Here is a 284,145-nt window from a genome sequence, read left to right as displayed (position 1 = left end):
CAGACTGTTCGTCCGTACGGGACTGTGGAAGGAGGCCAGCTGAGCTTCGCCCATTTCAGGTCCTTTCTGGTAACATTTCATTTACAGTATTTAGCAGAAGCTTTTATCAAAAGCAATATAAACTTTTTGAGAGAAATCAGGGTCAGTCAGTCCCTGGAGTGATTGGCGGTTAGGGGCCTCGATCAGGGGCCAATGGTGACATCACTCTGCAAACCACAGGATTTAAACCAGCAACCTTCTGATCACAGACACTGTGTACTGACCCTCTGAGCTGCACACAGAAATTTTGAGAGACACCGCTGGGAAGATAGCTAGCTGTACCTCTTTGTTCACATCCCAAAAACTTTCTTCTAATAAAAATATCAAGCCGGCAATCTGATTTCCCACTTCCCTGCTAATGCAAATCAATGCTAAGTCAATACACTGATCTACATGGCGATCACCTCTTTTGGTGAACAATGCTTCACATGTTCAATTTATTTTTCAGTTAAAAACGTAGCATCCATCAAGTTTTCGTTGTATTTAACCAAATTATGTTATAATAGGTGCAGTAATTGTTCCTACTGGCAACTGACAGATAAAAGTGATGTTACATTCAGCCACTTTTCCTCATATCTTTGTGACAAAAAGGATTAACCTCATGAACCAGTCTGTCTTTCTTGTAGGGGACTGATTCCAGTAATGAACACAAGGAAATGCAACTTAGACAGAATACGCTTGAGTTAAATCCTAATTAAATAAGTGCGAGGCGACCTAGACAAGAGCAGCCTTCGGCTTCCCGGTCCCCAAGAGCCCAATTCGGAAAATCGTTTGATTGCCTGAGATGGAGCTGTGAGAGACGTCCGTGTCAAAGCTGAATATGTGATTTACGGCACCCTGTGCTCATTACAGGAAGCGAACCCGAAGCTGGGTCCGGTCGCTGCTCCAGGCTTCATTCATTACGCTTCCCCTGCGTCTCTGACTCGGTCTGGACCAAAACGGTGCTCAAATGCATTATATCCGCAAGGGGCGCACAGAAATGGCTTTCTTATCATGGAAGGTTCCAGATTAGGATTAAGGGCAGGCATCACTCATTTAATGCAGAAGGAGCTCTGAAAATTGGAAAACAATATGAAAGATACAAAACAAGTGAAGAAATTAAATTGAATTCAAGAAACTCTTTGAAAAATTATGATAAACAAGTTTCTGTCGTCTGTGTGATAATATTGTTTTATTTCTACCTAAAGTATTACCAATGCCTTTGTCAGCTAAGGTGACATTACAGAGAAAAAGTGGACTATTCCATCAAAGCTGCTTTATTTCAGCTGTGGTGTGGCATTGATCCCTTCATTCAGAGAGAGAACATACCAGACTCAATTGTCAGCTATTGAAGGGTGTCTCAAACGCACCCCAAACAGGCAATTAGGGGGCTTTCGGGGTCAGCCGTCTCCGCTGTACATAAACAGCATGGTGTAAATTACCCCTCACACCATGTAAAATAAGCACATGCTTACATCAAAGGATCTGTCATTGCTAAATAGGCTGTGTTTGTTTGTGCTTTAGGGCAATTCAGAGATGCCAGTTAGCCTGATTCCGTGTCTTTGGGCTCTGAGAGGAAGCTCACATGGTACGGGGAGAATATGCAAGTCGCACACGCGTGAGGATCCCCAGAAAAACCGCAGTTTAAAACTTACTTACTCACTTTACAGCAGAGCAGCACTTTGGTTAGCAGTGAAGCCTCACGGGTCTTGGGTTGGAAGTTCAGTTCCCACTCCTAGCACTGTGTGTGTGTGTGTGTGTGTGTGTGTGTGTGTGTGTGTTTTGTGTATGTAGTCCAGGTATACCTTACCTTGTGGGGACCAAATATCCCCACAACATGATGAATACTGTTTTTTTCTTATGGGGACCATTTTTTTAAATTCTATTTTATCAAAATCCGTAACTGCAATGAAAAAACTAAAAATGCAAAAACTCTTGTATTTTGTTTGGTTACTTATGGTTATGGTTAGGGCTGGGTAGGGGTTAAGGTTGTCATAGTTAGCATTAGCATTTTTCCCATAGAAATCAATGAGCGGTCCCCAAAAAGATATGATTACACGACTGTGTGTGTGCGTGTGCGTGTGTGTGTGCATGTGTGTGTGTGTGTGCGCCCCCATGCATCTTTAAAAACATTAAACTACAGACCAAAATGGACACGGACAGCAAACAGCCAGGGACATTTTGCCAAGCCTTCACCCTCGAGGGCCAGCAGTGGGACTGTGTCGTACACAGGTAGCAATCTGCATGATGAGTGAAAACTCCGGAACGTCCATCCCCAGCATTCACAGTCCATGCCTCGCCTCCGATGCCTTGGCTCAGAAGTCTTCCTGACAAGGTAATCAGTAGCGAGCAAAGCTTCAAATAAGCAGGTCGAGTGCTGGGATTAATACAGCAGGAGACGTTTTCAAGGTTACTCTTTCCGGCGTATTCCGCTCCGAGCTTCCTGCCAGGACCTCTGTGTTAGACACCGTGCCTGGGAATGACATATTTGAGGAGCCTTTGTTCATCACAGGGATCTCGCTCTGAAATCTAAAAATACCCAAGAATCAACAGCACACCTGCTAGTCCTGCTTTGGTTTTATAAAAATATCTATATATTTCTGCTGCCGTGAAATTTGGTGCCATGACCAGTTTTTCCAGTTTTTTGCTCGTGTCGTGTGTTCGGCAAGGACTTTAAAGAATGTTTTTGGCACCTTAACTTTAGCAACATTTGAGATTTAAAAAACAAACTGAAGCATCATCTCATTTAAAATCGGTGCTGCTAGGTTACCATTCGGACCCGGGAAACCCAGGAAACCCGGGAAATCTGTGCTCTTATGATGTGTGTAAAACTGCTGCTGAAAAACAACATTTCTCCTTGTGGGATTAATAATAAATCTTATCTTATACTGGATCACCCACCCACCCATCCATCCACCCACCCATCCATCCATCCATCCGCCCACCCATCCATCCATCCGTCCATCCATCCATCCATCATCCATCCATCCATCCACCCACCCGCTCACCCATCCGTCCATCCATCATCCATCCACCCACCCACCCGTCCGTCCATCCACCCACCCACCCATCCGTCCATCCAACCACCCACCCATCCATCCTCCCATTCATCCATCCATCCATCCACCCACCCATTCATCCATCATCCATCCATCCATCCACCCATTCATCCATCCACCCATTCATCCATCATCCATCCATCCACCCATCCGTGTGTCTGTCAGGGCCGGGTGGGAGGCAGCAGCAGAGGAGCAGGCTGGGAGAGAAGCTGGTCCATCACACAAGTGCACTACCAGCAGGCCACTTACCAACGAGCCTTTAAATTCGGTGCCGGCACCTTCCGCCGAGATCTACAGACAGACTGGTCGTCAGGCGTAACTGCTGGCCGTCGTCTAAACGCTCAAAGCGGGATCTCTGGGTTTGCATCGCTTTGAGGGTAAATGGCGTGCGAAGGCTCATCACTGGGGGCTGACTGGCTAATTACCAGAGTGGCAGTGGGGATGTGTGACCTGATAGCCGTACCGCAGCCCTTTCTGCCGGACGCTGCAGCAGCAGCACTTCGCGACGGCTCCAGCCGGCAGAACGTGCTGCATGTTCCCCTGTTTTTTGGTACCATAATCATTTTACTTGTCCTTTATACAGAAGTGTAGCTGCACACCAAAATGTTCCACCTAATCGCCTGACTAGGCATCACCTCATTTCACAGCATACAACTTTAACTCCCTGACTTTTTAAAGACACGTGCAGCACTGTTCCTCTCCTCCTTTGAATATTTCTATAATCCATTCAAGCTAATCACTTGTGATTTAAACACAAGCCAGCCCGCCGGTCACCAAAAATGAAATAAACTACTTAAATTCCATGTATCCAATCAATTAAGAACTTGTTCTCACCAGCCCAGAGTGACTGCTTGTATTTATCTGAGCGGGTATAACGTAGGTGTCTGGCGGGGGGGGGGGATTGACTTCTAAAGTGTTCATCAGTATTCCCAGATTCCCTTTGCAAGCAGCTTAAGTTTCAGTAAAAGGAGCCAAAGCAGAAGAAGAAAAGAAAACAGGCACACACACGCATACACACAGAGACACACACACGCATGCACACACACACACACACACACACACGCAGACACACAGAGACACACACACACACACGCAGGCAGACACACACAGAGACACACACACGCATGCACACACACACACACACGCAGGCAGACACACAGAGAGACACACACACGCAGGCAGACACACAGAGAGACACACACACGCATGCACACACACACACACACGCAGGCAGACACACAGAGAGACACACACGCATACACACAGAGACACACACACGCATGCACACACACACACACACGCAGGCAGACACACAGAGACACACACACACACACGCAGGCAGACACACACAGAGACACACACACGCATGCACACACACACACGCAGGCAGACACACAGAGAGACACACACGCATGCACACACACACACACACGCAGGCAGACACACAGAGACACACACACGCATGCACACACACACACACACAGGCAGACACACAGAGACACACACACACGCATGCACACACACACACACACACGCAGGCAGACACACAGAGAGACACACACACGCATGCACACACACACACACACGCAGGCAGACACACAGAGAGACACACACACGCATGCACACACACACACACACGCAGGCAGACACACAGAGAGACACACACACGCATGCACACACACACACACACGCAGGCAGATACACAGAGAGACACACACACGCATACACACACACACACACGCAGGCAGTCACACAGAGAAACACACATACGCATGCACACACACACACACGCATTCACACAGACACACACACACATGCACACACACAGACACACAAACACATATACACACACACATACAAACATGTACACACCCACACACACACACACATATACACACATTCACACATGCATGCACACACATTCTCCAAGGTCTAAGATTGCTTTCGTATAAATTAACTCCAGGCCATTATCAACATATCACGGTCACAGGTCTATTAAAAACTACGGGCCTGTAATATGAGGATTCATAAATGCACGGCGAAGACTGTAAGCAGCCTGCTGTATTCTGATCCTCCCCTAGATTGCCCCCCTGGGACAGAGGGGCTGCTCTAAACAATGCAGCCCCCCCGGGGGGTGGGGGGGCAGACCAGGAAGTAATGAAGACACAGTATCCGAGCCGCAGCAGGTCGGCTGCTGATTGCCTAATCAGGCTTTTTAGGTTGCATTGCCAGCCTGGTAAGGAACAACCTGCTAGCCTGCTAGCTCAATAGAGGCTTCCGGAACACGGGAACCGAAGGCCAGGGACTGGACATGCGCTTTCGCTCTGATTTAACATCGGGGTCGCGTGGCGGAGCGTGTTCCCCGTTCCTTGGACAATAAATCTGAGGAACGGCCCGGTGATTGAGACATATCGTATGCGTGAGAAATTTTATGAAGGGTTTTATCTGTCAGGTGGTGAGGCCGCGATGTGCCGCGATGTGCCGCGATGTGCCGCGATGTGGGCGCTGTCGCCATAGTGAAATCGCGCCTCATGTATCAGTCAATTAACTGTGACCTCACACTCATCACCCGTTTGAACCCACTCTGCTCCCAAGCGGGTTACAAGCAGGCCATAAACATGACGACAAACGGTGAATTTCCCCGAGGACGAGGCTGGATTCGGCGGTGATGATAGATAGTTCGCCTCCGATCGGATTTCTGTGGACTGCCATTAAAGCTGTTGTCACTGTGTGGACAAGAAAGTCCTCAAAGTTTTGGGAAAAGGCGCTGAAACAAAATTGTAGTGTAACCTTTGGGAGTCGCCCACAATGACACGAGAAAAGCAGATGAAGATCTGAATGGATGCTATAGATGAAATGAATTCCATGTAAGCGCCTATTCTGAATCTCTAAATGTTTATTTAAGCTTTTTTTTGTTGCTACAAACAGCCATTCTAATCATGGATTGTTCTTAATATTATGCCAGAATCAGATTTATTGACTGAGTATGTTAACTCACATAAAGAATTTGATTCTGGTCAATGTAATTTACAGATTCTACATAATATACAAGCAATGTACAGATTGTATGCCTGGAAAGTCAAATAGATAAAGTGCAAAGAGCGATAATGAGCATCACATATGGGAGTGAGATTGCGATGTATGGTATATATACACCAGTGGCTATATTATTATTATTATTATCATTGTTGTTGTTGTTGTTGTTGTTGTTGTTGTTGTTGTTGTTGTTGTTGTTGTTGTTGTTACTTGTCGTCCAGCTGATGTTGACTCCCAGAGACCAAATAGGCTGCATCCTGTTCTGTGTGGGTCTTCGTGCTTGATCATACACAAATGTGTTTCATTTTTTTAACTCTGGACCTTCCTAAGAGATAGTTAGACTCCAATTGCCCAGAATCCCTTGGTACTTCTGAAGCGAGACTTTACCCTTCAGTTTTCTAACAATTGCATCACATTTGGCCTTATAATAAATATTACATTCTCATACACATTCCATTCACTTTCCCAAAATACTGATTAACTATTCTGTCAAAAGTATAAAACTCTTGTCTGTGTGCTATTCTTTCGTTTCCATCTGAAATACGTCATTTACTGTATATCACATCACAAAGACCCCAAAAACTCGGGTATCGCTCAGTGCTTAGAAATACCCATCATGCTTTATTCACGAAGGACCTGAATGTGCTTTACGATTAAAATGCCTTGTAGCACATCCCCTTCTCAGCTTACACACACAGACACATATATAATTCACTGCAGCAGTCAGGTCCTATGTACAGTGCTCATTGTTGCAATTAATTAGCCTGGCCCTCTTACATGACTTCAAACAAATGAGAGCGTAAGAGAGAGTTCCCTTATGTTCTGGAAGACGCATTGTCTTTCTTTAAATGGCCTATTAGAGTTGAGTCAATGGATTATGTGGCTCCTCATTAGTTGCCCCATTTCTCACCCTGACGTATGATCTGTGTCGTAGGGATCCTCCCCGTCACGTCCCTTTGTGAGTCACGTGAGCCGCACGCGGACACATGCTCACATGCTTACCTTGCCTGTGTGACCTGACGCTCCCTTCTGCGTTTGCTGGAACGCCGTGTGATCTCCCTGCACTGCTGTTTCACGCCATTATCTTTTATTTAAACGGCACAAACCTAGGAGGGCGGTAATTATAAGGCCGTTCCCGATGGGAGGTGCCACAGATCCACCCCCAGATCCTCTGACAGACACATGCAGCATCTTCCCACCTCCTCTTCACCTCCTCTTCACCTCCCCCTTCAGTCGTTTCGACGTCCTCATAGCAGGCTTGCCTCCAGGCCGTCGGAGACCAGTGTGACCCACCCCAGGGGCTCCAAAACAAAGGCGCGTGCATAAGTATGCACAAGTGACCGTCCGCCATGAAACAATGGAATTTTTGAAAACTTCTACCTTCGGAGTAAATGGCCGCAGCGTGAAAGGGACCCAGCCTTCGGTGTCTATTTCCAGAGGTAGCATACTTGTCTCAATGAAGGCACGAAGCGCTCCTGCAGCATGTGGCAGATCGAGCCGCTCCTATTACCCGCAATAAAGCTCACCGGACTTGCTAACATAAAGCAGGACTCCGGGACCCAAACGCTTGTCTCTTGGAGAAGGCGGCACTGGAAAGGCACTGGAAAGCGTACTTGACGGCCCGAGGCAGCTGAGAGTTAACTATTCCTCTATTCTTCTGGATAGAGCCCTGTTTTAGGCCACTGCACCACTTGCAGGGATGTCGCCGCAGTGCATGCGAGGCAGGATTAGGCGTCGCATGGTAGCTACGGAAGCTTAGCTTCATTTGCAAGGGCGCATTTACAGGACGAATTTGATGTAACGCTGGCTGCTACTGACCCCGACCCCGAGGTAGGATAAGCAGGCAGGGCTGCCAGGGACGTGTTAAATTAATACTTTCACATTTAATATTTAAACCGAAAAAGCCTTGAAGCACTGCATCGCACATTACTTTCCCTTGACAAAAAAATAAGTTGAATTCCTGCTATTTTACTAATTTACAAAAGCGCATTCGTTATGCACCCCACCGGGCTAATTTCGTCACCATGACGCTAGGCTTCCTCAGTCCAGACGGAAACCATTTACGCCGGTTCATTTTCAGCCGGGGCTCAACCCGGCTAAAAGGCGCCGGAATGGTGCTACATCAAATCCCTCCCCCGCCGTACTGCAAAACACTAACTTCAGCAAAATTTAGCATGAAATATTCCTGCTTTCATTGCTCCCCAAGGACAAGACGGCCTCAAAGAGAGTCCAGAGCCATGCTGTTGTCGAGGCGCGGCCTCGCGGGTGACAGTGCTTTAGAGAGAGTCCCGGTGAATCAATCAGTGCGAGAGGATAAAGATAGCCTGAGAGCCCAAGATCATCCTCTCATCAATAAGGGGACCGATAAAGACCCCTGAGCCCCAAAGACCAGAGGCGGACAACAGCAGCACCCTTAGAAGAATGAAGACCAGGAGCAGAGATACTGCAGGGTGCGTTTTGGAAATCCATAATCGAGAGCGCGTCACAATTAGGGCCACACACTTGCCCCATCGTTTGTTTTTATTCTCCACCCCATAATTTACAGATTTGATGGCGGAATTGAGTGCATATTAATTTAATGGACTGTTGGGGGGGGAGGGGGGAGTCGGAATGGCACGGCGGCTCACTGGGAGCCATCGTTTCCTCACAATAAGCTGGAGAACAGCAACTCCCAGCATGGCTGCCCTCCTGGGCACGGAGCACCATCTGTGTGCTGCTCCCAACACACCACAGAAAAGCAGCGTAGAGGCGGACCGCGGGCAGACGAGCGTGTGGCAGCTCAGACCTGCGCCACATATTTCACTTATGCTGGAACTGAGGCGCAATATAAAATAATATCAAAGCCATAAAACCTATCATAATAAAAGACATAAAAAGTATCATATAAAATAATACTATAAAATATAATGTGAAGCGGTATCTCTTACTCGCCCGTGGTGTGTGCATTGTGCCCTGTGATAGACTGGCATCCTGCCCAGACTGTGAGGGTGCCCTCTGCATTGTGCCCTGTGATAGACTGGCATCCTGCCCAGGGTGTGAGGGTGCCCTCTGCATTGTGCCCTGTGACAGACTGGCATCCTGCCCAGGGTGTGAGGGTACCCTCTGCACTGTGCCCTGTGACAGACTGGCATCCTGCCCAGGGTGTGAGGGTACCCTCTGCATTGTGCCCTGTGATAGACTGGCATCCTGCCCAGGGTGTGAGGGTGCCCTCTGCATTGTGCCCTGTGATAGACTGGCATCCTGCCCAGACTGTGAGGGTACCCTCTGCACTGTGCCCTGTGACAGACTGGCATCCTGCCCAGGGTGTGAGGGTACCCTCTGCATTGTGCCCTGTGATAGACTGGCATCCTGCCCAGGGTGTGAGGGTGCCCTCTGCATTGTGCCCTGTGATAGACTGGCATCCTGCCCAGACTGTGAGGGTACCCTCTGCATTGTGCCCTGTGATAGACTGGCATCCTGCCCAGACTGTGAGGGTACACTCTGCATTGTGCCCTGTGATAGACTGGCATCCTGCCCAGACTGTGAGGGTGCCCTCTGCATTGTGCCCTGTGATAGACTGGCATCCTGCCCAGGGTGTGAGGGTACCCTCTGCATTGTGCCCTGTGATAGACTGGCATCCTGCCCAGACTGTGAGGGTGCCCTCTGCATTGTGCCCTGTGATAGACTGGCATCCTGCCCAGGGTGTGAGGGTGCCCTCTGCATTGTGCCCTGTGACAGACTGGCATCCTGCCCAGACTGTGAGGGTTCCCTCTGCATTGTGCCCTGTGATAGACTGGCATCCTGCCCAGACTGTGAGGGTACCCTCTGCATTGTGCCCTGTGATAGACTGGCATCCTGCCCAGACTGTGAGGGTGCCCTCTGCATTGTGCCCTGTGATAGACTGGCATCCTGCCCAGGGTGTGAGGGTGCCCTCTGCATTGTGCCCTGTGATAGACTGGCATCCTGCCCAGGGTGTGAGGGTACCCTCTGCATTGTGCCCTGTGATAGACTGGCATCCTGCCCAGGGTGTGAGGGTACCCTCTGCACTGTGCCCTGTGACAGACTGGCATCCTGCCCAGGGTGTGAGGGTACCCTCTGCATTGTGCCCTGTGACAGACTGGCATCCTGCCCAGGGTGTGAGGGTACCCTCTGCACTGTGCCCTGTGACAGACTGGCACCCTGCCCAGGGTGTGAGGGTGCCCTCTGCACTGTGCCCTGTGACAGACTGGCATCCTGCCCAGGGTGTGAGGGTACCCTCTGCATTGTGCCCTGTGACAGACTGGCATCCTGCCCAGGGTGTGAGGGTACCCTCTGCACTGTGCCCTGTGACAGACTGGCATCCTGCCCAGGGTGTGAGGGTACCCTCTGCACTGTGCCCTGTGACAGACTGGCATCCTGCCCAGGGTGTGAGGGTACCCTCTGCATTGTGCCCTGTGACAGACTGGCATCCTGCCCAGGGTGTGAGGGTGCCCTCTGCACTGTGCCCTGTGACAGACTGGCATCCTGTCCAGGGTGTGAGGGTACCCTCTGCATTGTGCCCTGTGACAGACTGGCATCCTGCCCAGGGTGTGAGGGTACCCTCTGCACTGTGCCCTGTGACCGACTGGCATCCTGCCCAGGGTGTGAGGGTACCCTCTGCACTGTGCCCTGTGACAGACTGGCATCCTGCCCAGGGTGTGAGGGTGCCCTCTGCATTGTGCCCTGTGACAGACTGGCATCCTGCCCAGGGTGTGAGGGTACCCTCTGCACTGTGCCCTGTGACAGACTGGCATCCTGCCCAGACTGTGAGGGTACCCTCTGCACTGTGCCCTGTGACAGACTGGCATCCGTTTTTAAGGCCCCATCACTTAGGGGCCCGTGGAGTCGTCCAAATACTTTGAATATTCCTCCACTCCCAGTGCACAGAAAGCGTCAGACTCTGCTATAGCGGATCTCATCACACCCACCACACTGTGAGTGTCCCTGCAAGCATCGCCAATCCTGCATCACCTCGCATTCTGAGTGCGCTGGTGTTTCCTGCGACCGCCCTGTCCCGCTTCAATGAAAACATGTTCTCCTTCACCTCGCCGTGTTAAACAGGGGATCCATCCACCGACTGCGGCCTCCACATGGCCGCAACCTGCACAGGGGGGGGGGGGCAACAATGCCAGTGCGCTGCCGGGTGTAATTAACATGCGTGCTCCGTCGCATGCCTGCTACACCGATCTCCTCCCATCCTAATGAAGGAGATTTCTACTTCACTGACGATATCTCCCTTTGACAATATATAAGTCTATTATTTTATTGTCATTATGGTCATGCTAAGAAACCAATTAATTAAAGAGATTAAAGTACCAGCTAACTAGATTGAAGTTGAGAAGATTGAGGTCAAAGAGTGTTAATTTATTTTACGATTCCCCGTTTTTGGCTTTTCATATACAAATTATCGGAAAAGCCCCACTGCTTGCAAACTTATTAATCCGGGACCTTAATTGCTGGGTGTAAGACTGTTTTCGGGGGAACGAACAATTAAATCGTCTGATTTTTACATTTTTTTTTCAGTCTTGACTCGGCTGTGCCAAATTTGCAACAATAACAAAAGGCGGGGAGATCTCCACGCCGCGGGACCGACAAACCCGGAGCCGCTCGGCAGAGGCGGTAATGTCGGCAGGCGACGCAGCCAACGTGTGGAGAACAAGTGCGCGGATATCTGGGCCTGCGACGTGTCTCTCCGCAGCAATGGTGAGATAAACAACTTGTGATGTTCTTAATTGTGAGATTTCATATTCGTTTAACCGCCACGCCATCACAGGGCCTCATAAAGAGCTCGTCTCAGAAATGAAACAGGACTTTTCCCCCCCAAACCCAGAGGGCTAATTATAAAATAGCAAACTTCTCCTTCACCGCCAACTTCCCGTTTTTTCTCCTCTCTCCCTTCACTAGGCTCATTATCACAGTGCTTATGAAGTGGTTTCAGAATCAAGTGAGGTTTGGAGGACTGTGAAAATGCTGGCCTATTTAGCTGGGCTCACACCCTGGATGAACCCGTTCCCATTAATTCTGGATTACCACCGCAAGGCCGCGTGTTTCTTGACGGGGGAATATGACAGCATATTTGAGCTGCGATGCTATCGGCTCTCCCTTTTAATTGCGCCCGTATCTGTGCATGCACTTTTAAGACATGCGGCGCGGGAGGGTGAGTCAGCCATTCGCCCTGGGAAACCTCGCAGAGCTCAACATAAATAGTTCCTGCCACTTGTTTCCGAGCTTTTAAAGCTTTATGAAGCCTCAGTGCTTCCTTCCTGAAGCAAATCCTCCATATTCCCTCTTCTCCAGATTCACCCGTCTCATGCTGTTCCTGGTGACGCTCCGTCTGGAGACGACGTCTCGACGTTCTGTCGACTCCCTCATTCCAGTGACCGCGTCCTGCCTCTCAATTGACTCGGTCATTGCAGTGATTGTGTGCTGAGTCTCACTTGGCTGATTTTTTACATCGATTATTGATTTTCAATTGGCTCAGTCATTCCACTCATTGTGAGCTGATTGGTTTTCAGAGATTAATTGTCCACTGATAGATCCGTTGACTCGGTCCTTCCTGTGACTGCATGCTGTTTCCAAATGGACCCGGTCGATTCGAATGACTCTTTTATGAATTACTTATCAATCACAATTTATACATTCAGCTAAAAGGTAAATTACAATTAAGAGAGCATTGATAATTGTTTGGCCCTGTGACTCCGGGCAGTTGTAAGACGGATGGATAAATTGCAGAACTTATCCTGGGTTTTTTAGGGATAATATTTACCTCCCCTATGATCTTCCAGTTTATCAGCTGTTTTGTTTCCTCTGATCAAGTTTTGTTGTCATCAGCATATCAGGACTGAAATCTCGGTAAAGAGTTATATAAAATATAATTTGCCGTTAATTAGTAGACAAACAGGCAGCACATGTCTCCGGAATAGATGGCTCTAATTTGAATCCAGTGTAATGTTTAAAAAATGAAAGTCTTTAAAAATTAATCACACCGCAATTGGAAGGTGTCCCCCCGCTTGCTCATAATGGCCAGTGGCAATAAGAACATTAAATATAGGCCAGGCGATAATGGGGTATCTAATCATTCTTTATCACACCTAATTTTTTGTCAGCCAATAATAAGGTTCCCTACTTCTTCAACTCTACTGACATTTACGAAGGCCCTACTTAAGCAACATAAACGTTTAATACAGGCTATAATTTTTTAATAGGATTTTATTGAATACTATGAATTACAGAGGTTACCAAGACACATAATTGTCACTTGTTGACCATACTCAATCGCTGCGTTATTCTGCCGACATTCATTTGCTTGATTGTGTTCAGTAACATCGACGTAAATCACAGCCGGTATATTTACACGCTGTGGGTAGCAGCACTGAGCTGCTCCCATGCTGTGTGCGTGGTGTTTGCATGTTCTCTCCGTGTGCGTGGTGTTTGCATGTTCTCTCCATGTCCGTGGTGTTTGCATGTTCTCCCCGTGTGCGTGGTGTTTGCATGTTCTCCCCGTGTGTGTGGTGTTTGCATGTTCTCCCCGTGTATGTGGTGTTTGCATGTTCTCCCCATCTGCATGGTGTTTGCATGTTCTCCCTGCGTGTGTGGTGTTTGCATGTTCTCCCCATGTGTGTGATGTTTGCATGTTCTCCCCGTGTGCGTGGTGTTTGTATGTTCTCCCCATGTGCGTCGTGCTTGCATGTTCTCCCCGTGTGCGTGGTGTTTGTATATTCTCCCTGTGTGCGTGGTGTTTGCCTGTTCTCTGCGTGTGCGTGGTGTTTGCATGTTCTCCTTGTGTGTGTCGTGTTTACAAGTTCCCTCCATGTGCGTGGTGTTTGCATGTTCCCCCCATGTGCGTGGTGTTCGTATTTTTTCCCCGTGTGCGTGGTGTTACCATGTTCCCCCCATGTGTGTGGTGTTCGTATTTTCTCCCCGTGTGTGTGGTGTTTGCATGTTCTCCCCATGTGTGTGGTGTTTGCATGTTCTCCCCGTGTGTGTGGTGTTCGTATTTTCTCCCTGTGTGCGTGGTGTTTGCATGTTCTCCCCGTGTGCATGGTGTTTGCATGTTCTCCCCATGTGTGTGATGTTTGCATGTTCTCCCTGTGTGCGTGGTGTTTGCATGTTCTCCCCGTGTGTGTGCTGTTTGCATGTTCTCCCCGTGTGTGTGGTGTTTGTATGTTCTCCCCATGTGCGCCGTGCTTGCATGTTCTCCCCGTGTGCGTGGTGTTTGTATATTCTCCCTGTGTGCGTGGTGCTTGCATGTTCTCTGCGTGTGCGTGGTGTTTGCATGTTCTCCCCGTGTGTGTCGTGTTTACAAGTTCCCTCCATGTGCGTGGTGTTAGGATGTTCCCCCCATGTGCGTGGTGTTCGTATTTTTTCCCCGTGTGCATGGTGTTACCATGTTTCCCCCATGTGTGTGGTGTTCGTATTTTCTCCCCGTGTGTGTGGTGTTTGCATGTTCTCCCCGTGTGTGTGGTGTTTGCATGTTCTCCCCGTGTGTGTGGTGTTCGTATTTTCTCCCTGTGTGCGTGGTGTTTGCATGTTCTCCCCATGTGTGTGATGTTTGCATGTTCTCCCTGTGTGCGTGGTGTTTGCATGTTCTCCCCGTGTGCATGGTGTTTGCATGTTCTCCCCATGTGTGTGATGTTTGCATGTTCTCCCTGTGTGCGTGGTGTTTGCATGTTCTCCCCGTGTGTGTGGTGTTTGCATGTTCTCCCCGTGTGTGTATGCTGTTTGCATGTTCTCCCCATGTGTGTGGTGTTTGCATGTTCTCCCCATGTGTGTGATGTTTGCATGTTCTCCCCATGTGTGTGATGTTTGCATGTTCTCCCCATACTGCTGAAGTTTCCTACAGCTCGTCGAGTTTTCTCCTCTAGTACCAAGACACGCAGTTCATTGGCATCTCTGAATTGCACGTATTGTATGATTTTGTGTGTGTGTGTTTGTGTATGGTGATGTATAGAGTACATTGCAGTGATCAAATGTTCCCAAAACCTGTTTTTTTGGCCTTGATAGGACACTTTTTGGTTCCCACAAGGGGAAACTCAATTTTATAAGAATCTGTGACTCCATTCAAAAAACTAAAAATGCTAAAAGACTTGTATTTAGTTTGGTTACTGGTTAGGGCTGTTTAGGGGTTAAGGCTGTCATTGCTGGGTTAGGATTTGTCTCGTAGGAATAAACAGACGGTCCTCACAAAGTTATGAAAATTAACGTGTGTGTGTGAGTGTGTCCCCATCAAAATTGTGCTGGTTTAGACTGAGAGGAGAGAGTCCATGTACACATTGCCACAGCACTGTTATCAAGCAGATCAGCCATTAGCATGTGCTTTGGTTTCACGGGCAGGTCAGCTGACACTCTCAGCCAATGGCGTGCAGTCGTCCTATGAGCAAGACAAATATTTCCTTTGTTGGGCTGCAGAAGAGCTTATGGAAAGGTCAGGCCTGTCATCGTGGGTGGAGAGGCTGTGTAAGAGGGGGAATTCTGTTAGGTGTCATGGCGTGTGCTAGACGTTCATCCCTGTAAGCAGTCGCAGTATGCTTATGAGAGCAGCCGTCCATTTGGGGCTTTGCATCGTGTGTGTGTGTTCAGATGTGACCTTTGTGGCTCACTGGTGCTGAAGTTCTTAAAAGAACAAACACATCAGCTTTGAGATTTAAATGTGGATATGAATGAGTTTTCAGTTTTGTTTCCGCGTCGGCCGCAGCTGGTCACAGCCTCGCAGACCTTTAATGTTATGTTCTGAAGATAAAATGGGCTGCTCTGTCTGAGCTCCTTACAAATTGTTTTGTTATTAGGTGAAAATGTGCGTAGTGGAGTGGGGGGGGGGCAGATCTCGAGAGGGACAGCGCAGTCGACTGAAGCTTGGCTTGGTGATTAATTCCACCTGTCTCTCATCCCCTGCAATGGGCACACACTCGTTTATTCTGTTTTTCTCGCTGTTTTATTGTTATTGTGTGACCTGGTGACCTGGACCTCGACCCTGTGACATCACCAGCTCTCCCACCCCATTCATTTGCATTTCGTTTTAGTCTGTACGTCTTGTCGTCTGTCCAAATGCTTTGTAAGGACACCTGTCCCCTGTCACACGGGGAGTGTGTCCCCTGTCCTGTCCCCTGTCACACGGGGAGTGTGTCCCCTGTCCTGTCACCTGTCACATGGGGAGTGTGTCCCCTGTCCTGTCACCTGTCACACGGGGAGTGTGTCCCCTGTCCTGTCCCCTGTCACATGGGGAGTGTGTCCCCTGTCCTGTCCCCTGTCACACGGGGAGTGTGTCCCCTGTCCTGTCACCTGTCACATGGGGAGTGTGTCCCCTGTCCTGTCCCCTGTCACACGGGGAGTGTGTCCCCTGTCCTGTCACCTGTCACACGGGGAGTGTGTCCCCTGTCCTGTCCCCTGTCACACGGCTCTGCGTGCTGCAGCAGGAATGGCTTCATGAACAGGTATGTTATGAATCACCCAAACCAGTGATACAATATGGCCTCTGAAAGTGTTTGAAACCAGTCGATAATTGACAGCATATGGCAATTCCTCCCATCCTGGGGTAATGATAATTAAAAGGCTCAGTGCAGAGAGATTTCAGGGAAAAAAACATCAAGTCACATTACATTACATAATTACATTATGACTTTAAAAGCAGCTCATTTGGCCTCAAACACGGTGGAACCTTTTCAAAAAGACCTTTTTTTAAAGCGTAAATTACAGGGAAAGTGGAGTATATTCAGCTGAGCTCATATGATGGAAACAAATGCTCTCCTCTCCTGCTGGGGATCTCCTGAAGTCAGACAGCAGACAGCTCTGACATTCTAACTGCCCCAAACTCCACTCTATTCCCTGTTTGGTGATGTATTCTCCTTCAGCCAAGGGCTGGTACTGAGGCACGGGTGAGTGATGTCTGTGAAGCCCTACCGGAAAAGCGGAAATCCACAGAGTGTGTGGAGCATTTGGGTGGAGTCACGCACACGCTGATAGCAGCAGCTGAAGCCCGGATTCACTGGGACAGTGTTTCCCAATCCGGTCCTCGGGACCCATGGACAGTCCACATTTTTGCTCCCTCCCCGCTCCAGAAATGCGGCCTGTCTGGCAGGGAGCTTGGAGGGAGCAAAAACATGGACCAACTGTGGGTCCCCAAGGACCAGATTGGGAAACTGCTCTGGGACGCACTGCACATGTCTGGTGCTCTTACCAGGTTATTTTGTTATTGTGCTGTAAAGGAAGATTTGCAGTCAACTATTGCTTTTAAAAGCAAAGCTGCTCGACAGCTGCGCAAAATAGTTTTATTTTATACCAGGGGATTATTTATGTACTGATAATAAAATATATGAAATAGGTATTGAATAGGACATGCTTAGCCTTGTTGCTTCACATCGGCTCTACCTGTGTGGAGGTTGACTGGAGTTGAATTGTCTGCAGGTGGGAATGGGTGTCTGAATGGTGTGTGTAAGAGGGCAACTTCATCCAGCACCCCAGGAGCCTAGCTCAAGGGCGCAACGGAGATGGGGCTATGGGAGCACAGGATTCAAACTGGTGACCTTCCAACTACAGACGCAGACCCCTAACCCACCGAGCCACACGCGGCCCCCCAGTAGAAGGCAGAGATGGACATTTCAGGTGCAGGAAGTAAAAATTCAAACCGGGATTCAACCAAACAGTTGAGCATAAAGAGTCACAGTCACAGAGTACTCAACTGGTTGGTTGAAACAAAATCCTGGTTTGGATTTTTACCTTCTGGACCTGAAATGTCCACCTCCGGTAGAAGGCTGGATGAATGGTATTGCATAGACTAACACCATACACAGATCTGGAAAAATCCCAGGCAGGTCACACAAGTTTAAGCTTTTTCAAAGTAATAACAGAGCAAAGAACAAACCTTGCTGAACCTCCCGGATGCGTTTCCTTCATAGCAGAGACAGCAGGAATACTCGATAGTATGCCATCCCGGATGCGTTTCCTTTATAGCAGAGACAGCAGGAATACTCGATAGTACGCCATCCTGGATGCACCCACCCGTGGGGTTTATAGGGAGGTCTGAGGTTTTGACAGCAATGTCAACATCTTCTCCTATGCTCTTCACAAACACTGTCCGCCGAGCTGCATCGTGCTTCGCATTGGTGTGTGTTTGTTTCCACCGCTGCCTCGACGACACATTACTCCTAGGAATGAGGGAAAACGTTTGAGATTAGGCCATCTGTTTAAATAATGACTCTTCCATTTACAATCATCCACCATATAGATATGCAAGGATTCACTTATGAGGCGTAGGACTCCTTTAACTCAACACCAGGTCCCCCTGTGCCGGAATGCCAGAGACGAGACCCAGAGAGCTGATATCCCCTGGAGGTTTGAGGCTGGGAGGAAAGTGAGCTATTTGTCACACGGCAGCAGATATAGTGCATCCTTCGGTGAGGAACCATCCGGCGCAGGCGCTGCGAGACACGCCATCGCAAACGGAAGGTGCTGTGATTCCGGTGACACCGGGAGCGGGGAGCTGGGTGGACCAGTCTCTTCAAAGTGGGCCGAATTGCACAGAGGTGCAGCGGTATCAAATTAGATTAGACTAGATTAAACACCAGTACTCAGATAACAAAAGTACTCAAACGACAAAATTGCATCCAATCCGAAGACAAAATAGTGCAAAAGTGGTAGAAGCTGCTACTTCCAGGCTAAGCTACGATCAGAAGGTCGCTGGTTCGAGCCCCAGTTTTCGGCAGAGTAATCACATGTTTGTGGACCCTTGGGTAAGGCCCTTAACCCCCAGCTCCATGGGCTCTGCTGCAGGTGGCCGCCCTTCACTGCCAAGTTCACTCTCACCTATGTGTGTGTCTGTGTATCATGGACAGCAAGATGGGGAAGGAGAAAAGAGAATTTCCCCATGGGGATCAATAAAGTGTCGTCATTATTCTTATACACGCGTATGGATAAACAAATTACTGTACTTACAGTGGTATGTGCGGTGTGGTATAAATAACAGGTATATATAGCACCTGTGACTGTGGCAGAGAAGAAGGAGAGCTCTGTAAATGAACTCCAGGAACCATAGGCCCTCTAAATGTAGTTTGATGGAGGACTATATGGGCGTGGCGGGGAAGCGAAATGGACATGCATAAGAAGTCTGTCACATGTTCGCTGGCAGCCAATCCACACGTGACATTCGTTAGCCAAAGCCCGGCAGCCCCTTACTGCATGACTATCCAGCATGAGGTAACCGCGCACATGAGAGGGATCCCACCACAATAACAAGCCTGTCATCCATGTTTGTCTTCGAGCAAGACCCAGAAACATTTCACCTGCAGGCAGTCAGAGAACATTTCCTCTTCCAGGAGAATGTGTGTGTGTGTGTCTGCATGTCTGTGGTTTATTGGGCCATTTGGTCTCCACAATATGATAAAAACCTGTTATTTTTGCAGTGTGGGGACCATTTTTCAGGTTCTCATCTGTGAGTGCAATCAAAAAAGTAAAAATGCCAAAAGTCTCGCATTTTGTTTGGTTACTTGTGGTTAAGGTTAGGGCTGGGTAGGGTTAAGGGTGTCATGTTGGGATTAAGGTTATGCCCATAGAGATGAATGGAGAGTCGCCACACAGATAGAGATGCCTAATCTGTGTTTGTGTGTGTATGTGTCTGTGTGTGTATGTGTCTGTGTCTGTGAGGCATAAATACTCAGATTCACTGCCACAGATAAAAGACAAAACACAAAACCAAGGTACAGCATTTTCTGCAAAACATTTCCATAACTTCAACTAAATATCTAAGGTGAAGTCAAAACATTCCCTTTTAAGGGCATATAGGGAGTGATCTACAGCACCTTTTCCAGACTCACCCCTCTCACAGGGAGTGATCTACAGCACCGTCTCCAGACTCAGCCCTCTCACAGAGAGTGATCTATACCCCTGTCTACAGACTCAGCCCTCTCACAGAGAGTGATCTATACCCCTGTCTACAGACTCAGCCCTCTCACAGAGAGTGATCTATACCCCTGTCTACAGACTCAGCCCTCTCACAGAGAGTGATCTATACCCCTGTCTCCAGACTCAGCCCTCTCACAGAGAGTGATCTATACCCCTGTCTCCAGACTCAGCCCTCCCACAGAGAGTGATCTATACCCCTGTCTCCAGACTCAGCCCTCTCACAGAGAGTGATCTATACCCCTGTCTCCAGACTCAGCCCTCTCGCCATCCTGTGGGGACACTGAGACTCAGAAATGTTTAATAATCTCACTTTCCTCCACTACAAAACCATAATCCTCTAATCTGCATTGGTCATAATCTACAGTGTTTCTCTGGAGCCTGAGCAGTGATTGGAGGGCTACCTTACCAGCTGGCCAACAAATCCGCTCACAAAGGCAGAGGAAGGAGGACCACAGCAGTCAGGTAATCAGGTAATGGCCACAGCCGTCTTTGGCTAATGAAGAGATTCGGTGTAAATGCGCTTTTAACCGAGAGCGGCGTGGGCCTGAGCTCGGTGGAGCGGCGTGGGCCGGAGCTCGGTGGACCTGTGCCTTCCTCCTGGAACCTTCGCCTCTTTGTCCAGGGTCTCCTTTGAAATGTTAAGCCCGGACCAGCGGCGACGGCCCTTCGGCGGCTGTTAGGGATCCATAAACCAGCTCGGCGAGCCGTCCGGGCAGAAAAGAACAAAAATTCTTTTGAAGAAAGAGGTAGATTAACCTTTCCTCCTCGACGCAAAGGGTAATCCATAGAGCTATTTCTGCAGTGTCTGCCAGTGCTGTTACACACCACGATGACTCACCACTGTACCACTAGTTATTATAGCAACAATTACGATAAATGGTAATAATTTTCATCAAAGTGAGGCCCCATCAGCTGCCTGAGATATTGTGACGTCGGAATCGCTGTTGCCGGCAAGCTCGTCGCAAATGCATATGTTTACCGAAGCAAATGAGCACACACCTGTATGAAATTTAAGAAGCCACGTTAAGGATACATCCTATTATAAGAGAGGTTTAATGAGACCACTCTGTTTTTCATTTAGCTTGATGCAGCCAAAAAAAAATGAAAAAGCGCCAACTAGTTATTCTACCGTCTTGTCATCCACGATGACTGCGGCCCGGACTTAATGGCTAGAGTGCCGAGTGATACAGAGATAATTTATCTCGGTGTCAGATAGAGGTTTGACTTTAATGAGGATGCTACAGTTAGGGAAGCTCTTTGCTGGCACACAAACAAGTTTAGCCTTCCGTTGGGAGGGCGTGGAACACGCTGTCCCAGTTAAAACTTTTATCAATAGCGATACAAAAAAGAAAATCAGATAACTAGCACACAGACACATATTCTTTGAGATGGGAGCCATTTTTTATCTCCACCTTTGACTGGATCGGCTTCTTGACGCCCCGTGACTCTGGCTTGAGGTATTCCTATTAGTTGATTGGCTGGTTGTCGGTAAACAGATGCCAGGGAGCAGCGATGGGAAGGACTGTCAGCTCACTGGCCAACGAGCCCATGGGATTGTGAAGTAATTGCACTGAGCAGTGAGGTAAAAGCCACCTGCTGATTGGACAGATAATCATTATTAAAAGAGCGCCAGGAATCAGCATGGGGATTGGCTGTCAGCAGACCGGTAGGTCGATCATTCACGGGCAAGTGGGGGAGAACAGAAATGAGGGGCAATCAGGTTATTATTTGTGGGAATAACGGCGCGGATCGGCATGGGGAGAAGCCGCCAGCTGATTGGTCAAGTGATTATTCATAAGCAAATGACAAAGCAGTGCAGGGAGACGACCGAAACAGTGGCCAGGAGGGGGTCGGGTAGGGAGGCAGGCTGCGATCCGTCCCCGTGACCGATGAGTCTTATTAACGCTCACGGAGAGGAAGCGGGGGACCGCGGTGGCACACAGGACGCAGGAGTGCTCATTGGCAATCACAACAGTAATTGTGTCTCTGCTCTGGGTCAGAAGCAGAGCCGGCCTGGTCCAAGATTGACGGCAGCCGTCTGTCGCCGTGCTCCCAGAGCCGGGCGCTTGAGACAGTAATCTATGCTTTTAAAGCATCTGACAGGCATCGCCTTACGAGGACGAGATGTCACCGGGATTTTCCACCCAAAATAGCTGCAACCGGCCAGGTCAATAGATCCAAAATTAAAGAAGCTGCCGGCATTTTTTATTTATATGTTGTATCCAGCCAGATGGACTCGGGATAGCCGTCACTTATCACGGTGCTTGATTACACAGCAAGGAGACATTAAACACGCCCCGCGCGAGTCTCTGAGTCCTGTCTTTCACATTGGAGTCTTCTGGCAATCCTTGTGAATCAGTTTGTCGCTGACTTATGTTATTATTATTTTTCACTTGCGACGCGATTGCCCTTCCCCTTACCCTTGAGTCCATTTGAAATGCCTGTAGCAGTACACCCGGTCGTTAGTTATTTATTAATCTGCCGTTCTTAGGCAGCATTTTTAAATGTTTAAACTAGAACTATGCGAAACAAATAGCCTGTCTCAGATGTCATCAGCGACCCTTGGCGTGAGCTTTTATTCCATCCATCTTCTAATCTCTTATCGCGGTCAGCATTGGAGGCCGGCTGCAGCCTGTCCTATGCAGCATAGGACACAAGGCTAGGTATGCCCTGGGCACATAAGCACACAGCCACACACTGTGGGCATCTCAGAGACACCAATTAACATAATTACTGATATTTACATATCCTTTGGGCTGCAGGAGGAAACCACAGGAAATCTACACAACATGGCGAGAGCATGCAAATTCCAGCACAGAGGCGGGATTCAAACCTACAGCCCCTGAGGTGTGAGTCACTGTGCCACCCACAGTCTGTTACTGCTATGTCATATTTCTGTATAGAACGCCATCTAAATATGGGCAGGAGTGTCAGCTGGCCATTACGCATAAGCTGAAGCTGGTGACGGAAAGGGATTCAGGAGAAACGTAACAAACAAAAAAAAAGCCCTTATTGTATAAACAAAGTACTGTAGCCGTGTCCCTGATTGGACAAGGGTGTGGCGCAGTCTACAGCCATCTCGAGAGGGAGAATCAGGTAATCAAGGGTTTGGTTGTTAATTATCCCCACCTGTTCCTTATTTATTTGGTCCCCAGTGTCCCTGGTGACAAAAACAGCCTTAGTCTCACCTGCGTCTTTCTTGTCTTTCATGAACGAAGCTGAGAGCTCTCGTGTGTATCAGGTCAAAGCATCCACACCCTGTCTCCATCTAACCTTGAAGAGGGAAGACTTTGTAAATAAATCTGTTCGGTGTTGTCACATAGCTGTGTTCCCCACGCAGATGGAGATATTCCCAGAACGTTGCACAAGCTCAGCGCTCAGTATGGGAGCTTTGAAACAATTCACGCCATTTGAAAAGTTACCAAGACCTGGAAAAAACAAAGAATTCAAAAACCAAAAGAGCTGTTTGATAGGTGTCTGTCGTGAGTCTTCCAAGAACCATAAAGGATTATGTAAAGCTGCATATATTTAAGGATGAAATGTGATTTTTATGCCTTCGGTTAGTGAATAACTGCTAAATATCACTAAGAAATTTGTTTAAATTGTTCAGGGTATTTTTAGGGGTGTGTTTTTGCACTGCTGGGCATTGAGCCAAAACACAGACCCAGGCTGGCCTTTGAACTAAAGTCTGTTAACGGAATAAGATGGGAGCCAGTGGGGGGGGGGGGGGGCATTCACAGAACAGGCACCCAGCACGGATGCGAGCCTGACCGCTCGGCAGCATCTGTCACGACAAACGATCTGTGTCAACCAGTGATGTGACACCGGTGTCATCGGCGTCCCCACCTGCGACTGGGCGGAGATTTGCACGCACATCCACAAATTCAATGGCAGACGTTCCGGAAAAACGCAGCCCGCTTGGGTCGCTTATCGCTACTCTTTTGTACTCTGCCAGGCCCACCGTCATAAACACAACAGTATTCATGATGCATTGTTTTCATTCAGGCTCAGCTTATTCTGCCTGAATGATCTTCTCGATAAATTATAGTTTGAAAACAAAGCATTCTTTCTCTCTTTTTTTCCTCCAATGAGAAATCTAAGCTTTGGGATTCTTGCCCTCATCCCCTGCATCACAAACAGGTCCCGCTGGCCGTCATACCTCAGCCCAAGTACCAGAAAAAGGTTGAAAAGGGAACAAGCAGAAAAACAAAGTGGATAAACAACCAGCCAGGTATAGGAACAATACGTGTTTACGGAAAGCCGCACCAAAATTAAAAGTCCACAGTCTCTCGCTGCATCGCCTTTATTACCCTGTGAAACCAAACACAGCCAAGGAGTCTATTTCCAGCTGAGTCCCCGACTTGAGGTTTAATTTGCTTTCAGGACAGTGCGCCTGGGATGCAGTTCAGAGGAGCCCCGGGAGTACGACAGGCCTGAACCTCCCCTCCAAGGCCGGCCGACTCTGCATCTGCCCATACGGCCCCGAATCTGGGCCTGGAGACGCAGGGCGCCCTTTTGGCTGAAGATGGTCATTGTCAGAGCTCCCGTCCGCTGGTTCTTCACAGAACAGACGTGAAGTGCCATATGTTAGAAGAGCGAGGTTCACAGGCTCTTCCTGCAGGGGTTTGCACTGCTGTCTTTTCAGCCAGCTGGCTTTAAGCAGACCCCCTCCCCCCTCCCACCACCACCACCTCCCCAGCGCCCCCCAGTGCTGTGGAATTAGAATGATGTTGTCAGCAGCCATCTGAAAAAGATCAGGGGAAATGCATATATGATCCTGTCTATTAAACACGCATGTCTCACTTCAGATGAATATATATTTTATATTAGTGCATTTTTTTTCACAGCAACCCAGACGTCTGCATTTTGCTGCAAGTGTTGGGGGGTCATGACACAGCTGGTTTGTATTGAAGGACCAAATCGCAGCGTCATAAACATTTGTGAGCTGGGCAGCTAAAGAATTAGCTACCATTGTCTCTGCGCTTCTTCATAAAAGAAGTGTTTGATTCACAGCTAACCTCTCATTTCCAATACTCAAATCATATGTGTATACATGTATATTTATAGTAATTTTCAGTCAAATTGCGCTGCAAAAGCATACAAGCATATTGTAAAGGGGAGAGTTTAAAGCGAACTGCTGGTGACTTGCGTCACTGGGAAGTTCCAAAAAAAAACTGGGCGATTAATGATCACCGATGAAATGGAGACTGATCGCGCTCCTCTACGTGTGGCTCATCTTGATTTCACGCCAAGCTCAAGTCCTGGCGGTGTCCCACGTAGAAAATAATTAACGTCAAGCCGCTCGCATGCGTTTGCTCGCCGCAGAACCGTGAAAAGAAGAGGAGGGGTTCGCGTCGGCCGCTCCACGCGCCAACAGCCAAACATTCCGCGTGAACGGGAACAGAACAGAGTCCCTCCATAAGAAATTCAGATATGCTAATTTGGTATTCATAGGGGCACGCCTCTGTTTAGTTATTCTCACACCGTAATGTGAATTCCTCATCCCTATTGATGTTCCATGGGCTGCCTAGCTTCTGTACCTCACTGCAGTGGATTTGATTTAGTTTAGTCTCTTTAGGGATTCTGTTCCATCCTATGCAAGCTAATATGTTTGCCATGTTTAATGATGCGCAAAATTTTCCTGAGTAGAAGTTTTATCTTTATCAGGTCGTTCTCTTAGCGTGCTGTCAGTTAGCCGAGCAGAATGTAGACTTATGTAGAGATATAGGCTCGCCGACAGTACACACGCAAAACATGCCGACTAGTTAAGCGTTTCTGTGATTCTGAAATAGGTGCATGTTGAGGCGCTGGGATGATGGCAAGATGGTAGCAAATTAGCTTCACTGCGGTGTGTGAAACGCTAGAGCCAGGTCACGTGGGATAGGCAGACTCTCTATCTGCTTAATGGAGGATGTGATGTTTATTGTCCCCGCGTTTGTCATTCTTTCCCTTCCTGAACTGATCCTTTACATCTTTCCTCACATCCTCTCCTTTGATCTACAAAGCAATGTTTGTTTCTGCAGAAAACGCAGAATAAGCAACTCTGTTTATCTGGCGATGTGCAGTTATTGCCTAACTGCTCCAGCAGCGAGGATCATTCCTCAGGCATGCATGGAAGCCATCATTCGTCCTCCCAAGGTTTGACCTTTCATCTCGTTCTGGAAAGAAAGCTCTGAATAGGCATGAACACCCAGTCTCTGAGGATCTCCGTCGCAGCAGAGAAGAGCCGAAGGATGCTCAGGCCAGGAGCTCTGCACAGTTGCTTTGTGTAAAACTGTCTCGCAAAAAGTAGACATAAACTCTCTGCTCTCTGATATAAAACAGTTTAAATGCAAGGAGGCAGCAGACTCGAAATGGAGACCAGGAACGACAGCACTCCCCTAAACAGTCCTTTAGCAATGGAAAGAAAGAATAAATACCCCTCCTGATTTTGGCATGCAAATGGAGCTATTCTTCTGTGTACACGTGTACGTATGCGGTACACATGTGGTCAATTCCATAGCTAAACGCCGCTAGTGCCGCAGCTATCGGTTACACGTCTGCGGCCACGACCTTCGGAGCTTGAAGGACGTGGCTGAAAGCTCATCTGGAGGAAATGGGCTGGAGGTCTGCGTGATGAAGTGCGGGTGAGAGTCCACAGCTCTCCCCCATCGGCCATGGCTGCCCTCCCGTCCACCAGGGGGCAGCCAAGCTGTCACACACATGTGTTAAATACATACGAGCCGCGTCGTCCATCTGCTCTCCGCCACAGCTGGAAGTCCTGAAGAATGCCTCGCGGAGGTTCGAAGTTCTCCCCCAGGGAGTCAGCACGAAGCTCACACAATTAATACTCCAATTAATTAAATTAATACTTATAAAAACATGGTTTGCAGTTGTTTTTAGGACATAAAGACGCATTTGATTTGTTATCAATTTATGCAAATTTATCAAATACATATTTTATTTATGAATGAATCACTGGAGGCCTCTGTTCTGTATTGTTTCTTGTTTTCTCCTTATTCAGCATTTTTCCCCTTTGTTCCGGAAAAAAAAAAATATTAATGACTGAACTAATCTATTCAGCATTGTGACTAATAGACTCGTAGCAAAGGCTTTCGTTTGAGCCTCATCGCTAATATTTCGGCTGCTTCCTGCAGCCTTCGGAAAACACAAACGACTGAAGCAGGGTTTTCTGTTCCCCTTCCTGACTCACTCCGCCACCTGGCCTTGTTGGGGGAATCAGCCACTGATGAAACGATAAGAAAAATGTAATCCAGCTACACTGTCAAATATCCCTCTAACAAGACTCACAGACAGAGCTGACGTTCAGATAAAGAATTCAGAATCTGTAGTTTACTATATAGACAAGTGTGTGTTATCTGGAGTCTGAAATCACATGGAAGAGACAAAACAGGATGGGCCCATCTTGCCATGTGCAGTTATGGAACAACTTTCCTTTTGTTTGGAGATCTGGCTATGAAATCAGAAAGGAAACATAGACTTTGGGTTTCTGTGGACTTTATCAGTCTTTATCTTAGTTTATTCAGCCTTCAGAAAAAGGAGAAAAACAGGAGGAGACTGCTATGTAAAATGTAACTCACTGCTGGGAGTGTGAGTGACCAAGTGCCTGGTTGGTTGATTGGTTGGCTACTTGCTTGCTTCCTTGCTTGGGTAGTTGATTGATAAGTTGGTTAGTTGATTAATTAGTTGGTTGCTTAGCTGCTTGGTTAGTTGGTTGATTGGTTGGTTGCATGGCTGGTTGGTTAGTTGGTCGGTTGCTCGATTAGTTACTTGCTTGAAATAAAGTGAAGTCCCATTCTGCATCTTGGTGAGTTCCTGCTGGCTCTGAGGATGATGAACAATGACAGGAAGCCTAAACGAAAAGCAGACAACTCAGGGCGCATGACACAAACATCTCAATGTCAAGTGGACGGCAGCTGGGGATTCTGGCTGATGGTATCTCCACTGACGGCTCTGTGGCAGGGCCTGGCTTGTTTACCTCATCACGTCAGCAGCAACACGGCTGAGGACCTCCCCGGGAGCCCGGCCCTGCGCTGCCAGCAGCAGGTGAAAAAGCCAGCGCACTTCCATTAATTCTCACGGCGGGCCCATCTGCAGCCTGGACAGAGAGTGTCCTTGGTTTGGACACACCGTAGCGGGGGACGAGAGGGCACGGCCCACAGCTGGGATGTGACGCTCTACCGTGCGCACAGAGCCTGACCGCACTTAGGGTGCCGTGATCGCTGGGGGGGGCCCTGGGGAGGTCTCACAGTCCAATTAGTCAGCTGTGCTACTTCCAGACTGTACCAGGCAGACAGGCAGGATTAAGATTTTATTACCTTTGGAAGAGCAGGAACGCGGCAGTTGAAAATCCATTGTTTAATTTTTTTGGTGGGAAGTTTGTTGAGAAAAATATAAATAAATAAAACATTAAAAAATAAGAATATATATTCTGTACCAGTGGCCATCTTTCGCCTTGCAGGTAACGGCTGATATAATGATAAGAAATCCGAAACACGTGCCGTCTCTTTTTGGGAAGCCGGCCAGTAACGAGATCAGGATGTCTCTCTTGTCGTTTGACAGCCAAGAGCTATAAAAATAATTTCATAAAACCAGATTATCACACTATCTGTGACACTTCAGGTGAGAATAATAGGGATGCAAAAAAAATCCCTTGGCTGGCAACTGCCTTGAATTTGTAATAATAGAGTCTGTCAGGAAAAAAATACATTTGATTGCAAGTTGATCTCCAAAACAGGTTGTTGGAATAAAGAAGGCTTTCTTAAATTTTTATGTCCCTCAAAGGAGACAAGTTCTGGTGTATTTTTAAAATTCATTCTTGGCCTGTTTTTGCTTTGTTTTTTACTGAAAATGCATCCCTTACTCATTCACGGTTTCTCTGCTCTCAAGTTTATGCTGGAGAAACATTTCTGCCATAAATATGCGTTTACCCTGTTTACTTGCTCAAAAATATTGTTTTTATGTTAGCAGTTTATCATGCCATTTCAGATAAGGTTTTAGACGCATTTGTCGACACAATTATCAATTTTTATGCTGAAGGTAGAGCAATGTCAACAGCATCAATAAAACTTACAGTAGATGCAATTACAGGGGAATTATTTAAAGGCAGGTGGCTCTCAGAAATAAATAATACAGGAGGCTTCTACAGCAGAAAGGCACTGCAGTTCAGCGGAGAGTCGGAGTGCGAGCATTAATACTCGCTGTTCATCAGTGCCAGCTTAGGATGCAGCTCAATCCATTAAAATAATTAGCGTAATTCAATAAAAAGCACAGCAAGCCAAGTCTGATTTTTGTATCTAGCCGGTCGATGAGTAAGAGATGTTCCAGATGGTCAATGTTCTAAATTTTGCTTCAAAGTCACCCCAAAACAGCGCACAACTGCAGCATAGCAGGAGAAGATGTAACAAGAGGGGGCAGAGTGTGCGATTGATCCACAGAGTTTGGGATGACAACCACGGAGGAGCACCAGTCAGAGCCAATGAAAAGAGTTTGGGAGCCCACGCTAAGCTTGCTGGCACTCACTCTGCCTTCAGGGGGCGCCCAGGAGCAAGCAAGCCACGCATATCGCTTTTGTGGCTTCTCCTTGGGCTCAGCCTGCGGGGACCACACCGACAGGGAGTGTTTATTTTGGTTCCTGCGGTTTTGGTTTGCACCCCCCTCGCCCGCTTCCAGGATGGTGTGGATCAGCCTGCCGTGACCCCTCTCTACCTCAACCCTGAGATTTTTTTTTAACCTCTTTGATGACACTCTCCCCAGCGTGAGTGTGTAGAAAAGGTCGCGCACCTCCTGATGCCCCGCAGGTGAGATGCGGTACTGCACTCACATGGGTAATTGAACTCGATCTCTTCCTCTTCTGAAATGCATGAATATGGATGAAGTCATATCTTTAATCCACCATTACTTTTCTAAATGAGTGGATGACATTTCATTTTTTAAAAATATGCCGCTTTGTATGTGACTACAGTCAGAATCTAGCGAGGACAGTAACCAGACCCCATTATCGCAGCTTTATTTTACAGCATCTTTATATACATCATACCCTGAGAAAGGGCCAATCATCAGTCAGCTGGGGTATAAACCAGTGTTTCCCAATCTGGTACTCAGGGACCCGCAGACAGTCCACGTTTTTTGCAAAAATGTGGACTGTCTAGTAGGGATCTGGGATAGAGCAAAAATGTCTGGCACCGTCTGGCAGGGAGCTGGGAGGGAGCAAAAATGTGGATGGTCTGGCAGGAAGCAAAAATGTGGACTGTCTAGTAGGGATCTGGGATAGAGCAAAAATGTGGACCGTCTGGCAGGGAGCTGGGAGGGAGCAAAAATGTGGATGGTCTGGCAGGAAGCAAAAATGTGGACTGTCTGGCAGGGAGCTTGGAGAGAGCAAAAATGTGGACGGTCTGGCAGGGAGCTTGGAGAGAGCAAAAATGTGGACGGTCTGGCAGGGAGCAAAAATGTGGACGGTCTGGCAGGGAGCAAAAATGTGGACGGTCTGGCAGGGAGCTTGGAGAGAGCAAAAATGTGGACTGTCTGTGGCTCCCCGAGGACCGGGTTGGGAAACACTGGCATAAAGCACCTTGCCACCGACATTACCACTTTAATAACTCCCCTGCGCTAAAGTGCCCTTCTTTCCCTCTGAAGCCAATCCTTATATTTCTGCTGTTCGGCGAGTCTGTGTGACAGGGCCATGTCACCTGGAGGGTGTCTAACAAGGTCGTTATGTCCCCCCCCCCTTGTAGCTTTTAAGGTCCACTATGCAAGTGGGAGTCTCTGTACCATTCAGAAGCCGCATTAGTGAAATTACCGTCGTTCTATCACACGTCGGCTTTAACGCGGCACATGGCAATCATTAGTGCCCCCCACCCCCGTAATCACAGCCACCGTGCTCCCCCACCCTCCCATATCCGTCCTGAGCCTGGAGTCCCGCCCGACACGGTGTCACCGCTCTCCAAGTGTGTTAACGTGCAATTCACCGGCAGCAGAGGCAGTTCGTAATTGAACAGCTCTGCTCTCCAACTCTATTTTATTCAAACTGAAATAAGGCGCCACTCCTGGGACGCCTTTGAAAGCGCAGGCCACTTTGGGGCCCCCGCTGTGTCTGGGGCGTCATGTGACCGCGGGGGAGGGCAGCGTGAGCGGCAGGAGCTGGCTTTCCACCGGCGCAGGCGGCTTCCAGCGAATTAACAACACATGCACGACGCCGCCAACATATAAAAGGCCCATAAATAAACACACCATTATATAACAAGATTCAAATTGAATGTTTTATATTTCTATAAAAATGTTCTCCTTGGAAAAATGGAACATGAAATTCCATATGCAGGATTTTAGCAGCAGGACCTCTCAGTTTTCTCAGACGCTTTTTCTTGCCTAAAACGAGAATCTGATCTCCATTTCCCGTTTGTTATTTTCTCGTTATTTCTTGCTGCCTTGCCCGTGCCTGCTGCCAGCCCGGCCCTAAGACGACGCCCATTTAAAGGGCCCCCGCACTGCACAATTCTGCTCCGCGAGGACCCCCTCCTCTACCCGGCATCACCCTGGTTCCTGTTCCGAGGGCCTCAGAAATAGGCGGCTGGTTTAAGTGCCTTTCTCATTCTCATAGGAGGTCTGATACAGTTTTATCCTGACAAAACATTTGTCCTTCCTCTTTCTGCCTCCGTCGATCTGGCAGGCTTTGCCGGGGCTTTCCAGCTACCCAGGAAAAGGTCGCAGAATACAAATGTGCCACAACACCTCGCCGGCGATCGAAGTCCGCAGGCTTTGGCAGCAGTTTTATATTGTTTTCCAGATTTAATGAAGTGTTACCCCTCTGCCCTGCCGAATAAAATAATAAAACCTCTTACCATCTACCTGATAGTCCTAACAACACTGTGTTTACTGCTATGAGCATATAAATGTTAAATCATTATGTTTCCTTGGGGGATGAAAAGGCATTCTTCAGGAAGGCTTACAGTGTTTACCCATTTGGTAAAATGCATTTATGAATGCACTTCAAGCGCACACAGATCTCACTCATAAGTCGACAGTCGTATTGCGCTTGCTGATTTGCCCATCCAGGATTTTATCTCTCCAGTTTTTTTTTCTCTGAGGGCTTTCACTGAGGACCTTCTCAAGCTCTTCAGGGTATCCCCACATCAAATCCTGCTCTTTATCTGAATCGTAACGGGGCCCATAACTGATGGATCGTGGCTGTTCAGACTTGCTGTGTGTCCCCCTGGGCTCAGCTCCCACAACGTCATCGTCAAGGTCTGCCATCCTGCCAGGGCTCTCCGTAACTTTTCCAGCAATCATAACAGCCATCGGAATGGCAGGCGCTGACCCCTCCCACCAAAAGTACGTAGACTCTAAGCTCAAAGCCTGCAAGCCACATGCAGCCAGGAAAGAATCACAGCAGCGTAAATCTGGACCCGTCGCCTGCCTGCACACGCAGGCGTGTCCACGTCTGTGTCACATAGTCACGCCAGAGCACCCCGGAGGTACGAAAAAAATCTGTGGCCCAGGGCACACATGAATCCGTAACACAAGCGAGGGCGTAAAACTGCCATAAGGGCTTTGTTTGATCAAACCATAATCCCGAAACTCTGCATTACCAAATTCAGGCTGCGTTCCTTATTTTGTTAGTCAGCTAACAGTTTAAGACAACGTAATGCTAACGTTGAACAGGAAAAGGAGACGCTTGTCTGGCTCGGATTTTCAGTATGTATTAAAAAATTCAGCGCGGCACCAGGTAATGAAGACTGTAGAGAACAAAGACGCGGTTAGGTGAGTTACCGCGGGGAGCAGCACGGCAAACGGTTTGTTGGCTTCAGCAACCAGCTAATTGCGCTAGAATTTGTGACGTAGGCTGGTTATCGCACATGAGCTGTAGGACATAAACCCTCGAAGCTAAATGCGGAGCCGACATTGTTGTCGACTCAGTTCTGAAATAGGCTTCTCAGCAGAAACAGTAATGAGGAAATATTTAGCGAATAGCAGGCGAAAATGCACATGCTCTGAGGCGAGCACTCTAAATAATCTATACGTAAGGTCAGGCCCCGTAACGGCATCTGTGGGTCTGGAGTGAATCAGCGGCATCGACGCTTGGACAGAAAGGAGGAGGCCTTCACGTTTGCCTGATTAAAAAACTAAAAAAACATGCTTGCTCCTGTCACTGCATTATGTGAGACTGTGAGGCATGGTGAAGCACCATCTACCCAAATTATTTACCCATTTCTGTATTTATTACCCAGTGCGGCCAGGCTGATCCTTCTACCCACTGCCCATAATCCCTCCTCCAATATCGCAGTACAGCTGTGCACAGTACCAGCTCTGAAGTGAATGCAGCAATTAGCACGGTGGCATAACATCCATTTTGTCAGCCCTGACAAATTACTTAATGGGATGTGGTCTGGTTGACAATCCAGGCATTTACACTCTCTTTCCTGGGTGCGTCTGCTGCATGACCTCCGACATGGAAGACGGGTGATTCCATCAAAACAACAACAGAGGAGGACAGGAGCCGCAAGGGCCCCTGTTTCCCCCTTTGTGATTTATTCATTTTAATCTATGCATGTACAAATTTTGTTCATCTTGCGCCACCCATCGGGCCGTCGTGGTACTGCACGCGAAATGCGTGGTTCCCGCGAAATGGCACGCCGCAGAGCACTCGACAGTTTCAGTCGATTCAACTTTTCGTTTGTGCCCTTGGAATTTATGATTTTCGGCAGTAGACGGATTTTTTTTATATCTTAAAATGAAAAAAGTAATAAACCCAAAAGCGTTGTGACCAACTACAGTTCACCTGCATTTGTTGTTTTTATACCTCCTGTTCAGTTTCTTTTCGACTGCAACCAAATTTCAGGGCAACTGACAGAGGAAGCCGGATTTATTTGTTTGTTTATGTGGGGAAAATAATTTAACTTAATTGTACCGACATTCATTTTATCCAGCTGATTTTATGTTCTCACCGGCTCTCAGAGACGGCTGTCTTTATCATCTATCAGAGGGCTACGTGACCCCCGTCCCTGAGCACCAGAGGTTGGCAGCTTTTAAAGAAAACGTTTCATTAGCCCCTGATTAACACCTGCGACACTAGGGGACTAGGCTTCCTATCAAAATAAATACTTTATCTTATTAATCAATTAATCAGCGAGGCTGACTGCAGACTGACCGCGGCAGAGCGCCCACGACTCTGCGCCCCCCCGCCCCCAGCCCGTACTCCTGTCAGCCCGGCTATTTGTCAGAGCGGGGAAGCGGAGCGCGGCTCGCCACGGGCGTGCGCCAGCCGGCTCGCCATCCAGCCGGGGCGTCCCCGGGGTCCGCTCCCTCTGCGGAATGATGCCGGGGCACAGAGGGCTGCGCGGCGCGGCGCCCCCTACGCCTGCGGCACCCCAAGGCTCGGCGCCTCCATGAAGGTTAGCAGGCAGGAAAACGGGCTCTTAGCGTCCAAGGTCAATGCTTCAAATGCTTATTTACCTGCTTACCCGGGACGGTGCGCCATGCAGGGGGGTGTCTGGTGGCGGGCTTGGGCGCGTGACAGTAGCGCGCGATTCAAGTAAGGAAATAACCGTAACTATTTAAAACGCGCGACTAGCCGCAATATAATAAAACTAGCGCTATTACTGTGGGACAGCCCAGTGTACACAAAAAGTGATTCTTTCTATTAAAATAGGGCTATTATATGTGGAGAACCGTGTTCCATTTTTCCAGTGGCACCATTTTATATGAATATGGAATACTGATTTTATTATTTAATTTATGTCTTGCAAAACACCGAGGATAAGACAAAAGCTTTCAACCCGGCATAAATAAAAAGAAGAAAATGTTTTTTTAAAGGCGGTCCGGTAGAATATGAGGCTGTACTTTGCAGCGGTGATTGTCGTTTTCTGGTGGGCAGCGGCATCAGGGAACCCTTTTTTATTTCACATATTCAAAAATAATGAAGAAGATTCAGTAAATTTCAACCTTGCGGGTGCTGGTACTGAAATCTCAGCTCCCAGGAAAATGTCCATCAACAGAAATTTAAATTGTACTTCTGCTCCGTGCAATTTTTTGGCATGCAACAAAACTGACGGTACTTGGTCGTCCTCGGCGCAGTTACACCCCGTCCCGCCTGTCCATTTCCCCATTCGGCGTTTTTGCGGTCGTCACCCACTAATCGCCTTTCTACAAGCGGCTGAGATTTCCCGCGGTAACATACCCACCGCAGGGCCCAAGACAGTTTCCTTGGACACTGATAAAGATGTCGAATCCACCTGAGTAAAAGAAAAATGAGACCATCTAATTACCATAAAAAAGTGATGGAAAAACAGTCTTCTTTCCCTGTTTGAGAACATTAAACTCGGTATTTTATAAAATGACGTATTGTAGGCGTGTGAGCGTACCGCTCAGTACATCGAGATGGATGTCTTTCTAACTTAAACTAAGGAGCTGCAAACCAGGCCTGCTTAGGTGGCATGGATCTCCAGTCACAAGGTTTTTTTTTTTTTCTTTTTGGAAATAACAAGAAATGCCCTGAGAGAAAGATCCCAGCCATGCCAGGTGTAATCGTTGCCTCTGCCTCTTGATCTGTCAGTCACTCGGTGGATGTCTTTACCTGGCCCGGTGAATAAGCTGTCACGGTCCTTCAACCGTCCTGTTATATTTCAATTCGATGCACAAACAATAAGTGTGAGTTCATTTCACTGCTCACTACGACACGCTGTAGTCACTGGGTCTATTTTTATCAATTGTTGCTACCAGACCGGAATCAAATGTAAAAAACCATTTCGGTGAATTCTGAAGTTGTCTTCATTTCCTGTTTGCTAGTAGTCTGCCCACTGGGAGAGGAGAAAATTTTCGAGTCTGGAGGACTCTCTGGGTTTCTGTCAGGGACAGTTGAATGCAAATTTGGAACACGGATAAAGCGACAAACTACAGGCAGGGCACTGAACCGAACAGTGCAGTAAGGAACCACTGGATGGACGATTTCTCTGCACAGCAGCCAACGTCAGGGATTTCTTTAAATGCACGCAAGAACACTATAACTGAATAAGAGACTAAAAGAGGTGAACGGAAAAACAGAAGAGAATGAGGACAAAGGGTGTGTAATCACGCTGTGTTGTTTGTGTCCTTAAAAGGAATATATTCTTAATTTTCCTTTGAAACACATCTGTCCATGTGGAGAGTTTCAAAAGTCCTATTGATCTGAATAAGCTTATAGACGAAGCGTTCATAGACCTGTAATTCCACTGGCTTTCAGGAAGCGGGCTGACTTGTTGCCTTCAGGAATGCCGAGGAAGACATCTCAACTACACAATGACAGTTCTTTGAAACCATTTCCCAGCAGGACTGTGTTTGTGTGGAGAACGGACTTTTTTTTTTCCCCTCTGAATGCCCGCACATTCAAATAGTGTTACCGGTAAGACAAGGACCACGTCAGTTTCCATAAAATTCATGATTATTTTGCAGTAACATACATTCATCAGTTTTCTGTAAAGGCATTCAATTTAGACTTGCAGTTATTGGGTCCTTGACCCCAGAAGGTGCTCTATACCTCCAGTTCAAGAAGATTCTGAAATTTTCTTGCAATTAAAATAGAAGCCATGAAAAATATAAAACAAGACCTTTGGGAGTAGACAGTAACTCACACAGAAAGTCTTCTAACAGAGATATGTCTCACATCTTTATCTCGGTAAGTCTTTGTTTTTGTTGGTCATTCAGGTTTTTTTTCCCAAAAATAATGCAGACCAGGTGCATGTCTCTATATGTTTTTGGAATGCTTGGAATGTTCAGGAAGCAATAACTCATTTTAATGGGCACTAGAAATGACTTTGGGGCAGCTTTTAAATGCATTTCGTTGATGGGGGGGGGAGCGACCGCTTGCTGTGGAGCGTCAAGCACCCTCCTGAACTTCAGCATCACACCATGCATACAAGGAATCTTCCAAACAACGGAGGTTCCCTGCTCCTATCTCTTCTACAGATGAGGGGGGGCAGCCATCCCAGTATCATGAAAAGTAATTTTTTGTTTCCCATAGATCATTTCAAGTGTTTGGCTGGCGCAACAGGACCTGGGACCGATCCAGTCCACAAATCTGTGGCACTCCCTCTGGTGGTTGTCATTAATTTGTCCCATGTCAGTGATGTCACAAGGCCCCTGGCCATTGCTCTTCAGAGCAAGTCGATAGTTAGCTGGAAAAACTGAGTAATCCAGGCCCTCACTGCCCATGACTACCAAATGGGTTACTCATGCCAATGAATCTCTTCAAGTGACTCTATGAGCATCAGGCCCCTGGCTCAGACGGACCTCAAACCGGAGATTTCCACACTGGACAGTCTGGGGCTTCAGCAGGTATTTTGGTTTCCTTGTATGCTCGGTGCTGCAGACCCGAATCCTGCCACAGCTCTGGACGTCCTCCCCCGTGTTCTCGGGGCTTCCCCTGGGTCCCCCAGCATGAGCATCAGACACAGCGGCGAGTCCAGGCTCCCCTTGGTGCGGATGTGTATGACTGCCTCGCAATGGCCCAGCATATTTTCCAGCGTACCCAGCCTCCTCCTCCACGCTTCCCGGGAAAGGAAAGGCAGTTACCGAAAATGAATGGAAGTTTCCATGCCGCAGATGGTGGTCGGAAAACCATGTGGTTATTTTTACCCGGAATATGTGTTTTTTTTTTTGTTGGCATTATTCAAAGGGTAGTTATTCTTCTTAAAGATGTCCTCAGGATCTCGGAACTGCGAGCTTTCACAAAGTATTGATTTCAGGTTCACGTTTCAGGCCTTCATCTGATAGGTTAATTCAAGTGGCAGTTCCGTCGCTGCCGATAACTAGGTGCAGGTGGTCCAGTCGCATGGCACGAATCAGAAACAAAGACGCCGTTTTCGACGGCGGGGTCACACGGATCTCGCCACCTGGTGAGAGACATCAAAAACTGGCTGCAGCTGGGCCTCACGCTGTGCATGCCCCTGCCCCCCCCTCCCCCCATCACACGGGGCAGACAGACACCTTCTCACATGCTTAGCTGCCTTGTCGCCTTGGTGCACTGCAGAGTTTAATGCTGCAGCCCAGCATCACTGTCGCCAGGGGAGGGGTGGAGTGGATGGTGGGGGGGTGGGGGGGGGGAGTCTATTATTCAGACTCCTCACTGGTAAACAAATAAGTTCTTGTCAAGAGGCAGGGTGAGGACAACACATGGGCGTGGGGCACTTTAAGAGCAGAAGGCATTAATGCGGCTCAGTTCTTGCCTGGTGAATAATGCAGCTGCGGTCGCAGGGGGAGAAATGTGCAGTGTGTGAGCACCGCTTCGGAGGTGGGTGGGGAGCTGCGCTACTGCAGGTGCTGCGGTCCAACAAAAGAGAAGGAGTGACGAAGGCCAGGCTACCCACTCCACCGAGGGCCCCTCACACGTCCCGCACGGACACGGTGCAAGCCCTATTCCGGCATCCACTAAGAAATCCACTGCGGGCGTAACCTGTGGCGATTCAGCCCAGCATGCTGTTCCGAAAAAGTCATGGGTCGAAGTGGACGGAGAGACTCAACCTGTATCTTGGTGCAAAGGTGCTTCACTGTGTAGCCATAGGTTTTCACTGTATGGGCAAGGAGTGTCTGTTATTTTTGCAGAAAATGTGTCACTGGCTCATGATTGTTAGAGCAGATGAACATTAGTCATATTCTGGCTATTCGGCTAGTAGGTTTTCCTGGATAGAAGAATGTAGAATCAGATACATACAGCACAAGTACAAGGAATTTGTTTTGGTGTAATTGGGCACATTAAAGAAAAATAAAGTCAATTACAAAAATAACATCATAGAGGGCATTAAAACAGAGGAATAACCAACCAGCAACATAGGGAATATACAAGTAACCAAGTAAGTAAGCAAGTAAACAGATCAAGACATTTGGATAAGCAATGGGTCAAACTGCACCGAGAGTCTGGTGCAGAAGAGTAATTCATTGCACCCAGACAAAGACAGATTCTTCAGTCAGAAGTAACAACAATAAAAGAGTGCGACTTTATGACATTTTGAGCATTCCCACGACCCTGTAGTGGGGGGTGTCTGGAAGATGGATGGGGTGCGAGTCTCCCCACATTTTCTTTAATGTTTTCTCGATGCGGTTTTTATTGGTGCTACATTAGCCCACATGCTTTCCCTGCCTGCCAGGCACTGCTACGGCCCTCCATGTCGGTGAGTGTGTCACTGGCTCCCTGCTCTGCCATGGCCACCTGTACTACAGCCGCCACAAGATGGATGATTATAGATTACTCTGCAGCTAAGGGAAAAAATGCTTTTGTTTGCCAGATGTAGTCAGGATTCAGATTAAAAAGCACCAGTTCATTGGAACAGATATTGCTCTAGTGGGCATAAACAGATTAATATCACCATAATTTATTGAATATATAATTCTACTGGGGTGGCACGGTGGTTATCATTGGACCTGGGTTTGAGACTGGGCCATAGCTTTGTGTGTGGAGTTTGCAGGTTCTCCTGTGTCATCGTGGCGGTTCCTCCAGATTCTCTGGTTTTCCCCCACAGTCCAAAACATGCTGAGGCTAATTGGAGTTACCAAATTGCCCGTAGGTATGCATGTGTGATTGAATGGTGTGTGAGTGACTGGTGTGTGAGTGTGCCCTGTGATGGGTTGGTGCCCCATCCTGGGTTGTTCCCTGCCTTGTGCCCTGTGATGGGTTGGCGCCCCATCCTGGGTTGTTCCCTGCCTTGTGCCCTGTGATGGGTTGGCGCCCCATCCTGGGTTGTTCCCTGCCTTGTGCCCTGTGATGGGTTGGCGCCCCATCCTGGGTTGTTCCCTGCCTTGTGCCCTGTGATGGGTTGGCGCCCCATCCTGGGTTGTTCCCTGCCTTGTGCCCTGTGATGGGTTGGCGCCCCATCCTGGGTTGTTCCCTGCCTTGTGCCCTGTGATGGGTTGGCGCCCCATCCTGGGTTGTTCCCTGCCTTGTGCCCTGTGATGGGATGGCGCCCCATCCTGGGTTGTTCCCTGCCTTGTGCCCTGTGATGGGTTGGCGCCCCATCCTGGGTTGTTCCCTGCCTTGTGCCCTGTGATGGGTTGGTGCCCTACCCTGGGTTGTTCCCTGCCTTGTGCCCTGTGATGGGTTGGCGCCCCATCCTGGGTTGTTCCCTGCCTTGTGCCCTGTGATGGGTTGGCGCCCCATCCTGGGTTGTTCCCTGCCTTGCGCCCTGTGATGGATTGGCGCCCCATCCTGGGTTGTTCCCCGCCTTGTGCCCTGTGATGGGTTGGCGCCCCATCCTGGGTTGTTCCCTGCCTTTTGCCCTGTGATGGGTTGGCGCCCCATCCTGGGTTGTTCCCTGCCTTGTGCCCTGTGATGGGATGGTGCCCCATCCTGGGTTGTTCCCTGCCTTGTGCCCATAGGCTCCGGACCCCCTGCGACCCTAAATAGGATAAGTGGTTACAGAAACTGGATGGATAATTTCTCCTCCTGGTCCATACAGCGTTTGCCAATCATCTTACCTGTGGAAGTACATTATTGACACTTTTCTTTTCTTCAGTACTTCTGTTAGTAACCCAAGTATGACGTTATTTTGTTTTACAGCGTACAGGCTATAATGGGATTGTACTGATCACTCCACTGAGATGTGAAACGCATGTGATGTTATATTGACAGAATCTTCTTCTGTATTCTGCTCCCAAACACATATAACCTTCTGGAAATTCTATATCTTTTTCTCTTAAACTGAGGCTTTAATAACGCCTCTTCTTGAGACTCACCGGCGTAAGGTTTGCGTGTTACCTGTGTTGTCAAAAATGCAGATGAGGAGAGGGGAGACTCATCATGCAGGGGCGGCGTGGCGAGGCTGGCCGACCGGAGACATTTACACCCCTGCAGAGCTGCTCTGACTGAGAATGAAGCACCTGCCACTTTGGTGCCAACTCTGACAGCTCACCTTGATTTCTTTTCATTTCTTGTTTTGAACAAGTGCAGGACTGTGCTTTGTGGGGGGAATGTATAAAGCATATTTAAATGATTTCATTCATTTTAAATAGGCTCCATTTGCACAAAAACATTTCAGCCCCGTGTTTGTTTTTTTATGAAAACTGGAAAAAAAAGTTTCTTTTTAAATAAAGCGCACAATCATTCCTGGTTAAATTGTCCAGGCCGCTGTTCAATATGCTCGCTTTAACGTGAGATCTTTAAAAGTTATTATCTTGCACATGAATCATTAATGGGCGAGGTGTTCACAATTGTATTTGGCACCTGACAGTTTGCCAGCATCCCAGACAGTGTGTTCCCCTATCTCTGTCCTATGCTGCCTAGGATGGGACCCTAAACAGTCAGAAGATGGATGGATGGATTCCCTTGACAGTTTTTTCTGTTCCCTCCTGCTTCTCTGCACTGGAACACTGTAGACTTTCAGCTGTGTGTAACATGGCAGTGAAAGAATTGCAGATTAAAGGAAGCAGACTCCGCCAATGTCCTATAGGAAGAGAGAGGTGGAGCGGAGCGTGAGAGCTGTACAGTCGTTACGGCTGCTTGCTCATTGATCGCCGCCCTGTTGGCCCTGCCCAGGCTCCGGCTGTGTGATCTGGCACAAACCCAGGTCGGCTTTTAGCTGAACCCCATATCACCCCCTGTGCCTGCTGCTCCTCTTTAGCTCTTTGAAAGTTTGCCTTTTTATGCCGCTTTATATATATCTCTGAAACAATTCATGTGAAGAACCTCACTTGAAGGTATAACTTCATTTTATAAATGCATGCCATGTGACCTGCACCTCACACAAACCGCTGTAGGGACAAAACGTTCAGCTACAGCGATATTACAGGCTAACGGGGCTCAGTCTTTGCGTTATTAACATTCAATTGATAGGAGTTAATATGAGAAGTGCCCTCATTCCAGCCAGGTCCTTGCCAAGCCTGTGGCCTGTGTTTAAGGTTCCATCCGCGGCGTTGTTAGCTTCTGATTGGCAATCAACGTGCACTTGAGGGATATAATTGCTGAACAGGTCCTCCAGAGCAGATGGCTGAATGTTGTTCATTTGTACGCAGCTGTTAAGTCCTGTAGCGTGAACTTTCTTTCGCCAGCTGTGGCGATGAATACGTGTCGCCTTATGTTTAACAGGAAAAAGGAAACCTTTGGTATTCTCCCTGGGTGGCGGCCTGTCTGCTTTTCTCCCTGGCCGGCGGCCTGCCTGCTTTTCTCCCTGGGCGGCGGCCTGTCTGCTTTTCTCCCTGGCCGGCGGCCTGCCTGCTTTTCTCCCTGGGCGGCGGCCTGTCTGCTTTTCTCCCTGGCCGCCGGCCTGCCTGCTTTTCTCCCTTGCCGGCAGCTTGCCTGCTTTTCTCCCTGGTCAGCGGCCAGCTTGCTTTTCTCTCTGGGCGGTGGCCTGCCTGCTTTTCTCCCTGGCCTGCGGCCTGCTTGCTTATCTCTCTGGGCGGTGGCCTGCCTGTTTTTCTCCCTGGGCGGCGGCCTGCTTGCTTTTCTCTCTGGGCGGCGGCCTGCCTGCTTTTCTCCCTGGCCAGCAGCCTGCCTGCTTTTTTCCCTGGCCGGCGGCCTGCTTGCTTATTTCTCTGGGCGGTGGCCTGCCTGCTTTTCTCCCTGGGCGGCGGCTTGCCTGCTTTTTCCTCAGCTGTTGAGAGTGTGACCTGGATGACCTTGACCTGCCACATAACTGTCAGTCCTACATTGAGATGCTCTACCTCCACCACTGCGGCACATGACCATAACTCTCAAACGATTCAGCTCCACCCTATCTGGAAAGGCACAGGAAATGCCTATGCCATGAAAATGGCACTTTGAGCTTCTTCTCCTCCTCATCCTTCGTTTCCTCCCCTACCTCCTTCTCCTCGTCATCCTTCGTTTCCTCCTCTACCTCCTTCTCCTCCTCTACCTCCACTTCTGTCTCCTTCTTCACCTCCTCCTTCTCCTGCTCCTTCTTCTCCTCCCGGCTCTGCACCCTCCCCCCATCCCCCCCCCCCGGTCCCACACTGCTGCACACATCATCAGCCCCACATCATAAATATAGCCACCTACAGCTGTGTCACTGCATTAGTCTGGATGCATCACTGGAGAAATATCCCGGTGACAGCGACTCTGAGTCTCTCCATCCTGCCTTTAAGGGGAGATGGGAGCCCCTTTTCATAACACCGTGGCATAGTCTTCTCCCCCATCCCCCACCCCGACTCTGCGACCTGCCGCCAGGGCCCACCCGGTGAAACGCCACTAAAGTCACTGAAGTAACATAACAAACTGCACGGCATTTTCTGATTTAATACCGGAGGCTAAGGCACGCCGCCCAAAGCACCTCCCCAACAGGCTCCCGCTTTTCAGTTACGCTGAAATATGAAATGTCCTGATGTCAACATTTTTTTTTTCGTCTTCTCTCCCGCTGTAATAACACAAAAACTCATCTCACTGTTTTCTTTCGATGAAATATTAATGCCTGAATAATCGATGGAATTTATGTGATGTATTATTTACTCGACACGCATTGTCTGCGTGGAGCCACACGATCCTGTACAGTCAGGGTTTTATGAAACTCACTTGCCTGCCAACGAAATTAATCTCGGAAGCGACGTCGTATTGTTTCCCCCTGCCTCTCCCGGTCTTACATCTGTTTTTATCCCGACACATTTTGTGGATCGCATTCGGGCTCGATCCATACATCAAGGAACGGCAGAACCGGGGTGGGTCCCGGCAGACCTGGGGTCAGTCCCGGGAGACAGAAGACATCTGACTGCGACTGAGATAATTCGCCAAGAGAGGCATAGCTTTGTCTGAAAGGTGAAGCCGCTGAGTAACGTTTCTCCCGCAAGCCAACAAACTTCCCTTCTTGGTGTGCAGGAGGAACCGGCAATGAACTTTTCCCATCATTCCGAGATTTAATAAACTCCAGTACGGGGCTTGAGTGAAATTTAGTTTTTCTTAATGTTCCGATGTATATATTGGACAATGATGAAGTAACTCATCTTGGTGGAACCTACGCTAAGTGATTGAGGTCTTCCTCAGTAAGAAACCCAATTAAAAGCCATCGCAGATTTGCCATTAACCTATGACTCCCCTCTAAAATTGCATGTAATCATAGTTTTTGATTCTGGTCTCACCATTTGCTGTGAAACATGAACTCAGGGAAGTAATGACCAAAATCCATCCCATTAATCTCTGTCATCTTCATTGGTCATTTTAATTCCTAGGGTACATTAGATAAATTTCATATACCTGTGTGTGTCTCATCCATTATTTAACTGGCACCAAATTGCAGGGAAACTCCACCTACCGGGGTTAAGCCACATGATATATGCGCTACCTGTGTCTGTGCTAAGAATCACCTCATCTTCCATCATCTTCCATGTTGAGTCACATCTGATAAATTCTGCTTACTTGTATGCAGACCCTATAATACCCAGAATCTCTTAAAATTGTTTGTAATGCACAATGATCCTACTGAGCCAACCATCGATGCATCCATCCACTCATCTTAGAGTACCTAAGTACAGGGTCTGACTCTGTAGGTTACGATTCTGTGACCCTGATTAGAAGGTTCAGCTCAACAAGCACATTGATGTCACCATCTACCAACGTCCTTAACTACAATTGTTCCAGAAACACTGTCTGATGCTGCTCTCTAAACCTGACTCGTGCCTCACCTTGGACAAAGTCATCCATCCATCCATTTTCTGTAACCTCTTAACTGATTCAGGGTTGTGGGGGTATTCAGTCCGTTGTGGCACCATGACACGAGGAGCAGACGCAGGTGTCTGGGTTCGTGTCAGGCTTTTTACTTCGGTACTGCCTCCAAATTCGGAGCTAGCCTGAGTGCGGAGGGGCAAAAAGAGCAAGAGGAAGACAGGGGGGCAAAAAGAATGAGGGCGTTGAAAGCGAAGAGCTTCTCATCCATACCGTCTACAGCTATGTCAGTGCGGCCCTTACAGGATTCCACTCAGCTGAAGAGGGTATGTTCAGCCTGCGGTCAGGCATACGGGTCAAGCGCTCTGCTGACAACGAAGAACAGCTACAGCTCAGTATATATATTGGATGTATAGTGATGGTTTACCAGGCTTTACTGGGATCTACGATCATCTTTGTGAAAGAGGGAGAGAAAAAAAACCCATCCTTCCCAAGGTGGACCTAAAATTTTTAATTAACACCGCTTGCAGGTTGGGTCACCAACACAGACATCCATCTGGGGGTACTCAATATTTAATTAAATGGCTCTTACAAGGTACTGTACACAATTCCCAATTACCCTTCTTATCCGAATCTCCATTACTCGTGAATGACATTTAATGAACATTGTATTGTCAAAACAAAGTCTTACCCTTGGAAAGCATGACCATTAAAAAAAAAAATAAAAAATTGAAGGAAATTAAAAATGGCACTTAGAGCAGAGGGGCACCACGCTGTGAAGGCTCACCGGTGACTTCTAAAAGCCACCGCAGTGAGAGGAAACTGCATTATGGGTAGCCAGAGAGCACATTCACCTTAAAGCTATCTCATCACATCTACAGACCTTCTAACGGCTTGCAGTTGCTTTAACAGGTGGTCAGCACGTGTGGAGAAAGACACTGCGGCCTTTCCTCAGACCCACGTCGTTACTTTACAAACCATTTCCCAACACCGTATGTGAAAGTTCACTCAGCCACAGCGGTACTGTGCTGTCATCACATTCAGACACCATCCATCCCCATGAAAGATCAATGTCTGCATTCCCCACTCCACAAGGCAGGCCTTAAAATGCATAATGCCCTTTTTTTAAACATTCACTTTTCATTTGAGATTTTTACATGGCTCTTTACGTAATTTATCTTTGTGGTGTTTAAAAAATGCATTGAATTGCATTGTTGCATCTCGGATTACTACGAAGGCAGCAATCCCAGTCACGATCCCTATTTTTTCCTCTGTCACCTCCATTAAGCATTTTCAGTAGGAAATAGTACCGCTGATATATATCCAAACTGAGAGCGGCACCGAGAGTGTCCTTGCTCTGAATCATTTCCATGTGACACCTGAGCAATTCACATCCGAATAAAACAAAGATGACTATGTATTTATCATGTCGCAGAGTGGCTTTTCTGTCAATTCACTCCTCAAGCCCCAAAATGGCGGCCCGCGCGGTGCTGAAAGAGGGAACCGGGTGGGCTAATTTTTAATAAAAATAGGAATTTGATAAAAGCTTGGCTTTGTTTCTCCTTTTGGTAGCACCGCAGAGGCTTAGTGGAGCGATGATAACATTTGTAGTTTGGTCAAATCAATCCTTGACAACAGGAAGGCTTTAGTAGTGCGGCAGTGACAGATCGTGGGAACGTGGCGAATTTATCACGATTGTTCTTTTGTTGCTTAGGAGACGCCAAAGTAACGTGTAGTTTTGATGATTTATGCCAGCGATTGCTCCACCGCTGTTATTAAGTCGACGGCTTAGAGGAGCTACAGACGAACTCCTTCAGCAAGTCGAGTCGATACGGCCACAGGGCCGCTTCCCAAGCAGCTTAGCAAGGAGGGCATTTGTTCTCTCACTGATACCATGCTTTGTCAGCTGTTGATAAGACGAGTTATCAACCTGGTAGAGACACAGGCCCTCGATCTTGCGGCCCGCAGCGAGGCACACTGACCAGATGGTCAGCGCTTACCGAGTCGTCTTGTGTCTTAAACTTTTGAACTGGTTTTACCGCCGCTTCAGAAAAAGCTGAAAACGTCAGATGGAAATTAGAATCTGAAAACTTTCATGTAACGGCACTAACAATATTTCAGGCTTATGTGGCTGGATATTAAAAGCTGAAGTAAAGGTTGAATGTCGTGCTGGACTGCAGGTGCCGGGGTTTAAAGGGACGGCTTTTGCTCATAAACACACCGTTTTGGACCCGATGCCGAAGGCCACCTTCTCCCCAGTCGAGGCTTTCGGAAATATCACTTCACCCTGACACACTCACTCCCAAATCATCACGTGCAGCTCTAATATTACGCGAAATATTCTGGAATTTACACAAACACACCTTTCTTCAATGGAGTGGTAGACCCCTTTCTATTAAACTGAGGCACATATTTCAGCAGAAACGTGTCATGTCCACGTTTAATGGGGGGGGGGGGGGGCGTCACGTGAATCTGGAATAATGCAGCAGATGCATGGAAGAAAATGCAAGGTTTAATTGGCCAGAAAAAAAACGAGGTGTGATAAGCAGTAGAAAGGCCTCATGGGTACGGCTTTACCCTAAATTATGGCTTTCAGGAGAAACAAAAAGTCTGCGTTTGTATCGCTGTCTCTTTGTTAAGATAAGCCCCTGGGTTAATGTGCCATCAAAGGCCTTTAAAAAAGTCTCTGCAGTCCGCTGATAACAAAGCAGGATGTAAATAAAGTTAAAAATCACGTAGCAGCATACTGAGAGGTGGAGGGAAAATGCAATCTTGGCGATCGCCTGTCTCTCGGCAGACAAACAAGATCAGCTGCATTTAAATGACAAACGTATTCATTTCTTGTGCCCTAAATCTTATTAGATTATTGCCTATTAGCGTATAATCGTGGATTTCACAAAGCGTCAGTTTTCGCCTTTATAATGTTGCCATCTTACACCTTTACATTCACATGTATTTTTATTTAGCAGGCGATTTTGTCCAAAGCGACATACATGAGGCAGCCAGCACATTACAACCGCATGTGCTGACGAGGAGGCGGCTGGTCATACGCGCAGGTAGCCGCCATTTCCCCCTTTACTGTCGCTGCGTGCAGATGTGCCGTGACTGGCTGGCCTGGCCGTCCGCGGCCGGGTGCCATCGCTGCATGCGGCCCTTCAGCTGCCAGGTGATAAGGAGAGAGAGCAACATGTCCTTAACCATTTGAGGGCAGAAGATAGGGTTTTGCAGGATGCCGCCTTGTCACCTTTTCATGGAGTTATCAGCAGCTCACACTACCTGCAGCCCCCCCCCACCGCCCGGCCCCCGCCACTTACGCTCGACATCCCTGTGCGTCCTGGAAAACCCATCTGCGGGGAGCGTGCTGTCGCCGTGACAAAGTCGTGTGGGGGCGGTCACTCTCCCCGCTCTCGGCTAATGACCAGCTTGTCTCCAGCGAATTGGATGACGTCTAATGAAAAGCACCAACCCATCCCCCCCAACCCCCCGGCCAGTTGCCCCATTTCTCTCAACATGGGTGCGACTCGCGTGGTAACAAAAGGTGACCCTGAGGGTGCCCGCGACCCGCTACGGTTGCCACGGCGCGCCGTCGCATCGCGGGAGAATGATGCAAGAATGGGAAAGAAACGTGCCTTATTTGGTATCCTTTCCGAAGCCTGCAGAATTCCTGCCGTAAGGGAACGCCACCTCTCAGTCAAATCGCTTTTCTGTAACTACCCTTAAGGGACGGACTGTGCCCACCTTCGGTTTACCCCTCCTCCCCCCACGTTCCCCCGTAAATTCTGCTCATTAGTTCATTCGGAGCAAAAAAATAAACACGCAAGAGCCCGACAGCCACGGCGCCCCCCCCCCCCTCATTCAGGATCCATCCGGAATGATGCATGCTAAGCTAAAGGTACTTATCCATCGACGTAGCCCCATTTGCATAACCTCGCATTATTACCGGCACTTTCCGATGCGCCGGGGAGCTGTGAGGACGCCCCGCAGCCCTGCACCGGCGATGCGCGGGCAGCCGGCACGCTCCTTGCCCAGGCGCGGCCTTGGGTTCGAATTATAATCAGATTGCGGGAGACACCGGCAGCATGTCGGGCAGGACGACGGAGGCCTGGCGAGGAGCAAGGATGCAGCATCGCCGCGTGACGCACAATTACGTCCAATTCATCCCGTGATGGATGAGACGGGCAGCGTCTAATCACCCTCCCTGCCTGTCTTTCCAAGGCCGGCTCGTCTCCTTCTGGAGCCGGAATAGCGGCATCCGCCTCAGCTACCCGGAATGCCGCCGCCTTCCGCATGCCGCTGCTTTTTCCCGTGCAAATGAAACCCTTCTCCGCCTGCCCCCCCTGCCCACCCCCTTCCCATCAAAACAGCGTGTAATTACGCTGAAAGGGAGCGTGCGGGGTGGAAAACAAAGTTGATATTTGTTTCTATCTTTGCAGTCCCAGCTGCACCGCTGATGTTTAATGCAATTTTAGGGGTTTTTTTCCATCACTGCGGGAAAAGTGCGAGGCGTGATATTAGCGAAGGCCACAGGACGGCGGTGCACTTGACGTCTTGAAATTAGCTGAAAGGGTTCGAGGTGCACACTTGAAGCGGCTAATCCGGATTCGTGGAGGGCTCGAAAATGACACGTTTTATGCACTTCAGTGGTTGACCAGATGTTTTTTTTTTTCTTTTTTTGTGAGCCATGTGGATAAATGATGAGAGGTAATAGGTTTAGCTAATGCGTGTTGGCTGAAGCCGCACAGCCATACGGTACGCTACCCGCGTTTCCAGCATGTGAGACACTGATGATTTTTATTGAGAAACGTTCAAAGCTGTTCATGGAATGCTTTGTGTGTTATGTTTGTTTTTATTTAAATGCTGAGTTTATAAAAGGGACAGGCCCAGTGTACAAAAGACACAGTGTACTGGTGGGCTGCCCCGTAGCCAGTGGGTTTGAGTCCTTGGCTCTGTGTGTGAGTGAGTCAGTGAGGTCGCCCCATGTTTGCGTGGGACTCACACCGTCAGAAAACAGGCTATAGCCCTAGTAAAGTTTTGTTTCCCAAGGAACAAACAATGATAATGTACCCGAAATGGTATAAAAATGTACATCAGAGTCTATGTCTGTACCATAAAAGGTACATTTACCTACATTTAGGGTACAGTTAGCAAACCTTTGAGGGTACAACCCCAGTGACAAGCAGTTGTACCCTCTTAGGTTCAAGCTGTAGCCTGTGATAGCTGATACCCCACGGCCCTTTTTTGGAAAAACGCTGAGATGAAATGGGTATGATACATTTTTGAGATTTCATCATTCAGGTAATGATGATTTTTAATATTTCTAGACAAACTTCTTATAATCAGCATAGGATACTATGCATCTTTAATCTGACTTCATTTCATGAGCTGTGCAGTCTTGTACTATGCCAGGTACCATGAAGGCATTCATGAAACAAAAAAAATTGTAGCGGCCTCACATTTTAACCAACAGAACACATCTAACTGTCAAAAACAGACTCAAGGTTTTATTGTCACAGTGCCCTTACATACTCACAGTACCCGAACATACTCACAGTGCCCTTACATACTCACAGCGGCCTTATATACTCACAGCGGCCTTACATATTCACAGTGCCCGTACATACTCACAGCGGCCTTACATATTCACAGTGCCCGTACATACTCACAGCGGCCTTACATATTCACAGTGCCCGTACATACTCACAGCGGCCTTACATATTCACAGTGCCCGTACATACTCACAGCAGCCTTACATACTCACGGTACCCATAAATACTCACAGCAGCCATAACTCACAGTGCCTGTGCATAGATACAGCACCCATGTATACTCACAGCAACCTTTCATACTCACAGCAGCCTTAGGCTACGTTCAAACTGCAGGCCTTAATGCTTAATTCTGATTTTCTGCTCAGATCGGATTTTTCGTTTGCCTGTTCACATTACTCTTTTTAATGTGGGCAATATCAGATTTCAGTGTGAACAGTTCACTATACTGAACTGGCCCGTGTGCGCAAAAAACAACAAAGATAAACAAAGACGTCACTTTATTGATTCGAAAACTGCCCAGTTACGATATGAACCTTCCAGTTTTGCCCGAACAGATTTATCTCCCCAAATACTTATTAAATCCAGCACCTCACTGTCCCTCCACTGGCCAACTCCTGTGTTCTCCTCCATGTTTGGCACTCTGACGGGGACATATGGTGACTTCCGCCTGCGCAGATTTGTGACGAACGTCGATCGAGAGTGACGTAAAAGTCGCATGAATTCCAATTTCGCTGTTCAGACTGAGGTTGCATTGCAAAAAATCAGACCTGTATCCGATTTATAACCACATACTGAAGTGGCTCAAATAGGAATTGAAAAAATCGGATTCCATGTGACTTGTGCTGTTCACATTGTCATGAAAAAATCTGATCTGAGTGACATATGAGCAAAAAATCGGATTTGGGCCACATTTGTCCTGCAATGTGAACGTAGCCATACATATTCACAGCAACTGTAAATGCTCACAGCAGCCTTACATACTCACAGCGCTTGTATATGCTCACAGCAGCCTTACATACTCACAGCGCTTGTATATGCTCACAGCAGCCTTACATACTTACAGCGCTTGTATATGCTCACAGCAGCCTTACATACTCACAGCAACTGTATATGCTCACAGCAGCCTTACATACTCACAGCGCTTGTATATGCTCACAGAGCTCGTACACACTCACTTTGCCAGATTATCCACCCCACCGCCCATAAGCCCATTGGACCACTGACTGGCTAGCAGGTTCTGGAATACCATCTGCAGGAGGAGCACTGATGATGGTGCAGATGATTGGTGGAGCCAGGGATCAGGAACCAGGACGACGAGACTGCAATGAAAACCAAACAGACAGATTACAAAACAGGACTGCAAACACAACGCTGAGACTATGCAATGCGAGACGAGACTAAGAGACAAGACCAAACAAACAGACTGCTAAACCAAGATATAAACTTGTAACACGAGACTCCAACAAACAAGACCAGAGCACAAATTCTCATGCTCCGGGAACAACTGAGCCCTGATCGTAACTCAGCGTATATCGAGCGTGTGGGACTTCCTCTTTCTGTCCCAGAACGGCAGGCGTGGGCTTACACACCCACCCTATTAGTGCCAGCACACGGGTGCTGAAAGGGGGGGGTAGCACAAATCCAAGGGCCCCTGAGTGACAGGGGGGGTCTAAAAAATTTGGAAAATAACTGGATTGGTTTGAACTGGGGGGCCCAAAATGATATACTTTCATGGGGCCCAAAATCTCTAGCAACGCCCCTCCCAGCACATTCTATAACTAGGTACAAATATGAAGGTGAAGGAGTTATTGGGATAATTAGTCGTTTAAACTGTTGTTAAGCTGTTGCTAAGCTATTGTATAACAAAAAAAAAAAACTGATGTGCAAAGCTGCAAAAAGTAGATGAACGGGTCCCGGAGCCTAATCTAGCGGGATCCTTTATACTAATTTGTGATGATAATTGTTAATTTATTTTTATGTAGCATCCTGCCCAACACACAAAGCACTCCAGCTTCTAGACAATGCTAATGTGTTTCTGCAGGGCTGTCCTGGGACGCGGCTCGGCGCAGACTGGCTGAGGAATCCTGCACGCCGCTTTTGATTAATTGTGCAGGGGCTACTGGAATCCTCCGCTCCCAGATCTCCATTAAGTGATTCACGCTAATACTTTGAAATATTTATAGGCAACATGTTTGTTGCAGCAGTAGCAATAGGCTGGAATATTTCATTCTGAGCTTTAGCATTTTTATCACTATTCTCTCAATCAATGTCATTTCACTACAATTCGTTTAAAATTGGGATTATGAACCGACTGAAATGCAGGCTTCCCCTGGCTACTGATTATCTGAAAGATCGAAATACTAAATAAAAATACCGGGGAAGATCCTGTCTTTATGGTGCAAGCCTTTCCTGGCCTTGTGTAGAATGTGAAGAAAAACAACCCCTCAAGTGAATAGCCCTCGTTCATCTTCCTCCTGCGGCTCCTGGAAGTCAGCTTTCCTAAGGATTCTCAAAGCTGGTTTCGAAGATTTCCTCTGGAAAACTTTGACAATTACCTCGTGTGGCTTCATCTTACGGTTCAGAGATGCTGTTTCAATCACCTGGGAAGAAAATTGCATTATTTTCTCTGCAATTGACCGGCTTGGACCAGATCTGGCGAAGTGACACCCCCAGACTGAACATTTATACCCCCCTTGCCCGTGCCCCCCCCCCCTTTACTTTGACACTTCAGCTCTCAACACTGAATCGTCAGTTCTCACTAAAGAACTTGTCATTTCCATCAACTGCTGCTTATTTCAGAGGCTCCTTCGGGGTGGGGGGCATCGGCAGGTGTCCTGATGTGGGACTCTTCTGCATCTACATGGTGGTTTAGATCAAGATCCTTCCAGCTAAGCCTCAAAAAATAAAAAGGGCGACACGTCTAATCTTTCAAGAGCAGATTGCCAGACAAAACTGTTGCGTTTCTTCATTTTTTATCGTTCCAAGTTCCCATTACAGAGAGTTACCACAAGACAAATGGGAGGAAGGAAAATATGATCTTTTAATGTACCTCAAGGTGACTGAGGATCAGCAATGAAGGGAGATTCAGAGAATGGCTGCGGTGAGCGACACCAGCTGCGTTTCTGGCTAGACAATAAATCTGAGGACTAATGGAGAAAGAGAATAGACCTGGTAAGTTAGCTGCGTCTGGGCCACCAGGAAGGACAAATTCATGTTTGCAGAGTCTTATGGGATTCCAAGGTCTCCACCAGGTCTCCAGTATCATCACATCCTCATTGGTCATGTGCCGTATTCAGCCACAGGCAAGCGACACACACATATTTAAGCTACCTGCTCAAAGTCGATGAAGTAATGATTAAAAAAAGAAAAGGATCATATTAAATAGTCCATGCTCATTGCTTTAAGGTCTGCTGGTATTTTTACTCTTTTATTTTTTACGAAAGAAATATGTTTTTGTCTAGCAGCTAAGGGCTTTTCTCTAGACCTAAGGTTAATCTTTGATTACATTATGGGGAAATAAATTCATTCATTCTGTTTGTATTCAACATAAAGATATTCAGAGCATCACGAGTATTTAGGCTTGCAAAATCAGTTTTATTAAGTTCTGAATCAAGTTCACCACGCACTTATCACATGTAAAAAGTACAGCGAGAACGGACAGTGACCCTCAGGAATCATTCATTGCATCAGGGGACCCAAAAGGATGGACAGATTGTAGCTGTCATATCCCTGCAGCACACATATGCAAACAATTTGTGCATTTTGACAGTGATGCCCTTCACTCAAAAGCACATGAAAAGACATGAATAAGAATATATATTCCAAATGAGGATAAAAATCTGCCATAAAAGGACCTAGAAAATTCTATACCTATGTTCATTCTCTTTAAATAACATCTTAAAACCCATAAAACTATAATGACAGAATGAAGTATATAATTTCACATAATGCTTTTTGTTAAGTACATTTTGTTATATTTTCTTATAACTGCCCTTTTAATTTCATTAAGATACACTACACTATTTAATAAAGGCTTTGATTGATTACAATCTAAATTACTAATCTATTTGCTGAGGAATGCCTTATAACAGTTCGCAGCTGTGCCGCCCTGACATAAACCGGCCAACCGACAGCTCACAGGTCGAGGCTGTTGTGTAGCGCCGACTCCTGACCTCGATTGATCGCTTGTAAGTGTAGGACATTCTATATGTCCACTCCAATTCTAGGTTCAAGTGTCTACTTCAATTCCAGGCTGTAATTTCTCAGTTGATATTTTGAGACGAAAGGGGTGTCCTCTCCCCTCCCCCTCACCCCCGGCGGCTGGCGATCTTCTTTTGCTCCGCAGTGCCGGAAGCTGGAGACCAGCGTCGGCTTCCATGCATTTGCATAAGCAAACGGAGCCGTTATCAACGCTGCGGTGCACGGAAATGCATGCGGACAGACAGGGCAGATCGCGGCAAAGCCGATAAGCCCGTTCGCCCCGACTGATATGGCTTTTTAATCATTAATAATTAAAATTTAGGAGACGGATTTACATCGCATCGGATGCCGGGTCCAAACTCGGTATGTTGTATCAAAACAAAAAGTCTGTACAAAGGGGCAGAATCAATTGACAGGCAGAGAATAGGAGGTAATCTAATATTCAGAGGTACTGCCGCCCGCCTGGCACTGCGCCTTTCTTTTGTAATTTGCGGAACACGAAGGGTTGCTGCGACCATTTTCAAATATCAGATATTTCAGGCAAATATCAAACGCCGCCGCCACACGGCATCGCTAATTCCTCCCTTATGATCCGCTGTCCTATCGCCTTATTTGCGTCCCGGGGTAATAATTAGTTACACTTGCCCTTTAGAGAAGTGCCTTTCTGAGAGAAACCCTCTCAGGTTGTGTCAAATTACCGCGACGGCTGGTTTGAAGTCTAAGTGTTAAGATTCAGATTTAGATCTAAAATAAAGTCGCTGTATTGTTTAGAATCTAAAGGAAGCTGCTGTATCTTTTTTTGTTCCTTATTTTCAACTCTATTTACAAACCCCTACGGGTGACAATAGGTATCCCAGATTAGATTCTGCCAATGTGTAAATATGAAATGAATAATTATTGATATATCAGAAATTCATCCTAGCAATGACGGGAGACCAGCACTTCTGGAAAGTCTGTCTATGGAAACAGGACAGCAATTAAGTCCTAATAAGGGTCAGAAAGCGGGTAATTGCGTCACCTGCCCACCTGCTCTTATGGGGCAGACAGGGACGGCTGTGACAATGATAACCTGCCATTTTACCCAGTCTGTGTCCTTTAATTATAAGCAGCCCGTCACTGGTGCTGCATGCCTCTGTACCGCGTACACCTGTACACAGGCTGCGTGTTCTGCTCTCACTTTCAAAGGCGGGTTATAATCGTGGCAGAACCCCCCCCCCCGGGCACTCAAGTTCGCCAGCCTTATTGGCATTCCGGCCTTTAACCCAGCACCGGAATTAACGTGCGACACCCGAATTGCAAATTAGGGTAATGAAGTATTAGACTGAGCGACCCAAGTGGAGCGTCAGGGCAATTAAGCAAATCAAGTATTGTGGGATACGCGTGAGAATGTTTGGATTGCGCTCCCCTCGCAGGTCTGTCAGGCACGGGACTGCAGGGGTAGCGGAGGACTGTGGGCTTAAACGAGAGAAAAACAACAGGATAAAGGGGGCAAAGGTGCATGTGACAGCCAGCGGGAACGCCCTGCCTCTGCGGGGGTGTCTGGGGGCGGGGGGTGTCTAATCCTCTGCTGCCCCCTCTACAGACAGCCACTTATGAGCAGTGAGGCACAAAGAGCACTTAGCAACATGGCTGCCGCAGTCGCTTGGTTCGCCCCGAGCCCCCAACCCCCCCCCCCCCCCCCCACACACACATTGCCTGCGGGAATCAGACGTTCCCAGAAGGTGGCGCTCCGAGCTGCACCATTCGTGGTTAGGAAAAACGGGCACTCTGCTCAGGTACAATACACCGCGGTGCCGGCACTCTCGGGCGACCGATTGGTGCAACAAACAAAATAAAACAAAGGGGTGAGAGTGGAGTACAGGCCTGGTGAGGCCGCCAGAGGCCTCCTCATTAAACGCGGACAGGGTCGCGGGTATTTCGGCGGATGCGGCCTGCCCTCCGCCGTTCCCCTGGAGAATACACCGCCGTGCCGTCATCCTTTCAAGTCTCCGGCACGAACGCGGCGCCCGGACTCACCGGCACCAGAGGACCTGCTTCTGCTGCCAGTGCCTTTGTGCCCGGGTAATGAGAGGCGCTCTTGCCCTGTGAAACTCAAGATGTAACAAACAAAGTGACTGTGTCTCTTCCTCTGCTGGCCCGCAGAGGAAATAAAGGGGGCGGATTAACTTTTAAAAGCTTTAAAAGGCCCACCATCCCCTAGACTGTTTGATCTAATCCGCCGTTTGAGTTTCCTCCCTTTCTGAAGGGGCTCGCCGTCCCGAAGTCGGCCCTTTCACCGAAAATGGGGCGCGCTGAAATGTCCCCTCACCCTGTCGTCTTCTCCCTCCCGCTCTCATTCTTTCTCTCTCTCCCTTTCTTTCTCTCTGGGGTCTGAGATTGCGTGCCATAATGACGAGGCAGGCTGGTCGAAGAACGGCAATAACCGTGTGAAAAAAAAAAAACCAAAGTACCCCATTATGGTGATCAGGGGAGGGGGTTTGATTGAGGAGGGTAATTTGATTAAAGGGTTTGTAATAAGGCGCCATGAATACCCCCCCCCCCCCCTTTGAAAACAGAGCTCCTATAGCAAAGACTGCGACAGTGATAGAGCTAGGAGACAATTCTTATTCCTACAATGCTGAAGCACAATCCCAGTGCACTGCAGACACCCAGCACCTAAAGGCCAACACACACACAGCTCTGTCTTTCACTCCCACCAGGTCCCATCCGTTTGACCTTAGAATGGGGACACTTGCTAATGTCAAAATAGCTGAATATGAGTAAAATTGCTACTAAATCTGGATTAAACTGAAGATCAGGCTATAATGCATAGTGGTTTCATCATCTTCAAAGCGGTTACAATTAAGATACATCTTCCTGCTTCTATTGGCTACAGAGACTTCAGTATTCTCAGTGCCTTAATCTCAATATGACGGTCCGGTTGTTTCAATTAGACCACTTTATCAGAAAAGTCTTGGAGTTTCCTAATTTTAAGCACATAATTCTGTCTTTTTAGCCTGTCTGACCAGCCAAAATGGAATAAACGCCTGCGATTCCCTGCAATCTGTTTACACTTTACTGGCATTTTGTGGTATTAAATTGTATTCCCCGGCATAAACATTGTTTGCTTTTTGCTTGTTGAACCTTGGACAACCTATGATTAGTGGGTGGAAACAAGTCAGTTTATTATAAATGTATTGATTACATTGAAGATTATGACAGAACTAATATCCCCTCAGTTTTATTAGCATTTTGACACTGTCTTCAATACATAAAACAAAAAGACATATTTTCTCAGCAAGGCAGAGACTATAGGCTTGGAGGGCGGCTACAACAGGCATAAAGTTACACAGCGAGGAGGGAGAGAGACGCGTATGACAGTGACGGAGACCAGTCCAGTACACAAACATCCACGCCTGTGTCAAAAATCCGACTGACTGGCCTATCAGGGACGTGTCACTTGTGGTTCAGGACGCTGACGCTATAGAATCAGAATCATTTTTTTTTGCCATGTACAAAAATTACAAGGGACTTGTTTCGCCGTTGGCACAGCTTCGCGATTGAAACATGCCGTCAAGACAAAAATACGCAAAACAATAAACAGAATAAAGATAAAAAGAGGTAGAGCATAGGAAAATGTGCTTTAAATAAATAAATAAACACGTAGGCATGTAAATTAGGGTGTGACGATGTGATGCAGGGTAAAAGCAGTTTAGGGGTGTACAAACAAGCTTAGCGGATTATAAACGACAGTGGCTGACTATGTGTCGACCAGGCCCATAGGGGGCAGTGTGCTGCTCATGGGGCCTGGTTTAGGAGGGCAGCGGCCTGGGGGAAGGAGCCCCCCCCCCCCAGGCAAGTCGCCCTTAACCTGAAGGAGAAGCTCTTTCCTTGGAATCAGAATCCCGCCGATTTAATCAAAGCGATCAGGAGTGGCCTTCACAGGACATCGCTGGTGGGGGGGTGCTGCACGGGGCCGGGGTGGGCTTCTTGTGGTGGGGGCCCCGTGCCGCCAGCCACTTGTCACTTTACACTCGCGTGGCGTCCAGGAAATTGCAAGACGCTGATTTACATAGAGTCCATTTCCAAGTCCGCGTTCCTGAAATAATTAGACAGCATGCTTCATGCACTCACCCAAGGCGGGGGGCTCGTGCAACATCTTTAGCTGGATGACAGGAAGGGTATTAAAAACACTCAAGGAGGGCCTGTCAGGGTTTACTGCCCCCCCCTGGAGAAAACAAGCAGAGCCGGTTAGAGGCGAATTGGGGCAGTGCCGTGTTTGGGCCCTCACCCGCAAATCGTGACTGACTGCCCCTTGATTAGCCGTGACGCTGCATCCCCCCAAGCCCCCCGGCCTGCCTGCCAAACCCGGCGTGACGGACAGCTCCCCCTACGTGGGGCTCGCGGTACATCAGGACGAATGGGCCCGTGCGTCGGCCGGATCAACTCTCCCTGGGTGCCATTAATTGACAGGCAGACACAACGTGACATCCTGTGATATTACCTATCAGCACCTCCGTCATTAGACATCCGACTCCCAGCAGCATTACCACAGCAGTAACACCATAGCTTCATACCTGATGTTAATTAATTAACGAGTCCTTTGCTCTTTCCCGCCGGGTAGATTTCAGCGCAGTTTCCGCCCCTTTGGGGGGGAAGGTTGCGTGTGAGAAGAACGGACACCGGCGCGTCGCCAGCTCACGGCACCACCCCTCGCCCATCCGGCACGGTCACGTGACCGCGCCTTCGCCACAGAGCCAAGTCGGTATCCACACCACTTAATCACGATTCGTTAAGCACATGCCGTGGCTTCGGACATGCGACGGAACTTGGACCTTGGCGTGGATATGTCTTTAAAGGGGGCGATAGCGTACGAGGGGGGTGGATTCTATCAGAGATAATTGACGTTTATGTTATTTGAGCAGTGCGATGTCAGTGATTGCTGATGGAGGGCCGTGTTGCAGTGGCAGACAGTGTAGCTAATCAGGGTGTGTGTGTCTGTGCGTCAGTGAGAGGATGCACGAGGCCCGGGAGACACGGGGTCCGGGAGACACGGGGTCCGAGGTGCCCCTTCTTTCAAATTAGATTCATTGCTCTAACCTAATGCGAAAACAACTTTTTGAGTAAATTACTTTGTCCTTATTCTCAAGACAATAGAGGATCGGCTTGCGTATCAGCAGTGAGCAAACGGCATTCTGTAAATCAATTAGTTTCCAACCAGGTTCACTAATGTGATTGAACCTGTACATAATGAAACATTCAAGCTAATTGAATTTTTAATGATGAATGAATAAAACAGAAAGTGGAGCTTATTCGTTTATATAACACGCCCTTTTGAGACATGCGCTATTCATACTGTACATACTTAAATATAAGGAATGATTCTGTGTGTTGAAAACCGCAAAAACTGCTAAACACATTGACCATTACAACTGGAAAAGCCTCTCTGCCGGACCCTGAACTGGTACATATGCTAATGATCAATGGCTTATATCAGATCAGGCTCAACATCAGCACAGTGTTTGCAGTGAGATTTAGAATTTCCCCAGTGAAATTTCCAAGATTTCCAATTTTGATGAAAAAGCAGTCAAACATCAAGCACATTAATAATTTCTTGTATACGCTAAAGGGAACCAAACAAAAACCCTGAAGAAGGTTCATGACAACAGGGGAAACCTCTGGAAGCACTTCATTACCTCACAGCAAGCAAAACAGACCTCCAGATTCATATCCATCGCAGTTGAAAGGCCACATCATGTGACACATTTCCGCGGAGCCCGTGCCTCAGACACTGTGACGGAAACTGCGCTCAATTGATTTGGCCCTTGCCACCGACGCGGGGTCTCTTCCGTGTTTTGACAGGGAGCTGTAATTCTATCCCAGGCGTATTGACTTTCTCGCGGAATCCATGAGAGCAGGTCCTGACAGCTCTTCCTAAAACAGCTGATGTATTGCTTTTGCATGGGGAAAAATTGCTGTGGACCGGTCATATGGAGAATAATGCATCACGGGGATGTTAGAGAAGAGGCGATGGTGAACTTGGCCGGAGATTTGTGCGCGGGCGTTCCAGGCACGACCTCTGCCTGACAGTCCCGCTGATTTGCCCAGCGCTTATACCGGCGTGTATAAATGAATCTCAATTTCCTTTAATAATTTTCCATGTCACTATTAATTTGTTCTGTTGCAGACTTCTGCGTCCTCAAGCCCCCGAAGGGTCTTCAATCCGGTACATTAACAGCAAAATAAGATAAACAAACCAACAAGTAAATAATGCTTATTTAGGAATACTTTACAAGATAAAAATGTATTTATATATCCTAGATATGTTTGTCCAGACTCTGAAATACTTATGTGCATATATATCACATAGTGCCGTTTTTACTCATATTACGTTGTTTCCTGTTCTGAATTATAAGTAATAAAAACCTTAGCAATTAGGACACATTTATCATCCCACCATGACTGTTGGAGAGAGAATAGGGCAATTATGCCTGGACACACACAAATATATATATATTTATATATATTTTTTGACTCCCGCGTTTTCTTTGCCAAAAGCACAAGATCATCGTGGTGTTGGTCTTCACCTCATCAAAAAGTTGCCACTCGAATGCTCCCGATTCAATCACACAGCCCATTGCTCGGACAGGGCCTTTCCTGCACGCTGAGATAAGCCCTACGTCGACAGGCCGGAATTGGAGAGAGCGGCCGTAGACTTAGAGCACGTGGCCCGAAGGACCGCCACCCCCGCCGTCGAATGTCGTGGCCGGATCCATCGAAACGTGTCCCAGCCGACTAATCGTGAGACCATCGGGATGATAATTGCGCTGCTGCCTTGTCTCTCTTTTCCTGACGTAAACAGACAAGATGGCTGTTGACTTTATCGTGTGCTTGTCAGTTATCAGCATCGAATCCTGCTCATCGGGCTGCATCGGGTGGTTTTTTTTTTTATTTTTTAAACAATTCACACTCAGACGTGCCTCTCCTGTGATGTGCACATCAGCATATCTCACCCATCCACGTTCCGGTGACCGCTTATTCGGGCAAGTGGGGGACTCACCCAGAAAACAGAGCGTGTTGTAAACCATGAATGAGGTGACAGTGAATCATCACACTATAGCGGCATGTGTTGAGGCCACCGGTACCCAGGAGACCCAGACAAAACCCACACAAACCTGCCCAGGAGCATGCAGACCTCGCACACGCACATCCGGGGGGCAAAATCTCAACTCTGACATCCCAGAGCCACAAAGCACTGGCGCCCCCCAGCAGGTGTGTCACATGACAGCCGTGGTCGTCATGAACCTCTTATTCTTTAAATACTCTATGCATGATTTTCCGAAGATCTAGTCTTTGAGCTGAGACCCCAGCGAAACGCCATTCCTGTTCCATTCCCCTGCTTTTGCACCAGTGTTCCAGCGAGTGGCGCTGCACATGACAGCCACTGGCTATGTGAGGTCAGCTGACAGCTGGGCCACCACCGGGGAGCGAAGGGGCAAGAGCTTTGTTGAGATATGATGGTGTTTGTCTGTCGAGCTGCAGGTTCTCATTATGGACACCGTCTTTCACTGCCTCCTCAGACCTGAGCTGTCAGAGTTCATCAGCCCAGCTAAAGTAAAACAGCTGTCATTGAGCTAAACTGTAGCCACAGCAGTGCAGATAAGCATATATCCGGCTCTAGGCCTGCCAAGATAGGCCTCAGCCACCGTTATCAGCGACTGAACTGAGCAGGCTCCGGCCAGCAGCACAATAAACAGAGCCTGCGATTATCATGCGACAGCAGTAGGAGCAGGCCGGAATGACGGATCCTTTGGGAAAACAATATGAAGTGCACTCTGACCTTATTTTTTTTTCCCGGCAAAAAAACAGGAAAGACCATCTGCCATGAGGAAGCATTCTACACAAGTCAATGTCATACGCGTCGTTTTTGTGCCTCCCGTGTGGCTGGAATTTTATAACAAAAATAAAAACAATATCCAAGCATCAAAGAGCAGCTGATGGGTTTTCAAAGGCCCCTGGTAGATTCTTCCCCGGTAAGAAGCCAGTGTTATTATCGTGAGGAGTTTCATGTTGCGGTGGAGTGTGCCGGCCCGGTCGGTGGCATACTGTGGAATTGTGGGATTGCATGAGTTTCCTGGCGGTGCTCCAGGTTCTGCACACGCTCTGTTGGACTGGTGTCTCTGTATTACCATGTAATGTGCCCTGTGTTGAACTAATATCCACTTCAGCATGTCTGGTGGTTCCTGAGACCCCAGCCTTGAACCTATTGTGTTTCATACAGCAAGACAACAAATAAACAAAAATATATATAAAACACAATGTGTGCAATATCCATCCATCCACTTTACAACCATTTATCCAAGTCAGGATCAGGAAAGCGACCTGCAGCCTTTCCCTTAAAAGTCCGGCACTATCTATTCTAATTGCACGTACTGTACACGGTTATTATTCTTATCTTTAAATGTTTATTTATTATTGCAGTATTACAAAATTCTTTTTTTCAGGATATTACATTTGTGCAATGTGTGCTCTTTAAATTTGCTTGCACTACATTTACTTGTATACAAATACTTTGTATATGTGCTTCTGTCTGTGTGTGTGATGTTCTTGCTGCTGCATGCACGCCAATTTCCTCCTTTTGTCAATGTCAAGTCCATCCTGGTGCATCCTGGATGAACGGTATATAGACAATAACATCTATTAAAACATAAGTAACGGTTTACTGAGACAGGCATGACTGTGTGACCTCATTTGATTCATGCACAAACAAGTGGCATTATAATGCATTTTAATAGTGCATACTTAACAATGTAATCTCCAAAAACACAGTGTGTCATGCACAGTTAAACTATCGTCTGTAAAACAGTGAACTATTCCACCTGTCTGTCGCGATGTGGTATTTCCTTTCCTAGTGATGCTGCACAGTTTACAGAATGGTAACAATCCCGCTCGCATCACTTCCTGCTCCACCTGACCCTGATATGCCATTTTTCCACAACCCCACAAGCCGCCCTGAATGCTCACTGTCTCTATGTGAGGCCTCCCCCTCCCCTCCGCCCCACAGTGTGTACGGGCTTTGCTGGGACGCCGCCGCTGATCTCGGTGGCCCGGCAGGAAGGAGGTGCAAGAGGGCGGCCATAATCCCCAGAATCCCCTGCTGCCCGTGTGCCCGACCCTGTGACCCTGAGAGAAAATTACATTGGCAGTCTGCAAAGACTTCTCCAGGTATAACCAACTTGGCAGAAAAAGTGTTCTAAGACTCTCACTACTTGCCAAGCTCCCCTTTTATCTCCTTCAGAAGAAAATCTGGCTGACGGTGAGTGGAATTGTCACAAATAACAACATGCACTTGATCCTGGCCTGATTTCTCTGGAGAGGGAGACATGTCAGACCCTGGGCTATTCTGCACAGTGACACCCCGCGCTAGGGAGATGAGACCGGGGGGGGGTGAGCGTGTGGCTCTCCTGCCCCCTTTGTCAGACTCCGAAATCTGCGCTTCTGCGGGGAATGACATCACGCTGCTTCAAACCGCAGCCTTCATGGACACGGCTTAAACCGTGTGCCGGATGAACTGCCTTTAACCCAAAAACAGTATCAAAGAAGAACGCCATGCAATGGCTGTCACTCTAAACCTGAGACTTCTGAAAGAATTTGGAAAATGAGGTCACACAGTCATGCCTGTCTCAGTAAACCGTTACTTATTTTTGTTTATGACAGTCACTTAAGCCCTTTTTCCTGCATATTTTACTCCAAACACCACTTTTCAATTTGAATGGATTTTACTTCATTGACTTATGTAGCGCACTTTATGTCAGTCACACAAAAAACGTAATCTTATGTACGTCTTTTATGACATAACTATAGCTGCCTCCCTGTACAAAATAATCCCTTTAAGGCTGACAAGTTCAAATGGGCCGCACAATTGCAATGTGCGTCAACTTGCATGCCACAGTAAACATAATTTGCTTTAGACATGGTATACACAGCCTCCGTAACCTTAGAGACAAACATTTTGACCCCTTGGCTTAAAATGAAATGGGTATTTATCACAATACTCCCATGGGAGGCTTTAAGGGAACTAATCCATCGCACTGGACACTGTCCATGTGACATAAATCACTTTAAATATGATTGATTCCCTTTGAAACTTGATATAGGCTCTCTGGCATAAGTGCAGGAAATGTTGGAAAATTATAGGCAAAGGCTTCACAAAGACAGACGGGAAAGTAGATTTTAAACAGGAATGCTTCCAGAACATTCCTGACAATAGTGACACACTGGGGAATCTGGTCTTATGCTTTTTGTACAAGATATTTGTAAAAGAATAACAGTTAGCAAAGTGCTTTCCTGTTAGCCATTATTAAAATGAACGCAAGATGTAAAATGTGGCTACATTACATTTGCTTGCATGCCCTTGTGCACAGTGGTGAAACATTGTTTCTCCATCAGCTGCATTTGCAAGCCGTTGGAGGTCTCGTGTGGACGTCTCCTGTCATTTTTCTCTAGCGGGGGAAGTATCACTTAGAAGTTGTGTTATAATAACGGCAGATTTTTTAAAAATTAAAAAATAAAATCACATGTACTCTTACCAATTTATTCAACTATGCCTAGGACAGCCAGAGAACAAAGCAGGATGAAGTGACAAAAAAAATCCTAAAAGTGGTCTTTTAATAAATGTTAATAAATGAGAGTCTTGCATATATCAGTGTTCCAAGACATAATGCGCATTTCTCGTTAGCTCTGAGCAGCTATGTGGCATTTTAAAAGGAAAATGATGGTGTTAAATCGCTTCTAGCGACACTTAATTTGTTAAAGCTACAGATGTATTCTTTCCCCTTGTCACATGCTGACATTTATGGTGCTAAGAAAATGTTAAATTGTCTTTAATTTGGAATTTCCTGAGCTCAAACTTATCCAGAAATGATTTGGGGCTCAGCGCAGCCTGGGTACTCCAAAGCCACGCCGTGGCTGGTTAGCGACTAGCCACGCGTTCGCCACCCCCGACGTTCCGGGGAGATTAGAGTGTCTCGCAGACCCCATGCCGTCATCACGGCATAAAATAGAAAGGTCACCCCCCCCACCCCATCCCCATCGGTTTCATTCTGTATATGTCCGCAGGCACCTGACAGTGGGCCCTGTCACTGGTATCTATGTGAGCCCTTGAAGCTCTTATGGGGTGTAGCGTCGCGGCGTCCAGGGCAGAAATATCCGGCAAAGGCCACTTGCAGGCGATCAACCAAGCTGCACCTTGAAGTGACAGGCAGCGGGCCCCGCGCGGAGGAGCGACCGGCAGCGGGCCCCGCGCTGAGGAGCGACCGGCAGCGGGCCCCGCGCTGAGGAGCGACCGGCAGCGGGCCCCGCGCTGAGGAGCGACCGGCAGCGGGCCCCGCACGGCGGAGCGACCGGCTCGCCTGCCGAGGGAAACTCACCCGTATGCATATGGTGCCACCACCGGAGAGCTTTTTAGTCTTACTTTTATTATAAAAGGCAAAGTTACCGTGATCCTCCGGGGCCAGAAGCAGCTCACAGGTAACCATTAACCCTCTTGATGAAAAATCACAGAGAGTCACACCTGCCTCGGCTTCGGAGGAAAGCTCCCTTGTCTGGTCACAGCCTCGAAACTGTAAGCGGTGGGCTGCATACTTCTGCTAATGAGCCTGCTGGGTTATTTTTCAGCTGATTTATTTCGCGTGTCAAGCGCATTTACGTAAATGAATGGAGCATTTAGATAAAGTTAAAATAATTTAACAAAATGACTGCACAGTGGTCCCAAGTGCCTGTGATGTTTATTTGTCCTGTAACAGCGCTGGGATTCGCCCCACTTAATACAAAATGGCCCCTTTGAACATTTCCTGCGAGTATTTGTTCCTTCCTTCTCCAAGGAGACGATATTAAATTTATCCAGGTATATAAGGTGGATTTTCATAACGACAAGCACTCCTGACTACGGAGAGCCGTAAAACAAAGACAAATGTTCATCGGCTTCCGAAATGCTAGCAATTAATCATAGACATTAATAGACATAATGGACTATTTCCAGTATATGAGATTCATGACACTGACGTCTTTAAAAATGAAAGTGTTATATATGCAGAAATAAATGTTAATTTAAACCCTCATAAGATTGGCGCAAATGTTGCATGCATCCTGCATATATTAAAAAACCTTAAGCATGTTTTTACGAATAAAAAACATAGAGATACCAGGTGATGGCCAATCAGAATGGCTGTTGTTGGAAGAACATCAGCATCCCCATGTGGAAAAGAGAGAGTATTACACATTTAGCTATATACATACCTACATGTTAATGAAGTTGATCTTTTTCCTTTTTACTGATTTGTTATTTATCTTAGGAATTTTGAACTGAAGAAGTGTGTGTGATCAGTACTCCAATGAAACGGCAGCATTCTATAGCTAACACCTGCTGAACAACAGCAGATCATACAGCCATTGCAATCCCACACAAGGGGAAAAATCTACACTATTATTTATTAAATTTTAGACATAACCATAGCAACTCACAGTGCCTAAAATCACACTAGACTATAACATTAAAATGTAACTGGAAGTGGTGATATCACTTCTGAATAATAATATCAATAATGCTACTGTCTTTCAGTATAAGAGCTATACCTATTTGTGTGTATGTGTGTGTGTGTGTGTGTGTGTGTGTGTGTGTGTATAAATTCCTGGCACATTTTGTTTTATCTCCATATGTTTGTGAGTGTGCATGCATATATTACACACACACACACACACACACACAAACATTTGGAGATAAAAACAAATTGTGCAAGGAATTTATCGACTGTAGTGTACATAGGGTATATGTTATCACTGTCCTATTGAGAATAAAAATAGAAATTTTATATTTTTTGGTAATATAAAGCAATACATGTTTACAAAGGCCCAGCGCTCACAGTGGTGTCAATAGTCACTGTGCTGAATGCAGGGGAAATCATAATGAGACAATCAGCTCAGTGATTAAAATAATAATTGCAAAGGGATTTAGAATGTGCACACACACAATCTATTTTATTACAAGGAGTAATTCTAATCTCATTAGGAAAATCTGTGATGGCGATTTATAAAGGAGAGCAATCACAAAGCTGTATCCATAAATCTAAACAGGGAATTGAGCATTATAGCAGTTAGTTATTGTTTTATGCAGTGTAATTTAAGTTTGTTTTGTGCAAGTGCTAATATTACTTTGCATGGTTGTTGGAAGCAGATTGTCGTTAGCGGTGTTCTGCTTCCGTTAATATTGTTCCCAGCATTAGTCATGTGCAAACAGAATGCGACAAAAATGAACATTTACAATTCTGGGAACGTGCGATAGATTATAAGCAAAATTTGCAAATAATGCAATCATATGATTTTCACTTTACTTATAAAGTGTAAAAGGAAACCAACGGAATGGACTGCTTCCTGTGAAAGGTGCCAGTGTTAACTGAGAGGCTGCCATTATTATTGACTACAGCGGGGGCACAATTGCCGTTACACAGCGTGCTGGATCGAGTCCTCAGCACTAACATCACTAAGAGCCATAGTAGCCAGGACCTATTACCACATCAGAAACTTGCTAGGAAACCATGTTGTGTTTTCTGGGTATTGTGACTATTCATTTAGCTGGCTAGTGTTCCAACTAACAGCTATATTACCATGAAATATCACACACACACTTGTAGGTAGATCTTTAATGAAAGAAGCTTTTTGGAAAACGTTGAGTGCATGTGTTTATTTAGACGTGATGTCTGCTTTTAATGGCGCAGAATTGGCTTGCGTGGGATCACGATTTACAGGTTCTGGTCAGACACTGTGCATCCATTATTCTCTGATGCAATGACAGTGGGATGTTCACCGAAATACTAGATGAACATATAATTTTTCTGGCAGCCCTTTACAGATTGCATCCTGCACTTACGTACATTAGACTGACCATGGAAATGTGTAAATGTCACCATAACATACAGTCAGGTCATTTAAGCCTATTCTGCCAGCAATTTCGAGCATTTTGTTAACTTTACGTCACGTCGGGTACAGACCTACGAGCCGTGGTACATTCTTAATACTAAAGATACTATTGTTAGGGTTCAGATTTATATTTACAGGGATCCTGTATTTGAGAAAAAAAAAGCATTGAAATTTTTATCAGTGAAGCAAAGGTTGTTTGTTTAAAGGTGGCAGTGAAAAAACGAGGCAGCATGCTCGCTCGATGGGTAGTGCTGTACCCTTACTTAGGGTTGGGTGTACAATTCCGGCCCTGGCTCTGGGCGACTGCTGTTCTCCCCATGTTTGAACAGGATTATTCGGATATTTTGGTTTCCTCTCATGGTCCAAAAACATGTGGTTAGGTCAACTGGTATCTCTGAGTTGCCTGCAGTATGTGATTGTGTGTGCGTGTGAGCCCTGTGGTGAACTGGCAGCCCATCCAGAGTGTCCTCCAGCTTTGTGCTCAGTACTTCCTCGGGTAGACTCCAGAGTAAACTCCATACTGAATAAACAATGTGGAAGAAGCAGGGAATAAAAAAACATGTTTAAGGAATAATCATGCAGAAGAACAAAAAATCATAGAAGATCATAATCCATAGCGTGGTGGGTCTAGAAGTTTTGACCTTTGAGTCATGGTTGTTGCCTACAGCATGACAGAACAAGTCTCTCCACTGGACGCCTTTCATTTCTCATTTATTTCCTGTTTATGTGGCCTGTATTTGCTTGTTCACTAATAATTGGTATAATAAAAGAGTACTGGCCAGTATTTCTGTAGGAACAGTACATAACTCTCACATCACGTACAAACATCAGCAGTAACCTTACATTTTTTTCCACAGGAGGTCTGTCTCTGGAAATGCCAGCATTACAGCAAAACACATTCAGTACGGCGCTGTAGACACTGTAAAACCATAGACATGAGACTGAACTCTTTTTCCCCCTGCACCAGTATTTGACAACTTCTTATAAAGACAAGAGGTGGAATACATGCACTCTCAGCAGATCTGTGATCTGTCATCAGAGTCAGCCCAGAGTACTGCACGCCTGACACTGACAAATATTGGAAAGAGAGATTCGTTACACTTCTGGTGGAAGCAATAATTTTATGGTTTATAAGGTTTCAACAGAGTTGATTTGCAGGGTCCTGCTGTGGTTCAAATTAACATCAACAGCTCAACAGACTGCTGCACATTTTTGTTCAAACACTGTATGATGCAGCTGTTCAGCTTGTTTAGCCCTTTGGATGGACACACTGTCCCGCTGCATCACTACACATCATCCGCGTCTCATCCACACAGCTTACTGCCTCTCGATTTCTGAAAGATATCGCAGTTCGTCACAGGCCACCTTGGAAAATGAGCCACCTTAAAATTATGCATATCTATGTACAATGCATATTAGATTTCATATATGGTGCATTGTAATTAGTCTTGGTCAGTGAATTGGTTGACTGTCAGAACGTGCTGCGGTTACAGGCAGCCAAGCCCGTGCACTAAACATATAATACTACACTAACATACAGTGACTGTGCCTAATTCTACTTGATTTTTCCCAATGAAGGTGTCATATGTATATCTAAAAAAAAATTTGGATAATTACAGTTGTGTTAAAAACTTCATAATAACTAAATAATATAAGAAAAAAATCAGAAAATCAGATTATGAGAAAACCCAATGAAGTGAGGTTGAGGGTAAACGAGGTAAGCAAGAATTAAGTAACAACACTACTACTACTACTACTAATAATAATAATAATTATTATTATTATTATAATTATTATTATTATCAAGCTCTGATTCTCCTTACTCCCTAAAATATGTCAATATAATGTAATACGTCACAGCAGGTACATTGCTAAGTAAGGACTACTTTTTTCAATGAGAATTGTTCAGAAGATGAATGGAGCTCAGGCTCAGCTGTCACCAAAGCTGGCTGGTCTTTAGGTAAATTTAGCAAATATTATGTATTGTTCTGTTATGAAAGAACCAATTTGGGGAAGAGTGTGACTCTACAAAACTGGTAATGTTTGGGGAAAAATAAATTTAAAAATCCAAAATCGTAAACATCATGTTGTACTTTTAATATTTAAAATAAATTACATTTAAAGCTGAGGCACAGTTTAAAACATGTTATTTTAAATTTGATCCTAGGGTGAGGCACACGGAGCCTGCTAGCGCACACTGACATTGCCGGCCAAATGGCGCCTCCACCGGCGAACTTCTCCGTGCAGCTGGGCCAGAAAAAAGACCGAGGGGGCCGAAATCGCAGCGACACGCACTTCCTGGAGCTTCTGCAGTGACTGCAGGGGGGGGGAGAAAGTGTCGGCGGCGGCTTCGCTCCTCAAAGTTAAAGCGCCCCGGCAAATGGGTGCAAACTCGCGGCGTCGCGAGACGAGCTCGTGCGTCGGCGCGGCTACGGGGGGCCGCTGATGATCGAAATAGTGCGCCGATGTGGGGAGCGCGGACTGAGGCCAGCGCTGCTACTCCATCCCCAGGCTGTCACCAGGCCGTCGAGCGGCCTAAACGTATCCAATAACCCTTCGCCCGGCAGAGGTCTAGGTTAACCAACTAGTAAAACCGAGGTCAAGACAGCACTAGTCTTATCCGGCCTCTGATTAAGTTAACCTGACTACACAGTTTTCCTAACCGTGGTTATCCGTGACGCTGAGGCGCTTAGCTGCCTGGCTAAGTTTCCACAGTCCTCCGGGGGAGCACCGTTTCACAGCCGGCGTATTTCTGCTACCTTCGCCTGCCTTCCGGATGTTTGATTAGCGCGTTTCTTTGTAAAATTCGGCTTTAATGAGTAGCGATGTCCCTCCCGTCTGCCGAAATGCTGGAGACGCCGCCCGGTTACCCTTTTGAGGAGATAGACTATTCGGACATTGAAGTTGAGGAGGTAAGTAGCTAGTTAGCTAGCCACGTCGTCAGCTGCAGGGAGACACGGGGCGACTCGCTTATCTAAATTCGGTATTTTCATTATAACACCTCGGCTGAGTTCCATCTCTTCAGAGAGGCACGTTGTTTATAGTGGCGTGTATAGCTAGCGAGCTACTGGCTGATTATTGACGGGTTGCAACACGACGCATCGGGGTGTCATGGTGCCGAAATGCAGATAAACGCGTATAAATGCACATAAATGTGGCTGATGTCGCTTTGTGGGGCTGTGAAGCCGGCAGGCGTTTGCGTTTCTCGCTGGATCCGCTAATCTGCCGGAGCTGCGGCGGAATGCGGGCAGTGGATTCCTGCACGCTGCTCTTTTTTCCACTTCGCACACCAGCTAAACATAGTTACTTTAATTCTAAATCAGCTAAACATAGTTACTTAAAACCTTAGCTGTAAACTGGCTAAACAGATTTTTTTAGATTCAAACCTTTCGGAACATTTCACGTTGTGTGGCTTCCCTGTCTGTATAGGTAGGTACTAAGGTACACCAAAGTGACAACGAAATCAACTACGTTTAATGAACATTAAAGATTTACCTGCCAAGCGAAATCTATATCTCTGTATACATTTATAATTAAAATCTGAGATCACGATGCCATAAAAAGCATGCTGGACACCAGAACACCTAATGAAACACAGACAATGGGAGTATAGTGAGTAGTATCTAAATATAATGTCAGTGAGCATACTCACCGTGATGGTACTTGAAGTACTGTCAGAGTCCAGGCTTGCCACCTCCCATGGGTCCATCTCCGGCAGGAATGTGCAGCTGGATTATTCCCTGAGCCTGGTGCCCCGGGCTGGCGGAGGGGGCCACAGGGCTGTGTGTACGCCAGGCAGTACAAACAGTGACCAGGGCTCTCTGGGGTTACGCATCGTACTGCGACTGACTGACGCTGATTTCTGAGCTGCCTTCATACATATATATCTCTGCTTCCAGAGTACCGGCAGGTGAAAATTGAATATTGGTCCAGGTTAGACTTCATGAATTTGAATATTTTATTTTAATACCAAATAAAGACATAAAAAAATGTGTTTTTAGTGGTTTTTTGAGACAACTATTAGGGTAACCCCTGACCGGATGAGTAGGAACCTCATTTTTATTTCCAAGGGGTTGATTGTGGAATTTCACTGCAAATCTCCTGAAAAACTTCATTTTGTAAATTTTATTATGGCAGCTTGTGTAAGAGGTTTCTCTGGGCAAATTGAGTGAAATTGAACAGTATTTGTAGTCGAACTGTCAAAGTTTCAGTGTGGATTTGAAAGAACAACAAGGCATATGTTGGCAAAAACAGAAAGAATCCTTTATTTCTGTGAAAGAAAATAATTTAAATGTATCATTTTCTGACAAAGAAGTTGAATCTGAAGCATTTTGGGCCACTTACTACACTTTCCTCGAGTCAGTGGATTTACCTGCCGGTACTTTCAGCTGTTTGTATGAAATTGTATCACATACAGTGGAAATCATCTGAAATGATGCTATTACAGATCAACTAAATCATTTAAATGCTGCAGTTCTCTGGAATGTAAAGCCTTCCACTTCTGATGGTCTGTGATTGTGGCAGGCCAGTCTTGTTTGAAAGCAGAATTGCATGCTTTAACATGGGCCGTGTGCTGATCTTTTGTTCCCAGGTTGTTGGCAGAGGAGCCTTCGGAGTCGTCTGCAAGGCCAAGTGGAAAGGCAAAGATGTGGCCATCAAAACCATCGAGAGTGAATCTGAGCGGAAGGCCTTCATAGTGGAGGTAGTCAGTCTGAGTGATGGGGGAGCTTGATTATCTGCCCCGGTTGAAGGGTGGGTCAGGGGCCGTCGTGCCACACCCTCAGGTGGAAGTTAAAACAGCCCACCCGTCCGTTTCTAACGGTGACAGATCGACGCTAATTCCTGCCGCTCCGCATTAACGGCGGCATGGAGCTTTTATTAAGCTGAGACCCGCACGCGCTCAGCTAGCCGCGCCATTAACCGTCACCTGGGAGCCAATGTGCAAGCAGCGAGACGGGGGAGGGGCGACGGCTGCTTCTTATTTAGTCCCGGTGATGGGCAAGGGGAGCCATTTCCACGGCGGTTATTAAAAGTAGGGGGAAGAGTGCAAAATGACTTTCAATTAATTTTGTTTATTGGATTAGCTACTCGGCCAAGCTGCGAGATCTCCTTCCCGTCGGTTGACGATCACGAAACGTGGCTCTTTCTCGCCCCCCAGCTCCGGCAGCTCTCACGCGTCAGTCACCCCAACATCGTCAAGCTGTATGGCTCTTGCAGTAGCCCAGTAAGTCCACGCCTGGCCCTCTTTCACAGAACGAACAGAGTTGCTGTAACCATGTGCTAAAACACGCTTATCCTAGAGCGCATAGTGAACGCCTCAATGTTGCCGTGATGATGGCGGTACCATCCCATAATATTCTCTCTTCCATAGGTCTGCCTAGTGATGGAATATGCAGAAGGTGGCTCTTTGTACAATGGTGAGTCTTCTGGTCAGCTTGGCCTTTAGGCTGTGGGGCTGAGGGTTAGCCAGTGCGGTTACAGCCGTTTTTAATGGCTCCTAATTACTCTCCAGTCTCATCGTTAAAGCGCCGCCGGGTGATTGAATCTCGGCACATAGCTTGCATGTCCGTGTACTTAATGGAGCTTTTTAATAGGAGTGCACTTGGCTGGGAGTCTTTCTTGTCTTTAAGGGAGTGCCATTGGTGGGTATGTATCTGTGTGTGCTGTTAATATTTGTAAACTGCACCTGAGTGCTCTAATCTTTTGAGGATCGCCATTCCCTTCTCATCCGTGCCCTGCTTTAATGTAGCTATGCTCCTTCAGGCCCTCACCGATAATTTCAGCATCAGTCTGAGCTTTTAGTCTCATTTACAGTGTTTCCCGTTGTGGAATCGTCATGCTTTTTTTCAGGTAATGTCGATTGCTCAGATTTTATCTGGTCTGTGATGAGGGAGAGTTTGGTTTGGCGTGTGCGTGCGTGCGTGCGTGCGTGTGTGTGGCCTCCTCACCAGCAGCCTCCTTTCCCCCGCAGTGTTGCACGGAGCGGAGCCCCTTCCCTGTTACACGGCCTCCCACGCGATGAGCTGGTGTTTCCAGTGCTCTCAGGGCGTCTCCTATCTCCACGGCATGAAACCAAAGGCGCTCATTCACAGGGACCTCAAACCACCCAAGTACGCCCTCTTCTTTCTCTGTGCTCCCTCTGACACTCCACCGCAGTGGATGTCAAAGCGTGGCTTCTCTCCATTTATGTTCTAATGGGCCCGCTGAGGTGCCTAGTTGTAGGGCCCTGCTTGTCATTTTAAGAGATTCCCTGTTATAACCATCGTAGTTTTCACAGTGTTTGTGTCCGTCTCTCCCTCCGGTGCCGTTATGGTTCGGTGGACTGTGGTGTTTAAAGCGAGCAGTGTGTAGCGGCTGTGCTCCGCGTTTATGAGGTGTCCTGGGGGTCGGAAGAGCCGCTGAATTTCTTCATTGGCCCCTTGATGGCTGAGAGCCCCTGGCTTGGCACTGCGGAATCTGCCAGCTGTTCCTGTTCCTGAGGAGCATGCTGCACCGCTGGGGAGATGTGGCCCAGAGGCTCCCCCCAATGTCTAGCCCTTGGCTGGGGTGTTTTGTCAGTGATGTGTAAATTATATGCGGCATCCAGGTGCAGCATTGTGGATCGACTGATTTGGCAACGTGGCTGCACAGCTTTTAGAAGCACTGCAGTGTTTTTGCTGCGTGTCACATCCCCGTCTGTGTGAAACACGCCTGTCATCGCCGCTTTTCAGCTTCCCGCTGCAGATGTTAGACTGGCACATGTCTCTGGGTAGCTGCGTCACCCTCTCCATCTCTCACAGCTTGCTGCTTGTGGCCGGAGGGACAGTCCTGAAGATCTGTGACTTCGGGACGGCCTGTGACATCCAGACGCATATGACCAACAACAAAGGCAGTGCGGCATGGATGGCCCCAGAGGTCTTTGAAGGTGAGTCCCGGCCCCCGGTGCCTTCCTGGGCATCTCGCTATCTAGCGAGCTGGGATATTAGGCATCGTAACGCTGCCCTTCAGTTCTTCAGCACTTGCTGGGAGGATGTTATAGACTAACACACACACAAAGTCTGTTTACGCACCCTGACCGGCTTTTAATCTTTATTCGCATGAATACCCCACTAATGCATCCCTAATTGATTTATATTACCTGCTCTAAGAATAGCTAAATCTTGCGCCATGTTGTATGACACTATAAATCACACTGATGGGATTAAAGGAAGTTCCCTGTATCGTTTAAAAACGAGCTCGGCGGCGGTCAGCTCCGAGAGCCGCCCCGCTTTGCCGGGGTCAGAGCGGCGCTTATGAGGTGCCGGTTAGTCAGACCATCTGAGATGGGAATAGCACGGCTCGTGTGCAATTAAGCCAGTCATAGGTGTCCTGAAAATGAACTTCTTAAGCTCATTTGCATCACTGTGAAATATTTCTATTATCAGTAGGCTTAGACATAATAACTTTAAAATGAGCAGACATTTAACGCTTTGGCTCTGGTGTAATAAGTGCAGTGATTAACTTTCCTGGGAGCTGTCTTAGGTGGTGAGGAAGAGCCTAATATCTTCACCCTGCGCACTGGTGAGGTGCCGGGCCCGCGGGAAATGCAGTGAGCTCATGCCAGTGGCCCGTGTTTCTCCACAGGCAGCAATTACAGTGAGAAGTGCGACGTGTTCAGCTGGGGCATCATCCTATGGGAGGTGATCACGCGCAGGAAGCCGTTCGACGAGATCGGCGGCCCCGCCTTCCGCATCATGTGGGCCGTGCACAACGGTGAGACCCCCCTCCCTGGCCTTCGGACCCCCCCACAGCTTCAGTTAGCTTAGTGGCTGGAAGCCCGCACCCCCAGAACACACCAGTGCGTATTACCTGCTGGTTCTCCTGACGCTTAGCCTCCATTTTCCAACCTGTAGTTCTTTCTTGGTGGTAATGTTGACTCATTAAGGATATTAGCTTCTAATCAGAGGGTTTTTGTTTTGGCTCCCAGTTCATTCTTACCTTTGAGGTGAGTTTTTACCCTGAGACACTTCAGTAAAAATCCCGTTGTGTGAGCAGCCGACTGTCGGATCTGACAGATCAGCAGGATGGTAACCATGTCGTCTTCTTCCTCAGGCACCCGCCCCCCCCTGATTAAAAACCTGCCAAAACCAATTGAAAGCTTGATGACTCGTTGTTGGTCCAAGGACCCCTCCCAGCGACCCTCCATGGAGGAGATTGTGAAAATAATGTCCCACCTTATGCAGGTAACATGAATCCCTCACCCCTCCCCCGGCGCTCTAAGTGGCCAGGGAGGCCCACTAGCTAAATTGATGGACGTTTTTTTTCCTCCCTCTTTGGTAATTTTTGATTCTTTCCTTCTTTCTCCATTTTCCCAGTTTATGTATTATTATGTCTTAATGAAATTATAATGTATCACAACCCATGTAACAGTGCCTTTTCTGTTGTGAAAGGCACTATATAAAAATTAATTGAATTGAATTGAATTGATTTGAATTGAATTGAATTGAAGTGAAGTGAAGTGAAATGGTTGGGATGTTCTTCTAAAGACATCTCTGCCTTTTCCAGTTCTTCCCAGGATCTGAGGAACCTTTGCAGTACCCCTATCAGTACTCAGAAGAAGGTCAGAGTAACTCTGTCACCAGCACCGGTATATCGTCTCAGGCAGAAGTCTGACCCACAACCACATAGCCTCAGTCCTTGTCATTTAGTTTTATTAAAACTTTAATTCACTTAATATTTCTTGTTGGTTTTTTTTTCCTTAAAATTGCCAAAATTGAATCCAGCCATTTGTGAATCCCCAGTTTAAAGATACACTAAGATCTCATTCTCACGGTTCCTCAGAACGTACTGGGGAGGGCTGACCGGCTCTCTCTCTCTCTCTGTAGTGTCTTTCACCAACACCAGCAACAGGAGTGACGCCAACATGGAGCCGGGCGATTCGCAGGGGAGCAACGACACCATCAAGAACATGGAGCCAAAGTTTCCAACTCAGTTCAAGCCAAAGGTTCGTTTTATCTGCACTTCAGGTTGAGGTGTTCTGAGCTTAAGTAGGCCTTAATATGGTAGACCGAGTTTTATCTTGTGAAAGAATTACGTTAATGGCGGGTGCAACCATTGCTTACTGTTGTCTGTAAAGTGTTATTTGCGTTTCACACTTGATAGTCAAACAGTCCCCTGATACATTACATGTGCACTGTTGGTGTTTCGTCGCCCTTTGGGTATCTGCTCGGTAGGCTGCTGATTCTTCCGCTTGTTGTGGATGCTTGTGATAGGAGATGACAGGATTCCTGGTGTCTTCCCAGGGGGATGGTGTATGGGCAAACCACCCACTGTCCAGCGGGGGCAGTATGGAGAGCCTGTCAGGGCGGCCTCAGTGCCTGGTGCCATCGAATAGCAAGAGGATGAGCACGGACCTCTCAGAGCTAGAGCCCCGGATGCCATTTGGATCTGCAGGTAAGGTGTGAATGTCAGTGGCATGGAGAGGGGAGAAGTGGGAAGAGAGACATGGCTTTGAGGGTGATCGGTCATCAGGCTCCACACTGGGGGTTCAAAGACGAGCTAATGCAGAGCACTGTGCAGGCGTAGCTGTGTGAGGGGGCTCTGGGTGCGGTACGGGGGTAGCTGGGTGAGGGGGCTCTGGGTGCGGTACGGGGGTAGCTGGGTGAGGGAGAGTCGGGCAGGAGGGGGCTCTGGGTGCGGTATGGGGGTAGCTGGGTGAGGGGGCTCTGGGTGCGGTAGGGGGGTAGCTGGGTGAGGGGGCTCTGGGTGCGGTACGGGGGTAGCTGGGTGAGGGGGCTCTGGGTGCGGTACGGGGGTAGCTGGGTGAGGGGGCTCTGGGTGCGGTACGGGGGTAGCTGGGTGAGGGGGCTCTGGGTGCGGTACGGGGGTAGCTGGGTGAGGGGGCTCTGGGTGCGGTATGGGGGTAGCTGGGTGAGGGGGCTCTGGGTGCGGTATGGGGGTAGCTGGGTGAGGGGGCTCTGGGTAGTGTGGGAGGTTAAGGAGAGACTCTGCAGTTAAGGTCTGAAATGGTCTCGGCTGAGCAGACAGTTGGTTGCCTTCCCCAGCCTCGTCTCACCTGCTTTCATCACTCCGAAAAGGTGCCCTGCTCTAAATAAGCAGATCTATGCATGGCAGTGCCACGGTGCCAGCCTAGCTAAATGAAACGGGAACTTGACGACCTATGTGTGCCCCCCACATGAAGCCTTAAGGTCCGCTTTATGTTTGTGCTGCTCTTCATCACCATCTGCAGCTGTAATTGTCTGGAGGTGTGAATTTATACATCTAAAGTACCGCATGGCCAGAGCAGCCATTTATGGTTTTTCTTTTATTGTGGTGTTTGTGTGAGGGCTTTTTTATCATTTAAATACTTAAGTGGGGTATTACTTTCCGCAATTTGTGGAGTTTGTAACACCACAACTAATAATCTCAATTACAAATAATTGCATTTGTATGGCTGATATTATGCTGGATAATTATACCCACTCTTTTTGTGGGGGTGGAGGTTTGTCCTTAAAGAATAGAACTTTTTAAATGGGGAAAATATACCAAATAAGGGGATAGCGTGATTGGGTATGTCTCCGGGAAGGGCACTTAAGCTGCCTTGGGATCAGATAAAGCCAGACCGCGAGTATCTCAGCGGGATGACCCATAATTTGAGAACTTGTCTTCATAACTGTGGCATGTAATAGAGCTGACTTTACCTGCAACACATTGAAAGATCCCTTTTGACTCTACAAAAAGACCACTTACATCACTGAAAAACACGACTAAACGTTTCTGCTTCCATGAAATACAAAAATCATTGTCACCTAGCTACATTTGTCGCCATTTAAAGTTGATTTGCATGGTATCTCCATCGCATTAGAGGCTGAAATCTGCTCGTTTTCCGTAATTAACGTAAGTTCTGCTTCACACGCGCATCACCTTTCTTTTAAACCTGCTACAGAGACATGCAAACATCGTCTCATTTTGCACGGTTTATGTGGATGTCTGGCATTATGTGCAGTTTTATTCATTATCTTATTACTTTTCTCTGTTGCATGACCATATGAGGTAAACGTCTGTAACCGTCCTCCTGCTTCCTGTTTACACGTGTCATGCCTGGGGACGCCTTGTTTGGCTGCTTCTAACACTCCAGCTTGCAGCGTCACCCCGCTGTGCTCCCCCTTGTGCCGCGCATGTGTGTACGCAGCTGTGTGTGTGTGTGTGTGTTTTTGCAGCACGTCCCCCGTACAAACGAGGCCACCGTAAAACCGCTTCCTTTGGCACCATTCTGGATGTCCCCGAGATCGTCGTCACAGGTACCACTGCTGGCAGTCGGGCTCCATGGCGCCTCCCGCTGGCTGCACTGTCACACGCCGCCGCTGTGTGTCGCTCCAGGTCGTTGCTTAGCCAGGTGTCTGCCTGTAGGGGGCGCCGTGAATCCTCCCGGGACTCCTCTTCCCTTCGGGGACATGGTTATTTATCATTTCAGGTTCTTTTTCAGCGGATGAGGGGCACTTTCCCCAGTTCCGCTCTAGTTCGCGGTACACCTGGAGTAACGCACCTGGCTTTGTGCTTTCTGTGTCGCCTCCCTTTAATCGACGTGCTCCATCGATCATCTGGCATGGCTTTGAGGTTCATTCAGTGGGCGGCTCCTTCCTCAGGGGAAGCTCTCACGCCGGGTCGCCTCTCAAATTCCACATGGCACGGCATGGCTAACATTCCTAACCCAGGACTTCCCAAAATCCTGGACAAATTTCCTTCTCATTTCAGACTCTCGGCTGGGATTAACAGCCTTTCCGGGTTGGGGTGAAGGTTATCGGGGGGGTCAGGGAGGGGATATCGCCTTACTTAGGTGATGGAATGGGTCTGTTAACATTGTTATTAATCAGCTTTGATTTTAATCTCTGCAGTAACACTGATCTTAAATTAATCTCAAAGTAATTTCTCAATTAATTCTGTGGTGTTCTAATTCTTGGTGAAAAGAAGCATAAATTGTGATCAAATCGTGTGTGTGTGTGTGCCCGTGTGTGTGTGTGCCCGTGTGTGTGTGCCCGTGTGTGTGTGTGCCCGTGTGTGTGTGCGTGCGTGCCCGTGTGTGTGTGTGTGTCTGTATGCAGAGCCTGTGAGGACTGTGGGAGTGATTCTCTGTGTTAGCTTCAGGGCCTCTGCTGGTTTGATGGTTAAGGAACTTATGAGTGGCCCTGTTGTCCGCCTCTTAAGTGGCTCTCTGGCTGCCTGACTGTGTGTAGATTGTGGCCCCAGGTAAACGCATCAGCTAGCACATGTGAATGTAGGGGTTGCTCTGTATGCACCTTGGCTTATTTCGGCATTGGGTCAGCGTCAGTAGATGGCAGTGTTTCTGCGGTTCTCGTTGGCGGAAGTTTTGTGGTTTTATCTTTCATTTTAGAAGTTACAACATTTAACTTTTTCTTTTATTCATGCTCATTCAGCTCTGTCATCTTGGAGGAATTGTGTACTGTTCTGTGTATGTTTGTATCTGATATATGAATACAGATTTTCATGTAGTGTTATGTTAATAAAGCACCTAAAAGTGATTATTTTCAGTTTTGAGAAAAAAATGCTGCTGTTTGAGTGTTTCATGTCACGCTGCAGTGGGTGATGCTTGTCATGTACTGATGTGGAAGGAGATGGCATCACTGCCCCCTTCTGGTGGTCTCCAGCAAGTGACTCGCAGTGTAGGGCCATGATCGCCAGTGTTGCGTTATTTGTGTTACGTTTGTGTTTGACTGCAGATTTACTTTAGCACTAGTCATGGGTGTGGGGGCAGAGCTCTCCTGGGGGGCCTGGAACTAGCTGCTAGCGCTGAGCCTCAGGCTAGCTGGTATCCATGGATGTATTTGACACACGATGTTGTGGACAGCCAGCTACTTGTGTGGTAGGCCTGCCGTGTGTGTGTGTGTGTGTGTGTGTGTGTGTGTGTGTGTGTGTAGCCATGCAGAGAGGATCAGCCCTAGCCAGCACACCAGCAAGTCAATAGCTAAATTAGCGCAGCTGTCTTTGTGCATCTCCCCAGACCCTCACCCTGCTGCAGTCTCGCCCGAGGTGCAGCACACGTGTGTCACCGTGTCCCTGTTCCCTGTCTCCCTCTCGCACGCAGCCAGCTGCGAGTCGCAGAGACGGCGCTCCGTGCAGGACTTGCCGGCCATCGGAACGGAGTCCAGCCAGGTACAGCGCTGAGGGTCGGGTGTCCTGCGGCCGTCGCGATCTCACACTGTGTGCTGTGTGCGTGTGACTCTGACCTTAACCTACAGCAGGACCGCGACTGACCAGCTGCTCTGATGGAGCTCAGACAGTAAACCATGGGTCAGGAATACTGTCAGACAAAGACTGGGTCTCATTGCTGACTCCCTTGCACGTTATGCAGCCTGTAGAAATTTTATGGACTTGTTTTGTTTGCTCCTTGCCTTGCGGTCCTCAGCACAGCTGTGTAACCTGCTTGTGATGTTTGTCAGTCACACTGAGAGTCTCCGACATGCCATGACTTCTGTCAGACACGTTTCTCCATGAGGAGGGACATGTGCTTCAGGACCTTTTTGAGTTTTTGCTCATGTTACATCGCTAGTTGTGGGAATCTAATATAGGAGCAGAATCATAAGTGCAAGGGCCCTTGAACTGACTGACATTCCTGAGAGCTTCTGTAATCCCAAAGTCTTGGGGTGTGCCTGGGCCCCCCAGCCCCGGCACGCAGTGCAGCCCCCACCCAGTGCTGGGACTTTAGCAGACAGTTGCTGATTTTTTATGCTTATAGTCAGGGGGGGGGGACGGATGTTCTTTTTTAGCAGTGTAGGTGTGTCACCGGCCAAGATTTCTTCATTATGGGGCATAGGTAACATTTTGCCTCCAACACTTTTCATGTGCAGATTAGCTTTCATGTAGAAACCTGACTTGTCAGCTGAACATCCTGTTTTGAATACCTTTCGGCAAAATATCTCCCCCTGTGCTTCTGGTTTATTATGCCTGTGTTTTCCCCTACATACCGTGGAGATGAGTATCAGGCCTTCGCTCGCAGGTTGTCTTGCATAGTCATTGCCCCTTTTGTTTGGGTTCTCAAATGTTGTCCATAGACTCACCCCACCAGCTGTTCCATGCTTGGAATTGCGGCTGTGTCTGTGGTGATTGGCTGCCATGTGACACCCCAAGATGCTGATTGGCTGTGCCTTTGATTTGGGGGCCCTTGCAGGGCAGTAGGAGTAGCAGCAGGTCCTCGAGCCCCAGCGTGAGGATGATCACGTCGGACAAGGCCGGCAGAGGCTTCGTCTTCTCCCCCGACGACCCCACAGGTATGACCGTCTGCCGTCACACACCCGTCACCTGCCTTTCGTACATGCCTGTCACCTGTGTGCTAATAATGCTCGAGAAAAGAAGCTAAGGATTTGCTCAGGAAGAAGGCTGGGCTTGATGCCATCTGTTTGTAGAAGTCTGTTTCCTGGTCTGAAGATTACGGTCATTAATCCATCGCCTGCTGTGATGTAATCACACCAGCTGCTGAGTGATAAAGTATATGTAGCGTTTGACCATGGTTGCAGACGTTGCCTGAGCTTCAGCGATGATTCAGGGCACACTCATAATGTTCTAAAGAGTTCATTTGGGTTTATAGACCTGTCATGTCTGTCGACATCTTCTGGAAGTCAGTCTGGACCAGACTGTCTTAAGAAAAATTATTTCTTTGTGCCCTCCTCAGACACCAACGGCTCCGACAACTCCATCCCCATGGCCTACCTCACGCTGGACCATCAGCTGCAGGTATCCGGGCCGCTGGGACATCCGCCCGGTCATTCCCCGAGGACTCGGGGTGTTTGTGAAGCACGAGGGGAAGGCGTCTGAATGAACCCCCACGTCTCGTGCCTTTTGTTTACTCTCCTTTGAAGACAAATGTCTCCATAGTAACCTAGCGCTCCAGCTTAATGTCAGATAAAATGAAAATGCTTAATTAAATTAAGCCTGGATGTCTGCATTTAAATAGAGAAAATGATTCCATCTAAAAGCAGAATGCCAATATCTTTGAGGGTATATTTATACTGAGATTTAGTCTGTGATTTCTGCTGTATATTTATAAGTTGTGACTGCCCTGATTGCGGTTATAAATACTGTGGCCATGCAGCCTCAACAGGCCTTAAGCGGCTGAATCAATTATTGGCCAAATGCTCGCTTATTTTCAGCCCCTTGCTCCGTGCCCCAACTCCAAAGAGTCCATGGCAGTGTTTGAACAGCACTGCAAAATGGCTCAGGAATATCTGAAGGTCCAGACAGAGATCGCCCTGCTAATCCAGAGAAAGTAAGTGGCTACTGGCCTGTTCCATCCATCCACCCATCATTCAGAACCCGTTTATCCAGACGGGGTGTACTGGAGTGCTTTTCACCCACCATAAAGCATTAGACTAGTTCCCCTTGGATGAGACACCTGCATTTGTCCCAGGCCGCTAGTCCTGGGATGAGGTGACCTGACTAAATATCAGTGTTCGTACGGCACAGAAAGTACCACATACAGGTTTTCAATGGAGGGCTGAAAGTCCCCAGAGAGTCTCTCTGTCATACATTAACTGAGCATAGGCGCAAAACGCAACACACCCGGCGCTCCCCGAGTGGGAGAGCGGCACAGTATGCTGGCACGACTGTGTGTGTTCTGCTCAAGCACTCATCGCGTATTTATAGAGGATGAGCAGGGTGCAGTCTGGTCGCCACTGGGAGAGAATCTGCTCTTTCGTAAGAGCTTTCCAGTTTATGCTGCTCACTGGCGCGGACGCCTTTTCCCAGGGACAACTTGTCTTGTCACAGGATTTAATTTTGATAGCTTATTTTTTCGGCTTTAGTTTCTCATACTGTTAAAGAGATTTGTGGGAGTTTCCCGTAATTAAAGGATCTCCCTGCCTTTGTGGCTTACCTAGCTGATGTTTAGGGTTATATCTGCATTTTGCTTTCACTTTCGCTCTCTCTCCACTTGTTTCCTGAGGATCCAGGAGTCCCTCTGTACACGCACTGACATACTACTGAAATTCATGTAAATGTCTGTGTAAACTCACTGGATCCTACGTTAAAGTAGTGTTTCACTTAATGCCTTCAGTGGACATTTTCAAGGAACATACTCCAGATGTATGATATTGATGCATCATCACGCGCTTAATATTGCGACCGTGATCTCCACCTACGCTCGATCTTCCTTTTCACATGGTTGTAAAGCTGTGCAGTTTGCACATGTGACTTTGAGTAAATGTAAAACGTGTGAAATATCACAGAGACATAACTAAACCCAGAAATAGACTGGGCTTCGCAAGAAGCCAGACGCCTATGTGACAGGTGGTTTCGGCGATGCCCTGCCGCTCCGGGCTGATGCGTTGCTGTGAGCGTCTCCGGATCGGCGCGGCACCCCGTCTACTCCTGGGTTTTTGGCAATACCTTACTCATTCATTTATTCCTCCCACGCAAATTTAGGAAGGAGCTAATCGCCGAGCTCGACCAGGACGAGAAAGATCAGCAGAACACCTCCCGCCTGGTCCAAGAGCACAAGAAGCTTCTTGAGGAGAACAAGAGCCTGTCCACCTACTACCAGAAGTGTAAAAAGCAGCTAGAGCTGATCCGGGCCCAGCAGCAGAAGAGGCAGGGCACCTCCTGATGGCCACATCCATACCGCCACCCCCCCCTTATGCCACAGAGACTCACGCACCCCCTCCCCACCCCTACATCTCATTCTCGGGACCTTCTTGTAGGGTTTAGCAGTAGTGTGGTCTGAAAGTCAGCAGCTCCCCACAGCTCTCTGTCCCTCAGCACTCCGCACCACCTCCTGTCCCATGATCAGAGGCTGGGGTCTGGGCGCCTCTGCGTTCCCGGAGCCCCAGAGAGACCCGCGACGCGCCGTGTGCCGGAATGCCGTGCCGCGTTGCCCCGGGGAGGCCGTAAAGCCGTTACAGATTTGGGACACCTCCACAAAAGAGAAAAATCCCCCAAATATATTTCCGTTTTTGCTGTCTAGTTACTGTTAAGACCAAACCTGCGTTCTCCGTCCAAAACAGGCGGTGTAGTAAATGTTCCAGACTAAAGGTACCTGAGAGCCCTGGCCTGCGACCATCAGTGACCGGGTCGCTGAGGGAGAGAGCGGAGTCGGCCGCAGGATATCACGCATTGTGAGATGACCCAGACTACCTGAGCCCCAGGTGGATTATGCAACGCTGTTTTTGATTTGACTTCTTACTTTATTTAGGAGAGAGAGATGTGTGTCGGCAGGGTCATTCGTCCTGCCCCCTGTTTGATGTGAGCATGACCTACCAAGTGATACCTGAACACCTAATATTTCATTTAGATTTTAAGGGGTTTTTGTATCGATAATTTAAAAATGCCGTGTACACTGATCGTATGCGTCACCGCGAAGAAAACGAACGCAAATCTCCAACTTCTTGAATGGGAATGCAATATTTCTGTCTTTATTATATTAAACTAACAAACTGTCACGGGCATAATGTACTTTGGGTCCTTGGCTGAACCTACTAAAAGAATAGGTATGCATTTCTCGTTCAGTGTCTCTTTCAAGAGCTCAGTATTCATATTCTAGTTTTGTTTTGTCTTGTTGAATATTTGATTATATCTTAAGGCCCCTTAATGCGAGGGTGACCATCTTTGTCTGCAGTTGGCCTTTTGGGTTTCCATGTAATCGAAACGCGTCCTCTGTTTGATTTCACCCTCTGCCTTAGAACACGACTGCTTGTGTTTTAAACGATTTTGCCGTATTTCAGACTTGATCGGTTGCACCTATAGTAACACGATGAAGCGTCTGATGAAAATGTGACTTGGTGCAAGTTTGTAGCTATAGGCGTTCGCATAAGAACAAAGCGCGGTGCATGGACTGCGCTCCGCTTTACCGCTATGTAACTTGGTTTCTGAGAAATGCGCCGCAGGTGAAATGCATCTCCAGTGCAGCCATCGTGCCAGCAGAGAGTTCCATGCGGCCGCCCCTGGTCGGCCATTTCATTCTGTCCTGAGCACCTGGCGGTCATACCGCAGTTTTGCACAATCGAGTCATTTTGCTGAATAGCCTTACCAACAATGGTAACATTAACGGACAAGACGTCCTCATGGTAACGTATCACTTAGGTATATGTAATATACGTAGATATTTAAAATATGCTACTCACTTATGGAATGCGGTGAGGTTTCCCCAATTTTTAAGGTTTTTGCATTAACATTATCGACCTGTTTATTATGTAATGTATATAAATATGTCTGATTTCTTAAGCTATGGGAATGGGAGTTAACCAGTGAAAAATCCATAATAAAATAAACTCTCCAAAGGCTCTGATGTCTGTTTGCCCAAACGCCTCGACCACTCAGATCTGAAGCTGCAATAACTATGAAGGTCACTGACAAAGACGCTTAAGCTTAAATGGTCCTGTTTATTATTTATGCTGCTCTGGATCTATCCCAGAGCACTGTGTTGTGACCAGGGGTGCCGTAAGGGGGAGGAAAGCTAGGAAGATTCCAAGGGCCCCTGAGTGACAGGGGCCCTAAAAAATTAGGAAAATAACTGGATTGGATATGATATGCTTTCATGGGGCCCAAAATCTCTAGCAACGCCCCTGGTTGTGACATCAAGTTTGTATTCCTTCTCACTTCTGCATTTTGTGGACGTGACTCAGTTTGACCTCAGGTCAACGGGAACCATCGTAATTAAAAAAAAAAAAAACTGCCATCTACAAACCATTAAAATTCTCTTCCAGTATTGCGATCTGACGTTAGTGTATATATCTTTCTTACATTTTAAATGTCCGGCGCTGTTATATAAAGCCTCGGATGTGACAGCTTCCCGCTTTTTATTACTGTTACTGTTTGCTTCGTTTCGTCTTTATGATGCAACGCGACCTGTCTCCAATAGGTGGCGACACGCGACCGTTCCGCTTCGCAGCCGAAACCGCGAGAAGCTGCGCGGTGCAGCTTTTGCACACAAAGGAATAAGGCGCCGTGTTAGTCCTGTGCCTGTGCAATACAGGCGTGCGTGCATGTATGGATGCGATGAATATTACGTTTCAGGCTGCAGTTCTCACGTACCTAGAGCTTACTGTAAGAATGTTTTGCAGTGCCCAGCTGTTTAGGACCTGCTTAATGTTTTTTGAGAATTGAACTTAAGTTTGATAACTGCTTTCATAAAATTGATGATGAATGCATCAGCATTTAACGGCACGCAGTACATTAATCTTCAATTGTATGTTAATAATAGGAATCAAGGGAAAAAAGTCAAGGAATCAATTCCTGTTTCTTTGTCCTCCGCTTATGGTGTGACTGAACATTTGGGTAGAACCTTATTTTATTCAGAAATGGACGTGTTTTCGTTACAAGCCGAGGAACCCCATAAACAAAGGGCTTATTTATCCATAAATAACGATGCGCTGGTGGGGCATGGCGCGGATATACACTTTGATTACAGGCAGTTCTCATTATCGGCTGCGTGTATTATGAGCTTGTGTTCACAGCGGTGTGATACCAAACTGAACTTGTTCTGTATCCTCGCTAAAGCCGCACTCCTCCTCCCAGATTGTTCTGCTTGTACAGAAATGTGCAAGCGGGTAACGAGGTCATAGCGACTGCATGCCTCGACCTCATCTATCGAGGTATAGATGTGAATATCAAACACAGTCAATAGAGTCATTTTTTTTTAAATAAGGCGGCACGTGGTGACCGTACAGCTAATATCGCCAATGCTGGACACCCAACATTTTCGTATGGTGAGGATTAAAAAAAACCCAAAATATTTATAAATTCAGGTAACATTTTTAGTTTGAAAACTGGGATTAGCAATATGACATTGGAGTGTGTACTTTTATAAAAGGTCCTAGTATATTGATCATCTCTGTCTAATTTCAAAACGGTTTTTTTTGCAATATTTTCATTATATTAAGCAATCTCTTGCTCAGATATAAATTACAGAAGTTACACTTCCCTGTTGTATTTTTGGTTGGGAATCATGTGTCTTTTGTTAGAAAAAGAAGTGTTCAAATGTACATCAAACAACCTGGGTCTTATAGTATCCATGGAAACCCCGACATAATAGACTAGAAACAGGCGAGCTGTTTCCTTTTTAATAATGGACATAATTTGGGTCACAATATTTGTGTGGTGGTCTATAAATTGCACTGTGTGCCAGATACGTATCCCATTAATCTGTGCGAATCCCGGACTGTCTTGGAAAATGACTGTAGGCTATAATTTAAAGGGTTTGGTGAGATCGGACTCTTCCTAGGAGAATCGCGGAAGCTGAGACAAAGAAACAGTATTTCCAGCAGCCCGCTTCCCTTGTTAGTTTTCAGGCAGTTACATCATATTTCTTTACACATAGTTCTTTGCTTCTCAAAACGAGATGCTGGTATGTGATGCTGAAGCTGGTAGTGGCTATTACTCTGGCATTCTTGTCACCTAATGCCTGAATTCGCATCTAATTCTCCCCCTTGAATTGTTCCGTCCGAATAATGTTCAATGCATGTGTCAAGTACATCAGCGTTGAGTCCCTTTTTCTCCTTCCAGAGCTTGATTTATTGTTTCTCGATTCCCCCAAATGTCAGAAAGAGTGCAATAGGAAAGCGGGAAAATGTGGAGCGCTCGCATGCTCACGGGTCCCGTCAGCACCCCCAGCTGAGCTGTGCCCGTGCTCCAAAGTCTGGGTGTATTTCTGTTTATCCTCCAGCTGCCTGCACGATTTCGTCAGCGCCACGTCCGTTCCTCAAAGAGCGTGCAGGTTCCTACGTTCCGTTCAGAGCCTCACGGAGGAACTGCAGCTGAACACAGGTGGCTGCCGGCCGTCACCAGCGCTCGCCGCCTGGGTGTTGACGCCGTTCGGTGCATCAGAAAATGCGAAAGGTGCAAGGTGTGAGCGTGCCTCATCTGTTGTGTGACTGTCGATGTTTCAACTGAATTTTCCGCTTAGATTCAAATCAAGGACTTGCTGATGTGTGCAAGTTCATTGGTTTCTTCCGCGATGCATCTGCGGACCCCTCCCATCACACTTAAATGTTCTCAAATTAGTACGACTCAAGCATGAAAGCATTAAATTAAAACGGCATTATTATGCTGCCGTTCATGCTGCTCCAATGCCGGTCGCATTGAACATCGTGTGACGCTAGTACAGTGTGTCTGGCGGATTGATGTATGAACAATGCAGGCTTTGACTTTCAGACTTTCCACAAAAGCGGGCCACCCTCAATCGCTGCTGTTTGAGTTTCCTCGTAGTTAACATCATTTTCCATATGATGGAGGGGAAAAAATAACAAAGTCATGTGAGAAGCAACAATTAAGCTGAGTCCGGATTTCCGTGAAACCACAACAGAACAACAGCGATTGTTTGTCATGTTACGATCACGATAAATTGATTTGAAAGATAAACCTCGGGTTATTTACTGTGTCGTAGTAAAAGTTATGTGCTTTGCCAACACCAGCTGCTCATTTTTGTCATTAAACCGATTCCTTCTCCAGAACAATCCGTCATTATAGAAAATCCCTCTGTCATGGACAAAGGGATGTTCTGGCGTGTCAGAGAGGAACTTGCTTTGTGGGCAAACAAGAAGCCCGGCAGCATCACCACAGCCTTCTTCAGGTCACAGTGGGGGTAGGTGGGGAGGCTGAAACCACCCCCCTGCGTCTGCCGTCTCACACGCCAAACGTCTCCCCATGAGGTCAGGAGACGTCAGCAGAGATTGCCGGGTGACGGAGGCCCGACCCACGTTACGGGGGGTAGGACCGCTACACCACAGCCACATCAGCTGTGACGGTTGCAGTTCCAGGAAGCTCCCCCCCCCCCCCCCCCCCAGTTCACCCTAACCCGACCTATATGGCCACGAACTCTCATCTGTACACTGAAAGCCGGCTCCCATGGCGACGAGTGCTAAACCCGCCGGTATCCCTAAGGTGACGGCCCGCCCAATTGCTGGCCCCGTGGCGCCTCATCTGACGGCATGTGGGCTAAAGGTAACTGCTGAAGCATCTTTGCGGTGACGGGGGCCTTTGGCGAGGCGGAAGTGCGGCAGACAGAGCGCTGAGAGTGCAGATCTGATGACTCATCACGACACCATCAATTTGGTCTCTCTGCTCTGATTGCTGCTGTATGGAGTTTCGATGACGACATGCTGTCCTCGTCCACGTGTCCTATTCCAGTGACCAGATTAAAGCTGGAATGCATGGAGGAATAGGGATGGGGGAGTCGTGGGCTCCTCTGCTCACTGTTGCGGTGTGAACCACCTTGCGAGTGCCCCCCCCCCATTACAGAAGCCTCCTCTTCTGTCTGATTGTCACTCCCGATATGATAAGGAGTGAAAAAGTGCAGATGCAGGCTGCGGAGAACTTCGATGACGCAAGCTGCGGAGTTGGAGTATGAGCCTTCCGCTGAGGCTATCCACCTTACTGCACCAACTAGCAGCCCTACATTCCTCTTGTTTGCTAATCCAAACTAGGGCTGCTAAACCAGGGCCGGGTCCTTGTGTCGTTGACACTCTTCCTTCCCATCACACGGCTTTAAGTGCTTAGGGTCCTCAGGACCGTATTTCTTGTTCTCTCCCTGCTCCCAGCAAATCAAGACCACCGGATACCTGGTGAAGGTGTGCCTTGATTGGCTGGGAGCTGGGAGGTAGCGAAAATGTGGTCTGGCTGGAGGCTCCTGAGGAACACTAGGTCAAAGTGGTCATCTGGCCCCTGAGATTAATCTTAGTTTGGGGTTTGGATTCTCCCCAGTTGTGAGCTTATTCGCAGCCACAAGTGAAGGCAGACAGGAGACATGCATGAAAAATGTGTCCAAGAATTTGTCAAGCGAACTGACAGTGAGGCCCATCCATGTTCTACACCTGCCTGAGAGCTGATTGCAGCCAGAGACTGTTGCAGAAGCTGCAGGCACAGGGCAGGGAATTACCCAGGGCGGGGCTCCAACCCATCGCAGGGCGCACACACACATATACACACACACTCACACATACACACAATTCACACCTACAGACAATCTGACAACTCTAAGTCACCTTAGCATGTTTTTTGACTGAGGGGGTAAACCTGAGGAAATCTCCTGATGACACGGGGAGAACCAGGCCGGTGACTCAAGGCAACAGAGCTAACCACTGCACCATGCCCCCTGCCCAAGGGGAGGTATTCTCCTTCTGTTCTGTTGCCTGGCAGTTCACAGGAGGTGAGGGAGTCCGTAAACATGCCGATGCACCTGAAGTCGGAGAGGGCCCAAAGCTCAGGTTCGACTTCCAGCTGCACATGGGCCGTGTGTCTGTGTTCGTGCATGGCTGTGTGGAGCTTTACCTGCCCGGGAAGAAATGTGAGAGGAGCTCCCGCAGCCGGGGCAGCCCCTGGGGCATCGCTAGCAGCACCACCGTTGACGTCATCGCGCTTTTATGCCCCTGTCGGCCGACGCCCGGACCTGCTCAGCTTCTTCTCTGGTGAGCATCTAGGATGGCTTTTCATTTTTAATTTTTTGGCACAGGGTCCTATCGCCACGACCGCAAACCCCAGTGATTCACATCGGAATGAGTCATTCTCGAATGCAGTGCCTTGACCAGCTTCTGCTTTCGGTTAATACCTCTCTTGTTTTGGTTTTACATAAAACACTCTGGAAATGACTCACTTGCTCTGCAAAAAAGTGGGATTTGAGAATCGTACCCATCTAGCGTGTTACTACATTGATAAATATCCTTTTAATGTGGTTTCAAGTGTGCGCACAAATGGGTTTTTCCTGAATTTAAGTGAAATAAACATTTTAGTTCAGCTCAGTCTGGGGGAAAAACCCAACCATTTAATAATTAACATTTGTTCTTAATTGAGCAAAAAGTGGGGAATATTACATAATAGGTGTAAGGGATTGCTTTAGGATCGACCCCTTTTACCACATAAAAACGGACTCTGTACGTAACCTTTCCTTTGTATATTCCTGTAGGCGAAGTCCAGAGAGAACTGCTGTAGTTACATGTAAAGATGACTTTAATTATACTGCAGGAGGAAATTGCTGATATGCAAACCTTAATTTCCTTTATACATTAATCTTTGCTTATAGTATCAAGGACAAATATTCCAATTAGTGAAGCTAAGTTTCTTTGGCCTGTAAATAGTTCTTACAGTTGAACAACACAGACACCAGGCTTATTGTGAGGTTGTCTGCTAAAGGTCACATGCTCTCTTTAGGCCTCATTTATGCCTGCGGTATACAAGCTTCCCGCATTCAGTTTGCTTTGTTTTCGATTGGACTCCTTTGCATATAGCGGGTGATCTTCCTCTGGGTGGCTCTGCCCTCACCCGGGACGCAGCCGTGCCTGCGGGTTTGAGTCAGTCTGACCAGCAGGTGGAGTGCCTGAGCAGACCTCAGCACTGATGGTGCCGGAACATCCAAGCAGCCTGACTGGTACCTCAACAGTTACACAACAGCCCACTTCCAGGATGATGTCCTGGAGCAGGGTGTACCCCGGCCACGTGCCCTATGACGGACTGGCATCCCGTCCAGGGTGTACCCCAGCCCCGTGCCCTATGATGGACTGGCATCCGTCCAGGGTGTACCCCAACCCCATGCCCCATGATGTACAGGAATCCCGTCCAGGGTGTACCCCAGCCCCGTGCCCTATGACGGACTGGCATCCGTCCAGGGTGTACCCCAGCCCCATGCCCCATGATGTACAGGAATCCCGTCCAGGGTGTACCCCAGCCCTGTGCCCTGTGCTGCCTGGGACAACCTCCAACTGACCACATCCAGGAAAAGTGGTTGGAAAATGAATGGATGCATACATGGGTGTTTATTTTTTTTTTTTTACATTCTCTTTTTCAGAAATAGTGAATTCAAATAGTGTTACATCGCACCTTCTTGTTGCTTTGATGTGATTCGTGTGAAACTCAGCAGCAGATAATGATGTTTTATTCCAAGGCAGCTGTTCTTCTCTTTGCAGACCCTATATTCCACGAGTAAAGAGCTGAAGAGAGCGTACATACACGCTGCCTTTGCTTGAAATATCGCTGCATTGAATTTTAAGTGCACCAATTTTTAAAAAAAAAAACTATGAACATAGTAATCGGATCGGAACTCTTCATAATTATTTGATCAGATCATCCATCCAGAGCTGCCCAACCAGCACAGGGTCCGGTAAGCCTAGTGATGTCGGGCCACCGAACCACCCGCACCCACCCCACGCCCCCACGCTACATTCCTCGTCAAACAGGATTTCCATTTTCTCCCGCATCCTATAACAGTTGCACTCTCCTTCTGAGACCCATTTTACTGCTGTGACAGATACCTCTTGGACCGGCATGCTGTGCTGTCGATTTCCTTATTTTAATCTGACACTGAGCGCGTGGCATGAACCAATATCTGTATGAGAGGAGGGCGGGCTGTGGCAGTCTGATAATTTATAATTATATGCATAGTCCCTCAGGGTGCATTTCTGCATTATGTGTTTCAGATTTTTGCAGAATAGAGACCTCTTTCAAAAACTGCATGTGGGATGATCTGGCTTTGATACGGATACAGTGGCAAGTTGCATTTACATGGAAACTGAATGATGTAAAAATTGCCCCTTAAACAAATTTTTAAAAATGCAGAAACGTAGTGCGCCGATTTAAGTAATTGTTAATAAACAATAATAGTCCAAGATACACAAAATCAACAAGGGAAAGTAAACTGAACAGATTAGATTGTTTCCTTTGGTGTCTGCATCACAAGACTTGTGGAGTCTGGTGGATTTTTATAGACAAGGCTAGTGGAGACATTTGGAAGTCAAAAGAGGTAGGCCTACATTTTAAATCTCCCCTTTAAAAATGAAAGTGATTCTGAAGTCCTGAGAGGAAGTTTTTTTTATAGATGGAACAGGCAGGTATAGCCAGTGACCTGGGTGGGTGTTGTTCCAAGCACAGCCCCCATACCACAAAACGTTCTTGAACTTAATACAAGAAGCCGTATGATAGCTAGTGGAGCAAGATGCAGAGATGAGGTACAGGCATTTGGGGAGGTTGGGGATTAACAGCATTAGATGTGTGTGATGTTGAATGATGATGATAGCCTGGACCAATTGATTGAATGACTGCATCATCAAGCACTACCAGACCCTCTGGATATTCAGCTGCAGGAATCCTCAGTGCCAGGTGCTGACTGTTACGTGTTTGGCCATAGCTGTAACCTGTATTGGTATTCTGGAATTATTTTAGCTGGAGCAACTGACAACGTTCGTTTTTTTTTTTAATTCATTTTTTGAGACGCAGCCTTGAGAACAAATTCCAAGTCAATCCGTTATCTGTTCTTCTGAACTAGAGATGAACCGGATCGCGCTGACGGGCGTTTTGTTAGCTTCTTGCCGTCTTATAAAATATATTTGTGTATCACACATACATGGTTAGTTGTTTCAAAAACTATATTAATTGTCATTTTATTCAGTTATATGTTAAACAACCTATACGTAAATTATTATGTTCGACACCTCGAATTTTTCTTCCGAACGATTGTGAACTTGGCAATTTTTCAACTACAAATCCCATAAATCTTTGCAGCTGCGCCCCCCCCCCCCATTTTTTTTTTGTCCTGAGTGACTATTTCATTAGTCATGGCGTGGAGCGTTTCTGCTCACAGAGAAAACTATCTCTGTGACTGCTGAGTGGATCGGTTGTTGCGCGCTGCGCGCACTCGTTATGGCAATTCACCAACTGCAGCTGCGGACATTTTCTTGAGTAGCTGCCTAAGCGCCGCGGGCACTAACGCAATCTGCACGGCGTAATGTTGTGAATGAGGGATACGATGACGTCAGTGCTCGAATGTCAACAATGTAGCGATTGAGAGTAGGCGTTCCATTCGAGTGTAACAAACAGCGGAGAGCGAGCCGCACGCTGGATAAACACACGTACACGCTGACATTCGCCGAAGAAGAAGCGCACCGCTACTTATATAAAATCCGTTTTTACACAAAGAAGTACCTGAGCATTATATCGCCGAACAACCTCTCTGCAGCCAAGGAGGCTTTAAGAAACTGCAAGGAAGTCACCATGTGAAAAAATTTTAATTTGCTGAACGGACAAAAGGACGGGACTGCAGGGAAGGAGGAAAGTTGAAAAGGTGAGCCGCATAAATATTTAAATGATTTGACTGACATGCGTTGTAAAATCCAAAAGTACAGATTGTGTAATATTAATTTCTCTCGATGTCGTTTTCGAATAGTACTTTGTACGTGACGGCTAGTGCAATACACAACTTGAGCGTTAGGAAGGAATTGTATAGTATCAGCACTGTAGTCGGAAGGCGGTGTGGAAGCGTGCATTTGTTAGTTTCTGCCGCTGTATCTGGTTAACCTCGCTCGGTGTGTTTGTTTCGAGCGTGAATAGACTTTAGTAATGTAAGGATGCCACATCCTGTTGTGAAACTCGTTGGCGGCAGTGTGTGTGTGCGCGCTCCGTTGTGCGTTGCGCGAGTGATCGGGATGCGGCGCGAAACGAGGAAGAGGGGGCGCCCCGTGCCGCCGGGGTGTCGGGCATGGCTGTGGATTTCTCGTGGAGAAAAGGAGCTGTCACTTGCGGAGGCCTTGGCCGATCACAAGGCCATCGCGAACGCATAGACCGGCGCTCCACATTCCCGCCCTCGTTTCCCGCACGCCTTTGATGAATGGATCTGCAGCTGAAGTGAATTGAACTTCCCACTGAATTCAGTATAACGCTTGCATTATGACTCCTTAATACCGGGGCTATCTGTAATACTATATAGGATGTGGTGTGTGCGGGTGATTATTAAGACAGATTTGTAATATAGAATATCTAATGTTGTTCTGCTTTTAAAATGTGCTTTTAAAAATAAATTATGTGATTTATCTTCACAGCATCCCGATTAAGTATAGGCGCGGAAATAATTGTGTCAAAGTGCACGATTTTAAGCTTACTGAACACATGCTGCAATATTTTTTAATCTATTCTGAATCCCTGGAAACGATAAATAACGGGAAAGCGTGCACTGCCCGGATTATTGCGCTGCCGCAAACCCGAACCCATCGCATTACCGGCTTAATACACCAGATATCAGCAAATAATTTGCTGTGTAAGACACCGTTATATGTATTGGTTTCAGTCACCAACACAAACTCCTTCCCAGTTCGACGAATCATATAAAGACTCGGGTGGGGGGGGGCTCTTTCATTAAAACTGCTGGAATGTAGGCTGATTTCACATATAAGAAACAACACGAGTGACTGCCTTTCCAGTATCGGTCAATTAATTGCACATACAGTCTGCATCATGCTTACAAATCAAATGTTGAAACCCGATCGTCAATACTCAGCTATGTCTCCCTTGTTTGTGTAATCTTCACTCGAGCGTCACAACGATAGTTAAAGTGTGATATTAAATCATTTGTATTTGGGGCAGCGTGCTTCGCAAACCACTTTAGAAGAGAAAATAGCATGTATTGATGTATAAGCGGAGGCAGTCATACTATCTGTTTTAAAAATGACTCGATGGCTTTGTCCCGATATCAAAACAGTGATGCTGTATGAACCGAATAAGACCAGCGCGCACACACCCTTTCGGTTAAGGTGTAAAATAGCAAAGCGCTAATGTTTGCCACTGTACGGTTCAACCTGAAGAAATTTAGTATGAAGCGTTTTCCGCGAAATATCACGTAAGTCGTGTATTAAAAGTCGCATAAATGTAGGTATATATAAAAGCAGTAGATTTAACATAAACAAATAAAACACCTTTAGAGGTATGCCTAAGGAAATAACAATCGCGTAGCCTATTGTCGGGTTGATGTAACCTGTAGAAATCGTGCATGGGAAATGTGACATTACTACGGCGTTTTAACAGATGGTGCCACTTATAATTCGGTGATACAGCAGTTTGTCCTCATGGCAGTTGCAGTCAGTACACTGACACATTCCTTTGTCTGTTGTTGATGAAAATGGAGCAAGACCCCTGACCAAACCTCCTCTGTACATATATAAAGTGGAATCTAAGCGAGCGATAGTGATACATCTAAAAAAAGGTTTGGCTGTCATTTAAAAATGCATTAGATGATGTCAGCTACCTAAGCGGCTATTTTTAAATTAAAGCGACATGTCTCTAAAAATACCAGAAGTCGCTGCGCTCTTAGCCTGATTATGAGGGATCGTCAGCACGGCTGGTGCCCCGGTGGCCGTCGGCTTGTAGGCGGTCGCAGCACAATTAACACCCTGATCAATAATGACAAATAGTACGCGCGGTTACCTAGCGCTGCCCGCGCGCAGGCATTGTTTCCCCACGCGGCGAGCCCGAAACGCCCGTGACTCCATTATTCTTTATAGACGCTTATTATTTGGAAATTTGATTTCCGTTGTCGCCACTAAGCGTTTTTGGCTGTCTAAGGTGTTGCCTGACAGGTAGTGATTTCGATCACATTTGGTTGAAGGTGAAAGCTTTTAGACGCATTAAAACATGTGAATTGTCAAGGCAGACTATTATATGTGCAGAAACCCTTACCTCACCATATAGAGAAAGGAAATGCATTTGCATTTTTATGCAGTGTAAGTTTTGAACGAGCCGCTCAGTGGCAGGAATGCTGCTTTTGAGCGTGATGTTTTTCACGAAATAGGAAAAAAGATTTAACTTAAAAAAATCCCTTTTAAATGGAAAAAGTAGTTTGTGACCCATTTTAAGATTATGTATCTTTTGATATCATGTCGCATAAGAGGTAAATTTGTAATGGAATGACACAATCCTAGTAGATTTGCTGAATCTCCTTGGATGCTAAATTCAGATACTTCATCTCACTAATCTTAAATGATCAGGGGAAGATAAATTACTGCTGCATAAGCATATTATTAAATGTGAATAAGCTCCTTTGCATTTAATAGATATAAATGTGTTGTAGATTAAACTAAAAATCTCCATTAACTTTCATTTTAGTGTCCAGTTTGTTTGCAGATGTAAACATTGCATAGTTTTGTGAAAACATATTGCTGCCTTCATGGGTGAAGTTACTTGGACGCATGCCAGAATGCAGGTAAAACTGGTTGCAACAAGTTTCAACATATATACGCTATATACTTCGAAAATGGCATGCATTAATATGGTGTTTATTAAAACAGCCATTTCAGTCTCGGAGAGGTCAGAGTGGCGTTTTTTATATGTACAGTTTCGCTAAGGTGTGTGGGTTCTCTGACACCCACACCCAAGTGCAAAAACAAGGACTGAAGCTTGTTTGAAACCACATTTCTGTATGTGGTCTTAGTTTGACAGAGACAAAATATTGACACAGTTTTGTTTCAAGGCAGAGCCTTCAAATTTCATGTGTCATTGTGCTGCTGTGTAGGCATTTGATGTAGCGATCCATGCACTGGCCAGTGCAAATGGTGCTGGAGGAACGACCTCTCACCTACATGTGAAAGACACGCGTGGCCGTCGCTGTCTAAGACCTCAAGGCCAGCAGTGAAAACTGTAATGAGGTGAAGGCGTTCTGTCGAGTAATGAGTTTGGTGCAAATGTCATTCTTCCCACTTATGGCAAGAAAACAGAATTGCAGAGGCCGTTGTGTTGGTCGCATTCGTACCTTTCTTGAAATGCAACAAAAAAGTGGGTTAAATGCACTGAACTGGGGTAATTATTGAGGAGTGACATGAAGCAGTGCTTTAACTGGGAATGATATCTATGGAATGGCAGTTAGTAGATTCCGTTAAAAACAACTAATATTGGATATGGTACAATGATTATGTATCTGTATGGATGAAAGAGATTCAAAGAATAAGAGCCATTGAATTCTTGGCCTCACATCTGGAAGCAGACAAACATTAAGTAAAATACATGAAAGGTCCTTTTGCGGTGAATGCTGATCATTGCATTTGGGAGAGAGGTGAATTCTGTAGTTTGATTAAGACCATTTATGGTTAAAAAAAAATGATGTACATGTAAGATTATGTAAGTCTTCAAAAACTGCGTCTCTGATTTGAACAGGCATTCGAACGCTCGCTTCCTTATCCTGTTAAATGGCCACTGAGCATATCTGCTGTGGGTGGTTCTGTTCATCTTGTAATTGTGTGTACGAGCAACCCTGCCATTGTTGGCGCATTTGTTCTGGGGGCGGGAGGGGGGAGTCCTAACAGAAGGTAACATTACTAACCGAAATCAACAGAGAATTCCACCAGATAATCCTCAAAAGGCCAATCGTAAAAATGCGTTCTAGAGAAATATAGCCTTCAGGCAGAAGCTTTATGCAGCTTGTTTGGTCCAGCGGCAGAGACGCTGAAGCCGCGTTTGTGCGTTTGCGGCTCTTCCTCCGTTGCTCGTGCAGGGAGGGTCGTGCTTAGCCCACAGCTGTGCTGCTCGGACGCAGATGCAGGCCTCTTGGAGCTGGGGGGGGGGGAACCGCAGCCTGCCCTCCTGTAATGGCTGTAATGAAGAGGAATCAGCTCCTGTGAGGTCTCACGGTGGAAGGCGTGATCTTTCCGGAAGCTTCTCTCTGCTCAGTGTTAACCAACGTCATCGGGTCCAAACAAACAGTTTATTCTCTCTAGTCACACAGATTCGGTGTCGGCTGTCATTGCAGTTACTTTCAATTCAATATGAGGGGTTTTAGCTCTAAAAATAACCATCACTGCCTTTCCCTTTCAATAATGGCTGTTTCTTGTTATCTCTCTGATTCAGACCGCTGTGTCTGAGATTTGGTGGTCTTCACGCAGACCATGCTGTCCTGTGCCTTCTTTCACCAGTAGTTCTCCTAGCCTTGTGTTTTAAGGGTTTTTTAGTCTTAACTTTTAGTTGAGTCATTTCTTCACCCGAAACAAATTAGTATCCATCTTTAATCGTCCATGTACATGATTTTTAGGGGAAGAAAATGATTTCTGGTAAGTAATTTAACTCATTTCACATTCAGTCGTTTCACACTGAATAATGGTTACATAATTCCAGATGCATATTTTAAAATTAGCGGAAGGCTAATTAATTATTTACCGTGTTGTGAATGCTAGACTCTGGTCATCATTGGTGCACTTGTTTGTTTTGGTGCCGCTGTCCAGCTAAGCAGCTGGAAATGTAGAAATGTCAGCAATTTGTAGTTTTTATTGTTCTGGAAAAAGCCTTCTGGATTTTTAAAAATCTATTTATTTTTTGTTGAAAAAGGTGAAATAACGTCAGCAGTTTGAAAATTCACTCTTTTGTAGGGGTTTTATTTTAACAAGATGAATGGCGGGGGGGTTGGTAAAGCATCTCATTGTCCTGCTTCTGGATATGCCCCCCCCCCCTCCATGAGGCATCTGTGTCCCACAGGGTGGCAGGAGCTAATATCCGGTAGCATGGTGCCGTTACAGCCGCGTGCCCGTTACAGCCGCGTGCCCGTTACAGCCGCGTGCCCGTTACAGCCGCGTGCCCGTTACAGCCACGTGCCCTCTTCATAGCGCCAGGCGTCGCGTTAAGCCTGTTTGTTTTACCAGTGAGCGTCAGCGTAAACAGGGCCCGTGTGGAGGCGGTTCTGTCCCTTCCCGCCCGCCCGCGCGCGCTCGCTCGCTCGCTCGCCACGCGCCGCACAGGAGTGGGAGCATAAACGGCAGTTTAAATTTAGAGTGGCGCCACCTGTCAGCAGTTTCCTCTCGCAGCTGCTGAGTCACACGTGGGCTGGAGACCGTGGGGGGTGCAGTGACCATCCCTTCACTCGCATGTCCGCTCGTCCCCATCCTCTTGCTCGCCCGTCCCCTCGCGTCCTCGCTCGCCCGCTCTCTCCCTCTGCCTGACTACCTCACTTCCTAAGGCGTCCGGCCGCTGCCTGTCCGTCGGCTCTGTCGCCATCGCTCTCATTCGCGTGTCAGTGGCCGTCGGAAGCCTGTTTGAGTCAGCAGTCAGAAGGCTGGAGATTTGAGCACTGGGCTGTGACAGAGTCGCATTGCTTTGGACAACACCCTCTGCTTAACTCTCAGACCCCCCCCTCCCATCAATATCTGGTTAAACTTTCACCCCACCCCCATCCCTGCGAGACAGACGCCGTCACGTTCTGATGCTTCCGAAAGTTGGAAACTTTCAGAAATTCTGGCCTATCTTAAATATTTGTTTGTTTTTTGTTTTTTTTTTGCGCTCAATGGCATTCTGGGCTGCTGCTTGCTGTCGCCGTCATGGGGGGTTATAAATGGTCGCCCAGGAGTCAGAGCTCATGTGGGGGGTCCAGCTGGGGGCCGATGGAGGGTTAGAGGCCAGTGTCAGGTCACCGCAGAGGCGGCGTGAGGGAGGATGGAGGCACGGATGAATCACGAGCAAAAACTGTCCTCGGTCTAAATATAACCTGCACGCTTTGTGGCTTATCGAAGCAGAAATGACCGAGTGTGGAAAATCTGAAATGATCTTGTTGTTGTTGTGGTTTCTCTAATTTGTTTAGCCTTTTTTTCACGTGTTTTGCCCAACCGAAAGAAATAAAAAAAAAAAAACAACCTTCACTGGAAAACATGATGCCTGGGGACTGACGAAACTGTGCCTGAAGAAAATAGTGTGAAGGAAAAAATGTGTGAAAGTATAAATGAGAGGTGGCCGGAGTGGGGAGCAGGCTGCGGCGTACTCCTCCCAGCCTCGGGGGGCCGTAGTATCGTCTCCCTCCAGAGCCCCGTCGCCTCCCCTCCCCCAGATGAACGCTCATCGCGCTCGGGGTCAGCGCCGCTCTCCGTGTTCCCGCAGCACATCGGGCCGCGCTCAGGGGTGGAATGCGGATCCTGAATAGCCGTCCACTTTGGCGAGCGGTTTCGTCATCAGATTCCTGAGAGTGCTGCCAAAAACAACTTGTCTGGAGGAAAAAAAAAATGGGGGGGGGGGGGGGGAATCTGGATCTCTTTCCTGTGTGCATTGGGGCTTTTACAGAACGGCGAGTGTTTTGTAGTCATCGCCTGTAATTTGCAGCGACGTTGGTGAGAAGCCTGAATGAATGCTGTCCCAGGCGGTGCGAGGATCTGCGGCTTCCTGCCAAGACCAGCCCCCCCCCCCCCCCCCCCTTAGGGGTGTTTTGGGGGGCAGTGAAGCAGCAGCAGCAGCCTGCCTTGGTTTGCTGTCATTGTCATAATTTCACATCACGTTACTTTGCCTTTGTGATTGCTTCACTATAAATTACAGTTTTAGTAAATTGAAAACAAAATGCGTAGTGAAGTTTATATGACAAAGGAGGGTGCGATCACCATAAGATGTTACGTTCTGCGTCTTAACTGGATAATTAGGGCTGCAGATTTCTTTCTGGCGTATTAGCATGACAGTGATCACGTTCAGAGTGCATTTTTATCATCACTTAATTTTCTCGTCATACCCTGGGTACACTGGGGCTGAGCAAATGGCAGCGTATCCTCTGATCCGGGATCAGATCAGGAATCACTGATAGGGTCTTTGAAGCTTGTGGCTTGGAGACGTATCCGAGGGAACTGCACCTGTCTACAGAGGTCCAGGTAAACCTCTGGAATTGCTGTTTGTGGTTGTGCTTGTTGATCCGTTCATTGATGGTCATAATTCAGGACAAATTTGAGGAATCAGACGGGTGATTTTTACTGCTGTGTTTCTTTAGCATAAAGGCCAAAAATTTAGTGATTACTTACAGTAGGTGGTGTGGAGACTCTTCACCTGCTACTGCGGGTACAAGTCAGAGGTAGTTTTTTCTTCCGTAGACACTCAAGGAACTGAGTCTCCGTCACCGTGTTTCTGTGAAAGGCGCGAGTCCACTGTGATATAGAGATAGGGACCCCCCCCCCCACAGCAAACTTTGGTCTAACATCCAGGATTCGCCAAGGGTAACAAAAGCTTGGGACGGGTGCAAATTCCCTGCAGACTGATTTGCTCGTGCATTAATTGTGCTTTACACATGCTTGCAGAAAGCAGAATGGTCCCACTGAGATTGTGAAACATGTTAGCATGACGGTTCAGAAATATGATTGCATGCTGATGAAACGCTCTTTGTGTACATGGACTGAATGTAATTAAAAGTGATCACTTTGTAGTTTATTAGAGGAAATGATGAACGGTTCTTGTATTTATAGTAGGTATTTTGCCTGCAGTATTATTCTGTCTGAGTGCAGATTTATGACCCGATTTGTCATGACGTCATGGAAAGTACCCTTACAAATTCAAGTTATGATGTATTTTGTATAAATATTTATGAAAATATTTTAGTTATTAAAACCTTATTTTAATCGTAATGAAAACATTTATTTAAACTTTACTTTTATTTGAATGAATGAAAAATTTTAATAGTAAAATTATTTTTATATTTATCAGTTATTCTTAATATGGTGATTTCGTGATGGTAATTAAAATATATGCTATGAACTTTTTCATTTAATTTCTTTCTGCCTCATTTCTGGTATCATTCTCATATCTTGATGTCAGATAAGATAATTTCTCTACAGTGATAAAATATATTCCGCGTCTCTGTGCGTCAAAGCCAGCAGTTATTATGTACGGTAATTGTGATTGATTCTGTAATGTGCAGCCGCTCGCTTAGCCGCTGAGTCGCCGGCGGGACCGCGAAGCGCGGCGGCGTCTGGGGGCGTTTGACTCGCGTGCAGCTGCAGGGTGTTTGCGCGCGCTGCCGGGAGCGGCGTGTACAGGTGGCTCGTGCGAGAGGCGAGGCGACGGGGGGTGGGAGCGCGAGGCGGGCGGTGGTGGCGGGGGCGGGGGTGGGGGGGCTGCTGTGCCCACTTCCCGCTTTCTGTGTCGTCATGTACTGTAACCCGCTGGCCCGTTACCAGACGACGAAATCAACAGGAATTGCTTGTGGTGCTTCGCGAGAGCCGAACACCGGTTAGTCTCCACTGTTACCTTTGCGGTTCCTTGTGCTTGAGTCTTTCTTTTTTTTGTCCTTTTTAATTTTCTCTGTTCATTAACGGCACATCAACACGGCATCATGTGTGGTTCGCAGCAGAGCAAACATGCCTAATACCTTGTTATTTTGTGTTATTATTCAGAAGTTTCACAATATGCGCGAGCTTGTCTTTTTATTTACTTCTTTGCCTCGTTTTAAAATCGTTTGACACTCTGTAACAGGTGTCATTTTAGCACAACAAGTAATATATTATGTGGTATAGATATTTTAGATGTTTCCCAAGTTAGTCCTTAGAGATTAAAGGTCAGGTGCAGTAGAACACGAAAGTTGAGTTTTTTTAGAAACGACTGTTGTCCACATTTCCACATTGAATGAATAAGCGCCATGCATGATCACAGACAGCTGCATTTTTTATTATTATTTTTTTGGGGGGTGGGGGGGGGGGTGCTCTTGACCCCTGTGGTCAGGTTCTTCATCCCGACCAGTGAGCACAGTTAGAGGACAGAGGTGTGTTGAGGAGCAGAGATCCGGAAGGTGGCCCTGGAATTAGGTGTGTCTTCTGCCAGAAGTGCTGGCAGGTGTCATCATGTCTGTCGCCTTTATCCACCGAGAGCACGCCTGCGTGCCACGTTTAATGCCGGGACTGGCTTCACCGTATCCCGGAAATTCCATGACTTGCACTTTTGATTCAGCAATACCAAATAATCACATTTAAATATATTCCGCTTATGGGCTAGATAAAGAATAAATGAACGGTTGTTTTTTTCATACTCACTGAAAGAAACTGATGGTTTAAAGCAGCCAAAGGGCTTATTATAAAGCTGCACAAACCGTGAGAATATTTTTTTTTTACCTTGAGAAAAAAAATGTCAGACTATATATTTTATGTTGTGCATAAAGTGTTTTTTCTCTCGTGGGGAGGTTTGAGCAGAGATGTGTCCCCTTCATACTCAGATTGATATTTCATTTTAAAAAGCTTCACAACCGAAAGGCTTAACCATGACCCCGAACCCGTCACTTTCATTCAGACGCCTGCTAACGACGCCTCGCGATTGTCATTGTGATCATTGTTTTTCAGTAGCCTGCAGATCCGTAACGTGGGGAGCTTTTCCTTGCAAAGGGAAACTGCTTTCTCTCACAATTTCGGGTCCTCTTTTTTAGTCATCAGAGTTCCATTTTGTGGTTTTACACTGCAGTTGTTGATCTGCACTGTAATCCTTTTCTCTATTAAAGGCGTGTTCGGAGAATCTGCACAACTTGACAAACCACTACAAGTTGGAAGCACAATGCTAGACATATGTGTGACAATATAAGAGAGAGAATAAGTATGTATAAAATGTTGAATTTTTAACCGATAAACTAAATCAAACTCTTTTATCCTTTCACTCACTACTTTCCATATTAAATGATGTCATGAATTTTTGATATTAGTTTGTGAAATGTTTAATTGCTGTTCCAGAATAGTGTTTCAATATCAGGATAATTCAGTTTTTGTAGAAGAAAGTCTCATGATTCCACAATACATTCAAATATTGAATGACTGAAGTCATTTTTGCCATAAAAAATAGTTATAAATCATAGAATGAGATGACTTTTTGACCGCGTGAACATCAGATATATGTCTTGAAATGCTGCAAATCCTTCGGCCTTCTCTAGTATGGCTGCAGCACCGGGCGCTGACCGTTTCGTCCAAAGACAAAGGGACGGTTGGTGGCTGTGGTCCCCAGCAAGGCTCTGATGCTGGAGGCTTTTATCTGCTCGTTTGAATGGTTCTTATCGCCCGATAGTGCAGTGTGAACAGGAGCTTGATGACGGGTCATATTCGCCGGGTCGACCCTCCACGTGTGCTCGGGCTCCACTGCGTGAAACGATAAGTGCAGATGGCCGTAAATACGTGCCATTTCCATGCAGTCGCCAGCCTTTCCGCCAGACAATGGCGGGCATATCTCGGATCTCGAAAAAAGTAGGTTAAAGCAAATTAATGCGCTGCTTCGTGCAGTCAGACAGAGCGGCCGTGAATCCACCGGAGCCGTTCCCGAGTCCCGCTCTCGCTTTGATGCTTTAATGGATCCGTGGTGAACGGCGTCGCGGTGCCAGCTGAGGAAAGTCGATTTGTTGTTAAGCAGAAGAGAGGCGTTGATTTATTCTACAGAACTGGATGTTTACCGGCCTGCGTTGGCTGGTGCTCGCCTGCGATGATGCAATGTTGCTGGACTGGATGGGAACTGTTTGACTCTTCTCTTCCCAGCAAACACAGCAGGGGTGTGAGAGAGGCTTTGTTTGAAATCGGAGTCGGGCATTAATAGCACGTTAAATGTTCTTAAATTAACGATGCGATTGTGTGATGTTATTTGATATAATTCCTTCAAATAGCGGAGTTATTTGCCAAATGAGATGTAGAACACTTTTTCTAAATCATCTTTAATTCTGTAATGGAGATAAATTGTATATCCAAGAAACAAAAACTACTGGAAGTCGATTTTGTGGTGAAGCGTGATTTTTACTCAGACTGCAGATTTAAAATATATCAGCACAAGTAGCCGCCATTTCTTCTTTCTGGCATGATGTCAAATGTCAGACGCGGTTACAGCTGTGAAACATGTCAGTTGTAAAAATGCGACGGCATAGTAAACCCATGTAGCTGAAGCAGTGCAAGCTCCCAGGGAGATTTGCAATTATCAGTTATACAAGCTATGTTCTCTGAAATTTTTACTGTAAAGTTATGAATGAAGCAGTTTTCGTTGTGGATTCACTGCCTGCCCTTCATAATAGTGACAATAGTAAAGTAGTAATATTTTTCATACAGTAAATTGCATGCTGCATATGCTTCCATACTATAGTACAGAGATGTTCACTGACTGTACGCATCTCTGCTTTTATGCATGAAGTAACTTGCATGTTGTTTTCTGCAGTGTGTAAGTGTGATGCTAAAGTTGCAGATAAGAAAGAATGATATGATGGTATGGATAGCAGTTTGTTCCTTCTCTGAGTCAGTATTTAGCCCGGAGGAATGCAGTCAGTATGGGTCCCACCAATAACTGGACAGCTAATAACAGTGGCAATATATGAATCATGTGAAAATGTGTGTTTTTGATTTTGTAAATCACGAGCTACTTAGGATAATGTAATTTCATTTCGGGCCCTGGTTAGCGTGCTGTGGCCCTGATTTATCATACTGGGACACAGACCGCACTAGTTTGCTGTTCAGTATGAGTCTGGGTAGAGCTGCCCCCCCCCCCCCCCCCCCGATTAACCTTAAGTTAGACCAGGGGATCTCAAACTTTTTTGGATCAAAGGTCTGTTTCAGACTTTGAACAAAAGTCAGAGGTCCGGAACAATTTTCAATCTTCAATTTTCCACATGTGGTTTACACGTAGTGAGTAAACATTGACAGAGCCCGAATGGACACTCCTTCCCTTTTGGGGCCTTCACACAGCGATGCCCAGTACATGTGTGCTGCTGGTGACGCTGTGGCAATGGGCCGTGGAAAAGCCCACCAAGCAAAGTACTTCACACCGGCAGACTTGGAGCACCAACGTTTCTCTATTGCGATTGTAAACGTTACTCGGCACTTTTAAATAAGCTGGCATTTTAAAACCTGATGGGTGATTGGGGAGAGCCAAGGAGGGAGGGGGCGTGTGTTTGTGTCCTCATGCCATCATATTTCACTTCTGGCTGTATTTGTGGCTCACACAGAGTGTACAGGTTCTGCTCGACGAGACAACCGAATGGTATTGAATCAAATATATGTCTGCGTGTTTTTTCTGGAGGTTGAACAGTTAGGGATTGTCTTAGCAGTTAAGCTGTCTCTGAAAGGGCAGATCTGCCTCGACCATGATGAGCTAAAGTTCTGTTTTGAAACGTAATTGAAATGATTATTTAAAGTTTATCGCTTAAAGTTCATTGGAAATACTTTGGCGGCTGATGTTTGAGGTGAGTGTAGGCGGGACTGAGCTGGGGGGGGGGGGCACATGGGAGAGAAGCCACAGTGAGAGTGGGGGGGGCGTTTTGCTGGGGGCTGCCTGCGCCTTGCGTGTCGATGCTGTGAAAGGTCCTTCCTGTGCGCCTCCACTCCGCCGGCGCGACACTCTGAGCACCACAGCCGCGTGACACTGTCGCCACCCAGACACTCCCAACGCCCTCGCCGCCTACAGCACGGTGAGTGTCCATCGCCCCCCCAGGACACCTGGGGGTTTCACTCCCACGTTTCTTTTTGTTTTGTTTTTCTACACGTTTCATTCAGAGGCGTGGCATCCGTATGAGCTGTTTCTTAAGTGATAAACGAAAACAAAACCTCGAGTGTGGTATTTTTAACATCCCTAAGTTGTGGGGGGGGGTGGGGGTGGTGGTGGTATCATTTATAGTTAGAGATTTTAGACCCATCGCATGCTGTCTGGAATAGGCGGCAGCTGTGTGCGGACTGTCAGTGCAGACACGGTGTGGACGCTGTCTGGCAGTCAGGGTTTGGGGTCTCTGGTCGGTGGGCTGGGCAGCGTTTCCGTTTTCGCCTCGCTCTTCCTCACGCTCGCCCGCTGAAAATATGCCGCAGGTTATAAATAACTGCAGGTTTTGCCCAGTCGGTCCATTAATTACTTTTGACCCAGTTGTGGAGCCTTCAGTGCTGCCGGTGATCTGAGCCATACATCATTAACCAGCTGGGGACAGCTGGTAAGAAAGGGGGTCAGTCTTCTAACTGGTCTGGCCTACAATTCCCACGTTTTGGAGCCAGACGGATACGCGAGACGAGTAGGCGAGCGGCACACGGGGCGGAACCGGAGGGACCCGCGGGCACCGTGCCAGGCAGGACTGGATGCTGAAGTGTCGCTTTGACAAAGGTATGCGTGTGTCTCAGTCCGTAGCAGAGCATTGATGCTTTCAGTCGCATTCTTGACATCTCGAGATGGATGACTCTGGGAAGGAGGCCATTTCTCTGCTCATCAGTTGCTGAAATCATGAAATCCATCATGAAGTTCGGCTTTCTGTTGTTTTTCTGATCTGTAGTTGGGGGGACGGTATATTCGTCACGCACAGGCGCAGAATTAAAAAAACAAAAACAAAACATTTTTTAGTTGAAAACTTGCCGTTTATAACAAACTGCCAGAGGAAATAATGCTTCCTTTTCTGACTTCCTCTGCAGGTGCCTAAAAATTGAATATAAAAATTAATTAATTCTGTTTTTCAAATGCAAATACATCTTGTTAGACATTGATGTATTAAATCCTGCTATATAAATAATTCTTAATGTATCAGAGCTCGGAGGAAGTGTGAGGATATCATTACTCTGACAGAAAAGGTGCTCAAAGAAATTTGCATGTTTTTTAATCATTATTTTTGAATTGTTTTAAAAATTATTTTACTTTTTAGGTTTTGAAGTCCATTATGGTTTGGTAGTCATGAATTTGTTTGGGTGTTATTCTCTCTGGGTGCTGATGGCTAAATGGGCCCCAGCACAATGAGCATTTAGCCCGAGCCATGCTGAAGCCAGTGTGAGGTGTAGATATCGACAGCAACATGTGAAGGTTCAAAATTCGAAAAAACTTTATTGTCTCTGACAAAGTGACAGAAATTACTCATAGACACATTTCATGTATAACGCAACAAGTCATAAAAACAACCGAGAGAACATTGCAGGAGCAGTAAAAATATGTATTTTGAATGGTTTGTGATGCCATTGGTAGAGGGAATAAATGACTTTTGGAATGTAATCTCCCTGGCCAGAGGAACTCTGTAACGTTGCCCTGATGAAGGGGGTGAAATGAGTCCTGTGTTTGCCGCTAGGCGTGCCATGTGACACCCCTCTGACGAGGCCACATATCTGACAGTGGGGGCCCACTCCCTCGCCCCCTGCCATCAGTCACTCGGGTGAACGCCCCCCCTGTTTTGTCGCCGTAGCATGTGACCCAGAGCTGTGGGCGTCGCAGCGAAAGTGGTACCGCGCGTCAAGGTGACGTGATGAAAGGCGGCATTATACGGGCCACCCAGGTGCCGTGCTGCACACACTCGCTCTCACCAGTGGGTGATGCTCTACCCAAGAAACATCTGGAATGTCTGAGGCCTCGTTAGTGCGACGGAGAGAAAGTGTCTGTTTATTTGGCAGAGCCTTGCTGTTCACCAGAACTGCGTGTGCGGGTGACCGTCCAATCACCTGTGAGTGCCATTCCACGATCTGAACAAAAATATTACAATTTAGGGTTCAGGGTTTTTTTTTTTTTACGTTTTGAACCTTTGAGAAAGAGAAGCTTAGCTTTGAAACAAGCTTCTGATACGACATGAGTGTAAACTTTTCCTGAGACTGATGTGCTTCCAATGCATGGAGACTAAAACGTCCTGAGTGAAATGGGATCCGGCTCGTGTTCAGGGATTCTTGGTTTGTGGGTGAGACTTAAAAGTTATTTTAATCACACCCTCAGTGGGAATCACAAGTCAGATGCACAGGTTGGGGCCTTTGGCTAATTCCTCAAAGATGGGTTTCTTTGTAGGTCTATCTTGGTCGACCCCGGTCTGTCTTTAAAAACACTGACTGATGTGTAGAGAACCAGGTGCAGTCATTTTTTATAGTCATCAACTTTTAATGATGTCTGAAAGCAGAATTTTCCACACAAACTTCTCAAAAAAACATGAAGGAATCTGTAGCATTTAAGGAGATCGAAGCCAGCATTCCCCTTATCAGCAGTGCGGCCCTCACAGGCTGTTTCAAATAATCATAAAATTAACGATTCTTTCAAGCGACGTTAGTGGGATTTTTATTGTGTTTGTTTGCAGCTCAGGAAGTCGCAGTCAGCAGGCGAGCTGAGGAGGTGCCAGACGAAAGCGCTGCTTCTGCTCTCTCCTGGGCACCTTCCAGGCGAACCGGCATAGCTCGTTTGCCGTTATGGTGCCCCGTTCATGTTCTTCATGTTTATCTGCATTCATGCTACCTGCCGTAAGATACTGTGTTCTGTTCTGGTTTTATAGAAAGCCTAATGTTTAAAGCACCGAGCCTTCGACACAGGAATTGAGGTATTATTTTAAGTGCATCTGCGTCCTGCTTTCAAAGTGTCTTGAAGTTTGAAGTGTCGTCCTGCTATTTTGAGCGTGTGGCATCAAATCGTTTAGGGTTCAATTCACGGTGAGAGAAACCCACAAGTCTGGAGCGTGGAAAAGTGGGATGTACCAAACAGACGGGTGGCCCCGGAAAAGTGGGATGTACCAAACATAGGGGTGGCCCCGGAAAAACAGAATGTACCAAACAGAGCAGTGGTCCTGGAAAAGCTACGTGTACCAAGCCAAAGGGAGGCCTTGGAAAAGCCCACCAAGCAAAGGGGTGGCCCGTTTGAAAGCCCACTATGTGAAAATGCGGGGCATACCAAGCAAAGGGGTGGCCCGTTTGAGAGCCCATTATGTGCAAAAGCGGGGCGTACCAAGCAAAGGGGTGGCCCGTTTGAAAGCCCACTATGTGAAAAAGCGGGGCGTACCAAGCAAAGGGGTGGCCCGTTTGAGAGCCCACTATGTGAAAAAGCGGGGCGTACCAAACAAAGGGGTGGCCCGTTTGAAAGCCCACTATGTGGAAAAGCGGGGCGTACCAAACAAAGGGGTGGCCCGTTTGAAAGCCCACTATGTGGAAAAGCGGGGCATACCAAACAAAGGGGTGGCCCGTTTGAGAGCCCATTAAGTGCAAAAGCGGGGCATACGAAGCAAAGGGGTGGCCCATTTGAGAGCCCACTATGTGGAAAAGTGGGGCGTACCAAACAAAGGGGTGGCCCGTTTGAGAGCCCATTGTGTGGAAAAGTGGGGCGTACCAAACAAAGGGGTGGCCCGTTTGAGAGCCCATTGTGTGGAAAATCGTGATGCACCAAGCAGAGGGGTGGCCAATTTGAAAGCCCACTATGTGGAAAGGCGTAATGTACCAAGCAGAGGGGTGGCCAGTTCGGGGAGTTGCATGCCAGCCTTCCGTGATCCAGTAAGACATTGTGAGGAGGGTCTGTCTCCACCCTCTGCCTCCAGTCTCCCAAGTTCCCCCCCCATAACAAATTCTCTGCTACATTCTTCTATGGTTACAGTCAGAGGGTCTGGGCCTGCTTGACGCTGAAGCCTCCCTCCGAGGTTATTACCTGGCAGTCCATGGCAGCTTGTGATGGAGCAGCAGTGGGACTGGGGGTGGGGCCATCAGTCGGCCATTAAGGGCTGACCTGCCGGCCGGGGTTAGCGGGTGCTTGCGTGTAGCCACCACCCCGGCACTAGGGGCCGAGGTCCCGCCGTACTTACGAGACCAGATAGGGAGCAGATGGCAGACTGGGACACCCATGCAGACCTCTGTGGAACCACACATATGGCGAACGGCTAAGGAGTGTTTTAAAGGGGGCCTTGGCCAAGCCACCACCTTACAGTACGCCGAGCGCTGCCAGGGCGGCCGTGTGCCCACCAGGCTGAGCCCTTGCCGGTCACTGACTGGGGTTTAGGTACCTGCGCAGTGGGCACTGCCAGGGCGGCCGTGTGCCCCACCAGGCTGAGCCCTTGCCGGTCACTGACTGGGATTTAGGTACCTGCGCAGTGGGCACTGCCAGGGCGGCCGTGTGCCCACCAGGCTGAGCCCTTGCCGGTCACTGACTGGGGTTTAGGTACCTGCGCAGTGGGCACTGCCAGGGCGGCCGTGTGCCCCACCAGGCTGAGCCCTTGCCGGTCACTGACTGGGGTTTAGGTACCTGCGCAGTGGGCACTGCCAGGGCGGCCGTGTGCCCACCAGGCTGAGCCCTTGACGGTCACTGATTGGGGTTTAGGTACCTGCGCAGTGGGCACTGCCAGGACGGCCGTGTGCCCCACCAGGCTGAGCCCTTGCCGGTCACTGGCTGGGGTTTAGGTACCTGCGCAGTGGGCACTGCCAGGGCGGCCGTGTGCCCCACCAGGCTGAGCCCTTGCCGGTAACTGACTGGGGTTTAGGTACCTGCGCAGTGGGCACTGCCAGGGCGGCCGTGTGCCCCACCAGGCTGAGCCCTTGCCGGTAACTGACTGGGGTTTAGGTACCTGCGCAGTGGGCACTGCCAGGGCGGCCGTGTGCCCCACCAGGCTGAGCCCTTGCCGGTCACTGACTGGGGTTTAGGTACCTGCGCAGTGGGCACTGCCAGGGCGGCCGTGTGCCCCACTAGGCTGAGCCCTTGCCGGTCACTGACTGGGGTTTAGGTACCTGCGCAGTGGGCACTGCCAGGGCGGCCGTGTGCCCACCAGGCTGAGCCCTTGCCGGTCACTGACTGGGGTTTAGGTACCTGCGCAGTGGGCACTGCCAGGGCGGCCGTGTGCCCACCAGGCTGAGCCCTTGCCGGTCACTGACTGGGGTTTAGTTGCCTGCTCAGTGGGCACTGCCAGGGCGGCCGTGTGCCCACCAGGCTGAGCCCTTGCCGGTCACTGACTGGGATTTAGGTACCTGCGCAGTGGGCACTGCCAGGGCGGCCGTGTGCCCCACCAGGCTGAGCCCTTGCCTGTCACTGACTGGGGTTTAGGTACCTGCGCAGTGGGCACTGCCAGGGCGGCCGTGTGCCCACCAGGCTGAGCCCTTGCCGGTCACTGACTGGGATTTAGTTGCCTGCACAGTGGGCACTGCCAGGGCGGCTGTGTGGCCCGTGCTGTGGCCGCTGACACCTTCTGCTGTGGCGTACCCCCGTCCTCGGCTGATCTAGCCTTCATTAAGTGCCACTCTTTCCCCCCTCTCCCCGCTGATCCCACACCATGCCGCTTGCAGGCTCCTTCCTCTCCAAAAGCGTATCCTCTCAGTAGCCGAGGACCCGTTTCATTCACCCGCCGCTTACGGACGTTTATTTTTAGCGTAATCTGTGAGGCCCCGCCCCCCATCTCCCTCCTGGGAGGGCCTCCGACTTATGGCTTCCTGGGTGGCAGGGGGTGTGGACAGGGGGGGCGGGGTTTGTTGAGTCATGTGCTTGGCATGGGGGGATGGTGGTGCCAGATGGCAGAGAATGGGCACTGTGTGCGTATCTGTGTGTGAGTGTGTTTGTCTGTGTGTGTGTGGGTTTTGTATATATGACATTCTGGGGACCCTCAATGTGAAAATGTGATAAAAACCTCTTATATTGACGCTATGAAGACCATTGTCTTGGTCCCCACATGGGGAAACTCAGTTTTATAAAAATCTGTGACTGCAATTAAAAAGCTAAAAATGTCTAAAGCTTCTGCTTCCAGAAGACAGTTTTGCCACTGTGAAGGTGCCTGTTGTTGGGATTAGGGTTATGCCCACAGAAGTGAATGGGGAGTCCCCACAAAGATATAAATACAAACGTGTGTGTGTGAGAGAGAGAGAGAGAGTGCCTGAGAGGGTGTGAGAGTATCTGTGAGGGTGTGAGCGAGTGTGGAGAGAGCTGGTGTCATAGTGCTTGCGCACCAACGCTCCCGGCCTAGCTGTGTATAAGGTGACATCTCTCAAATGGTCTGGGGCTGGATATATGTTCAAGTTTATTTTAGCACCTTGCTGGCAGGACTAGGAAGGCGGGATGTGCAGGGAGATCCTTAACGGTCGCCAGTGAACAGCAGGACGGCCCCGAAGCCTATGGCGGCCCGGCGGAGCGGAAGTGAGCGCGCCCGTGCAGTTAGGCCCCTACTAGTGTGCTTTTTACACTTTCTCTGCACTAAAGGGTTATCCACCCTACCCACTAGCACAGCAGGCTGGAGTTTTCAGCAAGTCTTCCTAAGCATTTGGTCATTCAGGCTAATAATTTCCACAGTTTCCATGTCATTGGTGCTTTTCCCACTTAGTAAGGCTTAAAAAAAAGATTTCAGGCCTGTTCCTTGCGTGTCCTGCCAGGATCGGAGCTGAACACCTTTGGCTTAGTCTCATAACATGAGGAAGTCCTGGTTTAACTGCCCCGTGGACGGCGTCCAAAATGCTGCTCAAGGCTACTTCTGCTTTATTATGTAACGTTGACCTCACATGTCTGTTGGACATGATCACTACACATGATGTAACCCAATAGACCCTGTATGTTGAAACACAGATGACCTCTGAACGGCCGTGAAATACAGTATATTATACATTCAAGACCATCCTTTCCTGCCTCATATAATTGCTAAAGCTGATGTTCTCATCCTTGTCCAGCCTAGATCTGTTTTCCAGAAGCGATCACATTGTTCTTCTCATTTTTCTATAGTAGTTCAGGTTTCTTGTGGTCACTCGTCTTTTTTCCGTCTGAAACGTTTGGATGTACAGAGATGTTCAGGATGTGGGAAAGGGCTGAGGGATGTGCAAACCATGTGGCTGCACAGCTGGACAGCTCACACTGCTTTGTCTAATGGTCTTTCTTGGTAGAGTTTGGTTTCCTGGGGGAATTTCGACTGTCTGACCAGGTTGTGCTGCAGCCACATTTCACACCATATGCACCTAAACCCCTGAGACCTGCACTCTAGGTGGCTGCCCCTGTGGAGAGCATGTGCAGTGGCGTAGCCATGTTTGAGGCTCTGAAATCTCGTTTGAGTAGCTGATGTCTCATTTGAGGAACTGAAGCTGTTTCTGAGGTGTTGAAGTCACATTGGAGGAGCCAAAGTCACGTTTGAGGTGCAGACGCTGCGTTTGAGGTGCTTAAGTCCTGTTTCAAGTGCTGAAGTCCTGTTTGAGGTGCTGAAATCACATTTGAACAGCTAAAATTGTGTTTGAGGTGCTGAAGTCTCGTTTGAGGAGCTGAAGTCATATTTGTGGAGCTGAGGCTGTGTTTGAGGTGCTGAAGCTGTGTTTGAGGTGCTGAAGCTGTGTTTGAGGTGCTGAAGCTGTGGTTGAGGTGCTGAAGTCACATCTGAGGTGCTGAAGTCACATCTGAGGTGCTGAAGTCACATCTGAGGTGCTGAAGCTGTGTTTGAGGTGCTGAAGCTGTGGTTGAGGTGCTGAAGTCACATTTGAGGTGCTGAAGCTGTGTTTGAGGTGCTGAAGCTGTGGTTGAGGTGCTGAAGCTGTGGTTGAGGTGCTGAAGCTGTGGTTGAGGTGCTGAAGTCGCGTTTGAGGTGCTGAAGCTGTGTTTGAGGTGCTGAAGTCACATTTGAAAAGCTGAAGTTGTGTTTGCGGTGCTGAAGCCGCATTTGAGGCGCTGAACTTGTGATGAGGCACTGAAGGTGTTTGAGGTGCTGAAACTGAAGCCATGTTTTAGGTGCTGAAGTCACATTTGAGGTGCTGAAGTGGTATTCACTGCGAGTCCAAACCTCATCCTGAAAGCCAGGCTCACAGCTGATGTTCACTCAGTCCCATAGCTCATTACAGAAAAGCATGAGTTCTCCCTGCAGAAATCAGAAAGGCGTAGATCTCCTTCGAAGGCCATAGACCATCTCTGCTCCCTGGGAGCTGATGGAGGGCGTATGGCTGGGGTGATGGTATAGCTGGCTGCCGATAGCAGGAGCCACGCTGTGCAGTTTCGCAGTGTGTACTTGTCCCTGTTACCATGGTGCCAGAGTAGCTACAGTGTTCAGTCAAACAGCCTGAATAATATCATGACAAAGGCTGCTTCTATATGCTTTTAGATTACACCTATTACACCTGTTGCTTTAGTAAAGCTCTCCTTTTCATTTTTTTTGGTGTTCCATGTGAATTGGACCTGTTTTGTATTTGAAAGAACATGTTGGAGAGGTTAGACTTTTAGAGCTCCAAGATCTGCTGAAATTCTGCTTCTGGTGGTGCTTTTGCCAAAGGATCATTTAGTCCATCTACTGTCCACCCGCCGCAGAGTACAAGCCAGGGTTAATGTCCTAAGGTTATAGCCGGAACGAGTGGAGTGCTGTTTGAATGTGAGCTGGTGTTAAACACCAAGACGGATTTCTCATCATGGTAGCATATCGCAGAGGCTCACCGATTGCAGAGATGTAGGGTTTCTGAGAATACAACGGCGAAATTGGGGACCCGCAGCTTTCAGCGGCTGCCATTCCGAGTGCGAGGAAGAACGGCGGCAACCTTAACCTCCACCTCAGACGCTCAGTCCTCGTAACCCTTCCTCTGCAGGTTAAGCTGTCTCGGTTCCCTAGTATAAAGTAGTCTCAGGGAAATGATTGCTGACTACCAGCTCAGTATGGAGACACGTAATGAGACTACCAATCAAGGAGAAATTTCTTCTTTTATGAGAAAATGCTTAAATTATTATTTAAAATGTTATTTTTAGTCATCAAAGTCCTTAACTACAATTTTTTGCTGGAATGAAATGTAAAAAAATATTTTTGGGTGGTCTAGCGCAGGTGTGCCAAGCTCCACATTTTTGGGTTTCCCCTCATTTAACACACCTGATTCAACTCCTTGTGCTAATTACCACTCAGCTCTTGAGCTGAATCATTTATGGTGGAACAGGGAAAGAGCTAAGCTACACAGGGCTCCGGCCCCCCAGGACTGGAATTGGGCACCCCTGGTCTAGCGCAAACTGAAAGTCAAATAAAATTAAACAATGGAACCTTCACTAGTCGTGTATCTTTCATAGGTTGTCAAAGACTTTGAGATTTATTTTCTCTTATGGATGTGTTTAATACGAGAAGATTATAACAAGAGGCTTTGTGAAGGAGTGCTGAGCAGGGTATTTGATGTGAAAATAGGGTTAATTACCCCAGGAGAGCAGTAATCACTAGAGGGCTTGCAGCGGCAGAGTATCACTGAAAGGAAGCCTCCTGTTGTTACCTGGTGTATCGCTCACAGGAAGCCTCCCGCATGTTACCCGGTGTATCGCTCACAGGAAGCCTCCCAATTGTTACCCGGTGTATCGCTCACAGGAAGCCTCCCAATTGTTACCCGGTGTATCGCTCACAGGAAGCCTCCCGCTTGTTACCCGGTGTATCGCTCACAGGAAGCCTCCCGCTTGTTACCCGGTGTATCGCTCACAGGAAGCCTCCCGCTTGTTACCCGGTGTATCGCTCACAGGAAGCCTCCCGCTTGTTACCCGGTGTATCGCTCACAGGAAGCCTCCCGCTTGTTACCCGGTGTATCGCTCACAGGAAGCCTCCCGCTTGTTACCCGGTGTATCGCTCACAGGAAGCCTCCCGATTGTTACCCGGTGTATCGCTCACAGGAAGCCTCCAGCTTGTTAACCGGTGTATTGCTCACAGGAAGCCTACCGCTTGTTACCCGGTGTGTCGCTCGCAGGAAGCCTCCCGCTTGTTACTCGGTGTATCGCTCACCGGAAGCCCCCCTCTTGTTACACGGTATATCGCTCACAGGAAGATTCCTACTTGTTACCCGGTGTATCGCTCACAGGAAGCTTCCCGCTTGTTACCTGGTGTATCACTCACAGGAAGCCTCCCACTTGCTACCAGGTGTGTCGCTCACAGGAAGCCTCCCGTTTGTTACCTGGTGTGTCGCTCACAGGAAGCCTCCCGCTTGTTACCTCGTGTATCACTCACAGGAAGCCTCCCGCTTGTTACCTGGTGTATATTCAGTAAGGTAATTGCGTTATAAGAATTTGATTGTATATTTTTATCACATTGTTTGCCTTCCTTGGTTACCAATCACAGCCGACATCAGCTAGTCCTGATTAAAATCCTGCTGCTTGCCAGTGGTCCCCGTGTTCTCAGTGCCTGTCTCTAAAATTTCATTATAGCAGTCTCTGTTGGCTTCAGCTCTAGTTCCTGCCTTGTGGTGGGAGGGGCTTTTGTCACTATGACAACCTCACATCTCAGAAATAGTCTTCCGGTGATACTAGTACTACTAGAAGATTTGTGAATGGAGTGCGATAGCCTTATTTTTACCCCTTATCAGTACCTGCATATTCTCATCACATATGCCTGACTGCCAAATAAATGGATAAAAATAGTCGTAGTTAATGATAGTTTATTCATGTTTCTTGTTACACTAGCAAGTAATTCTTTGAACTGAAAACAGAAGAAAGTAAGATTATGAATTATATGCAGAGAAGCTGCTATTGTGTATTTTACATCTCTAATAATTCAAAAAAGCTGAAATATATATAGTTGGCAAATGCCTGTTGTACTTTTAAGCTAAAAATGGAAAATATTTTTGGAATTGTCTACCATGCATTCTTGAAGTTGGAAATTGGGTCCAGAATGCTCAGACCACTGCCCGCAGTGTTCCTTACATCGTCTTGGTGACCTCTTACGTTTTTTTTTTACTCTGCAATCGTGTTGAAATCCAGAGTTTTGTTTTCCCAATGTGTTCCTGTCGCTTACTGGAGGGGGGCCTGCCCTTGGGGGGGGGGGGGGGGTTCCTTATTATGTAAGTAAAACCTTTTGTTGTTTTTGTCCAATTTTGAATTGGTGCCTTGGATTTTAGGTCGCTGGATCTCCATGGATACAGTTATGTGCCATGTCAGGAATCTTTCGACTTTAGATAGCTCCCCGAATTCATTACCATTGCTAATGCCTAGATTCGCATCAGCTCTGACCTGTGGCTTTCAAGTAACTTTGCTTCAGCGTTGCGGCTGGTGATTTTAATCGCAAGTCTCTGATAGTGATGTTTAGTTTAGTTTTTTTTTTTTTTTTTGGATTTCCCAGGGTTGGTCCTCAAAGCTTAGGTAGGATTTGGGTGCTTCTGGGAGAAACAGGTAGATGTCTGAAGGCTAGAAATGTATATGGCTTATGTGTTGGTTTCTGTTCCATTTCATAAACCGCAAAATGCCATTTGGTGTGTGTTGTTGAATGATATAATGAGCCCCTTGTAATGCAGAAGCAATATAGAAGTATATTGATTTTTACAGACAGCAGTAGGGAAGCGGTTTTTGCATTCAGCCATATTTTCCTGTTCTGGCAAATGTTTTTGGTTTTTTACATTTTTTTTTGCTTTGTGTGGGCATGATTGTCAAGCAGTCCTCTGGAAAATGTCATTCAGGGCTTGACAGCTGTTTTCCGCTGAGTGGTGAGGCTGTCCTCTTTTACACGGAGAGCCCACGTACACCAGGTCAGAACCCCTAGTTTGCTGCTGCCAGCATATTTTTCTCTTTTACAGCGATGGACTTGCTGTAATTGTGATTGCACTGGAAAGCGTGACGCAGCTGATCTGCATTAGCGCGTTATTTCGCCTTTCTCGGAGTGCGCGAAAGGTCCAGGCCACGGCGCTGATTCTGGTTCACGGCAGAAATGCGGCTCGTTCAAGCCTGCTGATCTGCAGCTGGGAAAGACGGCCGTGCGGTCATGTGACTGAGATAAGCAGCAGCCCCGCCTACAGGGCCTGACCTTGGAGCACCGTGTCCCCCCTGGGGACTCCCATAATGACCGAGCCCCCGCTGTCGAGCTGCTCGCCCTTGCAGCCTGGAACTGGCCCTCCTCCTCTTCATCTTCTGTAATCCAAACACCAAGCAGTAAGCCCCCGGTGATCCCTGTGAGCGTATGGAGAGAGGCGCCTCGTGCCCCCGCTCTCCGGAAACCCTGGGCAGGTGGCCCCGGGGCCTGATCCTGCCCTGGATGGGGGGCTGTGTGAAGCAGGCGTGCTCACCTGCAGCTTTACTGTCAGCACCAGCACCGGAACCATCTGTATTAATGGCTGCAGCCTGCATGCCCCAAACAGCCCCCCCCCCCCCCCCAGTGGGGAACGGGGGTACTGCGGTGAGCAGCCGGTGCAGAGGTAGCTGCTTCCTGGCATGTGGAAGCACATATGGAAACACTGAGCCCTGCAGACTCCAGGAGTCCCCTCAGTCCCCCCTCCCCCCCCAAAGGCATACGGGGGATGAGGTGGAGTCTTGGAATGCACCCCGAGCCGGCACTTATTTACTGGCTGAACTCACTGAACCCATCCGGGACTGAGTCAGCGGCTTCATACCAGCCCTCCCCAAGTGTGACGCTGGAGTCTCTCTCTCGCTCCTTCCCTCGCTCTCTCTTGTACTCTCACTCATTCTCCACTGCACACTGCATCTGAGGCCATGCCTCCCGTCTTCCCCTAGCCTGGCTTTAGCCCCCCTAGCCTGGCTTTAGCCCCCCTAGCCTGACTTTAGCCCCCCTAGCCTGGCTTTAGCCCCCCTCCCCAGTGGTGCGTCCCAGGCGGGCCCCGGCCCCTGATGCATGTGGGCGCGCCTCCTTGCACATGGAAAAAGAGGCGCGCTGGTTTCCGGCATCGACTCGCCCACTGCTGCTGTTTGTGCTCCGCGTCGTACACGCCCACACGCTCATCTCGGCGGCGGCGGCGAGCACATTTGACAAATAAAGCGTAAATAAACACGCCAATCTCCACTTTGTTCTGTGTCACACGTTTTCTCTTACATCTCATCAGATTGTCAGTGCTGATTTATTTAAAAAAAAAAAAAAACAAAAAAAAACAAAAATCGCACACTGACTCATTTGTGGAGGTTCGGGTGGGATCAGACACGGAGCATCACTGGGAGCCATTTCAGCCTCGCCTGAAGGCCTGTCCTGGATGTCAGCATGTTGCTTTGTGAACGAGCTTGTTATGCGCGGGACCTTGTTAATTTTGAGGTACTTCCGCACTGCAGACATTTCGCATGCTAACGATATAGCTGATCCATCTTCACGTGGTATCGAATATCGGCACCGACTCATTGTCATTAGTATGAGTGCAATAGTACTGGTATCGGTATCGATGCACCAATTGGTTCCGAGAGCTGCACCCTTGGACGGCAGGCTCCGCTTTGGGCCCCGGGGCCTTTCGTGGGGGCCCAGGCCTCCTTACCTCGTTACCTTAGCGGAGCCAGGTATTTTTGAGGCACCAGAGGTTTGATGGGCTTACCTTTGCATTTATATAAACACAATTAAAATAAACACAGTTTTCTGGTTCTCTAGCAATTTTGGCCATACCTTAAATAAACAGAAATTGGCCTTGATACTTTTAATGGTTTTGTGTATTTTCTGTGTTACATAGATATATGTGCTTACATATAGTATTGTGCGGAAGTCTTAGGCAGTTAAAGAAAATGTTTAAGACTTTCTGGGTAGCAAGTGTCTATTTGCTCAGGAAGAAAACAAATTTTAGGATCGGAACATATGCAGATTATAAAAATGAAGAATTATTTCTGTTCTCCAAAAAATATTGATATCTTGCTACATTGCTGAATGAACACCTCATCCATTCCATGTATTTGTAAAATTTCACAATCAGCTCAATCAACCACCTGACTTGCTAACTCAATGAGGTATCAATTGTCCAAACAAGGTGAGGTAATGTTTTACTCAGAAAATGCATGGATGTTTTGGACAGTTGCAGCAAATATTGGGGTGACTTTAGGTTTTGAAATGGCTAAGCTGACACACTTTGACATACATAATATAGTTTTACACCAACATGAAAATCATTTTAACATTTTCTTTGACTCCCTAAGACTTTTGTACAGTGCTGTACATGTGTAGATACATATTTGCGGTGGACGGCTGTCAAGGCTTTCGCCGAATCCTCTCTGTTCCGCTGCGGTATGTTTCATTGCCGTATGCATATGGCAGAGTGAATTCCATGTGAGGTTGCCGGGAGCGACCATCTCGGAGTCGATTATCCGTTATTATGCAGAGCTGCGATAGCACGCCTCGCGCACCCTGATCATCCACAGAAACCTGTGCGGCTGCGTGGTAAGCAGTTGGTCCTCAGGCTCTGTGCTAACTTGGCACCACGAAGCAGTGAAAGCGCGCAGGGAGAGGCGTGTTATGCGATTGGAGGGCGGCCGAGGCCACAGCTTCGTTGCCGCGACTTGCCGCCTGGGGCTAATCTCTGCTTCCTTTCAATTCCCAGTCAGCCTCGGGTACTATGATGATTGTCTGGAATTTGTTTAGGAAGGTGGGATTGAGCGGGGCAGGCAGAACTTGTGGCACGCCAGAGGTGCACGGGCTGAATATGTGACCGACGGAATGTTCCGGAACGTCAGGCCCATAACCAGGTGACAAGTAACTATTTTTTTTTCTCTTTAACATTTTAAGAGGCAAAATGGATTGCAAGCCAGCCTGTGTACAGGCCCAGGCCTTCAGGTTAATGGCTGACCTTCGCTCCAGGAAACGTGTGGTAGCGAAGCCGTTGAACACAGAGTTCCTGTTTGACACATGTTTCCACCATCGCTGGGAGCAGGCAGCAGGTTTTCGGTGTCTCTGCCCGCCCCACCCCCCTTTATAAGAAATACAGATGTGATGATGTGTCTCACACTTTAGATACACGAATGATACTGGTGAAAATGAGGCCAGGCCACTTCATACGGACGTTGCTGACTGAGCCAAGCCGCTCAGTGGGATCTGCATCGTAAGAGGTGGCTGTTAATCGTACCAGCTACAGCTGAAATGCTGAAGTTCCTGGATGAGTTCCTTACCAGCGAGTGCCAGTAAATGTCCCAGCATGTAGGGAAGTATGAGGAAAATGCACGTCTTTGCTAGTGTGCGACAAATGACGCATGAAGAGTATCTGGGAACACGTTGGTCTCAGGGTGGGCAAAAGGACCACGTGACAGGTTTTCCTTTGTGTGCCTGCATGCATGCATGTGTGTGTGTGTGTGTGTGTGTGCGCTTGTGTGTCAGCTGGCCAAACCCCATAATCTTCGTCGGTAAAGCCTCATGCAGCGAAATGCGGCGATGGTGGCCTGCATTACATGCACCGCATATCAGCAAAGAACAAGCATTATTGCAGAGCTGCAGTAGCAGTGAATACTGCGCTGTATTTCAACACGTGGCCCTCCTGGGATGTTTATGTAGTAGGTGCATATTTATCTGAGCCAGCAGGAGGCGCCCATCAGCCTGCCGCTCTCCGGCGTGTGCCTCACGTGTCCGGCGAGGGCCGTTCTTATCCTGACTGGGCCCTGGTGCTCACACTCACGCCGCGAGACGCTTGCTGGGTATTTTTAGTCACGGCAAGAGGCTGACTGGCCAACCGCCCACAGACACGGCACCTGGCTGTGAAAAAGAGCCTGGGATTGGGGGGGGTGCCCCAAGCAAGGAGCAGGGGCATGGCGGGATCACGGGGCCAGGCATGGGGGGGGGGGGGGGGCACGTGTGGAGGCAGGTCTCCAAGCATTGAGTCTCCCGCAGCTCCTGTGTCTCCCAGCACAGTTTTCAGCCCCCACCCCCCCCCGTCTGTCCTCTTCGGTTGGATGGATGATGCAACACGTTGCAGTTCTCTGAAAGCTGCAGGCCCCGTCTCATCGATGCAGAGCTCTGTGCTCTCTCTCTCTATCTCTCTCTTCTCCTCCTCTCCCTCTCTCTCTGTCCCCCCGCCTTCGCTCTCCACCCCCCTCCCTCCCTCCCTCTCTCTCTTTGTCCGTCTCTCTCTCTCTTTCCCTCGCATGCCCTTTCTCCTCCGCATGCTGCCTTCACACCGAAAGGTTGTGACCTCACTCTGGCCATAGCCAGGGGGGGAGGGAGGGGGGGGTTGTTGCCCATGCACCGCCTGCTGAACGTGTCATGCGCTGCACGGCAAGGATGCAGTGAGCTTATGCGACGACAAGCTCCCTGGCGAACGTGAATGGAGACGAGGCGCCTGTCTGTCATGTTTGGCTCGCAGCTTCCCAGCCCGCCGCTCTGAAGTTAGCGACGCCGCTGACGATTTTCCTTAATGGAAATACTGAGACTCACTGACAGCCCACGTTTCCACTTCATTTTGTCAAGCTAATAAAATGTTACAGTGTGATTCAGATTTTCCACATATAAAGGAGTTCAGCAGATGAGCTTCATCATTTTTTCGTGACTAATTTATGCACAAAATGGTATGACACCATCTTAAATAGTTTTAATGCATCCATAGCACGCTGGCTGTCGGTGACAATGGAAAATCATCTGGCTGTTTAATAAGGGTGGTTTATGTCAGGGAGGGGAGCCCTTTTCCCTGTTCTGCATTTTAAAAAGGAATCGAGTGCATGTTTCACAGCATCCTGGGTCATTTCATAATTTTTCGTGGAAATTGAAAGTGCCTGGCAGTTGTTGTAGCGCAGAGCAGCTCGCTGACAGCTTAGTGTCTGGTCAGTAGGGCGCCGTGATACTCACCCGGCCTCCGAACAGGCCAAGGGCAAAGCGGCCTGACCGGCGAGCCCCCCTGCCCGGAATCGCCCCGGTACGTGTTACCATGGAAACAGGAGTGCCCTGGCTGTCTCAGCAGGGTGGCGCGGTTCCCAGCGAATGGGCGTGTCTTTGGCATGAACGTGCCCGCGGTGGCCGCTCCCGTGGCATGTGCGGGTGGTTGGCGGTTGTGTGTCAGTAGCACCGCATGGACGGGAACAGAGGCGTAGCCCAGCAGCAGGGGCGAGCCGAACACTGGGCTGCAGGCGCCCGGCACGTGCCACCCGCGATGACGTGGGCGCCAGGGGCATGACATCAGGTGTCGAGATGCAGAGTCTCCATTGTGTCGAGCCCCCGGCAGCCTGAGGGACTGGGAGGCATTGGTGGCCCCACCTTGCCTTTTCCGCTGTGCATTGTGGGATGGCAAGCAAACACTGAGCTCATCCTCCCGGGGCTGGGAAAGTGTAGCAGCGGCACACAGATGACACAAGATTTATGACGGCACGTGGTCGAGAGTTCTCTCCGAGGCCGGACGCCACTTTCCGCGCAGTTATCGATTTCTGAAGGGCTTGAGTACCAGTCTGTGAAATGAACCCGCGGAGGATCAGAGAACATCGGCACCTTAGGCGCTCCCCGGGGCCGCCCATGTGCTGGGGTCTGAAGGGCATGCTCACCTCGCGTATATAATTACTGCGCGTTCGCAGAAACATGCGGGGCTGCTCTATCAGACCCATCAGCGCTTGTAGGCCAGCATCACCGCACGCATTTCACAGAATTGAACAATAAACTTCCAGTTCGCAGGCCAGCATCAATTACTTCCAGATGGGTAAATTATTCATTTAATGATGATTATCACTCCCTGATATTGGGGACGGTTTGGCTGGAAGGCTATAAATCTCGATCTGGCAGAACGCGCAGTAAAACTGTCTGACTGTGAAAATGAAGTCAGTATAAGGAGCAGGCAACGTGATTGGCTGGGCCGATTTCTGGGCGGTTTGTCGCATCATCAGCTGTGGGTAGATGTGAGTGCGCCTTTCCACAGCCAGCTGTAAAAGAAGACAAAGGAGCAGATCAGCTGGCACTTGTGCACACGGCTGACGGAATCGCTCCCGGCCGGAACAAAGGCTCCTTATGCCGTTTTATCTATTCAGTTATTTATCTTATTTTGTTTTCTTTGTCCCTGTCATCGGTGAGCATCATGGGCGCTGCAGGCTAATAGCTACACTATTGTTGTTGTCCTGATACTGTCGGAGGACTTTAAACTTCAGAGAGGTGCGCTGTGGGATAATAAAGGAGGGGGTGTCAGTTGGCCATGATTGTTCGTGTTGATTCGTTCCACCTGTTCCCCTTTGCTGGTGTCCCTTTAGTTCCTGGGCTCTGTCTTTGTTTCGAGAGGAAACCCAGCAGGTCTGTGCTAGGAGGTATGTTACACGGTGCAGGTCTTTGGGGCCATGTGCGATTTAATGTTTAGTGAAGGAACTTTCATTTGCTTGCTTGTTTGTTTTGTTTTGTTTGTTTGTTTTGCTTGTTTATTATTTAGGCTCGCTTCCGCAGCGGTACAGCCGTGGCCAAAGCTTTTGAGAATGACACAACTATTGGTTTTCACAAAGTGCTGCTTCACTGTTTGTAGATGTTTTTGTCAGATGTTTCTATGGTGTTCTGAAGTATAATTATGAGCATTTCATAAGTGTCAAATTTTTATTACAGTAATATTTGCAGTGTTGGCCCTTTTTTTTCAAGACCTCTGTAATTTGCCCTGGCATGCTGTCAATCAGCTTCTGGGCCAGATCCAGACTAATGGCAGCCCTTTCTTGCATAATCAATGTTTGGAGTTTATTCAGAATTTTTGGATCTCTGTTTGTCCACCCGCTTCTTGCGGATTGACCACAAGTTCTCAACAGGATTGGGGAGTTTCCGGGCCATGGACCCAAAATTGTCGATGTTTTGTTCCCCGAGCCACTTAGTTATCACTTTGCCTTGTGGCACGGTGCTCCATCATGCTGGGAAAGGCATTGTTCATCATCACTGTTCTTGGATGGTTGGGAGAAGTTGCTCTTGGAGGATGTTTTGGTATCTCTCTTTATTCATGACTGTGTTCTTAGGCAAAACTGTGAGTGAGCCCACTCCCTTGGCTGAGAAGCAGCCCCACACATGAATGGTCTCAGGATGCTTTACTGTTGGCATGACACAGGACTGATTGTAGCTCTCACCTTTTCTTCTCCGGACAATCTTTTTTCCAGATGCCCCAAGCAATCGGAAAGGGGATTCAGAGAAAATGAGTTTACCCCAGTCCTCAGCAGTCCAATACCTGTATCTATTGAAAAATATAAGTCTGTCCTTGATGTTTTTCTTGGAGAGCAGTGGCTTCTTTGCTGCCCTTCTTGACACCAGGCCATCCTCCAAAAGTCTTCGCCTCACTGTGCATGCAGATGCACTCACACCTGCCTGCTGCCATTCCTGAGCGAGCTCTGCACTGGTGGTGCCCCGATCCCACAGCTGAATCAACTTTAGGAGATTGGCGCTTGGACTTTCTTGGCCGCCCTGAAGACTTCTTCACAACAACTGAACCTCTCTCCTTGAAGTTCTCGATGATCCGATAAATCGTTGATTTAGGTACAATCTTACTAGCAGCAATATCCTTGCCTGTGAAGCCCTTTTTGTGCAAAGCAATGATGCACATGTTTCTGTGCAGGTAACCATGGTTAACAGAGGAAGTACAATGATTTCAAGCGCCACCCTCCTGTTAAAGCATCCAGTCTGCTATTCTAACTCAATCAGCATGACAGTGTGATCTCCAGCCTTGTCCTCATCAACACTGTCACCTGTGTTAATGAGAGAATCACTGAAATGATGTCAGCGGGTCCTTTTGTGGCAGGGCTGAAATGCAGTGGAAATGGGTTTTTTTGGGCAACAGGGCCCTTGCAATTAATTGCAATACACGTGACCACTCTTCACAACATTCTGGAATATATGCAAATTGCCGTCATAAAAACTGAGGCAGCAGACTTTGTGAAAATTAATATTTGTGTCATTCTCAAAACTTTTAGCCGTGGCTGTATGTTTTGTGGAATCCATTTGGGGTTAGCAACCCTTAGAGAGGATCAGCGACGTGTCTCCAGCCTGGTGGACCCCTGCTGCCCTGGGAAACACAGCCATGCAGGGGCCCAGCACATTCCCGGAAGATCTCATATTGTGTGTTTTTAAAGCCTGCAGAAAGGGATTAATTTGCCACGCTTGATGCCCGTGCGTGTGATAACCTGAACTGTAAAACTATAACTTAGTTTTAGATAAGATCTTTGGCACATCTGATGAGGATAACAACAATGCACTAAACAGAGCAGAGATCCTGTAAAAAAGTAAATAAACACATCTGCCACATGGTAGGTCGGCTTGAGGTTGAATACAGACACAGGTACACAAAAAAAACAGCCTTTGTTTTAACATGCTTATGCATCCGTCTGCCAAACGGAGCTCCTCAGCTCATTGCACATGTCACGCAAGTTCATTCTAAAAAGTGCCAAGTTTCCTGCTAGCAGAGGCACCCTTCCTCCTTTATGGGAGTATGGAGTCAAAGCCGCACACAGGGTCAGTGTCTCCCCAGTGCTCAGAAATACTGAGTTTTATTCAACAAAAGTGGGGGGACACAAGAGTTCTGGCCTGAGCTCTGGTGGCGAGCATCACTTTTAATGCTGTTAAACAAGTAAAGAAGTGCGAAAATATCTTGCAAAGAAAATGCCTTTTTTGCACATTCATCTCTTCAGTGAGCACACGCAGAGTAGAGTAACACAGTGGCTTCCCATTCCCTGGGGAAGCCTCCTGGGGGCGGGGGGGGTGTGTCTGGAGACTGGAGCATCTAAGAGCAGCCGGCACAACGCACTCCTTACGGGCCACGGATCCTCTTCGCTGGGGAGGGCTGCGGATGCTAATTGCACAGCCTTTGATGTAATGTGCCCGTGTACAACCAGCCCCCCCCCCCCCAGCACTTAGCTAGAAAATGTTCTTTCATCTGCAGACCCAATTAATTTCTCGGACGGGACTGAACTGCATTCAGGGAGCAAGAAGCATGCTGGGGTATCTGACATGTCAGGGGCAACTGGTGTGTTTGGGGTAACTGGCATGTCAGGGTAACTGGTGTGTTTTGGGGTAACTGACATGTCAGGGTAACTGGTGTGTTTGGTGTAACTGGCATGTCAGGGTAACTGGCACGTCAGGGTATCCAGTGTTCTGGGGTAACTGGCATGTCGGGGTAACTGGCACGTCGGGGTATCCGGTGTTCTGGGGTAACCAGCGTGCTGTGGTAACTGGCATGTCAGGGTAACTGGCACGTCAGGGTATCCGGTGTTCTGGGGTAACTGGCATACTGGGCCAATGCTGTGAGGTGTGGTTCTGTGCTGCATGGGGGGACCCTGGCATGGGGTGCCGTGTGTGACAGCAGCCCAACGTGTGGAAACAGTGAGGGGGGGGGGGGGGGTGGAAGGAACGTGTGCCTCTGGGGGTCAGTATGTTGCTCCAATGGGAGGAAGGCAGGGCAGCATGTGGGGGTTGGGGGGGGAAATGAATTAAGTGATTGTGTGTGTTTGTGTGTGTGTGTGTGCTTCTGTATGTGCATGTGTGTCTGTGCTGTGCATGTATGTTTTTGTATGTGCATGTGTGTGTATCTGCACTATGCATGTGTGTGTATGTGTGTGTTTGCATGGGAATGTGTAAAGCTTCACTGTACCGCAGTGTTCCGCGAATCAAAGGTATTTGCTAGTAGTAGTAGGAGTAATTTGTGTGTCCTGGCGAGGAACGTGATATTGGCCCTGTGGGACTCGACGCCTAAATCATCGCTGGCTGCGGCCGACTGGCTCTGACTCACCCGGGGACGCTCAGCGCAGCCCAGCTGGGGCGCAGAGCCCCCCGAGCCTGGCCCAGCCCATGTGCGGACGCTCGCGGCGTGGCACGGCGCTCCGGCTGTGGGCGGTGCCTCTGCGTCAGCCTGTTAGCATTTGGATGCTCCTCTCGCAGAGCAGCCACGCTCGGGAGGAGGGGGAATTCCAGGCGGGTTCCCGCGGCGCTCGGGCAGGAAGCTCCAAGCTTCGGGCTACAATAATGCCTCAGCAGATGCAAGCTGTTGCCTGGCAGTTGTTGTAATTCCCCAGACTAAAGAGACATGTACACAACTGGACCCCCATCTGCAGGGGGTCTGTCCTTCGCAAGGCCACAGCAGCAGGGGATTCTGGGATTTGTGTCCAAACCAGCCTCTTTGTAGGGGGTTAGGGGGTACACATGAAGTCCCCAGGAGCCTCTGGAATAACGGGAAGCACAGCGGCTCCTCAGCAGGGTCCGACCCCTGGCTGCTGCGAGGAATGCTCTCATCCCAGTGCATGTTACATTTCACACAATCATCTCTCTCCTTGGATGACCTAGAAATTTGCATTGAATGAGTCACACTGCAATGCTACAGTGACTCTGCTATGACTCATAACTGGCAAACACAGAGGCAGATGTTGGTTGTTGGTTTTTTGGAGGTTTATTTATATAAGTGCACCACTTTTTTCTCTTTTTTTTAAAGCAGAATTAAATCTCCCCTTATTGTTTTTCACCATGCTTTGAAGCTGGGTGATTATTCTCCTCTCCACACAGGGACATCTGGCCCACGTCCCTATAGCAGCCAGCCCATCTCCTTTTCATGGTGAACCAGTCAAGGGTCTAGACTGGGTTGTCCGCACAGGCAGTCCACAGTGTTCCACAAGTAGCCTTGACGCTAACCCTGTACACTAACGCTCCACACTAACTCTAACCCTAAACACTAACCCTTGACGCGAACTCTAACCCTCAAGGCTATCTCCATCTCTAAACACTAACCCTCAACGCTGACCCTGACCCTGAATGTTAACTCTAACCCTAACCCTAATCCTAAACCTGACCCCATGGCACTGAGGGCTGCATCGTCCGTTGTCCAGTCTTCCCGAGGGCACCTCCAGTCACGTCTCACTAGGTCATAACCCCCAGCAGACTGCCCAGAGTCCCACCCGCTCTGCCACCCGCTCTGCACCCAGCACAGCGTTATTTTACTGGCAAATCTGTAATTAATGAGATTAGTAGTGTGATGCTGACGGGGTCGTTTGCGCGTTGACTAAGTAGCGCTGCATGAGGCCGGCATTGCCCCGGGCGAAGGGGAAAAAGGCAGAGCCGCAAGCTGCAAGGGGACCCTCATGCTGTTACCAGGGACGATCCTTCCGGCGCGGGGGGGGGGGGGCTAAAGGTTACATGTCATCTCAGAGCCAGGCGTGCAGTTAGCGGGTTTGAGGTTGCATGTTCTCCATGCCAGTTTTTCCATAAGCCCCCTCCCCGCCCCACAGTGCCCTTTGGATAATGTTTGCATCCAGGTGAGACAGGAGACAAAGGCCAGGAGGCGTGCATCTCAGCTTTCCTTTGCTGTGACTGGTCTCCCACTGGCTGATGACATTATTTTCCAGTGAGCTCTGGGTTATCCTCTTCTTTTGGAGAACATGCCTGCTCTTCCATGCTTTTTGGCAGCCTACTTATAAAAATGTGTTATAACAATAATCTTGCGTCAGGATGAAGTTCCACTGTAGTTGTAATATCCTCTGTGGACAGCAATTAAAAATCTAGACCATGAAAATAGTATTAACTACATTAGTGATGTTCCAGCATTTGGAAATGTTCTGCGGAGCTGTGAGGATTAAGCTCAGAGTAAATGAACGCCCTCTGCACACGCATGTAGGGTGCATGACACACATGTGATATTCTGAGTTGCAAGGCAGTGCACAGTGAATCCAGGCTTACAATATTGGTCACACGTTTGAAATTCATGGTATCACAGTGGCTAGAACATCATGTTAGCTCTGCTTTTCGATATTTTTGGCCTAAATAATAATATATCTGATAAAAACCTCAGACATAAATTGATGGTAACTTATTTTTTCCAAGGTCTGGGCAATTTTACTCCATAAAAGGGTCAGTTTTCTAAAAATACCGTGTTATGCATATGATTCCTTGGGTTGGCTAAACTGTATGCAAACAAATGTGAATTATTTGGCATCAGAGGAATCCGAGGGGGTAATTTGTGGGTTTTTTTTTTTTTTTTTTTGGAGAGTAGTTACCTCAGTCATAATAAGGCAGCAGGAAAAAGAAGATCAGTACCAGCTTTTATCTAAGATGCCGAACCGTAGCATCGCTTATCCATAATGAAGTCAGCAAGTCCAGCCCTGCAGGTTAATTCAACACTTCGCATGTTTGAGACTGTTACGGCCGACTTCGGGATTACTAATTTCCAGAGTCACTCAAAATTGTAGTGCAAAAGGAAGTTAAAAGTTTGGGTATCACACCATGGATTTAAATGTAAATGTTACAGGAGTCGGGCTTCTCAGAATTGAAAGTCCAGTGGCATCATTTGGTCTACCGCACCGCAGAAAATAGTGAAGACGCTGTATTTAGACGTAATATGTTGTAAGTCTCCCCTGTGAGCATGCTAACGCTGTGTTTATCTGTGCTGGGTGTATTCTTGCGTTATATTTTTTTTGGGGATGTGGTATTATTTCTGCATGCTGGAAATGGAGCTGGGCTCCTGTCCACCAGAGAGTGTCAGGCCGGCCTCCCAGGTGAGTGGTACCACGCCGGGACCCAGTGCTCCGTCCCAGTTGGTTTCCACGTGCACCTCGCCTGCCTTCCGTCTCATCGTCACTCTGAGTCTCTAACGTTCAGTCAGTATGTAAAATCCCAAATGGGCAAAAAAGCCCCAATATGATGAAAGCGCCGCTCACGTAGGGCCATTCCTACCAACGTTTTACAATGAATGGCGCAGAATAGTCACAACTGGGTGAGAGGATTGCTTTCATACGTGGGCAGAGCAGAGGCTTCGGTACTGGGGCCAGATGCTTTCTTCTCTGTTTTATGCTAAACATGAAAAACCAAGAGGAAAGCTAGATGATTATACATTATACATTATATTGTTTTCCCTCCTTTTATTCGTTTTAATTTCTCCTATGGTAAGTAAATGCCCCGTCACTAAACAATGACGCTTAGGCACACGCAGATCAATGTGCACAATCAGTCCGGATTGTTTAGGACCTTTGTTCCCATATTTCGGATGAGCGCGGAGGGTGGCTCCATGTCACACGGATCCAAGAAGTAAATCACTGTGTAGAGCCCGGGATTGTCAGTTTGGTTGGATCAGGTCTTTAGTGTCCGTTTTTTTTTTTGCGTAGCAGATGTTTGTGGAGGGAACGAAAAGCGTCGTGGAATCAATGCTAAACGGTAACCCGTCTGTATCATTCCAGTGCAGGTCTACTGATAAAATCTCGAACGTGGATGACAAGTCGCATCATCCTTCGCCTGCAGCTTTTAATAGAAGCCAAACGGGGGTGTCGCAATGATTGCGCATCTGCCCATAAAAGCCGCCCAGTCGAGCGGAAGATTTGCGCGTCCGTGTAACGTTGGCGTTGGCGGCTGACGGAGCGCGCATTCGGCGCGCCCACTCGCGTGCGCGCCGCGCGTATCATCTCATTTGAATTTGTGTAGTTTGTTCTCCGCGTCTGCGTTTGAATTAAAACAACGGGGACTGAGTCGAACTCTCACACAGGAAATAGCTTAGAGAAAAATACTCCTCAGAAAAAAATATGTATATTTCGCACAGCTCTTCGGGTGTTTGAGGTGATGCTAGAAAGGGTGCCAAGATACCTGTTGCGGTTGGGGAGATTTTTCAGTCTGTAATCTACAACTTTGAGGCCGGAGACTTGCTACCAGCGGGTCTGAAAACGGCCTCGTTACACAGTATAATAAAATAATAATAATGTTAATTCTTATCTATATTAATATCTATATTAATCTATAAGTCATCGAGAATCTCAGGTTGCAGTTATTATGGTAAGTTGTACAACGAATGGCTTATTTCTCGTGCTCATAGAATTTTACAGAAGAAGAAATTTAAAGTCGTTACTGTGAAGTTATTACTGTGAGCGGTCACGTTTTACAGCCTATTCTCCTTTGGCGGCTGATTTTAAGCCACGCCCTCGCAGGCTTTGACAGATTGGCTGTGTGGCGACAGGTTGGCATTGATCTCTGTGACGTACCTCACCGGCGCTTCTTTCCCCTGCTTAGAAATAGATTTTTTTTAAAGGAATTAAACTGATGTTATTACTATGTTTATTGTACATTAAGACCATGAAAATGCCCGGGCAAGCCCACGACGCTCGCCTCCCGTAATTCCGGCGGCGGTGTTAACTTTTGAAGTGTTCCTGTTTCCCGTTGGGAGCGCGCAGGTGCCGGGGGAGAGCATTACTGTCTGCGTGTTGCCGGGAAGGAGAGAGCGGGGCGCTGCTGAGCATTCTGGGAAATGATGGGATGGGGTGTCATATGCAGCACAGAAGTGGCCGCTACATTCTGCACCCATGTCCTCCAGGTCCGTCCCGTGACCATGGAAGATGGCAGCATGTGCTTGCTTCTCCCTCCTGTCCTAGTCGGCGGGCCATGGGAGTGTCGAGGCTCAGGACGGTTTTGCCTGTGGCTAACAAGAGCCCTCCCAGAAAGAACCCCCTCCAACAGCCATTGTAGGTTCGGCGACTGCACAAGGATCATCACCTCCTGCTATGTACGATCAGACGTTAAATGCAGGACTGCCAACTTTGGTCAGCTGACTGGCGTGAGATTTTCAATTTGAGACGCATTTACATGCATGTAACAGTTTTATTACCTTGGAAGTAGTCTGTAGCATCTGCAGAGTACCCCAGAACTTCGATTTGGTGTATAATGGTTTATAATGGAATAATATTTAAGATTTCTTGCTTGAGCGTGGGAGTCTGAAAGCGTGAATGTCACGCCAGATGTGTGAGTTGTACTGTAACTGATTATCCAGTGAGTGACCGGAGAGACTCCGTTTATAGCAGATACTCTCCAGCCAATCTGAAGTACATGATAGCACACCCTCTCTATTTCCATGGTTTCTTATATCCCCTTACGATCGTTTCCTTTTCTTGGTTTTACTCATGAGGCAGATGTCAAGAAACCGCAATTTATGACGCTTTGTCTATGACTAACCTTCAATATGGCGTGTTTTCTCTGACTTTTTCAGTGTGGTGGTGTAAAAGACTGTACCTGACACGAGACATGTCTTACTGCTGTTGGGTTACTTTTTGACTCCATCATTTTAGCTGTGTGGTGGAGAGATCTGCCTGACACATTAACTTCTTCGAGGGGGGAAGAAAAGCTTCATATGCTCCAACTGTACAGTGATGCATGTTAAATGCTGCAGTTGGATTGATAGGTGACTGACTTCTCTAATCCATGCATGTGGTTAACCGAGGGAGGTACCAAACCTCCCTGCATCCACATCCCTGACAAAATAAACACCTCCCATGCATCACTCCTGCTTTTCAACCGTATTGTCAGCAAAGGTTTTGGCTTTTTATTTATTTATTTATTTATTTAGACAATTACTATGACTTTTTTTTTGACATCCTGTTGTGTAGCTGCTGTGTGAAGGTGCTAAATTCTGTTATCACTGCCCTGAGGACTGTACTCACATTCACACCTACACATCATTTGGATCCCAGTCTCGGTGCCCTCAGACTTCTCCAGTCGGCTTTGGGGGTCATGTGACCGAACATCAAATGCCCTGCGGCTGTTAAAGAATGGGCTTCCCTCGGGCTGTTACTGTGGCCACAGTGTGAGGGCCAGATGGGAGCCAGATTGGCTTTACAGATCACTGCTGGTCTTGGTCCGTCTGACCGAAAGGTTTGCGAGCTCGAGCATTAAGCCTTTGAGTCACACATGAAGGCAAGGTGTTTAACCTGCAAAACACAAAGTGGTACACCTGGCCCTAAGATCCACAGGTCAGCTCAGGTATAGACCTGTACCCAGCGACTATATTTTAACAGTGCAAAAAGTGAAACAGTGAGTTCACTGTGTTTGTGTGTCAGGGCTGTTTTGAAATTCGAAGGCTACTTCTGTTTGAGTCGTTTGAGATACAGTCTTAATCGCTGCTCGTCTCCCACGCAGGGCTTGCAAGAGATCTGAAAGCCGAGGACATCCGTGTGTGTCTCTGACTCGCTTGCTGCTGAAGGCTGGCCAATGCCTCAGGTGCTCCGGGTCTCCGCAGAGGAAGTGTAAGGACCACATCATTCGCTGTGTCCACTCCCCTGAATTCTGTACAGCGCTTTTAATCCCGCCTGCAATGAGAAAGGCATGTTTGGCGTGACTGATTGTTGTGATTGCTGTAGTAAAACACAGATAGCTTGCGCATGCTGTTTTGTTTGGAGAGAGCTTGTCTCATGGGGAGCGTTTTAAATATGTGTTCAGAGTTTAAGAGTGCATGAATCATAATGTAGGTAAATGACTGTCCCAGCCTGTAAGGATATAAAAAAATTAGGAATCAGTCCCTTCTGAGCAGCTGCTGTGTGAATGACTGCTGAAGTCAGGCGTTCAGTTTTTCCATGAGGGAGAAGCTTGACTGGCACAGTATTAAATGACCCTGGTCAGTGATGTTAGATACCTGAAACTTCTCCGGCAGCCGTCCAGGAGTCAGCAGTGTGAGATTGTTATTGTTAAAAATTAAATGAAAACCAAAATGAATAATAAAAGTAAAAAAAAAAAAAAAAAAATAGTAAAGCCTTTGTGAAAAGCAAAAGAATTCTGTAAACGTTTGTAAATTTGAGTGGGTATTGTTTTAGTTTTAATTTCTCCGTGTTTTGGGCCGCAAAGCTGTGCATTGTATTTGCATGTTTGGAAGCACGGCAGATAGCAGAAAGGGAAGGAACCAATTTTTAATATCATCCGCTAGACCTGAAAAGCAACATTTACGAACCGCCATGAAGTAATCAGACTACAACAGTTATACATACAGTATGTAAGACTAAATTGGCACATAAACAGCAGAAATTAAACAGCCTGGTGGAATAAGAATTAGAGTAAAAATGAAATGTGTGCAGGTCTGTAGCATAGTCTGAGTGTGACCTAGACTGACACTGGGGATGGGGCGTGTGTATCCCGGTGGGGCTCACCATGCTCCCGCGGTAGGCAGGCGCAGTGTGTACAGCGGTGCCGACGCCCAGGCCTGTACGCCTGCATGCTCTCTCTCTCGCTCTCTCTCTCTCTCTCTCTCTCTCTCTCTCTCTCTGTCTCAGTGGGAGGCTTTTCGTAGGCGGCTGTCTGTGGCCTGTCTTTCCCAATGATAACATTTTCCGTTTGTTGCTGATTTGACATTTGTGGCTGTGTTCCTTTCGTGTTTGTGTTTGCTATTATCTCAGTGTACCATCCTGCCTATTAAATTACTTTTTTTTTTGTTTCTGTGCATGGTCTCAAGCAGCAGGGGGCGGTGTCCCTTTGCCCCGCCTGCCTTCAGTTAACACCTTGGCGGCTGGTCTCACCTAGATACAGCCCTCTCGCCTGCCTCCAGGCCTCCCAGCCACCGGGTTAGCTAGCCGAGGGCGAGGTGACTGTGGGAGGGTGCTTTGTAGGGGCGCATGCCTCTGTCGGACATGGGTGCTTTTTCCGCGGGGTCGGGAAAGGAGACGGGGCAGAGCATACCTCTGTTTGAGAGGCCGTCCAGAGACGTCTGAGTGATTAAGTCCAGGTTGAGAAACCGTTAAACCGTCCATGAAAGAGATGTGCAGTGTCACTCACTGACGTGTGTGATACCTATACCCACGGCTTCAGGTGGCACTTACTGCAGAGCGGAAATCGCAGAGCACTGGGTTAATGGGCTGTGATGCGTAATGGGGTGTGACGGGTCTCGGGCCTCTCTCGCCGCCAAACATTGATGCGTCACTCTGCGAACGGCCATGACGAACGGTGGCGAGGCGTTAAACCCCAGGTAACCCCCAGAGCAAGGCAGGTTCAGAGATGAGTATGTGCTGTGAAATCCCCCTCCTTTTCCCCTTTTTCCCCTTCGAGATGCCAGACATCGGCTGGTTAGAAGTTGTCACCAAACGCAGTGATTAACACCCTTGGGCATGCCTCAGTCCTGAAAGGAGGCGTGAGATGGGCGGAGCCAGCCGTGGCCGAGGAACCAGAGAGTGTGTCCGTGTCCTTCCGTGCTGCGGCATCACCTTTAACTGCCCCGGGATTAAAACGGACCCCAGTGAGCACGGGGTTCCCTCGGCACGCGCTGTCGTCACGGTGACGAATGAAGAAAGGCAGGTTCAGACTCCGGCTTCTGAAAGGTGGCGCTGAATTGCCGCGCCGTGCGTATTGTTTGTAACCAGACTGAGCGCTGATATGAGTCACTCCTGTTTCTGACTGGTGGTGTGGGCTGATTCACGCGAGTCGTTCTTAATCAGCCCACGGCCTCAGAGTGCCGGCACTCTCTTCACCACCGCGCGCCCTGAAAGGTGTGCAGCCTCCCCGGTCTGCTCCCAGTAACCCCCTCTTTTATCTATCTATCCATTCCTTTGGGTCCGCTTCGGAGAGTTCTCTTCCCGCCTTCCTGAGAGGGTACCTGGCTTAACGGTAAAATGGCCCAGCCACGCCGCCGGGCTGTTTAGGAGGGACAGAGGCCCAGGACGGTGACAGCATGGCTCGCAGGTAACAGTGCCCTGGTTTTTTGTGGTGTGAGCACCAGATGGTGTAAAGATAACGGCTGTAGTATTTTTGCCTCTTTGGTTATCTAGAGGGGAGCACAGTTAGCATTTTACAGAAACAAGGCATTTTCTCAGCATAAGCTAGAGTAACGGGGCATTATTGTGTATCTCTTTGATGTCTTGCCCTGTTTTTTTTTTCTTTCTTAGCCAGACGAATTACCAGAAATACTGCACGAATTTCTCAGAAACCACATTGCCTCGAGCAGATCTAAGCGTTATCATTTACATGGATGCACGTTTCTTTTCTGTCGTTTCGTTTTTTTTCTTAAGCTCTCTCCAGTACCTGGGCCTCGTTTGGGCACTTGATGGTGTTTTATCCAGCTAGACATTACTTGACCGGTGAACTGCAGTGTGGTGAAACTATGTATAGGAATAGATAATGCTGCTTTCAGTGAAAATATTGAAAAAATATGCACTTGTCACTTCACCGCTCTGATTTATCTCTCTGCTCTGCCGGTTTCAGCCTGGTTTCAACTCATAATCCAATATAAACTTCCAGTGTTTAGGAACTTAATTCAGTTGAGTATTTGCTTTGAGGTTATATGATGGTATAACATATTACTGTCCAATTTGTTTGCTTAACTGCACGGGTGTTTGTTCTATTGATTTAAGGATTTAGTGTTATATTCCTCTGTTGCTGTAGTGTTGAATGATGGTGCTGTGAGCTAACTGCTGGAATCTGATGATGCTAAAATGCAGATGGCTTCATCATCTTGGAAACATTTAATGCTGCACGCTTCATCCTTTGTGACAGATAGGTAGGTCGATTTTCAGGGAATCATCATTCACACATTCTCCTTTTAAAAATATTGTCAGTGAGGAATTTTTTTTGATCGTATAAACAGTATGGGCTTTCCGCAGTTGTGTTTATTCTGAGCAAATTCGATCATCTGTTTAAATGACGGTTATGAATCCAGGACACCACAGTACATGCAGAGCACATACAGACACGGAGTCACAGCCAGAGTCATTGGATTTTCTGCACTCTCCGCCTTATAGCCAAAGAGCTGAAGTATGGGGCACACGGTGAACACGTACAAAACTCAAGAATAATTCAGGGCCATGACTCCAGAGCAGAGTCTTATCCGCACCATCACCATGCTGAACAATATCGCACAGAAAAATACTTAGTATTGATCTATCTTTATCTTAAGACCTTAGTTTGTGTTGCCTGGGACTTTAATATTGACTTAAGATGAATACCCAGAAACGTGCATGCCATTGTCTTTACTAAGGCTTGGCAGTCCTGCTGTCTCTCCCAGCCTCTCAGCTACACTGCCTCAGCCTCGTGCGTGTGGACATGTGGATTTCCTGCGTTCGGCTGAAGCCAGGAGCAGGAGTCTGTGTGTGTGTGTGCGGATCCGTCATGGCGCGCGGAGTACGTGGCACCCAGGCCTCAGCGTCGCAGGATTTTCTGAATTGTTTCACCTGCGCGCCTCCCACCGTCGCATCTTCCTGCTCCTGATTTCCACACAGTAATCCATACATGCACGGGAGCCTGGTGGCATCACACAATGCATATTTAAACCTGGTCGCAATATTGATGATCTGCTGTTTTGCCCTCAGCGGGAATCAAACTGTAGGCAGGCAGTTGTGTCGATTTCCAATGGGGGGAGGGCCTCCACGCCTGATTATGCATCCGGCTGCGCTTAACGAAGCCAGTCGCAAAAACACCTGGGCCTTGCGTGTGCAGGGTCGCTGCGATCTTCCTTCTGCAGTTGTCCACTGTCCCCGGAGCACCTGCTGCACATCGTGTTGTTAAGTTGGTGATTAGTGCTCATCATGGTGCAGGGCCAAATTTATTTAAACCTTTTTAGGTATAGTTCATATTTATAAAAATAGCTGTATAATTTGTGAACCCCTTGGAATTATCTGGGTTTTTACCGTTTTTAGACTGATGACCAGCAACTCTGTTCTGATCAAAAGACAGCCATATTTAATAAACAACATGCACAACATCTGTCTTTTCCAGATCTACAGAACAAATGGTAAAAGCAAGCCAAGTCATTCATGGAAAAAAAATATGTGAAGCCTTATATTTAGTAAGTAGTAGAACCTCCTTCATTGGCAGTAACCTCAGAGAGTCCTGAAAATGGTGATTGGCAATTGGCAGATACTGAAATCAATCTGACCAGTGTGGATCTGATCAGCAGCCACAGAAAGCTTTTGGTTGTGGTTACTGTTAATAAAGGATGTTAGTTGCTAAACATAAGGGTTTACATATTTCTCTTTGATTGGTGAAACCACGTATTCAATAAAAATACAGCGAGGTGAAATGCTGCATATGCTGTTTGTTCAGAAAACCTGTCTTTGTTATTAGGACTGATCTGACGTTTTGGAAGCTGCTCATGCAAAAATGCAGATAATTCCAAAGGGTTCTCAAACTTTTCCACATGACTGTATGAATGCGACTTCCCCACACCCCCCAGCACAGAGCTGTGAGGTCACAGTTCTGCCAAGAAGTGCCGCAGTGAGGGCTCTCGCATGGCTCACAAAGGCTCTTCTGATGCCTCCTCACGCTCGAACTGCGAATCAATATCAGGGCGTCCTTGACCCTGTGAAAGCGACTCTGTCCCTCTTATCTGCAGGCCCCGCGGCCGCTGTCACCAGGCACAGCCACTGATGTCACCGCCACGCGTCTGGCTGCAGTGCCACACCTGGAAAGCCCCTGCATGCTTTTGTCTGACCTACTTGGGAACTGAAACAATTAAATTTCTGCACACCTATATATTAGCAGTTAATTAGAGGTACCCCCCTCAGCATCGCCCGTAGATAGACTTGATGAAATGAGGACCTATTTGCCTTGGTGCCTCCTCTGTGAGCTGTAGCCGCTGTATGGACCCTACCGTCCTGCTCCTCTGTGAGCTGTAGCCGCTGTATGGACCCTACCGTCCTGCTCCTCTGTGAGCTGTAGCCGCTGTATGGACCCTACCGTCCTGCTCCTCTGTGAGCTGTAGCCGCTGTATGGACCCTACCGTCCTGCTCCTCTGTGAGCTGTAGCCACTGTATGGACCCTACCGTCCTGGTCCTCTGTGAGCTGTAGCCGCTGTATGGACCCTACCGTCCTGGTCCTCTGTGAGCTGTAGCCGCTGTATGGACCCTACCGTCCTGGTCCTCTGTGAGCTGTAGCCGCTGTATGGACCCTACCGTCCTGGTCCTCTGTGAGCTGTAGCCGCTGTATGGACCCTACCGTCCTGGTCCTCTGTGAGCTGTAGCCGCTGTATGGACCCTACCGTCCTGGTCCCGCCCTGGAGTAAAACATCATTTTCTCCAATGTCACCAGACTGACACAGTTTCTGACTTCGAGTGGGACGTTGAGGAACAATCTTGGATTAAATCATAAATAGTCAGCCGTTATTTCCTTCCATCAGTCATGATTTATGTCGGTTTCATGTGAGCAGGATAGACTACAGTGTATACTGGGTCAAATACAACATTGTAAAAATATGCATTGATCTCACACCTCTTACACTTAGTGCACACTTTTGGTTGGTTATTTTTAAATGTATTAAATTGTTTAGTTTAAAGAACATGCAAAAACAGTATCACCATACCACCTCTCTCTGGCTGCTTTGAGTACTGCCCGTACTTTAAGCACTGAATGAAAGAAAATGAGCCCAGCTGGTTAGAACTATTGTTTTTAAGATGCATAGATGTATAGACATTCCAGCCGCATTGTTCTTTCCCGCATTTCTGCACATCAGAGAATATTCAAAATCAAAACCTTTGAAATGGAGATGCTCTTAAATGTGCAGATAACGGTGAATGTTTGCTCGTATCGCGATGTTAATCTGCTCGATCTGTAACCACTGTATGCGTAAGCCTGATGTCATGACTCACATTTGTCATCATATTTGCAGTTAAAGCAAAAAAAGGGGGCTTTCCTCCTCAAATAAATTTCAATTCATGCGATCTGTTAAAATAAGATTTCTATTTTTTCCACCTAAAACTCAGCAGTTCCTCACCCATTTAACTTTAAAGTATTTCTAGTCACGGTCAAAGCAAAATCAACCACCTTTTAAACTGTGAGACATTGCAGAGATGGGGAGCCCCCAGCCCCCAGCCACACACCGTTGATTGGCTGCCAGCACATTGAGAAGACGTCAGGATGTCTCAGGGTGACCTAGCAAGCCATTTAGAATAATCGATACTCACAGTCTGAGAGGCCAGCAGAAAGTGATCTAGACTGTGTTACACTGAAACCTCCAGTTCCTTGGGGGTGTTTGCGTGCAGTCCTTGATCCTCAATGATCCTCTAAGACCTAACTCTTTACAAAGACATTTTTAAATTTGTTGTGGACGTGGTTTAAAACATGAGAATGCATTTGCCTGTAACAATGCTTTCCCATCATGTTTATTTTTTCTCCACATTTGTTCTTTCATTATTAGTGTTTTCATTCCCTTCAGGCGGCATTTAATTTCTGCAGTTTTTATACCACTCTAAGCACATTTGTTGTTGGCCCTTAATTCCCGAATCGCGGCGAAAGCCGTGCTCATTTTAACCGTAATCGAAGACATGTGGTAGGAAGCCTTCGCTCTAAATTGCACAGCACGCCCTGCGGCACCAGACTCGCCCCGATGCATGACTGTTAAGGGAAATGTGCTCAAGCCAGGGCCTAGATCCCTTGGGACTTCCAGCCTGTCCTTCATGGCTAGTCTAGATCCACGTGCGGTCTGTGCCCCAGAAGAGCAGGACAGACAAATGTGACAGCAGAACAGGCACGCGTGTACATGAAAGCACGCGTGTACATGTCCAATGACGGAAAACAGCAGCGTGCCAGTGATGGGAACTGCAATAGTGTATTGTAACAAAAAGTCAATTATCTTCTAGCCTTTTTAGGTGTTTTTTTTTCTTGTAAGCAGTTCACGGTAGTGTTTTTTGATAGTGTTTTTTACAAAGACTCTTGCTAACATTATAAATATTAACATTTTTCTGTTTGAATTAGTGGTTGTTTCTTCATGCCAAGACCTCCAAACTAGGCTGAGTGGCCAGACTGTTACCTCTTAGGAAATTCAATTAATGACTTTTTGGACAATGAAATTGCCTTTATTGACTCTGTGGTTGCACTACCTATCTCGTCTCCTCACAGTGCTCAGTGGGAAATGTCCATTGTCCTTGTGGACACATCAAAAACCTGAGCTGTCTTATATCTCATTGCACTGGTCCGTTTTCATTTTCCCAGGACAATATGCTGGAAAACTTGTAATCAGTGCTATCAGAATCAATTTCTGAGTGTTGTTGTAAAAATCTTAACGAACACCAGTGCTGCACAGACTGCGGCATCCCTGTTGGCTGTTGGGTATTAAACGTATTTAGGAGGAGATGTGCCCATTATTATTCTGCTGGTTTCGAAGCAATAAAGCAGGTGTTGGCTCAGGGATTATGTGTGTGTCACAAGAATGACAAGGCAATAAATTGCTGCTTTGCAATGTCGATGCTTTCAAGGCACTTCAAAAATGCTTCCAAAGGAAGTCCGTAATTTATCCTTTATTTGCACCATAAATCATAATCGGATGGGGTTAATTCATTTGAACTGAAATTTTCCTCGCGTATTTTACAACTGGGAAACACGGCGTCGTGCGGCTTGGCGCCCTCTCGCGTACCTTGCCGACGTGCTACCGCCGCCGAGCCCGTTTTATGGTTTTACAAGAACGGCCGTGCTGTTTTGTTGCGGGAAAGCACTAATGGCCTCTGCGGCTTGAGAACATCCTGCTGCACATCTAGGCTGTGCTCTGACTGCGGCACACCCTCTCCACACAAAAGGAAACGTGGCTCTTTCTGACAGTACCAGTGTAATTCCCAGCTTGACAAGTCCAAAGCTTTTATTTCGCCATACTGTCCTGTCCTTATTTGAATCATTTATATAACATGAGGACAATGCAGAGAAATAAATCTGAAGATACCATTCAAAGGGAATACGGTTATTTGTTTTTGAAGATGGCATTCCATGAGGAGGCTTGTAGTAACCGGCGGTTTGAACAGATCGACACTGAATACGCGTGACAGGAGCCGTGAGCACGGCTGCCGGTTTCCGTGGCGCGTAGCACCGCGTCCGAATTGCGGCATTTGCCGGGAGGCCTGTGAAACCAGGAGATGAGTCACAGAAAGGCGTTATTAATGCCCAGTAGAGCTTGAAGGCGCTGTCGGATCGGGTTTTTATGGCTGGACTGCGAAAGGAAGCTCGCCACAGGTACACGGTACCACATTCCATGCTGAAGGGCTCGAAAACGGCACAGGGAAGGTGGCCGCGTGCAGGGTGTGCGTCTGATGGCGATCACCGCCCCATGGCATTCAGAGAGATTCAGACGCCATGCTGTCGATGCGGTGAGAAGGTGCATGCTATCGCCGGCAGATCATTCACAGTGTTAAGGCCTCCCCTGCCAAGCCAGGGCTGAACAAAAGCCTTGGGCATGTTTGCCGAGCGCACGCAGCGAGCAGACAGGAGCCCAGCATGAAGAACGCGTTGTCATGGCGCCAGCGGCCGGCGCGGGGAAAGTGACTTGGGTTTGACGGGTGGTTTGACATCACAGCTGCTGGCTGTAGCTCCCTTCAGCTTAGTCTGCCCGAGACAGACAGGTGAGCGGGAAGATAGTGTCCCTAGATTATTTTTAATGGGGTGTGGAGGCAAAAATGAGGGCAGTTTTCCACTGATTCAGGCTGTAACTATCTCAGCGAGTGCTTGCGACCAGTGAGTCCTCCAGTGCCATACTATTATTGCGGCTGCTAGGTTGGTATCTTACGTTATTACATCCGCATCGCCTGCTGTAAAGCACACGGTGCTGCTCTGAGTTTTGCTCTTAGAACTACTGGCCACCCACATACATACAGACAGGAAGTGACTCTGATATGGGAGTTTGGCCTGTTGGGTGGCTACTGGCTGGTCGTCCGAGTACAGAGCGACGAGTGAGCGATGGAGAGCTGTTGCGTGAAGAAGACTGAGGCATGCGGAGTACTGCGGCTTCGTCGCATTCTGTAATCGTGACACTTTATTGATCCCTTGCAGGAGAATTCTCTTTTCGCCTACCCCATCTTGCTCTCCATGACACCCAGACACATATATAGGTTAAGGGCCTCGCTCAAGGGCCCACAGATGTGACTATCCTGCTGAGCCCAGGCTCAGACCAGCAGCCTTCCAATCACAGCCACAGGCTTTCCTCACTGAGCCGCATGCTGCCCCTGTCTTTCTCTGACATGGCGGCCCATTTGGTTGGGGGAGAAGGGACCCGCCAGGCGGTGACAGGGTACGAAGGCCCAGGTTCGGCCTGGCTGATCATGGTCCCTTGGTGTTCTTGAACCATCCACGCCACTGTGGTTTGTGTGGGGACATCAGCCCTGAAGCAGTTTAGCTGTATCGCTTATGAGCTTAGAAACCCAGACAGCAGAACTTTTCACATACTTTCAGGAACTCATTAACAGAACAGGCTGGCTACTCAGCCTGACAGAGGTCATCTGATATTGTTCTCGGCTTCTTCGCTGCCATTCTATCCCTGGCGCAGGCCTCGCCTTTGAGTCCTTCTGGCCTGCTGTGTCTCCTACTGCCCTCTGATTGATTGCTCAGTGGTCCTTTTATCCACTAGCCTGTTTTTGTTGTCATGATCCTTATAATCACATCTGAAAACAGTATCCCCAGAAGTCAGGTCATCATTTTCAATTAGGCAAAGTGGGAACAAAAGAATCATGGAGTTGGTGCCTTAAACTTCTACAGCAAGAAGGAACCCAAAAACACAAAAATACGCTTAAATGTTAATGCGTAACAAGAGTGTAAACAAAACCCTTGCAGCCAATGGTTCAGACTTTGTTCTCAAGACAAAGATTTCACACAGGAACAAGTATGCAGAATTTAAGGAGACATGGTTCACTGCTTATACAGTAAGTGCATTCAAGTGGATCTGGAAAATATTTACTCTGGAGCTGAAGGGAAACACTGTAGACGAGGCAAAGAGGATTTGAACTGCATCCTCTTTTAGTCCAGCCTCTCATTTGACTATTAGTCAGCAAAGAAGGCACACAATCCATGAGTCATAGGCCATTATAGCTGAATAAACCTGACATTTTTGTGTGACACTCACAAGGCTGTACTCTGTGGTCTGGGTTATAGTGCCGGAGAGTTTCCCAGGTCTGGGCAAGCCAAAGAGGAAGTTTCCGGCCCTAGAAAAACAACGGCCTTTCCTGTTCGAACAGCGCACTTTCTGGTTCCTTGTGTGTTCCATGACGTTTGGATTGATAGACCTCCTATTGCTACACTGGAGGCCTCCTTGGCGGGGTGGGGGGGACTCGCATGTGGACGGACAGGTCATAATGGGGTTTCTGTGCTTTGTCACTTTGCCCGGGGGGGGGGGGTGCGTACAGAACTCGCCTCCCAAACCCCTCCCCCTGTCAGTAGAGAAAAGCCACTCCGCTGTCTCTGAAACAAACAATTTTCAGTCTGCCTTCGCTGAACTAATGGACTTAAAGGGCTGTTAAAAGGGACAGACTCCTATTCCTCTTAAGCAGTGTTGCAAAGTGCATGCCTGTGAGCCTCTGCTCCCAGCACCAGCAGCAGAAAACGGACGGTGAAGCCTGCGCCGCCTGTATCCCCCGATGACACTTTCATGTTTCATGTTCTCACAATCAGCCCTCACATAAGGCTCACCCATGCTGTCGTGTTTGTGTGATCTGCCGACACAAATGCTGAGAGGGCGGCCACTTCTTTAGGGTAGGTCCAGCTCAGGTGACCAGCTCATCCATGCCCGTCGCCTGTGCATTATTACCAGTCCTAAAAGGCCGGTACCTGTTTTTCTGTCCACTCCCATAAAAATCAGTCGTCATTCTTGTCTGTCATTCTTGTCAGCTTTTCTTCTCTTTGTCTTCACATACTGTCTTGACTCCCATAATCCTTTGAGGTTTGGTCCCTTTGCAGCTGTGGTGTATTCCTCTTCAGTTCACAAAAAGCACACTAACACACATGCACAGATGGCACTCATTAAACCCACCCCCCCTCCTGCCTCCCACCTCAGGGCGTGAGCGGGATGTCCGTGGATGAGAAGCCTGAGGCCCCCATGTATGTGTATGAGTCGACGGTCCACTGCGCCAACGTGCTCCTGAGCCTGAACGACCAGCGGCGGCGCGACGTGCTCTGCGATGTGACCGTGCTGGCCGAGGGGAAGGAGTTCCGGGCGCACCGCGCCGTGCTGGCTGCCTGCAGCGAGTACTTCCTGCAGGCCCTACTGGAGCAGGCAGACAATGAGCTGGTGGTCAGCTTGCCAGAAGAGGTACGGCCGCTCGCTCGGAGCCAGCTTCACGCACGCACACTCACCTCAGTGACTTTCATCTGTCACTCGAAAAACCACCTAGCTAGAATGCAGTATCCAGAACTTCTCCTGGTTGTGGTTAGGGTTAGCCAGCAGTGACATGGTACAGAACTCCATCCTGAGAGTTAGGAAGGGGATTGTCACACGAGGGAGAAATTGTATAAGTCAAACACAGTTTCTAAATGTGGTCCTTGGGGACTTGCAGACAGTCCATGTTTTTGCTACTGGGACCTGGGAGGGAGCAAAAATGTGGACAAGCTGGGAGGGAGCAAAAATGTGGACTTGCTGTGGGACCCCGAGAACCGGGTTGGGAAACACTTCTTTAGACCAGTGGTCGCCATCTGGTTAATTGTGATCAGCATGTTGATAAAGGTTGGAGACCCACTGCTTTAGACAAATGTAGAGCTCTTGAGCAGCTCCTAAGTTTACATGGTACCATTCCTGGGTGTGTGAATTAAATATAGCTTGTATCTGAAGGTGTTTTTGCAGAAAATCAGGCTGCGGGCGATGTCCCTTCTCGTCATGCGACCAGCCCTGCAGAAAGCATGACTCATAATAGGGGACATTCAGGGGCTGGTTGCGAGAGTCATTCTGTCATTTCTTAAACCTGAACGGGCCATTTAAACTTAATTACGTCCACTGGCTACATAAATGAAAGATGACCTGGCAAGATGGATCAAACCTGCCTTCGCTCTGCTTGGCCGTATAGCCACGGTCAAAATGAACAGCCCCCCAAAAGTAAATGACCTCTTTTTCCATGATCTGTCACAGCATCTCCCAGACTGGTTCTCCTGTCAATAGTGCGGTCGCCAGATTTTATTGGAAAGAACAGAAGCCTCATTAAATGATCGGTCGTACAAAACTCTGAACAGCTTGGCGGGCTCAGGCCCTTAGCTGGATACTGAAAAAAGTTTGCTTCAAGAACTGGTCACTGAAAAATCTGTGTATTATTACAATTTTTAAAAACTTATATTACCGTCAGCACCACCTTAACTGCATAGTGGCAGTCAAATGAAGTTCTTAATTACAGCCTTTCACCCTCCTCTCATACCTCATTATGGCATAACCCATACTTCATTATGTTTTTGATTAAGCAGCCTGGGTCAGTTATTGAGTGATGGCCTGTTCATGATTTTTGACCACTTTCAAGTGTAATATAACACACCAAACCAGTGCCATTTCAAAAAAAGCAATTAAGAAAAGATTATTATTAGAAAAGTTAATAATTAGACCCCCTCTCTTTGCCTAAAACTGCAGCTTTTCAGACCTTCAAAATTATAAGATCTTAGTGTGAAATTAGATTAAAATCAGTTCCCGTGTACAAATGGCTTAGACTTGAATAACCTCCAATATGACATGAATTGAAAATGCATATGTAGAGTTGTGTAATTCAGGTCCAGAGAGTAAAAGTCCAGACTGGGATTTTGTTTCAACTAACCAGTTGAGCATAAAGAATCACAGTCATGGGGTACTCAGCTGGTTGGTTGAAACAAAATCCTAGTCTGGAGTTTTATGCTCTGGACCTGAATTACCCAAGCCTGTGCATATGGGATAACATGTTTATGACATGTAATGCTAAAATCCATCAAATACAGTGTAAAGTCATTCGAAGGACACACATTACCACTGAAAAGCTCTGCAAATGGGCAGTGAGCCTCAGTAGATGACTATCTCCACGCTGTGTGGCTCTACCCACAAATTGAAGCAGTTTATCTGGAGGCCACGGGCAAGAGGAGCCAGCAGAGTTTAGCGTGTATTCCTGTAAGGCCCACCACTGCATTACTTGGTGACATTTCCATGTTACAAATTCCTGAACATTTCAAATCCATCCATTTTCTGTAACCACGTATCCTATTCAGGGTCACAATCTCCATGAGCACGGAACCCTGGTGGAGACTTGAACCCTGGTCCCAGAGGTGTGAGATGACAGCACCACACCACTGTGCCACCCGCCATTTCAAATCCATCATAGTTATATCAGTAACTATTGCTAAAATTAACTTGTAGCTGGAAAAAACTACCCACAGATAGTGGCTCTTGCTGTCCACCCTAACTTAGAAAAGCGTCCTTGAATGGTGATATTAATCCTTTGATGATGTCTGTTTTTTTAACAATACCTTCGGTGCTGATTCCTCTTGCAGTGACACCTTATACTAACATATCCACACTGTGTACTACGCTCGATCTGTGTACTACGGTCTAACAAGCAACCTCTGTACTTCACAATGAGACGTCTGCACTTGCCAACAGGTAGTTTGGCCCACTCTTCCTGAGCAAACTGCTCAAGCTGTCTCAGGTTTGAAGGGTGGCGTCTCCACACTGCAATTTTCAGATCTTTCCGTAGATGTTGAATAAGATTAAGATCTGGGCTCATGGAGGGACATTTAAGAATAGTCCATTGATTTTTTTTCTCAGCAATTCTTGAGTGCTTTTAGCTGTACGTTTTGGGTCATTATCCTGTTGGGGGACCGGGACCCATGACCTGTGACTGAGGCTGAGCTTTCTGACACTGGGCAGTATGTTTCGCTCCAGGATGCCTTGGTAGTCTTGAGACTTCATTGTGTCCTGCATAGATTCAAGGTTCCCTGTGTCAGATGCAGCAAAGCAGCCCCAAAACAAACCCTAACCCCAGTAGGTATGGTGCCCCCTCCATGTCTCACAGTAGGTATGGTGTTCTTTTCTTTTAAGCATCATTTTTCACTTGGTAAACATAGACCTGATGTGACTGGCCAGAAAGCTCCAGTTTTGTCTCATCAGTCCAAAGGACATTCTCCCAGAAACTTTGGGACATGCATTTTAGCAAATTCCACTCTTGCTTTTTTATGTTCTTCTATCAATAGTGGAGCCCTCCTGGGTCTTCTTCCATGGAGCCCAATATTATTCAAAATATGACGGATAGTGTGATCAGAAAGTGACGTACCTTGACCTAGAAGCTCAGCTTTAATGGTTTTGGATGATTTCCTTGGCTCTTTTTCTACCGTCCGCTCTATTCTTCTGATCAACCTGGGGTTGCATTTCCTCTTGTGTCCACGTCCTGGGAGGTTGGCTACAGTCCCATGAACCATAGTTTTTAATAATATTGGTAACTGTGGTCACAGAAACATGAAGCTGCTTGGAGGTGGTCTTATAGCCTTTACCTTTAACACTGTTATCTATAATCTCCTTTCTGAGCTCCTCAGACAGCTGTCTCCTTTGCTTTCTCTGGTCCATGTTCAGTGTGATGCACACAATGATACCAAAAACACAGTAGCATGTTCTTTCCCTTTAAATAGGCTGAATGGCTGATGAAAAGCTTGAAGGCACCTGTGATACTAATTAAGGTTAAACACTTAGTTTGAAACATGATTATAATGCAGGGATAAATAGTGTCTTTAGGGGCACCAACAAATCTGTCCGTACTATTTTAGCATATCTTTGTAAAATAAACAACAAATCATTTCTTTTCACAATTTTATTGGTTTACTCTATCACATACTAAACGCATGCAGGTATACATTAGACAATTGCTTATAATTGAATCACTTTTCAAGTGAAATGAAGCATCGTTTCAAAGAGCTGTAGGGGAATCAACAAATTTGTCGACGTCTGTATATGTATTTTTTAAATGTCATAACTAATACCACCTGCAGTTCAGACCTGGTAACCCACCTGAAGCTAAGCAGGTGTGGGCCTGGCCAGTACTTGGATGGGAGACCAACTAGGAAAGTGGGTTGCTGCTGGAAAGGGTGTTGGTGTGTTTGACATGGAAGCCCCTCCTGTGGTCAGGGACAGGGATACTCCTATAAAAATGGTGCTGTGCTTTGGATGAGATGTGAAACTGTGGTCCTGACTCTGAGGTCATAAAAGGTCCCTGGGCATCTTCTGAAAGTGTAAGGGTGGTACCCCGATGTCCTGGCTAAACTGCCCACTGTGGTCCTTTCAAATCTGGCCTCCTAATCATTCCCTTTATCTAACTGGTGAATTCTCTCCTGCCCCTTCACCTTCGCTACTGTGTGGTGAGCGTACTGGTGCTGAATGGCTGCCATCGCATCATCCAGGTGGGGCTACACAGTGGTGGTGATTGAAGTGGCTCCCCATTGGTTCTGTATAGTGTTTTGGGTGTCTTGAAAAGCGCTATATGAATGTAACATTCATTCATTAATGCAGACATGGAAGTAAGGACCTAGGTGACCGTGATGAGAGAACCATTCGGATATTAGTCTCATTTAAAGATAATTGTAAGGAAAACGAGGTGACATATTGCTAGCGAAGCAGACAAAGCCTTATACTGCACTACCTGTGTGTAATTAGTACTATTACCTCAGTATCTCATCTGTTAAGAAAAACAATCATTATAATTGATTCTGTATATCAAGCTTCATGTAAAAATCTTTTGAATGTCCTGTACTGGCACAGCAAAGTGCACGCATGTATATAATACACACACACACACACACAGCCATGTGCATATATAAAGCTGGGCGAGCAGTGAATCAGGTAGCGCTAACACACTGCAGCCAGAGTGAAACCTGGCCCTCACACCATCACCAATTAGCACCTCTCCCAGAGTACCGCTGCGTGTGGTTTGCCACCCTGATTAGCGCCATCTCAGTCATTATCCTCTCGACACGGCCCTGCCTTCCCAGCGATTAACGAGGATGCTCGTGTGCAAGTCAGCCCGGGGATGCACGTGGAGAGCTGCCGTGCGCGGAGAGCTGCCGTGAAGCCACAGCTTACACTGAAAGCTGCTGGTCATCATATTCTGTGGGAGAAGGCCCTCCTCCCCTTTTTATTCATTATTTCCTCTGTATTTTGGGTTCCTGTCACCTTAGGGGCAAACTCACATTATAGACAACACAGCATTATCTTTAATGCAGGTCTGCTCCTTGTTAATTATTCATGAGCCCTGGCAGATCTCTGCTGTCAGGGTTGCCTTTTTGTTATGGTAGGGTAAGTATTGCTTACCGTGGACAGTAATCACACCCTGCCTCCTGCCTGAGACATTAGGGGAGGTAGCTAAAGAGGCACAGAGATGTGTGAAATGTTGTCAAAATCTATAATGCAGCATTTCCTGAACATATATAGAGGATGTCTATCTTTTAAGTTTATATCTGAATCGGTCACCCCATTTGCTAAATCTGTGTACACTGTTCAACGCTGCTATTTTTGTTTTTGCTTAAAGCTGACTGACCAGAAACCAGTAAAATGGAGACGGAAATGCTATTCTTTCTGTTTTAATACATTAACACGCGATCTCCTATCGAAGCAGGACTGGCTTCTGCGTGCTGAGCTTCTCACCAGGATATTTCTCCCTTCAATCGCGGCCCTTCAGTGTGGATTGTGCCTCCAGAAGCTTTGGCTGAGCATGCAGCCTCTGTCTGGCTGTGGGCCCACGCTTACGCTCCGCAGCGGCGCCGTTATCAGCCGCGGGATTCCTCCTGTCCCCGTCACCCTTGGCACTGGTGCCGCATGCCCGCCGTTCTCTCACCTTCCATTGTCATGCCTCTCCCGGCCCGGTGTCCTGTTACTTCCCCGCTGCCTTGCAGGTTAGAGGTGTAGGAACTAAGTAGGGTAATGAGGAGTGGGCTTTGGGGTTGCTTGGCCCGTTCCCACCAGACCCCCGGAGCGCGGTTCCACTTGGTTGCAGAGGACGTGTCCCGTCGCGCTGTGTTAAATCAGCCCCCGGCCCCCTGGAAGCCGACCGCACCTATACTGGATGGCAGATGCAGAGGGGAGCTGAAATGTGAAGCTGTCTGCCCCCCCAAGCCGAATCGCCTCCCAGGCGGATGACCTTGACACGTGCGGGGCACGTGGGGGGAGGGGGGGGGCTGGTGACATCATGGCCCTAACAGTGTTGAGCTAGTGGCTGCTCACCCAGGTCGCTATGTAAACAAGATCGGATCGCTTAAGCCGCTAACGGTGGCAGCTTTAGTGTCAGAGCGGGCCGGGGCGTGGCTTCCTCACAGTGATGGCACAATGTGCTTGTTTTGGGGGGGGGGGGGGGGCTTTGTGCCGCTGCTCGCCAAGGAGGCCTGTTATCACCAACAGTCCAATCAGGCAGCACCTCAGACAGCCTGCTGCTCTGCCAGAGAAAACTTCCAGCAAGTCGCCGCGGAGATGATGAAACCCTGTGCAAGCACCCCGCCTCGTTTGCCCAGCAATCTGCCCGCCTTGCTTCTCCCGTGGCCACTTGCGCCTCCTTGTCAGGGCTTCGCCCAGGCCCTCGACATGTGACTGTCCCTGACGCTCTCCTCAGTGCGGCTGGGTGTGGCACAGAGGGAACGTTTGCTGCCCCTCTCTCCCTCTCATTGTCAGGAGCCGAGCCCCTGGGAATAGCTTTCGAGCTCATTGACTTGGAGGTGTTACGTGCCATTAAAGCAGGTGTGCTGGCCATGATTGGCACCAGGAAAAGGCTCTGCAGAACTGCAGAAGCTGAAGCTGACGCACAAACTTCTGCATCCCCAGTGTCTCCATTCAGGTGTCCATCCTGTTCTGTTCACTCTCATGTTCTAACTGGTTTGTTTTCTACACGTCTGTAATCTGGAGTTTTCATGCTCTCTTCTCTGTTGTGACAGTTTCCTCTTGTCTCCGAAAGACATGCAGTTAGGCTAATTGGCATCTCTAAATGTGTGTGGGTGTGTCACTGCATGTTTGTGTTGTGGTCCAGGTATACCTTACTTTGTGAGGACTAGATGTCCCCACAATGTGATAAAACACTGTTATTTTGAAGTTGGGGTGACCATTTTTTTGGTCCCCACAAGGGGAAATTCAGTTTTATAAAAATCTGACTGCAATCAAAAAACTAAAAGTGTATTTTGTTTGGTTACTTATGGTTAAGGTGAGGACTAGGTAGGGGTTACGGTTGTCAAGTTGTGAATAAGGTTTTGCCCATAGAAAGAAATGTGTGTGTGCCCACGATGACCTAGCATCCTGTTCCGGGTGTCCCCCTGCTACCTGGAATAGGCTCCAGCCCCCCCTGGCACCCTTGCTCAGGTTACACAATAGGAAGATGATTAGGTGTCTGTAATGTTCAGATATCTTCTAGTCAGATGTGTTTCAGGCATGTTCCTGCACGGGGAGCAAGAAGGGCTTTTAAGGCTTACCGTCACCTTCTAGGTCTTTGAGAGTGCCAGCAGGGGGAGGCAGTCACTGTACGCGAATGAGGCAGACACCCCCAAGGCACGGAGAGGCCGTGTGTCTCTCCCCCCCAGCCAGCAGGATCCGGCTATGCCACATTACGCATCTCTGATCCTGCCCTTTGCCATGATTCGATCCCTTAAGGTCCCGCACTCCCCAAAGCCTCTATTTTACCTGGGGCCCAGTTCAGATCCTGTTCCATCGTTCCCCGGAAGCCTGGTGTGGCATTTGCTTGCGGGAACGAGACGTTTGTAGGCCCAGCTCCTCTGCGTAGGCGTTACAGGTTTGGCTGCCAAGGCCAAAAAAAGTCGAGGGCCTTGTTTGTTTTGAAATCAGTCTCCGTGAAATCCCCAAACAGGCCTCGGGCAGCTGCAGCGCACGCCGGGTCTTTGCCAGACTCGCCCGAATGTACCTTTCCGCTGGGATTTCGCGGGGTTCCGATGAGCCTCCTGCTGAATATCCCAGAGAAGTGTGTCAGGCTGGCTGCATCGGGCCATGAGTGTCAGTCAGCTCTGCACTGGGGCTGCGCTTTTCCCACCGCGCGCAGGAAGCTGCTCTGTTGTCATGCACACCGCACTCTCGTTTAAAATGTGTGGCGTGAATCCTCCAGATCCGGCTCAAATTAATGAGGCATCTCTGCCACTAGGGGGCGAAAGGCCATCGTAAGAGGTGGAAGGGGGTAGCATTGCAGTGTTTGCTCGCCAAGGGTCTTGGCTGCGCTCCCAGGGACGCCCGTGTGAGTTCTGGGGAGCGGCGACGGCACGGTTGGGCTGGGCTCGGCGTGAGCGTAAAGCGGCCCCGATCTGTCACTGTGATTAATGTGGCCGCCGGTCCCTCTTCTTGCAGCCAGTGCTGTTAGGTAGTATAGCCTGTCTGCTAATGGCTGCGAATCGCCCCCAATATTCTGCCCCCTGCCTCTCTGCTTTTTTCCATTTCTTCTCTTGTTCTCTGGTGCCCTTTTTTGTTTGATATGCCTGTCTAGTATGGATTTTTTTTGTTGTTTTCAGCCCCCGCCCCCCCCCCCCGTTGCAATCTTTCATGTAGCCATTGGTTGTAACAGTAGTGCATATGGTGGGGGGGAGCACACAGCGATGTGCCCCCGCAGGCAGCAGCTGCTGATGCAAGCTGAAAATAGATCCAGCGTATGCTCAGCACTTTTCCCCAACCCTGACCCCCCCCCCCGCTCCTTCCCTCCCCCACCACCTCCCTGTGCCCTGCTTGGAGTGGCTTTCAAGCGCCTCTCAGCCCCACAGACAGCTCTCCAGGTCGAGTTCTGACTGGGAGCCGGGCGGGGTGGCCCGTTTGTGACCCGGGTTTGACCCAGCACCACACGAAGCACACATGCATGTGACTGTAGGGGTGGGCAGGTAGGCAGGTGTCAGCACACACCCATCTCCTGACAGGCAGCTAGGAGGCTCTCCGCAGTGATGGTGCACTGGCACTGGTGTCCTGGGGAACCGGACTCGGCCGAGCTGTACAGGCATCGGGGTGGATGGGGAGGTGAGGAGGGGCAGAATCTGGCAGCAGCTCGCCGTCGTCGTGGGAGGAACCTCAGGCTGCTTAAACTGTGTGTATGCCCTGATACACAAAGGAAAGTGACCTGCTTTTATGTGTGCGGCTCTGTGGCACCTGAGGACCTGTTAGATCGCCATTCACAAGGCCGTCCGGAGAACGTAACCTCATTAAGCCCGCTTTGCCGGAGGACTCGCTGTGTCTGCTTAAAATACACTCCTTTGTTTTGAATATCCCCAGTTGACAGAAGCACAGTCTTTAGCAGTTCAAGAAATGTGCTGGGCATTTTAATTGTAATTATTAATTCCACCAGCTGTAATCACTAAGGATATTTGAATTTTTTTTTTTTTTTAGTAAAGTTTCAGATTAGGTCTGCATTTCTGGTGTAAACACACAAGCCTGCTATGTTTTTCCTTTGGAAAAATCTACAGAGCAGATTCTATATTTTTTCTGCCTGGTTCCTGGGGCCTGACATGGGCCTGTCTGCCTGGGGCAGCAGAGTGCGGGGCAGTAGAGTGCGGACCCTCCCAGAGATCAGTGGTGTAGTGGTACTCTCTACCAGCACGTTAATGGTGCCTACCTCAGGTCTAGGTGGCTGGGCATTTGACCAGGCACGGGCCACAGTGGTGCTTTCTCCCAGTGCGTTAATAGCGCCAACCTCAGGTTCCTTAAAGCCCAGGCAGGTGATGTGGCAAAGGCCATGGTGGTGCTCTCAGCCCGGCGTGTTAATAGCACTGCCCTCAGGTCGGGGAGGCCGGGCATGTGACGCGCCGCTGATCACGGTGGGGCTCTCGGCCGGCGTGTTAATAGCACTGCCCTCAGGTCGGGGAGGTCGGGCATGTGACGTGCCGCTGATCACGGTAGGGCTCTCTGCCGCCGTGTTGATAGCACTGCCCTCAGGTCGGGGAGGCCGGGCATGTGACGCGCCGCTGGTCACGGTGGTGCTCTCTGCCAACATGTTAATAGCACTGCCCTCAGGTCAGGGAGCCCGGGCATGTGACGCGCCACTGATCACGGTGGGGCTCTCTGCCGCCGTGTTTATAGCACTGCCCTCAGGTCGGGGAGGCCGGGCATGTGACGCGCCGCTGGTCACGGTGGTGCTCTCTGCCGGCGTGTTAATAGCACTGCCCTCAGGTTGGGTGCCATGATTAGCGTCAGCCATGGCACCTTGAGCCTTGCTGTGTCACCCCACCCTTTGTTCAGTATTTTTGCCAGTTTTTGCCAATGGGGGGGGGAGAGGATTTGGTGGCCAGCCGAGCATCCTGGGGCATTCCGGGGGCATTGCCCCCCAAACAGTGACCGCTTTTGAGTTAACCTTCTTTAAGGGGACTTCAGCCTCCCTAAAAAATAATTCTTTAAATTGCATTTTGCAATTTTTCTCCTATTTTCATAAATATTTCTTACAAATTTTATAGTTGGGAACCCCCCCCCCCCTACCCAAACCCCCTTGCAAATTTAAGCATACCCATGTTTCCTCAGATTGAAATCAGGAATACCTGTCGGATCCCCCTCTTTCAGATCATGGGGGCCAGAATTTTGGGGCACCTCGCAGGGAGCATTCTGTTGCTGGGCTTGGCAATCCCACTGTAGAACCATGTTACTTTCTGGACCAATAAAAGATGCAGTGAGTTTGTGTTGGGGACGCAGGGGTTACCTCACCATACTTCAGTAGTGAAGCTCTATCCACGCCGCCAGCAATCTAACCATTTCTCTGTGTCACCCTCCACAGGTCACAGCCCGAGGCTTCGGCCCGCTGCTGCAGTTCGCCTATACGGCCAAGCTGCTGCTCAGCCGAGAGAACATCCAGGAGGTCATCCGGTGCGCTGAGTTCCTGCGCATGCACAACCTGGAAGACTCCTGCTTCCGCTTCCTGGAGGCACAATTGCGTAGCGAGGAGGACGGCCTTTTGCTCTGCCACAGGGTGGCGCCGCTGCCCCCGGCCCGGGAGGGGGGTGACCACTCGGACGATGAGGCCATGCAACCAGAAGCACCCGCCTCCACCTCGCCTCATAGCGCCATGGGCAACCACGACGAGAGGCTCGCGGTGGGGGTCCCCGAGGACTGTGCCTCGGACATGCCCCGCTGCCCCAAGTACAGGAAGTACCAGGGCTACAACAAGCACAATAACAGCAACCCCTCACACAGCAGTACCTCAGGGTTTCCCGGCACGTTCGTGGAGAGCGGCGGAGGCAGCAGTGGCTTTCTCGGCCAGGCCAGGTCAGAAGTGGTGCACATCAAGGAGGAGCCGCGCACCGAGGACGAGGCTGTCTCGCTGTGCCTGTCGGGAGACGAGCCAGATGGCGTGGCCGGCATGGAGATGGATGACGAGGAGCTCAGTGCGCCTTCGCCCCCCTGCCAGCGAGCCTCCCTCCACAAACCCGCCGGAACGGTGGGCCAGCTGTTCGCCGCACAGTTGACCGGCCCCCAGGACAAGGGGGCTGCTCAGGGCGACCGCCGGAAGGACTACGGGCCTTTCGACACTGAGACAGGCGATCTGGTGACATCCCCCAAGGAGCTCGATGGCTTCCCCAGGGGTCTGCCATGGAAGGCGGCGTCCTGTGATGGGGTGTGCAGGCCGGAGACGGAGCCCGACCGCAGGAGTGTCATTTTCTCTTCATGTGAGCAACTTGGCCCCCCGGTGCACTCCTACCCCAGGGGCAACTCTGTAGAGAAGGAGCTTGCAGAGCAGGCCTCAAAGAGCCTGTGGGTGGGCACGGCCCTGTCTCTCACCACCTCCCAAGCGTACCCGCCCAGCAGCGGTGGTGTGGTGGAGCCCACACCGCATTTCCGGTCACGGCCCAACACCAGCTGTCCTGTACCGATCAAAGTGTGCCCCCGCTCACCTCCCTCAGAAACCAGGACCCGGACCTCCAGCTCATGCTCCTCCTACTCCTACGCCGAGGATGGCAGTGGGGGCTCCCCCTGCAGCCTGCCACAGTTCGAGCTCTCCTCATCGCCCTGCCCCAATGCCGCGCGCTGCCTCTCTGCCGACCAGCAGGACCAGGGTGTGCAGGCTGGGGACACCATCCTCGGCAGGGCGCGACCCAAGATCAAGTGCGAGCAGTCATATGGCACCAACTCCAGCGAAGAGTCAGACTCGCTCTCGGATGGAGACAGCGAGTCCTGCCACATGCAAGACCAGGGTCCGGAGGTGAGCGAATGTAGCCGAAAAAGGACTCTCTATTCCACTCTCCCTTTTATGGCAGCTCTTAATTTACACACACAATCCTAGTCCATGAAGGTGTATCCAGTGCTGTTTATTTTAGAACTAACTTCACCACACTCATACCCACTGAGTAGCAAAAAAACTGAGTGGCAGCGTTAGTGTTCAGCTTGAATGCCGCAAAAAACATCTAAAATGGGAAAGAGCTGTCATGCAATTGATTGTCCAAATAGATTTAATACAAACTGCCAAAAACTAAATAAGTATCAGACGTGGATCGGTCACATATGGCCAAGACCTGATCCATCAAAAAGGTCTGGATCAGTGCCGATACCGATCCGAAGGAACACAGCTTGGGCGGTATAATGGCACCACGGCATACCGCGGTAATTCCGTTTGTCGAAACTGTATCATGGGGCATTTCAAAATACCGGAATAGCGTTGCATTTTAAAGTACACCTCAGTGTAATTTCCACTACTGTTAAATATTTTGGTTATATATGACCCAAGCCGTTAATTCGTTAATTCGAAAATACTCCTCTGTCAAGACCAAGAACCAGTGACTAGTTTGGAAATTTCCTGCCACTAAACCCAAGGCTAGTCTTTATCTACAAACGTGTACGCCAGATGCGTAATAAACATGGTTTAAAGTGGGTGTTATATGTTTTTAAACACGCAGCTGTGGAGGGAAAGTCCACATATTTTTTCAAACATTGTTTCATTAATTTTGCTTTGTGTACCTCCTGGTATTAAGCTGCGTTATGGATAAAACTCATTTACCGATAAGAACCGGGCCTGCATACCGGCCTGCATACCGGGCCTGCATGCCATCCACTTTAGGCAGATTAAACAGAAATGTAAAGTCTGTCTGACATCAGTTGCAAACTGACGTCCAAGATTCTGAGTGTGGTTGTTAACCTCCTTCATTTTATCTTTAAATACCCTGTTTTTGTTTTAATAAAATATGGAAGCTACATAACTGCTTCAATTAAACATTTGTAAAAGCTGAAGTTAAACATGCAGTGTTATTAAAACATTGTGACAATTTTTGTCATATGTATAATCAAAAGCAAGAATCGATAAGAACTGGATTTGATGAGTCGATTCTGAATCAGATTTAGAATCGTTAAAATCCGAAAGTACCCAACTGGTGTGTGAGTGAGTGAGATAGACATGGATTAGACTGGAAAGCTAATGTGAGGCTTTCATCATCAACACAGGTTGGGGGCGATTCTGATCTGTTATTGGTCAATAAGTGGTCTTAATCTCGCTTGGCCCTTTGGTGACAATGAAACAAACTTTGGTGTTTATGTTTAAAAAAGCACCATTTAGCTTAGCGATTTTTTTCTCTTAAAGCACTACTTGTGAGTTTTTCTTTTAAAATAAAATATTGTATGTAAACTGTATGTTTATCACCAAAGTATTTATCAGTAATACAGTAAAGGATGGGAAAAATCAGAATGTGTTGCACTGAATGTAAATTTAAGTGGTGCGGCTAAATTTTGTGCCAGTGTTCCTAAAATAGTCAGTGAGGAGTACCAGTGCTACTAGCAGAAAAGGTTAGTCTGAGGCCCTGGGTTTATAAAACCCTGTGGTGTGAACATTTCCTGAAATCTGCCCCAGAATACATCCACACCAGGTGGAGCCTGTCCTGACAGGAGGCCAGGTGCTCTTTGTGTGTGTGTGTGTGTGTGTGTGTGTGTGTGTGTGTGTGTGCGCGCGCGTGTGTGTGCGCGCGCGTGTGTGTGCGCGTATGTGCGTGCGTGTACGTGTGTGTGTGTGTGTGTGTGTGTGCAGAACATGAGTGATGTTCACCTCAGTTCAAAGTAATATTTTAAATTTCTGCTTAAATGTTGTGGGGTCCTGTCAGAGACCTAGAGTAGATTGCTATTTGATTAGCATATAAGTGATGCAATTTGCTAACTTAGTTAGTTCCGCAATTATCCTGTTAGACACCTGGGTTGCCATGCCGTAATTGGAGTGCTTTGTTTATTGCAGGGAGAATAGCTATAGTGAAGTAGCCTGGCTGAGGACAGACCATAACCACATGAAAGCCATGCGTCGAAATCTATCTCACTCTCGTTATTTTTAGATATTTTAATTGAAGCTTTGCGGTAATTCTGCATTTCCACACAAAGTTATGCCTCTGATTAAATTAGCTTCTTAACAACAGAGAAGATTCCCAGCTTCTAATTAGGGGCATTAATTGTATTCTGGCCTTTGGGAAATACTTAAGGCAGTCCTGTTCATAAGGCAGGCCTGTTCATAAGGCAGGCCTGTTCATAAGGCAGGCCTGTTCATAAGGCAGGCCTGTTCATAAGGCAGGCCTGTTCAAATCACGTTCTCAAGGTCCGAGCGCTGCTGATTTCCAGCCTTCCTTTACCTGTGAGCCAGGTGTGAAGCCGCTGAATCAGTCATTATTAAACTAACTACCTGGGAGAACTGAAAACAAGGTCTGCATTTGGAATCGAGGGCCAGATCTAGGAGCCCTGACATATGGTTTTAGCACCTGCCCGCATCCACAGACACTTCGGTATGTGAGCCAATTACTCAAAAACTGTTTGACAGATTCACAGGCTTGAATGGGTGATGAGCTAAACCTGATTAAATTTTGAGGCAGATCACCCCAAAATTTAAGCCACATTGCATCATCATAGCAAAAAAGAGCAGTTCTGATACTTGTTTTTATTAAGATGATAACTCTAATTTTTTATGTATCTTCTTCAAACTTTGCAGAGGCATTGTATGGTTCCTGAAGTGGAATCATTTACATTTTTTTACTTAACGTCCAGGTGTCAGAATCCTTTCGAGTGAAATACAGGCACGTGTTGGACCGTTTCGCTTCACACACCTTAAAAGTAGCTACTAGCTAACAGTGGGCATCTGCTGACATCAGAGCAACTATAATGTCAACTACCAACGGCATGTGAGGCGCAGTGATGCTTCTGTTGCCTGAGCACCAGAGGTCATATAATTCAATTGACAGCTCAGGCATTTCACTGGCACCAATATGGGGCATTGAAATTTGCATTGCAGTACCGATCATATATATATATTTTTTTGCATCCATCCCATATATTGCATGAATTTATTGAAAAATAAAATGTATGATTTAATATTGTATCAACAGCTCACCTGTAGCTCAACAGATTGCAGTGACAACCAGTAGCTTGTGGTTTCAAATCCCCGTTGTAAAAGTGTCAGTTAAATGTAAATGAGTTACATGTACGACATCATGTGCACATATAAAGCTGCTGTCTGTGGCCCATACAGACCTCTGTACAAACTTGATGTATTCAGTATGTGGTCTATTGGACACGTTTTCATTATGTTGATTTGTTAGCATCATTTAATGTGTATAGGCATATAATATGCTCATGTTATTTTTAATATTTCTGAAGGTTGCCGTTTCAAAATGGATCTGCCCCCTTCTCAAACTCCCCACACAGTTTCTGTTTTTTCCCCTCACTGTGCCCCCCCCTGCAATGCCTCCCACCAGAGGGACCCCCTTTTATCTCACAGAAAATTTTGGTCATAGTGCAAAAGAGAAATAAATAGGTTATAAATATTTAAACATATAAAAAACAGAATTAATATAAATGACATATTCAGTCAAGGACATATAACACAAATGAACACAAGTAACCAGTGAATTGGTAGTGAAAGATTCTGCAAATTGTCATATAAGTAGAATGTGCACTAAATGAGTAAGTATACTTTCAAACCTACGTATCGCAACAAGTTAACCTTTACATTTCCAGGTCATTCTAGAAATTGTACTTCACTTTCACATTTCCTGGTGATCCATTCAGTGCTTCTGTAAACTGTAGAAGTTAGTGTATGTGGGACAGCTACGGCTTAGACAGCCACACTAAATGACAGGGCTGCCCAGGGAGTACAATGCCGTCCTTTCCGACAGCACCAGATCTAGTTCACCGGGGGAGCGGATCTTTGTTTCTGCGGAAGCAGACGTGGGAAAACAGAGTGGGGTGAAGGAAGTGTTGCCATAGCGACGGCTTTTACAGAACCAGCCCCCTTAAATGGTATGAGTAACGTGTCAGAGAGGAGCCTCTAACGGTGGCATCTGCACGATGAGAGGGGAGAGAGAAACGGCCCCGCGGTGGGGCGTCGTTACTCCCTCCATCACGCTTGTCTCTCGTCCCCATTTATGTGTCATGTGAATGACTGCTGAGATCATTGGCTGGAAATCATGTGGATTTAGCTGGTAATTCAGAGCCTTGGCGTTGTAAAAAGCTCAGGAAAAGGGCTCTTTCGACAGCTCCCTTTGCCTTTTATGTGTACAAGTGGAATTAATCTCTGTTTAAACTGTTCCTGTTAACTGGATCAACAGCCGTATCTCACGCTCGCCTGTTGCCAATGAATTTATTGTGGCGTAATGGCAGTTGTGGTGATTAGATATCTTATGAAGGCTGCCTTATTTTCCTGGATGCCCGTCGTTTACTGCTCCTGCAGCAACTTGTGCAAATAAACAGTGCTGGAGCGTGCCGTGTTTATAGGGCTCCCGTGTGCCTGCGGAGTGGGCGGTGAGCGCGGCCCATGGAGGGCTGGCTGCCTTAAGGAGTGGAAACAGCGGATTCTGGCCAGGAAGGAAGCTGTTAAACTGTGAGGCTGAGCCGGCGCTGCTGGACTGTGTTGGGGCTTTTCTGACTGGGTCCCTCAGCTGGTCCCAGCCCAGGGTTTGCTGATGACGACCCCAGCAGCAGCTCAAGTCACACAATGCTTGTTGCTATGCAGCAAAGTTCTGCCTTTTTGACCATAAAACATTCCTGCTTTGCCTATGTTTTAGCCTTTAAATTGCCTCTTTGAAGCAGCTGTGTGTGGCATGATACCTGTAAGGTCCACGAGTCTTAGTTGCAGCATCTACCAGCTTAGCATTGCAGTGCCAAGACATACCGAATTGAGTCGGTACAAAGAGCACTGGTGACTGGCTAGACCAGGGTGATGACCTCAGCTCCCCTTTGCCGCCTGTGTCAGGTGATCACAGGTGTGGAGCTGACAGTGGTATCATGTGATGGTAGCAGTTTGCTGCACAGTTCCTCTCGTATTCCTCAGCGTGGTACCTTAACCTCTTATTGGGCGTGTTACTCACACAGGAAGTCAGGCGCCTCCGAAGCCAGTCATGCCCTCAGTCTGTGCACTCTGCTCTCGCTATGATCGCCTTGTGGTTGCACTGGGAGTAGCACCTTCTCTCTTCATGAATATTTTAAACGCGTGTGATTGCCCCGGTGATACAGTCTTGTTGCCTTGAGCTCTGCAGTTCCAGTTCTGGAAGTCTAGCCCTAACAGTAGGATATAGAATGAGGGCACTTTCTGTCTTTGTCAAAAAGATAATGGCCAAGAACTCCCCGTCCAATCCAGTCTGATCCCCCGAGGCCACTGGTCCACACATCCTGCTGTGCAGGTTCTCAGGGACCAAGGGGAGGTCCTGGTGTTTGCTGTGAGTGTCATCTGGGCGCAGAGCCAGCTTCAGACTAAGCCTGGGCGGTATCTATATTTTCATACCATCATACTTTTTAGACATTTCACCCCAGTATATGGTATATGATGGTATTAAAAAAACGTAAATCATGTAGGCTACCATAAACTCCAGAATCAGAGATACATTAATCGGACTCAGTGTGGAAACTGAGCAGTAGAGAAACAAGGAGACCGCTCCTTGTTGAAGCAAATTATTTCTTTTCTACAAATTCTACAAATTATTCTTTTTTTTACAAATTATTCTTCTGCTGGCTATGTTCCCAAATCAATTAATTTCATTTTATATTTTGTATTTTCCATCAGTAAAACAAAAAAATAATAGCTGCAACTTCTATGTTTCAAGAATCTTTATTCACATGCACAATCTTAAATATTCTGAATGTAGAATGAAAATAAAACGAATGGATTAACTGGCTCACTTTCATCATTGGTAATAAATCCAAAATATTTCCAAGCAGGGGCAGAAACTTTTTTCTAATCCAGTGTTATTTGTACTACTTGGCAGTCGCCATCTTTCTTACCAGCAGATCGACACGTGCTGTGCAGAATATCATCTCAGTACAGCAGCTCCCTGTCAGTTAAGCATCTGTATTTTCGACAGTATAACCTTTAGGATGTCTAAATCCTGGGGCATACCGTAATACAGTCATACCACCCAAGCCTTGTTCAACCAGGGATCAGTGACTGTGACCCAAGATAGACTGGTCCTCTCAGGTACACTCATCATTGTACTCCTTAGACACATGTGGATTCCAAGTTCTGTCTGTCTGTGTTTGTCTGTCTGTCTGTCTCTCTCTCTGTCTGTCTGTCTGTGTTTGTCTGTCTGTCTCTCTCTCTCTGTCTGTGTGTGTCTGTCTGTCTCTGTCTGTCTGTGTCTCTGTCTGTCTGTGTCTCTGTCTGTCTGTCTCTCTGTCTGTCTGTCTCTCTGTCTGTCTCTCTCTGTCTCTCTGTCTGTCTCTGTGTGTGTGTGTCTCTCTCTCTCTCTGTATGTCTGTCTGTGTTTGTCTGTCTCTCTCTCTGTCCGTCTGTCTCTCTCTCTGTCTGTCTCTCTCTCTGTATGTCTGTCTGTGTTTGTCTGTCTCTCTCTCTGTCCGTCTGTCTCTCTCTCTGTCTGTCTCTCTCTCTGTATGTCTGTCTGTGGCATTCTCCGGCCCTTTATAGCAGGGCCGGCTGGGGAAGCTGCAGGTATCCTGAGCTGTAAATTCTCATGAGTAGCGACAGTACAGGCTGCTGTTGCTGTAGAGGCCACAGGAGGACAGTCAAGGCAGCACCTCTGTGAAAAGAGCCAGATACAGCGTGTGGAGAAGAGCAGCTTAATATAGACTCACACTGAGGCTGCTGTATTTACCCGCCGCGTGCTGTGCGGGCTGGAGTACTACACGCAGCAGGAGTGATAGTAGTGATAGTATTAGTAAGCATCACCATGGCAGCAGCCAGTGTGTCAGTAAGACACAGGAGAGGCACGGTCTCTCTGCCGCTATAGAGGCTCCGCCTCTTGAACTCCTGTCTTGCCAGCCTATGAGCCCTCGGCTGAGGTCAGTGGGATGTTTGGTCAGCGTCTGTGTGCTCAGGCTGAGCGTGAAACACAGCACCAGGTGACATGGGCTCCCCCCAAGAAGGCCCCCTCCACGCCACCTGTCACTTCCCTTCTGCTGTGGCCATAGCGGCCGCAGTGAGACAGGTCACTCGTCTCACTCTGGACCATAAGTAACAGGAAGTGAGCCAGAACCTGGGGCAGGGGCCCCGTGCTGGAGGACACTTTGTCATTGTAAGTGTGTTACAGGACAGGTCCCCCTAGTGGCCTGGTTGAATAACGACAGGGCAGCCCCTGATATCACAGCACTGCCACCCCGTTTACTCTGCGGCCGTCCACAGAGTCGCGTGTCGCAGGCGTCCGCGTGCAGCACTGCTCCTGGCCGCACGTCAGATAGCCAAGCACTCAGAGCAGCACAATTCAAAAATGGGCTCTAATTTGGCCTCGGGAGGGCTTCCTGTCAGGCGACAATCATGCTCTGCCCCCCCTGCCCCCCGTCACTCACAGGAAGATGTGTGAGGCTGCTGTGAGTGGCCCCCAGGTGCCCTGGGGCGGTAACACAGCGCGGCCTGGTGATATCGTCAGCAGAATATGTGGGATGGGGGTGTCCCATGCCGTAAATCAAGGGAGAAGCAGCCAGGCTAGAAGATGGCATTAAACAAAGCCTGAGCATCCGCTGAGGGTGGCCACGAGCTGCGCCGCCCTGTGGCCACGGGGACGTGTACACAGCTGCTGCCGAAAGAGCAGCCCATCTCGGGGTTTTTCCGCTGCCATATACGTTAGCGGGGTGACGGCAGGGCTCCCGCTCCTTTTTGTTCGTCTGCGCCTTTCCAGCGCTTTCTTATTCCCGCTCAGAGCAGAGCCTTTCTGACCACGATCCACGCGCGCGCGCGTGTTTCTTAGGGCGTTACGGCGTTTTTTTTAATGCATCTCGTACGTATCGCTTACATATTTCTTATAAATACTTTCACATCTCATAAATTTCAGCCTCGCTTCACACTTTCATCATGGCTCATATGAACACATTAATTGCCATTTTCAATCACTGACCCCTTTGACGTTTCCTCCAAAGGACCTTATTGCATCTTCTTAAATCTCGTTTATTTATTTTCATTATTTTATGATATTTTTTAGCACTGAGTTTTGCCTCGTTTTGACTCTCCGGTTCGCTTTTTGTTTCAGCCATGCTGTTGTGATGCTTTCACACCTGGCATTCTCACGCGCTCACACACGCGCGCGCACACACGGGCAGCGCGCGGTGCCCCGCGGGGTGCCGCTGCTTGCTCCGGCATTCATTCCACATAGCGATCCTCTGACATGCGTGCGAGTGCGGCTAGCAAGCCCCAGCACGCCGCTCTCTCTGCTGCCTTTCACGTTGACGGCATCCAGGACAGCCAGGCAAGACAGAGAGACAGCGAGGTGTTTTTCTTGGATTGGCCCCCTCACCTGCCACTCAAACCGGTTTGCACAGAAAGGGTTTTGTTGGCAGCTCCACTGCTGGAGCGCTTCGCGAAGCATGAGTCACTGCTCACTGTTCCAGGAGGTTATGCTCTGGGTATTAGCGGCTCAAAGGTTCCACCTAGTGACGGTTAGGGGTAACACAAGAAATAATTTTTATTCACCTTCCATACTGTCTAGAAATATCTTGACATCCCCCAAAATTGCTGGAATCCATTCCATAGGAAATGAAGGTTAGGTCAACCCTGTATGTTGGGCTCCCTGCATGAGTTGTCTGGAAAATGGATGGATGGATGTATGGATGAGTGAATGGAATGATCAGCCTTGAATAGCTGCATGCACATCTCCCCTCACAGGTCAAACTTCCCTTCCCTGTCGATCAAATCACAAATCTTCCACGGAATGACTTCCAAATGATGGTGAAGATGCACAAGCTGACCTCAGAGCAGCTGGAGTTCATCCACGATGTCCGGCGGCGGAGCAAGAACCGCATCGCGGCTCAGCGCTGCCGCAAAAGGAAGCTGGACTGCATCCTCAACCTGGAGTGCGAGATCCGCAAGCTGGTGAGCCGCACGCACGCGCTCGCACCATTTGCACACTGACACCACAGATAGAGGTGCGCATGCATTCACACAGACGTGCATGTCCTTACATACAGTGGCTGCATGACTCAGTCACCACAAAGCATTCACTCACAAGTAGTTATTACTGTCAGGAGCCCTTAATTTGCAGAGGAAAGCTATGACTCAGATACTTCATTCCAGTTGTGTAAACGTTTTATCAAAACTCTTCTGTGTTACATCTTGTAATATTAGATCTGTAGTTTATGCATCTGTGACCCTCAAAAGGCCTGAGGATGGATAGATGGATGGTTTCTGCACTATTTATATTAAGCAGTGATCTTTTGCACATGTGAGCTGAGCTTTAAGCTGCTGGCAGGTGTAGGCAGGGTGAGGAGGCAGTTTCCAGAAAACCCCCTGGTTTCCATGGCAGCCGGGGTGGCGTGGAGCATGCCATGTCCTCAGTCAGGCACCAAGCAGTAAACAGACACCTCTTTCATATTTCCGGGGCTCCTTGACGTAATCTCATAGAGATCACAGAGATTACATCAAGGATGCCACAGAGTAATCTGTGTGAATTAAGTGCGTCGTTGTGTTTATTAAATTTGGTTAGCAGAGCACCACATGCTACTGTTTTAGTATATCATGGAAGGGATTAGCGCTGAAGCGGCGGTGAAGAGAGGTACAGGTCAACAGCCACAACATATTTTAAAAGAGGAGATATTGTGGATAAACAAGTTAAAAGGACATTGGTGCTGTGACTGTACTTTTTGCAGTTTAAAGTCTGATGTGTTCATTTAACATAAGGATACGTCAAATTTATACAGATTAACTTTTGGGAGTCACAATACGGCTATCATTGATATTTTAGGCGTGCTGCTAATCTGCTCATCAAATTGTCGGTGTAAATAAATGTCTGTATAGTACTGAAATGCCGGTGTCCGGTGTCATTGGAAGAAACCTTGGGAGGAACCAAACTCAAAGGGGGAGCCCATCCTGTAGGGGCTGGCAGAGGATGTCCAGAATAACAAAGACCCGAATTATAAATCAGAATTGTGAAAAGCAGAATCGTGTCATTCTATGGCTGTGTTAGGCTGTGTCATACTGTAGCTGTGTTAGCCTGTGGTGTCCTGTAGCTGTTTTAGGCTGTGTGATCCTGTAGCTGTGTTAGCCTGTGATGTCTTGTAGCTGGGTTAGGCTGTGTGGTCCTGTAGCTGTGTTAGCCTGTGATGTCTTGTAGCTGGGTTAGGCTGTGTGGTCCTGTAGCTGTGTTAGCCTGTGATGTCTTGTAGCTGGGTTAGGCTGTGTGGTCCTGTAGCTGTGTTAGCCTGTGATGTCTTGTAGCTGTGTTAGACTGTGTGACCCTGTAGCTGTGTTAGCCTGTGATGTCTTGTAGCTGTGTTAGCCTGTGATGTCTTGTAGCTGTGTTAGGCTGTGTGGTCCTGTAGCTGTGTTAGCCTGTGATGTCTTGTAGCTGGGTTAGGCTGTGTGACCCTGTAGCTTTGTTAGCCTGTGATGTCTTGCAGCTGTGTTAGGCAGTGTGACCCTGTAGCTTCGTTAGCCTGTGATGTCCTGTAGCTGTGTTAGGCTGTGTGACCCTGTAGCTTCGTTAGCCTGTGATGTCTTGCAGCAGTATGACACTGAGTTTCCTGTGTGTGACTCCTTGTCAGGTGACTGAGAAGGACAAGCTACTGACAGAGCGCAGCAAGCTGGAGGCCTGCATGGGTGAGCTATGGGAGAACTTCTCCTGCCTGTCGCAGGAGGTATACCGGGATGTGCAGCTCAGTCCAGAGCAGGTCCAGTCACTGCACCGCTACTGCCCAGTGCTGCAGCCCAGCGAGCCCTCCGCCACCACCACATCCCCCACTGCCTGCTCCCCCACTGCTGCCGCTGCCTCCACCAGCATCGACCTCACTACCAGCTCCAGTTCACCCACCCCAGAGCCCCGTGCCCTCAAGTCCCCCTGCCCTCCTGAGAGCGAAGCCGGCCCAGCCCGCTGGGCTCTGGGCAACGGGTCCGACAACCTAGGGGGTGTGGTTCTAGCCAACGAAGGTCGAGAGTCGGCCGTGTACCTGGAGTCAGGGCTGACCTTCGAACAGACTAACCAGACAGTCACCGATTTCTGCCAGGAAATGACCGATAAATGTACCACTGACGAACAGCCCAGAAAGGAGTACACCTAGTGACGGTGACATCACTTCCTGTTTTTATTTAATTTTCTCCTGACAAACCTCTGCCTGAGGTTAAGTTTCTCGAGATCTGCCAATGTTCTTCAGAAAAAAAATCATTTTGTTTTGTATTTTTGTATTATGTTGTATTTTTTTGAAGGTCAACACTACAGTGGTCTTAACAGCAGCAATACTTATCTCCAGGTATTTCCTCCAAACCATGACATTGTGAGATCCTCTCACAGAACTTCCTCTTGACGGTGCTACCCCGCCACACCCCGGCTGTGACCTCTGCAGTGGAAACACTGCCTTTGTGTTTTACACTTTCACAACAGGGATGGGCAGTTCACATCTCAAAGCTGAAATCCTCCATGCAGCTCTGATCGCTCTCTCTCTCTCTCTCGCTCTCTTTCTCTCCCTCTCTCTCTCTCCTTCTCTCCCTTTCATTTTCAATGGCCCTTGTCACAGCAATTCAGTCTCAGGAAATGTTTTCTGAATGTTCAATATTGTTCATGAAAATAAGAGTACAACTTCTGTACACTGGGAATTTTATACAGCCCCAAGACTGTACGTGTCCATATGCAAAAATTTCTCCTGTACAGCTCATTTATAGCGTTTCGATACTGGAACTCCCGACGTATATTGTACAGACGTTTGTACCTAAACATTCCTCTCTTGCCTTCTGCAGTGCTGAAACTGAAAAAAGACAGAAACAAGTGTTGGTACGTGGTCACATAGCTAAGGTCCTCACACATCAGCAATACCATTGTTTATGGGCGCTTTTAACAGTTGATATTTAAGTGCTCGTTTGTCCAGAACTGTATTGTATATAATATGAAGCATGGTGACATTTGTCACAGTAAAATTGTACAGGTAGTGGTTAATGTTTTTTTTTTTCCATTGGGTTTCATCAAACATCTTTTGCTGCTGGAAAATATTATTTGGCTGTTTCCTGTCAAGATTGAAAGTGGAGTATTCTGAAACTCAGGAAATCAGCTTGTCACACACACATGCAAAGACATACAAAGACGTACATGAACACCCACGCACACACTGCATATTCACACAAATAGGATCCGGAGCCCATTGCATGTTCCTATCAGTTACAAATTGGATGTTGATGAAGAGGTCAATAGGAAGTATGTTTTTAAACAGTGGATGCTTTCAATTTGATTTTATGTGAATCTTTTTTAACTTATGGAAGCAGCTTTGGCTTGAGAGAAAGTTCTGGAATGTGTTGAGATGTCTTTCTTCCTCATCGGTTTTAAAGGCTATAATATGTATTGGAGAAATCCTTTTCTTAAGAAAAGTGGTGGGAAATTTCATCAGTGTTAAATGTCCTGATGTTAAGGATGAATGCCACTGGGAGGCGATGAACTGCTTGATGCCATTTACAATGGAAACGAGCTCTCCATTTAGACATTATGTAGGGATGTAGATCTCCACAGACTTCAGTCTAGATTCTGGCACTTTCTATCTCGCACTAGGCACTCGCAACACCAGTAAGCACTTCGAGGAGGGGTATACCCTCCGTTCAAATTCCCAGAAAGGTAGAAAATTAAAGCACTTAAATTGGCATCAGAGGTTTTACCTCTAAAGAATTGGTGTGCTATTCTCTTTATGTTGTCTTTTAGTGTCTAATATGAAAAAAGAGTTTATTCAAAAATGCAAACTATTTAAATTCCAGAATAGGAACACAGCTGTTGCAATCTGTGGAGATATTGAGTATTTGTGTTTGTATTTGTTTGAGGATAGAATAAGCTAATTAAGGACTGAGTTCATTTGCCCTGTGGTCAGTTAGATGTTGTTTTAAAAGAAAAGATAGTGGAACAATCATGTGAAATAGTCATATTTTTCCCTAATTGTAAATTTTGTTAAAAACCTATTTCTGCAGTGGGAATGCATGTTCCTTGTATTATTTCTCTTGTCTTGCGTTTTCTAGGTCTGTAGTCCACAGATGAATATTTAGTCTCCCTTGTCTTGATATTTGCAAAAACAAAAACAGGAATTGCAGAATCAGATCACTGAGAGACGTGCAGGGTTTCAGCTAGAAGCCTGTACTGATGGTACTGTATTCAGAGAGAATGTCATTTTTGGGTGAATATTGTCTCAGTGTAAAAGGTAAAGGAGCAGAGAAGAACATCTTTATTCAAGTTCTCTGAGAAGACAAATGAAAGACTTTCTGTCTCACTTTGGCTCACTTACCCAGTTTTCTTAGTTTGCGCATGTGTATGTGAGTCTGAATGTGTGTGTGTGTGTATCTGTGCACGCACGCATGTATGTGTGTTTTCGCTTGTTGAGAGAATTTTTTAATGGAGGGAATGTGATCGTGAGTATCCTTTGTTTTATTTTCTAATTTATTTTATTTCTCTTGTGTTTTTCTGATGTTACCACCACACTCGCGTTTAGTGGAAATGAAAACCATCATTTGGTGAAAAGTTAGGAAATGACGAACGATGTCAGATACACACCACACACACAAACACGCAGGGCGCCCCCTGCTGGCCCTGGCTTTGAACTTTTCCCCTCAAAGGTGACATGGAAAGTAAATGCGATGAAAAGCACATTCAAAATAGGACAGCAAAAATGAAGGGGCAGCCTTGCACCGGCTGCTGTCACTTTCATAAACGCTTTAAGGTTCCTGCAGTAGATAGTCATTCTCATCCATATTCCATGTTTAGCACAGTTAGCGTTGTCTGTAGCATTGTGCTGAGTCCCTTCTCCATGTCATCACTCCCATCCATCCCGTTACTGTACCAAATGCACACCTGGAGTCACGTCCGCTGTGCTTTCTGCGCGGGTGAGAGTGTTTCTCTTTCTTATGGGGACTTTCCTGCAATGGCTGAATGAGCACACATTCCTGCCCAGCCCTCTGCGCTCTGCTGTCACTCCGTTTCCTTGGCAACTGACAACTACCTGGTCAGATCTGACTCCATGCCCAAGTCTAATAAGCTTTTGTGCACTGTCATCTCAGTAATATGTTGACTTTTATGGTGATTCTACCGTGAAGTTTTTTTTTTTTTTAAACATGTTCTTTGATATCGTCTCAGGGTGCCAATTTTTTCCACATTCTGACTCTTCTGCCATAGCATTTAGTGAATTTTTGTTTTGGGTATTCTCCTCATTCAGTTATACCATATCTCAGACTTTTCTATGTAGCCATCTCCAAGTCATTGTCACTAGTGTAGATCAGACATGCACAGTATGGATGGCCGCCTTCTTCAGCTATCTAAGGTGACGCACCCTAGTAGATGTCCAAAATGGGTGATTTGCCTCGGGTGCCGAAGTACTGAGCCGGACATTTATGAGAATTCAGTCTGGCCGCGGACAGAGACGCTCGACCTGACGGATGACGCACCGTGTTTTTGAAAGCTGTAATCGCCGATTGGCAGAATTAAAGTGATGCTCTTAGCGTTTTATGTTGGACTTTGTGTTTGTATATTCGCTGCTTCTCTTCTGAGAAATAACACTGGCTTTCCAGAGGAGTCATTCTTCATTATTTGCAGTACTTTATAATTCTTGGAAATATGAGCGAACGCACAGGTTGATGTCATGTATAGAGGACGAAAAAACGATAATGTTTACAAAACTAGAGTCATCGCGTGTTGTGCATTCAGTTGACTAGTCCTGTATATAGAATGAAATTCAATCGGGTCGAATGTTCCGCTCTTGGAAGCGTGTTCAAAACTGAAAAAAAAATGGCCACTCTTTACTATGCGTTTTACCTTGCAAATTACCTGATCCCCTGGCGGCGTGTTACTATGGATACAAGTGCACCTCTAATTTTTGCCTTAGACTTTTACAGAGGCCATAATTCACATTTAAGTGAAGTGTATGCAAGGGCCTGTGCCCCTTTGCTGAGTCAACAGTATAGACTTTCTCACACTTATCTACCTGTGAAATGTTCATACCTCTCATAACTGGTCAATGGCTGTATCAGCAACCACATCAGGTGTTTTTTCTACATGCTTTTTACACAGATTATATGGATTATTGTATTAGTAGGTTTTGGTGCACCATTTTTTAAATGTTAACGGTTCTTAAGCTTGTAGTTCATTTATTTTCTCTTGGTTTTTTTTTAGATGACTGTTTTGTGTTAATATTGTCGATTTTGAGATAGCTGTGATATGCTTATTCTCTTACCTAGACTTTTTACTTTTTTGCTACATAACCCTAATTAAATTTAATTACTTTTCCCCAATTGTAAATACAGTATTGTGCAACCTCATTTTCATTCATTTCAAACGGTAGTGTTATATAAATGATTTTTTTTTTTTTTGTCTGGACACCATTTCTGTTAATGAAATAAAGAACATATGTATACAATGTGTCAGATGGGGTTTTTTTTTCTGTATCTCACTCATTTTTGTCACAGTTATGCAGATGTTGACATTTCTGATCCAGAAAATAAAAATCCAGACCAAGATTTTATTTTAGGCAAAAAGTTGAATACACTGTGACTATATTCATCTGGTTGGTTGACACAAAATCTTGGTCTGGACTTATACTTTCTGGACTGGAAATGTCCTCCAGGACATTTGGGGCATGTGGCTCAGTGGACTAAGCCTGTATGCCTGTAATTAGAAGGTCACTGCTTCAAACCAAGCCTCAGCATGTCTGCAGGTCCTTGAGCAAGGCCCTTAACCCCCAGCTCCCTGGGCACCGCTACGGGTGGCTGCCCTTCACAGACAACTTACTCCACAAAGAGCCAGTTGAGGGAGGCGTAAAAACAATTTCCCCACAGGGGTTAATAAAGTATCAATTATTATTGTTATTAAGATCCAGTAGATTAGTCCTGTTGATAAGGAAGCCCTTGGGTGTGGTCAGTAAATGACAGTGTGCAGAAAAGCCTGCATGTGAAGATGGGTGGACCAGTTACTTTCAGCTGAAGGTAGGACCAGTTTTGCCACAAGTTTCAATCACAGGGTGTGAATCTGTAGTTTGAGTTAATAGTCAGAAGCAAAAGGCTTCTGCAGAAGCTTTTAATAATTCAATAACCCTTGAGATCCAAGTTTCATTCGTTCTACAGCCTCCACATTAGGACTGCAAACCAAGCTGCTTGAAGGTAAGTAGGGAAGATGTCATGGCTTAATGCGTAATTCTTTCCTTCTGTTACTCTGTTCTAATACTGTTTCTCGAGCTGGGCTCCACCAATCTGCCCATAAAACGGTGAGATATTACCAGGCACCCTGTCTCTCATCGGCTGAACGACATGATGGTGAAACGACCCAACAAGCAAGTAACCTGCCAGATGTCAAGTCAGCAGAGTGAGTTTTTTTTTGCTTTAATTCAGGCTTCTGTTACGGCTACGGCTTCACATGCAAGATTCTGTCAGTTTTCAAAGTCCTCTGATCCTTATATTCTTTGGAGTGAAATGACACCAAGCATTTGCACAGAATAAAGTCAAGAAAAAGAAAGAGGAAAATCTTTTTGCATGAGTTTCTAAAATCACTGATATTTAAAAAGGTATAATCAGTTGCAAAAGAAAAGCAGAGTTAATAATAGGTTCTTCTGTGGTCAGTAGTGGTTACAAATATATGATGATGTTTAAGTGTAGCTTTTTGCAAATTGTTCTTTTGAGAGAATTCTGCTTATCATAATTTTTTATTAGTTTAGACTAATGGTCAATACAAAACAAGTCTGTATGAAATGCTCTTTTTACGTAATAATATGCAAACACCATTAAACAGTGTTTGTTATATAATATGTCTCAGTTGATGGGTAACTCATTTCTCTCTTTTAAACCGTGATAGGTCTTTCAGTGTAAAAACCACTCCTAGGCTACATAAGCGGGACAAAATATAATGTAAAAATTTACACGGTGCTTGCAAAGTCTCTGCTACTAAAACTGATTCAAATTTATTATACATAGCTATTTCAGTTTCGTGTTGTAAAATTAAACACGTCTGCCTGAATGAAGCATAAATGTGTTACGGAAATGCAACGTATGCAATGTAGCGTGGGGTGAGCGAGGCGGTTTGGCCGATCATTCTCAAATCGCGAGCGCCCTCTACAGGCCGAGGAAGTATTGTCGATGGCTTCATTTTTTCATAATGGAGGATAGCTCCAGGATCATACTCTAAAAAAGAGAAAGACATATAAAATTATTAATACACACGGCATATTATGTTGGCATCTGAGGTGAATGTTGGTCCACATCCCAATATCTTCCATCTTTAATGTCTATTTGTATCTTTATTTGTTTGTTTAAACTTTACCTGTTACTAACACTTTCATTTTAGGCTCTTGTTTTCTTACTTTTCAGATGCAGATGCCTATGACATTTTCTGCAACGTTCACATCAGCGATTCAGGGCTAATATAAAACTGTTACTTTTAATACACTAAGTTGATATGCAAATCGCACATTAATATCGGGAAATAACTGAATAAAATTCCAAGTTAATGTGATCTGATGATATTCTGCTTATGCTTTCTGTGTACTTGCCATTGACATCCTCCTTCCACTCGCCGGGGGCGGAGTCGCAGGCGGACTCTCCGCCTGCGAGATGCGCTTGGGGTCGGGCCCGGAGCCGCTTCCCGAAGCCGGGCTCGCAGGTGGGCTGGCCAGCTTGCTCTTGGACAGTTCGCGGGACATGAAACTGGGCTTCCGCGTTGATGGGTAGTGGCCGCTGTCCGGAGAAACACTCCGATCTTCTCCAAAGTCCTTGTGGCAGCTTATACGACTCTGTCTGCGCACTGCGTTACGGACGGCCGCAGGTATCTCCATGTGGCTGGAGTGAGATGCTCGTTTGGGGTGCGCTCCTCCCTGACCTGGATAACCTTGTGTCCTGGGTCCATTTCCCCCATTTGAATCACCGCTACTGGATGACTGGTCTCGGTTTTCCAAAGTATTTCGGCGATCTGAGGCGCCAAACATCCGCTGGGCTTGGATCTCGCCTTGACTAGACTGCTGTAGCTGTTCTCTGTGGTGCTGATCGAAGACCTTCAGATGATCACGATCCCCAGCGCTGCTGTCTGGCTTCAGCGACTCGTTATCTGCTGGGGGACCAGATGAAGGCATGTACACTGGAAGAGGCTCCAACTGCCCATACGGCAGCCCTGGGTAAGTAGTTAATTGTATAATCTTTTGCGGAGACGAGCTTGTAAGAACACCGACTTGTTGCATTGTGTTTTTCTTCAGTTTACAGATGCTGTCATCGCCCGCGCAGCCGTTCCCGTATAAACTTCGTCTGATTTTTTTCACCCCTAAGTGAGATATTTCGAGGATGTTGAGAGACAGGGAAAGACCGGCAATCGCTAACATAAACACCATGAATATTGTTTTCTCCGTCGGTCTAGAAACAAAGCAGTCTACGCTGTTTGGGCAAGGCGTTCTTTCACATTTGTACAAGGGCTCCAGTCCAATTCCATAAAGGACATACTGGCCCAGTATAAATCCCAGCTCCACCACCGATCTAGTTAAGATATGGAAAACGTAAGTGCGCAGTAATGATCCGCGTAAAGGTGCCTTGCTTACTTTCTTCTGTTCTTCCAACTTTCTCAACTCCCTCTCCATCCGTTTGTGCTCCTCCAGAATGGGATCCGTGTCCTCCAGCTCGATCTTCAGCTGAATCTTTTTCTTACGCCTTTCTTTTTCAAGAGCCCTTAAGCGGTACAGAGCGTGGCCCATGTACACCAGCGATGGCGAAGAGACGAAAATGATCTGAAGCACCCAGTACCGTATCAGTGAGATCGGAAAGGCTTTGTCGTAGCACACGTTACTGCAGCCGGGCTGCTCTGTGTTGCAGGTGAACTGGCTTTGCTCATCATTCCAAACGTCCTCAGCGGCCACACCAAGGAGAAGCATCCTGAATATGAAAAGGATGGTCAACCAGATCTTCCCCACTATGGTGGAGTGAATATGGACTTCTTCCAAGATGCTTCCTAGCAAATTCCAGTCCCCCATCTTCAGAGCTACATATTTTGCACGGAAAAGTAGGGAGAAGGACTGATCTAAACAAGGTTCTCAAAGTTTCATTTTTTTTAAAAGAACGATAAAGAACGCAGTGATGTTTTCTGTTATAAATTGTCACCAAAAAGTCTTTTAAATAGACTAGATGGAATCTCAGCACTGCACCAGTGAAAAAGTGGCCACAAAATGAACAAACACTGTCCTGCCTGTGGAGATGGCTAATGTGAATGTGCTGATGATCCATCGTGCAGTTTATAGAAGGATGAGATCGACCTGGACCCAACTGGACAATAGCCTGGGGGGTGATTTTATAATGCAGTTGTTGACAGCACTGTACAGTACAAGGTGCTCACAAATAAAGTCACATACTCATCAATATAACCCCTACGAGCACATGCTCTTCCCAGTGGTCCGGCACGGTAAATTACACCGCGTTTACCTGTATTTGAAGAATGGAGATTGGCTTGTATTCCTACCAGTTTGCAACAGCATAAGGATGCTTGATTTTATGAAGTTTGGCAAAGTAATTAACTAATGTCCAATCCATAGGGCCAGACAAGATGATCAATGAGTCACGTCCGATTTTATAGTCAACTGCATGGTGTGCTAGTTTAGGCCATTTGCCAATGAAAGACGGCAGGCTAAACAGCAGAGTCCAATATGGGCAGGAACTGTTATTTCCAAGAGGTTTTTAAATAAGGTCACGCCTATGACCTCAGAAATGCACCTTATGTATACTTGGTCAGTTGGGTGATGACTGAGCATTATTACCTTGCAGTGACTTTGTATTTTTGCACTTGCGATTATATTTGCCAACACCAATTAGACAATGAATGCACCAACTAAATAAATTAGTTTTATTAAAAACCAGTCACATTTAAAGAATATTTCCAAATCAAATTTGTGACTTATCCTTTAGCAAAAACTAGAAAAGCAAACATTCATCCAAAGTAATTTCATTTCTGTACACATTTATATATTAAAAGTCATAAACATTTCATAAACTTTATGAACTTTTTTGACATTCACTTTTAACCAAAAATGCAAATGGCCTCAAAATAACTTTCAGTTGTGACTGTGACTGAAACAATATTTTGCCCGATTTCTTTTGTAGATGAGCCCTTGCTACATCATGAGCACTTGGCTGGGCTTCTGGCATTGCGGCAAAATCTACTTCAGCCCTCCGGTGACATAAGCAGGAAACGCTGACATTTCACATCCCTCAACAGCTCAGCTCTTCATCTTCTCCTTCTCCTTGAAGAGCTTCATCAGTTGGGAAAACCTCTCCTCAATCTAGAAAAAAGCAGGGCATCACATGGAACACTACAGTACTGACCACAGTTTTTGCATGAAAATGAACACTATACATGGTAATCGGGTCGTTTAAGATACCTCGGTAGGTGATTTGTTTATCTTGGTTGACAGAGCTGAGAATGTCTCTTGGGAGGCCCCCTTCGTCATCAGCTCAATAAGAATATCCCTGTCCTCTTCCCTTTATGAGGGGAAAAAGCATTCTATATGATGGACAACATACAATTCATTGGACAAATGGCACCAGATGTTTCTACATGGAAAAAAAGCTCAAAGGATGCTCAAGATTTATCAAGGTGAAAGGTCAGGACTATAAACTATAATACATTGAGGATGACATACCTGGTCCACGTCACCACCACTTCTCCTCTTTTCCTAACTACATTCCTTGCAGACAGACTGTTGGGTGACAATGGGATAGACACTGAGCCACTCCTCTTCTCCTTTGGGCTCCTCATCTCTTTGTTCATGTTTCTTGACTTCTTCTGCCTTTGCTTCCCTCCCTGTGCCTCGTCAGTCCTCGCTTTCTTGGCCTTCAACTCAGGATGGTGCTTCTTCCGCTTTCCAGCCTTGCCATGACTTTTTATGAGGACGCTTTCATCATTCTCCACAGCTGGTTCATCATGAGCCACCAGGGATTCTGTTTCACACCCTGCTGGCTCTCTGGCAGCATCTCTAGAGGAACATGCACCACCAGCATCGCAGGTGACATTTCTGTCCTGGCAAGCCAACGTCGGAGACTCTTCACCAACAGATACCAACTCTGAGGCTGAAAGCACGGCATCCATTGCACCTTTTCTCTCTCCTGAAAATACCGATTGTGGTTTGTCTGGTTTGTCTAGGTCTACAGGATTGTGGATGGTACTTGACACAAAAGCAGTGGATGCGTGTCTAATTCTTATAATGAATTGACCATTGGATTTCTCCATCAAAACCGCCTGCATCGGCACATGAGGCTTGATCTGAAACACAGGTGACGTGATGGCCTCCTGTGAGACACCTCCTCCACTAGACTCAACACTTGTGTTGTCGGAGTCCAGGGCTAGGTGAATGTCTTGTTCGGCAGCATCTTCCCAATCCAGCAGAGCATCCTCGCTTAAGCGTGCACTGATGACACTGTCAGGGGCTGAGGCCGGCCCTCTGTTAACAGAGCTCAGGAAGCTTGGGTGGCCATCGGACTTCAGCAGTGAAGGGATAGTGAGATTTGCCAGATCCTCAGGCAAAATTGAATTAGCTCTTTCTGAAATCACTGTGGAGGATGGTGTTACTCTGTCGAAAGCAAAGCTTGGGGGGACCTCCAGCATACAACTTTCGTCAAGCACAGCTGGGTTCAGAGGGATGTGAATTTTTGAGTTGGGAGAGAATTTGCATGGTGAAATGTCTGACCAGGCTGTTATGAGTTTTGATAGAGTTGCAGCCTCATCTGGAGGTATCCCTGCAAAACTCTCGCCACAAGTACCGTCTTTCCGAGGTGTACTGACAGACCAATTGTTGGAGTCTGCTGCAGATACACTGTTTTCCATCAGATCTAAGCCATCCTGCAACAAACACTCGAAGATCTCTCCCATTTGGGAGTCTGTGACTAGGTTAAAGGTCAAGCTGGATGTCTGCTGCTCAGTGAGAATGTCATAGTCAGATTTATCCTGCAAGGAGGCACTATGGGAAAGGCGACGGACCAAAGCAGGTGGTTTTTCTGGACTATTAGCATTATTTGAGGGTGTGAATGCAGAATGATGAACAAGTTGCAGATCTTGCTTTTTCCTTTCTGGAACCTTATCTTCCTCACTTACAGTCATCCTCAGATTTGGTGGTGAAAGAGTTTTTTTCCCTGGCGTTTCAGAAGTCTTGTGTTCTAACTTTCTTCTGGGCATTGGAGTAACTGAAGATTTAACTATGCTGTCAGGCAATTTCTTCAGCAATGGAACCAGATTCTTTTTTGGATTTTTGAAGTTGCACTTGATCATGGAGGAATGTTTCACATCTGCGGGTCTGCACTGACTCAAAAGGGTGGCCTTGATTTGCTTGAACAAGAAGTCAAACTGACCTTCCACAAAACTCCACAGTTTTTTCTTCAGACTCGGGGACTGCTGTTGAAAGATGCGCTTGACGATACCATTATTGGAAATTTTATTCATGCAGACAGAAATGATGTTGTTCAGCTTGGGCTTTAGGTTGTGCTCCGTACTACACAGTTTACTAAAGTTCACATTATTTACAAAGTCTGTAAAGGAGACTCGAGACATGTCAATTATATCGTAGAAGTACTTTTTGGGAAATGTTTTATGAAGTTCCATATACTTGTTTCTTGTGTGTGTGTGAATCTGTGTGAACATGTCCATGACTTCAGGGATGGTAGATGGATTTGTTTTGGGCAAAAGTGGCACAAATGTTTTGAAGGGCTTCTTATTTGGGAGAGACATCTTCTTAGATTTGCTCTGCATTGCTTTGCCTCCAACTCCAGAGACACCAGCAGAAACCTCCGGCGCCTTCCGGGCATCTTTCTCGGCAAGTCGAGCGGACCTTGGGCTGGACTGATTACTGCTGGCCAACACAGAACTGGTTTTATTCTGCAGTGGACTGGCAGGGACTGGAGAACCATCTTCATTGTCACTGACGATCGCTCCCTCTTCTAGTTCATTTTCATCCTCTGTCGTGCTGGAGGAGGAGAGGGAAGAGGCCGCCGGCGGGGTCTGGTCCTTCTGTGGGAGCTTCACGGAGCTGTAGTTGGGTTTCTCATTCTCCTTATTCACGTCCATTTTTCTTGTGCTGGTGCTGAAGGTTACAGTCACACTGGAGAATTCTGGGGGAAAAACAAACAGAGGCAGTGTTACTAGTGCTAAAGAAACACATGTAATAACAATAATTGATAAATTCCACACGGATCAAAGTATCTTTACGCCTCCGCGAACTTACTCTCTGTAGGTGACAGAAGCTGGCTGCGAAAAGTGCTAATGAAAGTGTTTAAATGTTTAAAAAGCTTCCTTGTACAGTAACAAATCAGTACTAGAACAATTTTTGAGCTATGAAATATCAAAAGTGTTAAACGAAATGGTTCCGTCTAATGTTACATGAAATCGTTGTGACATCTTGTAAACAACTGACAGAAAACAAATATTTATACGTACCTTTACTCAGGCTTTTCACGTGTGGCGCCTTCCCAGAGGACAATGCTTGGTTTTTTACTGGGCGGACAGGACTGGTAAGTGGGCTGATAACATTTGGGAAGAACTGAATGCTCTTCAGAGTAAGCATCATAGAGTCTTCATCGTGGAATGAAGTGGAACTTGAGGGCACCGGGTCCTGGTCCTCATTCCAAGTGGAATTAGGCTCAGAACAGTTTTTAGGTGAAGGAAAGGAACTACTGACTTCCGGTTCAGGCACCACATGCGTTGTGAACGTCCTGCTCACCCCAGACAATTCTAGGGTGTGATCTTTTGACAGGCTGTGCTCCGGTGCTGAATTTTTAACATCGCTTTCTGGCTCTGTACTAGAAATGGGGCTTTTCTCCAACGGCGTAGATCCGAACAGCTGATTGTCAGAGGCAGGAGGGGATTCAGCCTGCTTGTCATTTCTTAAACTCTCGCGACTCCCTGATTCTGCTTCTTTCTTACACTCAGCTTTTTTCGTAGAGCTATCCCTCTGACCTTTCTCACTTTCTTTTCTCCTCTTCCGCTCGTGGTCTTTGCTTTTCTCCATCCTAGAGCTTCGCTCTTGCCTACTCCCGCCGCCCTCATTTCCAGAACTCTTATCCTCTCTCTGCCGATGGTCCCTTGGTGGACTCCTCTCCCCCCTGCGCCTGGATGAGGAGCTTGACCGCTCTTCAACACCACTCTGGCTTGAGCTGTGCTGCTTTCTCTCTTTGCCACTGGATTCTGCAGTGCTCCTGTCCAGCCCATTCTGGTCATGGTTGGGCCTTCGCTCCCTAATACTCTTTGCCTCAGCATCCCTGGAGTCCTTGTGTCGCCCTTTTGATGCATGCGAGTTGGAAGGTCGGTGGTGCAGAGCTTCTGGAGTTGGCCTCTTCTGACGAGGAGGGCTGTGGACCTTCTCAGATTTCCTTGAAAAGTCAGTGGTGAGCGGGTGGCTTCCTTTGTTTGGCTTGACGTGATCTTGGCCTGCTTCCCGGCGCTCTGAGTTCAATCCTCCTCGATCCTTCACCTTACATTCACTGCTTACACTAGAATCATCACAATTGTGCGGGCCTCTTTTCTCAGTGGACTCACACTTCCCACTCGTTCTTTCCTGGAAGGCAAGTCCCTGTGTTACAGTGCTTACCTGCAGTCTATCATCATTCCTTGTACACTGTCTCTCAGATGGAGCTTCTCCTTCCCTGCCAGCAGGACGGAGAATTCTAGAATCTCTGCTCTTATTCACATGTACAAAATTAGCACGTTTACTGGATGCCTCGATGGCTGTACCCACGCCCCTTGCTTTGTCATGTACTGAAGAGTTCGAAAGCGGGGCATCCGCAGCCTCAACATTGGGCCAGTGAACAGGAACATTTCTGTCTTTCTGGGATGGTTGAGGGAGGTCCTTTTGCGCAGAGCTGACCCTGTGTTCTTGTGTTTGTACTGATCCAGCTAGATCACATGTCCCTGCAGGGTTTAATCTGGTAAATTCACGTCTTTGCAAGTTGATCTGTGATCGAGGAAAGGGAGGGCCGCTACCAAAACGACCAGACCTAGAAATGCGAAAAAACCCAAACATTTTCACAAAAATAAATAAATTAAAGAAATGCTACACGGACTACTTTGACAGAAATGCTCAAAAATTTTATTTTTGTAACCTTAAAAAGCAACTAAATGGCCATTACACTTCTAATCCATTAAATTTATTTTTAACTTAATCCCAAAACAAAAATACCACTTAAAACATGTACTTTTTAAGGGGACAAAGCACTTGCCTATGATTCAGTCTATTGATCTCCTCGTTCACGCGCCCAATTTCCATCTTGGCTGTTTTAATAAGGGCACTTATGTTCTTCTTGAGTTGCATGTTTTCATTGAGCAGCTTTTCATTCTTAACAAGACAAAAGCCAAAATGAATACAGCACAGAAAGTCATGGATTTGTGCTATTCTACTGGAGAAACAGTTAAGCTAAAAATGTCTTACAGACAGGGTAACATTTTGTAAAGAAAGTTAATATTATACTGCATAAAAGATTTCCCCAGTGCATAACAGTTTCATGCCTTTGACATTCCAATGTGTAAAAATCATCAGTAGCCTTCAATTAAAGTAACACAGGAAAGATAGATAACAGTATTAAATGTTTCTGTAATGATTTTCATTCTGTAAGTTTGTGCAAAGCTTTAAAACAAAACCAAGACCTGCAAATTAATTCTTTAACATTGTTTTCTGCTGTGTCCAGTTTGCTCTTAAGCTACGATTAGAAAAAAAAGGAAAATTTTCATAAATGCTAGATAGGAAAACGTATAGCAAGTACATGTGAAGTGTTAAGCTATAAACCAAATGTGCTGCTTTCGATTCAAGGCTTGATAAATAAACAGACTGATGCCTAGAAATTCTTAAAATGAACAATGTGTTTAGCAGAGGTGGACAGTTTAGCTCACCTGACTAAGATTTTGTTTCAACCACCCAGTTAAGTACAGTAACCCCTTCACATTCATGGACTAGACATTCGCAGTCTCAGTTATTTGCATGTTGGCTGCAAACAATTAAATGGTAATATTTTCGGAGCTCGCTTAAAGATCACAGACACAATGTGCAGGTCAAAAACAATACTGAAAATGATTCAAATCACAAAGTCAAATAATATAGAAATATTAGCGACAACATATTTGTTAGTATGCATACTACATCATTAATATTAAATCTCTTGGCTTGAGTACACCGTGCGTCTGTCTCAGCAACCAGCCTTATTCACCTGTTAGCTGTCTTTGTGACCATGGAATCTCACATTTCTCACAACTTTTAAACTTTCCAAAGCCGTTAATTTTGCATTTTTAATAAAGACTCCAAAACACGGCACTCCCACTTTGTACAATAGTAAATTTGTACAAACAGGGACATAATTTACATGGTTTGTATATTATATACAAAGTTTAGATAAGAAATGACAGCAATTTAACAAGAAAAGTGTACAGTGCACTGTGTTTAGAAATTGGTAATAAATTGTCATGTTCATTCAGACTAGCAGACCTTATGCGAATATGGAGGAGGACTGTACTCTGTGACTATACTCAACTGGTTGGTTGAAACAAAACCTTGGTCTGGATTTTTACTTTCTGGACCTGAACTATCCACCTCTGGTGTTTAGAGTAGAGTTTAAATGGCCCAAACCTCATTGTGAGTAGATTCTTTATGCTGCTGCTCCTCAGTGATGAATTCTTCATATAGATCAATGAAATCTTTTAACTTCTGGCATAAGATGGGTGTACTAACAATCTCTAAATCCAAGCACAACATATACCAAATTACTGTGAGGCTGAGTATACAGAAGGCTCCATTAACAGCACAATTACCACTTATTACAAGTAATAGTTACTACAACAGTTCCTCTCATGATCCAGACTGTTTTCATAATTTTAGCATACTGTGTAGTGCTATGCACAGAAATGGCTTTGTGTTAAGCATTTCAGAATAAAATTTCCATTTGTTTGTTCTTAAAATTTCAAGAATCCCATTTAAACCTGTCAGATTTACCTGCATTTTTACTGTTGACGGGACTCTGGTCCAGCCCCCAGTAAATATCCACTGAATCCTCATTAACCACAGGTGAGTCTGAAAGACAGAGAGACACATTACTTTTGAGTGTCTTGATACCCTACAAGTGTTGTTGCTCAGTATTATCTGAAGCCTTACAAGCTTTCCAAGACTGACTTAACTTTGACATTTGAGCAGAATAGTCATGTAACCATATAAAATATACTTAAAGTGTATATAAAGAGCACAATAGCAAAAAAAGAGAGAAAAACGCACCACAATTTTTCAAACTGAGATCTCCGTTCATCTCATCTAAGAAAATCTTCTCCATGTTGTTTCCTGTTGGCTCATCCATAAATACTTTTACAGAAGGCACTGCAAATATACTTCAAGTTTAACAAAGCATTAATATTTCGTCGCATTTGGTACAATTCAGACACGTGGTCATATATTAAAAGTCATTCTGCCATCTCATCTTAATGTGGCAAACGTTAAATGTTCAGCTATTTAAATATTTCTGGAATGCATGCCAAAGTATATACACAAACTCTGACAATTAAAATACGACAGCATACAGAAATCTGAAATCAACTGCTAATTGCTTATTTTGTTATTTAAAACGTACAGTTATTTAAAATGGAACCTATCTAAGTGAGGTAGCTCAAAATAGGCAACTGGAGTCTTCATTCTGGTCCCAGGCACGTTTAACAGTAAGACGAAGCTCGCTGGCTCTTCTAAGCATACGGCAGGACAGCTAGCATAATATCTGACAAAGAAAAACCTGCCAGTACCTGCTCCTCGTGTAGACTACAAGTAACTTATCGGAAAAAGGTCGACAGTTAAGTGACAGTACACTAACACTTGCTTTCCATAGCAAGAATAATTTCAGGGCTAGCATGAGAATTAGCCTAAAACTACAGATTCTGCACTGATCTCTCTATTGTTGTAATATGTAATGTAAAAGACGGAACAAAATTATCAAACGTGCATTTACCTTTTGTAATTTGCTGGACTGCTGTCTTTCCTCCAACATAACTTTCACAGAGATATTTCGCTGCTGCCTTTACCCAGAGCAAGTCTTGCCTGGACTGGACTGGCCGTATTTAAGGGGCTTTTCCAGCGCACCATGTAGCCTACCCTACTTTTGGCACGGTACTTTCGGTACTTTCTTTTAATGACTTCATTAGAAAAGAGAAAGTACCAAAAGTTCAATACCAAAAGCACTAAATGACATCACAACGCGTGGCGGGATATTTTATACTGAATTTGAAAAATGGTCGTAATATGTATAATAGCTTCTCAATAAGGACACACGAGCAGCCAAGTCGAATTTGCCCTTTTTACTGAACACCACACACCGTAAACATCAGTGTTTTCGCAGCCGCATACATAGCTAATCATGCTAATTAACAAAGCCTCTATTGCCACCTATAGGGCATCTGTAACAATACACTCCATTTACTACAAATATTATAAGGTTTCTCCTCCTTGGATTGCCACCTTATCGTGGTGGAGGGGTTTGCGTGCCTCCGTGAACCTGGGGGCTATGTTGTCCGGGGCAATAGCCCCTGGTAGGGTCTCCCAAGGCAAAAAGGTCCCAGGGGAGGGGCCAGACAAAGAGCAATCCAAAAGAACCTCATGAAAAAGTTAAATATCAAAGTCCCGTTGCCCTCGCCCGGACTAGGGTCACCGGGGCCCCACCCTGGAGCCAGGCCTGGGGGAGGGGCTCGTAGGCGAGCGCCTGGCGGCCGGGCCTTGGCCCGTGGGGCCCGGCCGGGTACAGCCCGAAAGAGGCACGCGGGACTGTCCCCAGGTGGGCCCACCACCCGCAGGGGGAATGTCAGGGGTTCGGTGCTTTGTGGATCGGGTGGCGGCCAAGGGAGGCCCTGGCGGTCCGATCCCCGGCTGACAAAACTGGCTTTCGGGACATGGAATGTCACCTCTCTGGTGGGGAAGGAGCCTGAGCTTGTGCGGGAGGTTGAGAGGTATCGGCTAGATATAGTCGGGCTCACCTCAACGCATAGCTTGGGTTCTGGAACCAATCTCCTGGAGAGGGGCTGGACGCTCTTTTACTCTGGAGTTGCGGCGGGTGAGCGACGCCGGGCTGGGGTGGGGCTATTGGTGGCCCCGCAGCTCGGTGCATTAACAACGGAGTTTACCCCGGTGAATGAGAGGGCTGTCTCTCTGCGCCTTCGGGTCGGGGATAGGTCTCTGACTGTCATCTGCGCTTATGCGCCGAATGTCAGTTCGGAGTACCCGGCCTTCTTGGATTCCCTTAGCGGTATGCTATTTGGCGTGCCGCGGGGGGATTCCGTTGTTTTTCTGGGGGACTTCAACGCTCACGTGGGCAATGACAGTGTAACCTGGAAGGGGGTGATTTGGAGGAACGGCCTCCCTGATCTGAACCCGAGTGGCGTTCTGTTATTGGACTTCTGTGCAATGCATGGTTTGTCCATAACGAACACCATGTTCGAGCATAAGGGTGTCCATAAGTGGACATGGTACGAACATGCCCGGGGCTACAGGTCGATGATCGATTTTATAATCGTATCGTCTGATCTGCGGCCTCCCGTCTTGGACACTCGGGTAAAGAGAGGGGCAGAGCTGTCAACTGATCACCACCTGGTGATGAGTTGGCTCAGGTGGCAGGGGAGGAAGCCGATCAGACCTGGTAGACCCAAGCGCATAGTGAGGGTATGCTGGGAACGTCTGGCAGAGGCTCCTGTTCGCTGGAGCTTTAACTCGTGCCTCCGGCAGAATTCCAACTGCATGCCGGGGGAGGTTGGGGACATTGAGTCTGAATGGACCCTGTTCCGGACCTCCATTGTGGAAGCGGCCGTACGGAGCTGTGGCTGCAGGGTGGTCGGTGCCGGTCGTGGCGGTAACCCCCGTACCCGATGGTGGACACCAGAGGTGAGGGGGGCCGTGAAGCTGAAGAAGGAGGCTTACCGGGAATTATTAGCCCGGGGGTCTCTGGAGGCAGCTGACGGGTACCGGCTGGCCAGGCGCAACGCAGCTCGGGCGGTCGCAGATGCAAAAACCCGGGCGTGGGAGGAGTTCGGTGAGGCCATGGAAAGTGACTTTCGGTCGGCCTCAAAAAGGTTCTGGCAAACCATCCGGAGTATCAGGAGGGGGAAGCAGCTCCTGATTCCTACTATTTATAGTGGGGGGGGGAGGCTGTTGACCTCACCTGGGGACATCACCCGGAGGTGGAAGGAGTACTTTGAGGAACTCCTCAATCCTGCCTCAAATACATCTACGCACACTGCCTTTGAGACATCTGAGGGCACAGAGCCCGAGGGTGCTGGGGGGGGCTTGCCCATCACTGGGACTGAGGTGGCCACGGTGGTTAAACAGCTCCGTGGTGGCCGGGCCCCGGGGGTGGACGAGATTCGCCCTGAGTACCTGAAGGCTCTGGATGTTGTGGGGCTGTCGTGGCTGACACGCCTTCTCAACAGTGCGTGGAGGTCAGGAACAGTGCCGCTGGATTGGCAGACCGGGGTGGTGGTCCCCTTATTTAAGAAGGGGGACCGGAGGGTGTGTTCCAACTACAGGGGGATCATACTTCTCAGCCTCCCTGGGAAAGTCTATTCCGGGGTACTGGAGAGGAGGGTGAGATCGATAGTCGAATCTCGGATTCAGGAGGAACAATGCGGTTTTCGTCCTGGTCGTGGAACACTGGACCAGCTTTATACCCTTGCAAGGGTACTGGAGGGGGCCTGGGAGTTTGCCTATCCAGTCTACATGTGTTTTGTGGATTTGGAAAAGGCTTACGACCGGGTTCCCCGAGGTGCTCTGTGGGGGGTGCTTCGAGAGTATGGGGTCCGGGGTCCGCTGTTGTGGGCGATCCGGTCCCTGTACGAACGGAGCAGAAGCTTGGTCCGCATTGCCAGCAATAAGTCGGACGTGTTCCCGGTGCGTGTTGGGCTCCGCCAGGGCTGCCCTTTGTCATCGGTCCTGTTTATAATATTTATGGACAGGATTTCTAGGCGCAGCCAAGGTGTCGAGGGTGTCCAGTTTGGTGACCTCAGGATTGCCTCGCTGCTTTTTGCAGACGATGTCGTCCTGTTGGCTTCATCAGCTGGGGATCTCCGGCATGCACTGGGGCGGTTCGCAGTCGAGTGCGAAGCGGCAGGGATGAGGATTAGCACCTCCAAGTCCGAGACCATGGTTCTCAGCCGGAAACGGGTGGTTTGCCCTCTTCGGGTTGGGGAAGACGTACTGCCTCAAGTGGAGGAGTTTAAGTATCTCGGGGTCTTGTTCACGAGTGAGGGTAGGCGAGATCGGGAGCTGGATAGGCGAATCGGAGCGGCATCTGCAGTTCTGCAGGCGCTTAACCGGTCCGTCGTGGCTAAGAAAGAACTGAGCCAAAAAGCCAAGCTCTCGATCTATTGGTCCATCTTTGTTCCTACCCTCACCTATGGTCATGAGCTATGGGTAATGACCGAAAGAACGAGATAGCGAATACAAGCGGCCGAAATGAGGTTTCTCCGCAGGGTGTCTGGGCTCTCCCTTAGGGATAGGGTGAGAAGTTCGGATATCCGGGAGGGCCTCAGAGTAGAACCGCTGCTTCTTCACGTCGAAAGGAGCCAGTTGAGGTGGTTTGGACATCTGGTGCGGATGCCTCCTGGGCGGCTACCCGGAGAGGTTTTCCGTGCATGTCCTACAGGGAGGAGGCCCCGGGGCAGACCCAGGACTCGCTGGAGGGATTATATCTCTCGGCTGGCCTGGGAACGCCTCGGTGTCCCCCCCGAGGAGCTGGTGGAGTTAGCTGGGGAGAGGGAGGTCTGGGTGCCTCTCCTGAAGCTGCTGCCCCCGCGACCCGAGCCTCGGACAAGCGGTAGATAATGGATGGATGGATGGATGGATTACTGTATAAGGTTTGATGATGTGCGATATTAATACCAACATCTCATGTTATGCACATCCCTAGTCAGCTAGATTAAGATCAGGCTTTTTCTTACTTTCAATTTCGTATGGACATTATAGCGCAGGGAGTTGAAGTTTCGCTAAAACAGTTTTACTGTCATACAAAAAAAATGTAGCTGGCTTTGCAATTTTAATGATTATATTCCCTTTTTTAGATTTTCTAAAGTATGTTTAAAATCAGTTTACACTGCTTTTTCATAAGCGCTGCATGCCCTCGCCGAACGAGGCTCAAGCTGGCACCTTTTTTATATATATATTGCCCACCACCACCCTCTTAATCACATATCCTTATTCGAATTTTCCGGTCCACCTTAAATGCGATGCAATTTGTGCGATTGTATCTGTAGGAGGACTCATTTAGTGAGATTTACCTTCAGAACTGCATTTGGCTTTCGATTCGTATTAACTGAGCACGCTTCGGCTGACTTGTTAGCACTTTGAGGAAAGTACAGTCATGTGAAAAAATAGGAAAAATATCAATATTAAATCTTCTTTCAAATTATATCTGTAAAGGTGATGTAATTGCATCATCTATGCAAAAACAAGAAACAAATTCACTTATTTACGAAAAGAAATTAACTAAGATGCTAATTTCCACTAAGGAAAAAGTTAGGACACCCTCACATTCATCAATATTTAAAATTCTTAGAATTCAGGTGCAACATATCAGATGAAAATGATTAGGACATTGTCACGCAGCTTTTTGGTGGAGCCTGTCTTATTTACCCCAAGCAAGTAAGTAACCTGCCAGATGTCAAGTCAGCAGAGTGCGTTTTTTTGCTTTAATTCAGGCTTCTGTTCCGGCTATGGCTTCACATGCAAGATTCTGACAGTTTTCAAAGTCCTCTGATCCTTATATTCTTCGTAGTGAAATGACACCAAGCATTTGAACAGAATAAAGTCAAGAAACAGAAAGAAGAAAATCTTTTTGCATGAGTTTATAAAATCACAGATATTAAAAAAGGTATAGGCCTAATCAGTTGCAAAAGAAAAGCATAGTTAATAATAGGTTCTTCTGTGGTCAGTAGTGGTTACAAATATATGATGATGTTTAAGTGTAGCTTTTGTCTCAGTTGATGGATAACTCATTTCTCTCTTTTAAACCGTTATAGGTCTTTCAGTGTAAAAACCACTCCTAGGCTACTTAAGTGGGACAAAATATAATGTAAAAATGTACACGGTGCTTGCAAAGTCTCTGCCACTAAAACTGATTCAAATTTATTATACATAGCTATTTTAGTTTCGTGTTGTAAAAACACGTCTGCCTGAATGAAGCATAAATGTGTTACGGAAATGCAACGTAGCGTGGGGTGAGCGAGGCGGTTTGGCCGATCATTCTCAAATCGCGAGCGCCCTCTACAGGCCGAGGAAGTATTGTCGATGGCTTCATTTTTTCATAATGGAGGATAGCTCCAGGATCATACTCTAAAAAAGAGAAAGACATATAAAATTATTAATACACACGGCATATTATGTTGGCATCTGAGGTGAATGTTGGTCCACATCCCAATATCTTCCATCTTTAATGTCTATTTGTATCTTTGTTTGTTTAAACTTTACCTGTTACTAACACTTTCGTTTTAGGCTCTTGTTTTCTTACTTTTCAGATGCAGATGCCTATGACATTTTCTGCAACGTTCACATCAGCGATTCAGGGCTAATATAAAACTGTTATTTTTAATACACTAAGTTGATATGCAAATCGCACATTAATATCGGGAAATAACTGAATAACATTCCAAGTTAATGTGATCTGATGATATTCTGCTTATACTTTCTGTGTACTTGCCATTGACATCCTCCTTCCACTCGCCGGGGGCGGAGTCGCAGGCGGACTCTCCCCCTGCGAGATGCGCTTGGGGTCGGACCCGGAGCCGCTTCCCGAAGCCGGGCTCGCAGGTGGGCTGGCCAGCTTGCTCTTGGACAGTTCGCGGGACATGAAACTGGGCTTCCGCGTTGATGGGTAGTGGCCGCTGTCCGGAGAAACACTCCGATCTTCTCCGAAGTCCTTGTGGCAGCTTATACGACTCTGTCTGCGCACTGCGTTACGGACGGCCGCAGGTATCTCCATGTGGCTGGAGTGAGATGCTCGTTTGGGGTGCGCTCCTCCCTGACCTGGATAACCTTGTGTCCTGGGTCTATTTCCCCCATTTGAATCACCGCTACTGGATGACTGGTCTCGGGTTTCCAAAGTATTTCGGCGATCTGAGGCGCCAAACATCCGCTGGGCTTGGATCTCGCCTTGACTAGACTGCTGTAGCTGTTCTCTGTGGTGCTGATCGAAGACCTTCAGATGATCACGATCCCCAGCGCTGCTGTCTGGCTTCAGCGACTCGTTATCTGCTGGGGGACCAGATGAAGGCATGTACACTGGAAGAGGCTCCAACTGCCCATACGGCAGCCCTGGGTAAGTAGTTAATTGTATAATCTTTTGCGGAGACGAGCTTGTAAGAACACCGACTTGTTGCATTGTGTTTTTCTTCAGTTTACAGATGCTGTCATCGCCCGCGCAGCCGTTCCCGTATAAACTTCGTCTGATTTTTTTCACCCCTAAGTGAGATATTTCGAGGATGTTGAGAGACAGGGAAAGACCGGCAATCGCTAACATAAACACCATGAATATTGTTTTCTCCGTCGGTCTAGAAACAAAGCAGTCTACGCTGTTTGGGCAAGGCGTTCTTTCACATTTGTACAAGGGCTCCAGTCCAATTCCATAAAGGACATACTGGCCCAGTATAAATCCCAGCTCCACCACCGATCTAGTTAAGATATGGAAAACGTAAGTGCGCAGTAATGATCCGCGTAAAGGTGCCTTGCTTACTTTCTTCTGTTCTTCCAACTTTCTCAACTCCCTCTCCATCCGTTTGTGCTCCTCCAGAATGGGATCCGTGTCCTCCAGCTCGATCTTCAGCTGAATCTTTTTCTTACGCCTTTCTTTTTCAAGAGCCCTTAAGCGGTACAGAGCGTGGCCCATGTACACCAGCGATGGCGAAGAGACGAAAATGATCTGAAGCACCCAGTACCGTATCAGTGAGATCGGAAAGGCTTTGTCGTAGCACACGTTACTGCAGCCGGGCTGCTCTGTGTTGCAGGTGAACTGGCTTTGCTCATCATTCCAAACGTCCTCAGCGGCCACACCAAGGAGAAGCATCCTGAATATGAAAAGGATGGTCAACCAGATCTTCCCCACTATGGTGGAGTGAATATGGACTTCTTCCAAGATGCTTCCTAGCAAATTCCAGTCCCCCATCTTCAGAGCTACATATTTTGCACGGAAAAGGAGGGAGAAGGACTGATCTAAACAAGGTACTCAAAGTTTCATTTTTTTTAAAAGAACGATAAAGAACGCAGTGATGTTTTCTGTTATAAATTGTCACCAAAAAGTCTTTTAAATAGAATAGATGGAATCTCAGCACTGCACCAGTGAAAAAGTGGCCACAAAATGAACAAACACTGTCCTGCCTGTGGAGATGGCTAATGTGAATGTGCTGATGATCCATCGTGCAGTTTATAGAAGGATGAGATCGACCTGGACCCAACTGGACAATAGCCTGGGGGGTGATTTTATAATGCAGTTGTTGACAGCACTGTACAGTACAAGGTGCTCACAAATAAAGTCACATACTCATCAATATAACCCCTACGAGCACATGCTCTTCCCAGTGGTTCGGCACCGTAAATTACGCCGCGTTTACCTGTATTTGAAGAATGGAGATTGGCTTGTATTCCTACCAGTTTGCAACAGCATAAGGATGCTTGATTTTATGAAGTTTGGCAAAGTAATTAACTAATGTCCAATCCATAGGGCCAGACAAGATGATCAATGAGTCACGTCCGATTTTATAGTCAACTGCATGGTGTGCTAGTTTAGGCCATTTGCCAATGAAAGACGGCAGGCTAAACAGCAGAGTCCAATATGGGCAGGAACTGTTATTTCCAAGAGGTTTTTAAATAAGGTCACGCCTATGACCTCAGAAATGCACCTTATGTATACTTGGTCAGTTGGGTGATGACTGAGCATTATTACCTTGCAGTGACTTTGTATTTTTGCACTTGCGATTATATTTGCCAACACCAATTAGACAATGAATGCACCAACTAAATAAATTAGTTTTATTAAAAACCAGTCACATTTAAAGAATATTTCCAAAGCAAATTTGTGACTTATCCTTTAGCAAAAACTAGAAAAGCAAACATTCATCCAAAATAATTTCTGTACACATTTATACATTAAAAGTATTAACATTTCATAAACATGGGTTTTGTTGGCATTCACTTTTAACCAAAAATGCAAATGCCCTCAAAATAACTTTGTAGTACTGTGACTGAAACAAAATTTTGCCAGATTTGTTTTGTACATGAACCCTTGTTCATGTACACATTCGTGTTCAAGTTCAGAAGTGGTAACTGTTACGTGTCTCCATAAACTGGTGTACACTGCACCTGGCTTTATTCGGAGAGCTATTGCCAAGGCTGAATAAAACCGCAACGTTCTGAAATTTCTGCAACTGTACACCATGTGTAGCCATAGCATGAGGATCTAAATGTATTTATACAATAACATAATGATACTGACATCAGCAGAAGAGCTTTCTCTAAAATCTGGCAGCAGATGAAGGCTTTAAATTGCGCAAGGGCCCGATTCATAAAGCTAAAGAAGAATGAGGTAGTTCTTGAAAACAACAAGGACTGCCAGTAATTAAAAGAAGACACTTCAGTACAAAAACAGTCACTTTAGCACTGGCAACACTGGTCACTGTTCCCAAAGAGCATCATAGTTTCCTTTGAGTGGAACCACGTCACTAAATGTTTTGTGCATTTTGAATAATTCAGTAAGCTCCAGTCATTACTGGATGGAAACCTACTGTCCAGCAAACTCAGGTTAACATGTTTGCCACTTACCAAGTTGAACATTACCACTGGTAAATAGACACTTCAGAAATTCTTTGTCGACAGTCTTCCTTGTTTCAGCAGTGTGCATCAGGAGTTCCACTCCATCCCCTTATCCACCCTCCGCAAAAATAGCCTTTATAGGGACAACTAGTACTGGCTCTGCAAGTGGATGGCCTAGGGTTAGGGTCCTGTCTATCTCCACTTGATGCACCCCCAAGGGGACCATAGCTAAGACTGATTCAGGTTCACCCGCCAATATTAAACGTCGCCCTGTTTCCAGGCCACTGCTACATCATGAGCACTTGGCTGGGCTTCTGGCATTGCGGCAAAATCTACTTCAGCCCTCCGGTAACATAAGCAGGAAACGCTGACATTTCACATCCCTCAACAGCTCAGCTCTTCATCTTCTCCTTCTTCTTGAAGAGCTTCATCAGTTGGGAAAACCTCTCCTCAATCTAGAAAAAAGCAGGACATCACATGGAACACTACAGTACTGACCACAAAGGCAGTGACCACAAAGGCACTGACCACGGCTCTTGTATGAAAATGAACACTATACATGGTATTCGGGTCGTTTAAGATACCTGGGTAGGTGATTTGTTTATCTTTGTTGACAGAGCTGAGAATGTCTCTTGGGAGGCCCCCTTCGTCTTCAGCTCAATAAGAATATCCCTGTCCTCTTCCCTTTATGAGGGGAAAAAGCATTCTATATGATGGACAACATACAATTCATTGGACAAATGGCACCAGATGTTTCTAGATGAAAAAAGCTCAAAGGATGCTCAAGATTTATCAAGGGGAAAGGTCAGGACTATAAACTATAATACATTGAGGATGACATACCTGCTCCACGTCACCACCACTTCTCCTCTTTTCCTAACTACATTCCTTGCAGACAGACTGTTGGGTGACAGTGGGATAGACACTGAGCCACTCCTCTTCTCCTTTGGGCTCCTCATCTCTTTGTTCATGTTTCTTGACTTCTTCTGCCTTTGCTTCCCTCCCTGTGCCTCGTCAGTCCTCGCTTTCTTGGCCTTCAACTCAGGATGGTGCTTCTTCCGCTTTCTAGCCTTGCCATGACTTTTTATGAGGACGCTTTCATCATTCTCCACAGCTGGTTCATCATGAGCCACCAGGGATTCTGTTTCACACCCTGCTGGCTCTCTGGCAGCATCTCTAGAGGAACATGCACCACCATCATCACAGGTGACATTTCTGTCCTGGCAAGCCAACGTCGGAGACTCTTCACCAACAGATACCAACTCTGAGGCTGAAAGCACGGCATCCATTGCACCTTTTCTCTCTCCTGAAAATACTGATTGTGGTTTGTCTAGTTTGTCTAGGTCTACAGGATTGTGGATGGTACTTGACACAAAGGCAGTAGATGCGTGTCTAATTCTTACAATGAAGTGGTCATTGGATTTCTCCATCACAACCGCCTGCATCGGCACATGAGGCTTGATCTGAAACACAGGTGACGTGATGGCCTCCTGTGAGACACCTTCTCCACTAGACTCAACACTTGTGTTGTCGGAGTCCAGGGCTAGGTGAATGTCTTGTTCGGTAGCATCTTCCCCATCCAGCAGAGCATCCTCGCTTAAGCGTGCACTGATGACACTGTCAGGGGCTGAGGCCGGCCCTCTGTTAACAGAGCTCAGGAAGCTCAGGTGGCCATCAGACTTCAGCGGTGAAGGGATAGTGAGAGAGACTGCCAGATCCTCAGTCAAGATTGAATAGGCCCTTTCTGAAATTACTGTGGAGGATGGTGTTACTCTGTCGAAAGCAAAGCTTGGGGGGACCTCCAGCATACAACTTTCGTCAAGCACAGCTGGGTTCAGAGGGATGTGAATTTTTGAGTTGGGAGAGAATTTGCATGGTGAAATGTCTGACCAGGCTGTTATGAGTTTTGATGGAGTTGCAGCCTCATCTGGAGGTATCCCTGCAAAACTCTCGCCACAAGTACCGTCTTTCCGAGGTGTACTGACAGACCAATTGTTGGAGTCTGCTGCAGATACACTGTTTTCCATCAGATCTGAGCCACCCTGCAACAAACACCTGAAGATCTCTCCCATTTGGGAGTCTGTGACTAGGTTAAAGGTCAAGCTGGATGTCTGCTGCTCAGTGAGAATGTCATAGTCAGATTTATCCTGCAAGGAGGCACTATGGGAAAGGCGACGGACCAAAGCAGGTGGTTTTTCTGGACTATTAGCATTATTTGAGGGTGTGAATGCAGAATGATGAACAGGTTGCAGATCTTGCTTTTTCCTTTCTGGAACCTTATCTTCCTCACTTACAGTCATCCTCAGATTTTTACCTCTGCTCCCCAGACCAGTGCAGTGGGGAATGACAGGTGGTAAAAGAGTTTTTTTCCCCGGCGGTTCAGAAGTCTTGTGTTCCAACTTTCTTCTGGGCATTGGAGTAACTGAAGATTTAACTATGCTATCAGGCAATTTCTTCAGCAATGGAACCAGATTATTTTTTGTATTTTTGAAGTTGCACTTGATCATGGAGGAATGTTTCACATCTGCGGGTCTGCACTGACTCAAAAGGGTGGCCTTGATTTCCTTGAACAAGAAGTCAAACTGACCTTCCACAAAATTCCACAGTTTTTTCTTCAGACTCGGGGACTGCTGTTCAAAGATGCGCTTGACGATACCATTATTGGAAATTTTATTCATGCAGACAGAAATGATGTTGTTCAGCTTGGGCTTTAGGTTGTGCTCCGTACTACACAGTTTACTAAAGTTCACATTATTTACAAAGTCTGTAAAGGATACTCGAGACATGTCAATTATATTGTAGAAGTATTTCTTGGGAAATGTTTTATGAAGTTTCATATACTTGTTTCTTGTGTGTGTGTGAATCTGTGTGAACATGTCCATGACTTCAGGGATGGTAGATGGATTTGTTTTGGGCAAAAGTGGCACAAATGTTTTGAAGGGCTTCTTATTTGGGAGAGACATCTTCTTAGATTTGCTCTGCATTGCTTTGCCTCCAACTCCAGAGACACCCGCAGAAACCTCCGGCGCCTTCCGGGCATCTTTCTCGGCAAGTCGAGCGGACTTTGGGCTGGACTGATTACTGCTGGCCATCACAGAACTGGCTTTATTCTGCGGTGGACTGGCAGGGACTGGAGAACCATCTTCACTGTCACTGATGATCTCTCCCTCTTCTAGTTCATTTTCATCCTCTGTCGTGCTGGAGGAGGAGAGGGAAGAGGCCGCCGGTGGGGTCTGGTCCTTCTGTGGGAGCTTCACGGAGCTGTAGTCGGGTTTCTCATTCTCCTTATTCACGTCCATTTTTCTTGTGCTGGTGCTGAAGGTTACAGTCACACTGGAGAATTCTGGGGGAAAAACAAACAGAGGCAGTGTTACTAGTGCTAAAGAAACACACGTAATAACAATAATTGATAAATTCCACACGGATCAAAGTATCTTTACGCCTCCGCGAACTTACTCTCTGTAGGTGACAGAAGCTGGCTGCGAAAAGTGCTAATGAAAGTGTTTAAATGTTTAAAAAGCTTCCTTGTACAGTAACAAATCAGTACTAGAACAATTTTTGAGCTATAAAATGTCAAAAGATATTAAACGAAATGGTTCCGTCTAATGTTACATGAAATCGTTGTGACATCTTGTAAACAACTGACAGAAAACAAATATTTATACGTACCTGTACTCAGGCTTTTCACGTGTGGCGCCTTCCCAGAGGACAATGCTTGGTTTTTTACTGGACGGACAGGACTGGTAAGTGGGCTGATAACATTTGGGAAGAACTGAATGCTCTTCAGAGTAAGCATCATAGAGTCTTCATCGTGGAATGAAGTGGAACTTGAGGGCACCGGGTCCTGGTCCTCATTCCAAGTGGAATTAGGCTCAGAACAGTTTTGAGGTGAAGGAAAGGAACTACTGACTTCCGGTTCAGGCACCACATGCGTTGTGAACGTCCTGCTCACCCCAGACAATTCTAAGGTGTGATCTTTTGACAGGCTGTGCTCCGGTGCTGAATTTTTAACATCGCTTTCTGGCTCTGTACTAAAAATGGGGCTTTTCTCCAACGGTGTAGATCCGAACAGCTGATTGTCAGAGGCAGGAGGGGATTCAGCCTGCTTGTCATTTCTTAAACTCTCATGACTCCCTGATTCTGCTTCTTTCTTACACTCATCTTTTTTCCTAGAGCTATCCCTCTGACCTTTCTCACTTTCTTTTCTCCTCTTCCGCTCGTGGTCTTTGCTTTTCTCCATCCTAGAGCTTCGCTCTTGCCTACTCCCGCCGCCCTCATTTCCGGAACTCTTGTCCTCTCTCTGCCGATGGTCCCTTGGTGGACTCCTATGCCCCCTGCGCCTGGATGAGGAGCTTGACCGCTCTTTAACACCACTCTGGCTTGAGCTCTCTGGCTCTGTACTGGAAATGACAAGCGCTTCTGTGAAATTAGAGAGAACTTCAGCCATACAAGTATCTAGTGGCATGTTGACAGTGCTTGAAACAACATCTGTACTTGCGTCACCATCTTTTTCCATTAATATGACACAATCGGGATTTGTTTCCAGGGAACCAGGGCCAACCACATGCTCTGAAGTCGTTTCAGACTGGCCAGGAACTGGACTATTCCATAATTCAGTGTGACCGCTGGTTTTGTTCCCAGGTGATGTATTCATATAGATGCCAACTGGATCTTGGGTCATAGTCAACACAGATTCAGGATGTGGAGTCTCACAGGTAGAGTGACCAGTCTGATCACTGGATGTGCTCAAATGGGCATCAACTGGAGCTAAAATGGGGTGAAGTATTGAAGTTTCAGACTGCTCTTCAGAGTGAGTATCTTGCGATTTGCTGAGAATTGTGGCTTCATCAGGATCAGTGTCCTTAATTTCTGAAAGTGAACATTTCTCCTTACTGGGGCTTTTCTCCAACGGTGTAGATCCGGACAGCTGATTGTCGGAGGCAGGAGGGGATTCACCTTCAGCTCTTCGCAGCTCTGTGTGGTTTTCACCATGGCTTCCTTCTTCAGACTCAATCATTACCTCATCTGGTAACTGGGTTTTGTTACCAACCCGCTCAGGTGCTTTTTCAGACTCTTCAGAATCAGACTTGTGTGTTGGCTGTTGAGCATCCTCTCTTGCAGGGCTTACAGAACATTGTACCACCTTCTCCTGGAAGGACTCATGGCTACTATCCACCTCATCAATGACACAGTAATCCTCTCCTAAATTAAACTGATCACATTCTTCTTGGCCACCTTCAGCTGGTCTGTTCGCTTGGTCATTACCTTCAGAGGAAAGCCTTGGTTTTTTAACTGGGGACAGGGTGAGGTTCAGCGTTTCCATGAAACTTAATTTCTTATTTTGAGTATTTTTGTCCGAGAGCTTTGCCCCATCACACCTATCACCAGTCACTTTGGAGTCTTTGCTGTTCTTAGTCCGGTCCCTTTGACCAGCTGAAGCTGGGTACTTAGCCTGGTCTCCGTTGCTATCTGTCCTGTTGCACAGTGCATTGGAAGCGGCAGCTTGCTTGTCATTTCTTAAACTCTCATGACTCCCTGATTCTGCTTCTTTCTTACACTCATCTTTTTTCCTAGAGCTATCCCTCTGACCTTTCTCACTTTCTTTTCTCCTCTTCCGCTCGTGGTCTTTGCTTTTCTCCATCCTAGAGCTTCGCTCTTGCCTACTCCCGCCGCCCTCATTTCCGGAACTCTTGTCCTCTCTCTGCCGATGGTCCCTTGGTGGACTCCTCTGCCCCCTGCGCCTGGATGAGGAGCTTGACCGCTCTTCAACACCACTCTGGCTTGAGCTGTGCTGCTTTCTCTCTTTGCCACTGGATTCTGCAGTGCTCCTGTCCAGCCCATTCTGGTCATGGTTGCGCCTTCGCTCCCTAATACTTTTTGCCTCAGCATCCCCGGAGTCCTTGTGTCGCCCTTTTGATGCATGCGAGTTGGAAGGTCGGTGGTGCAGAGCTTCTGGAGTTGGCCTCTTCTGACGAGGAGGGCTGTGGACCTTCTCAGATTTCCTTGAAAAGTCAGTGGTGAGCGGGTGGCTTCCTTTGTTTGGCTTGACGTGATCTTGGCCTGCTTCCCGGCGCTCTGAGTTTAATCCTCCTCGATCCTTCACCTTACATTCACTGCTTACACTAGAATCATCACAATTGTGCAGGTCTCTTTTCTCAGTGGACTCACACTTCCCACTCGTTCTTTCCTGGAAGGCAAGTCCCTGTGTTACAGTGCTTACCTGCAGTCTATCATCATTCCTTGTACACTGTCTCTCAGATGGAGCTTCTCCTTCCCTGCCAGCAGGACGGAGAATTCTAGAATCTCTGCTCTTATTCACATGTACAAAATTAGCACGTTTACTGGATGCCTCGATGGCTGTACCCACGCCCCTCGCTTTGTCATGTACTGAAGAGTTCGAAAGCGGGGCATCCGCAGCCTCAACATTGGGCCGGTGAACAGGAACATTTCTGTCTTTCTGGGATGGTTGAGGGAGGTCCTTTTGCGCAGAGCTGACCCTGTGTTCTTGTGTTTGTACTGATCCAGCTAGATCACATGTCCCTGCAGGGTTTAATCTGGTAAATTCACGTCTTTGCAAGTTGATCTGTGATCGAGGAAAGGGAGGGCCGCTACCAAAACGACCAGACCTTGAAATGCGAAAAAACGAAATATTTGCACAAAAATAAATAAATAAAAATTTTGAGCATTTCTGTCAAAGTAGTCTGTGTAGCATTTCTTTTATTTTTATAACCTTAAAAAGCAACTAAATGGCCATTACACTTTTAATGTCATTTAATTTTATTTTTAACTTAATCCCAAAACAAAAATACCATGTAACACAAGTACTTTTTAAGGGGACAAAGCACTTGCCTATGATTCAGTCTGTTGATCTCCTCGTTCTTGCGCCCAATTTCCATCTTGGCTGTTTTAATAAGGGCACTTATGTTCTTCTTGAGTTGCATGTTTTCATTGAGCAGCTTTTCATTCTTAACAAGACAAAAGCCAAAATGAATACAGCACAGAAAGTCATGGATTTGTGCTATTCTACTGGAGAAACAGTTAAGCTAAAAATGTCTTACAGACAGGGTAACATTTTGTAAAGAAAGTTAATATTATACTGCATAAAAGATTTCCCCAGTGCATAACAGTTTCATGCCTTTGACATTCCAATGTGTAAAAATCATCAGTAGCCTTAAATTAAAGTAACACAGGAAAGATTAAAACACAAAAAAAAAACAGTATTAAATGTTTCTGCATTGATTTTCATTCTGTAAGTTTGTGCAAAGCTTTAAAACAAAACCAAGACAGACCTGTGTTTCTGCATGCTGCAGTCTCCATATTAATTCTTTAACATTGTTTTCTGCTGTGTCCAGTTTGCTCTTAAGCTACAATTAGAAAAGAAAAGGAAAATTTTCATATACTAGATAGGGAAAAGTATAGCAAGTACACATGTGAAGTGTTAAGCTATAAACCAAATGTGCTGCTTTCGATTCAAGGCTTGATAAACAAACACTGATGCCTAGAAATTCTTAAAATGAACAATGTGTTTAGCAGAGGCGGACAGTTTAGCTCACCTGACTAAGATTTTGTTTCAACCACCCAGTTAAGTACAGTAACCCCTTCACATTCATGGACTAGACATTCGCAGTCTCAGTTATTTGCATGTTGGCTGCAAACAATTAAATGGTAATATTTTCGGAGCTCGCTTAAAGATCACAGACACAATGTGCAGGTCAAAAACAATACTGAAAATGATTCAAATCACAAAGTCAAATAATATAGAAATATTAGCGACAACATATTTGTTAGTATGCAGCCAGTCTTATTCACCTGTTAGCTGTCTTTGTGACCATGGAATCTCACATTTCTCACAACAACTTTTATACTTCCCAAAGCCGTTAATTTTGCATTTTTAATAGACTCCAAAACACAGCACTCCCACTTTGTACAACAGTAAATTTCTACAAACAGGGACATAATTTACATGGTTTGTATATTATATACAGTACAAAGTCTAGATAAGAAATGACAGCAATTTAACAAGTGTACAGTGCACTGTGTTTAGAAATTGATAATAAATTGTCATGTTCATTCAGACTAGCAGACCTTATGCGAATATGGAGGAGGACTGTACTCTGTGACTATACTCAACTGGTTGGTTGAAACAAAACCTTGGTCTGGATTTTTACTTTCTGGACCTGAACCTTCCACCTGTGGTGTTTAGAGTAGAGTTTAAATGGCCCAAACCTCATTGTGAGTAGATTCTTTATGCTGCTGCTCCTCAGTGATTAATTCTTCATATAAATCCATGGAATCTTTTAACTTCTGGCATAAGATGGGTGTACTAACAATCTCTAAATCCAAGCACAACATATACCAAATTACTGTGAGGCTGAGTATACAGAAGGCTCCATTAACAGCACAATTACCACTTATTACAAGTAATAGTTACTACAACAGTTCCTCTCATGATCCAGACTGTTTTCATAATTTTAGCATACTGTGTAGTGCTATGCACAGAAATGGCTTTGTGTTAAGCATTTCAGAATAAAATTTCCATTTGTTTGTTCTTAAAATTTCAAGAATCCCGTTTAACCCGTCAGATTTACCTGCATTTTTACTGTTGACGGGACTCTGGTCCAGCCCCCAGTAAATATCCACTGAATCCTCATTAACCACAGGTGAGTCTGAAAGACAGAGAGACACATTACTTTTGAGTGTCTTGATACCCTACAAGTGTTGTTGCTCAGTATTATCTGAAGCCTTACAAGCTTTCCAAGACTGACTTAACTTTGACATTTGAGCAGAATAGTCATGTAACCATATAAAATATACTTAAAGTGTATATAAAGAGCACAATAGCAAAAAAAAAGAGAGAGAAACGCACCACAATTTTTCAAACTGAGATCTCCGTACATCTCATCTAAGAAAATCTTCTCCATGTTGTTTCCTGTTGGCTCATCCATAAATACTTTTACAGAAGGCACTGCAAATACACTTCAAGTTTAACAAAGCATTAATATTTCGTCGCATTTGGTACAATTCAGACACGTGGTCATTTATTAAAAGTCATTCTGCCGTCTCATCTTAATGTGGCAAACGTTAAATGTTCAGCTATTTAAATATTTCTGGAATGCATGCCAAAGTTTATACACAAACTCTGACAATTAAAATGCGACAACATACAGAAATCTGAAATCAACAGCTTATTGTTTGTTTTGTTATTTAAAACGTACAATTATTTAAAATGGAACCTAAGTGAGGTAACTCAAAACAGGCAACTGGAGTCTTCATTCTGGTCCCAGGCACGTTTAACAGTAAGACGAAGCTTGCTGGCTCTTCTAAGCATACGGCAGGACAGCTAGCATAATATCTGACAAAGAAAAACCTGCCAGTACCTGCTCCTCATGTAGACTACAACTTAACAGAATAAGGTCGATAGTTAAGTGACAGTACACTAACACTTGGTCTTTTTTTTTTTATCTTGGTAGCAAGAATAATTTCAGGGCTAGCATGAGAATTAGCCTAAAACAGTTACTACAGATTCTGCACTGATCTCTCTATTGTTGTAATATATAATGTAAAAGACGGAACAAAATTATCAAACGTGCATTTACCCTTTGTAATTTGCTGGACTGCAGTTTTTCCTCCAACATAGCTTTCACAAAGCTAGTTAGCAAGGCACAGGCGCGCCAACTGAGTGCCTCCTCAAAACAGGAAATGACGTTATTTTCCCGCGGTCTGCAGACGGGCGCTGCTTCCTTTACCCAGAGTACAAATCTTGCCTGGACTGGACTAACCTATTTAAAGGGCTTCTCCAGGGCAATAGGTACCCTACTTTAGGCACGGTACTTTCTCTTTTAATAACTTCATTAGAAAAGAGAACGTAATGAAAGTACCATACCGAAAGCACTCAGTGACATCACAACGCATGGCGGGATATTTTGTACCGAATTCGAAAAAGAGCTGTTATATTATAAGGCTGGATGATGTGCGATATTAATACCAACATCTCATGTTATGCACATCCCTAGTCAGCTAGATTAAGATCAGGCTTTTTCTTACTTTCAATTTTGTATGGACATTATAGCGCAGGGGGTTTAAGTTTCGCTAAAACAGTTTTACTCTGTCAAAAAAAAAAAAAAACTTAGCTATCTTTGCAATTTTCACGATTATTCCTTTTTTAAGAAACAAATTAATTCACTTATTTATGAAAAGAAATTAACTAAGATGCTAAATTCCACTGAGGAAAAAGTTAGGACACCCTAATTTGAAAGAAGATTTAATATTGATATTTTGATATTTCCTAATAAAGGATTAAATATTTAATTGGGTGTCCTAATTTTTTTCACATGACCACATATCTGGGCAGTATCAGTAATAGTATGTGTGTATTTTATTAGAAATAGAGACAAACACAAACGTTTTTACACTCCCGATTCAGAATTATCTCTGTCCAGACACCATAGACCAGAACAGAAGTGACCTGTACATAAGTGTTTTAGTATGTACCTTTTATTATGTTAATTTCTGTATTACATATAAAATTGATGTCATTTCTTTTGATACATTGCCCAAAATCCTTAAATGCTCTAATGTAAACACTTCCAGGTAGAAGCCAGCATGAATATAATACTGTAATCAAATGGAAATTCACTTAAGCGTGATAGAAAATGGCATCTGAAAATAATTTGACTTCTATTTATATTTAACCATTAAAAGGTATGTTGTGCATTTATATTTGCATTGATTTTCATTTCTTGACCACATCCAAACAAATGTCCAAGGGCCTAAATATTTTCATGACAATTACATCTAAACAAAATTATGACTTCTTTAAAGGTTATCTGATGATTTCCAGGCGGCCCCTTTAAAAAGTTTGCAAGCCCTAGTCCCCGCCCACTTCGTCAATGTCAGAGAGCGTCCACTACGTTCGCTACGTCGCGGGCAGGGCGGCTTGAGCGAAGATTGACGCTCACGCTGCCCGCGGTGTGGATATCAGACAGGGCTTCCTGAATCCTTTTGTATCAGAGTCATTATTGAGTGTATTTATCTGAGATCTGTGCTCGATATTTGCTGCTGGATTTATTTATTTTGCTAGCCTCTTTTTATTAAAATAAGTATTTTCGTTACCCAACTCGAGCAAGTCCCTCAAATGCAGAAATCAACTTATGATAATTTGTTAATCGTAATGCATTTATAATTAAGAAATCCGAATACCTTGCAAAGACATAGTAAACGTATCCATATACATGTACGTGTATGCCCAATCATAAAAATAAACAATGCATTTATTTATAAAATAATAAAAAAAACTTTATGTAAATAGTAACTAGTACCAACAGTTTTGGCTGCGGTGTCCACATGATTCCCGCGAGGGGACCGGATGACGGAGGCGAGACTACTCGCTCACCCGGAAGTGTTTCGCGTGTACCCACATGTGGACTGGAGGATTTTAACACTGACGGCAAACGTGCACTCTTGTGTTGTGATGCACTTTAGAAAGGCATGCTAGTCATTAGAATATGATTCCCTATGCGTGAAATATCGCTGTAAAGAGCACTCTGTGTACTCTTTCAGAGTTCCGTTTCTGAAAGTGTGGCGAGCTTATTAAAACAACGCATGAAACAATGGAACATTTAGACCTGAATTTGTCATCCCTGACTATCATTTCAAGACACGTTGAGAAGAGTCGCAACGAACTTGGAAAGTATTTGGCGAAGCAGGTATGGCATATAAACTTAATTTAATTTTCAGTAGTTTACCTATACAATCCGCCTAGTCAGAAGGTTTTCGTGACTTTTGTAACTCACTGGTTAAACTGTTGTTTCGCTAACCAATCTGTTAGCCCTGTAGCCGAGGTTTTACAGTCTGCTTAATTAGCAAGTTTTTCATAGTTGTAGCAGACCTTATGTAGCCGGTGATTAATACGTGAGGATACGATGGCTAATATAATAATTTCCAGCCAGTGCGTGTTATTACAAGGTACAGTAAAGCACTCCATAAGGAACTGTTAGCAGATCAGTTTTATTTTAACAGACTACTAGGCCTGGACTGACAGAGATAATTAGTTCTCGTAAGCATTCCTTTGTAATCGGTAAGTAAATCGTCAAATAATGCTATTGATATAATTTTACTGATGAGGTATCCTTATGATGTTTGTACTGTAGCTTAAGACTAAGTTTAAGTTTGTTTGATTACCTTAAAAATAGCATGTTGTCATGAGATGTACTTAGCCAAAACCTGTCTCTCTCATTGTCCTGCCTGTTTGTTAGATATGGAGCCAGCAGGACCGTCAGTCCATCCTGACGAGCCTGGCCAAGCTCCTGCTGGAAAAGGACTACACGCTCCTGATAGCACGGCACCTCCGACCGCTCGTCCTGGACCTGCTGGAGAGGAACGCCGAGAGGATCAAAGTGGAAGGCCGGATCAACCATGATCAGCACGAGCGCTTCTGCGTGGCCCTCAGCAAGCTGCTTGGCATCTGCCCGGACGCACAGCTGTGAGAGTCCACCCAGAAATGATTCCTGTTTCCTTTCTATAGCAGGCGTGTTCTCCAAAGCGACATGATTGAGAGAGCGTGGTGACCTTGGAGTGATTGCGGTTAAGGGTCTTGCTCAACAGTGAAATCACTTGGTTGATCCTGGAATTCGAACCGGCGCCCTTTTGATCACTGGCACAGTCTTCTTGCCAAGCAACACGCCACCGCAGATGTTTTTAGCGACAGATCAGATCAGATGTGCATGCGGGATGAATGGCTCTGTGATGTTTGCTGCCCCCTGCAGGTTCGCCGCCCGCTACTTCAGCGACGCCCCGCCGGTGTTCCAGCGCCTTTTCTTCACCAGCGCGGAGTCCTCGTCTGTACAGTATGGCCCCCGGCGCATGAAACTGCGCGACCTGATGGGTGCCACCCTCCGCTTCCTGCGGAGCGATTGCGCCAAGTACCGAGAGCTGTGGGACTGGAGCGCTTGCGTCTCACAGCTGCTCACCAGCGACGTCCTGGTCCGCTGGTGCGTACCGTCCTCCTCGGTCCCCTCCTTCATGGTTGTGTTTTTATTTGGGGGTTTATTCCCATTCGTGCTGCTTGTCCTGGTGATTTTCCAGACTCTTGTTCTGTTTTGCTTCAGGTATACGGCACATTGCCTGGCTTTGATGTCCCACATGACCGATAATCAGAAAACAATTTTCCTGAGAAAGGTCCTGTCCAGTGAAGAAATCCTCCATCTTAAAATAAAGTATGTTGCTTGTTTTGGCCCGTGTTCTAGCTTGGTGCTTTTCCTGGTTAGGATCAGAGGAGCCGCTGTTGCTTATCTGGTGTCGTTCCTTAAACCCTCTCAGGTCTCTGGAAGAAGTTGGACAGCTGGAGGTAGAAAAGGCTCTGGTCCTGGCTAACCAGGCCTCTGTGGAGTGGTGTGAGGATAAGCTGAACAGGTACACCAGGGGCCAGGTGGTGTCTGCTGACCTGTCCCGCAACGCTGTGGCCGTCTGTGGCGTGGTGCTGCCCAGGAAGACACTGAAGCACCAAGAACCGGTGAGACTGATCAATGCGGACATGTTTGGCCACACCTCTGTCACCGGCTTTTAAGAAAAGCATAGTATTGTAAATTGGAGAATGAGTTTTCCCGTAATGGTGCATTAATGGCTTTGCTTTAGCCTGCAGACCCTAAGCCTAACCCTAAACCTAACCCTAACCCAACACCTGCTTCTCCCAACTTAACAGAGTTTCACAAAGCAGCTAGTGCTGGTGGATTTGAGCCGGAAGACCCTGCGGCGGCTGGCTCTGGCTGTGGCTTCGCACAGGGCGGTTCTTCTGGAGGGCCCCATCGGCTGCGGCAAGACAGCCCTCCTGGAACATCTGGCTGCCGTCACCGGACACGTCAAGGCTCCGGAAATACTGAAGGTTCAGCTGGGAGATCAGACGGACAGCAAGGTGGAGCCGGGCGTTCTACGTCAGATGCGTCAGCACTGCGAGCGTTCAGCGTGGGGGGGGGGGGGGGGGGGCGTGGGTAGGCTAATAGAGGTGCACTTAGGCTTGGGCGGCATCTATTTTTAATACCGTCATATTTTCTGTACATTATACCATATTTTTCCGGTATTTTCTAAATTAACATTTTTGCTATTTTGCAATCTGGGTGATAAAATTTGGCAAGTGGGAGGGGTCCTTGGTGTTAAGGAGAGGGGGGGACTGGAATTTATCATGGCGAATTTCATAAGCAAGATTTTAAAATACTGCAGTATGCCAAAAATACCACGGCATACCACAAGTGTTGCCTTAATACTGCCCACTCCTGGTAAGAAAACATACCAAGGACAAAATCAGTTCTGCAAAGAGAAGCTCTATATCAGACCCTGTGCTTGTCCACCTTTGGAGCTGAGATGGTGTCATAGGTCAATGCGTAGATCTTGAAAACCTTATGACGGCATGCAGCTTTGATGCACTTCTGTTTAAGGCATTAAACTACGTACGTTTGCCGTTCGCCGTTTCAGATGTTGTTGGGAATGTATCGCTGTACCGACATTGCTGGGAAGTTCGTGTGGCAGCCTGGCACCTTGACTCAGGCGGTGTCCAAGGGACACTGGATCCTACTGGAGGACATCGACCACGCGCCCTTGGATGTGGTGGGTGTCGTCTTCCGCTGGGGGGCAGGCTGTCTTCCAAAGCCTTTCTTGTACTGATGAGGCCTGGTTGCCATGGTGACGGCGACACAGCGGCGCCGTGTTTAAAACGCAGCATTCCAGACGTCTCTGTCCCACAGATCTCTGTACTGCTTCCCCTGATGGAGAACCGTAAGCTCCTCATCCCTGGCCGGGATGACTGCATCGAAGAGGCCCCTGGCTTTCAGTTCTTCGCCACGAGAAGGTGAGTCGCCCCTGTCACTCCACAGGTCTCTGTAGTAGTTTTCCCGATATCTTTTGCTGCTTGATTTAGCAGACAGACATTATTATTTGTTTTTTTTGTAGGGTTCTATGGGAAAATTTAGGGTAAAATTGACCAATATTTTAGTTGGACAATGCTGGAAAAAAAACATTGTCATTCCATGATCATTTCTGTGTGTTTTTTGAAAGAAATAACTGCAAGGCACAGGTTGGGGGGGGAAAAGAGAAAATTGTTTAATTTTCATGAAAAAAAATATTTGAATGTGACATTTCCTGCCAGAAAATGAGACCGTTCCCCCCAGTCGGAGGTTCCCACCAGCTGGACGTTCAGAGCAGTCAATCTGCACACTGTTTGTACTGTTGTGCTGACCTGTTATCTTAGTTCTTCTTAGGTCTCCTCTGACGTCTTTCACATCCACCTGTTTTAGCCACAGGTGCCCGTAGCGTGTGAAAATCATAGGATGTCAGACACGCAGCATCTCAGAAACAGTCGACATCAGCACCACGTTCAAAAAATCGCTTGGATCACGCGTCTTAGTCATTTTCATACTTTGCCAGTCTCCCGATCTTTTCTGTGTCCACGTGATTCTGGCTGTTTGGTGTAAATGCCCAGTTGTACCTAATAAAGCGCCACGTCATGTACTCTTTCAGTTTTATGAGATGTATGACGTCCTGTTATGAGATATTTGAGTATGAACGCTAGTATGGAAAACTAGCCTGGCGTGTGTCTGTCTGTGTCTGTGTGCAGGCTGTTCTGCAGTGGCGGGGGCTGGTATCGACCCCAGAACACACATGCTGCTCTTTTGGACAAGTACTGGACTAAGCTTCAGATGGGCAACATGTCAAGGCAGGAACTGAAGCAGGTAAAACCACCATAAGAAAAGAAACCTGCGGTAAGTTTGACCAGCATTCTGCAGTATTGTTTGTGACGGCAAGAACGCTGTGGTTTAAGGTTCTGCTGGAAAGGTACCCCAGCCTGGCCATGGTCGTGGAGCGTCTGTTGGACATCTACTGCCAGCTGACGGGAGATAAACACCAGGACAGCAGCACAGTGGACACACTTCACCAGGAGGGGCTGGAGAGCGTGGAGGTGCTTCAGCTGAGGCAGGAGACCCGGGGTCTCTCTCTAAGGTGAGGGTCCTTCAAACGTGCCCAAGGAGATGTAAAGCATCCATTATGAAGCCAGTCCGTTTATCCGCGCTGTTAGATGGCCGTCATCTATTCATGTCAATGTGGGGGCTTGACATCCGTCTCCAAAGCACCAAAACCTGAGGATATAATGAGCTGAAATGGAAGGTCGTCAGGCAGACGTCTGTTACAGTGCAGAGATTCGGACTCCGATATGGAGCGTGCAGTGATGTGAAGCCTGGTGCCCATGGTGTTTACATGGGGGGGGTCTTCTGTCTGCTGGGAGGTTCCGAAGTATCCAGTGATCAGCACAGCGAATTTTCAGTACAGATAAAAGTGCACGTCCATGTATCCTTACTCTTACATGAGTATTAGGGCAAAATCACATGCACGTTGGCAACACGGGGGAGCATGCAAACTCCACACAGCTGGAACCAGTTTCCAATCCCCCGCCTGTGACGCCAGTGATGTGTGACGCCAGTGATGTGTGATACCAGCTCCTTAGCCACGATGCCAACCTCCACTGTTAAAATAACAATAATAACTTTTCATTTGAGCCATCCTCCTAACAATCAGCGTTAAATTTAAAAAATCTTATACAATGAGTTTTGCGTATTTTCCCTCTGACTTGCCTGTGTTAATTTGTTGCTGGTGGAGTGATGTTTGAAGGAGCTGCACTTCATATTCCTGCTTGCGGTCAGATGGCACCCCTATACCCGGCGGGCGCGATCGCCGTGCGCCTGTCTCTCTGTCCGGCTGACTCTGCCTTTCTTATCCTTCGAAGGGATTTGCTGAAGTGGTGCGACAGGATCGCTCACCATTTCGCCGGCACGTCCTCGGACGTGGCCCAGAACGTCTTCCACGAGGTACGTGCATCATGGCTCCCGTGCGCGGCTGGATCTGTCCCACGCCTGCTACTGGCCCATCGGTCTGAAATTGTTGTTTCTGTTTATAACCAAGGAGGCTGCGTTGGGCCATGCAGTCAGAGCGATATTACACTTCTCCAAAATCAATAGGGCCCTCCATTCTGTTAAGAATGTCCCATTGCAAAGCAGACTTGTTGCTTTGGGGATATTAGCATTCCTTGTCCGTTTTGCTTGTAGAGTTTCCCCTCTGGATATCCGATCTTCGTGTCGCGCGTGGCACCATCGCTAAGCTCTTCCCGGTTCTCTCCCCCAGGCTCTCGACTGCTTCACCGCCATGCTGCCCAGCCCTGAGAGCAGGCAGCGCTTGGCCGAGGCTATCGGCAGCAAGCTCAACATCTCCAAAGAAAAGGTAGGAGGTCAGTCGTGAAGAGCAAGCCGGCCCCTCCTTTGTGATGGTTCGTGCCGTTAGCTCAGTCTGAATGAGTGTTGTCAGTGGACTGTTTCATTTCTGTCTTTGCTGTAGGGGTGTTTTGGCTAAAAAGGAAGGGGCTGCAGGAGGCTGATAGCCATTGAAATCTGATGCTTTCTCTCGATTAGGTGCAGCACTACTGCCAAATGTACCAGCCGGAAATCAGAGTCACGGAGCTCGACGTTGTGGTGGGGCGAGCGACCGTACCGCGGAAGCAGTGTGAAGCCGTCCGCCTCTGCGTGTAAGCCAGGGTGGGGGGGGGGGGGGGGCTCTGCCGTCAGACAAACCGGTCACTGTGCCAGCAAATAATTAGCTTGCTAGCTGGCTAATCACTCCATCTGTGTGGAGCAGGAGATATTCATGCCCACAGCAGCGCGCCTGCTGATCGACTCGCGTTTCACACACAAGCTCTGATATAAAATAAAAAAGCCTGCATTGGAACATTAAAGGTACTATTGAGGCAAGCTGCCCACACCACAAAACATAACATGGAAGTCCTGTAGTTTAAAACTGAGTTACAGGGTTTTAAAAATACCTCAGTACTTCATAAGTTATCCGTTAAGCATATTAAGGTGGTATTGTTAAAGTCTTGATCTCCGTTGAGTCCCCTGAGCTGCCTACCTTTCTGTAGTTCCTCACCTCGGCCTTCCTCCGCAGAGAGAAGCACACCTTCGCCGCCACGCGGCCGTCCTCCGTCCTCCTCGAGCAGCTGGCCGTGTGCGTGAGCCGGGGCGAGCCCATCCTGCTGGTGGGGGAGACTGGCACCGGCAAGACCTCCACTGTGCAGCATCTGGCAGGGCTGACAGGTAAAATCCCCCCGCCCAGCACTGTCATTTGGTGTCTACCCCCAGCGCTCCTCATTGCAGGCATGACGCACTTTCCATTCTCCTCCAGGGCACCGGCTACGGGTCGTCAACATGAACCAGCAGAGTGACACTGCCGATCTCTTGGGGGGGTAGGTTCAGAGTTCTTTATAGTCAGAACCAGTTACAAAGAACCTTTGGAGCCGTTTCTTGGTGCTCTCTTCTGTCATGTTCTTATGCTGTTCTCCTTAATAAAATGGTTAGGGTTAAGGTTAAGCTCTCGGGCTCCGCTGGTGTGATGGAAATCTTGTCCCTAAGAGACCCCGTGACACTCGCTGCCCCTGTGCCCCCATCAGCTACAAGCCCGTGGACCACAAGCTGATCCTGTTGCCGCTGCGTGAGGCCTTTGAGGACCTCTTCTCCCAGACCTACTCCCGCAAGCAGAACCTCACCTTCCTGGGCCACGTGCAGACCTGCTTCCGGAGCAAACGCTGGCAGGACCTGCTGAAGCTCATGGACCACGTGTGCAAGTCGGCCCTCACCAAGGAGCTGCACAAGAAGCCCGACGGTACTGCGTTTGTCCCGGGTGCGAGGGCAGGCTGCTCGGAGCAGAAGCTGCACCCGCAGATGCTCCCTTGCTCTTTGAGTATTGACGCCTTGATAAGCACACGGCCGCCATCGGTGCCAGTTGAGCAGAGCTCTACAGAGTAGCTGCTTTTGCGGAGATGCATTAGTGTGGATCAGTGTCGTCGGTCATTGGGCTGTTTGCTGACCTGCTGCTTCACACCGTGGACCCTGTGCTTGTTGACAGCCGCCCTCCTCAGGGAGCAGTGGGAGGCTCTGGCCCTCAGGTTGAGCCAGACTCAGCAGCAGATCAGGGCCTGTGAGACTGCACTCGTCTTCTCATTCGTGGAGGTGAGTCCTTATAATGTCTCCTTACCTCCTTCCTGGCTGAACAGGGTTATAATTAACAGTATCTGGTTTCGTGACTAACTGTGATGTTGTTGGAATATATTAAGTGCTTTTAGGTAGTCATGTTGCAAAGCATGCTGGGAATAGTTGGTGGCAGACATTGGCGTCAGCTGACCCGTTGGCTGTGTTCACGTTTAAGGGGACGTTAGCGCAGGCGGTGAAGAAGGGCGAGTGGATCCTGCTGGACGAGATCAACCTGGCGGCGGCTGAGACCCTGGAGTGCCTGAGTGGCTTGCTGGAGGGCAGCCGGGGGTCTCTGGTGCTGCTGGACCGTGGCGATACAGGTAGGCTCTGTGGTACCGAGTGCTGGTAACCATGGTGACACAGGCTCTGTGGTACCGAGTGCTGGTCATCATGGTGACACAGGCTCTGTGGTACCCAGTGCTGGTAACCATGGTGACACAGGCTCTGTGGTACCCAGTGCTGGTAATTAGGGTTGTCACGGTCATGAAATGAGCGTATGCAGTTGTGTGAGGTACAAACAGGACAGGTGGTACAGATCAGTTCAGAAAGCGCAAGGAAATGATGTCATTAAACAAGCACCATTCAAACATTACACGGTAGAATTCTAGCAATTATGCAAAAAAATTATTGCAGTCAGTCCAAATAATCACAAGCAGGCTATTATATTGGGACAGGCCTTCTGGTAACCATGGTGACACAGGTGGGCTGTGTGGTGAAGAGTGCCGGTAACCATAGTGACACTGGTGGTGACAGTATTGAATAGTAAACAGAATGGATATAGATGAGTCATCATAATCATTAAGTTTGCTATAATATACATTTATAAGAAGAATCTTAATGTTATGTGATTTATCATGTACTTCATTTGGGTGAAGTTTCCGGAAAATCAAATATTGTCACTGTGTTATGAAAACCTCATACAGTATGTCCACTTTTCGACGATCGTGACTTTTGACGTTCTCCTCAGTCTGTTGATAGCGTTTGATATCTGCTGTTTTATGAAGTCATCTATTTGACTAGTATTTGTTTACACTAGTTAAGATTTTTTATTCATGATGGTGTTTGTAGGGATTACGTTATACCGCTAATTTTAAGAATGCTGATATCTAGATAGCTAGCTAACTGACATAATTGTTAATTGTTTAATATAAGTTGATGTTTGTATCTTTCTGACATTGACATTTGCCTCCCTGACAAACAATCCAAGTAAATGAATTTAAACCGATGTCTCATTACGTTATTTTGGGTCTGTTTTGTAAAGTGTTTTTTTGAGACGTTCCTGAAATAATGGATTTTTGGAGATACGTGTTTCTCATTGGAAAGCGACAATGTATAATAAAGTGATAATTATGAATCTGCTCATCAGTGTCACCATAGTGAGGTATTTTTATTAGCGTATCATTGTAGCCTTAGAATAACGTGTTATACTGTTTTAACGTGGCTGCGCTGCCTGGTACAAGGTTACTGCCTGGGTACCAGCTGCTCACTGACACCCGTCTGTCTTCGGCGTCCACGCAGAGCCCCTGGTTCGACACCCAGACTTCCGCCTCTTTGCCTGCATGAATCCGGCCACCGACGTGGGGAAGCGAAATCTGCCCCATGGCATCAGAAACAGGTGGGGCAGTCAGGGGGCAAGAGGGCGGGGCCTCTGTGGTGACCACGCCCCTTAGGTGACGGTTACTATGTAATAGGATTTCTGGGGAAAAATGTAACCAAAATTAATTTGCTTTTATTAACGTTTCTATTAATGTGCTGGACACTCTTACCCAAAGCAAAATATATGTGTGTGTGTCTGATCTGCAGGTTTACTGAGCTCTATGTGGAAGAGCTGGAAAATGAGAGGGATCTGAGGATTCTGGTGTCGGACTACCTTAAGGGCCTGAACCTAAACAAGAGCGTGATCAGCGGCATCATAAGGTCAGGATGCTCCTCCCCTGGGTGCTACCCCACCCCCTACCCCCCCATGTGAGGCGGCACGGCGCTGACCCCTGCCGTCTCCCCCCTCAGCTTCTACCTGGCGGTGCGGCGGGACGCACAGTCGCACCTGGTGGACGGGACGGGGAACCGGCCGCATTACAGCCTGCGGACGCTGTGCCGGGCGCTGAAGTACGTGGCGGGGAACCCGTGCCACAATGCACAGCGTTCGCTCTACGAGGTGGGTATCTGACGGGCCCCGGGCCTCAGCATAACTAGCAGTTAGGGGTTAAGGGCCTCGATCAGGGGCCCAATGGTGACATCACACTGCCGACCGGGATTCGACCCGGCAACCTTCTGATCACAGGCACAGTGCCCTAACCTGAGCCTCACATGAACCCCATTGTGATAGTTTTTTTTTTATTATTATTATTTCAGGGTTTCTGTCTGAGCTTCCTGACCCAGCTGGACAGAAGCTCTCACCCTGTGGTCCAGAAGCTGGTGTGTCAGCACATCCTGAGCAGAAACGTGAAGTGTCTCAAGCAGGTACTCGCTCACGGCGCCCCCTGCAGACTGCCTTCTCCTGCACGATGAACAGATCATGCAGATGAGCCCAATGTGTCTCTGCCATGCCAGCCAATCCCAGAGCCCCCAGGCAGGAGGTGTGTGGAGGTGGAGGGGTACTGGGTGTCCCAGGGGGAGATGGAGCCGGTGGTGGACCAGTGCTACATCCTCACCCAGTCGGTGAAGCTTAACCTGCGCGACCTGGCCAGGGTGGTGTCTGCTGGGTAGGAAGCACCTTATTGGCTCTCCTGGTCACATGATCTCTTCTGGTTGCTCTATTGGTCGCTGTGTTTGTGTGTGAGCATCATGTGATGTGCATGTTATTCGTCTGCTCTCTGTAAAATCATTTTTTTCAGTATTACGAAAATGGCACTATGACTGAAAAATGAGCTTTAAAAGATTCACTATTAGTGAAATGTGAACCATAGTGTATGAAAAAAAATGTTAGACTTTAGATGTTGAGCATGTTGAGCATGTTGAGGTTCTGTCTTTTCAGAAGTATAGCAGTGTACTGCAGAAATGAATTGAGTCTTATACAGAGTCCATGTTTCTTTTGGGCAGGACGCATCCCGTGCTGATCCAGGGGGAGACCTCTGTGGGCAAAACCAGCCTGATCCGGTGGCTGGCGGCCGCCACGGGGAACCAGTGCGTCAGGATCAACAACCACGAGCACACGGACATCCAGGAGTACATCGGCTGCTACTCGTCCGACAGCCGGGGGAAGCTGGTCTTCAGAGAAGGTAGTGGCTCTGCCACACGTGACCCCCCAGGCAGGAGCACGGCCGGTCACCGGTCTCCTGCTGTCACCCCTTCTCTGTACCCTGCATGCCGTTAGCAGCATTTGAACATGGTGACGGGGGGGGGGGGGGGGCTTGTAAACTCAGGTTGGTATTTAAAAAAAAAAAAAAAGTGTAATATTTATTTTGTACGTACATTTATATAGCTGCAAAGCAACATACATTGAATAAACGGGGCAAGACCGTTCCTTGGGGTTAAGGGCTTTGCTCAGGGGGGCAAGAGTGCAATCCCTCTGCCCAACATTGGGTTTTGAACCTGCAACCTTCTGATCACGAGTTCCAACCCGCAGTTACACAGCGTTTCGCTGACCGTTTATCTAAGTGCTTTGGCATTTTTATCCTCAGCTTGTATGTTGTCACAGCGATGAGTAGGTGCACGCGCGCGTGTGTTTTGACGCGCGTTAGTGCCGGTATTCCAGCACCGGTACGTATGTGAATGTGCCCCCTCCGTGTGCCTTGCAGGCGTGCTCATCGATGCCATGCGCAAAGGCTACTGGATAATCCTGGATGAGCTCAACCTGGCCCCCACAGACGTGCTGGAGGCGCTGAACAGGCTGCTGGACGACAACCGCGAGCTCTTCATTGCTGAGACCCAGGAGGTGGTCAGGGCGCACCCCCGCTTCATGTTGTTTGCCACCCAGAACCCCCCAGGCCTTTACGGGGGCAGAAAGGTACGTCATCCCAGCGTCCAGCATGGCCATCGCGCGGCGGCCCAGAGCGGTGCTCTCAAACGGCGGCGTCCTGCCCGCAGGTTCTGTCCAGAGCTTTCCGGAACCGCTTCGTGGAGCTGCACTTCGACGAGCTGCCCAGCGCGGAGCTGGAGGTCATCCTGCACCAGCGCTGCTGCCTGCCGCCCTCATACTGCGCCAAGCTGGTCAAGGTCATGCAGGAGCTGCAGGTAGGGCCCGCTGCCCATCGCATGCCCCGTCGCCGGTCTGCGCTTTCCCCGTGCTGCTGCGTTTCAGACCGTTTCTGTGCTCGTCTCTGTTCAGTCGCTGCGCAGGGGGTCCACTGTGTTTGCCGGCAAGCATGGGTTCATAACCCTGAGGGATCTGTTCCGCTGGGCCGAGCGGTACCGGCTAGAGGACGACGCAGGATCTTCCCACGACTGGCTGCAGCATCTGGCCGACGACGGTGAGCGGCAGGCGCATGTGTGGCAAATTTGCCCAGTGGTTTGTCCTTAAGGCTGATCACTCCTCAGAACAAAAATGTGTTTCTGTAGCCGGAATTGAAGAATTGTTTTGTTTTGTTCAGGGTTCATGCTGCTGGCAGGGCGGGTCAGGAAGATGGAGGAGGTGGGCATCATTCAGGGCATCCTGGAGAAGCACTTCAAGAGGAAGATCGACCCCAGTACCCTTTTCTCAGAGCAGAGCCTGAAAAAGCAGTTCAGTAAGTACGTCTAGGATGTGCACAGCTGTCTGAGTGTGGCTCTTAAAAGACCTTCAGGTTTTGCTGTAATAATCATTCTGACAAAGACATTAGTGTTAAAATAATCCTGGTGGTGGACACTCTGAAATTGCCCTTTTAATAGGAAGGGCCCAAGGATTTTTCTTAGCAAATGTAGTTGACCACTAAATATTTCACCATTGCCAAAAGCCTTTGACTTTTTCCTTAGCTTAGGTAATAATTTTATAAATGGAAACGTTTAATTTCCGAGGTGGCCTCCGGTACTTTAAAACAGTGCCTGCGGAATGGTTTGGTGTAGGTGCTGAGTTATAGCAGAGAACTGAAACATATACCATGGTGTCTGAGGTATAGCAGAGAACTGAAACATATACCATGGTGTCTGAGGTATAGCAGAGAACTGAAACATATACCATGGTGTCTGAGGTATAGCAGAGAACTGAAACATATACCATGGTGTCTGAGGTATAGCAGAGAACTGAAACGTATACCTTGGTGTCTGAGGTATAGCAGAGAACTGAAACATATACCATGGTGTCTGAGGTATAGCAGAGAACTGAAACATATACCATGGTGTCAGGCATAGCAGAGAACTTTTTCATCAGGGAACATATGCGTAGGTTCTTCTTAAAATGAGATGGTGGCTTTGAGAGCGAGATGCTGCTGGTGTGTTCACTCCTGCCTCTGTGGTAGCCCTCACGCCGGCACCAACGTAACCCTTACATCATTGGTCTGCTCCTGACTGGCAGGCCCCTTTGTGGAGAGTCTGGAGGAGGTCCCCGAGGAGTTCCGTCACGTGGTGTGGACTCAGGGCATGAGGAGGCTGGCCGTGCTGGTGGGACGGGCACTGCGCTTCGGCGAGTCCGTGCTGCTGGTGGGAGACACTGGGTAAGCTCCGCCTTAAGCTCCAGCCACCCCTGCCTCCAAGTGCATGTGCCGTGTAGAGAAGAGCTTGAGCTGGAAATGACCAAGGTGAGGCTGATGTGAGGTTTCTGCTCAGCTGTGGAAAGACCACCATCTGCCAGCTGTTCGCTGCCCTGGCGGGACAGAAGTTCTACTCCCTGAACTGCCACCTGCACATGGAGACGTCGGACTTCCTGGGCGGGCTTCGGCCAGTGCGGCACGCGGGGATGGAGGAGGTAGTGCTCTTCCTAAATATAGGCAAACACTGGCTTAGTGATTATAAACTGGTGTAAAAGCTCCTCCCTACCACAGGAGGGCGCCGAAGATACTCGCCTCTTTGAGTGGCACGACGGCCCCCTGGTCTTGGCCATGAAGGAGGGCGGGTTGTTCCTGATGGATGAGATCTCACTGGCAGACGACTCGGTGCTGGAGAGACTCAACAGGTGAGCCGACACAGCAGGGCGACGGCCAAGCCTGCCCCCCCCTATCGCGCTGTAGAGGCCCAGCCGACACAGCTGGCTGCCCCATTGCCATGCACTTTAGCTCTGTGTGGCGCCCCCTAGTGGCCTTCCGCTGATGGCGCTGTCCGTGTCCGCAGCGTGCTGGAGACTGAGAAATCACTGGTTCTGGCCGAGAAGGGCAGCGGGGACGAGGACGACGTGGAGCTCATCACAGCGGGGCCGCGGTTCCGCCTGCTGGCCACCATGAATCCCGGCGGCGATTTCGGGAAGAAGGAGGTGAGCCGGGTTCGAGGCGACACCCCCACCCCTACCTCCACTGTTGAGGAATTCAGACAAGTGCTGGGTCGCTCCTCACCGCTTCATGAGTGTCTTTTCTGTGCCCCCCCCCCACCCCGCAGCTATCACCCGCGCTGAGAAACCGCTTCACTGAGATCTGGTGCCCTCAGAGCAACACTCGAAGCGACCTGGTCAAGATCATCCAGCACAACCTGTGTCCTGGTCTCTCCTTGGACCTGCAGGACCACCGAGGTGTGTGCTGGCCTTTGTTGTCATGTGACCAAGCGCCCCCCCCCCCCCCCCCCCCCCCCCAATTTCCATCACACTTATGGACACAATTCGTAAGGTCATATTCACTTTCTGCATGCTGCTTCTTCAGCCTAGTGTTTAACTCCATGTTTTATATGTGGTGGTTTAAAGTAAACATGAAGCGTGGCCTCGGGTGCGGCATGAAGGAGAGTGAGGTCAGCGCGAGTGGGGGGGCCTGGGTCAGGGGCCCAGGATGATAATGCTGTTGCCTGATATCTCTGCGGTTGAGGGTTCGAGTCTGTGTGTGCCGATGGTCCCCCGGTGCCCTGCGCTGCCATGGCTCCAGGGATGAATGAACTGATGTTGCGTTTCTCTAAGGCTTTGCAGTGTCTGCCGGCACTTAACCAGACTGTAAATGTAGTCGGCTGTGAGGACTCACCTTCTGGAAGCTTTTAGTCTGTTCTTGGCAGTAGCCGGTACGGTGTCGGGATAACCCCGCCCCCTTTGCTCCTGGGTGCAGGGAGGGACGTCGCTCCCTTGATGCTGGACTTCATCGACTGGCTGACCAATCAGGACTTCGGGAGGCGCTGCATCCTGAGCGTGCGGGACATCTTGTCCTGGGTGTACTTCATGAACCGCGTCTGCGCGCAGGAGGGGGGCGAGGAGTGCCAGGCGGCCCTGGGCGCGGTGACGGCGTTCGTGCACGCGGCCTGCCTCGTGTACATCGACGGGATCGGCTCCGGTGAGTCTGTGGATGGAGATAGAAAGGCAGATGAGTGAGCGGCTGGCTCGTTTTAGTCCTTTGCTGGTGTATACAATTCTGGTGTGCAAAATTGGCAACAGTGATCCCTCAACTGGTTCCAGTTAAACATAAAAGTATTTGGGCTGCCAAAACTGCTTCGTGTTTGTATGGGAGAAGAAAGTCAGTGAACATATTTATAGTATGTATAGTATGTACAGTATGTACAGTATGTACAGTATGTATAGTATGTATAGTATGTACAGTGCTCGCACATCTTGGGACACTCACTTAATTCTGTAAAAATTTATTAGTTTCATAACTTTGACAAGCAATCTTTAACATACCTGCATATATCTTCCTCAAACATTTTCTTTTTATTAAATGTTGTAATTTTTTTGACTCATTCAGTTCTGTTCTTGCCTTTTTTGCTGTTTTTACATTTGCTGAGACTGTTTATCAGTCTTTTTAATCCAGAACAGCGCTTTAAGAACTATAGTTTGGGTTTCAATATATTACTAATCAAAATGAATGAACTTCTGCCGACTATATTTTATAAATTTGCAAGATTTTTTGCTGAATTAAGCCGGCCTCCCCTGTATGTTTCCGTGTAAATGTTCACATGTGAATATGCGTGTGTATGGCGTGTTCAGGCACCACCGCAGCCTCCGCAGAGAGCGCACTGCTCCATCGCCGCGCCTGCCTGGCCTTCCTGCAGAGCAGGCTCCAGCGAGATGCCGGAACCTTCCGCGTCTATGATGTCGTCTCGTCGCGGGAGCCTCAGTGGGGAGAGAACTGCTTTGGCATCGACCCGTTCTACATCACCACAGGTCTCTAAAGCCTGGAAGTCTTCAGTGGACTGCTGGTTATGTGTAACGCAGAACTAGTATTCTGGTTAGGATCTAGGAGATTGGTGCCGGGGGTCAGATTTTGGGGATTTCTCTTACAGGTCCGGAGATTGAGTCCCAGAACCTGCTGGACTACGCCCTGGGAGCAGGAACCACCGCCATCAACGCCCAGCGAGTCCTCCGAGCCTTGAAGCTCCAGCGGCCTGTCCTTCTGGAAGGTTCTCCCGGTGTGGGAAAGACCAGCCTGGTGGCGGCCTTGGCCAGAGCGTCCGGACACCATCTCGTCCGGATCAACCTCTCCGAGCAAACCGTATGTCTCCTGTAGGCAGCGTGGTCTGTAATGTCCTGCGCGAGTTACCGTGTGGAAGCAGCTCAATGAAAATCCATCCTGGGGGGTGACAACTGAGGGTGATGTTCTGTGAGCAGGACGTGACCGACCTGTTTGGGACCGACCTGCCGGTGGAGGGAGGTAAAGGCGGAGAGTTTGCATGGAGAGATGGACCACTGCTGGCTGGGCTGAAAGCTGGGCACTGGATCGTCCTCGATGAGGTACACACACCTCAACCCCTGCTTAAAAACACACACACACATACACACACACACACACACACACACACACACGCTTACGTCTTGTCTTCTCTTCCAGCTGAACCTGGCCTCGCAGTCTGTCCTGGAAGGCCTGAACGCCTGCTTCGACCACCGTGCAGAGATATACATCCCTGAGCTCGGCATGAGCTTCCACGTGCAGCACGAGAAGACGAAGATCTTCGGCTGCCAGAACCCTTTCACCCAGGGCGGGGGGCGTAAGGGGCTGCCCAAGTCCTTCCTCAACAGGTTCACGCAGGTGGGCTGATGCGAGGCGCTCACCTTCCCGTCGCGTCGCCGCCGTGTCCCTGTCCTGCTGATGATCACCTCGCTGTTCCTCCTCCAGGTGTATGTGGACCAGCTGTCCAGTGAGGACATGGAATTCATCGGTGGCTCCATGTTTGCCTCCATAGATGACCACATCATCTCCAAAATGGTGCAGTTCAACAACCGGGTATGCAGCGCCCCCTGCTGGCAAAGCCCTCAGAGCTCGGCCCAATCCCATGACTAAATATGGAGATAAAAACGTATTAAATAAACTTGACTGGGCTTGTGCACCTGCCCTGGCCGGGTGGGGTGACGTCCCCCACGACAAGGACGCGTCCGTCAGCATATTATATGGTGTTGTGCCCAGGCAGTCTGCGAGTCTCCCAACCCGCGAAGAGACCACTGGCACATTTGTACACATCTAAACTGCTTTTATCACACTTTATAATGTTAGCAACTAGCTGACTAGGCTAGAATGTCTCTACACTGTCAGTCTGGCCATGCAAGGCATTAAAATACACTTTAATGAATGATTGTAATATCAGCATCGGTCTGAATGCAGCAAGAGCTGCTCTTCTGATTGCTTCACCGTCCTGCTCCCAGCTCGTCCAAGAAGTCGCACTGGAGAGGAGGTGGGGCCAGAGGGGCGGCCCCTGGGAGTTCAACCTGCGCGACATGTTCCGCTGGTGTCAGCTGATGCAGGCCGACCAATCGCCAGGCTTCTACAACCCGGGCCAGCACGTGGGCCTGGTGTACGCTGACCGCATGCGGACGGAGGCGGACAAGTCACAGGTAGCGCCGCTCACCCTAACCCTCCATCAATATGCCGGTGTGTCAGTAGCTACATGACACCAGTGATTTCATTTGTCATATTTTTCTTTTCTTTGAAGGTCGTCTCTGCGTTCAGGAAGGTTTTCGGTGAGGACTTTGAGCCTTATACCGGTTCCCGGCAGTTCCATGTCACACCACTTAACCTTCAGGTCAGTCCAGCGTTCACAATGTGTTCCATTGTGGTCTTGTCTCAGTGATTGTTGACTCAAGAGCGCCCCCTAGCTGTGACCCGCCTCTCTCAGAGCCCCCCCCTTGCTGTGACCCGCCTCTCAGAGCCCCCCCTAGCTGTGACCCGCCTCTCTCCTGGCTCTCTTAGGTGGGTTACTCGGTCCTCCCGCGCAGTGGGGGCCCTTCCGTGGCCCTGGAACCCCCCCTGTCCGTGAGCCACCAGGCACTGCGGCCCCTGGAGTCGCTGATGAAGTGTGTGGAGATGGGCTGGATGGCGGTGCTTGTGGGCCCCTCAGCGAGCGGCAAGACGAGCCTGGTGCGTCTCCTGGCCCTGCTGGCCGGCCACCGGCTCAGGGTCATGGCCATGAACAGCGCGATGGACACCACCGAGCTGCTGGGGGGCTTCGAGCAGGTAGCGTGTAGGAGGAGGCCGCCTGCTGGCCGTTCTGGGCCGTCTCGAGTCTTTGGTTAGGGGTGGAGCCACTGGGGCAGGAGCTGAAAGCTGATAGGCCCCTGGAGTACCCCCTCCCCTGTCAATCATCAATTCACAGCAAATCATTGGCTAATTATAGGGTTGGCCCCACTTATGTCTCAACCTTAAGAAATCCTTGACCTGCCCCTGTTTTTGGGCCCCTTGCGGTGAAGTTCAGGAACTTGTCCCCGTTCCCAGGTGGACATCATGCGGCCCTGGCAGCAGCTTCTGGAGAGCGTGGACTACGTGGTAGCCATGGTGACGCGCCGCGGCCTGATGACGCTGGAGGGAGCGGTGCAGGACATCGAGTTCCTGCTGAGGAACTGGAGCGTCTTCTGCCGGTGGCTGAAGGAGGAGAGGCTGGTGGGCCCAGACGGGCTGGTCACCATGGAGGCCGTCGACAAGCTGGAGGTCATCATCACGCTGCTGCAGAAGCTCAATACCAAACTCAAGGTTTTCGCAGGTGGAGTCACCGCGGGGCTCGGCGTTGGTCTCAGCTTAAAGACGACTTGGGTTTTTTTGGGTTTATCTCCATGGTCTTGATGGTCATGCCTGGTCTGGCTTCCCTCAGACATGTCCAAGCTGCTGCTGGACTTCACGCTGCTCCGGGAGCGGCTGGCCCAGATGCAGGACGGCTGGAATCAGGGCGGCTTCGAGTGGCTGGATGGCATGTTGGTCCAGGCTCTTCAGGCCGGTGACTGGCTGCTCATGGACAACGTGAACTTCTGCAGGTAGGTCACTGAGTCTCATTCCTGCCTGATCTGCTTCTGCCATCACAAATGCTGCGTTTCCTTGGAGACTAAAAGATTTCTAGGAAATGAACAAAGGAATCGGTAATAAAACCCTTTCCTGAGCTCCATGAGGATTGTGGGTCAGTGCTGCTATCGATGTTTCAGGCCTGATCTTTCGTACCTCGTGTCTCTCTCGTGTCTCATTGGCTCTTCCTTGTGTGAAGCCCCTCAGTTCTGGACCGCTTGAACGCGCTGCTGGAACCCGGGGGCAGCCTGACCTTAAGCGAGCGCGGCGTAATCGACGGCACCACCCCCTGCGTCACACCCCACCCCAACTTCAGGTCGGCCCCCATCCTTCCGACCCCCAGCTGTATCTCCTGGATTCATTAAGAATGCAGTGATGAACTATCAGAAAAAACTACCAAGTAATTTTAAACAATATAAATAAATAAAACTTTATTAGTAAAAGCCTGAATTATATGCATTTTTTTTTTTTTTTTTTTAAACAAAAATGTGATTTTTAGTTAAGGAAAACAATACTGGTTAGTCACAGATTGTTGTGATTTTACATCTACCAATCAGCTGTATTTTTAGACTGTATGTTTACCATGATCTCGGCGTGCATCGCAAAGCGTGACGTGACCAGGCCTCGGCAATCGAGGAAAAAAAAATGAAGAGGCCGAAGGTTTATATCTGACCTGAGTGCAAACGTATTGGTGGATGTAATATTCAGACACCTTCCGTGGTCACCATGGCGACGAGGCCACTCTGCGCTGGCGGCTGCCCTCCAAACCACATCTCTGATCATCCTCTTTCCAGACTCTTCCTCACCATGGACCCGGCCCACGGCGAGATCTCCAGAGCCATGCGGAACCGCGGGGTGGAGATCTACATCCCCGGGGAGCACGAGGGCAGCGGCTGGGACCTTCTGGACCTGAAGACCATGCTGCAGGCCGCCGGCGTGACCGGGGACTGTGTGGGCGACCTGCTCATCACCATCCACACGGAGGTCAAAGCTGCCATTTGGGGTCAGCTGTCTAAAATAATGTACGTGTTTGGTTCCCTGAACGCGGCTGTGGGTGTGAAGCTCAGCCCGTGGGTCTTTCTTCCTCTGTCCAGATTCTCCAGCCTCTTCACTTACCTCTCTGCTCCACGTCGCCGCCCTGCTGTCCAGCCAGTTGCAGCGTGGGATGGACCTCCTCAGCTCTGTGGAACAGGGCTGTGTGGAGGTCTATTCCCAGAGCCAGCGCAGTGCTGCTAATCAGAAGGTACCCTGGGCGTGGGACACGGTTCAATGTGGGCTGGACTCCAACATCAGCTCTAAGTTCTTACATGCTGTCCGGTGGAAGCACCTCCTCTTACCAAAAATCATGATGCGGTCACTCAAGATAATCCACAAAATTTGTAGTGAGCAGTTTAATAGGAACAATTTTCTTCTACCGAATTCCACACACCAATCGTATCGCTGCGCAGAAGATTTTGCCGGAGTGCTCGCGCTTGTATCCGGTGTTTCACATGTGGGCTGAGATTTTAGATATTCCACTGCATTTAAGTTGAAACGTGGTTAGAAAGTGTGCAAGTCCCATAAACCCATGATCTCAAGAAAGTGGACCAACAAGGCTGACTGTGATTTCAGCAAGCGCTGGAGATCATCGAGAAGCACCTGTCTGCCCTGGACGTGGACAGCTGGGGGCGCCGGCTGCTCTGTGCCGGGGTCTGGCCTGACCGGCTCCCCCCCGCCCTGCTCTCTGCGGAGGATTCCTGCTTCTCTGCCGTCCTGAGAGACGGCCAGGTGCTGCTCTTCTGCCTGAACGCTCTCAGCCTGCAGGGGGAGAGGTGAGAAAGATCACGTGCTGGGCTGGGCTAGGAGGCTCCGTGCGCCAGTACGTGTTTAGGTCCAGGCCCATGTCGTGTGGCACTGTTTTCCCTGTGTATGGTAAAGGGCAACGGGCAGCATAGTGGCCAGGAACACAACAGGGACGTTGCTGGTTTGAGTGCCAGCAGCTCTTATAGAGTAAGCTGAATTACTCCTGAGAGAAAGCAGTATAGTTTACCACCTATGGTAACAGCTATTAGTATTCCATACTAGTATACTAATAATACTGAGAGTAACAGGGAGTCGGCAGCTGGGCGGCTTTGTGACTTGGCCTCCACATGTGTTTGTGTGAAGGAGTCGTCCTCTGACGCTGAGTGACCTGCAGAGGGCGCTGCAGTGCGGCTCGTCCCTGGATGGTCAGGTGTTCGCCGGTGCCGGGGAGGAGGAGGGGGCCGCGGTCACCCTCCGCCTGCTGCCCACAGCCGTCAAGCTGGTGACGGAGAGGGCGTCGCACGGGGACTGGGTGCTGCGGAGTAGCTGGCTCTCACACCTCTCCAAGAGCTACAGCGCCGTTCCAGGTAGGTCCTGCCCCCACAGGTCGAAGGCTGTCGCAGTTCTGGCGGGACGGGCGGCCTCGTGCATCTTTGACGCCGGTTCTCGGGCCCGTTCCCCTCTGTAGACACAGCGCTTGTCCGCCTGGAGGCAGGAACTCGGGCCCTGAAGGCCGTGTTCTGCAGCAAGCTGACCGAAAAGGGCAAGAACCTGACCGAGCTCCTGCAGCCTCACAGCACAGGTACCCCCCCGCCCCCATGATGTCACAGGACACAGCATCCCCACCACACCTTGGCCAGAGCTTAACTGGACGGCGCTGGTCTCGTTCCTGTCTCCATGCAGATGATTACCGCATTCTGGTGGACATGCGCTGGAATAAGCAGTACCTGGACATTTTAGCCAACACCTGCAGCTTTGAGGACGAGGACCGTTACATGGAGTTCATGGACGCCCTGAACGCCGTGGCTAACAGGTGGGTGCCGGCGGACGGGACGGCCTTGCCCCCCTGTCCAAAATGTAAAGATGCCCCACTTACCTGGGTGGGCAGTCAGTCCTAAACTACAGCAGGGGGTCTTAACTGGATGTTTACAAAGTAAAGTGCGCAGATGGAAGAGTTACACAAAAATACACCACAGCTAGGCTAAAAGAACAAACAAAACACTGATTATAAAAGCAAAACGACGAAGCAACACATTGTTAGTCTATTCAGACACCAAAGAGGAAAACACCACAAAACTGGAAATAGTCACGATACCATCTGGTCCTGTGAAATTATTAATCAGTAAAGCAATTGACCAATAAACCAAGAAATCCATAACGCATACCAGAGGCTGAGAACCACATGGTCTCACCACAATCCGGTGTAAAAATATCAGACCTGAGTATGAATGACTTTAGTACCACGGTATAGAGGATCGAGCTGCAGAAGCGGGATGTAACCTTCAGCACGGCTCTGCAGGATAATCCTGCTGACGGACCGGGAGGAACAGGCCGCTGTAGGTGTGTCCACCATGAAGACCACGCCCCACAACAGCGTCCTCAGGCTGGCCTCCGCCTTCTCCAAAGGTACGGGGCCTCCTCCAGGCACGGGACCCTCCGCTGGCGGGCTCTGCCGCGGCCCGGTAACGCCGCGTACGGCCTGGGCTCGGCTGGGGTGCGGTAACGCCGCGTACGGCCTGGGCTCGGCTGGGGTGCGGTAACGCCGCGTACGGCCTGGGCTCGGCTGGGGTGCGGTAACGCCGCGTACGGCCTGGGCTCGGCTGGGGTGCGGTAACGCCGCGTACGGCCTGGGCTCGGCTGGGGTGCGGTAACGCCGCGTACGGCCTGGGCTCGGCTGGGGTGCGGTAACGCCGCGTACGGCCTGGGCTCGGCTGGGGTGCGGTAACGCCGCGTACGGCCTGGGCTCGGCTGGGGTGCGGTAACGCCGCGTACGGCCTGGGCTCGGCTGGGGTGCGGTAACGCCGCGGTGTTTTGGGTATATCAATGTATTTTGAAATTTTAGTGAATGTGCGGCGAAATTACTCTGTCACCCTGCTAAGTCTTATCGTGGGGGACCGAATGAATTTTATCGGCAAGATTTCCAAATAGCGTAGCGCTGCTTTGGAAGATGCTGTCAGGAAGCCGTGTGACGCGGTGTGACAGTGTGAGATCAGATCGCGCCCAAACCTCACCCTGCCGTTTTAGTGATGATATTCACATATGAGTAACTGCTTAGCAGGTGTCACCACTCTGATGTATGTTTATCGCACCTGTGCTTAGCTGTTAAGTGGTGTGATGTTTGCTGCGTCCTTTATATCACCGGGGACTTCTGTGATTGGGCAGTTTTGGGACTGCCCCACTGAGAGCCTGTAATTAGATTGTATTGAATGGCTGGGTGTTTACTTGCTGTTACAGCTGCCAGCAGGGCGGCGACGTAGTTAAGATCACAGGCCACTCCTGTTGATTGCTGTCACAGAGGCGGCCGCTGTTCCCTTTAGCTGGGACCAGAGTTTTGCTGGTAAAATGGTGAAAATGGGTTTGAGGTTAATGTAAAGATGCTAATAATGTATGAACCAATGTGCCAAAAGGGAGGGTGGACTTTGGGCACCTGCCGCTGCCCGTTCTGGCCCACCTGCGCACCTTCTTCGAGCTGTGGGACTCCTTCGTGCTCCAGGCTGTGCAGACGGGGCAGCCCTACATCTCGGACCACCTGATGTTCGAGGTCAGTCAGACTTGGCCGTAAGCCGTTTCTCTGGCAAAGACATGCGCTGAAATGCACGGGCTCTGACCCGGGTCTCTGCTCCACCCGGGTACCCGGCACGGGCTCTGATCCGGGTCTCCGGTTTCCCTCCCACTGCGCCCCTAGGTGCTGCAGCTCCTGCGATGGCGGGACCGCTTCTGGGACGTGAGCGGCTCCCTGACCGCCGACCCGAAGGCGATATCCATCCTGTCCCTGCACTGGCACTGGGTGCAGAAACACCTCCTGTCCAGGCTGCCCCAGCTGCTGCTGGGGGATCCCGGGTAAGAGTGACCCCCCCCCCCCCCCCCCGCCTCTGTCCTGTTTAAACTCACACTGCTGCTGTTAGGGGCTGTTTGAAGCCAGTAGAGATGGTGTCTTGGGCATTTTAAACCTTGTAAGCATCACTTAGCTGTATGTGCTGTTCATGTGGTGCTTGTATGTTGCTCTGCTTTGGCAAACGAACACGTCTATTTCCCAGCTGTCAGCCAGAACTGCAGGCGGTATCCACGGCGATCCAGAACTGCTTATCCAGCCCGGGTCTGGTGGCCCCCGCTCTGAAGAGCATCCAGAAGGCACTGGGAAAGCTGTTACCTTATAAGGTAATGGGCCGCCTGTTAATGGCTTCCCATCTATGGGATGTCTGTCGCCGCTGGAGTGTGAGACACTGCAATCCCGCCCCGCAGCTGCAGACTGTCGCCGAATACGCCGCCCAGCTGGGGGGGCTCTGCAAGGCCCTGGACCTGAGCGACCTTCGGCTAGATGGCAGCCGGCCTATCGGGGCACAGGAGCTGGCCCGCCTTCGCAGTGCCGCGCTGGGGGCGGACGCCCGGGGGGGCCTGGTGCAGGCCTGGGGCCTGATCTTTCAGGCCAATCACCAGCTGCAGCCACAGCATTCTGGTACATTCCTTTCAGTTCATCCCCAGATGAATTTGCTCCGCTATACTGCCCCACGAAGGCAAATCACAGCAACTGCACTGATACTGACACTGAGAAAAAGGGCTTCAGTCTTTTGACTGTCGCCCCCTATGTGTGGGCTGTGTTACTGCGTGGCTGTCGCCCCCTATGTGTGGGCTGTGTTACTGCGTGGCTGTCGCCCCCTATGTGTGGGCTGTGTTACTGCGTGGCTGTCGCCCCCTATGTGTGGGCTGTGTTACTGCGTGGCTGTCACCCCGTATGTGTGGGCTGTGTTACTGCGTGGCTGTCGCCCCCTATGTGTGGGCTGTGTTACTGCGTGGCTGTCGCCCCCTATGTGTGGGCTGTGTTACTGCGTGGCTGTCACCCTCTTAACGGCTCTCCCCTGATGGCAGGTGTGGTGGAGCGTCTGGTGACCTGTGTGGAGCGGCAGCGGAGTATCCTGGCCTCGCTGGGCCTTCCCAGCCACGTGCCAGGCGAGGGGGGCCTCGGGGCCCCTCCCAGTGAGGAGCTCCTACGCCACGTGTCCCGCCAGGGGCAGCTATGGCCGCTGCTGGAGGAGCTGGGCTTGCTGAGCCAGCTGAGGCTGACTGCGCTCCTGCTGCAGCTGCCACACGGGTACGCTGGCGCTGGGCTTCACGGGCATGGGGGGGGCGGGCACAGGGGCCGGGCACAGGGGGGGGTCACAGGGGCCGGGGTCACAGGGGGGTGGGTAGGGTGGGGCTTCTGTGGGTGGGTGGGGCATCACCCTTATGTGAGGCAGATTTACCCCGCAAACGTTCAGGGTATGCGTATCTCCAGTAGGGTGTAAGTCCAGATCGACGACAGGGTGCCATGGTGTCTCAGTGGGTATCAATGTGTCTCTTCACACCTTCACTGTGGGAGTGTTTGATCTCCATCCCTCCCACTCTATGTGGAATTTAACCGTTTTGCCTATGTAGCATGGAATTCTGGGTACTCTGGTTTTTCTCCTGCATTTTGAAAGCTTGTGGTTAAACTGATTGACATTTCTACTTTGCCCATTGTGTCTGTCTGTCCTGCATCGTACCGACACGGCACTGACGGTCCGTGCCCCGTCCTCCGTGCTCCCTGCCCACCGTGACTGTATCTCGCATGTGCTGTGCTGACCCTGCTTGTTTACTGCTCTTGCTTCTCAGTATGAAGGACTCGGTGGGCAGTTTGTCTCAGCGCTTCAGCCACCACCAGCGTTTCTGCCTGCAGTCTGCCACCACCGACGCCAGACGGCTCGCTCCCCTCTGGGCCCTCGCCAACTGTGAACGGGTCAGTCGCTGGACCCCTCTGCCGTCCCGCAGTCGGCTTACTCAGCCATTCGATCAGTTTCACTTGTATAATTTTGTGTGACTCAGCTTTAAGCTTCCACTAAGCTGTAATGTGTCCTCCCAGCCAGGGGAGGAGCTGCAGTTTGTGTTCTGCGAGCTGCTGTCTGAGACTCTGGATGCCTGCTGGACTAGCAGCGTGACCTCTGACCCTGAGCGCTGGCTGGATTGGAATCCCCTTCGTCCAGAAGAGCAGAAGATCAAGAAGACACTATTGAGTTCTGCAGACATGGTGTGTGTCGCGTTGTGTGTGTGTGTGTGTGTGTGTGTGTGTGTGTGTGTGTGTGTGTGTGTGTGCTTCCTGTTTCTATTACTATATAGCTATTTGACATGCATGGGAGCAAAACAATGTTGACGTCTGGCCATCTTCCAGGGCCCGGCGATGCTGGGTCGGGCTGTGTGGTCCCGGTGCGTGCAGGGGGTCCTGACCGGCACTGAGGCGGGGGCAGCCTGGGACGCCTCAGGCTGCTCTCTGCTCTCCTCCTCCCGGGTCACCCTGGGGGAGTGGAGGGAGAGGATGGTGCAGCTACAGGAGCTCAGCGCCTTGCTGTGGGACAACATGGGCCTGACTGCGCAGACGAGCTTCAGGTAAGCGGCCCGCTGGCACCAGACAGCTTAGAATAAAGGTTTAAATGGTGCAGTCACTGACGCTGGCCCCTCCCTCTGACAGGAGCGCAGACCACAGGCTGCAGGGCTTGGTGCTGCGCCGGTTACTGCAGTCGCTGACAGAGATACTGCCCCCTGGTGTCCAGGAGGTCTACACAGAGCACTGTGAGCTCCTGACTGAGGGGGTGGAGCCTGTAGGAGCCGCACAGGAAGTACTGGCCTCACTGCAGGTGGCGCCGGCACACACCCTGCCCGAGGGCTTTGTTGCCACGGCAGCGACCTGCCTGCAGGAATATGCGCAGAACTGCGGCAAGGAGCCAGTGCAGCTGGCCCGGTCCGGCGTGTTCTGGGTCAGTATGGGCTTGCTGCAGATCCAGCTGTGGATGCCCCAGACCATCTTCGACCCGGCGCTGAAGCGGGCTTACAAACTCCGCTACGGCCAGGAGGAGGTGGGTGCCATGTCACTGCCAGCTGGGGGGGGGGGTGCCATGTCACTGCCATCTGCTGGGGGGGTGCATCCGAGGGGCCCATGCCCCAAGAAAGATGAGGTGTGCAGTAAAATGGCAGCACTGCATCACAGAAAAGAGACACAGAGAAATGGGTCTGGCCAGTGGAGACGTACCACCTTAAGAATTGGGTCCAGTAACTGGAGAACTACCAGCATGAATCTTGGTTTTAGTAATTGAAGAATTACCACCTTAAAAAGGAATATTGTGCTTAGTAATTGGGGAATTACCACATTAAAAAAGAATATTGTGCTTAGTAATTGGGGAATTACCACCTTAAAAAAGAATATTGTGCTTAGTAATTGGGGAATTACCACCTTTAAAAAGGAATATTGGGATTAGTAATTGGAGAATTACCACCTTATATATATATATATATAGAATATTGGGTCCAGCGATTCAGCAAAGAAAACTTTGTTATAAAACACCAACGGAATCCAGGCCAAACAAATCCCTACTCTGCCCGTCATTTGTTCTGCTTTCTCTCTGCAGCCAAGCCGGCTCTTGTATAAGTCAGAATCCCTTTGAGTCTTGCTTTGCTGTGACTCCTGACTGTGACTCTCTCCCCCGTGCCTCAGCTCGCGCTGCTGGAGGAGGAATGGAAGGCCCGCAGCCTGTCTTCTCAGCTGCTCACTGGGGCCGAACTGGAAGAGAGCAGCGCCACCGACTGCTTCCAGCACCCCCGCGTCCGGTGCGTGTCGCCCCCCCCCGCGCCAGTCTGTAGGCCGTCCGGACTCCCGGAGTCACAGTCCCCGGCAGCGGTGACTAACGATGCCAGTCTCCGTGGTTTCAGGTACCTTTGGATCCGCATGCAGAGGGTGAAGGAGCAGATCAGCGAGCTGTCCCGCAAGCAGGCCTTCCGTCCCGGCGAATCGCAGTACGGCCGGCTGCACCAGGAGCTGCAGCACTACCTGGGCAGCATCGGGCGGCCTGCCGCCATCCAGGCCCTGCTAGGCCGGCTGCTGGAGGCCCTGCAGGGGCCCGGGGCCCAGCCGGGGCTGCTGAGAGAGGAGCAGGTGTGGCAGGCCTCGCAGCAGAGCTTCCTGCAGAGGCTGCTGGCTGAGTACCCGCTGTACCCGGACGTGGTGCGCCCCCTACGGGCCGGCATCCTGCAGCTACAGCACGGCATGCGGCTAGTGGCGTCAGAGCTGTCGGCCTCGTCGGCGCGCGCCCCCGGCCTGGCCGGCCTTCTCTCCTGCCTGCTGGCCCTCCCCTCGCCGTCCCCTGACCTCCCCTCGTACCTGGCCCGCGCGGACCGCCTCTGCTCCCGGTCCTGCCTGGACGTCCTGCGGGCCCTGGCCAGGCGGCTGCCCGAGACGGAGGCCCCCGAGGCCGGCCTGCCGCAGCCGGCCGGCCTGCTGCTCAGCGCCCTGCTTTCCGTGCAGAGCCATGTCCTCGCCGCCGGCCGGCTGGACCCCACCGCCTGCTGCCTCCTCCGGCACGTCTGCCAGGTAAGCGTGCGGGGCGGGCAGAGTGCCAGGCACGGTGTGGGCATCCGTACGGCACACGGAGAGGGCGGAATGACTGGGGTTTCTCCAGGTCCACGTGGAATTAAGCCCAAGCTCAAAGATGCATTTTAAGTGAATCGATGTCTTTAAATTTGCCCGAGAGAGTGATTGAGAGTGAGACTGACGAGTTTCAGAAGAGAGTTCTTTGTTTCTGACCATTTTGTAATCACACCCACAATTGCTGATGCTCCAGATACTCAACTAGTCCAAAGGAGGCCAGTTTTATTGCTTCTTTAGTCAGCAGAACAATATTCATCTGAGCTAACATAATTATAAAAGGGTTTCTAATAATCGGTTAACCTTTTCAAATGATAAACTTGCATTAGCAAACACAACATTCCACTGGAACACAGGACTAATTGCTGCTGATAATGGGCCTCTGTACACCTATGTAGATATTCCATTAAAAACAGCCATTTCCAGCCATGATGCTCATTTACAGCGTTAACAATGTCTACACAGTATTTATGATCAATCTGATGTTATTTAAATGGAAATGTTTTTTTCCAAAAGCATGGAAATTTCTAGGTACCTCAAAGTTTGGATTGGTTGTGTGTGCGTGTGCATGCATGCGTGTGCGTGCGTGTGTGCGTGCGTGCGTGCGTGTGTGCGTGTGTGTGTGCGTGTGTGTGCGTGTGCGTGCGTACACCCTGAGATGGGCTGGACTGTCTCATTCCTTGTCAGACTCCGCCCTGATTGTTGCTGATCAGCGCCCTGTTTTCCCAGCGTGAACTCGGAGTGCACGTCATCTACATTGTTATGTTTGTTATGTGAGCGTGAAAGTTATCACCCCCCACAGGCGCTGGTGAACGAGTGGGACGAGCAGGAGCGACGCAGGAGGGAGAGGGAGCAGGAGGAGGACAGCCTGTACCGCAGCCGGCTGCACGGCACGGGCCTGAGCGAGGAGCAGCAGGAGGAGAGAGACTTCCGGGGCGCGTTCCCGCAGTACGACCAGGTGACGGCGGCGCCACGCGGGGCTGCGGGGGGGGTCGCGATAAACCCACCCTGGGTGTAATACATCATATTTAATAGGCCACACAGATATCCCAGCTGCCATCTGTCTTGGCGGTTCGGGCCACATGCCGCCAGTCCGCTCTCTTATATCGCTTTTATTTAGCCACACTTTTATGCAGAGTGATGAACAGACACTCCCTGCCTTACGATGCTCCATCTTATGATATTTTGACTTCTAAGTATGTTTAAGGTAGGCTAGGCTAGGCTAGGCTGTGATGTTTGTTAGGTTAGATGTACTGTCTTAAAATGCATTTTCGCTTATTGTAACGTAAAACCATCGTTACCCAGGGAGATTTGAGAAGCGGGCTCACACAGTCCATCAGGGGTCGGGAGTTAAGGGCCCAATGGTGACATCGCTCTGTGACCTTGGGGTTCGAACCGGCGACCTTCTGGTCATGAGAAGGCATAGAGCCGCACATATGTCTATGTTATGGACAAACTGAAAAGCTTAGCAGCACGATAACAGTAACTGTGGCCGTTTTGGACACGGCAGACCCCCCTACCCCCCCGCATCTTCCTCGGAGGCTGGTCTGGTGTCTCATGGGGCCCCCCTGCTCCCACTAAAGCTGCCGTCCCGCCACTCCTACCCCCAGGACTTTGCTGACATCGTCTCGGAGCCTAGGCTGGAGGAGCCGGAGGGGGATGTGGGTCACATGGGGGCTGCCCCCCCCCAGCCCGGCGAGCCTGGCCCCATCTCGGAGGCCTGCATGCGCGCCGTCGTGCGAGTGCACCAGCGGCTCTGTCTCGGCTACTCCCAGTCGCTCTGGTACCGGGGCAGATCCCCGACGACCAATCACGCCGAAGAACACATCGGCGCTCTGATATCGGCCTATCGGATTTCAGCGCCTGTGATTTCACACTTCTATCACCTAATGGGTGGGTTGCACGTATTACATGGATAATATTGCTTTGAATTTTTTAAATTAATTTATATTGCTGCAGATGTGTATCACTAAACCAGCAGCACAAACTGACTGGTGTCAAATAATTGTGGATGATAATGCACATGGTCTTCCGGGAGTTTGACTTCCTGTTCCTGCCTGTCCACTTCCTGCTTCTCCTCCTTGCCCCTCTTGCCTTTTTTTTTTTGCATGTTTTTGGAGGGAGAAGCTCTATACAGAAATAAATTAAATACGTAAGACCTTCAATGCCTTTGTGGTTATAGACGGACTTACCATGTCTGCTTCCTCACAGACTCTGAGATGGACCAGAAGCTTGTTGGTTCTCAGCTCCTCCTCAGCACCCTCCTCCAGAACACGGTGCGGGGCTCCGGTGGGGAGGGCGCCCCCTGTCTGCACACCGACGGGCCTTACGATTTCTACCAGCACCCCAACATGAGCGAAGTGCGCCAGTGCTTACCAGTCCTGGAGCAGGTGGCCGCAGCAGTCCGACAGCGGCTGGAGGAGTGGCCAGAACACCCCGCCCTCATGCAGGTGCGGCAAAGTGCATGCTGGGATATGTAGGAAGATGCATTTTTATGGTGACAAAAATCACTGGCTTGAGTTTTACCCTCAGTGGGTCTCTTACTGAAACTGGACTTCTGTGTATAGAGCGGTGACAAGTGTACAACGTTGTGCGCTTGTGAAATTAAGCTGTCTTTGATCTCTGCCTGATCCAGCTAATGGTGGTAATCGAGCGAATCCTGGCCTTCGGTCTGTCCAGTCCTCTGGCCAAGTTCCTCAGCGGGCTGGAGATCCTGCTGCGTAAAGCCCAGGTGAGGCGTCGCGTAACAGACTGCTGTGGCGTTGGCGGGGTCGACAGGCCGGGCCCCATTGGCCGCTGCGGGGTCGGCAGGCCGGGCCCCATTGGTCGCTGCGGGGTCGGCAGGCCGGGCCCCATTGGCCGCTGCGGGGTCGGCAGGCCGGGCCCCATTGGCCGCTGCGGGGATGCTAACTGTGTACAGACAGGAGTGTGTCAGTCCAGAGGGCAGAATGAGGCTGTGGCGCTAGGGGGCGCTGTGGAGCTGTCCTCAAGTCTGCCCTGTGTCTTACCACCCCTCAGGACTGGGAGGACAACGCCAGCCGCACCGTGTCGCTCGGGGCAGAGCTGGGGGCCGTCACCCAGCTAATCATTCAGTGGCGCAAGCTGGAGCTGAAGTAAGACTGGAAGCAGGGCATGATGGGAAATCCTGTGGGGCTCAGGGGGCGGTATAGCGAGAGTCAGGTGACTCCTTACATTCAGTGCACCTTCATAATGCATTCATAGAACATTCATAAGCAGCATATAAGTACACCTTAACATCCTAACGCACCTTAACACCTTTAATATACATTCATAAGAAACATTATATGATTATACAATTATAATGTTTGTTATTGTCATGTTTAATAATATATATTAAAGCTGTTAAGATATGTTTGGATCTTAAGGTATTCTTGCTGCTTATGAATGTTCTATGAATGCATTATGAAGGTGCAGTGAATGTAAAAGCGTTATTGAATCTGATTAATGTGTGAATAAAGGTAGATAGTTGGGCTGGATTAGAACTGGATTCTTGGACCTTTCATATCGGGGGGGTCGTTGAGTTTCCCGTTTGAACGATGGCTGTCACCTTGGCTCCCTCAGCTGCTGGTCCAGCAGCCTGGACAACGCCCTGCAGCGTCACGCGGAGAAGTCCACGAAGCACTGGTTCTCCATCTACCAGCTGACGGAGAAGCATCTGCAGGAGCACGGATCCGACACCGCAACAGGCAAGGGCCCCTCTGACCGTGTGTGTCAGTGTGACCAGAAATGATCTTGGTCCCCCTGAGGTCTTCATTGACTACCCAGATTAGGGTAATGATGAGTAGGTGTCATGAACATACACCTGATTCAAAGGTCTCCCCCAATTCAAAAAGTGTGACATGCCAGTAGAACACAAACCCAAAGTCCTATAAGATCGAGACCCATTTTTCAGACTGCTGTTCTTCTCCCCCCCAGCAGGAGGCGATGTAGAGAGCCTGTCCATCTCGTCCATGTCCTCCACGCTTCAGGCCTTCATAGAGGGCTCCACGCTGGGAGAATTCCACACACGCCTGATCATGCTGCTCACCTTCCACTGCCACCTGCTGGTGGCCCCTGCACAGGACACTCAAGGTGGGCGATGTCGCTCAGGGTTCCCTCTGCGCCCCTGTATGTACAGAACATCACTCCAGGATAGTCATGTGCTTTGAAAGTAGCCTTTTGACATTCCACAGCTAAATATTAATGTATCTGCCCTTGCAGCTCCACTGGTCAGCCTCTTCTGGAATCTGTACAAGTATTACAGCCAGTTCTCAGAGAGCGTGCAGGCAAAAATCACACAGCTGCGGCAGCCTATTGAGAAGGAGCTCAAGGTGGGTGGACTTTTTTTTCATGGATGTTTCCGGAAAGTTTTGTTTGCCGTCCGGGCCGTTCTTAACCATGCATGTTACCATCACCAGGACTTCGTCAAAATTTCCAGGTGGAACGACGTCAGCTTCTGGTCCATAAAGCAGTCTGTGGAGAAGACACACCGGTACGTTCCACTAGGCGCGTTTTCACAGTGTCTGACGGAGTCGTTGGCGCTCCTACCTGCTGTAACTGCACCCTCTGTGAATTCCTGAACCCAGGACCCTTTTCAAGTTTGTGAAGAAGTTTGAGGCCGTCCTGAACACTCCCTGCACCCCAGAGCTGGTGCAGCGGGGTACCAACGCCAGTCTGGATCCCAGCGTGGACCCCAGCTCAGAAGAGACGCCCCTCATTAGGATGCATAGTGCTCTCAAGGGCGCCCTCTCCAGGAAGGGCCAGGTACTGCAGGTACATTTTTTTCATTTGTCCAGTATAACAGCTTCCACATGAATGTGTAAGGTTTAAAAAAATCATAAAATTTGTCGATGGTCCCCTTTTCAGACTCTCCTAGTCTGTAGTATGACACTTGGAATGTCTCTATCTATCAGGTTGACAACTCTGAAGATGTGCTGCCTGGCCTCGACCCCTCGACCCTGCAGGGACGCCTGCCTCTCCTCACCAGGAAGATGAGGAAGATGTGCGTGCAGATGTTGGAGAAGAACCCTCTGCCAGAGCTGTCAGAAGATCTGGATCAGTTCACGGGTAAGGAATCAAGAGCAGCAGCACCTACGCTACAGAAGCCGGTTCTGAAGGTTGCCGTGGCTGCAGCCGTCTTTCAGCCCCTGATGAACGACCGTCTTCACCCCCAGCTGAGGTCATCAGGCATGTGCAGGAGCTGCAGAGCCTCTCTGTGAACCCGTCGGCGGAGAAGGAGAAGCAGAAGACGGAGGCGAAGCACATCCTCCAGCAGAAGCAGAGGGCGCTCTCCGACCTCTTCAAGATGCTGGCTAACATCGGTACGTGGCGTGAGAGCAGAGTCGTGAAGAGGCCGGGAGTCCCTGCGCTGACTCTGGCTGGGTGTCGTTCCTGTAGGCCTGTCGTACCGCAGAGGGCTGACGTGGGAGCGCACTGCCGGCCAGGAAGAGGTCCTGTGTCTGCAGCCGCTGGAGATGAGCGCCGCCCTGTCTGCGGTGCTGAGCAGCGCGGATGCGGAGCGGAGGTGAGGGGCGGTCCAGCAGGCGTCCTGCTGCGATATGGCCGCTTGTCTCGTCACGCTGACGCTTTAAATCGCGTCTGAATCGGGAGCTGAGATCTGGCTGGGGATTCCTGGCTGTCCCGGCTGACGGGCTCTTCGGGGGTCTGATGTTCTCCCCAGGCTGTTTGCGGAGATGTCGTCCGCGTGGGAAGGCTGTCAGAAATACTTCTACCGTTCGTGGGCGCGTCGGAACGCCCTGCAGACGGCCCTCCACAGCGCCGCCAAGGTGAGTGGGCGGTCTGGGCATCACGCCGCGTGCCCACGGAGGATGCCCGTCCCGCCCCGCGCCGCTGACGCGTCTCGCTCTGTGCAGGAGCTCGGCCTGGGCGCCATCCAGCGCTGCCGCGGATTCTCCAGCCACCTCTTCAGGCTGCTGCTCAAACAGAGGCGCCGTCTGGCTCAGCTCACGGAGCAGTGGGTCCACCTCAGGTACTGCGCCCCCCCCCCCCCCCCCCCCCCCCCCCCGGGTAGGGCCATGGCGGGCCCTAGGGAATGCCGGCTGCCCACCGTCATAATAAAAACGAAAAATGGGTTATTTTATTTTCTAAGCAGGAACATAGAAGTGGTGACCACTTCCAAAAATATAACTACCCCCCCCCTGTCAGAATTTTCTGCAGACACTGTCATGGAGGGAGCAGGAACTACTGCCAGCCTTTTTATTCAGGGATTCTGCGGGTCCTTTAATGTCGTCTAAGTCCAGTCCTACAAACGTCTTAAATCATCTTCAATGTGATTTTGACACGTCGCTGTTAAATGTGTGTTTGGGACAAATCAGTATTGATCAAGCGAAACTACACCTTCAAACCAGCGTGGAACCACTAACCACAAACTAGCCTGGTCAGATCTTATCCAGAAACCCTGTTATTCTTCCTCCCTGGCACACAGGCGGCTGATTGGATGTCTGGGGGATGTGCAGTCGCCGGCGGCCCAGGCGGGACGGGACGGGGGCCCCTTGCCCCCCCAGGACGCGCTGAGGGGCTGGGTGGACAGGGCTCACTCTCTGGCCATGCAGTGCACCGTCGCACTGGAGCAGCTGGCCCTGCTCCTGCAGTGCTGCCCCGAGACGACCCCGCAGGGCGAGGAGCCGCAGGGGGAGGGCTCCAGCGTGCGGCACAGCGCCCCCTTGAGGTACTCCTCGCCCTTAGACGCGGAGAGCTGCCCCCCCGGCTGCCGGATGAGGAGGGGCGACCCTGTCTGGGCGCAGGCCATGCAGACAGTCACAGGCATGCTGACTGACACCAAAGCTCTGAAAGCGGAGCTGGACGGACTGGTGCAGCAGTGCATTGTGGGAAAGCTGCAGAGCTGGTGAGTCAGCGTGCCGCCGTTACCGGAGGGACCACAGTTCTCAAATCTGATTGGTCAGATGGGTGTTGATTGAATGCCTTTAACTGCACAGGTGGTGCCAAGCAGGTGAATGGCAGTCAATGCGAGACTATAGTCTTTAATACGACCTCACTTAAAATTCCAGCCATAGAAAACAATTTTAAATTAATGGAAACTAACTGGAAATGTTTAATCAGTGGCAGAGGAAAGTAGTTCTGACAAATACGTTTTCAGTTTGGAAACATAAAAATCATGCATTAAGGTACAACCGTGCATTATGCGGCTTTGCTGAGTCGGGCCTCTCCTTGGGTTCTGTAGGACCCAGTTTCAGGCGTGCTGCGTGGTCCTGGAGCGGCTCCGGATGGTGGTGGCCCGCATGCCGCCGGTGGAGCAGCTCTTCACGCCGGATGGCTGCTCCCAGCCGCTCCTGGCCTGTGGCCTGCAGTATGTGCGGGGCAAGGTGGAGGCGGCCCTGACAGAGTTCACTGCCTGGAAGGAGCAGCTACCGTGTCTGGACCTCACTCACCAAGGTGAGAGACTGACCCACAGGGGTGGGGCTTCACACAGGGGTGGGGCTTCATATAGGGGTGGGGCCTCACACGGATGGGGGCGGGGGCTCACACAGACAGGCATTTCTGATGCACACAGGAAATAGTGCCGTATTTCAGCAGGAAGCTCACGTCTCTCTGCTGCTCATTCCATTCCACTTCCAGGCCAACAGCAGCCCTTCTCACTAGAGTTCTCAGACCAGATGGAGAAAGTCATCAGTAAGGTGCTGTGTGCAGTACAGAGCCTGCTGAAGATGAAGGAGATGGACAGAGAGCAGCAAAGCACAGAGGCCGTCCAGGAGAGCAGATCAGGTGAGAAACACCCAGAGTACCAGAACCAGGTTAAAACAGAAGATGAGTCCCCTCTCCACATGCAGCCTGTATGCTAATGACATGGCGCTAAGAAGCCCGTAGGATGGCCTGTCATCAGAAGGTCAAGTTGTCATTTCCGATTTGAGCTGCAGAGGGTGAAGATGCCCCATCTGAGGATCTCCTGAAGACTGGCCACCTCACCAAACTTCTCGAGGAGGGCCTGAGTGTGGAGGTGTCGTCCCTCTCACTGCCGGACGTGAACGTGTCGGTGGGTCAGCTGCTGGAGCGGCTTGGTGCCCAGAGAGATGCCTGCTCTCCCTCTCAGCTCCAGGTGCCGTGCCAGCCGTCTTGCATGCGTCAGTAACAGTGTCACGCATTCGGGCCTTCGTGCCCTTTCCGGAAGCCCTTTCTGCTGTCCCACATTGCTGTTACACAATGACACGCCGGACCTGGCGAACACTGGCGGGATCCCGCTCCAGTCCGCAGTGCACACTTCTGCAGTCCGCAGTGCACACTTCTGCAGTCCGCAGTGCACACTTCTGCATCCCCTGCAGTCCGCAGTGCACACTTCTGCATCCCCTGCAGTCCGCAGTGCACACTTCTGCATCCCCTGCAGTCCGCAGTGCACACTTCTGCATCCCCTGCAGTCCGCAGTGCACACTTCCGCATCCCCTGCGGTCTGTGTGACGATATCTCTGCCATCTTCCCGTATGTGTCTGCGTGCAGGAGCTGAGCCAGGCGTGCGAGAGGCTGGGCCGCCTGCAGCCCCTCCTGGACACCTACTCGCAGGTGACACGCCACTACCTGGTGGTCGCCCTGGGAGCCCATAGGAGCAGCTCCAAGCTTCTCTGCGTCCTGGCCGGCATCTTCACGGAGCTGGCCCAGAAGGTATGCATGCGGGCACGGCCCACGCTCACCTCAGAGACCGCGGACATTAAGCATAAATATCAGTATCGTTCACCGTCTGACGTCATGTCCCCCTAGGCGCATGTCCCCTGTTGAGCCTGGAGCTCCGCTATAACGCATTTCACTGCATGTGAAAGACTAGAAATTTCTTTTGAGGTTTCCTGGAGCTTGAGGGAGACCCTTGAGGGCTGAAGAATTTAAAAAATGTTGAAAAGAAATGTTTACGTAATTTCATTTGCAGGAAAAAAAATTCATTGCTTTTTGTAAATAACAGCTTATTTGTCATTCGTCTCCAATATTTTTTTTGTAAATTGCTTGTTTTTTTTGTTTTTTTTTTAATTGAAAGGGAGAATCAAGCCTCCTGTATAGTGTTTATTAATTGTATAGTTGCCCTAACCCTGTGCCCTGCCGTGCGATCCAGGGCTTCTGTCTGCCCCAGGAGCTGATGGGGGGAGGGGACAGTGAGGGTGCCACCGAATTCCACGACTATGAGGGCGGGGGCATCGGCGAAGGGGAGGGCACCAAGGACGTCAGCGACAAGATCGAGAACGAGGAGCAGGTAAGGACTGCTGGGAGGGGGGCTTGGAATCTTCTGGATGCCGTGGTCCGTTGGTGCCTTTTAAAACTAAAAAAAAAAAAATGTCTGAAATAGGTAGAGGACACCTTCCAGGAAGGACAGGAGAAGGAGGAGGAGGAAGAACAGGCCAAGGGGGACATTAAAGAGGAGGACAATGCTATAGAGATGTCAGAGGACTTTGACGGGAAGATGCACGACGGAGAGCCTGGTCTGTATCGGAAACAGCGCCGTGTTCGGAGCAGGCAGTGCCATGTCATCAGAGACGGTTACCCGGCAACCTGGACTTTGTCTATGATGTCACAGGGGAGGACGACGACACGTCCGACAAAGAGGACGAGGAGGAGCTGGACAAGAAGATGGGGGACCTTGGAGAAGGCCAGGCGGACACCCTAGATGAGAGGATGTGGGGGGATGACGAGGATGACGACGACCTAGACGCCAGCGACAAGGAGGAAGAGTCCGGCCCGGGAATGGACCAGGTACGTATGCTTTCTAGGAACCCTGAGCTAGATATGCGGAATATGAGCTAGGTATCACGTTCCTGCATGCCTTGGATGGGCCAGGATGACGGCAGGACGGCTCTGCGCAGGCGCCTTGACTCTGAAGGTCTGTGCCGTTGCAGGGAGAATCACAGCTGGTGGCCAAGGATGATAATCTGGATGCTGGGGACCCTAACAAAGATGACAAGAAGAAGCAAAACAAAGATGAGAACCAGGATGACGCCGATGACGGAAAAGAGGAGATCCATGAGCAAATAGATGAGGTATCCAACATTTACCCCTGATCTTTTTAGATCCAAATTATACGCATCTGCGTGTATCCATCAAAGGGTGCGTGAGCCGCGTGTTGCTGAGCTGTGGCGGGACCCCGGGGCACTGATGGCATCTTCATCCTGTCCGTGACACAGCGGGAGTTCGACGAGAACGAGGTGGATCCCTACCATGGCAACCAGGAGAAGAAGGCGGAGGCAGAAGCCATGGAGCTGCCAGAGGACATGAACCTGGACCGGGAGGACGAGCAGGCTGGGGACGAGCCAGACGGCGAAGGTGAGGGGCGGAGCCAAGGAGAGGAGGACGTTTAGGGAGTGGGGGGGGGCGCCTGGTGTGGGAGATACTGAACCGGGAAGGAGCTGGGGGGCCCAGCATCAGTAACACCCCAGTGGGCAGGATGGGACCCTCGGTGAAAAGTTCATCCTTAATTTATATTATCTGTCTGTTTTCTATTTGATCTGTCAAGTCCTGGAAATCCAGCCCAGTACGAGAAGCTGAAAGGGTGTAAATCTCTTTATTTCCTGTTCCAGAAAACAACCCGTTTGACATAGACGAGATGGAGGTGGAGGAGAAAGAAGGGGAGGATGAGGGAGGGGAGGAAAAGCAGGGGGAGGGGGAAGAAGGAGAGGAGGAGCAAGACGGTGAGAAAGCAGGGGAGGCGACCCAGGAGGAGGACACGGCTGAAGAGCGGGATGAGGATGCGGAGCCAGCAGAGGGCGACAGAGAGCCTGACGCCGGTGAAACTGCTGAGGAAGAGGCGGAGAAGGAGAAAGACCAGGGACAAGAGGAGGGGAAAGAGGAGGACAAGGCCGTCCCTGCAGGCCAGGGCCAGCAGCCCCAGGTCTGCTTTAATCGCAAGCCCCCACCCCCGTAACCGAAACCCCCGGCCAAGTGACAGTGACAGTATTTCTCTTTCATTAAATGTTTTTCATTTTGACAAACTTTCACATTTTACTGCACTGCACAAAAGCTTATAGAGGTTTTACGTGATGCTAGTGGTGGTTTGGAAATTACTTGGTGCTGTGAGGTTTTAAACTGTCCGTTCCCCTCACAGGAGGAAGAGGATGGTGCAGAGGAGGATGAGAAAGATGCGGAGGCCGCAGAGAGAAAGGAGCACCATGCTGATGGACAGACTGGGGAGGAGAACATGCAGAGTGACACTGCCATGGAGCTGGCAGGAGAGGCCTCCCAAAGGGATGAGAGCAAGGAGGTACTCAGCCACACCTGCCTGGGAAAGGCTGCCAGCAGGCACAGAGACCAGCTGCACCTGTCTGTCTCTCTGCCTGTCTGTCTGTCTCTCTGCCTGTCTGTCTCTCTCTCTGCCTGTCTGTCTGTCTCTCTGTCTGTCTGTCTCTGTCTGTCTCTCTGCCTGTCTGTGTGTGTCTCTGCCTGTCTGTGTGTCTCTGCCTGTCTGTGTGTCTCTGCCTGTCTGTGTGTCTCTCGCCTGTCTGTGTGTCTCTCGCCTGTCTGTGTGTCTCTCGCCTGTCTGTGTGTCTCTCGCCTGTCTGTGTGTCTCTGCCTGTCTGTGTGTCTCTGCCTGTCTGTGTGTGTCTCTGCCTGTCTGTGTGTCTCTGCCTGCCTGTGTGTCTCTCGCCTGTCTGTCTCTCTCTGCCTGTCTACATCTGCTAGCCTGTCATTCTCTCTGCCTGTCTGCCTACCTGCCTGTCTGTCTCTCTCTGCCTGTCTTTCCATGGCAGCCGTTTGTTTGTAACGTGCCGTTTGCCTCATTTGTCGCTTTTAACGCCTGCCAAATAAAATAAACGTAAATGTGTTTCCTGACACTGACCTGAAGGGGGCGCTCTCTCTCCCTTCATTGTCCTTCAGGAGCATGGGATGGGGGCAGCAGACGCCAGCCAGGCAGAGGGACACGAGTCCAGGCTCATGGCACGGCTCTCCTCTCTGAAACAGACCCAGCAGCAGACACAGGCAGGCGCTTCATTCCCCGCAGAGTTCCTTTGCTGTCCATCTCCTGTCTTCTAGGCCAGTGTTTCTGAAGCCAGTCCTCCGGAACCCCGCAACCGGACAGTCCACGTTTTTGCTCTCTCCCAGCTCTCAGCCAATCAGGAACGCCAAATACCTGGTACAGGTGTGCTGGTAGCTGGGAAGGAACAAGAGCATGGACTGTCTGGGGGTCTCCGAGGCCTGGGTTCCGACACTCTGTTCTAGGCCGTCCCAGTGGGCGTGACTGAGTTCTGCGTTTATGACTTATTTCAGAGCTTCAAGAGGAAGCCGGGCCGGGCGGACAACGAGCGATCCATGGGCGACGACAGCGACCGGGTCAACAAGCGCCTGCGGACAGTGGACAGCAGAGAGGACAGGGAACAGGACCGGGCCCAGAACCAGGCTCAGCAGGAGTCGGACCTGTACCAGCACATCAAGGAGGGGGAGCAGAACCATGATGCCCAGACCTACGGTACCGAGCCCAACACTCAGAAATCCTCATGCACGGATAATAAATAACTGAAAAGTATAAGCCAGTTTGGATCATTGACTGTTAAGCAACCTTCCAGTTTATCCAGTACAGGGTCCTGATGAGCCTGTCAACACGTTGAGAGTCTTGAAGTCTTGAAATCTTTCAGAAGCAACTGTGGGATTCTGATCAGTTGTTTCTACCCTTGGCAGATGTGGCCAGTGCTGACCAGCAGAAACCAGCCGGATCCCAGTCGAAAGAGGAGCACGAGGAGGAGGAGGAGGAGGATGTCGGCATGGAGCTGGAGGAGCAGCAGGAGGACCTGCAGCTCATCGATTCCGAGGAACTAAAGCCAGAAAAGCTGGATTCGACCAGAACGTCACAGAAAGGTACCTGCGGCGGCTCTGACAGGAGGCGGGAATGCAGAGTGACACGGGTCACAGGAGTGAGGAGATCTTGTGTTTCCAGGTGTGGAAAACGGGAATGTAGAAGCTCAGAGACAGCGCGATGATGAGGAGGATGAAAAACGGTCGGAGGACACCGGGGATGATGAAGACGAGAAACGTCCAGAGAGAAGCTCCGAGTCCACCATCCACACTGTCCCGGAGCTGCTAACGGACACCTTGCAGGTACCTGGGCTGTGAAAGCTCATCATGAAGCTCAGCCCTAACGTCACCATGCAGGCATGCAGCACCTCCATCACAGAGATTCATACAGCCTTCAAGAACCCACCAGAAGAGCCCTCTGCTTTGTGTGCTTCTAGAAAGTACTTCTGTCCTCTGTCCTGTTAACCAGGATCATGTCTGTCTGTCTGTCCGTCTAACTGTCTGTCTGTCTGTGTCTCCCCCAGCTGCCGGTCAGAGATCCTGAGGTGCTGCGGAGGGAGCTGGAGCAGCAGCTGGAGGCCTGGCAGAAGCAGAGTCCTGCGACTCCGGAGGAGGTAACCCCACCTGGCGCAATGGGCGGGATCGGGATCCCACCAGGGGCCTGGAAGATCTCCCACGGGATCCCATAAGATCCCATTACACTGTCGATCACTGTACACGGTGATTCTCTGGCCTCCACCCTGAGGCCCAGAGAAGCTTCTGAAACACCGACCGCCTGCTGCCCTGTGTGGTTGATAGTACTGAACCTGTCCGAGTAGTTAGGTGTGTAATTGAGATCCGCCTTGTCAGATTTGTTGACGACCTCCTGTCTTCCTGCCCCCACCCCAGGAGGGCGCTGGCATGGCCATGTGGCAGCAGTACCAGCTGCTAACGGGCCCACTCTCCCAGCAGCTGTGCGAGCAGCTCCGACTCATTCTGGAACCTACGCAGGCCGCCAAACTCAAGTGAGTGCCGGTGCTGGGACGTGGGGCCCTGGGACGTGGGGCCCTGGGACGTGGGGGGCCCCGGGACAGGGGGGCCCCGGGACGGGGGCCGAGCCGCCCCTTGCGGTAACACTTCCTTTTTCGGTGGCAGGGGTGATTTCCGCACCGGCAAGCGGCTGAACATGCGAAAGGTGATCCCCTACATCGCCAGCCAGTTCCGCAAGGATAAAATCTGGCTGAGGAGGACGAAGCCCAGCAAGAGGGAATATCAGATCTGCTTGGCCATGGACGACTCCTCCAGTATGATAGACAACCACTCGAAGCAGGTAGTCCGACTTTAAACGGAAACGAGGCAGAACCTGTGGGTGGAGAAGTCACTGGGTGTCTCGTTGCCTTGGCATTGGGTGACCATTTCTCAGGAGTGGTCAGTCTGTGAGAATCTGAGGTGTTTTTATGCAACAAAGTTGAATGTTGGTGGAATGGCCTTCTTCGGCTAACCCCTTGGGTTCCTCTCCCCCGTGTCGAGCAGCTGGCTTTTGAGTCCTTGTCTGTGATCGTTGGCGCCCTCACGCTGCTGGAGGCGGGACAGGTGTCCGTGTGCAGGTGAGTCTTTAAGATCCACCGCAAGGTCACTTCAGACCCTGGCTGAGATCCTCCGAGCTGCTAAAGGTCGCCTTTCCTTCCAGCTTTGGGGAGACCGTTCAACTGCTCCACCCCTTCCACCAACAATTCAGTGACCAATCAGGAGCCAGGATACTAAGGCTGTGTCAGTTTCAGCAGAAGAAAACCAGAATAGCCCAGGTAAGAACAGTCATGTAGTTTGATGACGCAGGCCAATCGTCCTGTCTGCATTTAACACAAGTGATCCCACTTATGAATTTAATGTAACGTTGAGTTCCTCTCTTTATCTAGTTTCTGGAAAGTTCTGCCAGCATGTTTTATTCGGCACGGCAGCACACCAACGCTTCAGGTGCCACAGGTGAGCTTCAGGTGGTTGAGCCGCAGTCGCACAGAGCCGCAAGTGACCGAACGCGTGAAGAGGTGTACCTCCCTCTCTCGTGTGACCTGGTCGTTTGCAGCACCTCTCATTTACAGAGGCCCTTTTATGGACGGACGTGGCTGGTCTGATGGAGACCTCACGCCGTCCTCTGCTTTGTGTGATGTGGATGGGTGTGGCTAGTGTGACGGACACCTCACGCCGTCCTCTGCTTTGTGTGATGTGGACGGACGTGGCTGGTCTGACGGAGACCTCATGCCGTCCTCTGCTTTGTGTGATGTGGATGGGTGTGGCTAGTGTGACGGACACCTCACGCCGTCCTCTGCTTTGTGTGATGTGGATGGGTGTGGCTAGTGTGACGGACACCTCACGCCGTCCTCTGCTTTGTGTGATGTGGACGGACGTGGCTGGTCTGACGGAGACCTCATGCCGTCCTCTGCTTTGTGTGATGTGGATGGGTGTGGCTAGTGTGACGGACACCTCACGCCGTCCTCTGCTTTGTGTGATGTGGACGGACGTGGCTGGTCTGACGGAGACCTCACGCCGTCCTCTGCTTTGTGTGATGTGGACGGACGTGGCTAGTGTGACGGACACCTCACGCCGTCCTCTGCTTTGTGTGATGTGGACGGACGTGGCTAGTGTAACGGACACCTCACGCCGTCCTCTGCTTTGTGTGATGTGGACGGACGTGGCTGGTCTGACGGAGACCTCACGCCGTCCTCTGCTTTGTGTGATGTGGACGGACGTGGCTGGTCTGACGGAGACCTCACGCCGTCCTCTGCTTTGTGTGATGTGAACGGACGTGGCTGGTCTGACGGAGACCTCACGCCGTCCTCTGCTTTGTGTGATGTGGATGGGTGTGGCTAGTGTGACGGAGACCTCACGCCGTCCTCTGCTTTGTGTGATGTGGATGGGTGTGGCTGGTCTGACAGAGACCTCACGCCTTCCTCTGCTTTGTGTGATGTGGATGGGTGTGGCTAGTCTGACGGAGACCTCACGCCTTCCTCTGCTTTGTGTGATGTGGACGGACGCGGCTGGTCTGACGGAGACCTCACGCCGTCCTCTGCTTTGTGTGATGTGGACGGACGTGGCTGGTCTGACGGAGACCTCACGCCTTCCTCTGCTTTGTGTGATGTGGATGGGTGTGGCTAGTCTGACGGAGACCTCACGCCTTCCTCTGCTTTGTGTGATGTGGACGGACGCGGCTGGTCTGACGGAGACCTCACGCCGTCCTCTGCTTTGTGTGATGTGGATGGGTGTGGCTAGTCTGACGGAGACCTCACGCCTTCCTCTGCTTTGTGTGATGTGGACGGACGCGGCTGGTCTGACGGAGACCTCACGCCGTCCTCTGCTTTGTGTGATGTGGATGGGTGTGGCTAGTGTGACGGAGACCTCACGCCGTCCTCTGCTTTGTGTGATGTGGACGGACGTGGCTGGTCTGACGGAGACCTCACGCCTTCCTCTGCTTTGTGTGATGTGGATGGGTGTGGCTAGTCTGACGGAGACCTCACGCCTTCCTCTGCTTTGTGTGATGTGGACGGACGTGGCTGGTCTGACGGAGACCTCACGCCTTCCTCTGCTTTGTGTGATGTGGATGGGTGTGGCTAGTCTGACGGAGACCTCACGCCTTCCTCTGCTTTGTGTGATGTGGACGGACGTGGCTGGTCTGACGGAGACCTCACGCCGTCCTCTGCTTTGTGTGATGCTTGTACAGTTGGGTACTTAGGAAAGCTGTAACTCTTTTGGGAGATTCACCGCACAGCTGGCTGAGATTATATGGAGAATGAACTGGAGCCGCATTGACTGTATTGTCAGCTGTCTGGGGGGGGGGGGGGTGTCTTTGGCCTCCTTGTACCCAAAGAACAACAAACAAGCCCTTAGTGTGTCAGTGAGAAGGCCGATGGGGGAGGGGGGGAGCAGAGAGCGGGGGCACAGTCCGCGTCCTTCAAAGCCAGCGTGTCGCTCTGAGCTCCGCCATTGATGCACCACAGCATGGCTTCAGGTTGGCCTCCAGTATCAGGTTCCCCCCTCATCCTGTTACCCCCCCACCACCCACCCGCTGACCACAGCGAAAACCGGGAAAACAGGTCGCCCCCGGCAGGGCTGGACATACAAAACGGGCTGAAGAAATAAAACCGTCTGCTAGGACCGAGATTTCGTGAGACCAGTATTCACCCGAGACCCGTATTCACCCGAGACCCGTATTCACCCGAGACCCGTATTCACCCGAGACCCGTATTCACCCGAGACCCGTATTCACCCGAGACCCGTATTCACCAGAGACCAGTATTCACCCGAGACCAGTATTCACCGGCGTCGGAGCAATGTAACAGAGACCCAGGGTGGCCAGAACTCGACAGAAAGCGGACGTTGAGTAATTAGTAGAATATTTTTGGTAATGATGAAATTTACTTGTCTTGATGTATCATTTAAATTGATTTGTTAGTCTGGAACACTGGGTACATAAATAGCTGTATGTTTAATAGAGTAATTAAGGTTTAGCACTTTGCTCCTGAGATGAGGAACCTGCAGCGCACATTCATGTCTTTAACCACAGCGTCACCTGCTGCCACATATGTATGACTGCAGAGTTCCCGTTCAGTGTGACTGAATTGGGTCCAAAGCCCAGGTTCCGTACTGTTCTCCGTCTGATCTCCCCGCATGCGGGCTCCTGCTTCCACAGACTCCGCCCAGCTGCTGCTGATCGTCTCCGACGGCCGTGGGCTCTTCCTGGAGGGGAAGGAACGGGTCACAGCGGCAGTGCAGGCGGCACGCGGTGCCGGCATTTTCGTCATTTTCGTGGTTCTAGATAACCCAAACTCGAGGGTAGGAGAACCGTGACCGGCTTTAGTTCTCTGCATGTTCCTGTCTCATGAGCTTTGGTAATGTTGGACAGACCCTTCTTCTCACCTGTCCACGTTGACGCTCTTCAGGACTCCATCCTGGACATCAAGGTGCCCATCTTCAAGGAACCCGGCGAGATGCCGGAGATCCGCTCCTACATGGACGAGTTCCCCTTCCCGTTCTACGTCATCCTGCGGGACGTGAACGCCCTCCCCGAGACGCTGAGCGATGCCCTCAGGCAGTGGTTCGAGCTTGTCACAGCGGCCGACCACTAGGCCTTGCCGGCCCTCAGTGAGGTCACACTAAACTGCAGGACGTCTCTCTGCTGCTACAGCCTCCGGCGCCGGAGGGCCGAGGCGACGGACCGTGACGCTGGCTGTGTATGTGCCTTCTTCTTCTCCACTTGAAATGTTCCCATAGTCCCCATGATTACAGTCCCACTCCCTTTCTGTTTAAAAGTGGAAAAATATTTAAGTCCTTGCCCCCCAACATGGCAAATAAAATGGCAGCCTACTTTTAAACCTTGCATATCTGAACAAAATAGACAGTTATCTCTTCTGTGTGTGTGTGTATGTGTGTGTGGCCTGAATACCTCATGTGTGTTGACAGTACTCCGTAAATGTGACGAATGGTTCAATATCTCAAGTAGTTAAAAAGCACACATTTTCGAAAACGGCGAGTTCAGGTAACCAGCCAGCACAGTGGCTAACTTAACCCACGCATTTCCCCAAGTGGTAAAAATACATATGATTTTGGGCTGTTTAAACAGATTTTATTTTTTTTAAAAGTGCCTTTAAGAGTTAGTCATCATTTGATATAATGTGAGCTTCCACTAAATTAATCTGTATTACCTGAAAAACTTAATCCTAATCAGGCTCTGTTAAGGATTGATATTAATGCCAAATATAGCTTCTTCAAGAGGGCTGGTAGGTTCCGTGTCACAAAGCGTACCATGCTTGTATGAAACTAGGTTTTTAATGTACGCCTGTATTTTCAAATTGCTGAATTATTTAGATAAATCTTTTGTATTGTGAGTAGTAACATTTCAGCTGTGAACTAAACAGATTGAAGATAGCTCACCCTTGTTTCCCTATGCACCTTTGTGGAAAAAAAATCTAGCTACCTACGAAACCTTATTAAATTCAGTGATACGAATAAACTTGTTTTTCGAAAAGATTTGTCAGTGTTTTGTTGGATTCCTCATTTTGACGCAATGTCGCTTGGTGGGGGAGTCGCTGCCCTCCACGCCACCAGAGGGCGTCAGAACATAATCCGTGGAGTCCGTGTCTCTGACTATGTCGGCGCCCGTGTGCAAGCAGTGCCCATAATATATTTGTCAAGTCCCCATGGCAGCTTCAAGGTTACCTCCCGCCGCACTGAGTTTAAAACAGGTAATTCACGCTACCGTTCAACTTGTATACTGTTTATATTAGGAAATGAAGTACAGTTATTTAGGGATATCAACCGTTAACTTTGTGAAATCGACATGCTTGTATTTACATTTTACACATTTGTCAGACGCTTTAGTCCAGAGCAATGTACAAGTGAGGCATGTACTGACATACATGCTGTAAAGAAGTTCATTGGGCACACATGCAGCGAGGCTGAGCTTCCAGCGCTACACATGCTAATATGGAAAGGTCATGATTATAACCCAAATCACATACTCATAGCAAATTATCAGGCGGTCCTGATTATAACCGTTTTAATTCACAATTTTTTAGTTTTTGGGTCGACAGAAAGTTTTACAGTTATACCGAAGTATGCTGCGGACCATCCGCCAAGTGCCGAAGGAGGAGGACCGCCGGTACCTGCGGAGCTGGGCGAGGGAGGAGTTCAAGAGGAATAAAGGGGCCACTGATCCGGTGCGTTTCTCCCAAACAGTACCTCTCTGACGGCGGCTATCCCCAAAGCTCCGTGTATTAGGTTTTGATTTACTGAACCTGATTACGTTTTGCCCGGCTGGATGCAAAAAAAAGCGTAACGTCTAGTCGTGATAGTCACGTTTAAAGCAGGGCTTCTGAACTGGGGGGTTCAGATTTTTTTAAAGTTACTTTTACCGCTAAGTTTAAAAAAATAAATAAAAAATCAGAGGCGTAACCATAACCCCCTTATTTTTGTTTGTTTATGCATGTCCGCCTCAGGATGCCGTCCGGATGATGATCACACAGGCCAACATGCACCTGCAGGATCTGCAGAAGACTCTGGCCCTGGCAGGGAGCTAGCTTGGTCCTGCCTGGGAACCTGCACCGCGGGGCTGTCTGGTACCGTGGTGCTGCGTCGCATGCACATTACCAGCGAGCTCAAACCCGTCGCCCGCTGGTTGGCTCCCCGTACCAGAGATGCTTGTAAATTATCCTGGAGCCGATGTTTTATCGCAGACTGAAAAGGAACGATACTTACTGAACACACGTCGCATTTCTGTGCCAGACCCTGGAGAAGGTGGACTTCCAGAGTCCATTTGGGCTTTCCATCAAACGGAGAGTGGTCTAGATGAATGTGATTCAGTGTAAATGTGTAAAATTACGTTAAGATGGGATGGCTTAGGGCCAGCAGTTTGCCTAGGTGAGTTAATGTTTCACTGCTTTTTAAATGTTTTTCTGTGATTTGTCTTCTGTTATTTAAATATAAAGAAAGATGCAGAAACGGTTTATTTTTTTGTGAAACATTTTTTTTTAAATGGAGCACATACAGTTTGTGCAGTTTAAATGCATCAGGATCAAAATCTTCTTTGCACAGTAACACATGTCCGCGCAGCCTGGGTAAGCTCACAGTGAAAGGTCACAGTTTCTTTCCTTTCTAAACAAACTCTTTCACTGTTCTTTTAACAATTAAGCTTATAAACAGTTAATGCTGTAAGTATGATTAGTAAAAATACCTGAATACAGTAAAGAAAAACAGATGATGATGATCTGCAGCTGGCTTCCACTTACAGTCACAGTCTGGGCTGCAAACGTGCAGCCTGAATATTTCCAGTAGTCCTTCATCTCCTGTAGCCAAATTTTAGCTTCTGAGGTTGAAGCCACATGTGCGATTTCACCAAAACTGTGATTTGTCAGCTGTAAAAGTAACACTACAAGAAAAAAAATACTGTTTTGATTTTGGCATAATCTTTAGTTATATCCATAAGGCGTGTTTTTGATTGGGTGTGTGACTGTATGTGCCTTCTCAACACCCTGTTTACAGCTGTAATTCAGCCGCTGGGAATTTTTGCTTGATTAGAGCAAAATGACAAAACACACGTTATTAACAACTTAAAATGCAAGCAGCAAATTAGAAATCAGTGTTTTGACTGGAGTGGCTACTGGTGGTTTCATACTAGCCAAGTGTATGAATTAGGACTATCCTTGAGACTATCCTTGTACAGTACGTTTATCATCTTTTAAGTCTTTGTCTATAAAAAATTGGATTCATTCCAGTAAAAGCACTGGGAGTTCTGTGGAAATCCAGCAGGTGGCGCTAGCTATCCGGCACGTTAGTCCTCAGCAGGCGTAGCTCCTCCTCCAGGCAGCTGATGCGCTCCAAGAGCGCGGCCCGGTCCCGCTGAGCCCTCTGGTCCGCCTGCCGACGGGCCTCCTGGATCTTCCTCTCATACCAGCGCTCCATCTGAGTGGAGACGGCCTCAAAGAAGTACTGTGTCACCTCCAGCGCGTGCATGCTCTCTCGCTCCTGTGCGAACGAGGGCTCCGGGGGCCCCGCGATGACCTCCGGGGGCCCCGCAATGACCTCCAGGGTCGGGGCGTCCCCCGGCTGCGCTGCCGTCCTCCCCTGGGCCTGCTTCCTGTGAGGTCTGCTCCTCTCACGCTCCCGGCGGTGCCTCCCACGGCATTCAATGGCGGGAGACTGGCTGCTTGCTCTGCTAGCCTGAGCTAGCTGGAGTCCGGTGTCGGGCTCGTCTGCGGCCTGCGCTTCTGGATGCGGCCTGTGGGGGGCAGCAGGGAGGCGTACCCGCTCTTTTGGTCGGACGACTTGAGGTGATGAAGGCACTGACTTGTTTTGGGCTGGAAAATGCTGTCTGTCATCTGCAGGGAAAACAATGTTGTGGTGGGAAGATAATGGCGAGAAGGAGAAACCAATCCAGGTGAAGATGGCCTGTTTCACCCATGAAGTTAAACCGTGAGTGTGACTAACTTTGGTTATATAACAGCTCTACGTGGGTGTGGAGACACACAGAACAGTGGATCTTTGTATGTGTGTAGTGGTGCAGAGAGGGCCTACCTGGAGAGCTGTCCATCTGAACCACAAAGTAATGATGACCGGCTGCTGCCTCAGCCTCGGTCACCCGGCTGGCAGCTTCCTCGGTCGCCCCTGATGATGCAGCGGCGTCGAGGGTCAGCGAGTTCGTGCTGCGGGCCGGGAGGGCGGGGCCTTCTGAGCCGGCTTCCGGGATGTCCTCTGGGAAGGATGGAGAGTCACGCCTGGTGCTCGGAGAATCTCCAGAGAGCCGGAGCTCTATGTTATGGATCTTGGACCAGCACCAGTTCTTCAGCTCGTTGACCACTGAGGTCTGCGAAGAAAATGTGAAAAAGGCAAACTGATGGAGGATCATCAAGTCTGTAAAAACGGAAGCTGCAATTTCCTGCTGTGCGGATGGAAATCCAACAAACGTCACCTGAAAAAATGTTTTTTCAAAACCGTGGTTTTCAGCTGAGCTAACAAGTACTATATAGTCATTCATGTCTGTTAATCTAAAAGCTCTTAACAGTAGATTGCGTGTTTTTAGCTGGTCTCACTAATGTTAAGTCCATGTTGGATATGATCAGCATTTCTGGGCAGCATGTCACCTGTTTCTTCTCTATCTCCTGATGCAGCAGAGTGGTTTTCTGCTCAAGGCGTTGAAGACACTCTGTCCGCTCTGCTGAAACTCTCTCCAAAGTGATCTTATCCAAGGCCCTGATCTTCTCAGAGAAAAAGCGATTGAAGGGAATCATGTTAATGTTAATGGCAGGGTTGCCCCTACACAAGCCTCAGGGGATGGAGTCCTGTCTGTTTGAAATGTACGAGGATCCCTCACTTCACAACATTCCCTTTACACTTTGCTTTTAGACCGACATCACCTACATCGGCCTAACATCACCTACATTGGACCGACATCGGACCGACATCACCTACATCGGACAAACATTGCCTAGATCTACATTAGCACCTGTTACCGCTAGCCGATAGAAATCCAAAGAGGAAAACAGCATTTACCTTTATATCAGCGAGGCAATTATACATATACAGTCGTACACCACATAACGATGTTTCGGCCAGCGACAGATCGCATACAAGACGGTAGTCCCATAAGATTATAATGGAGTTGAAAAATTCCTATTGCTTAACAACGTCATATCGTACCATAACGTTATAGCCACTGTAGCGTCATAGTGCACCATAACGTTATAGCCACTGTAGCGTCATAGTGCACCATAACGTTATAGCCACCATAACATCACAGCGCAGCGTGTTACTCGTGCATTTCTGCTAATGCTGGTGTAAATAAACCTACTGCACTACCAGCCGTGTAAAAGTACAGTACACATAAATATGTACGATGCAAAATACTTTAATCGAATGGTTTATATATTTAATGTACTTTTTACCGTTATTTGGGCTATACAGCCTAGGTGTGTAGTAAGCTGTACCATCCGCGTTTGTGTAAGTACACTATGATGTTCGCACAACGACGAAAACGTACAACTTTTCTCAGAACGTACCCGTCAGTGACTCTTGACTTGAGTCTGGTAAGTGAATCTCATACCTGCTTTTTCTATATGTTAGTGTTACTTCAGGTTTTGTGTTTTATTTCGTATGATTTGGTACTTTTTCCTTTGGTCTGGGAACACTCAAATTTTTTCCTCATGTAAATTAATGGTAATTATTGCTTCTTTTCTTGCCATTTCGGCCGACGAAAGGTTTCATAGGAACGCTCTACCTTCGGGTAGCGGGGAAAGACAGGTTCAGGAAAACCTGCTGGCATGACCTCGAGACGGGTCCTCCTGCTTTTATTGAGTCTCTTGCATTATATGTTAAACCTAAATTCGGTTATTACTGGTGCGATCATTAACCTCAGTGGATGCTCCAGCCTGGCATGACGCTTATTCCGGAACATTCCGGGTTACACCATACCTGGTGCTGGTTCCTGCGGTCCAGCTGGCCCAGCTTGCTGTTCAGATGCTCTTGGACAGTGTGAATCTCCGACTTCATCTCCTCCTTTGTGGCCTCCAGCTGGTTCTCTAGTTTGTTGATAAGAGGCTCACAGCGGCAGCCGTTTAGTGGAGCCTGTGCACATGGGAGGCGGCTTGTATAATTACGCAAATGTTCAGGCCATATAAGGTATCAAACAAAAGTTCCTTTATTTAAATAAAGCTGCCTTCATTGCAAATATAAGGGAAAATAAACGGGACGTTCCCATTGGTCGGTGTCTTGTCATGTGACATCCAACTGGGATGCCCTGAGCTAAGTGAACTGGGGCCTGTATCACAAAGCTGGATTTCTTGCTTAGCCGGATAACTTGTAACCCTAAACCTAACCCCAGTTTAAATGGACTTTATCCTCTTTTCAGGTGCTTTTATTTGAAATGGTAGTTTACAAATCCTGTCCAGACAGTGGGAGTCCAGACAGTGGGAGTCCAGACAGTGGGAGACGGCTCACCTGCATGACCCTGCCGTCCTCGGCTCGGTACAGGGTGTAGAGCTGATAGGCCTTCAGGCCGTGAGGGGGTGGGGGCGGGGAGGCGGGGCCTCCTGCTCTGCCCTTCTTCCGATTGGCCGCCTCGGCCCGCTTGTTCTCCCTCCGCGAGAGGGGCTCTGACAGCGATGGCTGGGCGGCGTGTGACAGAGGACAGTGGCGTTAGATTAGCAGCAGTCGTGCCGTCGTGAGAAGCCCCCGGTGGCTGATTAACGCAGTGGATAACAGCCTCGCCCCCCCTCGCAGTTAATCTATTCCCCAGTTCTTTGCTCCGTCCCGTTTCCCCCCGTAGATGATTTCTGAAGCATCCTGTCCTTCAGACCCCCCCCCTCCAAACCTTCTCTTTCTCCTTCTTCCTGCTCCTGCCTCCCCCAGCGTCAGCCGTTCCCTCGGGCGGCTCATTCCCACGGTCCCCCCCCCTCGTGGCCGGCAGGTCGCTGCTGTGGGTGTCTCCGGCCGCCGAAGCCCCCTCCTGCGATGGCACAGGGGGCAGCGAGGGGATTAACCATGTTTTTTTGTGTTTATTTTTAACCGTCTAGCACCTGCCGGCCTGCAAAGGGCCAATCTGAGACCTTCAATGGCATCATCTACAAATGAGCCCTTTCTGCTAAATCCGTTTAGTGTGTAATTAATGCGTCCATCTGCCCGAAGCAGATATATGGGCAGAAGCTGAGCTTCAAACTTCAGATGTAATTTTATTTGTATGTTGTGGCTGTGAGGCCGCCTGCTCGATGGCAGCTGCCCCCTCTGCCGGGTCTTTGCCCCTTTTCCGTGGGTGTTGCACATACACTATATGGACAAACGTATTGGGACGGCAGCCTGTCCGTCATCTTACTCTGAATCAAAGGGTATTAAGATGAAGTTTGCTAACTCCTAGTTGCTATAATAGCCTGTACTCTTCTGGTAAGGCTCTCCGTCAGATGCTGGAATATTCTTGGTGGGATCTGCTGCCCTTCAGGGTGGGTATCGATTCTGGGTGATCAGGTCCCCCTCTGTGAGCTTGCGTGGCCCCCACCTCGCAGCTGAACTTGCTCCCAGACGTTTCCACTTCACAATCATTTTACTTGCGGTTGACCGGAGCAGCTCTAGCAGGACAGACATGTGGGGAACTGACTTGTTGGAAAGGTGTCCAATGGTGTCCAGTGATGGTACCAGGCTGACTAACCTCTCCTGTATGACCCCCATTCTGCTGCCAGTGTCTGATGCTGCAGGTTGCATGGCTCTGTGCTTAATTACACACCTGTATGTCAGCGGTGGGTGTGGCTTATATGGCCAATGCCTGTAATTACTATGGGTGTCCTGATACTTCTGTCCGGATAGCGTACGCGCCTTGGGGGCCCCTGCCACGTGCCCTGTGCTACTTGGACTGGGGCGCAGACCCCCCTGTCCTGGGTAACTGCTTGGGGGGGGTGCAGGCTGGAGGAATCTTACATTCTCACTGCGTTACTTAGTTCTCCTGCGTCATTATCTCCTAGGATGGCATTTTCAGGCTGACAGCCCTACAGTCTATGGGGGGAAGGGGCTCTGAATCGCGCAGTGAGGCGTCAGCTGGAAGACGCTGATCTCTGAGCAGTGTGTAAAAGCAGCGGGTGTGTCACGGCGGCGCTGGGTCACCTTGGCGGGCAGCACGTTGTCCCTGGGCACAGACTGCGCGCGTCGCTCGGCCTTTAGCTTGTCGCGCCGCTTCCTCACACTTCTGCCCCTCGTGAAGCTCTGCACCTGCCATAAACAAACACACGGGGGCGCCAGCGAGCGTCAGGCCTGTGCTGCCTTCATCCCACCCTGCCAGTGGCGTAATGTCAGCTGGGGAGCAGATTCGAGGCTGGGGGGCTGTCATGGCGGACACCGTAATGGGGGTGGGGATCTGCGGACACCGTAATGGTGGTGGGGATCTGCGGACACCGTAATGGGGGTGGGGATCTGCGGACACCGTAATGGTGGTGGGGATCTGCGGTCGCTATGCAAGGCCACGCCTGATGGAGGCGGTATTGTTCTCCTGACTTCTTTGACCGCTTGACATCCTTAGACAATCTGTGTTGTACCAGGACTCTGTCAGAACCTCTAACACTGGCAGGTACTGGATAAGCTTTAAAAATTATCAAATAATGTGTGCCCCCTGATGGACTGGCATCCCATCCAGGGTGTACCCCAGCCCTGTGCCCCCTGATGGACTGGCATCCCGTCCAGGGTGTACCCCAGCCCTGTGCCCCCTGATGGACTGGCATCCCAACCAGGGTGTACCCCGGCCCTGTGCCCTGTGATGGACTGGCATCCCAACCAGGTTGTGCCCCGGCCCTGTGCCCCGTGATGGACTGGCATCCCATCCAGGGTGTACCCCGGCCCTGTGCCCCGTGATGGACTGGCATCCCAACCAGGGTGTACCCCGGCCCTGTGCCCCCTGATGGACTGGCATCCCAACCAGGGTGTACCCCGGCCCTGTGCCCCCTGATGGACTGGCATCCCAACCAGGGTGTACCCCGGCCCTGTGCCCTGTGATGGACTGGCATCCCGTCCAGGGTGTACCCGGCCCTGTGCCCTGTGATGGACTGGCATCCCGTCCAGGGTGTACCCCGGCCCTCTGCCCTGTGATGGGCTGGCATCCCGTCCAGGGTGTACCCCGGCCCTGTGCCCCCTGATGGACTGGCATCCCAACCAGGGTGTACCCCGGCCCTGTGCCCCCTGAAGGACTGGCATCCCATCCAGGGTGTACCCCGGCCCTGACATCCCGTACGAAGTGTTCCCCATTTCAGCCGTTTCTGTTAACTTGGGTGAATCGGTACCCATGGGTGCCCATTTTCTAACGCGCCTACCTATACAGGGAGGTATAAAGAGGCACGCGACACTGACCTGCGGAGCCTTTGTGAGGAGCAGGGCCACGCTCGGGTTGTTGTGCTCCCTGGCCAAGTCCAGCGGCATCTGGCCGGCCTGCACAGAGACACCGGGCTGGATAGTCATATCACTGGCGAGAAATAAGGGCGAAGAGCCCCCTGGAGGCCTGAGCAGGCCTTTGTACAGCAGGCCTGAGGCAGGCCTTTTTACAGCAGGCCTGGAGGCCTGAGCCACTCACGGCGTTGACAGCAGTGCTGTCTGCTCCAGCCTCCAGCAGCAGCCGCGCCGTCTTCTTGTGGTTCAGTGCGGCGGCCACGTGGAGGGGCGTGTCTCCCACCTGTGGGACAGGAGGCTCGTTTATGTCCCAGTAGACACTGGGAATCATGAGGCTTTGTTATCAGCTGGTTCACTGGTACTTTTACTGGGTACCAGCAGGTAAAAGTTGAAAACTGGCCTACGTTAAATTTCATAAGTCAGAATGTGTTATTGTCATACACTGTCAGAAAAACGCGGTACAGCCCTGGTACGGTTTTGTTCCCCAAGGTACAAACAGCATGAATGGTATAAAAATGTTCCATTTCTGTACCTTAAAAAGGGAACGTTTACTACAGTGAGGGTACAATTGGCAGATGCTTGAGGGTACAGCCAGTGACAAATAACTGTATCCTCGAAGGACTTTGACAATGCAACCCATTGTAAAAATATGTGAGTATCTTGAAGGGTTTTTGAGATACGGCTGTTGAAGTTACTCTCCAGCCTGACTGTCACACTTCATTCTAGTACCTGGTGCAGTGATGATTTTCTAGGCCTTTATGATAAATCTGTGGGTGAAACTGACCAGTATTTTTGGTCAAACCACTGAAAAATCATTGCACTTCAAGAAATTTCAAAGCGCTTTTTACAATAAATAAAAATAAGGCAAAGGTTGGCAAACACCAACAAAAACATTAAGATTAAGATTTTAATGTGACATTTCCGGACAGAGGAATAAGTTGAATCTGAAGGGTTTTGCGCCGGTTTTTGCTCTTTTCTCCAGTCAATGCACTTACTGGCCGGTACCTACTACTATGTTGGATATATATGTTACATATATGTAATAATCAAAAGCTTTCTGAAGTGTTATCTGAGTGATTTGATTGTTTTCAACTGCAATCCTACTTATCAATGTCCATCTTTCATGTTGATTACAGGTAGGTGTCATTAATTCCCCCCCCACCCCCACCAACCTGATTCTGCTGAGTGACAGAGCAGAAGGTCCCCAGGAGGATCCGAATCACGGTCACATGATTGTAGCGTGCGGCCACGTGCAGACAGGCGTCCCCAACCTGAGACGGTGACAGAGTCACAGCGGCTGAGTCCTTATTTGCAGACATTAGCCGTGTGGTCAAACCTCAGCCCAGCGTTATTCAGGTAGTCTGTACCACAAATATTACTTTCTACGGTTTTCCTGCACTCATTTTCAATTTTATATATTTAGTATTTTAATTTACTATATTTTAACATATTTAATACTGTCAGTATTTCAGATAGTATGTGGCACAAAAATACACTGTGTTTGTAGTAAAGGACTCGATTACAAGCCTTTGCGGAAGCTGCAGATTAATGTTACCCTGACCTAGGAACAGCTTACTTTTAAATCCTAAACTCAGTGAGCATTAATAATAAATGCTACAGACTGATCCGAGATCAGGCGCACTCACATTGTTCTTGCTGTCTGGCCGGGATCCGCCGAGCAGCAGCACGCGGGAGGTCTGTGCGTGTCCGTTCTGGCAGGCCAGGTGCAGGGCGCTGTTTCCAGCCTGAGCAGACACAGGCGGGTCGGCATTTACCCTCCGCACCCCGCGGGCTCTGCTTCACAGTGAAGCCGGTGACCCCCCCAGCTAAGCCATACCTTGTTCTTGGCATGAACGTTGGCCCCCGCCTTGACCAGCTGCTTGGCCGTCTGGCTGAATCCGTGCCAGGAGACCTCGTGCAAAGCCGTGTTTCCGTCCTGCAGACGCACGAGAACCGGCAGGGTTCAGAGTCCTGCACTGGCCGCTTTGCCTGCCATCGCCTGACCGGCTACCTACCGACCGGCCGGCCTGAACGCGTCACGGCTCTTTAAGGACGACGTGAGGCTGATGTAGCCTGATCTCAGGGTGCGTTTGGCCTTGGCTATGTTCAGCAGATACAGTCAGTGGCTCCTTTGGGAGGTAAACTTCCCTTGAACCGACAAGGACCTACTTTTGCTTCCAAAGCAGTCTGACCTCTTCATCCTATGGATCCATTGTGTTATGTGGACGCAGTCGCACCAAACTGTAATTCTTTTCACTGGATGCCTTTCTGTTCCTTTTAACACATTTATCCTCCGAGTTCCCTCGTTAACAAGGTGTTTCAGACATAGAAATGCCACTGATTGGATCTATTTTGTTTTCTGTAAAATGATGTATGAAAGTCCAAAGAAGGTGGTTAGTTCTGAGAAGCCAGAAGCACCAGATGTGACACTGCATTCAGCATGACTGACCAGACTGACCCCTTTGACCTCGTCTCTTTGTTATATGTGGAGGTGCAGCCACACGATTGGCTGTCTGGAGGAGCGGGTTCTGTGCATTAGCCAATGACAAGGGGCTCACATGCTGATCTTCCGAGGTCCCGCCTATGACTCCGGCACAGCATGTAAAATGGCTCTGACAGTCAGAATAGAAAGCGCTCGGATTATCTTTTCGGACAGGGGGCGCGCTGGGCGTTTACCTTGTCCTGTCTGTCCAGAGCACACCCTTCCTGAACGAGAGTCGCGATGATGTCACTGTTTCCCACCACAGCCGCACGGTGCAGGGCCGTCTGGTCACCCTGGGTAGTAAAATCACACAGCACACAGCTGGACTGGGCAAAATGATGCTGAAATACAGCCCAAAACTATTCACATGACCAGCCAGAAGAACAATGCACCGCGTTACAAAATTCTGGGTAACTGACTGTGTTTATAGCAAAGACCTAAATTGGACTATGGATGCTTTACAAACGTACAGAAGCTGATAAAGACCATGAAATATATATTTTTTTATACCATGTTCTCCTGACAATGGGAAAGCGAACATCGTTTTCCTGTGATAACTGAATAATTTTCTCCAGAAAACGAACAGAATTTTCGCATGATAAAACATTCATTTCGGCATTGATTTTCGTTTTCTTGAGAACTTGAGAAAATGTATTCAATGCAGAAAATCGTGAGAATACGCTGTCCGTACCAATGGCTATAGATATTCAGCTTTTAACCGGCAGTAAGGCCCGACAGCGGATGGCTTTTCCGCTTTCGTCTGCTGTTGTTTGATTACTATTTCTGATGGGAAGGTGGACGCTTGCAGATGCCCCCAGCGGGGGACCGGGCCTAACCCAGGTCTACAGCTCCTGAGAAGAGAACATGTAGGAGCCCGGGTTCAGGGCCAGGAGCAGACAGACAAGCCCACTCCCACCCCCCACCCCCCACTGGTGCCAGCGACTCCTCGGCCAAAGAAGGAGAGGTGGAGGTGGGGGCTGTTTGAGAAGTCTGGGGGCGATCAGGCTTTGTGTTTTTGCTCTGGGTGGGGGACACTAGTGTGCTGAGGCTGCAGAAGATGTAGAGTCAGTGACAGGCAGAATAATCCCCTTCTAGGCCACTGGAGGCATGATTACCTAACAGCGGTTCCTATAGGAAATTCAATTAATGTCTGCAGGAAAAGCAGCCAAACAGATCTTCACGTGGAAGCTTTCCCATTTCTCACAGTCCCCAGGAGCACTAACATGCATGTATGCTCTGCATGTTGTACGGCATCAGTGAAATTCCCCAGGGTGCAGAAATTAGGTCAGTATTTCATACTTCCATGCGGTCGCTACGCTAAGCGGTGCCCTTCATGCTCTATAGCGGCACAATTCGCTGCTGGATTGCGGCCTTCGGCCTGCGCTTACATCATCCTGGACGTCCAGATCACAGCCAGCCTTCAGCAGGATCCGCACGACCTCCAGGTGACCTTTGTAGGCGGCCAGGTGCAGCGGCGTGCGGCCGTACTGAGGGGAGAGACACACACGCACACACACGAGAACACAGGAGACGGTCATTCCTACAGCAGGCACACAGCAGAGGCCTGTAGTGACCAAAGCAGCTCAGTCAGGGCTCCTTTCTGGCACATTCTGTCTGCATAATAAGGAGCAGAAAGAAAGAAAGCTTAATCCCCAGTGGGGGGGGGGGGGGGGGCCTGCTCTCATGTATTTGGCCCAAAGAGCAGTGAAGCAGGTTTTAACACGCGTTTCATTAGTACTATAGTACCAGTTATTTGTAAAATATACAATTAACACACAAGGCTTTTCACATTTATACAAAATGCTATACTACCTATGGCATGTGCAATATTTTCTTAATCACAGTGCTGAAATGTGCAATATTTTTCTTGCTTATTGTGAAGCTGAATCACAAGGGGATGTATATCTATAACACAACACATTTTAAACACCTACTTCGTCATTTTTACTTTTTTTGCATTTTTACTCTTTACATTCCTTTTCTATTCAATTTCATATTCTATGTATTTATATTTTTTCTGCTGATAGTCTCACGCTTTCGTTGTAGGTTGTGGAATGACAAAGGTGTTCATTCATTCGTTCATTCGTTCATAATGTGTCAGTACTTTTGTCTGACATTCTTTTTATCCCCTTAATGTGACCTAAAGCAACTGACTCATCACCCATTTCAGACATTTTTATTAGCATAGAAACTCCTTTTGGGGAGTAACAGTAACACTGCAGGTTGTGGGTTCAGCTCCCAGTGCCCCACACACACAAGGACACACACATTCTTGAAAGTTACAATTCTCCTCTATAAAGAGCATGTACTCAACAGCAGCATATATGGACTGTTAATCATGATGTCTACAGCACCATCTAACTCTCCATTTTACGAACATCATGGTAACTTCTACATTTCTTTGACAGCCTTTTAAAAACAGAACAATCTGTGAAGGATAATCTACATAAGGTGAATACTCTTAGGTCCTCTCTAACATAATTAGCAATGAGTCATTTTCATTCCCCTTCACTTTCCCCCCCTTCGCTCTTCATAACGTTTTTTCTCAAACACACCCCTGGCGATGCTATTTTATCAGCTGGGGGGTTTGACACGCCGTACTACACTGCCTCAAGGCGTTTCCCCCATAGCTAGCATGCTGTGCTAAACCTCTCATCAGCACACTGCACGTCGGACTCGAGGGCTCGCGAACCGGCGATCACGCAGAAGTCGGGGCCGGTTTGGCAGGGCCGCGGCCGCTGGGCTTGTGTTCCGCACTGCGCGGTTTGGAGAGAAACCACCAGTGCCATTCAGGTAAAGCCATTGAAGAGCTCACCGTCACCCGGGCAACCAGAAGGGACTCTCAGCCACTGCAGCCCTCGGGCCCCTGCCTCCCTTCTCTCTGTATCGCTCACGTTTTGCTCTACTGGGGGAAATTCCAACCCAAACTTTAGCCTTTGTTTCACAGATTATGTATTTATCAGGCAGTGAAGCCGACACAGCAGTTTCCTGCTGGGCCGGAGCCCATCATCATTACGCACGAAGACGGCCGCGATATCGTGCTGCTAGTTCAGCCACGCAGGAAGAAGAGGCCGTTCTGCAGGTTTTACCACTGGCCTGAGGTTTAAACAGCCCAGAAAATCCCACCTTAACTTCCCAAGTCTCATGCTTCCGTGTACAGAAGGCAAAATGACCAATGAGTGCCAAAACGAGAACACAAACTCGTCTGAGATTGAACGAGTGTGGCATAATGGTTAGAGAACTTGCCTGGTCACATTTTCGTCATTAATATACTGACGCAGCCTGGTTCTTAGAACAGCTGCAGCAATTTGGATGTATGAATAAAATAATACTCAGTCGTTACAAGTGCTGCGGCTGAAGGGATGTATTGTCATTTCTGTTATATTTTTGTTTAATATATATCTAGCATCTCCCTCCAATGTAAATTTCATTTATATTTTATCCAAAAGATGATCACCCTTGCTATTCAGAGAACTGGACAATTAAGACATTATTTATTAATGACTTAGAAGCCGTGAAATCAGGGGTGTGGCTACGGGTGGGCGGGGGTTTGGGGTTCTCACCCAATCAGAGACATTTATGTAACATGGGACCCAACACTGGTGCCCACTCCATATACCCAAATGCCCAGTCCAGGATGGCATCCTGGTAATCAGTGCGGGAAATTGTCTATAAGAGACAAAACCAGTGATGAATGAATTTAGTTAGTGTTGGGGAATTTTATATCAATAAATATGATGGACAAACAATTTGTAAGTGAGGATTTTAACCCTGATCTGGTTTATTCTGTGAATAACTGTGTTTAAGCACCATTGTAGGTTAGTTAGTGCTTCAGGGGCCCTAATCACAGGCGTGTGTGAAGGTCATCACCGCCCTTCCTGCCGCCCTCATACTCCTAATCCTGACATTTGGACTAGATGGAGTCTCCAGCTCCATCCAAACTTATCTTTGTACCAGCGAGCAAAACCCCTCCAATCTGCAAACGTCTATCTCATACTGTAGGTGTCCGTCCCTGGGTGACACACTAGTTTGGTCTAATAGTTGCACAGGCCTGTCTGTTATGAAACAAAACAACAAAACAGATGTAAAATAAGGCTATTTGAGCCAAATATATCCATTGCTCTGACCTTATCTCAAGGTTTTTTATTGTAAAACGCACAATAGTTTTCACTTAGCATGAATAGAAGGAAGGTCTCGTTAGTTACCTTGGTGACGGCTACTTTGGCGCCCTTGTTAATTAGCTGCACGACATTGTCGGCCTGGCCTTTGTGGGACGCTACGAGGAGCCGTTCTGAGAGCACCTGCACTGCAGCATCCTGCTGGCTCATGTATCAGAGTGGGGAGGGGCGGGGGGCGTGTCCAGAGGTGTCACACCTGGGGGGCGAGGCCACCTAGCTCATGTCTGTCGCGGGGCGGTGGGGGCGTGGACCTGCAGAAGCGCTGCACCCCGGCACGCTCACGTCATCCTCCGGCCCTGGCGGAACAGGAACAGGAACAGGAAACACATGTGGTGTTAACAAGGTGCCATGTGCCCACCAGGGTGACCTCAGCAGGAAGGGACACATTTATACTGTGTTATGGAAAAAATCGGGGCCGGATTTATTGGGGGTGGGGATCCCTGAGCTAAAGTCATTGCTGGGGCCCTATTTACAGCATGAACTGCTGCTGTAACACCTTGGGGGACTAAGCTGCAGCCATTACTAGTGCATAAACCTGCCATTCGCAAAAATCGTTGGTAAACGCGGAGGACTGTGAGGAGTTTTCCAAGAACAGATTCCCTTGTGATTGAATGTGTTGCACTAGCTGCATCAGTAGCACCGTCTGGCCTGCAGCCTCTGGCCATTTGCACACTGGAAGTGAAGGTTCCTCATTGTACATAAACGTGCAAAGCATCTCCGGGTTGGTTTATGCAACTACATGGAGGGGAAGGTCGCCATGGGAACAGAGGAAGGGGCGTCATTCCTGGGAAGACGGATCTATGCAGGGTAAGTGGCCGCCGCCTCCGTCAGCCTGGGACTCCCTCTCCGCGAGCGGCCCGGCCGACACCCGATCGGCCCGGCGCTGACTTCACAAGGAGTGTCGTGCCGCCGTCTCTGATTCCGCTCTTATGTGAAGAGGGCGGCGGTGGCTGAGAGGGGAGGAGGCCTGACTCGAGGCACAAACTTATCTGTAAGGGAGCCGACATCGCGATGGGAAGAGGATGGCGCTCACTGGGCACACCTCGCGGCACTGCGAACGCACACCAGACTCGTCTTACGGCACACTGGACCTGCCTTGTATCACCGTGACGGCACACTGGGCCCACCTCGCAGCACTGCGAACACACACCAGACTCGTCTTACGGTACACTGGTCCTGCCTCGTGGACCCGCAATGATACACTGGGAAGGAGCCACCTCTGACCCGGTCCACTGCTCCATCAGGCCCTCCCAGGATCCTCTGCTGCACAGACCTGTCTGAGTAATGCAGCATTCTGGTCCAGCCACTTGGGTTCTCAGCAATGAGGATCCTGTGAGCCGGATCACCCTCAGGGAAATGCGCCACATGGCTGTAGTGCCGTAACTGACGCTCCCTCACAATGCAGGTAATGTGCCTCATTCGCGACTCCTCTATCAACCGCTCATTCGACACAAAGTCAAACCAGCCGTACCCAAGGATTCTCCGAAGAGACACAGTACCGAAGGAGTCCAGTCTTCGTCTCAGCTCGCTGGATAGTGTCCATGTCTCACAGCCGTACAGCAAGACAGGGAGCATCAGGACTCTAAAGACCTGGACCTTCATCCTCTTACAAAGATATCGGGAGCGTCACACACCCCTCTCCAGCGACCTCATGACCCCCCATGCTCTCCCAATCCGTCTGCTGACTTCCTGTCACTGCTGAGGTAAGTGAACCACAGCAACACTGGCCAATAAAATAAATATATATGGTTTTTAAATTTGATGGAGATTTAGCAGTTTGTTTCATAAACAGCACAGGTGAAAACGACAGCAGGTGTATGACAGGACAGGGCCTGTGGAGATGCAGTCACTCCGCTAAAAGGACATTTAACGTGTCTGACAGCTTGCAAAGAGGCAGGGGTGTGATCACCTTCACAATACGGTAATTCTGAGCCTGCGTGAATGAACAGAGCCAGCAGCAAGATCAGAAAGTGCATGAGAAAGATGAAGCTGGGAAAATCCGTCCTGTTCTGAACTTCTGCTTTTCAGAAGGTGCCTTAACAGTCTCTTCACACGCGGAGACACAAAGGCAGGCCGGGCATCTGCACTGCAGCTAGGCAACTCACCCTTTGTTTAGATTCTTCCAGAACTCAGGGCTCAAAGAGGGATCTGACACCTCCCCCTACACTCAGTGGATTCCAGCTCAGACTGGTTATCAAAGAAACAAAGAAAATAGCAGAAATGTGGGATCTAGTTCGGTTCTATTATTCCGGTAAAATCCCAAGACTGGGAATGAGCTTACAGAAGAGTGAGGGTTTGGAATGTATCTCTGAGCAGGAGGGGTCAGGGGGAGTAAGGTATCCCAGAGGTCAGCGTGTTTCCCATTCTGTCTTTGGGGGGCCTGGAGCTATTGCCCTCACCCTCAAAACATAGTGACCCCCCCCCCCTTAGAACTGATTCTGGAGATAAGTGCAAGTGTGCGATGAGAGACGCAGAATTTTGTACCACACAGTCAGAAGGTCAGTTCATCTCTGGCTCTGTTTAACGCGTGTGTGATGGTTGAGGTGAGGACCTTTGGGAGTTCACTGCGGGAGGAGGTGTGTTCTGACATCACCTGCATGTACAGCCTTGACGATTCCGCACTTGGTGTTTGAAATGTGTTGTTTACATTGGCAGAAGCAAGTTCTACAATAGGCGCTTTCACACCGAAGTTCCGGAACCTGGTCCCTGTGGTGTGAAAATGCCTAATAGTACCAGTATGGTACCAATTTGTTTTCATAATTATTAAAATTACTATTTTTGTGTTTCATTTTCTGAATTGAGGATCACAGCCAATACATGCTACTTCCATTGATGTGGACAAAAGTGCAGAAAAATGTCCAAAGCCTTTCCTGATACCTTAATTCAGGTGGTATAGTGTTGAGGGACATGGATTTGTAACCGACACGTTTTTCAGGTCAAGTCTCCGGTTAAAAATGTCTGCCTGTGTAAAAGCATGAATGTTAAAGCTGACAGCTGTGTAAATCACTCCAGATCCACATCCGCTGAGCTGCTACAACTATAATCGCCATAATCCTCTGTAAAATACCAGAGAAAAACAAGTTGGGTCAGTCCTCTGTAATCCTATGTATCCTCCTCTGCCCACTGTAAGTGTAACCTCTGTCACTGCGAGGCACCTATTTCAAAGCAAAAAACCATTCGAAAGATTACATCTCTATGGGTCAATAGTTTCTCCAGAGAAGACAGTTTATAACACCTAGCGTAAGGGGCAATTAGGAACACCTGTTTAGGGATCTGGACTTTTACAACTCGGTTATAAAAACAGACAGAGTCTTGAACCTTATTAGCAAACGCTAAATGGAGGGCCCTCAAGCAATATTGGTAAACTGCATTCAGGAGGCTTTCTGGAAATCCACAAAGCAGTAAGCAGATTTGTGGCTAAGAGCCTGCAACTGTGACCACGAGGCTCTTGGTATCGGTCCTCTTGTACTTCAGGTGAAGTATCCAACTGTGTTACCGGGTGAACTGTGTAATGTCTGCAGGGGTACCATGGTAATTTTACTTTGTTACTACAAATTAAAACAAGCATGGATAAATTAGGTCAGAGCAGGCCTGTATGCCATAGTCATGGCCCTGTTTTAACACGTTCAGATGAACTTCCACAGGTCTGGCAATGCACCACCAAAGGCGTTTACTTAAGACAGCACCGTGATCCTGGGATCTGAGCCTGTATGACACCGAAATGGCACTCCGATGCGTCAACAAGCAGGCTGGCTGTCAGTGATGATGCTGTCTTAGGACGACAGTGCTTTCTCGTGGTATATGATGAGGCTGCTTTGGTCGCCGTGGGCAGACCCCCCCCAGCCAAAGACCAGAATCCTCACTATTTCCTTCCCTCCCCCACAGAAGATTAGCAAGGCCCATCCGTCTGCCTTTCTGCACACAGACCTCCACTGAGCAATTCCCAGAACCAGATAAAATAAATCCCAAGCTCTCACAGAGAATTCCCGGTTCGTTCTACATTGGGGTGGAGCCCAAAGTCAGCTGACACGCATCCGGACTGAGCGATCACACATGAGGTGACATTATCCCAGCTTAAAGTTGTCCCTGTTCCCCCAGGGCTCACTTTGAACCCCGCTGAAGTCACCTTGCTTAACTGCATTACCAATGGCAAGTCCTCTCCCAAGAATAACATTCCGGTGATTTCTCAAAAACAGTTATCAAAAATAACACAGACCTTTGTTACTGAAACAGAAGAACACTGCATAGATAAAGATTCAGGGGGCAGAGACTGCTCCTATAGCAAAGGTGACCCCCCCCCCCCCCCACTTCTAACAGGTCACTCTTCTTTCTGTGTAGCAAATGCCTAACGCATGAGGTCATTAAAATCTATACCCTATTGTTAGAGGTTACGCACGTTTGATTTCCATGGAGAAAATGCACTTTTAAATTGGCTGTAGTCATTATTTGCTTTACAGTGTATAGACTCCTTCACATATATAATACAGTGTAATATAATAGATTATCTCCAACAAAAAAGCACTGCGTGACCGTTTTGTTCTTGCCGGCGATGTTTAAATCCCGTCACATCAAAGTTCTGCTCAGGCCAGTAACTGTACTGGTATTCTTTGCATGCTTTGTCTAAGCGCGGAACCGAAAGAGCCGGTCTGTCGCCTCTTTTTCATGTTCTCTTGTGGACCCGTTAGGAATTCCTCCCGCCCTGGCAGACGTCCAACTGCGAGACATTAAGATGTATCAAGAAATTAACATGCACACAAAATACGCTGCACTCTCAGGTCCTCAGTGCCCATTCAAAGGCCAGAAAGGGGCCCTACCGCCTTCTTTGGGGCCCAATTCAGACAAGTGGGCGCTGGGGGCAGCCCATAATACTCCCTTGGGAAAAAACCCCAAAGCTTTGTACAGATTTTTTTCCTTTTGAACCACCAAAAAAGAAACACCAATATTATGCCTTTTCAAAAACTCCTCAGTACGTAAACACTTAACGGTGGCAGTTGTGGGTGAGAAAGAATAGGTGTGGAACTGTATTAGACCACAAGAGAATTATTTTAAGGTACAAATAAAAGGAGTTTAAAGGCGAAAAGAGTACAGGAAAGTTCTTGCTACTCCTCCTCCTTCTCATGAGGTCATACCCTTTTCATTTCAAGGTTCACCTCTGCATTACTGACCAGGAGATAAGCTCTCGCTACTGCTGCTAACAGAAGAACGTCACCCATGTTCACAGCACAAAGCCTGACTATCCAGACTGGGGTGGGGGGGATCAGAATCAATATTACCAGGCATCATCAGCACACATTTGGGTTTCCTGTCACTTCCCAGACATCCATTAAGGTCCATCATACCCAGGGACACACCTGCTTCCCGAGGTCATGTCAGTCTGATGTGTCTGCTAATCTGCTCCCGGGGGTACATATGACATTTTATGGGAACGGGGGGCAGCACTCACTCAAATCACGTGGCCATACAAGCACATTCACCCTGCTCAGCCCAGGGTCATTACATCAGCCCGCATTTGCCGCTCCCTTCTCAAACTGTCCCGAAAGTTTTCATAATGGCAGCTCATTTTCAATACCACACAATTTGCCAATTGCTATAGCCTCTCTGTGTCATCGCTTACAAACAGCCTGCAGGAAGACTGACTACAGAGGGGCATTTAAGCTGATTCAGTTCTTAGAATAAAACGACAATAAACAGGCTACTGCCTGCATTACCTGATTCACGGTAACCGTCTATTACACATAAATGTCTGCAACAAAAGCCAAAATGGTTTGGTTCATGACTGAGCTGCTTGCTTATCATCCTGTAAATTAACAGACCTCCTGTTCGTTTGTTGTTTCAATGTAACGTCCAGTGTATTTACATAGACAAAAATCCATAAAAAATAGCCTACAGGAAACTCCGAGACACTTTTGCGTTAGTTTTCAAAAGCCCGAGGTGGATTAACGACTCTTTTTTCACTACAGTAATTACACCCAACCTGTAATTGACAATAAGACCCTCGCAAGCTTCTGTCACATTCCAGCGGGACTCTGAATGTGAGCCGCCTCGCCGCCATCCACCCTCCGCCGGCTGGAAGCTGGGATAACGGCACTTCACTTTGATTACCTTCAAATGAACTTAGGCCACTTTGTGAAAAAGAGTCGGCTAATCCCCATCTAAAAAGTCAAGCAACGGGTCTGTTGAAGTTTCATACAAAATGCCAACAAATAACAAGCTTAACATAAATATCTGGCTGCAGTATTTTCAAATAATTAAGCCTATCGACTTTACTGTGATATCGCACCATTTCGGTTTTATGACTCGCAATACGCCCCGACCGGAGGAGGATCCGCGCAGTGACGCTTACGGTGCGAATACTTACAGTAAACCGGTTATATACGGCAGAGCTCCGCAGGGTGTCGGCGCCGGACAAACGCCCCGTCGGACTGATCGGCCCCCGATCTCTCTCTCCTGCCTCCCGACGGGCCGCTGGCTCCTATTTGCATGTGTAAAGACACAGAGGCGACGGCTGTCGGGGGGATGGATGAGGGGGCGCTGAGCGGCTCCCCGCAAACCCCGCGCATCCAGGCACCGCACCTCGTCCTGTCCGGATTCAGTGCCTTACAGAAGCAGCTACGGAAACAGCACTACGTCCTGTACAAAATGTGGGGCCTGATTTTTTACATTACGGATTATCAAATGCTTTATTTTCTTTCAGTAACACAATGGATTGGTATCGTCACATAATACTGCCTTATCAAATGTTTAAGAAATAAAGTTTAGAAAAATAATATTGTGCTTTCCTTTATATCAAAGCTTATCTTCATTTATTTTTTTGCATGCTACGATCTCGATACGACACTAATCTCCTCCAACCATTTCTTAAAATAATCGTTGCACTACACACGGAGAATCGACAGTGCTAATGAAACAGAATATTCGTATGAAAAACTACATTATGAAATTGTATATGCTAATTAGCTAATCTGCTAATTGAGTAAAATGAATGTATTTACTATAATCCCGCTGTTTTTTAATTGTTACATTGAACCAGGGGCGTCAGAAGCATTTTGAAGGGGGACGGGGACGATGACACACTGGCATAAAACTAATATTTTATGTAAAATGTGGGGGGGTGTTCCGTGCATGTCCCACTGGGAGGAGACCCCGGGGAAGACCCAGGACACGCTGGAGGGACTATGTCTCTCGGCTGGCCTGGGAACGCCTCGGGATTCCCCCAGAGGAGCTGGATGAAGTGGCCGGGGAGAGGGAAGTCTGGGTTTCCCTGCTGAGTCTGCTGCCCCAGCGACCCGACCTCGGATAAGTGGGAGAAAATGGATGGATGGATGGATGGATGTGGGGGGGTCCAAACAAATAATTATGAATTGTGAGGGGTACACGTCCCCCTCATATTTAATGGCGGCGACACCCATGCATTGAACTGATTATATTGGCGGAGCATTGCCCATAGACAAACGCACTGGTTACTTTGCGGGTGATTTCGGGTGACCGATGAGGACCTCAAAGGCGCTGACCACGGTAGGTGCTGGTTTAACTTGGAGAACGTTTGCATGTCCCTGCACTTTACAAATGTGAATGAGGAATTCCTCCAATTCACCTTGTGTCTCACCCATTTGGTGCTCCCTCGTAATGTTACGATTTCGATGTGTTTTAGGGCCTTGTATGGTGTTTGCCCAAACGACACCCCGAGCCCCACCACCCAAAAATAATCACGCTGCAATTAATAATGATATATTTCTCTGAGTGGGGGGTCCAGGAAAATGCCCGGTATGCCAGATGGTCAGTCCGGCCCTGGTGCCCACCCAACATACTCGAATGCCCGCCCAGAATGGCATCTGGGTAGTGACTCTGGTGCAAATAAAAATGCCTCAGATTTGTTCTGGTGCCAACAGCTGCATCTGAGTACAAAACTGAACTAAAAGTTGGCTATAAAATTTCCAAAGATATTAATATTTTTATAGAATTTTATAATTTGTAGAAAGGATGATTTGGAATACTCTATTATTCAATTTATTTTAAATAAATCTTAGACCTTTTTTAAGTATGGTGCAGTGTAATGTGTTATTCAAGTAAAAATAGTGCACTTTTTTTTTTACTGACATGGAAAACCTGGCAATCTCGCAATTCCCAGCACAGCTCCCGGGGGTTTCAGAAAGGCTGACACCGGAGCAATATCTCCATGGCAACAGTGTCACTAGCCCAACAATCCCATACACTACTGACTAGCAGCATCAGCCAAAGCGGCATTCTGGGAATTAAACACGGAATGTGCAAATCTCTCACCAACACAGGCCTGTTTTTAATTGACTTATTTTATAATCATGAATTTTCACATTTTCAGCTAATGATTGTAGATATTGTCAAACCTTTTTTCTCAAATATCTTGTACAAAAGACCTTTTCCATTTAGCAGCCTTTTCTCAGTGAGGCTGATTACCTCTGGATTCATTGAAGACTCGCAAAATGAGCTTCACGTGGCTTCCCTCTGGATGGCGAGCAGGGTGTCAGATAATTAAAATCGGAGACATTTGGATGCATTCTCACGTTTTTTATAGGAAGACACATGTTTGCTTTGAGAGGCAGTTTATAACATGGAAATCTTTAGCATCAAACCAAAACCACTTTCTGTCTATTAAAAGAATATGAGAAGATCTGTAAAGACAAACCCAGTAAGGTGGTTTATACGTAAAGTCGTTAATGATGTTCATTCACTCTAACTGCCTGTAGCTCATTTGTCGCTTCCAGTACAAACCTGACAAGCTCAAACCCTTTGAAAACTCTTAAAATGACCATGTTTCTATTTTTAACTGATTCTAAAAACATACAGACAGACATGGGTGTATATTTTCTGTATCCCTGCTTCTGGCTAAGAAACGATAAGGCATTTTGTGCCGTGTGACCTCCGCTGGCTCTGTCCTGTCCAGTGCGAATGGGTGTGTCTGTGCAGGCTCACCCGTCGGTGCTCATTGTGTCTCTGCCAGACAAACTGGCAGTCGGGGCATCTTCCTCCTTTGGGAACATAACCTGATATCACAGCTAAGATCATTCCTTCTCCGCTTCTCTGGACTCCAGTAATTGGATGAGGCTGCCTGTTTTAATTCTACCTGTATGTCCAAATGTTAACAAATGTGTTTTTTACTGGATGGGTGATTACCAGGAACATTCCTTCCATCAGTACTTAACCCACATTTCCAAAAAGCTGTAGAACATATGGAGGTTTATTTACTTCCTGCCAGTGTCTCTAAATCAGAGGCGGCCAACCAGTCAATTCCATTGCCCCCCCAGGTTGGAAAATATACTGTGAGGGCCACCCCCCATCCACCCCGATCATAACGATTCGGGGACTCACCAGAGAATTTTCTTTGTGAAAGTATCTCTTACTGTGAAAAAGGTTGGAGGCCGCTGCTCTAAATTAACTCAGCAGTTAACAAACTAGGCATTTTCTAAACCGACATTAACGCACCTGTGTGAGATTCCCTTGAATTCTGGCTCAGCAGGTAAGTGCTAAAGATGAGTACAGATCCAGTCCTTTTTACAACGTCAAATATTTAGTCCACGGCACTGGGAAGGGGCAGAACAATAACCGCAGAGTAAATATGGCCTTTCGCGGAACCTTACACACTCCCCGACTTTTACAGATACGTGGCTCATTATCTTCTGTATCGACAGGCAGGATGAAGGCATGCTTCATCTTGAATGGTGTTTTTCTCTGTTCTGTCTGGGAGTGGATTCAGTTTGATTGGCTCGGGCACTGCCAATGGAATGTGGACATGAGGTACAGAGAGAGCGTGGTCTGCTGAAAGCGGAGAGGGACCAACAGTCTGCAAACATGTAAGCATGTCAAACACCTCAGCACAGGAGAGGAACTCCCTCACAGTAACAGGGACTCCCTCACAGTAACTTATGCAGACCTTCATCAAGAACATATAATCTTACTATAGAAATGGTCTTATTTATTTACTTATTTATAATTCACTTTATCTTTACATTCACTTGTCGTCCTGTTGTCTATCCGTCTTGTTGTCTATGTTCACTGTCTGCAGGAGCACATGCAAGCAAGCATTTCATTGTACACGGCACTCGTACTTATACACCTGACAATATAAGAATTGAATTGAATTGAAAAGAAGAATATTACTTGTTTATTCCTTATAAAGTCAAAACTTCACAGGAAATCTCAATTAACATTCATACTGTCTGGAATTTCCTGTGAAAATGCGATAGAAAATAGTTGCACCAGTGCTGAAATGTTGAAAAGTAGGAACTTTTAGGATCATTAAGAATCACTTAGGAAAATTATAGGCGAACTGCAGCCAACAACGATTCCATTGAATAAATTCAGTAATGTAGATGTAAACAAAGTCAAGATGGTTAATATGAGATCCTCAGCACCCTGGCTATCCGGCTGGGTGCCCCAGAGATGCCATAAGGAACACAAGTCAGATCTGTAAGGCAGTGTGGACGTAGCATGACTTCCTCTACTGGGAGCAGGTCTTCCAGTAAATACGGATGACTAAACGAACAGGGTTCCGTGCCCAAATCCAGGAAGAGAGTAACCCTCGAACATAGGATGGCAGGGGGTTTGAATGGGGATGCCAAGTGTTTCAGGTTACATTAATATGCTCGGTTCCTGTGCGGGAGAGAGCAAAACAAGTGTGCCCAGTGGGGGGGGGGGGGGGACTTACGAATGCCATCTGATACATGGCTGTGGGGGGAGAAAAAAATCTGATTACCCCAGGGGGCTCAGCCCACACTAGTATGGGGGTAGAATTTCACGGGGTGAGATCACGTCAGGGCCTCTGTCTTCATGATGGCGCTGATGTCGCTCTATGTGGGTCTGTTTATGATTGGGGGGGGGGGGCTCACACACCTGCCCAGGGAGGGTGTGGCCTTCGCCGTTCCTTCGGAAGGCCCGTTCTGAGCGTCCCGACGGACATAGACGGCAGCCGCCTGAAGGTGCACAGCCAGTGCACAGCCAGTGCACAGCCAGTGCAGATCGGCAGGCTGACACGACCAGCTTTTCAAGAACAGAAACGAACAAACAAAAACGCGCAGCCCTCCCCCAGGCCTCTGGGAGGGGGTCACTGGGCTAAATCTAACATTAGCCTGCGGCGTACAGACAGATAAAATCACTTATCTCCTCTCGCAGCTTAATCAACACCTCATAATTCAGACTCACAGTGTCGTCACCCAGAAGTTGTTCTGCTTACAGAGGAATTCAAGGTTCCTGTGATCTGAAATGCTCTCAGCGACAGTAATGCTGGGAGTTTGCAGTGCCTGATGTGAGGCTCAGCCAGTGCTGACTGATGAACCTGAGTTCAGCATGCTGTGATTGGGAAACAAGCCTTTTCATCAAAGCAAAAAGCTGTTTAACAGAATCACACCTCAACATTGGTGCAATTGCTGAAAATCAGACACAGAAATTTTGCTTAAGGCTAATTCTTCAACAAAAGATTAACAATATTGTTGTTCAAATTAACAAAGGAGCACTAAATTAAATAAATTTAACATTCAATTTTTTAAATAATCCACCTGCTCATTCTCATTTGTGCAGAGAGCTGAATCTGACAGTTTAGTTTAGAGGTCAAGACACTGTATGGGTGCTGTTAGGCTAATACTAATATTTCAGACATGAGGCATACAAATATTAATGCAGATTCTTTTTGAACTTCCACTGACCTTTTTCCTTTTGATCAGCAGATCCAAATTCTCACAACCAATAATTCACCTTTTCCGTGCCATCTATACATCATAAGATTAACATTTGTGCCCTAACACCTCATCTGCAAGATATTTCGACGAAGAGTTACTTTTTCAAGACGCGCTAGCTTCGAACAGACCATAAATCAGACATGAACAAAGGGGCAGAGACGCGCCCGGCGGGGTGCAGCACGTGAAACCCCCCCCCCACCGGTGTCCCGCGCGCCTCGCCCCCTCGTAGCGTCCCCTTCCAGTGCAGATATAAATGTAGCTTCATGCCGAATCAGTGCTCATTGCCGCAATAATTTCCCAACTTAACCAGCGCCTCTTTTCAGTAAGGGCCGGGCACAAGATTTAAGAGTTCTAAAAGCAGAGGCAGATACATTAAATAGAGACATAAATTATACTGTGGTAATTACCTGCATTACCGTAATAATCAAACTTAATGGAGTTTTTCCACACTGCGCGCTGTAGGGCAAAGTTATTTCACCTCGATGCGCCGAGCAAACCTTACTGTTGCCAGCTTACTAATGGTCAGTTCGAAGTACGTCTCGGACAAAAAGAATCAATTCTGGTCAAATTAATGTTTCAATGTAAATCCTTTAATGTAAAGATTCTTACAATCTTTTTTTTTTGTTTTTGTTTTTTTTTTTTTACATTTCCGTAATGGATATCTGAAAAAACGCACTTAATCTTGGTAAAACGCACTGAAAGAGGATATCTGATTGCGTGAAATAGGCACAATAAGCACTGAAATAAAGTACATGAACATACATAAATAAGTGCATGAGCATTTAAAGTACAAGTTTTACTTTAACCACCAAGTTTTGGTGGTGAGATTTCCTAAGGCATCACGTTTTCAGGACAGACCAAAAACCAGTACGCTACCTCCTAAGCGTCGAGAATGACTTAAATATCAATAAATCTTCATAAAGAACAGTTTAATCTAGCGATTTTTCTGACGCGATTAAATGAACAGACAGACTATTAATGTAAATGTTATGAGATTTAAATAACCAAAATAAACCAAAGTAAAATAATTCTGAGTCCTTCTACTGAATGAAATATATCTCTATATACGTCAAGCGCGAAGGAATGTTCACAAGTGCTTCCTCGGGTGAAAACGAAAACGACACTTTTTTGTAAACATGCCCCGATTTCCATGTTAAGCATACATAAAAAACAAGAAACCCGAGTGATTTGAATGTAAAATAGTCAAAAAGCTTACCTTTAGACAAAAATCAGCAATCGCGATATTTGTTTTCAGGTGTATAAGACCAGTTGGAATGGTCTGGATACACGATCTGAGCAGGGGAAGTTTGATAAACGTCCAGACCAAAACATGAGTTAAGATACTACAGTTTAGTTATTGTTTATCATACAGCGCCATCAGCTGGACAGAATGGTAGGTTTTGGACACTTAAACACAACAAAAACATCTGGAATGTGTTATTCCGATGCACCTGTAAGATGTAAGGTTAGCTAAATTGTAAAAGTATATTTGATTTCGAAATTAATAACTTAATAAAACTTCAAACTTAATAAATGTAATAGTTTTTTTGTCTATGTAGATTATAGGCTACCATACTAATATTTGATTTTTTATCCTTATCTTTTACACAAAATGATATATTTTAACCATTTATACAGATGGATACTTTATGGATTTTTTATTATGTTCCTCGAGGGTAACATCATAGTCTGTAGTGTCACGTAGCGTGATTTATAATGGAGTCATGATAGCTACTATTTATCAACGTTAGCTGCAAATGCAAAAACCATTAAGCGACACTCGATCGGTAAATCTTCCCGTCCGAAGTCATTACATCTGCAGTTCCCACACACTCCAGAATGACAATGAGCATGTGATATCATTTTAGAGGACAGAAAATCCGAGGCTTTGGGCAGTGTCCCCTGGGGCGGTGGTCCTTTCAGCCCCCGCCTGATCTATTATGCACTGTCGGCGTAGAAGGCATCTGAATGATGGCTGTTTCTCCAGAACTACGGTCCAGTGCTGAAAATGTCATGAGTGCCCAAATTTATGTTTGTATTAACAGAAATTCGTGCAGCCCTATTAACGATGGTTCCGCACCCGTCTTTAACTTATGGTAAATAGCAGTTGGTACATTTAGTATATTGTGAAATTCAAAACAAGAATAATTTTAAGTCGACTTCACTTTCGTGCAAATGTACGAGATGGTGGTCTTTCGTCCGTTTAAAGCTTGAATATGGTAAATGTGTAGTGGTTACAAAACCTTTTTTTAATGTTTATAAGTAACTAAAATTCTAAACAAATAATTGCTGTCACACTATAACAAATACAAATAGCTTTTTATGTAGCATTTATCCAAGTGAGAGGTTTTCATCTCAGGGTTTTAGCTGCTGATGTGGCCAGTTATATGGACCTGCTCTGGTGGTCCCTGGTTTAACAAAGCTTGATATAGACTAATTCTGATTTAAATGGTTCCTGTTTAGTCTCTTGTTTTGTAAGACGGCACTACAAAAATCTCAGCAAAACTGTATGACTCATATTAAGTAGACACACAAATTCTAGAGCAAAGTATTTTCAAAAAGTGTCTTTTTA

At 48.3% G+C, this 284,145-nt stretch overlaps 9 protein-coding genes and 1 long non-coding RNA gene across 31 annotated transcripts; 4 read left to right on the top strand and 6 right to left on the bottom strand.

Moving 5' to 3' along the window:
* Positions 1-15,923: 15,923 nt before the first annotated feature.
* Positions 15,924-34,531, bottom strand: LOC140581231 (uncharacterized). Of its 2 annotated transcripts, none has more exons than XR_011984290.1 (5): positions 34,452-34,531; positions 27,778-27,855; positions 23,192-23,276; positions 17,968-18,250; positions 15,924-17,002 (listed from the first exon to the last, which is right to left on the bottom strand). It is a non-coding gene; the product is annotated as an uncharacterized lncRNA (long non-coding RNA). The 2 variants fall into 2 exon arrangements; XR_011984291.1 differs by having other exon boundaries at positions 34,460-34,497.
* A 35,926-nt stretch (positions 34,532-70,457) lies between these two features.
* Positions 70,458-86,489, top strand: map3k7 (mitogen-activated protein kinase kinase kinase 7). Of its 3 annotated transcripts, none has more exons than XM_023810201.2 (17): positions 70,458-71,158; positions 72,838-72,948; positions 73,405-73,470; positions 73,618-73,663; positions 74,218-74,356; positions 75,026-75,150; positions 75,849-75,977; positions 76,317-76,447; positions 76,770-76,824; positions 77,090-77,208; positions 77,507-77,657; positions 79,424-79,504; positions 81,307-81,374; positions 82,390-82,489; positions 82,891-82,952; positions 83,369-83,484; positions 84,639-86,489. In XM_023810201.2, the coding sequence occupies exons 1-17, from the start codon at positions 71,072-71,074 to the stop codon at positions 84,817-84,819; spliced, it is 1,767 nt and encodes a 588-aa protein (XP_023665969.1). In that variant the 5' UTR covers positions 70,458-71,071; the 3' UTR covers positions 84,820-86,489. The 3 variants fall into 3 exon arrangements, with proteins under 3 accessions (XP_023665969.1, XP_023665968.1, XP_023665970.1); XM_023810200.2 differs by having other exon boundaries at positions 76,770-76,851; XM_023810202.2 differs by lacking the exon at positions 79,424-79,504 and having other exon boundaries at positions 70,459-71,158; positions 76,770-76,851.
* An 8,460-nt stretch (positions 86,490-94,949) lies between these two features.
* LOC111843002 (transcription regulator protein BACH2) lies at positions 94,950-170,796 on the top strand. Of its 8 annotated transcripts, XM_023810192.2 has the most exons (6): positions 133,292-133,656; positions 134,192-134,380; positions 147,362-147,616; positions 158,013-159,434; positions 168,294-168,500; positions 170,168-170,796. In XM_023810192.2, the coding sequence occupies exons 1-6, from the start codon at positions 133,654-133,656 to the stop codon at positions 170,678-170,680; spliced, it is 2,589 nt and encodes an 862-aa protein (XP_023665960.1). In that variant the 5' UTR covers positions 133,292-133,653; the 3' UTR covers positions 170,681-170,796. The 8 variants fall into 8 exon arrangements, with proteins under 8 accessions (XP_023665964.1, XP_072558973.1, XP_023665960.1 ...); XM_023810196.2 differs by lacking the exons at positions 133,292-133,656; positions 134,192-134,380 and adding an exon at positions 94,950-95,253; XM_072702872.1 differs by lacking the exons at positions 133,292-133,656; positions 134,192-134,380 and adding an exon at positions 107,963-108,087.
* A 6,295-nt stretch (positions 170,797-177,091) lies between these two features.
* On the bottom strand, positions 177,092-178,573 carry gja10b (gap junction protein alpha 10 b). Its single transcript, XM_023810245.2, has one exon. The coding sequence runs from the start codon at positions 178,571-178,573 to the stop codon at positions 177,092-177,094; it is 1,482 nt and encodes a 493-aa protein (XP_023666013.2).
* An 882-nt stretch (positions 178,574-179,455) lies between these two features.
* LOC140581197 (CASP8-associated protein 2-like) lies at positions 179,456-187,896 on the bottom strand. Its single transcript, XM_072703073.1, has 9 exons — positions 187,548-187,896; positions 186,830-186,939; positions 186,554-186,631; positions 186,191-186,297; positions 184,794-184,909; positions 183,016-184,571; positions 180,233-182,690; positions 179,972-180,071; positions 179,456-179,872 (listed from the first exon to the last, which is right to left on the bottom strand). Exons 2-9 carry the CDS (start codon positions 186,906-186,908, stop codon positions 179,810-179,812), a joined length of 4,557 nt encoding a protein of 1,518 aa, XP_072559174.1. The 5' UTR covers positions 186,909-186,939; positions 187,548-187,896; the 3' UTR covers positions 179,456-179,809.
* Positions 187,897-193,250: 5,354 nt separating this feature from the next.
* Positions 193,251-194,732, bottom strand: LOC140581196 (gap junction alpha-10 protein-like). Its single transcript, XM_072703072.1, has one exon. The coding sequence runs from the start codon at positions 194,730-194,732 to the stop codon at positions 193,251-193,253; it is 1,482 nt and encodes a 493-aa protein (XP_072559173.1).
* An 849-nt stretch (positions 194,733-195,581) lies between these two features.
* Positions 195,582-206,131, bottom strand: casp8ap2 (caspase 8 associated protein 2). Of its 3 annotated transcripts, none has more exons than XM_023810230.2 (10): positions 205,972-206,131; positions 205,242-205,351; positions 204,964-205,041; positions 204,602-204,708; positions 203,665-203,739; positions 203,225-203,340; positions 200,045-203,001; positions 197,219-199,718; positions 196,960-197,059; positions 195,582-196,830 (listed from the first exon to the last, which is right to left on the bottom strand). In XM_023810230.2, exons 2-10 carry the CDS (start codon positions 205,318-205,320, stop codon positions 196,768-196,770), a joined length of 6,075 nt encoding a protein of 2,024 aa, XP_023665998.2. In that variant the 5' UTR covers positions 205,321-205,351; positions 205,972-206,131; the 3' UTR covers positions 195,582-196,767. The 3 variants fall into 3 exon arrangements, with proteins under 3 accessions (XP_023665998.2, XP_023665999.2, XP_023666000.2); XM_023810231.2 differs by having other exon boundaries at positions 205,242-205,340; XM_023810232.2 differs by having other exon boundaries at positions 205,242-205,304.
* Positions 206,132-207,690: 1,559 nt separating this feature from the next.
* On the top strand, positions 207,691-254,824 carry mdn1 (midasin AAA ATPase 1). Of its 6 annotated transcripts, none has more exons than XM_072702911.1 (102): positions 207,691-208,080; positions 208,630-208,856; positions 209,140-209,364; positions 209,482-209,589; positions 209,693-209,885; positions 210,075-210,284; positions 210,842-210,973; positions 211,111-211,214; positions 211,980-212,094; positions 212,184-212,362; positions 213,144-213,225; positions 213,539-213,634; positions 213,823-213,935; positions 214,352-214,500; positions 214,589-214,649; positions 214,854-215,065; positions 215,309-215,412; positions 215,609-215,753; positions 216,952-217,048; positions 217,237-217,350; positions 217,441-217,588; positions 217,786-217,893; positions 217,984-218,135; positions 218,473-218,651; positions 219,171-219,379; positions 219,460-219,606; positions 219,701-219,842; positions 219,963-220,097; positions 220,862-221,000; positions 221,113-221,251; positions 221,328-221,458; positions 221,614-221,752; positions 221,875-222,004; positions 222,522-222,743; positions 223,394-223,570; positions 223,690-223,898; positions 224,015-224,137; positions 224,235-224,432; positions 224,520-224,627; positions 225,044-225,232; positions 225,331-225,420; positions 225,588-225,851; positions 226,110-226,374; positions 226,483-226,642; positions 226,867-226,983; positions 227,462-227,670; positions 227,762-227,910; positions 228,279-228,478; positions 228,813-229,036; positions 229,138-229,251; positions 229,353-229,482; positions 229,969-230,075; positions 231,077-231,210; positions 231,355-231,509; positions 231,707-231,827; positions 231,912-232,125; positions 232,536-232,758; positions 233,298-233,421; positions 233,545-233,709; positions 233,851-234,065; positions 234,148-234,532; positions 235,168-235,280; positions 235,383-236,040; positions 236,897-237,052; positions 237,705-237,987; positions 238,306-238,544; positions 238,730-238,825; positions 239,113-239,207; positions 239,677-239,801; positions 240,034-240,186; positions 240,316-240,425; positions 240,513-240,586; positions 240,681-240,858; positions 241,008-241,161; positions 241,269-241,415; positions 241,492-241,618; positions 241,775-241,880; positions 241,968-242,083; positions 242,540-242,959; positions 243,296-243,507; positions 243,691-243,837; positions 243,984-244,168; positions 244,564-244,725; positions 245,165-245,302; positions 245,396-245,528; positions 245,624-245,799; positions 245,943-246,083; positions 246,228-246,366; positions 246,621-246,931; positions 247,145-247,300; positions 247,915-248,016; positions 248,305-248,503; positions 248,713-248,889; positions 248,969-249,129; positions 249,351-249,440; positions 249,715-249,830; positions 249,961-250,135; positions 250,339-250,412; positions 250,496-250,610; positions 250,722-250,788; positions 253,490-253,632; positions 253,740-254,824. In XM_072702911.1, exons 1-102 carry the CDS (start codon positions 207,985-207,987, stop codon positions 253,923-253,925), a joined length of 16,506 nt encoding a protein of 5,501 aa, XP_072559012.1. In that variant the 5' UTR covers positions 207,691-207,984; the 3' UTR covers positions 253,926-254,824. The 6 variants fall into 6 exon arrangements, with proteins under 6 accessions (XP_072559012.1, XP_072559011.1, XP_072559007.1 ...); XM_072702910.1 differs by having other exon boundaries at positions 240,031-240,186; XM_072702906.1 differs by having other exon boundaries at positions 240,031-240,186; positions 240,681-240,867.
* An 85-nt stretch (positions 254,825-254,909) lies between these two features.
* Positions 254,910-256,301, top strand: lyrm2 (LYR motif containing 2). The gene is made up of 3 exons (XM_023810288.2): positions 254,910-255,041; positions 255,375-255,515; positions 255,795-256,301. Exons 1-3 carry the CDS (start codon positions 254,997-254,999, stop codon positions 255,873-255,875), a joined length of 267 nt encoding a protein of 88 aa, XP_023666056.1. The 5' UTR covers positions 254,910-254,996; the 3' UTR covers positions 255,876-256,301.
* Positions 256,300-282,913, bottom strand: ankrd6b (ankyrin repeat domain 6b). Of its 5 annotated transcripts, none has more exons than XM_023810284.2 (16): positions 282,790-282,913; positions 269,893-270,161; positions 267,076-267,174; positions 265,882-265,980; positions 265,043-265,141; positions 264,852-264,950; positions 264,378-264,476; positions 263,390-263,488; positions 263,170-263,247; positions 261,937-262,041; positions 260,660-260,794; positions 260,287-260,454; positions 259,762-259,914; positions 258,435-258,548; positions 257,869-258,157; positions 256,300-257,672 (listed from the first exon to the last, which is right to left on the bottom strand). In XM_023810284.2, the coding sequence occupies exons 2-16, from the start codon at positions 270,013-270,015 to the stop codon at positions 257,110-257,112; spliced, it is 2,322 nt and encodes a 773-aa protein (XP_023666052.2). In that variant the 5' UTR covers positions 270,016-270,161; positions 282,790-282,913; the 3' UTR covers positions 256,300-257,109. The 5 variants fall into 5 exon arrangements, with proteins under 5 accessions (XP_023666052.2, XP_072559013.1, XP_023666053.2 ...); XM_072702912.1 differs by lacking the exon at positions 282,790-282,913 and adding an exon at positions 281,541-281,622; XM_023810285.2 differs by lacking the exon at positions 282,790-282,913 and adding an exon at positions 276,224-276,436.
* Positions 282,914-284,145: the final 1,232 nt, after the last annotated feature.

This window comes from Paramormyrops kingsleyae, chromosome 19 (genome assembly GCF_048594095.1).
Source record: "Paramormyrops kingsleyae isolate MSU_618 chromosome 19, PKINGS_0.4, whole genome shotgun sequence".
Classification (NCBI taxonomy): Eukaryota; Metazoa; Chordata; class Actinopteri; order Osteoglossiformes; family Mormyridae; genus Paramormyrops; species Paramormyrops kingsleyae.
This window is presented reverse-complemented; position numbering and strand designations above follow the sequence as displayed.

Excerpts from the sequence above, each read along its gene's own strand:
- map3k7 (XM_023810200.2), top strand. The coding sequence starts at position 71,072 with ATGTCCCTCCCGTCTGCCGAAATGCTGGAGACGCCGCCCGGTTACCCT. Across the intron at positions 76,852-77,089 it reads TAACTCTGTCACCAGCACCG|TGTCTTTCACCAACACCAGC; the intron begins GTATATCGTCTC and ends CTCTCTCTGTAG. Across the intron at positions 83,485-84,638 it reads GCCCTGCTAATCCAGAGAAA|GAAGGAGCTAATCGCCGAGC; the intron begins GTAAGTGGCTAC and ends ACGCAAATTTAG.
- LOC111843002 (XM_072702870.1), top strand. The coding sequence starts at position 134,126 with ATGATGGGATGGGGTGTCATATGCAGCACAGAAGTGGCCGCTACATTC. Across the intron at positions 147,617-158,012 it reads TGGTCAGCTTGCCAGAAGAG|GTCACAGCCCGAGGCTTCGG; the intron begins GTACGGCCGCTC and ends CACCCTCCACAG. Across the intron at positions 168,501-170,167 it reads AGTGCGAGATCCGCAAGCTG|GTGACTGAGAAGGACAAGCT; the intron begins GTGAGCCGCACG and ends ACTCCTTGTCAG.
- gja10b (XM_023810245.2), bottom strand. The coding sequence starts at position 178,573 with ATGGGGGACTGGAATTTGCTAGGAAGCATCTTGGAAGAAGTCCATATT.
- LOC140581197 (XM_072703073.1), bottom strand. The coding sequence starts at position 186,908 with ATGGATGAGCCAACAGGAAACAACATGGAGAAGATTTTCTTAGATGAG. Across the intron at positions 186,632-186,829 it reads TCTCAGTTTGAAAAATTGTG|ACTCACCTGTGGTTAATGAG; the intron begins GTGCGTTTTTCT and ends TCTGTCTTTCAG. Across the intron at positions 184,910-186,190 it reads AAGAATCTACTCACAATGAG|AATGAAAAGCTGCTCAATGA; the intron begins GTTTGGGCCATT and ends TGTCTTGTTAAG.
- LOC140581196 (XM_072703072.1), bottom strand. The coding sequence starts at position 194,732 with ATGGGGGACTGGAATTTGCTAGGAAGCATCTTGGAAGAAGTCCATATT.
- casp8ap2 (XM_023810230.2), bottom strand. The coding sequence starts at position 205,320 with ATGGATGAGCCAACAGGAAACAACATGGAGAAGATTTTCTTAGATGAG. Across the intron at positions 203,341-203,664 it reads TGCAGCATGCAGAAACACAG|AATGAAAAGCTGCTCAATGA; the intron begins GTCTGTCTTGGT and ends TGTCTTGTTAAG. Across the intron at positions 199,719-200,044 it reads CGTGAAAAGCCTGAGTACAG|AATTCTCCAGTGTGACTGTA; the intron begins GTACGTATAAAT and ends TTTTTCCCCCAG.
- mdn1 (XM_072702906.1), top strand. The coding sequence starts at position 207,985 with ATGGAACATTTAGACCTGAATTTGTCATCCCTGACTATCATTTCAAGA. Across the intron at positions 235,281-235,382 it reads TTCCAGCACCCCCGCGTCCG|GTACCTTTGGATCCGCATGC; the intron begins GTGCGTGTCGCC and ends CCGTGGTTTCAG. Across the intron at positions 241,416-241,491 it reads CAAGATGCTGGCTAACATCG|GCCTGTCGTACCGCAGAGGG; the intron begins GTACGTGGCGTG and ends TCGTTCCTGTAG.
- lyrm2 (XM_023810288.2), top strand. The coding sequence starts at position 254,997 with ATGGCAGCTTCAAGGTTACCTCCCGCCGCACTGAGTTTAAAACAG. Across the intron at positions 255,042-255,374 it reads CCGCACTGAGTTTAAAACAG|TTTTTGGGTCGACAGAAAGT; the intron begins GTAATTCACGCT and ends ACAATTTTTTAG. Across the intron at positions 255,516-255,794 it reads ATAAAGGGGCCACTGATCCG|GATGCCGTCCGGATGATGAT; the intron begins GTGCGTTTCTCC and ends TGTCCGCCTCAG.
- ankrd6b (XM_023810284.2), bottom strand. The coding sequence starts at position 270,015 with ATGAGCCAGCAGGATGCTGCAGTGCAGGTGCTCTCAGAACGGCTCCTC. Across the intron at positions 262,042-263,169 it reads TCCTCACAAAGGCTCCGCAG|GTGCAGAGCTTCACGAGGGG; the intron begins GTCAGTGTCGCG and ends TGTTTATGGCAG. Across the intron at positions 259,915-260,286 it reads AGGACGGCAGGGTCATGCAG|GCTCCACTAAACGGCTGCCG; the intron begins GTGAGCCGTCTC and ends CCATGTGCACAG.